Source organism: Emys orbicularis, chromosome 6 (genome assembly GCF_028017835.1).
Source record: "Emys orbicularis isolate rEmyOrb1 chromosome 6, rEmyOrb1.hap1, whole genome shotgun sequence".
NCBI classification, from domain to species: Eukaryota; Metazoa; Chordata; order Testudines; family Emydidae; genus Emys; species Emys orbicularis.
The window spans coordinates 74705715-74984420 of record NC_088688.1 but is presented as its reverse complement, the minus strand read 5'-3'; the positions used below and the strand labels follow the sequence as shown (position 1 = coordinate 74984420).

Here is a 278706-nt window from a genome sequence, read left to right as displayed (position 1 = left end):
ATCTTTGTGTAGTGAGGCAACAGGAAAAGCAAATTAACAGAGTACCAACATAGACCACATGGTATCTGCACCCAGAAGAACACACAACAGGGGAGTGGAACTTTGTCAGGTGTGTGCTTCAAAGAGTACTTTGCAAAGGAATGTACTGGACTGTAAGAAGATGGAGAAAAGAGATGATTATCTATCTATTTACAGAGGAACCCTCTTGTGGGGCATAGGGGAAACATGAAAATGTGAATCCTGGTATGACTGAATACTAGTAAGGACTACAGGAAAAGTTATAGATAAGATTCTTTTGATAGTTAAGTTTTAATCTTGTAGAAGTGCTTTTTTGTTGTTTTTCATTTGTAACTATGTCTGTTTCTATTATCTTTGCTTAGTGTCACTTTAATCTGCTCTTTATTAATAAACTTATTCTTGGTTTTATTATTAGTTCTTCTCAGTGTTGTAATACTAAAGTCTGAATCCTCAACTGAGCTAGCAGGATGGTGCATATACTGTCTCCTTGGAGATAGCAGATTTGGTATTTTCTGTGAGTGTCCAGTGACAGGAGGTGGGATACTGCAGAGGAATGCTCTTCCAGGGGAGCTCGGGGACTAGGGTGGATAAAATGTTACCTGCAAGGTAAAGTAAAAGCTGGCAGAGCTTCTGAGGAGATTGGTTGGCTAACAGACTGGGGTGATAGGGAGCTGTCACCTAGTTTAGCTCAAGCAAGGGAGAGGAGTAACAAAGTCGCCCATAGTCTGGGCTCCTGAGAAAGCATTAGAGGAACATTGGACTCTATATATTTTGTTGAACTCCTACCTTGGAAGAGAGCGATTGATGACCCAGCTTGAGGTCTGCATCACTACCTACTGAAAGATGGACTATCCTAGTGCTGGAGTGATTGATGGAGAGGGACCCAAAGAAGGGGGACAGCTGGGACCTAGTGACCTAACCATTAATAATTTTTGTTGCCCTTTTCCAATTCCAATATCTCTTTTTTGAGATGGGGCGACCACATCTGCACATAGTATTCAAGATGTGGGCGTACCATGGGTTTATATAGAGGCAACATGATATTTTCTGTCCTATTATCTATCCCTTTCTTAATTATTCCCAGCATTCTGTTCACTTGTTTGACTGCCGCTGCACATTGAGTGGATATTTTCAGAGAACTATCCACAATGACTCCAAGATCTCTTTCTTGAGTGGTAACAGCTAATTTAGATCCCATCATTTTATATGTATAATTGGGATTATGTTTTCCAATGTGCATTACTTTGCATTTATCAACATTAAATTTCATCTGCCATTTTGTTGCCCAGTCACCCAGTTCTGAGAGATCCTTTTGTAGCTCTTTCGCAATGTGCCTGGGTCTTAACTATCTTCAGTAATTTTGTATCATCTGCAAATCTTGCCACCTCGCTGTTTACCCCTTTTTCCAGATCATTTTTGAATATGTTGAATAGGACTGTTCCCAGAACAGACCCCTGGGGAACACCACTATTTACCTCTCTCCATTCTGAAAACTGACCATTTATACCTACCTTTTGTTTCCTATCTTTTAACCAGTTCCCAATCCCTGAGAGCACCTTCCATCTTATCCCTGCTCAGGCATTGTCAGTTTCATCCAGAACAATTTACAAACTGGGAACCTAATCCTGTAAACCTTTAATCATTTGATCGATCCCATTGAAGACAATGAGACTATTTGCATGACTATGGACCCCTTTTGTGGACTGGTAAGAGTTTCAGGAGTCTGTTTCTATAAAGGAAGTTGAATCCTCCATTGAAATGCAATGTTTGGGTACAATACCATAATGCAGTTTAGGATACAGTTCTACTTAAAAATTGTCTTTTAATAAGTCCTACATATGCTGAAATGGCTCCTTACCCAACTCCCATATTCCATATAAACAGACTGAATACTTACATATTTGGGGGGAAAGTGAGTAGTTAAGCACGTTGATGTTTGTATATACAAAGGGGGATGTCGGGGGGGGGCAGGAAGGAGTCACATGGAGGGTCACACGGGGAGGTCACGTGCACCCCCTTGTGTCCCTCCCATGAGTGCATTACCGGCAAGAAAGGATTTCTACTGGCACCAATGTGCACAGCCACCAACAACATGTGGCCCAGCAGCAGCAGAACTAGCAGTGCCAACAAATGGTCAGCCAGCAACAACAGCAAGCAGCGCAACGACCACAATAGCAGCTCATTTGGGAGTTGGCAGTGCAAGAACAGTAACAGCGCCTGGTCCAGCAAATGGTAACCCTCTCTACAATCCCAGGGGGCAAACACAAATCCTGCAGCAGGGCTTCTCAGGGCCACTCCAGGCCCAATTCTTCTGATAAAACTCACAAAGTTGAGGCCTGAAGCTGACCCGGAAGCATCATCTTTGAGCAGACTACTACTACAGCTTGGCTAGCCAAGCACTGGGCTATTTTGTTGGCACCCTCCTTGACCAGGCCGGCTCAAGCTGCATATCAGGGCCTTTATGCCATGGCCACACAAGATTATGCTATGAATCTTATCAGAATGCTTGGTACTGGATGTCCAGAGGCCTGAGGTGAAAGCACAGTCAGTGTTTTTGGTTGTGATGTAGAAGACCCATGCATAGCCTTGAGCAGCTATGGCATCGAGGCTCAGATACACAGCTTGAGCCAAGCCCAATCTGATAGGATGCCAACAAAATAGCCCAGTACTCAGGCAGCCACCATGCTGCAATGGTGATCCACTCAAAGGTGATGAGGAAGATCTGGGTCATCTTCAAGCCCAATCATGACCAAAATCCATTGGGAGAGATGCTAGACCTTGAGCAGTGGCCCAGAGCCTTAAGGAACATTGTTGGCAATGGCTCCAACCCAAAAATTGAACTGGGGAGCAGCTGGCTGAGCAGATAATACCGGAACAGTTTATGCAGATCTACCTGGCTGGAGGACAGGAGTGGGTGTTGCGACAGATCAGAGATGTTGGTTGACGACATGAACCTGACAGAGAATTATATGGCAGCAGCAGGCCCAGCCCTTAGAACTCTGAGGCCTGAAGCCACTCGTCCCAGGGGACTGCTGCCTATGGACCTATGAGCCAGATGAGGACAGTGGCCTCTTGGAAACCATATACCTAGCTCAGCTCTGCGGATGACCAGTAGCTATGGCAAGACCACAGAGACCTGGCCTCACAAAGCCAGGGAAAAGCCCAGTTCCAAAGGTGAACTCTCCTCAGACACACAACAGCCACCTGGGAAGCAGGGGAACAGGGTGGGTTCCTCAATGGGAAGCTGTTTTGCATATGGAGAATGGGGTCATTTCCACTGCGACTTCCCCTTCATGGATTGCAAATATGGGCAGGCTTAAACATCTGACACTAGTGCATGGGCAGCAGGTATCATAGGCTGGGGGAGACAGTGCCTCCCCAAAGAGCCAGGCATGGTGTCCCCCCCCTGCTTCCTCTTGGCGTGGCTCCAGTCTCCTGGGGTGGCCCGGGCTTGGGCCGTGCCGCATGCTCTCCCCGCACTGGGGGGGGGGGGGGGGGCTGGGGAGGCTGGGACTGTGCCGCCTACTCTGGGCCTGGGGTGGGAGGCTGGGGGCATTAGCTTGGGGCGGGGGGCCGGCCTCTGTGGTGGGGAGGGCCTCTGGGCTCCAGCAGGGGTGCAGAAGGGGCAGGGCTGGAGGCTAGCCTCCCCCAGCTGGTGGTTCACGCGCTGCCCATGCACTAGGGCTCAGAAAAGAGGCCCAGTAAAGATGTTAGCCTGAGTATGAATTAACAGGGTAGAATTGCCAGCTCAAGTAGACTCAGACTGCGGCCAAATGTTGATTAGGAAACAGCTATCAGGCCCTCAGGACATTCATGGGGACATCATCCATCTCTGATGCATACACAGGGATATATGCCTGTATCCCACAAGGGAGACACAGCTAAGAGTGGGAAATTGCACAGAAATGGTAATAGAAGGTTATCTAGTAATTCTGGGCTGTGATTGGAAGTATTTCAGGGAAGTCATAAAAGCATGGAGTAATGGCCCCCTTGAAGGAGCTGACCTTCCCTTCTGCCTGTGGGCCCAGTGCTATGATGCCATTATACACCTGGTACTGAAAAGTACCCTTTATGATCCTCTAGCCTGACCTCCTGCATAGAATTTCATCCAGTAATTCCCACAAAAAGTGACTGAATTGAGTCTGACATACTGTGCTATGAAAGGAGATATTGGTTTAGATGGAGACAGTTTTCAGCAGGTTTGTCCATTAATATTGGCTGTCATACCACACTAAGAATTTTAATTTTTTTTTAGTAAATATTGTCAGCTTAGTTGATGTGAAGCAGCTATATTGCTCTGTTACAAAACAGTGAAATAAAATTACTAAAATCCCCTGTTGACATTCAAAGAGCTCAAGAGTGCTCAGGATACTTTATAGTAGAAAAACAGTATTGCACAGGACTGTGATGCATTTCTTTCAATAACAGTTTAGTGAGAAATACAGTGTGGTCATTACATCATTGTATCATTACATACACCACTGTAAATTGCCTCTGAACATGCTACTTTGTGTGTCAAGTCTATGTAGGTGGCAACACCTCCGACTTATTTTTAATACAGTACTACAAAAAACAGTGACCCTGGCTTGTTAGTCCTGCTAAGGAGAGGCTAGACAATTGTACATGTCAGATGCACTCCACTATACTTTGACAAGTAACCATTTTGATATAATCTTTAAAGTTTATTTGGGCCATGTTTTTAAAAATCCTATTTCTACTAGACAAGTTGACCACCAGCTTATACAGGTCCTTCAGTGGCTTTTGTAAACAGGTTTCACTGTTTTTTTATGCAATTAGGTTTGTATTAACCAAAATTGTGGTGGTATTTTTTTTAACGGGCATTTACATACACATTGTTAAATGGATATCTGTCTATACAACCATGCCCCCAAACCTCCTCACCCCAACTCATGTGCATGGTAATTGCATGCATAAAGTGGAAATAATTGGTTTTGACTTTTTCTTTCTCTGGCAGAAAAAGGACTGTTTCTGCCAGAGACTATGGAGGAGATGGATCTCTGGTAAGTTTATTGGTATTCATGTAGGTTTTTAATTGTTTTTAAGGTTGTTTTCTCTGTAATCCTCTCTCATTAGGAATAAAATAGGCTTGCTTAGAACAAACTGCAGGGTGACCTATAACTGGGGCAATTATACAGTGTTCTGAGGACAGAAGCAAAGCAGGCCTGCTTAGGCAGACTATGCTTTCTGGGGAATAACACAGTGAAGGCAGGGAACTGTTTTGATAGCAGCCTTCAACTACCTGAAGGGGGGTTCCAAACAGGATGGAGCTAGGTTGTTCAGTGGTGGCAGATGACAGAACAAGAAGCAATGGGCTCAAGTTGCAATGGAGGAGGTCTAGGTTGGATATTAGGAAACACTATTGCACTAGGAGGGTGGTGAAGCACTGGAATGGGTTACCTAGGGAGGTGGTAGAATCTCCATCCTTAGAGGTTTTTACAGCCCTGACAAAGCCCTGGCTGGCATGATTTAGTTAGGGTTGGTCCTGCTTTGAGCAGGGGATTGGACTAGATGACCTCCTGAGGTCTCTTCCAACCCTAATATTCTATGTTCAACCTGGCAATGCCCTGGTCAGAAGGGAGAGAGAGATGAGTCTTCACCCAAGAGAGGTGATAGCTGGGGAGCTGAAAGCTTGACAGTGGGTGCTGTTGCTGGACCACTGAGGGGAAAGAAAGGTGCAGTTACCCTGAACTGTAACAAATGGCTCTTCAATCTAAGAGAAAACAGAATAACATTATCCAGTTGCTGGAAGTTAAAGCTAAGAAAATGCAGTCTAGAAATAGTGAATTTTTTTAAAGAGTAATTAATCACTAGAACAATTTATCAAGGACTGTGGTGGATTCTCCATTGCTGGACATTTTTAAATCAAGATTGGACGCTTTTCTAAAAGATATGTTGTAAGTCAGCCACGGCTATTGGACTTGAAGGAGGAATCAATTCAGGGATATCCTATGGCCTGTGTTCTGCAGGAGGTCAAAATAAATGACCACAATGGTCCCTTTTGGTCAATCTATTAATTTTAATTTATGAGTCTGCTTCACAACAGATAGTCTATCTTGATCTTTTTCAAGATAAAATCAAAACTGATATTTTCCCCATTCCAAAACAAAAACTGATACATAACCATGATTATTTTTATTGACTTGCCAATGCCTCAACATACACAGCCCTCCTTCTCCTATCTTTCCTTTATCATGCTCTCCCTTTTTTTTTCTAGGATGGATGCCACACAGAAATAGAAAGGCAATATTATATTTGCAAGAAATCTAGTCCTTGTCTTAGTGCTTTACTGTCTGCAGCTAGTAAAGTGATGTTTTACGTGAGAGTCAGAATCTTCAAAACTGGCACTTATCAGGACTACACCATGTAGTCTGGCTGAAAGTCTCCTTTAGAAGGTGCAAACTGAACTGTATCACCTCTTATTTATTAGCAGCAGGATTTCATCTTAAAGGATTACTGTATTTTAAATATTGTAAATGCAACATGCCATTTTGCCAGTAGAGGGAGCACTGGCCTATGGAAAAAGTGCTAGTTAGCATTTCTGGGATACAAAGCAGCCTTGGATTGAAATTCATTCTTGTGCAGAGGCAACACAAGGCCTATGCACTGGTTAAGTAAAAGGGACACTTGTTTTAAGACCTGCTACATTTTTTTAGGTTTTATATTGTGGCATTCCTGTAGCCACATCAACCTGTTATATGCATTCACTGGAAGCTGTAGCAAAGTGTGCCTTTGAGCACGTATAATAGTAAGGCTGGAGAGAGCTGAGTAATAGAAGATCTATTTAAAGTGTCATGAGTATAAGCCTAAAATGTCAATATCTGAATCTGTACAGAAAAAACACACCATATTATATATCATGTGAAAGTGTATTTAGATTAGTTAGTGTGTGTGTGTGTGTGTGTGTGTATATATATATTAATAAATAAATGGTGCTTTCGTGTATAGGCCATTTCAGGTGACATACAACTCAACAAAAGAGAGAAACTTCCTAAAAGGCAAGGGACAGGTAAGTAGTTGTATATAAAGGGGAAAATGTTTCTGGTTCTGCTCTGTTCATACAACATCTTAAAATATAAAGAGTCCACTTCCTGCTTGCTGAGGGGCAGAGCTGTGAGTCAGTTCACAATGGCCAGTACTGAGAAATTAACAGACTGCGTTCTCAGTATTACATGTGTAATCTCTGTTGCTGTTTGTACCATCCCATCCTGGACACTAGTTATTTTCTTTATTATTTGTGTCCTCAAGAAGTAAAACACACACTGTACTCTGTCAGGGTGATTGAAAGTAGGCTCCATGAGAAAGCAAGCATCCAGTATGCTATTCGCTCCGGAAAAAGGGGCCTGACTTGATTGACAGCCCTCCCCCACAGCAAACAGGCACATCTAAAGGTACAGCCTCCAGAAAAGAGACTCAGACTATAGACCCTGTATTTACATAGCTACATTTGCCAAATGGGTAGATAAAAGATTGAAAGAACCTACATAGCACTTATCTCACACCGCCTTGTCCTCTGGTTTGGTTTTGTTTGCCGACTGTGTCCGTAAAGTCTGGTATGCATTTAGGATGTACACCGTTTGGAGAGAAGGCACAAATGTTATTAATTGCATAAACGTTCAGTGTAGTCAGACCTGCATAGGCTTCTGGAAACACTTAGTTCATGCTATTAATACTAGCATAGTCTTCCCTACAGTAACATTACATAAATTCATTTGCATAATCCCCAGAGGTGAAAGTAAGCCGAGCCGGTACGGCATACGGGCAAGAGCCGGTATGCTGTGCCGGACTGGACCGGCTTCCGTGGCGGTGATTTAAAGGGCCCAGGGCTCCAGACACCGCAGGGATCCCCAGGCCCTTTAAAGCGCCGCCCGAGCTCCGGCAGCCGGGCTCCTGTGATGATTTAAAGGGCCCGGAGCGACACGGTGGCCGGAGCCCTGGGCCCTTTAATTCGCCCCTGAACCTCGGGGCTCCCAGCCGCCTCTGCAGCTGGTAGCTCTGGTGTGATTTAAAGGCCCTGGGGCTCCCAGCCACAGCCAGAGCCCCAGGCCCTTTAAATCTTGAAAGGCCCCGCTTCTTCCGGTTGAGGCCACACCCCCGCTCAGGACTCCAGCATACCGGTAAATCCTTTAAGTTACTTTCACGCCTGATAATCCCTCCCATATTCATAACATGGTATGTACAATTGAGACAGCGCAGTCCACTGGATATGCAGTGGTCTAAGACTCAGGATACCTGGGTTCTATTCTTGGCTCTGCCACAGATCTTGTATGCTAACTTGGGCATGCTTCACCTCTCTGTTCCTCCCCCCCTCACCCAGACATACTCCTTTGTTGGTTCTGTCTCTTTAGACTGTAAACTCTCTGGAGCAGGGACCTTCTCTCACGATGTGTTTATAGAGTGCCCAGCACCATAGGGCCCTGATCTTTGTTGGGGCCTCCACATGCTTCTCAAATATATAGATCACGTATTTCACCTAATAATTGAATATACCGCTCAAAATATAGCTTCACCATTTTGGCATGCACTATTTCAAGATTAGCAGGGAGATGGATAAAACACATTTTTCCCCCTTCCTCAGTGAGATCAGAGATTCCTGGATGTTTCTCTAGAAAACATAGGAGAAAAAATGCTCAGGTGGAAGTATGCCACTTCATATTTTATGCCTTCAAGATGTAGCCTGGCTCTGTTAAAAAAAAAAAAAAAAAACACTTAAAGCACCATTCAAAGAAATAGACTACAGTGGGATCTGTTAACAGAGTTAAAAACTATTAATCTCAAAGGTCATAGACCCAGTGGAAAGTAACTTCATTGATCTGAAACTGGCTAGTGAGGAAAAAACAAACATTAACCACAATAGAGATGATGTGAACTGGAAAATTGGATGGAAGAGATGTCAAGCCACAGATCAGCAGCAGGTGCCAAAGTGACCTTTCCATAAATGATTCATACAGGAAGAATAATGGCAGGATTTCCAGGTTCGGCACTCAATTAGAAAAAAAGCATAAGGAATTATAAATGGCTGAAGCAGATAATGAAATGACTGTGTCAAAGAGGGAGATTGAGTACCTCTTATTGAGATTCACCAGCTCTTGGAGAGGCCTGAAAGCATTGGTTTGTCAGAATGAGTCTGTGTGCATCCATCTTTAAGCCCTTTGTTAGTATAATATCCTCTTTTGCCTAGAAAAAACTTTGCACACAAACAGATATCCACACCCTACCCCTAGAAAGTAGAAAACACGTTTTTTGGAAGTTGTGCATCCAAGTAATTTCATGCAGTGCCTAGGCACAGGTGATAGGCACCTTAGAAATACCCAAAGTAGCATAGCTTTTAGAAAAATTAGTTTTCATATTGTGCTCCAAAGGAAGCATACCTTGGCATGCCTTCTAAAATCAATATATCAATAAGGAAACATTAATTACAAAATTATGTTTTTATTAAGGCTGAGTTACATCACATTGTAGGATTTTCAATCTCTCTCAAAGTATTTCCTAACCCTATCCAAAATGTCTGCCAGTGTCCTCAAGCTCCCATAAGCTCCTAAATGTTTCTTTATACTAGGGAAAATGAGTGGATTTACTTGCTTTTCCTCAGGAATTTTTAAAATGCTACTAAAATGTTTGTTTTGGTCATGGGGCCTATCCTCATGAATGTTTAATTTTCTTTAGTTTAAATAATTTAAACTATTAAATGATTCTTGTCAGAGAGGTCAATTGTAAGAGTCATTAGACAGTAACTGTTAACTGTGTTTCTGTAGCATCAGGAGAAAAAGGGACATCCACATTTTGCCCAAGCAAGGATAAATTGCCCATATGGCCAGGAACCTGAAAATTTAATCCAGTCTGTATACAGTAGAGAGTATACCACTATTACTTTTAATAGTACAAAGGTGTGGCCTATGCAGACAGCATGTGACAATCTATCTTGATCCGAGACACAGCATTATAGAACTCTGTGGCTTGTATTGTGGCTACCTGTAGCAGGCCCATCATCTGCCTCAGTTTCTCCTCTCAGTAGTCATCCACCGCTTTCCAGGCTAGTTAGACTGCTGAGGTGACTTAGCCCTCCAGCTAAGTCTCAAAGTCTACCCCCTTCCAGAGTTAATCAAGGGCCAAAAGTAAACACAACCCAATCTTCTGCCTCAGATTCTTGCTGGGCGTAGCCACCTCTGTGGGTCTGTCCTCTTCCATGACAGTCTTTAGCCCTTCTCTGGGATCAGCTCCCAGCCCTCCAAGACTGATTCATCCCCCTGTTGTGAGCAGACATACCATCTCAACAGGTGGCAGCACAGGGAGAACCCACACTCACCTGCTACCAGGGTTTCCAACCCTGGGGCCTTAACAATTGAACTCTCTGTTCCATAATGGAAATTGTCCAGTCTTTCCTTCCTGGAGCTTTTTCCTATGTACAGAGCCTAGCCTCCTCATCGGTCCCTTACTGCTCCTCAATGGAACATCCTCTCTCAGGTCCATTTTCACTGGAGCTTTTCCCTTTACTGAGCATAGGCTACCCTGATATCTCCCAGCTGGCCTCTTCTATAGTCACAAGCTACCCTTGTAACATGACCCCAACACTCATTCCCTTTACCTGGAGAAGTGTTAAATAGCTCAAGTGTGGCTGAGTCCCACTTTCCACTCCCCCTTTAATGAGCCAGCTCCAACCTGACACTATCCCAGTAAGGGAAAGTTATTTACCTTATAGTAACTGGAGTTTCTTTGAGATGTGTGGTCCCTATCTGTATTCCACTGTGGGTGAGCATGTGCTCCATGTGCCTCCGACCAAGGAGATAAAGTGCAGGGAGGTCTGACTGCCTCTCCAGTTCCTTCTCCAGTGAGAATCAGAGAAAAACCGAAGCAGAGGGGAAGGAGGGCAGGTAGTGGAATAGAGATAGGGATGACATCTCAAAGAACCTCCAGTTACTACAAGTTAAGTAACTTTGTCTTCAAATACTGGTTCCTATGTGTATTCCACTATGGATGATTGACCAGCAGAACTCAAATAGGAGGAGGGTGCAAAGTCGTAGATGGCAGAGCTGAATGAAGGACGGCTGTTCCAAAAGATGCATCAGCAGAGGAATCCTATACCAAGGCATGATGTCTAGCCAATGTGTGGACTGAGCTTCATGTAGTTGCCTTAAAAATAGCAAGTAGAGGAACCTCTTGAAGTGATGCCATAGATGTTACTTGCACTCTTGTGGAATGAGCTCTTACCCTATGAGGAGGGAGAAGATTAGTTAGCTGACAGCACAGCAAAATACAGCCCGAGATCCATTTAGAGATTCTTTGAGATAATATAGCCTGACCCCTGACCCTTTCTACTGTGGCGACAAATAGTCTAGGGAACTTCCTGATTGTTTTTATTCTCTGCAGGTAAAAAGGTTGTGGCTCTCTAGATGTTGAGGGAATGGAACCTCCTTTCTTCTGAGGATGTCTGAGGTTTTGTGAAGAACACAGGTGTGACATTATTGACATGAACAGTGACCATATAGATCATTGTTGCAACCACTGTTATATATTTGCAGTAGATATGTACAAAGGTTGTCGAGTGAGGTGTCTATGACAAGGTTATCATAGAATCATAGAATATCAGGGTTGGAAGGGACCTCAGGAGGTCATCTAGTCCAACCCCTTGCTCAAAGCAGGATCAATCCCCCACTAAATCCCCAAATGGCCCCCTCAAGGTTTGAACTCACAACCCTGGGTTTAACAGGCCAATGCTCAAACCACTGAGCTATCCCTCCCCCTGGTTATGATTTCCTGGTTATGATTATGCTATCTGTATGTGTGTATCATTTTTGTAGTTGAAGTTATGAATATTGGCTATGTATTTGTATCTCAATGTGTTTGATTCTAAGTAGCATTAGTGAAGCATTTGGTCAGCTTCTTGAGAAAGGAATTTGCAGATTAAGTGCCCAATCAAGAAACACTTAACTGACAATGGCCCTTGGGAGACTCCAATCTACATAAGAAGTCTTCCTGGGAACGTTCAAGGTAGCATGTGAGCAATGGCTGTTCTCCCTGTAAAAGAACTGAGTCATACGTGGACATGTGACTTGCCCATGTGACTCCAAACTCCATCTTGCTGCTGTGATTTTCCACAGTAAGAACAAAGGAGTGTCCTTCCACATGGCAGAGGATATAAAAGGTCCTGGAAACCCATCCATTTTGTCTTCAATCCTGCTTCTTACCTCTGGAGGAACCTTGCTACAAACTAAAGCTCTGAACAAAGGACTGAATTCCCATCCAAGCTGTGGATGTACTCCAGAGACTTGATTTGAACCTGCAGTTTATTCCATCACTGCTACAAGCCTGAATCAAGAACTTTGCTATTACTGTAGGTAATTAATTCCATTTAACCAGTTCTTTCTTTTTAATGAATAAACCTTTCGCTTTTAGATTCTAAAGGATTGGCAACAGCGTGATTTGTGGATAAGATCTAACTGGTATATTGACCTGGGTCTGGGGCTTAGTCCTTTGGGACTGGGAGAACCTTTTTTCTTTTACTGGGGTATTGGTTTTCATAATCATTCATCCCCATAAGGAGTGGCGCTGATGGTCATACTGGAAAACTGGAGTGTCTGAGGGAATTGCTTGTATGACTTCTGGTTAGCCAGTGGGATGAGACTGAAGTCCTCTCTGTTTGGCTGGTTTGGTGTGCCTTAATAGTAAAAGAAACCCAGCCTTGGGCTGTAACTGCCCTGCGCTAAGCAATTTGTCCTGAATTGATACTCTCAGTTGTGTCCCACCAGAGGCCGCATCGTTACAACAGGTAAGTGGATAGATTGTTTCAGGTAAAACTCTAGACTACTTTGAGGGTGAATTACAGTGTAAACTTAATGAAGCCTTATGGAATATAGTGTAAGGAGGCTCCACCATCCATGCCCCAAACTCACTAACCCTTCTGGCTGAGGCGATGGTTACCAGAAAAGTGACCTTCATGAATACAAGAGACATGGAGCAAGAAGCTAATGGGTCAAAACAAGGCTTATTGAGTACTGAGAGAACAAGAGTCAAGTCCCATTGAGGAGTAGGTTTTTTGTTTTGTTTTGTTTTTAAGTAGGCGGGAAGGTTCTGATCAGGCCTTTCCAGAATCTGCTAATCAGAGGGTGAGGGAAGATTGAGTAGCCCTGTGAAGGCAGAGGCTATGCACTGATTGCTGACAAGCAGATCCTTAAGGAACTGACAGATAAACCTGCTGTCTTCAAGGAAAAAATATAGTCCAGAATGAGAGGAATATCTGTAGCTTTTGGAGAAATAAGTCTTTGGTTCTCCCTGTTAGAAAAATGCTTCCCCTTGGCTAGGTTACTCTTCCTATTAGAACAGTGGTTCCCAAACTGGGGTTCGTGAAATGTTACAGGGGGTTCTCAGGAAAAAATTCCCTAATGGCGGACAGAGCTGTCCTTAGGGACCCTGGGCAGCACGGGACCAGCAGCCTCGGAGCCCCTGGACTTCCAAGAGCTAAGCAGATCGAAGCAAGCACATCTATCACACTGAGGAGATTTAAACTTCAAGACTCCTTATAAGAAATGGAAAGGAAGGTGGATATTTTTTGCTGTTTTTAAAAAATAGGCAGCTAGTATTGTTTTTAAAATTATTATGAAGAACAAGTTTAAGCTTTGTTGTAACGTGTGTTGTTTGCTTGAACTGCTCAAGACCTGAATGCTTGTATAAGAGGAACTCTGAGTTGGCTTCTTAGATACCTTCATGCTGTTTCACATCTGATACTTCTTGATGAAACATAGGAGCCTTGTCTTATAACAAGCTTATTCAAAGTGATACAAGCTACGAAAGTGAGATCTTGGAAGAGTGTTGCCATTTTCATTATGTAATAAAAATACTGTAATAAATAATAATTAATAGTGTGTAATAAGCATGTCATAAAAACAAATTTTATATTTCCAAGATCACTGCTTTTATAATTTACACTCAGGTAAAGGAGAAAATCCCTGGAAATATTCTTTTTTAGGAGGGGGTTCGCGAGACTTGACATTTTGGTAAAAGGGGTTCACAGGTTGTTAAAGTTTGGGAACCACTGTATTAGAAGGATGTTCTGTACAGCTTCAGAACATGATTGCTCTAAGAATGATGCCCATGCAAAAACCAGGCTCTGAGTTGAAGCCACTATAGGTTGGGATGCCTGATCTTGCCGTTTCTATGAGTCAGGAGATTGGGAAACATAGGACTAACGATTTGTGCCCGAGATAACATGCGTAGGCGGTTCAGGAACCAAAACTGTCTGGGCCAGTTGGGGGCAATGAGAATAACTTATGCCCTGTCCTGCCAAATCTTGCACAAAACTTGAGGCAGGAATGGTAGTGGAGGAAGGCATAATTCAGATGATCTGAATATGGAAGGAGTAGAGCATCTCATTGTGAGTCGCAATCCGGAGTGTCTTTGGAACAACACATGTTGTACTTCCTGTTTGTTTGGGAGGCAAACAGGTCCCTGGTGAGAATCTTCTATAGAGCAAAAATACTGTTTACTACAGAGTTATGAAGCTTCCACACGTGATTGACTGCAAAGTGTCTGCAGAGAGAGCCTGTTAGCAAATTCTGGTTTCCTGGGAAGCAGACTGCCAACAGGGTGATCTGATTGCCAATGCACCAGATCCACATACTGATTGTTTCTGTACACAGAAAAGGTGAATCTTGCTCCTTCCTGTTTGTTGATGTAAAAGACAGTTGTGATGTTGTCTGACATTATAAGGGCATGGTGACCTTGAATTAACAGGAGAAAGGTTTCACAAGCCCTTCAAACTGCACGCAGCTAAAGAGCATTGAGGTGCATTCTGGACTCTTGAGATGTGCCTTGCACTGTATGGATGCCCATGTGAGTCCCCAGCCCAAGAGGGACATACTGGTAATGATCATCCTGTCTGGTACAGAGATGAGGAAGGGAACGCCAATGAAAACCTGATGGGGATTCTTCCACCATGATAGGGACGATATCACTTTGTTGAGAACAGTCACTATGGTGCTTATGGACTGTTGATTTGGCGAGTTACACAGTTTGAAGGCATACTTGTAGGCAACAAAGGTAGAGTCTTGCAAAAGGCATGACGTAAGTGCATCAGGCCTTATAGTTTAGGAGAGAGAGATTGGTCTTGACAGGCACTCTGGGGTTGGTTTTGATAATATCAAAGCCTGGTCTATAATATCATAGCCTGAAACCTGTCTCTTGGCAAGTAAGCCCTTGCTATAATGGAATTTAAGAACACCCTGACAAAGTCTGAAGTCCGTGCAGGGGTAAGAACAGATTTTTCAGCATTTACGCTGATCTTGGAGAGGAATTGTAGCATTGTCAAAGTCAATGCCTGGGCCTCTTGGTGTGACTTAGTGACAAGTTGCTAATCGGTGAGGTAGGGGAAGACTGTGAAATCACGGTATCTGATATAGGCTGCTATGATGAGAACACCTTGGGGGTAAAGACACTGGGGTGATAGCAATGCCGAAAAAAGAGTACTTTGTACTGAAAGTGGTCGGAGCAGACTATGAATCTGAGAAAGCAGGGTGAATGTCAATGTTGAGAGCTATATACAACATGTTTTTTTTCCCCAGGGATGGAATTACGGATGCTAACATGACCATAGGAAACTTAAGTTTGCAAATAAAGCTGTTGATATGGCAGAGGTTGAGAATGGGTGTCCAACCACCTTTGGAGGGGAGGGGGGCGCCTAGAAAATATATCAAGTAAAACCGCCTCCTTTGGTACCAAAGAGGAACCCACCTTATCATTCCTCGCTGTAGGAGAGATTTCTTGTTTGAGAATGATCTCGAGAGAGTGGCCACCAAGAGGGATGGGGAAGAGGGTTTTGGAGGGGGCAGGGATGCAGACTCTATAGTATATAGTCAGAATGGATGATGCTGAGCATCCATTTGTCCATTGTTATTGCACTCCAGTGTTGAAAAAGAGTGCCAGACAACCCCCAAAGGACATGTGGGAGTTGGAAGGTGTTTGACACAGTGGTTTGCAGCTCTTGAGCTCCTGCCAAAAATAATGTTTGGAACAGGGCTGGCATTGGAATGAGGAACCCACAGCAGATGATGTGGAGAAGTGGGTCTTTTGAGCTCTCTGCCTCTTATGGGGTGGCACATAAGGTCTCTGGTGGAAGAACTGTTGAGCCATCGGTCTAGGTGAGTGTTTCCCATTGAATTTTCTTTTGGGGGCAGGAGTGTATATTCCCAGGGAGCAGAGGGTGGCCCTGGAGTCCTTTAAAGTGTGTAAGGTCATCCATCTTCTGATTAAACAGATGAGTCTCATCAAAGGAAAGGTCCCCAATGGTATTCTAGACCTCCCTGGGAAATCCAGAAGCATGGAGTCACGACTCCCTGCTCATCATGATGGCAGTAGCCATTACCCTGGAAGATGCATCAGCTGCATCCATTGCTGATTGGAGATGGTCCTGGCAACCATTTTGCCTTCCTATATGAGAGCCTGGAAACAAGTTCTGTCCTGCTATGGGAGACTGTCAAAGTCCGCAAATTTCAAATAGTTCAGGAAGTCATACTTAGCCATTAGTGGTTGGTAATTGGCTATCTTGAACTGGAGGCTAGAAGAAGAAAAAACAAAAAAAAACAAAAAAAAAAACTTTCCTTCACAATAAGTTGAGACCGTTGCCCTCCTTATCAGTCAGGGTAAACTGGGGTTGTTGCTGCTTAGATCTCTCTGTAGAAACTTGGACCACTAAATAATTAGGAGCAGGGTGAAAGAACGGAAATTCCGCCCCATTGGCTGTGACATAGTACCATTCCTCTGCCCTCTTAAGGGCAGTGGCACAGGTAGCTGGGGTATGCCAGACCACTCTAGCTGGCTCCAGAATGGCTTTGTTAACAGGGAATGCTATTCTACTGGAGCTGGAGGACTGAAGAATGTCCAGGAGCTTGTATCAAGGATCCTGTACCTCCCCAAGAGGAATCTGCAACTCCCTTGCAATTCTGCAACCAAGTTCCTGGAGTTGCTTATAGTCATCAGGGGAATGGAGACATCAGAGTCACTGCCTCATCTGGTGACGAAGACGGCAATCTCATTGGATCCAGTGGAACCACTGGATCTGGCATGTACTCCTCCTCCTCAGTTGGATGCGGGGCAGCTCTGGTTGTCACCTCAAAAGGGGAGGGAAGAGGTGACTTCTTAACAGACCTGACAGACTCTGTGGGATGGAACTGGTCCCATGGCCCCCAGTATGGCCAGTAGGACGGGTCAAATGGAGGGTGGTCCCCAAAGCATGAGGTATAACTGTTTCAAGGCGGACGATGAGGTGGAAGTTGGTCCCAGGCTGGCCCAGGTCTTTTGACCAGGAAGGTGTCTCTTGGAGGAGAAGGGCATAACGATTCATTGGGTAGTTCAGAATCTCCCCATAAGAAAACTGCTTCTGCTTCCTACAGTGGTACCAACAGTGCTGCTGGGGGCAAATCATAGCCGAAAGATGGAATGGGAGACAAACTCCTCCCAAAAGCCAGCTCCCTTGGTGGAGTCATGACCTCCCTCAAAAGGGAAGGAGCTGAAGGAGGAGGAGACTCAGGGTCTGTGAGAGTGAATATGTCCTCAGGAAGAGCATAGGTCTTGGCCCTTCCTGGTGCAAGAGGGGTCCTGGCTACCCGAACCACCAGAGCTGCAGTAGAGACAGTCTGTGCCATAATCTATGTCTGTGAAACCGCAGGTGACTGATGCTCTTGGCAAGTGGTCTTCATCAGTGCCGGCAGATCCCAGGATTAGTGCTTGGAAGGTCCCGGAGGCACTGTGGCTGCCAGGTCGCAACTGGTGCCGATGGAGCCCTAGACTTGTGAGCTTTCTTATCATGCCTCTGAGACTTAGGATCTATTAAGTTCTCTGGGGCTGAGCTATTGCTTGGTTTAGTCCGGTCTGGATCCGACTTCTTTGAAGTGGATTTAGAGGAAGACTTAGCCTCATGCTTATGACAATGCTCCCTGCTCTCCCAACAAGACTCTGCTGAGGGATCTGTGGGGATAGATTCCCTCACTCCTGATTTGGACCTCACGGCAGGAGGTTCACTTCTTGCTGAGTCAGGCTGATGTATGGGGGGGTTCCCCAGCCCGGGTCTGATTGTGGCCTTATGGCTTTTTCATTAGGTGCTTCCTAAGGTGAAGTTCCCACCCTTTCCGGGTTCGACTGGAGAACAAATGGAAGATACTGCATCTTGCCACGATGTGGGCTTCCCCAAGGATGTACAAGCAGCGTTGATGGTCCTTGTTGACCAAAAAGGATCACAGGCAGGAAGCACAAATTTTCAAGCCTGGAGTCCTGGGCATAAGCCAGTACATGTGTGCGGCAGGGAGATGCTCCCCAGGTCAGGGAGACTAACTATAAAACACAAACTATCAGATAAAAACTTCAAAACTCTAGAATATAGAACTATTTACAGATATCTAAATATATATTCACAGATGAAGAAAGCTGAAGCTTTCGACATTGGAGGTTCTGACCTGAGCCATGCAGCGATCAGAAGGAATTGGAGAGGCAGTTGGTCCACCCCACCCTTTATCTCCTCAGTTGGAGGCACAAAGTGAGCCGAGGCACAACGTGAGCCAAGGCACATGTGCGGACCAATGTACATTGCTTTCAAAATCCTCTGGCTCCAGGCAATTGAAGCACATGCGAACCCACATTAGAATTATGCATAGGGACCAGCACTCAAAAAAGAAAGATGGTTTCAAGATTCCTCGACCCACTGAAGTTGGGTGTGCTAACATTGGTTAAATAATCACCACCAGAGAATCTCTCAAATATATAATGCAAGGTCCTTGGTGATGTCAACCCTTTCCTTCAGAGAGGTGAGAATAGAGAATCATTTCAGTATTACTTTCCCTGCTTTTATTTTTAAACCTACGAGCCTATTGTGGTCATTGAGTAGGACTTTTGTCAGCTCTTGAATCCTCAGTTTGTCACCAAGAGAACCAGAAAACCGCTTCCTGAACTTAATGGCAAGGGACAGCATACACACGTGTACACTGTTCTAACCAATTGCAAAAGCAAACACTTAAACATTTAGCACCAATCCACATTCATTAGGAGGTCTCTCTAATCTCCTCCGTTTGGCAAGAAACATGTTTGGCATTAGTTGCACACATCACTCAATTAACTGAAAAAGTCACGCTGCGGGCATCAGCAGAGCAGTGAGGTAGCACACAATTCCATTACGTGGGAGACCCACCTTTTACAGTAGACTCAAGGGTAGGGTCACATCTGGGGCTTAGAGAACGGCTGAGCTGGCATGTTATAATGAATTAGTAGAACAAATCTATTAAGCAGAAACTGTGTGTGGTTCTCCTTTTCAATTCTGAAAATATACCCCATGGAGAAAAGATAGGAAAGTGGGAGGAAAGGATAGCTCTTCTGCTCTCAGAACACAACTATTCCACTCCATCCATGGAAGATGTTGGTTTTTCTCCTACACATTCCCTTCATAAAAATCCATTGATTTGGCTTCTTGTAGCCACCAAAGGCAAAAGGAAGAAATAAACAAAGGTAATAAATTAAGAGGTAAAAAGATTAGAAAATAAGCATTAAACTGATTTCCATAGAATACAGTATGTATTGGCATTGACACCAAGCTATGGCAAATAAAAACTCCACACAAGTTGTGGTTTAAGCTAACAGCTGCAACCTTAAGAAATACATGGAAAATTAAAAATCCCAACAACTCCTGGCTGTCAACGCTAGTTCAGTGCAATTACCGCCTCAAAACTATGGCCACAAGCAGCTCCAAAACCGACAAGAGCCCTGGCTGGGTACAGCCAAACAGCTGCCTTCTTAAGCTGGGCATGAAATACTGGTACTTTTAATCTGTGAATGATATAAACAGCCTCCACCCATCCTACCACTCATTACATCCCATTGCCCTCTCACTCCTGGCCCTGTACTAGAGTTTGGCATAAGCCTCAATATGATCTATTATTGCAGAGAATTCCTGTGTACACAACATAGTACTGTACACACAACTCTCCACCCCCAAAATGCATGGCAGACCTCTTGACTGTTTCTCAGGAACCCTCTATACCCCACTTATTTACCACATGATCAAGGAAAGGCAAAAACTCCCAGCTGCAGCAGGTCAATTCTGCACTGCAGGAAAAATTCCTTCCCAACCCCAAATGGTGATCAGCTGCAGCCCAGAGTACATAGGGAAACATGGAATGTACCATGGTGGTGGCCCATATATTCCTCTAACTGGGAAGGGAGGAATGAAAGAGAGGAACAGCCACTTAACTAATCTGCACAATGTAACCCCCCCAACCCCGACCAGAAAGTATTCTCCCACTTCCCCATACCAGGCCAATCAAGGGCATGCAGTGGGCAAAAAGAACTGCCTTTCATTGGTATTTGGTGTAAAGAACTATCCCTTCACTGTCACTGTATGTTTATCTCAGTCCCAACCCAATACTGTGTTTGAGATCAACTGTGGTCCTGATATGCAGAGCATTCCTCCCACAGAGAATGAGCACAAGCTTGAACATGCCCCTCACCTAGCCATGTAATTAAAAACTGTTCCATCTGAAGTCTCACATCAGTAAGAAACATGTCAGTACTTATAGCCAACAGATCAGCCCAGTAACCCTGCACATCAGAGTACCCTTAGGAAATACTTGGGCCTGATCACAGCACCTGCTTTTTCTCCCTGAAATGTACTAGTCTCTCCCTATTTGCAACTCCTCTTATCTACTCAATCTCAGGTTGCCTTGTGGTACTGCAACATACCTGCCTTCGAGGCAAATTCAGACAACTGAGAGCAAGATAAAATGCTGTGCTGCACAGATGGCTTTTGACTTGAACAAAGAGACCCATTCTAGTCCCACCAGTGAGATCATCTTTCCTCAGGTGAATGTTTATCAATATCTTTAGGTAATCCAACCATACTTCCTTAGAGCTGAGTACAGATCAAGACTCTTGGTGTTGGGCCGCTGCAATTGTTCATGCTCCATCTGGAAGTCCAGTTGCAACCCACTCACCTGTTGCAAGCTGTTGAAGGGCATAGTGGCTGACACGTGGCTGTAGATCTGGATTCTCCATGGACAGTGTCTCACAATCTCACCAGTAAAGTAAATAGAAGATATTGCAAGCACAGAACAAAGCATCAGTAAAACACCATGCCAGTGCCGCACTGGGGGAAGGCAGTGTAGACTAGAAGAGTTCATACAGCTGACATTAGCAGTTGAACCAGCAACAGCCAATGGATTCTACTTAGGATCCAAGTCTAGCACAACCAGTGAAATAGCAGCTCCAAATGAAGGTAGAACAAATTCTCCCCCAACCCATTTTTCAACACCATTCCAAACTGAACCATGAGCAGTACACTACCATCCCCAGGCAAGAACAGAAGGCCTGGTGCAGCTGGTCAGAAAGGGAGATAGATTGTTGAGCATACACATATACCATGTTCCCTGAGTACTCTGGAAAAGACCCTGTGTGCTTGATCTATTTTGGAAAAATGCTATCTGAACACAACAGCACCCCACATCCACTGGGAGTCGTCCAGCCCTGTGCCTGGCCAGAGTAATCACATGACAAATGAGGCATTAGATTGCCAATTCAAAATGTTCCACAAAGGCTACTACCATCAAAGTATAAGAACCACGGAGATGGATGTTCTGAAGAGCTACCAGCAGAGATCAGCTCTTCTGAGTGGTGACAGACTGATATAATTCCTCTCCTCAGAAGTTGTTAATTCAAAGCCTCTAGAATTATGCACACCAAGAAACTTATTCACACCTAAGCAAAGTCTGCTGAGTGAAGGAAAATACCCAAGAGATGATATGGTAGACAGGGCCAGCCCTAGCTAGTTTTAAGCTCTCCACAGTTCACTCCTTCCCCACATTTCTGTATTCCCTCCTTTGTAACCCCCATCTCCACACTCTGTATTCTGTCCTCATTGTTTCATGCCCTCCTCCCTTTGGACTCCCCTTCTCTTTTCCAAGTTCTATCCCATACTTGTTTCCATTCATGCCATCTACACTCATTCTAATCTCTCTTCCCCCTCTTAATTTCAGAGTCCCACCTTAACCTCACAGCCACCCATGCCTTTTCCCTCCAACCTCCATGATATCTGCTCCTTCCACTCTCAAGTACCCCATTAAAAGACAAAATGATCTGAACTTACCCACTTTCTCCCAAAAATGTTTGTGCACAGAGAGCCACCTCTGAATGAGTTCCTTAAGGTTTTCTTCTTAGCGAAGAAATGTTTATTTGGAAACCTGTATTAAGTTATAATTTTGCTTCAGACATTTATCACCATTTTGTTCTACATGACTTATCAATTTCATACTTGCAAGTGAGGTAAATCTGAATGCACAATATGAAAAATAATCAGTATAGTAGCATCATATACACATAAAACAGCTGACCTCGATTCTGAATGTTCTACCAATAAATATTGGTTTTAAAAACAGAAAGCAGAAGCTCTAATTATTAAAACTTGAAGTACTAAGAGTGGAGAGATCACCTTGGCACTTTGTGGTCATTAGATATTAGGAAATTTTGCCTTGTGGTATGAACATATTGATATAGTAATGGATTTAGCTCCTACTATTATCATATGGTTTATAAGGAGATACTATTCCTATATTCTACTTAGGAGGAAAATAAACCACGTAAGAGTGATTTGTATGATGTTTTGGTTACTCTGGATATTTATGTTGAGGCTGCAATAGAATTTCTTCTGTGGTGCACATACATTAGATGTAATAGAATAGAATTTATTATAGCTTAGTACATTAGGGAAAAGAGGAGACTCGTAAAGAAAGCAATGCAATACAGACAATTTTTCCTCAAGCAATTGTACATATCAACTGTTCTGTAGCCACAATGAACTCTCTAGGTAATGGCTATAGTATATATAATTTTTTATTATAGAAATTTATTTCTCCCCTCCCACAAGGGACCAAAAAGGAGTTGTGTCTACTTGTAAAGGATGCAAATGAGATCACATGGAAGCTTTGTGGTTAAAATAGTGTAATCCTTTTCATAGTTAAGACCATTTTATCCAGCACACAAATGTTTTCCTCTTAACTGTGAAAGTTGGCTGACCTGTCAAAATGTTCCTATGAAAATTTATACAAGTATTGCATGTTCTTTGTAAAAGGATTGCAGATATACAGATTAAGTTCATAGTAGATGCCAAATATACTGATATGTGGATATAGATTATATATACAACTATTAGCAGCTGTATCAAGATGTATATCATCCCATCTGATTTCCAATTACATAGACACAAACAGGAAATAGATATTTGAGGCTTTTTCCTTTTCAGTGAGTGAAGATAGTAATGTGTTGCTCCTAATTCTGTTACTCTCTCCATAACTCAAAATGGCTATTTTCTCTCTTACACAGGTTTGTCAATGTGGCTCTGATATAATTGGTTCCTATACCGTTTAGGCAGTTTAGCTACTGTCATATAGAAATCACCCTAGTAATTCCATGTGGAATTCCAGTATATCTTTAGATAGCAATGTTATGTAAGCTGGTTTCAGCAAAATGCTGGAAGACAACTGAGGGCTGACTGGAGCCAAAAATGTTTATTTTTTCCTCAGGTTGGTGATTAAACTCTGAAGGATTTTTATTGGAGTCAGGTAAGGGAGGCAAATGGGGATCTGCTCATTCCCATATTTCCCTGTCATCTTAGTTTTAGAAGAGGGGTGGAATACTCCCTGCAGAAGACCTGATTTGGTTGTCTGCTGATAGAGGTGATAGCAGCCACAGGAAACAACAGGGTTGTCATCAATCTTTATACCTTTTAAGTGTAGGACAATCTGAAGGGAGTTGGTTAAAGAAGGCAATGATAGGGGTAAAAATGCTTGCTGATTTTGTTTTCTCTGTGACTATATATCTACACACACAGACACACACGATGGGGATAGCTAAGATCATCAAATAAATATTGAAGAGTAGGATACAAGCTGATCCAATACAAGCAAAAACTGCACCACCTGTCTGTACCTTCTTTGTGCAACTAAGATGAATAATGTTTGATGAATATTTCATTACATTATATACAAGGCCTCATTTATCACTTGTCAACTTCTCCAAAAGCCAATATAGCACATCACAGGTTACATGAGTTTTGATGACACCAAGTGCTATAGTCAATCAACCAAACAATAGTAAATACATTATGCATCCAGATGATTGAGCACTCAAGTGTACAAAACAAACATAAAATACCATGGACATAACAGAGACACCGGTTTTATGGCTCATTACAAAATTTGTAACACACCCTGCTGCCTAACACTTGGTTGCCCACTTAATTTCAAGTGGTCTCCTACAGCACGTATGAGCCCCTTATGCTTAATCTGTTCCACCTTGTATTTAGCTGGGCACTCTGATTACCTTCTCCAGACCTGAGAAGGAGCTCTGTGTAGCCTGAAAGCTTGTCCTTTCTACCAACAGTCGGTCCAATAAAAGATAGTATCTCACCTACCTTGTCTTTCTCATAAAATACTGAGGGTTTGTTTTTTTAATTCCACAGTAAAATCCACCAATTTTGTTAACTGAGAAGCTGAATTTTACTGTACCAGCAATTTGTTCTATGTTTCTCCTATTAAAATCATAATGTGTCAGGTTCAGTGCATCCTCAGTAAATAATGAACATAATATTTTATCAGTAATTTAGGACAACTATACAGCTTCAACTTACACCTCTACCCCGATATAACGTTGTCCTCGGGAGCCAAAAAAATCTTACTGCGTTACAGGTGAAACCGCGTTATATTGAACTTGCTTTGATCCACTGGAGTGTGCAGCCCCGCCCTTCCCGGAGCACTGCTTTACCGCGTTATATCCGAATTCATGTTATATCGGGTCGCGTTATATCGGGGTAGAGGTGTACTTTAATTTTCAAACTGAGATAGGTACAGAATGCTAATTTGAGATAACACTTAAATATTTAATATATTATAAATTGATATTTTTATTATGTTTAATGGCTATGAATAAAAAAATTCACAGGCAAAAGACATTCTCTTGACATGGCAGAGGAATTAAAAGCCAATTTAATTTCAAACTTATGATGATTAAAAGGCACTGAATTAGATTTTATAGAGTGAAAAATGACACTGTAGAATTATATAGCTCACTTTAACTACCATTTCACTTTACCTATAAAACTACATCTTTGAAAATCTATAATCCAATTGTCTTCCATCACTGTCATAAAATTGACTTCTCTGTAGTCAAACAAGAATGCTGGGTGACAGCTATTCTTACTGCGCTCTAGAAGAATGTGTCAAAGTTACAGACTAGAGGGGATTTCTGATATCTGGCAAGCTTCTAGTAATTAGTTTTATAATCAGTTTAACCTATTTTAAGATGCAAGTATATGGCTAGATGATTTAATGGGTTACTGGACTTCACCTCCGGAAATCTGGTTAATAATTTTTGACTACATTATAGTTGCCTAGATCGTGGACATTTGTCCACAGTGTAATACTACATTTTAAAGCACAATTGCCAATTCATGCTCAGGGGAAACCTAGAATTTGACTAGCCAAAATGTTTCAGGTCTTGACTGAAGCGCAGATGTGGAAGCTTATGCAGCAAATGTACAGACTATAGGCTTGGTTCTAATCAGTGCTATATCATCTTCCTTTCAAAAAGAGTTCAAATTCACTCACTGATGCTGTTTTATACAGGAAGAGTGGATGACTCAGTGGATTAGTAGTGCAATATGGAGTCCGTCTGTGATATTGAACCATATTTCTAGCCCTCAGGAACCTTCCCTCTCTCATCAGTTAGAGAGAAAGTGGAGGGAAAGAAGAAATATCCTTCCCTTCCCACCCAAGCAGTCTGATGTGGAGAAATGAAAAAGATGGAGCTGCAAAGGCACAAAATAATCAGGGTATCCTCATGACATTGCATCACCAATAAGTCACTGATTATGGACAAAATGCAATATGAAGATGGTTATTTTTTGGCTCTCTGAGACACTATCTGATGACAAAGTAGTTCTCCAGCTCTTAGAAACTGAGAATTATTAACTTATCAGTTTCTAATTGGCCCAAGCTGGTACTGACCTTAACCCTTCACCATCTGCTGGATGTTGGTGGCCTGTATAAAATAATTTGGTATTCTTACTTATGCGTCCCTGTCACAAAGTCACATTGGGCACCCTTCTTGGCATACTATGAGTCCAGTGAGTGAATGGGCATGAAGACTCAACTATCCTTCCATTTTAGAAAGGAAATAATTAAATTGTAATGGTGAGGCACGTATCAAGAGATTGCATTCCGCTTCACAAGTTTACTTTTTCTAATTTAATAGGCAAACAGAAAAAACATGCGAAGTGTGGAGTGCAAACATTCTTTGGTTTACTCATAAAATAGAAGACATATCAAACAGCAAAAAAACTTGGCAATTAAATACATTGCAAAGTTCTTTATAAGCTTCCGCACAAAAATTCCTCAGGTGTTTGAAATGTTTTAGCACGTTACAGTGTTTGGGGAGTCACATATTTTTTGTACCAGTGAAAAGAACTAGATAACATTTTTTGATTTAATCTGTGGTATTGTAAATGCCTTCTCTCTATTTGTTAAACAGTTGTTACTATATGTAACCCAACAACATAAGCTCACTATATACAAAGCAAACTGCTGTGGAATTTATTTAGCCTTCAGATGCTTATGTTATCTAAATTCACATTACCATATATGTTATCTTAATGTGCAGAAATACATCGACCCTTACGTTTTCAGAAGAGGATGGATATAGTAGCAGGACTCCCATGTTAATTAATGAGCGTTCTTAGCTCACCCACTGCATTTTATCTTTTAATTGCACATGGAGTTTTAAAATTCTGAAACAGAATTATATATCACAGGTGCTTTCTTCTACCACACACTATTCAGTCTGTAGAATGCATTTTCCAAGCCAGGCTGAATTATTGTAGTTTACTGTTCCTGAAATAATCAAACTTAACAGGCATCAGAGTTGATCTGCAAGGGTCACTGGGTAGGTTTTCAAACCTAACTGATTTTCATTACTGGACTGCAGATTAACAATGCAGTTCAAATGCTGCACAAAAGTATCAGGGATATGACAACTGTAAAACTGAACTGTTCATAAAGGCAGCACAAGAAAGCTGTTATCTACACATATACATAGAGCACATGTGAATATAAATGCATCAAATATATATTCTTTTTAACATGTGAATTAAAGAAATTACAGAATGTACCATCACCATGCCAGTCTGATACAAAAAATAGCCTTTTGATGATTTATAAATATTACTCTAAATGTAAAATTACATAGTTGGATTGTTTGACTACATATAATTTCATTTTATCATCTACTTCACAAGAGTCTTCCTCTACTTGAGCAGCTCCGTTTCACAACCTTTATCTAGCCGTTTCCTTAGGCAAAGCACATTAAAGCAGTATTGTTCGAAGTCTTTGTTCCAGGTTGACTGGGAATAGCAATAGATGGCTCATAATACTCAGTTTGGTAAAGATTTTTCTGAAGCATCTGTTATATTCAAAAAAACTACTTTTGTATGGTCCCTTATTCCTTCATAAATCAGCAGTGTTCCTTCTACAAATTATACACGAGCAGTCAACCGTAATGCGAGTACTTATATGTTTCCCTCATCTAGCATTTTGTTGACACCATCACAGAGTTTCTGCAAGTGGGGCTTAAAAGGTCCGAAGGGATTGTATAAGGCAGCCAAAAATTCGCAATCAGAGAAATGATCAAACACGTTGTTGACACGTCCATGTGATTTTGCAGTTAGGTGGCGTTGGATGATTTGATGAAGTATCTCTCTACAATCATTCAACAATTTGGACAAAAAAATCCTGTCAAAGGTATAATCCACCTGATGGAAACTGACCACGGTTTTAGCCAGCTGATGAACCTTCTTCTTAAACTTCTCCATCAGTGCTATTTCTTCCTGATTAAACTGGTTATTCCTGTAGAGAATTGCCAATTTGATGACTGTTTTGATGAGATTTTTAATGATCTTTTCTGCTTCTTTCTTGTTTTGAGTGTATTCCCTTGTCACTCTGTAGAGCTCATCTAAAACATCACTGCTGGTATCGTCTATCAAGGTAGTTGCTATTGATTTGGATACCATTTTGCCAAGGATCTTCTTCTGGGCCTGAATGGCCAAGTTTTTGGAATTGAAGATATCCGTGGCCACTGGAAAAAAACAGAGTACAATCACTAGATCATTACAGGCACATTACTGACAGCATGTTAAAGAACATTTTCCTGCCCATATCCATTTATTTTACAGTTGGCATACCATATTCCTTCAAAAGTAATGGAATTAATCATCAATAATGTGTGAAAACTGCAGTTTCGGTTCACAGACTTCCTGTGGCTCTTGGTATGATTTGTGTAGGTCTGCATTCACTGAGTTTGTTTTGGGTTTGAATGAACACAAAAAACTAAGTGAAACTCAACCAAAGTGGATGAACATAAAGGCCTAGATAAAGCGAATAAACACGTGTGAACACAACAATACAGATTTTGCTGGGACACGAATTGGCTTCTGGCTGCACCCCCCCAGTAGTTTTAGGCTGTCTGAAAGGAAACCCTTCATCTGTTTACATTCATTTCACATATGGAAGGTTTTCTTTGCAAACACAGGACTGGATTTTTTTTTTTTTTTTTTAATAAGATGAAAGCATATTCTGCAGATGCCCATGGGCAAAGTTCTACATTTGGAAGAGAAAGTTTCCTACTAGCCATGTGTATATATGTTCAGATACACAGTTGCCAGCACATATAAAGGGTATTTGTTCAAAGGGGCATTTGTTAAGCTATAAAACTATATTTCCTCCTTCACAGCATCTTTGAAAAACTCACAACAGAATCCTATTCTAGGATTTGGAAAGCTCCCAGCCCACTTAATGAAAAAGTAACCACATTCTGCACAGTTAATTAATTAAAAATCTTAGATCATTTGAGTATATCTTTTTAAAGAGCTAGTTCTTACCAGATGAGGATACTGAAGTACCAAAGAACTCATTGTTAGCTATTTTGGGAGCAGTAATCAAGCTCACAAGACAAACCGGCTTTTCTAAACCATGTGGGTCTGAGAAACAGCTAAGGATCATAACTAGCCAATCAGAAAAGTGAAAAATACTTCAACAGTTTTTGTATTTTTAAAATTTAATAATAAATCTGTGTTACTATTTAAATAAAAACAATCAACATATTTTAAAAATCATCAAGTATGGAAAGCCACTAACCAGTGCTTAGGATCATAGAGATCTATTTTTATCAAGTAAAGATGAGCTTCCTTTGAATTATGATTGCCCCTTTACTATAACAAAAATAATTAAAACCACATCCCCTATGTTTCCTAAATGCTCCTTGATCATCTTCTCACCAAACCATGAATATTGTCCTTCCCTGGCTTTATTTGTTAAGGCCAAAATCTCAATGATTTCTGATGTTCCACAAATTTATACAGATTTCTTCTGCTTTGATAGGAGCACTATGATGGCTTACAAAGTACCTTTCCAACTCTTCAGGAATGAAAATGCAAAAACAAAAATTTATTTCATTATTTTCCTCTTTGGATTTATACAAATGCTAAAAAGGGCATTTATCCAGATGCTATAGCCACCCTTGCCTTAAAACTATATCACAAATAATACCTCAATATAACTTAAAGAACTTGCTACTAGCAAGCACCCCTCCTCAAATCAGCCTCTAACCATTTCCTATCCTTACAAACCCAGCCATTAATGGTTTTGACACTCCAAAACCCCACACAGAGAGCTTTTCTAAAACAAAGTCATAATTGAACATTTGACTTTTTCTTAAAAAATAAAAACAAAACAAAAAGACCCAGCCTTAAACATATGATTACGGTGGTGTTAGCAAATAAAGAGTTCTCTCTCACCTGCATATGAATGTCAGATTCTGAATGGTTTCCCTATATGTTATTAAAATGCTGGGGCTATGTCGCTTGTACTACTTTCTATACATCTACATTAGTGCTGTTAGAGCACAAGTCAACTTTCATTTCTTTAATTTGTCATCATTCCACAAGTTTTGATCCGGCTGTCAAATACAAACTCTGTATCTTAAAATGTTATTCTAAAACCCAGTTGGACTATATTATGAACATTTATTTCTTGGTTTCTCTCTTCTGTTATCAACACCAGAAAAAGAATTGAAGAATTAAAATGCAATTTATTTACAAAGTACTTAAATAAAACTGAGTTTAAGTACTGAAAGGAATCAGTCTTCAAAGTAAAGACAAAATTTCCCTTGAGAAAGTTAAAATTTTACTTACTGTTCATCAACAAGTAGAATTACAGCTTTTACTGAGATGGTGATGCCAAAGTCACGTTTCAGGTATAGTCACAATGTGTATGAGGCGAAGACTGGACTGGTAGCTTGTTAATTAAATTTAACACCAATACTTTATCACAGTAGCCTAATATACTCCCCTCAAAGAGCATCGGAATCTGATACAGATTTAAAGTTTTTTCATCCTCTCTCTGTGACAATCTCATAAAAGCATTTTCTTCTGAACTACCTTTTTCTTTTCAGCCTGAATTGCTCCATTTCACTTTGGCAACTCAAAATGCAAAAATTACAGTGAAGTAGTTTCACTTCCTTGAAAGGAAAGCTTAAAGGAAATTGCATTGCTGAGCAAGCAATGTAACATTAATAGCCGTTATTGGTAACTGACATCTGGGACAATGAACAAAAATATAGAAAGAACAAAGGTAAAGTAACTTAGAAAGGGCATACTTGGTTCTTTGGAAGGGAAGGGACCCCTATCTCCCGTAGCTAAGTGCTTATTTCCTGATTTCCTATTTATGAGCTATTCATTCAAACTAAAAATGAACTTATTTGAACAAAACATGTTTAAACTAAACAGGCCCAAACTAAAATCAGATTTTTGATTACCCAAACTAGGCCTGCAATATATTAACAGAGAAGTTATTAAATATTTTTCCTATAGGTTTGCATTAGCGATGCGTATGAAGCAAACCTCCAGATCTCAACCTCTGCACTTTCTGGGGAAGGTTTGAAATCTGAAGTTTAACTTTTTTAGCCACATCTCTAGTTAATGCATATTCTAATACACTGGTTTAATTATCTTTTGCCCTTAGCTGTAAAACTTATTTGACCTTCAATCCATTAGCAAAGGATGGCTTCCAAAACATTCAATCATTAGAAATCCAACAAGATAATAACACGGATTTTTTTTTATTGTAGTAAATGTATTTGTAGAGGGAATACAGGATATGTCCATTAGCAACTCAAGACCATTCATGAAACTTTTCTAAAAGCCAGATTCCAAAAGCAAATAGGTTTTCCATTCTAGCCTGCAAAGTATAAAAGATTAACAACAACAACAAAAAAAGAGTAATCGCTGGCTGAACATTGCATGCTGAAAGAACACATTTCGAGAAATGTGGCAACTGATTTCCTGCCTGTCTTCCTGCATGGACAAGTGCATTTGCCGCAGTATTGCTGTGGGTTTGAATCATGTTACAATCTTTGCACAAGATTAGGATCTTACATTCTTAGTAAGATAGACTTCTAGAGTGAGGGGCACTGTCTTACACCTGAGGGGCATCTACTTGAAAACAAGTGGGAGGAGCAGTACTGTTAGTGCCAAGTGTTCAAATATCACAAGTGGCTTGAATTCATGAAACTTAAAACCAATACTTTTTTATTTATTATTTTCTTACTTATTATCTGCTGGGTTTTGAGCCTTTAAGGTTTATGTTTTCAAGCAATAATAAGTGCTAGAAATTAAAAAAAAAAAAATACTGAGGTCATCATCTTATCACATGATTCCAGCAAAATAAAAACCACCAAATATCATTAAACTTGTGATAAAATTGCAGAAGTTGACAACACTGCAGGAGCAGCTTCTGACAGATGAGTGGATAAAATCTGCAGCAGGCAAAAGTAGACAATCCTGTGTGTATTCCCAGAACCCTGTCTCTGCCACACATTTTACTGTGCACTGATCATAAAGCTAAAAATATAAGAGAGGCAACCTGATGTTTTGAACTCTGCCATCATAACGTGTAGCTTCTTCCTAATTAGTGTCACATTTTCTAAGGCTTTGGACATTATCTTTTTAACGAAAGACTTGATGCTTAGATTCTAATGTGCAATAAATACTACAGATCATATCTTGGGTGAAAGCATATTAAATTTAGCTCTTTAAAAAAAAAGAGCGCAAAACATTCCTTAATGTACTGCAGCAGTTCCCAGACTGTGGTCCTCAGAACACATGCCAGTGTTCTGCAGCAAGCTGGCTGGCACTATTGCTCCTTGTTTTCAGGTGCTTCTACGGGTGTTCAAAAGTAGCTGAAAACAAGAAGCCACCCTAGCTGCTTTAACAAAGAACTGATACTACGGAGGAGAGGAAACAGGAGTCAGCCACATGGAACAGAGCCAGCAATGGGACTGGAGCTGCCAAACAACAGTAGGAGTGGAGAGAAAAGGGACTGAAACAGCTGAACAGAATATCCAGTGGAATAGAGGGAGGAGAGGACCAGATAGCTTGGACAGTCAGTCCAGGGGAAGAAAACTAAAGAACAGAAGTAATAGCAAGGAGAGAGAAAGGAATACAATAGATATGAGGGGAATATCAAATGAAGAGCAAAAAAGAGCAACTAACTTATTTCAAAAATGACAAAGCAACAACCTTCATTAAATGCCTTCCAAATAGCAAATGTCTCCATATAGGCCATTATTATGGTAGGCACAAGGAAGTTACATGATGGCTATAGGAGATGAGGCAGATCCACAAGGTAATCACTCTGAAAAGATGATCTATACTTAGAATACATTTTAAGGTGAGAAGGCACCAGCGTGACTATCTAATCTGATCTCCTGTAAGGGTTAAAAAACCCCACAGGATTACTGGTCTAGTGGATGGGGAGAAGCAGTCGACGTAATACATCTTGATTTTAGTAAAGATTCTGACACAGTCCAAACATGACAATCTCTGAGGAAACCAGCGAAATGCAGTCTAGGTGGAATTACTAGAAGGTGGGTAAACAACTGTTAGAAAGATTGTACTCAGAGTAGTTATCAATGGGTCACTAGCAAACTGGGAGGGCATATCTAGTGGGGTCCTGCAGGTCCTGGGTCAAGTACTATTCAATATTTCCATTTATGGCTTTGATAATGGAGTGAAGAGTATGCTTATAAAATTTGCGGATGACACCAACCTGGGAGGCATTGCAAGAACTTCGGAGAACAAGATTATAATTCTAAAGGACCTTAATAAATTGGAGAATTGGTCTAAAAATCAACAAGATGAAATTCAGTAAAGACAAGTGCAAGTTGTTACACTTAGGAAGGAAAAATCAAATGCACAAATAAAAAATGGAGCCTAACTGGTTGGCCAGTAGTACTGCTAAAAGGCTCTAGGTGTTATAGTGGATCACAAACTGAATATGAGCCAACAATGCGATGCAGCTGCAAAAAAGGCTAATATTACTCTGGGGTGTATTAAAAACAGTATTATGTGTAAGACATATGAGGAAACTGTTCCACTCTACTTGGCACTGGGGAGGCCTCAATTGGAGAACTGTGTCCAATTCTGGGTGCCACATTTTAGGAAACACATGAACAAATTGGAGAGAGTCCAGAGAAGAGCAACAGAAATGATAAAAGATTTAGAAAATCTAACCTATGAGGAAAGGTTAAAATCTGGGCACATTTAGTGTTGAGACAAGAACTGAGGGGGAAACTTACTAACAGTCTTCAAATAGGGAAAGGGCTGTTATAAAGAGAATGGTGATCAAATCTCCATATCCACTGAAAGTAGGACAAGGAGCAATGGGCTTAATCTGCAGCAAGGGAGATTGAGGTTACATATTAAGAAAAACTTTCTAAATATAACGATAGCTAAGTAAATATAATGATAGCTAAGTTATTCCAGAAGACTGAAAAAGGGCAAATATAGTGCCCATCTATAAAAAGGGAAATAAAGACAACCCGAGGAATTACAGACCAGTCAGCTTAACTTCTGTACCTGGAAAGATAATGGAGCAAATAATTAAGCAATCAATTTGCAAACACCTAGAAGATAATAAGGTGATAAATAACAGTCAGCATGGATTTGTCAAGAATAAATTGTGTCAAACCAACCTAATAGCTTTCTTAGGCTACATCTACACTACGGGGGGGGTCGATTTAAGATACGCAAATTCAGCTACGCGAATAGCGTAGCTGAATTCGACGTATCGCAGCCGACTTACCCCGCTGTGAGGACGGCAGCAAAATCGACCTCCGCGGCTTCCCGTCGACGGCTCTTACTCCCACCTTCGCTGGTGGAGTAAGAGCGTCGATTCGGGGATCGATTGTCGCGTCCTGACGGCCGATTCAGGCGGGTAGTGTAGACCAGGCCTTAGACAGGGTAACAAGCCTTGTGGATGGGGGGAAGTGGTAGATCTTGATTTTGGAAGGCTTTTGATACTGTCTCACATGACCTTCTCATAAACAAACTAGGGAAATTCAACCTAGAGGGAGCTAATATAAAGTGAGTGCATAACTGGTTGGAAAATCATTCCCAGAGAGTAGTTATCAGTGGTTCACAGTCATGCTGGAAGGGCAGAACGAGTGGGGTCCCGCAGGGATTGGTTCTGGGTCCGGTTCTATTCAATATCTTCATCAATGATTTAGATAATGGCATACAGAGTACACTTATAAAATTTGCGGACGATACCAAGCTGGGAGGGGTTGCAAGTGCTTTGGAAGATAGGATTAAAATTCAAAATGATCTGGACAAACTGGAGAAATGGTCTGAAGTAAACAGAATGAAATTCAATAAGGACAAATGCAAAGTACTCCACTTAGGAAGAAACATACAAAATGTGAAATGACTGCCTAGGAAGGAGTACTGCAGAAAGGGATCTGGGGGTCACAGTGGATCACAAACTAAATATGAGTCAACAGTGTAACGCTGTTGCAAAAAAAAGCAAACATCATTCTGGGATGTATTAGCAGGAGTATTGTAAGCAAGACAGGAGAAGTAATTCTTCCATTTGACTCCGCGCTGATTAGGCCTCAACTGGAGTATTGTGTCCAATTCTGGGCGCCACATTTCAGGAAAGATGTGGACAAATTGGAGAAAGTCCAAAGAAGAGCAACAAAAATGATTAAAGGTCTAGACAACATGACCTCTGAGGGAAGTTTGAAAAAATTGGGTTTGTTTAGTCTGGAGAAGAGAAGACTGATAACAGTTTTCAAGTACATAAAAGGTTGTTACAAGGAGGAGGGAGAAAAAATGTTGTTCTTAACCTCTGAGGATAGGACAAGAAGCAATGGGCTTAAATTGCAGCAAGGGCGGTTTAGGGTGGACATTACAAAATACTTCCTAACTGTCAGAGTGGTTAAGCACTGGAATAAATTGCCTAGGGAGGTTGTGGAATCTCCATCATTGGGGATTTTTAAGAGCAGGTTGGACAAACACCTGTCAGGAATGGTCTAGATAATACTTAGTCCTGCCATGAGTGCAGGGGACTGGACTAGATGACATCTCGAGGCTCCTTCCAGTTCTATGATTGTAGAACCATACTCATTCAATGTAATGGACTGAGTTACCAAAGGAGTTTTTCCAATCCTTTAATCACTCTTGTGGCTCTTATTTTAAGTCTCTCCTATTTGTCAACATCCTTCTTGATTTGTGGACACCAGAACTGGTCATAGTATTCTAGTAATGGTCGCACCAGTGCCACATTCAGAGATAATACTAATCTCCCTACTTCTACTGAATATTCCCCTAATTATAAATCCAAGGATCACACTAGTCCTTTTAGCGACTGCGTTGCACTGGGATATTCCTGAGGGCATTCTGCGCCTAAAAATTCTGCGCCAAAAATTTCAAAACTCTGTGCACAATATTTTAAAATTCTGCAAGTTTTATTTGACAATAAATAAATGCAGAGGCTCCAGCATGACGATGGGGAGCACAGGCCACTGGCTGCACGAAGGTGAGAGATCACTCTGCAGCCACCCCACCCCCAGGACACAGACTCAGTAGTGAGGCTGCACCCGACCCTGACACAGCACAAGGCCTGGGTCTGCCCCAGAAACACCCTGGGGCCCTGCCCCTCTGCGCCAGGTGTGCAGATAGTTGGGGGTCAGTGGTGTAGGGGTCTGGATGTGGGGGCTCAGGGTGTTGCAGGGGGCGGGGCTCATTAGGGTGTGCAGGGAGCTCATGGAGGGTGGTTTGGGTGCAGGGTTTGGAGGCAGGGGGTCTGGTGCAGAGGGCTCCAGATACAGGGATTGAGGTTCAATGGGGTGAGGTTTGGGTATGGAGAGCTAGGGGGTTCTGGGTGTATGGGGTGAGGCTTGGCAGGGGTGTCTGGGAGGTCTGGATGCATGGGGGTTGGGGCAGATGGGGAAGCAGCTCCCCCTCCCCTGCAGCTGAGGAGTGATGGGGGCATGAAGCAGGGGAGGATGCTGAACTTCCTGCAGCTGGGGGAGGTTACTGGGGGTGGGTCTGGCACAGCTCCAACCACTTCTTGCAGGGGAAGAGGAAGTCCCATCCTCTCCTACCTCCAGCCCAGCTGGGACTAGCAGTTGATCCCAGCTGAGGGTAGGAACCACTGGCTGGGGTGTCCCCAGCCCTGTGGTGATTTACCTCTCTGCTAGATGCCTGAAATGATGTACCTGTGCAGCTAGGGAGTGGTGCATGACTGTTCTTGCAGCTTCCCTTTGCTTCTCTGTCAGAAAGTCATTTTTCTGTGGAGAAGCAAAGAAATCTGTGGGGAACATGAATTCTGTGCAGGTGCAGTGGCGCAGAATTCCCCCAGGAGTAACTGGGAGCTCATGTTCAGTTGATTATCCACCGTGACCCTAAGTCACTGCTTTCCAGAATACTGTCCTCAATCCTGTAAAGATAGCCTACCTCTTTAGTCCTAACATGTATAAACTTACATTTTGCCCTATTGAAAGGCATAGTTTGATTGAACTCAGTTTACAAAGTGATCCCCACCACTCGGTATCTGACATGTCCTCTTTGTTATTTACCACTCTCGCAATCTTTGTGTCATCTGCAAGTCTCATCAGTAATGATTTTATATTTTCTTCTATGTCACTGAAAATGTATTAAGTACTATAGGGCCAAGAACTGATCCCAGCGGGACCCCACTAGAAAAACAACCATTCAATGATGATTACCCATTTACAATTACATTCTGAGACTAAGTTAGCCAGTTTTTAATCCATTTAACATGTACCGCGCTGATTTTGTATTGTTCTAGTTTCTTAATCAAGATGTCGTTTGGTATTAAGTCAAATGCTTTATAGAAGTCTACGTATATTACATCAACATCAGTAGCTGAAAGCCCATGCTGTCACACTGGTGTGATTCATAAATCTGAAAATGGCTGAGAATTCGAAAACTGGATGGTAACAGATCACACATTCCAATGATGACTGAATTTAGTGATATTATAAACAAAAATAACTCTCCACCATGCTTGTAGCTGTTTCCATCGCTTCGAACTGATTCCACAGACATTATAAGCTTCAGAGTGACACACAGATCAAGTCACAATCCTCAAATCTTCATTTCTGTCCCAAAGAGGACACAGTTCTCACTCCCAATGGACCAGACTAATTGAGGAGCTGGTACATACCCTTATGAGACCCCCAGAGATGGAAAGTCTACTGGGAGAAGTGGTTGCAGCTGTGCAAATCTTCCACAACTTCAGCTGCACTGGAGAGGTTGTCTTACAGTATTAGCACAATCCAAAAAATGGGCAGTGTTGGCTGGAAAAGTTATGACACCACGGATATACTGAATCAAAAGCCTCAAACTCCTGCTGTAAACTAAAGCTTCCCTGCTCCCCAACATCAACCCTGAGGGAGGGCACTGGCAGTTAACAACTCTTCCCTTCCCGAAGGTTTAATCCATTCTGAGTTACACTTCACTTTCTAGGCCCTCTAACTCACAACTCTCCAAGCCTGCACTTTGGCCCCAAGTTCCTAAAAATAAAGAGTTGTAGATCATACCCATCTCTATAGAAAAATGTTCAATTCCACTCATTTCTCTCCTATGCACCTTGCCACTCACACCTTTATGAAGAGCAAGTGTTTTATTTAGCACTTTTTTCCTAGGAAAATATTCAGATTTCTATGTGAATGTCAGTTTTAGTTAGAAAAAATATTTAAACCAAGTTTTTTAAATGCATGAAATGTGCATGTTTCTGGCCCCTGACCTGGGAGTTTATCATTATGTACCTTAGGCAAGTCTTAAAAGATTCTTGCTACAACTTTTCCCCATCTAGTGCTATAAAAATGCTGATTAGTCAAGCAATTTATAATCATTTTAATATTTACACTGAAAGACCTGGAACAAGAAACTAATCTCAGGCCCTGAAGCCCAGGATAAATAGTAAACAAGAGGTGTTGCATGGACATAGTTTGCAGAGTATAGAAGTGGGTTATCCCACTCTTGGAGCATAAAGGCTGCTAGCTAATTCCTGGTTGGAGTGGTTCCAACAGTGCTGCCTTAGGAGGATTCTCAGGATCAGCTGGGAAGACCGACGCACTAACATCAGCGCTCTCTCTGCAGCCAACATCAGCAGTATAGAAGCGCAGGTCATGAAACACCAACTCAGCTGGGCTGGCCACTCTGTACATATGCCTGACACTCGCCTCCTGAAGCAAGTACTCTTTTCTCAGTTAAGTCAAAGAAGAAGGGCTTGCGGAGGGCTGCGGAAGCACTTCAAAGACATACTGAAAGAACACTTTAAAAAGGGAGGCATCAACCCAACAAACCGGAAGGACTCGGCACGGAACAGAACACAGTGGCGCCACACCATACACCAAGGCACAACTCACTTTGAGGAGAACAGATGTGCTCATGAGACAGAAGCGACAAAAGAGGAAAGAAAGGGCACAACAGTCCAGCTAACAACTACATCTCCTCCAAGATTACACCTGTCACTTCTGTGGGAAAATCTGCAGGGCATGAATTGGGCTCCTCAGCCACTTAAAAACCCACCAATGAACCCCCTTGGCAGACATCATCCTCGCATTGAGGGATAGCCGAAGAAGACTGGATAAGGCCATGCAGTCAGCTGTGTCAGCTGCAGGCGGGAGAACAAAAGAAAGTAAGTCTGGCAGAGTCCCCTCAGAACAGAGAGTTGTGGAGGGATAGAAACAAAAAGTCTATAAGACCCATAATATGGATAACATACCCTAGTGTTTCTCAAATGCGGCCACCATGGGCTTTTCTTACGGCCACAGCCTCCTGGGCTGTGATTGGGGGGGAGGGCAAAGCAGCAGCCCCTCCCCCTCCCTGTTGCTCCTGGATGCACTGCCTTGGTGTTGGCTGTTAGGGCTGCAAGCAGGGGTTGGGCCCTGCCCACTCTGGAGACAGCTGGGACACAATGCTGGAGCAGCCACCTGGAGAAGCGGTGGGGCTCAGGGTTTGGGCTTCAGCCCTGGGGTGGTGGGTCAACAGGCTCTGGCTATGGGGCTTCAGACTCTGGCCCCTGACTGTCTCCTCCAAACCCCTATCCAGGGCTTAATTTGCCCCCCGGTTTGCCGGGGCTGAGTAAGTATGCTGTGAAAAGTGATATTTGTATGTTTGTTCATACCACTTTTAACAACAAACTTTCTAGCTAGCAATAAATAAATTACAATTATTTGGATGTGTATATGTGCATATTTATTTGTTTTGGGGAAAAGTGTGACAGTGACCGCACTCCGAGGCCACCAAAAAATTTGTCCTGAGAACCTCTGCCCTATATCCTCTTTTTTGTAGGACGCTAGAAGGGAAAGTGTTATCTCTTTGCCAATGGGTTCACAAAGTCATATGCAATATATGGTTGTTGCAACAGAAAATGCCTTGGCTTGGCTAAGCTAGCTGGACACAAATGATCTCTGACTATAAAAGGTGGGAAGAGTCAGTTGCGAGGCAAACAAAAAGCCCCAAGATGAGTATGTGTGGTGGGGAGGAGTGGACGGGGTGGTGAATGATGCTATTCCAAACAAGAAGGTGTGTATAGGGTTTTGCTGCCCAATGAGAGCAATCTGCACCAACAAGTTATTCTGGCTTTACATGTCTGAGCTTTCCACAGCCACCCCCTGTATCACATGATATATACCATAGCTAGTTAGGAGATTCACAAAGCTATTTTAAAGGCTTGCCCCCTCTTCCCACTAGAAGCCATTTACACTGCATATTTACACTGCATATTTACACTGCCTTGACAAGAAGAAAACGGTTCAGATGTAATACTTTTTTATACACGTAGGGTTGCTGTTATAGAGCCACATTCTAAAATATACTGTGTACTTGAAAAACAAAGAAGGCTGACCCAGTCACACAGAATAGGGTGACGAACGTAGTCTGGCATTTTACTCCTTAGCCACCATTTGTCTCCTTTCTTGGAATGCAGCAACAGGTGCTGTGACATTAAATATAGATCCAATATATTTCAGCTGTTGGATTGGTCTAAGTAGGCAAATGACAGGTGCTTCTCTGCACCTATATCTGCATGTGCAGATCTGCGTTTGCCAGGAGCACACAAGTATGCCACAGTCCAAACTGACACTACAAAGATGTTTGGTAAGATAAAAATGTGTATCAGTCATTTCTGTAGAACAAACAGAATGCGATCCAGATACTGTAATCATTTATGCAGCCTCATAAATGCATACCAAACTATAATAGGTCACCACTGTCACCGAAGGGCATAAGAAACAAGCAAACAGGACAGGACAAGATAGAACATACTCCAAGTGGAGTTTGGCCATTACAGCTAGAATGCTTGATCGAACAGAGTTATTTAAAGAATATTTAAGGAGGAGAGGTCTTGTTATATATTAATAGGAAGGTAGTTGTGGCGTATGCACAAAAGGGAACTAGGTATGGGGACAGGAGTCAAGGCGGTGACAAGAGACAAGGTTGGGCAGAGCATGAGGAGCAAGAGAGTTCAGGAGTCTTGGAAAGAGATGGAGACATGCAGTGCGAAGGAGAAACTTGCACTTGATACAGAAAATAAGTTGGAGGCAAGGGAAAGGCCAAAGGCTATCAGATACAAGCCCCATGTGGCAAGAATAGAAATCAACTGACAGCTGAAATTTGAACTGACTGGAGATAGTGGGGACAAAGATGACATGAGGCACAACAGAGAGAAGGTGGCTGCAATAATCTATTACAAGAACGGACTAGTAAATTGGAAATCAGAAAGGAGAAGGGAGATATTTTGGAAATGATGTAGAGATAGCTGCAGCAAGATCTGACAAATAACTGGATGTAAGGAAAGCGGGAAAGAGGAGTTAACAAATGACAACAAGATTGTGAGACTAGAAAACAGCTGTTAAATTAACCAGAACATTTGATCTTAAGGCAAATTTGAAAATGTCTAATTTTATTTTCCCTCAGTTGCCTTCTTGGTTCTGTGACTTCCTCCATGTCACACTGTACAATTGCAAGAGTTTGTTTCTCTATTACTGTACCAACCTCACTTCCTTCATTCTCCTCCTCCTTCAAAAAACCCCATACCTATTTCGTAAAGCATTCAAGCTGTAGTCACCATGCCTTGCTCAGTGTGTGTTCTGTCTTGTCCCCTGCATTGCAACTGCCAAGAAATTAGTTCAAATTCCAAATCATCTATTCAGTGACTGCAACCATTTCCTCTCCTCAATTCCCTGACTCCCATCTGTCAATACAAAAACATACCCTACTGCACAGTCCACCTCTCCCATCTCATTCACCCTCTGCATTGCTGCTCACCTTTTCCTTTGGCTTGTCCTATCCCTTTGATTCAAAGCCAATGGTCAAAACAGCTGTTTAATTGACCAAAACATTTTAAATATTGTAATTTTTTAAACAACACTGTTTTAAGTGTTTCATTTTAACCTACTCAGAATCAAAGTTGAATTTTCTCAGTCCTAATGGCTGTTAAGACTGTCAAACTAGTGATTTCCTCTGTTGTTTTTTTAACATTATATTTTACTTCCTTAGGGTTTGATTTTGCTACTCCTAATTTACACTAGCATAAATGAGAGATCTAACAAAAGTTAGAAACTTAGGTAAAAGGAAAATTAGGCTCTTAATATTTTCAGATTCATGCTTCTGTGAAATTAGATATTGTGGTTGAATATCTTTTTTGTTATAGTCAAAAAGCAGTATTATTACAGAATCTTTATTGAATAGTAATAGCACTAAAATATCCTATTTAAATTGTAAGCTTAGCAAATGTGTTTACTATTTAAAATTTGGACCTGCCCTATGGTTAAGTACTTTGTGCTGATGCCTGAGAGATTAACTCTCATTACATAGGCTGGTATGGATGGTGAGCACTGCAGAGGTCAAATGTCTAGCCCTTGTGCTTTGCATTGTTCCATAGTAATACATATGGCAAGCATGTAGCAGTATTGATGAACTATGAAGGGAGTCCCATACAGCCTTTAATCAAGGATGGTTGCGGCAGCTTGTGATCCTGGGGGTTATGATGCGAAAAGGTGACTTGGAAGAAAACACTTGAACACTGGAGAAGGATAAATCCTCCCCTGATGAAAAAAACAAAACAAACAAAAAAAAACCCTATTGATCTAAAACTTAAATTAGTGAAATGACATTTTTGCAGTGCCTATGCATTAATAGTTTGCCTTACCTTCACCATGAGGTATTACCATCCTCTTTCTCTATAACATTTCATTAAGTGGTAAACAAAATTACAGCAGATTGATCAATGCCTAAATGCCACAAGTGCAATAAATTATGTCTTGCGACTGCTCATAATATTGATTGCTTGTTGTAACACAATTTTAGTTTAAACCTACATTCAAGACAAATTTTGAGTTCCTTTACTGTACCAGGGGTTCTACACTTTCTAGGCACAGCACTACATCAGAAATATCCCCGTAGACTAATCAAACCATATAAATTAACCCACCCCACCCCCCAAAAAAAACAAACAAACCTGGCAGAGAGCTATCCTACGTAAAATAGTGTCTAGCAGAAGAGATACTACTCAAATATACAAAATCATATTGTGTCTAATTGATTGTGATCCTAAGAGCGGTTTGCCAATCAACAATTCATGTTTATTCTACTGGGACCTCGGGCATCTTGCTAGCAGTCACATATGCATCATTTATCATCACACAGTTTACTCCATCCAACAGACAGTGTTAAAATGTTTCCATCACAGAAAGTTATAGAAACCCCAAAGCTGTCCCCTCTTTAAAAAAGCCCAACAATTTGCATAAGTAAAAGAGAAATAGGTCTAAATCTTCCGCATTAAAAGATTTGATTAAAATACAACTCTGACACATGTCATTTGAGTTGATGTAAAAACTTTCCTTCTATTTTTACAAATGGAAAACAGTCATATCAAACACTGAAATTTCATATACTGCCATACATGGCAACAACTGCTACTATAGTTTTGTAGATGACTGGCTTTGTGAAACGATTAGTCTCAGTTCCGTCGTCCATAAAACAGCAAAGATGAACAAATGAACAATGTGTCTTGGAAAAAGAATCTAGACTTAAATATAACCTATTTCATAACAGTTTAAACTTCACATTTCTCCCTCTGTGACTGATGTAGGCTAAGAGAAGAAAGAAAGCCGCTTAATAAAGAGCCGTATACAAAAACAACTTAATTTTCTCATATTACAACACAACTATAAACTTACATTTAATGGATGGAACTTTATATCTATTTACTTCCATAATCCATGACATGCCATTCACTACAGTAATCACCTTCTTTTTCAAAGAATGTATACGTGGATGGTAAAAATTAAATTTGAGATTAAACTTGGAATATGTCTTTTTAAAATTATTTATTACTATATTGATTTAAAGGTTCTGGGCTTTTTGTGGTTATAGCAGTGGAAAAGAAACAATGACAAACATCACTACAGTACATAAGTGAATGTGACAAAACAGTATTGACACTCTGATTAAAAGACTTACACAGGCCTTTGCATCATAACCTTATCTGATTGTTAGCTCCCGTCTTACCTTCTACATACTTTGCTCCATCCAGGCCTCACACAATAGTCATGCATTTTATGAGGCCATTGCTTTTATCTGCTTAGATTGTGAACAGGCTGAGAGCCGACACCATCTTTGAGGGTTTGAAAAAGGGCATAGGGCACAGTGAGCAATCCCGTAAATAAAACTAAATAGTAGTAAGAAGAATAAAGAAAAACTAAGCCACTGATATAAAGTGTTGCCCTAAACGGAAAGCTTCACATAAATCAAAATACTGTAGTGTCATCCATAGCTCATGTTGCTATGCATGGGCCAACATCCAAGCAGTTAGCAATGTATAGTTTCACATGTGGTGCAATACCTGGGTACAGTTAGGGTGACCAGATGACAAAGATGAAATATCAGGATGCGGGGTGGGGGTGGGAGTGGGGGGGAGCAAAAAAAAAAAGCTGGAGCGCCCCCCCCACCCCCCCGGCAGCAGTGGCACAGCCCCGTCTCCACCCAACTCTCGGCTCCAACCCCCGATACACCCCCAGCTCCCCCATCCCCTCGCTCCCGGGCCCAGCCTGGGCTCCGAGCTGTGCAGCCAAGCCGCGCTCCGGGCCCTCCTGCAGCTCCCGGCCCAGCCGCTCCCGGGGTCTGTCGCATTGGCCCCGCAGCAGAGGCTGCTCCGCTCCACCCCGCCTGGGACACTCGCCCCCGCAGCCCTGGGCAGCCCCTCTCCTGCCGCGGGGATCTCGGGGACCCACCCAGGCAGGGGGCAAACCAGGCAGCCAGGCCCAGCCCGGCCCCTCCCGGCAGGAGCTTGTCCTTCCCACGCGTGTCTCCACCCCCTGCCTGCTCCGCGCTGCCCCCGGACCCACCGCACTGCCCTGGGGGCTGCAGGGCTGGAGCAGCCTCTGCGCTGCACTCCCGGCCCCGGCCATGGCCCGTGTGCAAGCCTGGGAGGGAGGAGGAATGCCGCGTGGTTGGGGAAGAGGCGGGGCCAGGGCAGGGATTTGGGGAGGGATCCAATGGGGGCAGTGAGGGGGCGGGGATCCAATGGGGGAAGAAGGGGGCGAGAGCCCCTCCGGGCTCTGCCTGTGAGCCGGAGCGGAGGGCAAAATTGCTTGTTTGTCCAGTGTCCCGATCGAAGATCAGTCGGGACGCGGGACAAACAAGCAAATATCGGGACAGTCCCGATAAAATCGGGACGTCTGGTCACCCTAGGTACAGTGCAGTGAGTTAAGGGGTTGGATCCTGCTCATAATTAATTACAGAGTTCTGTCACTTCTTTTTGGGGGAGGACTAAGCCCAAAAGGTTTCAACCTGAATTATAAGTTGTTTTGCCGCATGGATTGAAGTCGGACCCTGAGGAGCAGATTGTGAAACATGGGCACAATATGTCATCTTCTGTCCTGATTTGCATTCTGCGCTCCCCACAGACTTCAGTGGTGTAGGGTAGTGCATAAAACAGGGCAGAATGGATTAACTCACAAAAAGCCATGCATGCCCCCCTTTGGTGCCCACCAAACCACACATTTGAGTGCACAAATGAGCCCGTAGACACAAAAATGCCCATTTGTGAACACAAATATAGGTGTCTGCAAGCACATCCTTTGCATCCAAAGTTAAAAAGCTACTTTTATTATACAAATGTTCCTCTTTTGTTGTTTAAAAAGCATTTTGATTTAAAACAATATGTATACACTAAAAGTGTGAAAAATAATACAGGCTAAAGGTAAAAAGTGTCAACACGATGATGTGGCAGGAAGATGGACAGTTTGCTTGACTCAGTGGTTTGAGCATTGGCCTACTAAACCCAGGGTTGTGAGTTCAATCCTTGAGGAGGCCATTTAGGGATCTGGGGCACACACACACAAAAAAAAGTCAGGGACAGTACTTGGTCCTGCTAGTGAAGGCAGGGGACCAGACTCGATGACCTTTCAAGGTCCCTTCCAGTTCTATGAGATATACCTATATCTATCTCCTGATTGTCAATCCCAAAACATGATTTCAGAATCACAACAAATTACACGACTATGGAATGGTATAGGCAGAAAGGATGCATGAGACTGAAAGATGTATGATAAGATGCCTTACACATACACCCCAGCATTTTCAAGTACATGTGGGTGAACACTAATTCTTGTTTGGAGTTTGAAAACTGGGCATAAAAGATTCTTCGCTTTTATTCAAAAGAGAATCAGTTAGTGCAAGTTACCATCATTGAGCCTGATTCACCTTGTGTTAATCCACATTTACAACAATGTAAATTGATTCAAATCTGAAATTATACTAATGTAAAGTTGAATTGATGTAGTGGTAAATCTACGCCAATAATTGTAACTTAGTTGCTGATTAGAGTTCTAATCATTCTGTCAACCTAGTGAAACCAAAGGCTACAGTCACCAGTCTTTGCAATGCTCTCTCTGTGACCTCAGACAATTCATTTGACCTCTGCTTCATTTACTTCAACTGTACAAGGATCTTACCTAACTAAATAAGGGGTGGCAGGAAGACTAGCGCTTGCAAAGAGCTCTGTAGATGAAAATGGCTCAATAGTATTTCACAGGAATGGTATATGGCTAAGATCTCTGATTCAACACAGCATTATCCTTTGCTTTCCAGAATAGCTAACTCCTGGAAAATCAGATATACTAGCTCTGTGACATCCAGTGTGTTAATGGAAAAAGTTCTCCCAGGGCAGAAGACAAGATAAGGACAAATATAAATAAAAACAGTCATTCTTTCTTTGCTTCTCTGGACTGAGATACAGAACTACTTGGGAAAGTGAATTCCCAGCCTCGTGTGGTTTTCTAGCCTTGATTCTCAGGAGAAAATATCATCTCAAGGAGATGAAAAAGGCCTATGGGAGTTAAATTAGTACCACGACCTGAATCATGCCATGTTCTCTAGTCACATCATTCCGCTCAAATCCCTTCACTGATGTCGGGCATTTTACCACATCAGATTTATGCTCCTTCAACTCATCTTCAAGACAGTAATAATTTTGCCTTGTCTAGATCTCTCATCTTATTTCCTTCAACTTCCCCAGAGCACCTTCCACATTACTGTACTCTTTCCTCCCTTCACACTCTTTTACAACTACTATCATGTTCCCCTTGGGCCTCTTTTATTGGCCTACGAAAGCCCCTTATTAATGACCGCTCCCATCTCCTTCATACCCACTTCTTTCCTATCTTCTAGCTCCCTTTCCACAACCTTCCCTTTCTTGAACTAGTGCCCCACTTCTTGCCTTCAGTGTGTCCTATGTAGCTTGGACTGTAGCATCTTCAGGGCAGGACTGCAGCTATCAGTTTGTGTAAAAACCATATAAATATATGGCATGACGCAAGTGATATCCAAGTAATAAAACCCACACCATGTCATCATCCTTCTCCTCTGCAGTCTGAAGTAGGGAGAGTTATCTGTGCAACACCCAGTCTTTAGTCAAGGAGTCTGAGGCCTTGTCTACACTGCCACTTACAGCACTGAAACCTTCTTCACTCAGGGGTGTGAAAAAACAGCGCTCTCCTGTCGACTCTGGTACTCCACCAGAACGAGGAGCTTAAACGGAGTCGACGGGAGAACATCAGCCGTCGACTTACAGCAGTGAAGACACCGCGGTAAGCAGATCTAAGTACGTTGACTTTAGCTACGTTATTCACGTAGCAAAAGTTGCGTAACTTAGATCGATTCCCTCACCCTAGTGTAGACCAGGCCTGGAACCTGGGTCTTCTGACTCCTCAGGCCTGTGCCCTAATCACCATGTTACCTACACCAGCATCCACAATCGCCTTGAAATACTCACATGTCATTCCAAAAAAATGGATATTTTGGCACAATTCCATTTTTGCTAAAATATTAGAAGGGTTTTGTTTTCATTCAAATGAAGAATGAAAACAAATTTTGAAACCTTAAAAGTTGCTGGGAAACAGAATTATTGTCCTTCATTCAGCTCTATACCTAATAGCTCAAATACTAAGGAAGCTTCTACCTCCATCACTTGTATACTATGAATGTCCTTCCTCACTTTCATGAAGAGTCCAGCAGTAAAGGGTTCCATCACAAAGGCCAGTATGGGAGGTAGCAACAGGAAGAATCTTCTGCAGATACACCCTAGATTGTCCTTAGTGTTGGATGCTTGGGATTGAACAAACTTTGAGAGCCCAATAGCAGCTCCTTAAAAATGCTTTCCCAGTTGATAACATTGGTCAAATAGAGAACATTCCACTCCAGTATTGGGATGCTGGGGGACTCCCTGACTATTCACAAGAGCTCATCTGCCTGACTAGGAAAAAGGTAGTTGCAAAATGTCAAAGTATGATCCATAATCACTAGAGGGGGTGAGTATTTACCTCTCAAAATAGGGAGTACTATGGGGCCTCACAACCTCTACATAGAGCAGCTAATTTTGCTTGTCCTGAGTCCTAAAAGGAATAAAACATGTGAGTTCATTCCTCCATAATCTCATTTACATTTAAAAAATGCTAGCATGGCTACTCAAAGCTCTCAATGTTTTTCAGGAATGCACAGATTTCAAGCTGATGAACTGCAGAACTTAGAACGGACTGTAATAAAGATACAGTAGATACTCTGGTTTTAAATGATGCTACTTGTGCATTCTACTAAACAGCGGATGATGTGGTGCATTTCAAAATCTTTCATAGCAAATATCATTCCATTGTACTTTAGGGGCAGCAGAGTTTCTCTCATGTTATGTTTGGAGTTGAAAGTTCTATTAGAAAACAAGATTATGTATTTGGTAAATATACACAACAGAAAACCTGTAGAATGAATGTCTCAGCTACAGTATTCTAAAGTTTTACACATATTAATATTTTATCCTAGGAGAGAGATATGCAAAAATAATTTATACTGTGACAACTTATACTGTGTTATCTCCTTTTTAATTTTACTGCACTAAAAGCATTTAGCCTCAGGTCACTGCAAGCAATAAAGTCAGAACCTAAACCAGTGCAATTTTTATAGCACTTACAGCTTTTTTTGTTGTTGTTGCTCTGTGTGCCTAAAATAGGACACGAGTAGACCAGAAGTAGTAGTACATTACAGGATTTTTTTTTCTTAATTTTACCATGCTGCATGTTTTGGCCTGTACAAAGGTATCTATATATAGATGTTTGTGGGTTTTTTAAATATCAGAGTTAGACTCTAAAAAGGTAAATATACTAATGGAAAAATGTATGAAACAATGGCCTTGGCTACACTTGAGAATTCACAGCGCAAGTGTAGTCACGCCGCCAGCGCTGCGAGAGCTCCCTCGCAGCGCTACAAGTACTCCACCTCTCCTAGGGGAATAGCTTGCAGCACTGCGAGCGAGCGTGCAGCGCTGCAGGCACTGATTACACTGGCACTTTACAGCGCTGCGCTCGGGGGGGGGGGGCGTTTTCACACCCCTGAGCGCAGCAAGTTGCAGCGCTGTACAGCGCCAGTGTAGCCAAGGCCAATGTTAGTATAGACCAGAACGTAATGACACCTTGGCTTAAAGATCAATATACAGGTATTTGTTGAACTGTTACTTAGCAACATTAACAACACAGCATGTTTTGGCATAATTGAACAGAAAGTTCACTGTTTCCCTTTAATAATTCTCCTCTGGACCATGTAGTAAACAGTGATCAAGGACAGAAGCTGCAAAGCCACACAAGAGTTACTGCATAACCCAAATCCTCAATTTACTCTAGAACTAGTACAATATACAAGAAGGAGGGGGTCTCTCTCTTACTCCTGATTGACATGGGCACAAATTAGATCAAACTCATGCCCAAAGACAATAATGTATTTGTTAGATTAATTTTTGCTACCCAGAATTAATGATTAATTTACCAGACTGTTAAAAAACGGCATCTTATTTCCAGTTTGAATTTGTCAAGCTTACACAGAAAGCATTTTCACTGTTTTTAATAAAACAGGAATTTACTTGGTCAGCTATCCAACAGAATCCAAATGCTTGAATTCTGCCATAAATACACTGATACATAAATACATTATTAAGCAATTAATTTGTAAACACCTAGAAGATAAGGTGATAAGAAACAGCATGGTTTTCTCAAGAACAAATCATGTCAAACCAACTTAATAGCTTTTTTGTTTTTTACGGGTAACAAGGCTTGTGGATAGGGGGAAGTAGTAGATGTGGTATATCTTGACTTTAGTAAGGCTTTAATACTGTTTGTCATGACCTTGTTACAAACAAACTAGGGAAATACAACCTAGATCAGTGGCTCTCAACCTTTCTAGACTGCTGTACCCCTTTCAGGAGTCTGATTTGTCTTGTGTACCCCAAGTTACACCTCACTTAAAAACTACTTGCTTACAAAATTAGACATAAAAATACAAAAAAGTGTCATAGCACACTATTACTGAAAAATTGCTTACTTTCTCATTTTTACCATACAATTATAAAATAAATCAATTGGAATAGAAATACTGTACTTACATTTCAGCGTATAGTATATAGAGCAGTATAAACAAGTCATCGTCTGTATGAAATTTTAGTTTATACTGACTTAGCTAGTGCTTTTTACATAGCATGTTGTAAAACTAGGCAAATATCGAGATGAGTTGATGCATCCCCTGGAAGACGTCTGCGTACCCCCAGGGTAGGCGTACCCCTGGTTGAGAACCACTGACTTAGATGGAACTTCTTTTAGGTGGGTGCATAACAGGTTGAAAACCATTCCCAGAGAGTAATCATCAGTGATTCACAGTCAAGCTGGAAGGGCATATCAAGTGGGGTCCTGTTCTGTTCAATATCATCATCAATGATTTTAGATAATGGCATAGAGAGTATACTTATAAAGTTTGCGGACGATACCAAGCTGGGAGGAGTTGCAAGTGCTTTGGAGGATAAGGATTAAAATTCAAAATGATCTGGACAAACTGGAGAAATGGTCTGAAATAAATAGGATGAAATTCAATAAGGACAAATGCAAAGAATTCCACTTAGGAAGGAACAATCAGTTGCACACATACAAAATGGGAAATGACTGCCTAGCTAGGTAGGAGTACTGTGGAAAAGGATCTGGGAGTCATAGTGGATCACAAGCTAAATATGAGTCAACAGTGTAACACAGTTGCAAAAAATGCAAACATTTGGGAATGTATTAGGATGAGTGTTGTAAGCAAGACATGAGAAGTAATTCTTCCACTCTACTCCGCATTGATGGTTGTCAGACTGTGGTTCGCATGTCCCGTATGTCCCCCATTCTCTGTCTACCAGACTGTGGGGGGGGGAGGGGAGGGGTAGAGCTCAGGACCTCTACCTTGCAGTGAAGTGGTGGGGTACAAGCTTCTGTCAAGTGGGGAGGAGGGTCTCGGGACTTCAGCAGGAGTGGGGCTGAAGCCCCAAACCCCAGCTGCTGTGCTCCGGCTCTCAAACTTCTGAAGATTGTTGTATGCAGCTCGGAGGGCCAGTAAGTTTGGCCACCCCGGATTAGGCCTCAAGTGGAGTAATATGTCCAGTTCTGGGCGCCACATTTCAAGAAAGATGTGGACAAATTGGAGAAAGTCCAGAGAAGGGCAACAAAAATGACTAAAATGTCTAGAAAACATGATTTATGAGGGAAGATTGAAAAAAAAAAAAAACTGGTTTGTTTAGTTTGGAAAAGAGAAGACTGGGATGGGACATGACAACAGTTTTGAAGTACATAAAAGGCTGTTACAAGAAGGAGGGTGAAAATTTGTTCTCTAACCTCTGAGGATAGGATAAGAAGCAATGGGAGCAAGGGAGATTTAGGTTGGACATTAGCAAAAACTTACTAACTGTCAGGGTAATTAAGTACGGGAATAAATTCCCTAGGGAGACTGTGGAATCTCAGTCATTGTAGATTTTTAAGAACAGGTTAGACAAACACCAGTAAGGGATGGTCTAAATAATACTTAGTCTTGCCTTCCAGTTCTATGATTCTGCACCTTTGGAGTTTTGATTATGTTTTCAGTGTTAGGGTAAGTCTACACTGCAATCCGAAGTGTGACTGTTGACTGCAGCTTTGATCTAGCTAGCTTGAACAGCAGCAGTGAAGCTGGAGCAGCGTGGGCTAGCCCCTCCTGTACATATCCAGGGTCCTGGGTGGGGTTGTGCAGCCTATGCTGCAGCAGCTTCACGACTATTGTTATTCAAACTACCTAGATCAATGCTAGCTTGGATAAGTCTACACATGCCACAGTCACACCTTGCACTACAGCATAGACATGCCTTCAGTGTGGTGCCTGGGGCCAAGGAGCTACCTGGCAATGTTAAATTGGATCAGATATGGCGGTCTAACATAGCTGCAGACTCACTCAATTTATAATTTTGTTGACTGAATCTAGCCTTTATCTAGTCATTTTCTCCCTTACCCTTATTTGTAGGTCATGACAACTAAAAGCAGTGTTACTGTATTCTCATCTCAAGACACAAGACATTACACACACAAAAATCTCATGCAGCACAAATCATTTCTGTACAATACTATCAGCAATATAAAACTAATTTATTTGTGGAGTTTTCAGTGATCGATAAATTTAAAAAAAATAATCTCTGCATACTGATACTCACACCTGCTCTTTCTACAGTTTGTCACTGCTTCGGTTTTCCATTGAACACTTATTCAGGTCAAAGCAAAACAAAATCCAGTGTTTTATTAAAGCAACTGATTCAAAGTAATCTCTTCTCTTCAGAAACCAACCCCTTATCTTTGTCACCATGAAGACCTTGGCACCTCACATTATGTCAAGAGAAATTAAACAATCTGTATAAAAACCAAAGTCATCTTCCCAGAGAATTTTAAGAATCTAAATCAGACAGAAGGATATAAGAGCTTTGCTTTAAAAAAATGAATTTACTTTTGAAATAAAGTGCACTTTACAAACTGTCTGACGTTTCCTGTGTGTAAATCAGAGAACATTTCATGCCATGGCGTGCATGCTACTTGCTCTCCTACTGTACAAATGGGGTGGAATGTGCATGTTGCCATAGGAATGTACATTCTCTCTTTTTTTCCCCCACAACAGTTGCTACAGGAAAGTATTTCAATTCTACAATAACATCTTGAATATTGTATTGGCAAAAAAAGTGTGTGCTTTTTAGGGTATTTGTTCATTTGGGGAGAAAGGGAGGGAGAGCGTATGTGTAATTTCTGAGTACTACAAGAATGCCAAAGATCATGCATAGTCATTAAATACATAGATTATGTTGTCATCTGTATCATTAAATTTCATTCGATCCAGTCCTATTTTTCTGAAGTTCAGCTAACCATCCTTGACTTTCACATCATGTAAAGAGTAAGTCTAGGCCTACAGTAATTTTAACATTCAAGTGGTGGCGTGGGATAGAGAAAGGTGGGATGGGGAGCCTTCTGAAATATTCTGAAGAGCTTTCTGATTGTTTTGTTACCAAATGGGAAACACTTGGGTTTCCTTGTTGCTAACCAGGTTTGTGAGAGTCAAACTGTTTCGCTCTTTCAGTTTGGAGTCTCCACAGAGACTACTTATGAAGATCATGAAATCAAATTCTTTTCAGAGAAAGCCAGTTTTTTATCCCAGTCTTGACTTTTTCTCCCTTCTGTACAAATGCTCTTTTGTATACATACTGAGTTTCAGGAAATTACTCCCCCTCTCCACCACCCTCCTCTGCAACTTGCACAAAACAAACCCCCCTAAAAATCAACATGGGAGAATAATTGTGTTTTTGTTGAAATGTTTCCAGCTCTTCCACACGTTCATGCTACAAGGAGTAAATGAAACCCTTTGCTTTGGCAACATTAGTTCCAGGCACACTCCTCTCAGTTTAACACACACACCCACCAAAAAAGTATGCACTTATACTGGAAAGGAAGTCAGCAGCAGCAAGCTCATTCCCAAATTAATGATCTTTCACTTCTCCCCTACACAGCTTCCTCTTTTATAACAAATATATAGCATTTCCAATTTCAAAAACCTTTTACTATATATTGCTTCTTTCATTTACCAGTACTTTGTGTACTCTTAGATCACCCTTGCATAAATAAGCAGACATCTTTGGAATCAAGACTGTGGTTGTTTTGATTCCAGTAAAATCTAAAAAGCAGTCTTTAGATGATTCTGCCAAAGTATTTTTCCCCTCCCTTATGAATGGTTCAATGCTAAAATGAGCAAAACGCTTATTCATTTTCTGTTGTGGCTGCCAAAAGCAGCCCTGAAGAAGACACTAACTGCACTATATTTTTAAATGAAGGCCTTTGAAAAAGTTAAAATCATACCTTCCTTGGATTCATCAGCTTCTGAGCTCATGGTGTCAGTGTAACCCACTGGAGGCCAGATTACAGCTGACGTGCTCTTTGAGAAGCAGCAAGTCAACTTCTCACAAAAAGGGTGGGTGGGATTATGAGGGGAAAAATTCTGTGAATTCAACAAATCAGCACTCAGCTATGTGCAAAGGATTCCGCCCCTTTCTGAACTGCACACAAGCAACTGTCTGGAAAGCAGCACCTTGCAGAAACTCATTTCCCAGCAGTTAGTTGCAGTTTATGCATTTTACTCCATCCATCCCCCACCCCACCCCTCATGTCTTTCAGTCTTCCGAAAGGGTGGAGTTTTACTTGTTACAGCATGCGTAATGTGTATGAGAGAGCAGAAGTGAGGTGAAAATCATTAAGTCAAAAGCAGCACTGAGTGGTAACTTGAACATTTTATGACAGTGATTGACAAGCAGAAGGGGCCTCAGGCAACTTGCTACAAGCTCCAAATGAAAATATTTTTTTAAACCTAAATTGCACTTTTCACCACTACCTGAGATATCTGAAATTGGACTGGTTAACACTGGAAGACGGTAAGATTTAAAGTACTTCAAGGAGGAAAAATGGCAGCTTTACTTGTTTGTTTAAGCTAAAGTTTCAGAACAGATTATTTTACTTTTTTCACTCCTCCATGTTGAAAATGTGGTACTATAGATCCTCAAAGAAGCAATTCAGCTGTGATTTTTCATGGGGGAGTTTGTTTCCTATTATTATTTCCATTATTCTTTGTACTACATGCCCCCCATATGTTGTACATCCACATATAACTTTTAAAGGCTCACTCACAAAATTTTCTGCAGCATAGCAATAGAATGTAATAATGTACATCTTTTACAATATCCCCAGACTGCTCATACACAGTACTGTAGTTGTTTCAGAGTGGTAGCCGCGTTAGTCTGTATCAGCAAAAAGAACGAGGAGTACACAAGGAGTGGCACCTTAGGCCTGGGCTACACAAGGGGTGGGGGTTCAAACTAAGATACGCAACTTCAGCTACCAGCGTAGCTGAAGTCGAAGTATCTTAGTTCGACTTACCTGGCTGTCCTCACGGAGGCAAGTCGACCGCTGCGCCTCCCCCGTCGACTCCGCTTACTCCTCCTGCTGCGGTAGAGTACAGGCATCGATTCGGGGATCGATTTATCACGTCTAGACGAGACGCAATAAATCGATCCCCGATACATCGAACACTACCTGCCAATCTGGCGGGTAGTATAGACGTACCCTTAGAGACTAAAATTTATTTGGGCATAAGCTTTCGTGGGCTAAAACCCACTTCATCAGATGCATGCAGTGGAAAATACTGTAGGAAGATATATATATATATATATATATATATATATATATATATATATATATATATATATATATATATATATATATATATATATATATAGACACACACACACACACACACACACACACACACACAGAACATGAAAAAAATGGGTGTTGCCATACCAATTCTAACGAGACTAATCAATTAAGGAGGGCTATTCTCAGCAGGAGGGAAAAAAAACACTTTTGTAGTGATAATCAGGATGTCCCATTTCAAACAGTTGACAAGAAGGTATGAGTAACAGTAGGGGGGAAATTAACATGCAGAAATAGTTACACAAAGTAAAAACTATTTCCCCATGCTAATTTTCCCCCTACTGTTACTTACACTTTCTTGTCAACTGTTTGAAATGGGCCATCCTGATTATCACTACAAAAGTGTTTTTTTTCCCTCCTGCTGATAATAGCCCACCTTAATTGATTCATCTCGTTAGAATTGGTATGGCAACACCCATTTTTTCATGTTCTCTGTGTATATACATCTTCCTACTGTATTTTCCACTTCATGCATACGATTAAGTGAGTTTTAGCCCACGAAAGCTTATGCCCAAATAAATACAGTAGATGTTGTGACCAGAGCATATAGTGAAGGTTCAAAAGCAATGAAGGTAATTAATGGGAGGACTCTATATTTATTGCTGCCAGACTCCATTTAAACTTCTCTGTAGAGTAAAGGAACATTTTTCTATTAGTTTCTTTGATGTATGTTTAGTACAGTGCATAGGCTAAAGAACAATACCTAGTGGAAATGTTATGACCCAAGTATAAAAGCAGAGGCAACATCTAGAGCTCAGAATCCAGGTTTGCATTCCCAGCTCAGACACAGACAATTTGTGGGTGAGCAGAATTCATACCTCCCAGAGGTGTTGAGAGGCTTTACATACACACGTAAAGTGCTTCGGAGGTCTTTGGATAAAAGGTGCTATAAACAATAAGTGCTCAGATCACTGGAGTCTGGCTAAATAAAGTATCTTTCAAGCTGCAGTCAGTGCTTAGGAAACTCCAACTAGCACAGGCAACCACAAGCACATCAAACCTGCCCTCCACTCTCTCTATAGGTTTCCCATAGAATTCTGAATCAAGTTCAAGGACTTGGTCTTTATCTTCAAGGTGCTTCATGGCCTGGGTTCAGGATATCTAAAAAAGACCAGCTAAAGCTCTAGGATGAAGCCTGTGGTCAACAACTATAACAACTTCATTCCCCTGGCACAATGAAGCTCTACAATAAAGAGAAAGTTCACCTGTGTGGAACACAGAACCTTCTTGGGCCTGTCTAAGACTATGGAATGAACTCCCCAAGAACTGAGGACTGTCACACACCTCACCACCTTTGGCTCCGAGTGCAAGTTGCATTTCTTTGACCTGGCTTTCTCTAACAAACATGTATACGTAAAAAACCCTAAAACCTTACCAAGCCAAGACACTCCACTGCACATGCTCCTCCCACCAGGAGAGGATGAGAGAAGAAACAACACATGACAGTTTTGCTTCATGCACTACTGAAAGGCAGATATCTTTTATTGGACCACCGTCTGTTGGTGAAAAAGACAAGCTTTTGAGCTTACATAGAGTTCTTCTTCAGGAAGTGGAAGGCACTACAGAGTGTGGTGTAAAGAACCTATATAGAACAGAATAGGGCAATTTTTGGACAATGCAATTGCACAGATAAAACCAAGGCAACACTGGGCTTGCCGACAGTCACTGGTGATGATGTGAGAGTCAGAAAGAGCCCAGCTTGACTTTCAGATCCCAGGTTGATAAACAAGTCCGGTAGTTTTAACTACCAACCGAATAAGTCTGATATGGAATGATTAAGATTCAAAGTAGCAGAACTACAAAATCATTTTTACAGTTGCTTTTCGGACTAAACTAAGTTACTGTGCAGCAAGCCAGGCTGTGAATCTACAGTGCAATAGCTTGCTGTGCACTAACTTTCCATGTGGACACTGCTACCGTGCAGTGAAAGTCTCAGAATGTGGCTTGATGCACTACTACTTGAAAAGTGTAGTATGTCAAGCTGTACTTCAGGCCCTTCACTGAGCTATACCAGTGTCCAGATGGCAAATTAGTGCATAGAAAGCTGGTGCACTGTAGATTCACATCCTTCCCTCGGGAAGAAAAAACAATCAATTTTTATAAAACAGATCATCTTGAAAGTCAGTGAGTAACTCCCTCAAATGCATGACTTCAAAAACCCTGTAATATCACCTTTAAAAAAGGCTACTGGATTGGTTTTCCTCTCAGGGGCAGGAGAGAATTCCCTTAGGAGACTTAGACCTAAACTATGTGGCATAACCCTTAGGATTATACAGCATTTAATAGACTCTGATAACAAAATCACTCAATATGTTATGAAGCTGGAGGACAGCTGGGGTGCAGAGTAGACAGTTGTCCTCTGTATAGTATAATGTTTCTCCATCGAGTAAAAACATTCAATGGTTGATGATGGCCTAAAGCAGAGGTGGGCAAACTACGGCCTGCAGGCCACATCCGGCCCGTGGGACCCTCCTGCCCGGCCCCTGAGCTCCTGGCCCGGGAGGCTAGCCCCCGGCCCCTCCCCTGCTGTTCCCCTTCCCCCACAGCCTCAGCTCGCCCCGCCGCCGGCGCAATGCTCTGGGTGGTGGGGCTGAGAGCTCCTGGGGCAGCACCGCTGCAGAGCCCGGCCTGACCCGGTGCTCTGTGCTGCGTGATGGGTGGCTGTAGCGCTGCCAGCCACCGGTGCTCCAAGCAGCGCGGTATGGGGGCAGGGAGCGGGGGGGTTGGATAGAGGGCAGGGGAGTTCGGGGTGGTGATCAGGGGGTGGCGGGGATGGATAGGAGTTGGGGCAGTCAGAGGGCGGGAAACAGGGGGGTTGAATGAGGGCAGAGGTCCGGGGGGGCAGGGGACAGGGAGCGGGGGGTGGTGGATGGGGCAGGGGTCCCGGGGGTGGGCCGTCAGGGGGCGAGAAGTGGGAGGGGGGCAGATTGGAGAGGGACCGGGCTACGTCACCCTCCCCTAACCGGCCCGCCATACAATTTCCAAAACCCGATGCGGCCCTCAGGCCAAAAAGTTTGCCCACCCCTGGCCTAAAGGGACACATCCACTCCACACCATTCCAAGAATGCTGGAAACAACAGCCGTTGGGACCCAAGAGTCCAAGTTTACCCAAGCTACGGATGAGCCATTTTTGGTGAAAGATACACAGCTGCAGAAATCTTTACTGCAAAAAAATCAGGTTTTACTCAGATTTTGCCTCTTAGAGCACAGTTTAAGACTCCTCTGTTTACATAAGTATTTCCTCATTAGACACTCTAGTGTCTAACCCCCTTCCCCTCCATATAGCTCAAATGAATGGAAATCAAGCCCACCAAGAGAAGAGCAATGAATTCAGCCAAGATGATGCTGAAGCTTAATGTCTAGATACCCAATTGGTTGGCAATTGATCAATGGCTTACAAAGGAGAAGCAGCTCTGCTATGGGAGGGGTAATAGAAGAAAGCTTGCAAGAGGTGGCAACTAACTGTTCAGTAGGAACAGAACATCTAAAATGGAAAACAAAACAAAAACAAAAACAAAAACAACCCACCGAAAACAAAAGCCCAAAACTTTTTCTGGGGAGGAGGTAGTGGAGGAAACTTTCAGGCTTTATAAGTATATTCTCAGCAAAAATAGGGCACAACCCCAATTAAAAAAAAACAAAAAACAAAAACAAAACAAAACAAAAAAAACTTTCAGGCCACCTTTGTTTGATTATGCTCCTTAAATCAGATAGATATAATCACTGGGCAATGCGTCTCCCCACCCTAAGGGCTTGTCTACACTGGCAATTTACAGCGCTGCAACTTTCTCGCTCAGGGGTGTGAAAAAAAACACACCCCTGAATGCAGCAAGTTTCAGCACTGTAAAGCACCAGTGTAGACAGTGCCCCAGCGCTGGGAACTGCGCCCCTTGTTGAGGTGTGGTTTTTTTTGTTTGTTTCTTTGTTTTGGTTTTTTTTTAAGAGCACTGGGAGAGCTCTTAAGAGCACTGGGAGAGGCCTTGTGTGCCAAAACCACACAAGGCATGTTAAAGCGCTGCTGCAGCAGCGCTTTAGCATTGCCACTGTAGACTCGCCCTTAGTCAACTGTGCTGCTGCCTTCAGGGCTGAGTGTTTGGGTACGTCTACACTTACCTCCGGGTCCGACGGCAGGCAATCGATGTTCTGGGATCGATTTATCGCGTCTTGTCTAGACGCGATAAATCGATCCCGGATCGATCCCGGAAGTGCTCGCCGTCGACGCCGGTACTCCAGCTCAGCGAGAGGAGTACGCGGCATCGACGGGGGAGCCTTCCTGCCACATCTGGACCCGCGGTAAGTTCGGACTAAGGTACTTCGAATTCAGCTACGTTATTAACGTAGCTGAATTTGCGTACCTTAGTCCGAAGTGGGGGGGTAGCGTGGACCAGGCCTTTGTCTTACTGTGGCTGTTAACAGAAGACTAGAGTAATCCTTTTGATTGTATGTTGTAGAAACATGCTTACCTCTAAAAATGCTTATTTCTGTCTGGACCTAGATTACAAGGCTTACTCCCACAAGAGATAGTTCTGTGGTCAACCCTATCTACTTTCAAAACTAAATACAAAACTTATTTTAATTTAGTTCTCTTTCTTTCTCTGTTTCTCACACCCACACCCGTTTCTCCTACAGAATGGGAAGGAAGAAAGAGAGGTTGTATATTAATATTTCTATTTAAATACCTCAGGCACTCAGATACTACCTTGATAATAACCATATAAGTAGCTAAACAGATAAGTTAGCCCCATTTTTACATGTTACTAATGAACAGCTCGCCACCTGCTGAAATTTGCTCGTGCAGTTAATTGACTTGGACCAGAAAACAAAAGCCTCCTAAGTAAACATGTATATTTGTGAACTAACAGCTACCATGTAAGAAACTCCAGTGGCATAGGTGTAGCTAGACGTACTTTTACTTCCCACTAACCGAAATCTTACCAAATCTCCATAAGCAAGGTGAGATTTTTTTTTATTTTTAAAATAAAACCTTAGATAATAATTGGGGATTGGTCTTGCTTTGAGCAGGGGGTTGGACTAGATGACCTCCTGAAGTCCCTTCCAACCCTGATATTCTATGATAATATTTCCCACTTTGTTCTATGTAGGACACCGATTCTGCGGTTTCTCTCACTCACATGTCTTGCTTCATAAACTTTTTCTGTTATGTATGCACTCGTTTGCCCTAGATTTTCTATGACGGACCTCAGATTTTTCTCAGGTACCTTACCTTACTCAAAGCAGCCAGCGTGCATTTATGTTCTTAGATTATTACATTCAATTCTGGGCACCATATTTCCAGAAAGATTTTCATTAACTGGAAGCAGTTCAGAAAAGCAACAAAGAGTTAGTAGGGGAATGGAGGAATTAACTTACAAAAGAGGTAAGGAAATAAATGTAGTATCCCCTTTCCATGGGTGGCAGGTATCATAGGCTGGGGGAGGCTGTGCCTCCCCAAACAGCCAGGCGTGGCCCTGCCCACACTTCACCCCCAGATCCCCTCCTGCCAGTTCCCCTGTCCCTGTGCCATAGCCCCAAGTAGGCCTCGGGCTGGGGCTGGCAATGCGCCGTCTGCCCTCCCTCCCAGCGCTCCAGGGCTGGGGGCACTAGCCTGAGGCGGGGGCCGGCGGTTGTGGTGGGGGAACTCTGGGGGGGGGGGGAGGGAAGAAGAGGTGGGGCAGAAGGGGTGGGATTAGGGGGCTAGCTTCTCCCAGCTGGCGATTCAAGCGCCGCCCAGGCCCCCTTCTTTTGACTAGTGTCACCCCTCTGCTGAGTAGTTGTAAATGTACAGGGCTTTGCACGTCAGCTTCCCAGTGGAGGAGAAATCTGTGACAGAGTCTGGGTAATACTCTAAGTATAACTTGCTTTATTTATACATATACCAATCCTGACAGGAGATGGTCAAACAGCATACAGGCAATCCATTCTTTTCAGAATCGCAGCTCAACACCAAGGCTCAGTTCCCAGGGAGCAATTCTGCCTCAGAAAGGGACTCTTATCAGACCCCAAGAAACAGAGCAAACTCTCCTGCCACTCACATGCCACCTTGTCTCCCAAAATTCCGTCTATACTAAAACATAATAATCCAAAACTAACACTACAGCATGTCTTCTGGAATGGTGGTCAAACCATGAAGGGGCATACAAATGTTTAGCATATCTGGCACGTAAGTAACTTGCAACCCGGTTACAACTATGCCATGCAAATGCCTGATCTCACTCTCTGCTCACATTGTAAATAAGAAGTGGGCAGCATTATCTCCCATAAATGTAAACAAACTTGTTTGTCTTAGTGATTGTCTGAACAAGAAGTAGGATTGAGTGGACTTGTAGGCTCTAAAGTCTTACATTGTTTTGTTTTTGAGTGCAGTTATATAAAAAAGTAATAATTCTATTGTGAAAGTGCAACTTACAAATGTAAAGAGATTGCACTACGATACTTGTATGAGGTGAATTGAAAAAGACTATTTCTTTCGTCTTTTTTGCAGCGCAAATATTTTTAATAAAAATATAAAGTGAGCTTCTATTCTGTGTTGTAATTGAAATCAATATATTTGAAAATGTAGGAAAAAAATCAAAAATATTTAAACAAACAATATTCTGTTATTGTTTAACAGGGTGATTAAAACTGCAATTAATCATGATCTTTTAAATCACGATTACTTTTTTTGAAATCATTTTACAGTCCTAGAAGCTATTTTAATTTTTCTTCCTAACCCTGTGGTAGAGGAACACATGTAACTGTTACTGTATTTTTTTGTTGTTGTTGCAAAAGATGACTGCTGCTTTGTCCTACAGACATGAGTGCAATGAAAAAAATACCAGCTTTTGTTCAGCCTTTAGGCAGTTTTGCTGTTTTGAGTGTCAATTTTTTATGCTATCAAAAAGGAATTTTGACTAGTTGTGCAATTGTATTAGAATGGTTTAAATGGGTCTGCAGCCAGAAAGCCTCTGGACACAGTAACCCATCTGCTCCTGCTCCTGTCAAATTCTACCCTGATTTCTATTTGCTTTTATTATCTTTGAATGGAAAATTTATGTTTGAAAGTTTACCAAGATAATCCAGACACTGCTCAGGTTTGCCTGTTGTCAGGAATATTAGTGTTTCAAGTGCAGACTATGACTAGAATCATCTTACCAGAAAAAGGATGATTTTTTTACATAACTTCCGTTTTTACAGCACATTATCTATTAGGAACAACCTTGGAACAAGTTGCAATCTACACTATCAGTCCTAACAAACATAAACCAACAAGCTGTTTTCAGCTTATCAAGGTTTGCTCGACAAACAGACTGTACCAGAGGATAAGCAGGGTTAAAGCAACACACCAAGACTGACAGATGCGTAAAAGTCTACAGTCATAGTCCCTGGTCTTCACTGCATGCTAACCTCAACCCTGTTTCCCCCCCCTTAACATAGTATGTGTTCACACACCCACTATTGGCTTTCAGTGCCACATGGTATAACAGGCACTATATTCTGAGCTATAGGTCAGCTTGTGAAGTAGCTTCTGATGTGTGTTGCTACCACAAGGTTAATGCAGTGAAAACGTGCAGCCAGCGCCACCCATAATCCCATTCCTATGTACTAACTTGTCATCTACCCCCTGGTTAAAAGTGGTCTCCCTTCACAGTTCTCTGCTCAAGATCCACAATCACACACTGTTTGGAATTTCTCTAAGCGGTCTCCCTTCACAGTTCTCTGCTCAAGATCCACAATCACACACTGTTTGGAATTTCTCTAAGCTTGGTCATCTCCTGTGTTTGAAACAACTATGGCCCCAAGATGCCTGTGTTTCAGCGTGCACCTATGTGGTCATATGAACAAACACCTGAGAATTTCAGTGCAGCTTTGAGCCAAAATGAGCAAAACCTATGACTTCAGCAGTGCAAAGAAGCACTCTGAATTGTACAAAGGCCAACCACAGGATTGAACGGGCTTGACATCAATGCAAAATAAAGATATAGTGTCTCAAGGTGAGCTACCAGAAAGTCAGGGATAAGAGTAAGAACTCCGGTGCTGCCCAACAGTCAATTTTACCATGAACTGGACTGCATCCTGAGCATCCACAAGAGCAATGAGCCCCATTTCAGCATGGACTCATCCATGGAATTGAAATGAGTGAAGGTTCGAACTTGGATGTCTGGGAAGACAAGACCCACCCAGCGTCCTGGACAGCCAACAATAAGAGAGAGTAGGACCCATTGAATAGACAGAAGCTGGGTGAGGAGTACTTGATATCTCAGACCAATAAGATGATGGGGAACATCTTTGTTATAATGAAGGATATTACAAAATAATGAGTGGGTTCTTAGTCTATTCTAGCTTTGGCTTCAGCTGAGGGTGCATGCAGGGCCATCAAGTTCATCTATCTCCCTGTCCCTGCATTCATCTTACAGCAGTTGAACGCAGTAGTGTTTTTATTTTTATTTTTTTTAATAAAATGAAAAAAATTATTCATATAAAGATCTAAAAGGTTTGTGGCCATATCCCAGCCAAAATGTAAGTCGAACTTAAGCTATGTTTAAAGCCAATCACTGCCATCCCAAACCAGCTGCACATTAAAATACCCTGCTACTAGTGCAGAAACTGGTTTATTACTGATCTGATTTTGATCCGTCCCGAAGGAGTAATAAAATATAATTTTTCACTCATTAGAAATTCCAGGTGGTCTCCAAGATTCCTTGGTAATGTAAGCCTCCCTCTGCTGCCATTGTAATTTGCAATTCCTATCCAGGAACTTATCAGCTGCTCTCTCACAAGTCACAGAAAGATTTCCTTGGCGACTCAGCCTGGAATAATTAATTGGTCTTCTTCCATTCTGGTATCTGAAGCAGCACATCATCTTGTAAGGTGGCAGCAGCCTGAAAAGTGTGCAATATAATCACCACAGCTGCTATGTCTTCCAGTAAATGGCTCCAGACAGCTCTCCCTTCCCCTCAAAAAACGTTTTGGGTCATTGGAAGGTAAAATTAACGCACCATTTCTTCTCTTGGGATAGCTCCTTTAGAAAAGTTCTCAGAGATGTTTGATGGCAGAATGAAAATACAAAGGGAATAGAATTCTTTTGAGATAAAAATTGTTCCTTTTACTTGCTGCTGCATAGACAGAATAGAATTACATGAATTCAAGGTCACTCACCAACATTTATTCCTTTGCCTGTCAGGAACAAGTGCAAAGGTATAGACTTGTCAAGGGATGCCCTGGCAACTAGGAGACCTGTCAGTGTCAGTAAAAGAATCCTGAATTTGAGGGCAACGTGACAGGAGCAGGGACGGCTTGATAATAGAGATTTATAAGGAATGTTCCAGACTATCAGAAAAGTTAGAGCTGGAGAAGAACCTGCTGTAGAGTATCTCTGCCATGACTGTGAAATAAGGAAGTGAGACTTGGAATTTCACAGGAACGTGTTTCATAGACTACTCAAGGCCATGCATCATGGGGGTGAAACCCCAGGAATCAGGAGCCCCATGGAGTCAAATTCACATTACTATTATCAAAATAGAACATAGAACAATTCCTGGTGGAGCCAGTCAATTAAGCATCGATCACTATAGCATCAGCAGTAACAGCTTCACTCTATACTTAATCCAATGTGCCAGAAAGAGATGGATAAACTAATGATTTGTATTGTTTATGAACTGTGTGTGTCTTATGCTTGCACATACTTTCAACAAGTTACAGCAGCTTATATGCTTACTCTTTTAGCATCAATAAATTTCAATACAGTTGAATTAAAAGGAATTGTTAATGCTTGCCTAAGCTCTACATTTGAATACAAGGCAACAGCCTCAATGCACCATACACAACACTCCAAATGTTCTATGCAATCCCATTAACACACAGTGTACTCACTGTACAGCTCAAATACACAAGTGCAAATGGCATCTCTTATGGCTTTGGCTGTAGCAGACCATGTAGCAGTAAGATTCATATGTTGGTCATCTGTAAGTACACACTGATTCAAAATTGTCAGCAACCCAGTCGAACCCAAAGTACTCTCCCATAAGATAACATATATTGTGAAACATATCACATGGTTCAATCACATGTATGATATTAAAGACACTATAACCAATATGAGTTTGCAAGTAGCACCACCTCACCTTTATTAGGCCAAAGGGACATTCTATCACCATCCTGCAACTTGCTAGCATTTAGTAAAATTGCCTATTGTCATGTTGATGCACATCAAGATAAGGTTTCATCAACCACATTAGCAGAGGGAACACTGGCTCGCCTAAAAATCACAGTTGGTATGAACACTCCATTGATGGCTGTGTATTGCTGCGGGCAATGTACAAGCTTGCCCATGCTTAAAACAGGCCAGACTTATGAAATACCCTGGCATCGTGCACCTTTCCTGTTAATCTGATTTAGGTGTAAATAAATATGCCAAGGTGATCCACAAGGGCCTGCATAACAATGGAGTAGTATCCTTTCCTGTTAATATATTTGGTTGCTGGCATAGGATGGGTATATGCATCCTATCAATCACACCTGCACAGTTCAGGAAGCTCATTAATTAAAACTGCAATTCTGACAAGCCTGGGGGACAGCACAGCATTAATTGCTTTGCAGACCTCAATGACCACTGTGCCAGCTATAGATTTTCCAACCTCAAGCTGATTGCCAACAAGTTTGTAGCAATCTGGGCTTGCCAGTTTCCACAGGGCAAGCATAACACGCTTATGGACTGTTATTGGGTCTGTCATCTGGGTGCTCTGCCACTCAAGTACCTGGTCTAGATTCTCTCACAGCTCCATGAATGTGCCTTTCTTCAAGAGAAAGTTCTGGGCCCACTGCTGGTCCTCCCATGTTTGCAGAACAACATGGTCCCACCAGTGTGTGCCTGTGATCCTGGGCCAGAAGCCGCACACTGTGTAATGGTCACATGCAGCAGCCACTACTCAGTCCAAGCATCCGTGTCTACATGATCCCATTCAGATGCTGCTGTTGTACTACTCTTAACTGCAAGCATCTGCCACCATCTTTCTATGACCCCAAAATTGCCTCTGAAACTCAGGCCATCATCTCATAGCAGCAGCTTGTACAGAAGCAAGAAAAAGAAACACTGCCTCTATAAAAGGCAATAGGTCTTGATCCTGGTAATTAGGGAGAAAGAAGATCCATATTTTCAGCATCTAATAGCACACCACCACACGAGCTTGCTTACTGCCAGGAAATGAAATGGCTTGGAAACTGTGTATAAATAACTGTGTGTAAAAGCATGTGGCATGGGGAGGGAAGCATTGTAGTCAAAGTTAACTGTGGGGACATACTGCAGACCAAAGCTACCTGCCCCTTCTTTTCAAGGATATGCACCAAAATCTGCAATGGCTATTGCCAGAGGTTAACAACAGTTCTCCTCCAGTTATTGAAAATCCAATCTAAAGGCTTTGTTTTCCCCCTTTTTTGGTTCATTGTTTCCTTGTACTCTCCAATCTATTGTGTTAGATTGTAAGCACTTTGGAGCTGGGACCAGGCTTTTGCCCTGTGTACACCTACCACAATGGAGTCCTGGTCCATGATTGGGGCTTCCAGGTGCTACAACAATACAAATAACAACAGAACTCATACACTGATTGCAAAGTTTTTATTCAGACTAGGAGAGACCTTTATGTGAAGAATTAGGGAGTGATGAACCGGACAGCAAGAACAACTCAACTGAACATGAGAGCCTCAACAGATAAATACTGAGAAACACGGATATAGAGTACTCTAGACTTTAGTTATTTTAAACTATTTTTCTCTGACAGGCAGGATCGACGTGTTCGGCTAACAAAGACATATAATCAGTTGGGTGTTCCCGGAGGTGCTTTATAATAAAAATCCTTATCTGCCAACGTTTATTTTATGATATGGCTTATTGCTCTCTGGAACAATACTAGAAACTGGAAGTCTAAGAGGAAATCTGAAGAGCAAAGAGCCAAAGTCACAAACCCACTTGAAATTCTATATCAGAAATAGGAAGCCTGCAAGAAAGTAAGTGGATTCCCCAGACTCCAGGGGAATTAGTATAGTAAGGACATTGCACAGAGGCTATAGCTTCATCACAGAAGAGGGGGAGATACTTAATTCAGAGCTACTTCTTGCAGGCAATGAAGCTGAGGTATTACCAGACACTGATGTGTCAAGAGAGAGAGTGTTGGGAAATGGTTTTAATTAAAATTGCAACAAGTCATGAGAAGCTAGTGGTATTGATCCAAAAGTTCAGTGTGTGTAGTGGTTCAGCCATTCCCAGTCTCTATTCAAGCCTAAATTGATGGAGAAATTTAAGTGTTCTCCTACTGGTTTTTGAATGTTATGATTCCTGATGTCAGATTTGTGTCCATTTATTCTTTTGCGTAGAGACTGTCTGGTTTGGCCAATGTACATGGCAGAGGGGCATTGCTGGCACATGATGGCATATATCACATTGGTAGATGTGCAGGTGAACGAGCCCCTGATGGTGTGGCTGATGTGATTAGGTCTGATGATGATGTCACTTGAATGGATATGTGGACAGTTCACCTCTCTGGTCACTCAGTAACAGACTTAAAGGTGGCAATCTTGCAACAGAAAAGCTTCAAAAACAGACTCCAACGAGAAGCTGCCAAACTTGAATTAATATGCAAACTAGATACCATCAATTTAGGCTTGAATAGAGACTGGGAATGGCTGAGCCACTACACACATTGAATCTATTTCCCCATGGTAAGTATCCTCACACCTTCTTGTCAAACTGTCTGAAATGGGTCATCTTTATTATCACTACAAAAGTTTTTTTTCTCCTGCTGATAATTGCTCATCTTAATTAATTAGCCTCTTGGCGTTGGTATGGCAACTCCCACCTTTTCATGTTCTCTGTATATATATATATATATATATATATATATACACACACACATACACATACAGAGAACATGAAAAGGTGGGAGTTGCCATACCAACGCCAAGAGGCTAATTAATTAAGATGAGCAATTATCAGCAGGAGAAAAAAAACTTTTATATATATATATATAATCTCCTTACTATATGTTCCATTCTATGCATCCGATGAAGTGGGCTGTAGCCCACGAAACCTTATGCTCAAATAAATTTGCTAGTCTCTAAGGTGCCACAAGCACTCCTGTTCTTTTTGCGGATACAGACTCTCAGGCTGCTACTCTGAAACACAACATTTAAGTGTCTTTGGCCATTCAGAATCACCTGGGGAACTCTGAGGTGCAATCAGAGAAACTTCCAATTGCCAGGAAAAGTTAAGGTTCACAGGAGCAGAAGTGACTGAATCAATCAGTCACTGAACTGCTGAATATGTAGATAGGGGTAGGAAACAAAAGTTAGAAATGCTACACAGCCTCTGCTCTCACTAATGATGATTTGTGGGGAGTGGGTGAGCAGGAAAGAATATTTAAGTTGCATGCAAATATGTGCACATGCAACTTTGCATTTTATAGCATTTTTCATCTATGGGTTTCAAAATACTTTACAGATGTTTAGACTCAACTCCTACAAAACAAGTACTTATTCTCATCTTGGAAAAAGGAGAAACTGATAGAGATTAATGACTTGCATGCAAAAGTTTGGGAGCAGACTTGGCAACAGAACTCATTTCCCTGCACTTTGAGTCCTGTGTTTAAAGCATACTGTGCAACCCCACCCCCTTCCTGTGCCTGCCGAAACTCTGGGTAAAATGGAACAGAAGATATGAGGGGTGACACATTTTCACTTCTGACTTCTATCTGTGACTAATATAGGTGCTGTAGCTATATTAGTTTTATACAGTACCACTAGGTGGCAACAGTTACATGATAATGGCTGGGAAATATCTGAGCATAAAAATCCATCGTTTTTTTTTTCCCTTTGGAAATTTATTTTATACCAGTTCTTTGTTTAAAGAAACTTAACTGAAGTTCAACAGGGCACGTAAAGCCAAAATGGGGATAAAAAAGTCAATCTGTTGCAGTTTAACTTCAAAAAACTTTTCATGTTAAATTAAATTTTTATATAGCCATACAAAGAGATTACTGAAAACTCTTTGGGCTATAGATAAATCTTTAACACAACAGTCTTTGCTCTAAAACGGATAGGACATTCACAGCACTGGACTATATTTGAAAAAATTTCAATTTCTACTCCGTGTCATACAAGATTTAGGACCTAGCATATATTCCATACCAAAAAATCCTATATAAGGAAATGTTAAGGTTGCAAAGGTAGCATATGCCACAGTTAAAGGCTGCACATACAGCCTTAACTATTTTGGCTCCCACATATTCATAATGCATAGTCCCTTTTTACATTTTTCCAATATTTATATATACATAATTACATACACCCATCCCTATTTCCATTCCTTTATACTACATTAGTTTCATCATCATAAGGTCCAGTATCTCTAACAGAAAACTTTTCAGAAGACAAGTTCTCTTCTGTCACAGGTATGTATTAATTTTTGCTCAAACCTAGGTTCTCTTTTCAATCAGCATCACAGCTCTCCTTCAAGGCATTTCAGGGGCACATCAAATAGATTACAAAGCTAACCTACTCTGCATACACATGAATAGCAAAACCTTATTATTTGCAGTTCAAGAGCTAAGAAAGCTAGCTACAAAGCTAATTTAACTGCCAACCTAGGTGGCCCACACATGTTGGAATGTAATTTATTACTACTCTACGTTGAACATATTAAAGTATAATCTATTATGTACGCAGGCGCACCATGTAGTTTCCATAAAAATAATCCATGTCTTGCATGTACAGTTTACTACACGCGTATCTAAAGTTCTAGAAAGAATTGTACATATTTATAATCAAAGCAAGCGGGTACATGACTAAACTCCCAAATTCAGGACAAGATTTAAGATTATGATACATATCATTCACTCTCATGCTTTATGAGTAGGGTGCACGTGACAGGAAACGAGTTCATGCTGGAGTACAGAAAATGCACATTTAAGGTATTTCAGTGTTTCTTTAAATGTTAAGCCTTAATATTTTCTGGCTTTCCAGTTTATGGGGTTCTTTTGTTTTTGTTTATTAAAGTTAACTTTAATGATTTTCTTCCTTGATTTGCTGGTCTTCCCCACTGACAAAGCTTCTGAATTTCATCAGAGACCTCCTTGTTCATGACATAAATTGCACTCTAATGAAAAATGTATGACAGGTGTGGAAGGTTACAAAGGTAGGTTAGCAATGTGCATGTGGCAGCACACAAACATTTTAGCATACAATTGTCAAAGGTCATAACTAAGACTAAGATTGTGTCATGGATATTTTTAGTAAAAGTCACAGACAGGTCACGGGCAAAAAGAAAAATTAATGAAAGCCCTGACTTATCCCTGACTTTTACTAAAAATATCCATGACAAAATGGGGAGCCCCTGTGAGCCCCACCACCCATGTGGGCTCTAAACAGCAGGGTCCCCCTCTCGTCCCCCTACAGCTCAGAGCTGCAGGGTCCCCTGCCGGCAGGCATACCAGAAGTCCAGGGAGGCCAACAGTAGATTTGGTGGTGAGCTGCAGACCTGCCGCTTTTACAACAAGCTGCATGCCATACTTGGTGGAGACCCCATCAGTGCCCCACAGAGTGCTGTGTATACCTTTGAGGAGCCCAAAACACAGAGTCCTGCCATGAACAGCAAGGAGGAGGATGGAGAACATGTGACCAGGAGTTCTGGCTATGCTGCAAACTCAGGATCCGTTTGAGACTTTGCAGTCAAGTCATTCTAAAACAGCCAAACGTGGAAGAGCCCAACGCAGGGGAAGGAACCTCGGCTAAGCATGTGAATGCATTTCCCATTACAATGTTTCAATGTACAGACAGCGCCCAAACCCAGCATAGAAGAACACAGGTATTGATTTTCTTTAATTTACTTGTACTAGAAGAGGTAGCGTTGGTATCTGCTTTTCATTTCCCTGTAGAGTTAGCCAGGTAGAGCCATGCAGAGCAGTTAGTTTATGTACACAGGGATGCCCACTGATTCCTCCAGAGAGATCTAGCTGAAGCTTTCATGGAGGACCTCTGAAATCCTCTCCCAAAGGTTTCTAGGGATGGCAGCCTTACTTCTTCCCCCATGGTAAGACACTTTCCCACACCACTTGAGCAGGTACCATTGCAGCAAACAGACTAGCAGCATACAAGCCTGTCCTGCCCACCTTGGGACGCCAGTAGCAACTGTGTTCTCTGTGCCTTTGTTACTCTCAGGAGCAAGATATCAGCTAAAATCACCACTGTCTGTGGAAAATAGTGCCAATGCCCTGCACTCATACCCACGAAAACAGGTCAAAATTGTATTGTTTCATGCAGCTGAACAATTCCCTCCTTTAATTCAAACCTTGAACTTCTTTTTGCTATGTCCCATAGCAACCTGTGCTCCACAAAATCATCACGTCCCCCAGTGTTGTGGGTCTTCCCGCAGCTCTCCAAATACCAGAGGATTGTTCGTCCAGTGTTTACAACAGTCATGACAACAGTCCAGAGCTGTGCAGGCTCCATGATTCTGTCAGAGATGGTGGACAGCAAGAGGTGCCGAGTGGGTTTGTGGGATTTTAAAAAAAAGGAGTGAAAGTTATTGGATCTGGATGGAGAAAGTTGTGTGATTGGAACTTAACCTCTTGCTCCTAGTCACTCCCTGCATGACTTGTTTCTGCCCCACTGTGCCTTGCCTAAATTTTGCACAAGACAGGGCACCAGAGGATGGCAAGTTACGCACTGGGATACCGTGTCATGGTGCATCACGCTGTGCTTTGTCACAAGCATTCCTGGTGCGTACGTGCAGTGCCAACACAAGGAGCCAAGTATGCACGCACACAAGCAATAAACTAACTGCAGCGGCTTTATGCTGGCATAGCTTGCATTGACCAAAGTTTGTAGAGTAGACATGACCTAAGTTACTTCCAGACAGAGTAAAAGCCTGAAAATTTCCACCCAAAATGTGAACATTTTCAGAAAATTATGAGCAACTGAAAAGAAGAGGTTAGAAAGGAAGCCATTATGCAAACCTGACTGACAGTAGTCACCATTGCACTTATTATAATAGTGATAGATACTATATTTAAATAATAAACCTAATATCCTTTAACATATAATCCTTTTCTTGAGTGTGATAGTTGCATAGGTTTAAAATGCAATGCCAATTAACAATTATTTGAAAAACACATTTATTTTGTAGACGCATAAGGCTCCACGTAATACTAACAACAAAGATGTTAAAGGGAAAATTTGTATGATTTTAGTTTTAATTTATCTGGGGCTCCATTAGAGATGTCCATCATACTCTGAAAAAATGTTTAAATGTCTACCCACAGTTTTAAAGTATAACACCTGAACTGCAGAACAAAATCTCCTCTTCCTGCCCCCTAGAAAAAAAAATCAAGCAGAAATTATTTTATCAGTCATCACACATATGATACATTAAAAGAAGTCATTAAGTGTATGAGATCCTCTTTAAAAGTTCTGTTTTGTTCTTAGAGCTAAGGAACAAAAAATTTTATTTTTCTCCCCTCCAATAACACTAAAATCACAAAGATGATGTCCAAAGTCAAGTAATAATGGCCAATTACATCCTTTACCTCTATCCTGCTCTGTAACAGTAGTTCCAAAAGAGCAACATTTAAGAAACACATATTAGCTGAAAGCAGTAGAATACCATCTCTTTTCAGTACAAGAAAAAACCTAATCCTCATAATCACAAATCCACTACGTTCAATTTGTATTTTTTTAAAAATAAATTTACCTAATCTCAGCATCAGTCTTGGATAAAAAACTTTTGTCTTAAATAATCGCAAGTGTAGTGTATGAGCTGAAAAGCAGAGGTAAGATCCAGCAGCTCTCTGTCAAGCTACTTTGCTGACATTTATGTTTGACTCGAGGGTTCCGCTATGTTTTCTTAAACCAGGTAACAAAGCTTATTCACACCACAAAAAAAATCAACAGAACTTTACCTAAACTGCAAACAGTGAACATGTTTGGTCAACAAAAGAATAAAGCTCTCATTCTTGTTGTTCTGGGAATTTGGTTTTATAATCCACTAGGGTATTTACAACATAGTACTCATTGTAAATGTGGTCCAACCTTCAGCATTGTAATGGAATCAAGATGGTTGCTCAACATTCATTACACAAATAACTTAACCCTTATTCAAATACCCTGCAGAATTATAGCCAGCACTCCACATGGGCTAGGATATTTGAAAGCTAGCAGAAGCAGGAAACCTGGAGTTTTAATGTGTCAGATAAAACAAAATAGGATCTATAACAGGGAAAGGCTCCGTCATAAGATCACACATGTAAGAAGCACATTCAAGGATACTTGTCTGACCAGTAATGACAGGATTCTCTGTTTACAGTCAGCGCTGGAAAAAAGTTAGAAGTTTTTATTGGTCAAAGGTGATTTCAGTATATTAGGCCACAATAAATACAGTAATAAAACAATTTTACTACCATCTTTTGTATTCATCCCTATAACTACACACTGGAAAAAGGTGAAATACATACACTTCATAATGAAGTCAAATGCAAAAGGCAAAAAATGGTTACAGCATCATTAAAGCTGTATGTATATCAAAAACTCAAGGGACAAAATATTGTTCTATGCAGTGTTGTTGTAGCCACATTGGTCCCAGGATATTAGAGACACAAGGTGGGTGAGGTAATATCTTTTATTGGACCAACTTCTGTTGGTGAGAGAGCGCGAAATCTTGTCTCTCTCACCAACAGAAGTCGGTCCAACAAAAGATGTTACCTCACCCACCTTGTCTCTTTAAAACATTGTTGACATGAAAAAAAAAATCTGTTGGAAAAAGCTAAGAAATTGTAGTGTAAAACTTTAAATGAAACATTGAGAAATATGGAAATACACAGTTAAGGTGCCCAAACAACATTAATTTTCATCCTCCCCACGAGTGTTTCTGCCACCAAATACAGACTCTGCGTTATACAGAAGTAGTATTTAACTTGCACCTAGTCCAACAATCTGTTTATTGAAAAAAGAGTGTCTGTTTTTAGCACTTTGGGGGCCTATAGTGTAAGTGTATGAAAGGTAAAATTAAATTAGAAACTGATAAGTGGATACAGGTGAATTGCGCATTTCCATACTCAAAACAACCCATTTTAAAAATTTTACCTTCATATTTTTTAGCTTTCCAACTTTTGTTTTCAAAAATTACAATCATTTAAGTTTTCCCACTTTAAAATATGTCTTCAGATCTTCTTTGCTTTTGAAACAGAACAGGGAAGGAGGAGTCTTTTGGAAGGCCATTTTATGACTGTGGTTAGCTGCCTATAATATATGCTTCATAAAGTGCTCAGCAGGGTTCCTGGTTCCAAGGCCCCCTTCTACTTTAATTGTCCTGTGCAATTTACAAGCTATCATGCCTCACTGGTCCATCCTGATATGTTTATGCACATTAGAGAGGGTTCCTGGCCTTCCAAAGCAAATCTACTGTACTTCCTCTCCTACAGCGAGCCTGCTGAGTTTAGGAGCTCCACTGTGTCCTTGCTTCCCTAGCTTCAACTGAACTGTAGAACTGTGGTGACAAGGCATGGATCCTCTGGGGATCCATGGGCCCATCTGAAGGTGAGGAGGAGCTAGGAGAGAAGAAACCCTCAATCTAAAGCTCCAGAGAGTATTTTAAGTCTGGTTAGCCAACCAAATGTGCATTCATACAGTGTGCATGTCTGCTAGTCTCAAAAATGTCCTCCAGCACTTTAACACTTCACAGGATCAGTGATTTGTTGCCATCTCCTTAGTTTCCTCTGTGTACAGCTTTAAATTTATTGCAAGGCTTAGGAGCTACGTAGACCAATGCACATAACAAAATAGCCCATAACCTGTTACGGCTCTTAAATCTAAAGAGAGCAAAGATTAACAGATTAAGGCCAGAAGGGACCATTATGACCATCTAGTCTCACCTCTTGAACAGCAAATGCTATAGAATATCAGCAAATTATTCTTGCATCAAGCCCATAATTTTTGGTTGAGCTAGAACATATTTTTTAGAAAAAGATTCAATCTTGATTTAAATATTGTAGTGATAGAGAACCCACCACATCTCTAAGTACATTGTCCCAATGGTTTATAACCCTCAATGTTAAAAACCGCATCTGATTTCTAGTCTGAATTTGTCTAGTTTCAGCTTCCAGCAATTAGATCTTGATATGCCTTTGGCCCTATACTATCAAAAATCATCTTCCCAGGTAGGTACTTGTACCCGTGACTCAGACTCAGTAGTGGTATGGCACAGCAGCATTCCTAAGCACTGCAGATAACTGATTGGAGCTGGGAAAAGAGCACCCCTACATAGCCTCAGAGGGTATGTCTACACTGCAATTCAAAAAGCGCGGCTGGCCCAGGTCATCTTACTTGGGCTCAAGCTAAGGGGCTGTTTAACTGCAGGATAGACACTCAGGCTCCAGCTGGAGCCCAAACTCTGGGATCTTCCCTCCTGGCAGGATCGTGTGGAGCCTGGGCTCCAGCTTGAGCCCGAACATCTACACTGCAATTAAACAGCCTCTTAGCTTGAGCCCCATAATCCTGAGTCAGCTGACTCGGACCAGCTGTGGGTTTTTAATTGCAGCATAGACATACCCTGAAATCTCAAGGGAATATTAAGCCTGGACAATCCCTAGCATCTCATTTCATAAATCACCTTAGTATTAAGGTTTATTTAAGTTCTTAGTCGCTCTGCAGAGTCCCTGCCCTGGGGTCATAAGCACTTCCAAAAAAAAAAAAAAAAAAAAAAAAAAGGGGGGGGGGGGTGGGGGGGCAAAAAACCACAATGATCACTTCACATGGACTTCAGAAAATTAAGGGACTTCTATCAGAGGGCCAGGTAGCAGAACCCCTAGGCTCTATATTGGAAGTTTATATTGGGAGCGGCTCAGATGCCTTTTCATGCTCAAAGTACTCTGCAGAGATTAGAAAATAAGCAGGCTCCCTGCCTCCCTCATATCCTCCATCCAGTTTGAGCTGTCAGACTGAACTCCGGCTCATACACATTTTTCTTTTAAATGCATGCCTCAACCACATGGACTTTTCAAAAGAAAGGATGCACAATTCTAATATGTTCTTTAAAAAAAAGATTTTGGCATCAACTATCCATGTCTAAGCATGTGAAAACACACCTGTGATGCATGAAGGGGGTGGGGGGAGTAGCTCCCTTTGATGGACACCCAGCCAGCCAGTTAGATGTAAAATCCCTCTCGGTCTGATCTTTGTTTGCTTTACCTGTAAAGGGTTAACAAGCCCACAGGTAAAAGAAAAGGAGTTGGCACCTGACCAAAGGAGCCAATGGGAAGGTAGAACTTTTTAAAATTGGGAAAGAAACTTTCCCTTTGTCTGTTGTTCTCTGGGCTGCAGGGAGAGAGCAGCAATGCTGTAAGCAGCTTAAGCCAGGTATGATTATAGATTATCAGTTCATACCTCGAACCTACTTATCTGAAGGCTCAGATATGTAAGTAAAATTAGGGCATGTCTAAAAAAAGACACGATTAGGGTTATTTCTTTTATTTCTTATTGGCTTGTGGACTCTTCTGTGCTAACCCCATAAGCTTTTGTTTGCTTGTAACCTTTAAGCTGAACCCCCCCCCAAGAAAGCTATTTTGGGTGCTTGATTTTTGGAATTGCTCTTTTAACATCTAGCAAAAGCCTAAATTCCAGATGTATTTTCTTTCTGTTTTTAATAAAATTTACCTTTTTTAAGAACAGGATTGGATTTTTGGTGTCCTCAGAGATGTGTGCATATGCCACTGACTAGCTGGTGGCAACAGCTAATTTCCTTTGTTTTCTTTCTCAGCTCTTCCCCGGGGTGGGGGTGAAAGGGCTTGAGGGTACCCCACAGGGAGGAATTCCCAAGTGCGTCTTCCTGGGTCCAAGGGGTTTTTTTGCATTTGGGTGGTGGCAGTGTTTACCAAGCCAAAGTCAGAGAGAAGCTGTAACCTTGGGAGTTTAATACAAGCCCGGAGTGGCCAGTATTAATTTTTAGAATCCTTGTGGGGCCCCCACTTCCTACACTCGAAGTGACAGAGTGGGGATTCAGCCTTGACACCACGCCACAAAAAAGAATTGTTCATGCACTTCTCTTCACCCCCGTTAGCATATATTTATCTTTAAAATATTTTGATAGATCCCTGAGAGCCTATTTTGAAAGCACAACATAAGCCTATTTGACCAACGAAATAAGCATGCTGTCATCTGAAAGTAACTATGCATTACCCATGTAACCTAGAGTGTTGTAATACTTTTTTCAAGTGAAAAAAATCCCATTTTACATTAAAACTATTAGAACTTGTTTCTTTTTGATAACAAGTACACTGTGTGACAGAATTGTATTGCCTATTTATATAGTAAAATTCTGATTATTAATATAAATACATATTTAAATTAGCTATATAGTACTGAAAATGCAGTGTTGTGTGGTGCATATTTACTTCACAAAACAAATGAGACAACCCTATCCCCAAATTACTTACAGACTAACTAAGACAAACCAAACAAAACCATGTCTCCTCTATGTTCCGTATGGAGCTGAGCACACGGTCAGCACTGAATAAATAAAGAATAACCTGCCTGCTCTGAAGTTATCTGTGATCAAAGTAGCCAAGAACCCCTCAAAACCAGGCTGGTGACTGTACAAAAGGTACAGACTAATGCCTCTGAAAAATCAACCACTAGTATTCATGGTGGGCCATCAGTGCTTACAAGGCTCATCAACAAATGTGAGTGTTTTTCCAACACCTGGCATGTCCCAAACCTCCTGGGTTTCTGGTGGGAAGATGTCATGGACAGTGGGCATCTGCTTGGCCCTGACCATACTAATATGAAAAGTTCAAACCCCACAGAGCACCTTCTATGGAATTGGGGAAAGGCTGTTGTTGCCACAGAGCTAACACCCTCTGTTTACACTTCCCTGAGCACACACTGTCAGCAAGGAAACAACTGGGGCTCTGGTTATTCTGTATTTGGGTTAGAATTTCTAGTCTATCTTTCTTCTTAAACAGCCATCTTAATGTGTAGCAAATCTTTGTTTCTACCCTCTAGTTAGTCTTTTTAACAATAAAAGGATACATTCCCTCCCTCCCTCCTCTCCCCCCCCCCCCCCCCCATCATCAATTGCTGAGCTTGGGAACAATCCAAGTATAATGTGAACTGGTTTTAAAGAATTAGCACATCTGAACATCTACTATACCCTTTAAATTATTCCAATGATATTAACTTGGGGAAACATAGAAGCTATTCATAAATATCTGGTCATCTCCCCAGCAATTTGTTGATAATGAGGTGTGCTTCTCCCACGAAAGTTTTGCTCAGACTAAATGGGATGGTAAATATTTCTGAAACATGAAGCTCTATGGTTCAGTTGTTACCTCGATGTCAGAATAGCCACGATACTGGGTGGTAATCTGGTCTGAAGTGCATTGCTATTACTTTCCTGGAAGCTGGCACTGCACCAGTCCTTAAAGCAGCAATTCACTGTCTCACTCTGAAGTGCTACTTGTCACTAGATTCTGTGTGTTCCTCCAAAATAAGTTGCAAAAATATATATTTTTTAGGCCTTACTTTAAAGATTGGGAATGGTTGGGAAGTAGAGCAGTTATATTGTACATGGTCACAATATACACATAGCAGAAGTACGGATCATGCAAGAAGTGACACCCGTAGCTACATACAGAATAAGAAAACTCACACGTTATGCAGACATATCAACAGATCAGAGGTTCAGAAACTGAGAAAAGCCAGGAAATACTGAGTCAAGGCTGAAACATTCTTAATGAACAAGATGAACATGGTATTTGAAGGTCACTCACAATTCAGAGAATCCTGTTAAAGACCATATCAGGTGCAATACCTGGGTACAGAATTAGTTAGGATTGAGTTTCATCCTCAAAGCTAAAGTTTTTGTCAGTTTAAGCCATCCCATAATATAATTTCATTTGACTGTGTGAATTTTTTCTATATATTAAAAGGGAAGGTGAAGGGGCCAGGAAAGAGTACAATCTCAAAGGTTAATAGAATCAAGAAGGTTCAAGCATAAATACAAAAATTCATAAATCCAGAATTTTTGAAAAATCTTTTATAAAGATCACAGACTGTAAAGTAAATCTGCCTATATCTGATTATAGCTTGCATAGCCAGTATGTAAATGGCAGATAAATCAAAGTCATGCTGATTCCACTAAAGTTATGACAGCCTTTACATAAAGGATTATGTATTTCTGAGCAGTTCTTCCAGTGTATTCTGCAGACAGCATTTTCTTAAACACCAGGCATGCATGTTTTTTCATTTCACTCTCAAAGATATTTATTGTCAACAACACAAAGAATCTCATTATCTATTGATATTTCACTAACCTTTTTCCCCATAGTCCAAGGGTGTCACAGTTCAGGGCAACTGCACCTGTATTCCCCCTTCCATGGTCCAGCAAGGGCACTCACACTCAGGGCTTCAAGCTCTCCAGCCATTGCCTTTCTTGGATGGAGAGACCCATGTCTCTCTCTCCCTCTCCTGACTGGGCTATTTCCAGGCTGAACAGTTCACTGCTTTCACTGTGTTATTCCCAGCAAAAGAGAGTCTGCCTAAGCAGACCTGCGTCGTTTCTCTCCTCAGAGAGGGTTAACAGTGTAATTGCTATAAGTTATCACACAGCACTTTCTAAGCAAGCCTATTTTATTCTTAAGGTAAAAGCAATAAACAGAAAACATCAAAAAACAATAAAGAAACCTTAACATGTATGCTAATAAGCTTACCAGAAATCACCGCCCTCCAACATGGGCTCTGGCAGGAGCAGTCCTTCGAAACCCTACCCAGGGTGTTTCATGTGGATTTAAGTTAATCACACTCTTTTCTCAGAATAAAAACATTCATCAAATGTTTAGTCCATCCCTAATACAGTTTGGAGGTTTTTGAACTGGCCTCATGTAACAGGTTATCAGCAGACAAAAGTCCGTTCCACCGCCCAGGCAATGCTTCAAAGGCTAAGTCCATAAGGTGGGGGTTTGCAGTATCCTTCTCCCCAGTACTTGCTAGGAATTTCACTTTAGATGCATTGTCCCAAGAGATCAGTCATATCTGCTACATTGTTCAACAGTCTTTTGAAGTACACAATATTTTCCACCAATTGCATTAATCCTGTCTTTCTCCTAAATAAATTCCACACAATTCCACGTACATAAACATTTGAATTTTTACAGTGGGCTCCTAAAATATTTAAACTTAATCCAATAAGGTTCATCTGAGATATTGCAGAAAATTGCCACCTATTACAGAAAGATCTTGTTTCAATCTTATGTTCATTTTAGGAAAGCTTCCACCATGGGGGGAAAAAAACAAAACACACATACACAAGCCTCTTCACATTTTAAGTATATTTTATAGGACACTGATTTATGCAACACAATCAGTGAGCTCTCAGCCTGGCAAACCCCTTGAACACAAGTATAATTTTGAGCACACAAGTAGTCCCCTTTAAATTAGTGGGACAATTCACATATTTAAAATTACACATGCTTTACATGTGCTTAAGTGCTTTGCTGGATCTGGGCCTAACATCTGCCTACCCAAACATCCTCATTTCCTAAATATCTTCTTCTCATTAACCATGCCTTAAGTTACACAGATGTATGTATTATAATAGAGAGAAACAGTGGGTGAAAATCTCTTTTGTTGGACCAACTTCTCTCGGTGAAAGCCACAAGCTGAGAAGCTGGCCCAATAAAAGATATTACCTCACCATCTTGTGTCTCTAATATCCTGGGACCAACATGGCTACATCAGCTAATGAGTTTGTTCTGATGAGATAACACTTCAAAATTGGTTGAGAGTCCAGCGCATCCCTGGGGAGGCTTTAAAGGAAGGTATTAAACTGCCTTGAACTAGTTAGTTCCATTTTTAATGACACTACTAAAGCAGTATTTTTCTAATTTACCTCAGCCCTTCAAATATTTGTACTCCAAACAGTAGTCACCTCTGAGCTCTTAAATAACTGTACTCCTAACAACAACTTGGCAGAAAGGATGAGGTGGTGGTATTTTATAAGAAAAAAAGCCACAAGTTACTGAAAGCAGCAAACGAAAATGGCCTGTTTCAGCAATCAGTTTGAATGTGCTTGGATTATGCTGCAGAGGTTTGGCATATCCGCAGAATGGCTAAGGACCGACAGAAAAACAATACAAAGTTTAAGGGTGATATTGCTATCAGTGGTTCGTACCAAAAATACTCTGCTGAAGAACTTTAGGCATGACAGAAACAATCTGGAAAAACAGAAATGATCCTGAAATTAAGAGGTTTTTTTCTCATTAAGAAACAAAGTTTAGCTGAAAGGTATGACTTCTGACAGCACAGACCAAACTTGGATAAAAAAGTGGTAATTTTTTGGCAAGTTTGAAGACTTGCTTCCACATGCATATTTGACAACTGGTATATTTAATCAGCATCAGAGAAAAGTCCATCAGTTGAGTGAAGTTTATGCCCAAGACAAGAACTCTGGTCATTGTCACTAATTTGTAAAGCACTGCAGCAGACTGAAGTTATAGACTCATCCTCAGCTTCAACAGATAAACCAGATGGGCACATCCTATTCCAGTCACAAAGAACAGTCATATACAAAACCTTGAAAGAGCCAGTTCCCAGTGCTAGCTAGAAAAAACTTAGTGCTCCTCTGCCAATTATAACCCACTGGGAAAAAATACTTCCTGATCACAAAACAAGCACTTGGTCAGACCCGCAGCATCCTAAAAACTCAGCTCCAATCCTATGACTTACGGGGGGGAGGTGGCAGTTAGCAAAGGAAACCAAACTGCCCCAGATAACCGGGAAAAGGTTTAATTGGGGGGAGGGGAGGGGAGGGGGCATGGTGGCGGGAGAAGTGCAGGTCCAATCAGCATGCAACTCTCCCCCACTCCGGTTGTCCATTGAAAGGTGGAGAGCACATGGAGGAGGAAGAGCCCAGCCTTGGTATGTGCTCTGCCTTCACCCCCTTTCTTTCTGGGCTGTTTATCCCATTGCCAGTTCAATCAATACTCACATCCAGAGAAACCGGGCCGGTGGGAGGCAGAACTCTTAAAAGCCAGGATTTGCTTTTAAATTAGCAAGAGGAAAGAAGACCTTACAGATTGATTTGCACATCCTAGAAGGATGTCATGGCTTCCAACTTTGTCAGCATCAGCCTTCATATAGAGCAGGCCACAACACTGGCAGGATACCATACTCTCTGGAAATGGGTGATCCGAAGTGAGCACTCTACGCTCCAAGGGCAGGAGAATTAATGAATGAATGAAGAAGAAAGCTTGAGAGCTGATCATAAATATTTAATACAGTCAAATAAAAAAAGGCCAAAAAATGTCTCTTTCAACTGCCACCAATAATATCTCAGTCATTTAAAACTGAAGTCAATTTTCAAATCATATTGGGCTTTGCAGCTTGTTTCCTTTCTTATGCTAACTTCTATGTCAATGACTATTTGTTTACACTTACTAAGCAATTGCTCATGCACTTCAAATGTTCAACAGGAAACACAGGAGGGCTATAGTACTGGGAGGCCTTTCCAATGGGAAAGCAGGGTTCTTTTCTAGAGTAAAGGTCACCAGAGCATGGCAGAAGCTGGTCCTGGGTTATGGTGTTCCAATTGCTATAGGGCTGTACGGGTAAGAATTCATGTTAATCAGAGGCTAGGCATTTAACAGACTGAGAAGTCTGTTGAGTGACAATATCTAATTGAAAGTTTCAATCTTTTCCCATGCTACAAATGAAAATGTGTTATTGGAGAAAAAAGGTACCATGATATTGGTACCCTGGACTACAGATATGAGAGCAAAAGTGTTAACCAGATTTTTGCATACAAGGAAACATCATGACAGGCTAAATCTGTGAGGGTTTATTATTGGTTGTTTAATGAAACAGGGTTTCCGAGAAATGGGGAGGAGCAAGTTCTATATAACAAACAAAATGAGTCAACCATCTCTGAGAAGTTGATAATTGCCTCAGGGTCACTGAGATGCCCATTAGCGTTCTCTAAAATAATATGCTTAATCTGTGTGTAACCCCCAAGGAGCTTACTTGGTTCCTGGGGCTCTGTGTGCTTGTAACTCAGAGAGAGGCGCACTTTGTCTAGGAAGAAGAGGGGGGTCAAGGGCAGACTCAGTCTGCTAGGCAACCAAGAGGGAGACAGGAGAGACACTTTTGAGCAATAGGGGCCCCTGTCAGTCAGAGGAGGATAGTAGGGTGCCTGGCTGGCCAGCTGACACCTGCTCAGAGAAGAAGCAGTGTCTGAGAGAAAGGAGGAGGGTAGAGTCAAATAATTGACAAGTAAAAGCCTGGGAAGAAAAGGTAGCCTGTCCAGTAGGAAGGTCCTCAATGAGATGCCCATGCCTAGGAGCACAGTGAGAGAGAAGAAGCCATTTTGGAGTAGTCCAGAGCCAGCCACTGTAAAGGGAAGGACTTGATGGGTGGTAAGCTGATGAATCCCAGGCCTGCATGCAGGGTTTTCCCTGAGAATGGCCTCTGCGGACCTGGGAGCAAGATCCCTCAGGTTGGTCCTTTCCCTGTTAGGGTATGTCTACACTACGAGAGTAGTTCGATTTTACTTAAATCGAATATGTGGAATCGATATTACAAAGTCGAACGTGTGTGTCCACACTAAGGACAGTAATTCGACTTTGTGAGTCCACACTAACGGGGCAAGTGTCGACATTGGAAGCGGTGCACTGTGGGCAGCAATCCCACAGTTCCCGCAGTCCCCGCTGCCCATTGGAATTCTGGGTTGAGCCCCCAATGCCTGCTGGGGGAAAAAATGTGTCTAGGGTGGTTTTGGGTAACTGTCGTCATCCAACCGTCACCACCGCCCTCCCTCCCTGAAAGCGCTGGCGGGAAATCAGTTCGTGCACTTTTCTGGTCAGTGACAGCCCGAACGCCACAGCACTGCGAGCATGGAGCCCGCTGCGACCATCGCTGCAGTTATGGCCGTTGTCAACACCTCGCAGCTTATCATCCACCTTTCCCAGAGGCAGATGCTGAGAAATCGGGTGAGGAGGCTACGGCAGCGCGGTGAGGACCTGAAGTCTGAGAGTGGCACAGACCTGTCACAAAGCACGGGACCCCGCACCGAGGACATCACGGTGGCAATGGGTCATGTTGATGTTGTGGAACGGCGATTCTGGGCCCGGGAAACAAGCACGGACTGGTGGGACCGCATAGTGCTGCAGGTCTGGGATGAATCACAGTGGCTGCGAAACTTTCGCATGCGTAAGGGAACTTTCTTTGAACTTTGTGAGTTGCTGTCCCCTGCCCTGAAGCGCAAGGACACCCGGATGCGAGCAGCCCTGACTGTCCAGAAGCGAGTGGCCATAGCCCTCTGGAAGCTTGCAACGCCGGACAGCTACCGGTCAGTCGCGAACCACTTTGGCGTGGGCAAATCTACCGTGGGGGTTGTTGTGATGCAAGTAGCCAACGCAATCGTTGAGCTACTGCTCTCAAAGGTAGTGACCCTGGGAAACGTGGAGGTCATCATAGATGGCTTCGCCGCGATGGGATTCCCAAACTGCGGTGGGGCTATAGATGGAACTCACATCCCTATCCTGGGACCGGACCACCAGGCCAGCCAGTACATTAACCGAAAGGGCTACTTTTCAATGGTGCTGCAAGCACTGGTGGACCATAGGGGACGTTTTACAAACATCAACGTCGGATGGCCGGGCAAGGTTCATGACGCTCGTGTTTTCAGGAACTCAGGTCTGTTTAGACGGCTGCAAGAAGGTATTTACTTCCCGGACCACAAAATAACTCTTGGGGATGTGGAGATGCCTATAGTCATCCTCGGGGACCCAGCCTACCCGCTAATGCCCTGGCTCATGAAGCCCTATACAGGCGCCCTGGACACTGAAAAAGAACTCTTCAACTACCTGCTGAGCAAGTGCAGAATGGTGGTGGAGTGTGCTTTTGGACGTCTCAAGGGGAGATGGAGAACCTTACTGACTCGCTCTGATCTCAGCGAAACCAATATCCCCATTGTTATTGCAGCTTGCTGTGTGCTCCACAATCTCTGTGAGAGCAAGGGGGAGACCTTTATGGCGGGGTGGGAGGTTGAGGCAAATAGCCTGGCTGCTGATTACGCCCAGCCAGACAGCCGGGCGATTAGAAGAGCCCAGCGGGACGCGCTGTGCATCCGGGAGGCTTTGAAAGCTAGGTTCCTGAGTGAGCAGGGTAACCTGTGACTATTACGTTTGTTTACAGAGAAGCTGAACCTGCCCCCGTTTCTTTACCCAGTAAATGTTCACTATCCTCTCCAGTTACATACCCCGTTCACCCCCTTCCAACACACGTTTAAAAATAAAATCACTTGAAATTTGTTAATGAACACCGTTTTCTTTATTACTGTTTTCGCGGGAAAGTGTTGAACCTGGGATGCAGACTGTGGTGGGGAGCGGGTGTAGTGTAGTGATGCAAAGGACGCTTCTAAACTCCAGGAATGGTGGACTGGTTGTTTCAACGGAGCCTGCCACCCCTCCTATTCGGGACTCTGTGTGTGGGGGCTATGTGACTTTGTGGCAGGGGGAGGACGGTTACAGATCCCCTGCTGCGTGGCTCTGTGATCCAGGATAAGGACCGCTGCGTAAGATCTCTAACCGCCCTCCCCCGCCAAAAAGTCACATAGCCCCCACCCCCCCAGAACATGAAAACCACCTCCCAGACTGACCAGGGTAACTAGTGAATGCAATGTGTGTGTACCCTGCTGCTGAACCTGCCCCCGCGTCTGTACCCTGGTAAAGGTGACTGTCCTGTCCAATTACCAACCCCCTTCCCCCCCTTCAAACAGACTCTCCTCTAAAAGAACATGATGGAAACAGTAATTAACAGAAACTTATTTTTTATTAGCAACTACACATGAAACTGGGGAATGAAACTGGGATGGGGGCTTGGGTGAGGCGGGAAGGAAAGGACTTATCAAATTTTGGGGAATGAAAGCCTTCTGGTACTTGAGCAGTCTGCAGGGGTGGAGTGAGAGTTTTCACGGACTCTGCCGCCCCTCCTTCTTGGGACTTTGGGTGAGGGGGGTATGGGACTTTGTGGCGGGGGAGGGCGGTTAGAGAGGGGCTCTGTCCTCCTGCCTCCGGTCCTGCAGAACATCCACAAGGCGCCGGAGCATGTCCGTTTGCTCCCTCATTAGTCCAAGCAGCGTTTGAGTCGCCTGCTGGTCTTCCTGCCGCCACCTCTCCTCCCGTTCCATGTATGATCGGTGGATTTGGGACAAGTTCTCCCTCCACTGGGTCTGCTGAGCTGCCTGGGCTCGGGAGCAGCCCATAAGTTCCGAGAACATGTCCTCCCGTGTCCTCTTCTTCCTATGCCTAATCTGCGCTAGCTTCTGGGACTGTGATGCCAGGGTATTTCGGGAGACAGTCGCAGCTGTGGGATGGGAAAAAGGGAGTGAATTCCTCAGAAAGATAAATTTTTGGGTGAACAAAGAACATAGTCTTTCTCTGTGAACAAGACCATGCACAGCACCTATCACATGCGCACTCACAGCACCTATCACTTCGCATTCAGTGTCTGGGGTCTTGCAGTGCAGATCAGACAAGCGGGACAGGACAGCGGAATTTGGGTAACAGGCTGACATGGTAAGCCGTAGACTTGTGGCTGCTTAAAACTTTAATAATAGCACTGGCCTCCTTTCACGTTCAAAGCAATGCCAGTCCCTGCTGCCAGCAATCCAGCAAGCATGAACTCTGCCCCTGTCCCACCCCCACGCGGCTGTCCCAGGGAAAGATCCCTGTATGCTGCTCCTCTCCCGCCTCCACCGCGTGGCTGTAAACCGCCGGTTACAGTTCTGTAAAGGAACAGGCAAGCAGTCCCAATACTAACATTCCCCTACCTAATTCAAAGCAGGTCACCATGAGCGACATCACTCTGATGAGGATTTCAGAGACGGAGAAAGAACGGATGCTTCGGGAAAGCCTGCAAAGACCAGGGCCGTATGCCGCCATGCTCTGCAAGGCAATGATCCCCGAGTACTTGATTGTCTCCTGGCGCGGAAACGTTTCCTACCACGGAGGACCCAATAAGGCCGCTCTCCCCAGGAACCTGATGCAAAGGCTTTCCAATTACCTCCAGGAGAGCTTCGTGGAGATGTCCCAGGAGGATTTCTGCTCTATCCCCGGACACATAGACCGGATTTTACTGTAGCTGCACTGGCAGGGACTAAACAGTAGAGCGCCTAGGGCAAAACAATCATGCTAAACCAGACATTGTTAGATTTTTTTTCAGTAGTTGCACTGCCAAGGACTGAAACGTTAAGCGCCTAGGGCAAACTAATCATGAAAAACCCATTGTTAATATTGTTAATATTCCTGTTCTGTTAAAAATAAATGTTTACATGTTTAAAACACTTACTGACTGATCCTTCCCCTGATTCTGTGTCCGGGTTAACACCTGGGGACGGTTGGTAGGGGATCTCTGTAAGGGTGATGAAGAGATCCTGGCTGTCGGGGAAATCAGCGTTGTAAGCGCTGTTGACTGCCTCGTCCTCCTCATCTCCTTCCTCATCTTCCCCGTCCGCTAACATGTCCGAGGAACCGGCCGTCGACAATATCCCATCCTCAGAGTCCACGGTCAGTGGTGGGGTAGTGGTGGTGGCCACACCTAGGATGGAATGCAGTGCCTCGTAGAAACGGGATGTCTGGGGCTGGGATCCGGAGCGTCCATTTGCCTCTTTGGTCTTCTGGTAGCCTTGTCTCAGCTCCTTGATTTTCACGCGGCACTGCGTTGCATCCCGGCTGTATCCTCTCTGCGCCATGGCTTTAGAGATCTTCTCGTAGATCTTTGCATTCCGTCTTTTCGATCGCAGCTCGGAAAGCACGGACTCATCGCCCCACACAGCGATCAGATCCAAGACTTCCCGATCAGTCCATGCTGGGGCCCTCTTTCTATTCTGAGATTGCATGGCCATCTCTGCTGGAGAGCTCTGCATCGTTGCCAGTGCTGCTGAGCTCGCCACGATGTCCAAACAGGAAATGAGATTCAAACTGCCCAGACAGGAAAAGGAATTCAAATTTTCCCGGGGCTTTTCCTGTGTGGCTGGTGGCTGGTCAGAGCATCCGAGCTCGGACTGCTGTCCAGAGCGTCAACAGAGTGGTGCACTGTGGGATAGCTCCCGGAGCTATTAGCGTCGATTTCCATCCACACCTAGCCTAATTCGACATGGCCATGTCGAATTTAGCGCTACTCCCCTCGTTGGGGAGGAGTACAGAAGTCGAATTTAAGAGAGCTCTATGTCGAACTAAATAGCCTCGTGGTGTGGACGGGTGCAGAGTTAATTCGATATAACGGTGCTAAATTCGACATAAACTCCTAGTGTAGACCAGGCCTTAGAAGCAACTCCCAGTGTATAGAAATGTTTGGGGAAAATTCCCTACCCACTCAGGCTGGTAGTGCTCCAGCTCGCCAGATAAACTCTCTACAACCTGGCAAATACTGCTCTTGCTGCTAGTTCTGGGCTGCCTGCCTGCTGAAAGTATATCTGAGTACTAGGCTAGGAGATCAGAGTTAAGATTTTAGTAGAGTTATTATAATTTGCACCTGCACCCCTTTGTGGTAAGACAAAATCTCAGGAACTGAGCCTGATTCCTGCATGAAGAGCATCCCCGCCAACTGTGATTGTCAGCCCCTCTGCAGTTGCTGAGGAGTCCAGATTAATCTCTTAACCTGAGGATCATCTGTGGAGTTGTGAAAGCACCATCCTTTAGTTAGATAGTCAGGGAAATTATTTGGGAGACCCCCTATTCCCTGAACTGTGTCTCAAGCTAGGAGGTAAGGGTAGGGGATTTTATTACCTGCTGCCTATCAAATTTATAGTGGGATTTACCATCTTATCCCAAATGAGTGTCTTTTGGGCTGTACTGAACTCAGGCAGCCAAGTTGCTTTGCTGCTACAGAAGATATTGTTGCCACAGGTCATTGAGGATCCCTACTAAGTCCACATACCAATGTGGCACTAAATTTTACTCTTGCTTCATCAGGTTACACAACTAGGGAAATTCATGGGTTGTATCAGTGTGGCCACCACTGACCTTGAGAATAGTGTTTTACCCTGTTCTATTTACTTTCAGTTTATTACACTCTATTGACTATATTGAGTTTATGTTCTTTCTTGGGAGTATCCAAGTATTGGCAAGGAAGTGGGGGTTACCCTGCAGTTACAACTTTCCTTCTGAGCTGCCCTGGTTGTCGTGACAGGATGTGGGATCCAGAAAAACCTAGGCCTGTTCATAAAAACCCATAAGGAGATTGGCACTAAAGGAGGTAACTGGGTGAATAGGGCCACTACATACGTTTCAATGGCCAAGTGTTGTTACTTATTACCAGGAGCGGCGCCAGGGTTTTTGGCGCCCTAGGCAGGGGTCCTTCCGCGCTCCCGGTCGTCATCGTCAATTCTGCGGCGGGGGAGTCCTTCCGTGCTCCCGGTCTTCGGGGCACTTCGGCGGCGGGTCCCGGAGCGAGTGAAGGACCCACTGCAGAATTGCTGCCAAAGACCCGGAGCGCGGAAGGACCCCCCGCAGCCGAATTGCCGCCAAGGGCGGCAAAATGCCGCCCCCCCCCCCCCAAATCCTGGCCCCCTAGGCAACTGCCTAGGTTGCCTAAATGGAAGCGCTGGCCCTGCTTATTACCCTGCTGAGTGGAGCTTTGGTAAGGGGTATTTGCCAAGCCAGTCTGAACTAGCTGGATACAATTTACTAAATAAGCCAGCTCTTATCCTTATGCAGTTGTGTTAAACTTTTAATAAAGCAGTAATTTTTCTGGGAAATGTACTCAGTGTCACCGCTAAATACAAGGTGGACATACGTCTCTTTTCCTCAAAGAGACATTTGCCCTTATATGGGCAAGCAAAATAGTGTAGTTTAGAAGGAAGGTCAGCAGTCCAAGATCTTAGCTAGACAGCTATTCTAGAAACAGTTTACGTCATGCAATTAGCAAAGATTTAACAGAATCTTGAGATGCATCAATAGCTTTTAGAAAAATCTCAACTAGTGAAAGATGTAATTTCTTGGTTGTTTAGAAAGTGTTGGCATTGAATTACATTTCTGAAGTCTCCTCTATAATACTGTAGTACAAACTAATGAGCAAAACGACAGAAAAGCCAAATAGCCTCATTGATAGGAAGCCAATTCAAAATCTTCATGCATAGCAGCTTCCATTGTTTTAATCTAATGAGTCCTCAGAAGGAAGAGTTGAGTGCATGGGAATTAAAGAATAATTAACTATAAAACAACTGACGGGTCCAGTTTTGGAGGAGAAAACTTGCATTCATTTTTTTTAATCGTTCTTTGCCTGCTCCTAGAATTTGGAGATTTTTTCCCACCAGAATGCTATCAACTGAATGATTTCTTAGAGAATGTATTAAGAAATATCATTCTTGTTTTTTCCTGGGAAATAGGGTGGGGTGAAGGGAGGAGGAGAAGGGAGGTGCCCTGCATTCCTCCCTATTAAGTATTTATTTTATCACAATTAGCAATGTCTGTTTCAGTAGATAAAAATCTCAGTCTAGAGAGCAACTTCTAGAGGTTTCTTATGCCAAACTGGAATGATATGCAGATGATGAAACACCAACTGAATCAAACAGATGACATGTTTCTGCAGTTTCTCATTTTTGGAACATTTGTTTTGGCATAATATTTAGTAAATGGATGGGGAATCAGATTTCATGTAAACAAAGTATCATAACTTACACATTCAATGAATATCCATGACCTTATGAACATACACAAGTTGATGTCCTGAATTACTAGAACGTAAAAAAACTGCAAAGGGTGCAGCATGGAACAAGTTTTAGGAATACAGGAATTGTTATGCTCTTAGGTATCTCTGGCATTTCCCCGCATTTATGTCCAAGTAAATCTGGCAGCTCCTTGAGACACTGACCCTGGTTGCTCCTTGTCCTAAACTGGTACTGGCTGCTGCTTGCCCCAGACTGGGAGGGGGATCTCACTGCTTCTTGTGATCAGTAAAGAGGTATGCGCTGTTTGAGCTGCTGGCCCTGGTTGGTTGCCTTGCTCCCTGGCTGAGGGGACCCTGACTCTGTTCTGATTGCAGGTCACAATGTGGTGAGGGGGAAATGGCTAAAGTACCACACTATGGTGCTTTAGTCATAGCTCCAAAGGCCACGGATAAGTTGTTGGACTTTGTTCTATAATAGGATGAAATTTAAGTGAAAAGTGCAAGGACATGTATTTAGGGATTAATAACAAGAATTTTTGTTATAAGCTGGGGACGCATCAGTTGGAAGTAACAGAGGAGGAGAAGGACCTCGGAGTATTGGTTGATCACAGGATGACTATGAGCCGCCAATGTGATATGGCCGCGAAAAAAGCTAATGCGGTCTTGGGATGCATCAGGCGAGGTATTTCCAGTAGAGATAAGGAGGTGTTAATACCGTTATACAAGGCACTGGTGAGACCTCATCTGGAATACTGTGTTCTGGTCTCCCATGTTTTAAGACGGATGAATTCAAACTGGAACAGGTACAGAGAAGGATGATCCGAGAAATGGAAAACCTGTCTTATGAAAGGAGACTCAAAGAGCTCGGCTTGTTTAGCCTAACCAAAAGAAGGCTGAGGGGAGATATGACTGCTCTCTATAAATATATCAGAGGGATAAATACCAGGGAGGGAGAGGAATTATTTAAGATAAGGGCCAGTGTTGGCACAAGAAGAAATTGATATAAACTGGCCATCAGGAAGTTTAGACTTGAAATTAGATGAAGGTTTCTAACCATCAGAGGAGTGAAGTTCTGGAACAGCCTTCCAAGGGGAGCAGTGGGGGCAAAAGACATATCTGGCTTCAAGACTAAGCTTGATAATTTTATGGAGGGGATGGTATGATGAGATGAATTAATTGCCAAAATTAGGCTATCTTTGACTATTAACGGTAAATATGCCCAATGGCCGGTGATGGGATGTTAGATGGGGTGGGATCTGAGTTACTACAGAGAATTCTTTCCTGGGTGTCTGGCTGGTGAGTCTTGCCCACATGCTCAGGGTTTAGCTGATCGCCATATTTGGGGTCGGGAAGGAATTTTCCTCCAGGGCAGATTGGCAGAGGCCCTGGGGGTTTTTCGCCTTCCTCTGCAGTGTGGGGCACGGATCACTTGCTGGAGGATTCTCTGCACCCTGAAGTCTTTAAAACATGATTTGAGGACTTCAATAGCTCAGACATAGGTTAGGGGTTTGATACAGGAGTGGGTGGGTGAGATTCTGTGGCCTGCATTGTGCAGAAGCTCAGACTAGACGATCATAATGGTCCCTTCTGACCTTAAAGTCTATGATTCTATGAATACATCACTAGCATTAGCCCTTCAGGATAGCTCTTTGATTAGAGGCCTGGAGGACTTTTAACCATTGAGATACCATCTAGTGTGACACAGATGACAGCAATGCAGCCTAGAGTATCTCCTCCACTCTCTCTGACCCTGATTCAACAAAGTATTTCATGTGCTTAAATCCCATTGAAAGTTGGACACATACTTAAGTGCTTTCTTGAACTGTGGTCCAAAATCAGGAGGTTCCTAGGAAGGAGCAGCTCAGAAAGCAGCTAACACGAGCTTCCTCGCCAAATTAGAAGACTTTACCATACAAATGAAAACTAGTAATCAACCTCCCTCTCGAGCTGCCAGTGAACAGGCAGATATTACAGATTTTAAAAATATTGAAAACATGTGCAGCCAAGATTATTGATTTGCTGAATAAAAGTTTCCTAACTCTTGTGCTCCTTAACAAGCCTTGAGTCTTGAGCTTTATGTTCTACAAGGCCTTGAAAAAAAAAATATTTCAACTCTGTGCTTGTGCACACACACAGAGTCACTAGCATAAAATCCCGATCGTTTCTTATGATTTTACTTGCCAAGATCAGGCAGCAATAAGTCATCACGCTTTTGCTACCAAGGGACTCTGTTATATTAGTATTCACTAAACACAGAAATGATAAGCATGTTCTATAATAAATAAGTTTGCATTTAAACAGAGTTACATACGTGCATGTTTGCTTATATAAAAAGTCCTTCTGTTGGTAATCCAACAGATATCCATTTGCAAATATTGAAGTGTTTCTACCATTTTTACTATAAAATCTGTGCATTTCTATTGAGATAGAACAAAATCAGTTCTATACCTGCATACAGTACCCCATTCATAGTGTCTAAAGTTACAGATTGCAACTTTTCATATTTGAAGTCAGGTCTACACTAAAATGTTAGGTCAACCAAGCTACTTTGCTCAGCAGTGTGAAAAATCTACACACCTGAGTAATGCAATTAAGCTGAGCCAACCTCCAGTGTAGACAGTGCTAGACTGACGGAGAAATTCTTCTGTTGACCTATGTCATAACTATAAAGGGAAGGGTAACAGCTCTCCTGTGTACAGTACTAAAATCCCTCCTAGCCAGAGACTCCAAATCCTTTTACCTGTAAAGGGTTAAGAAGCTCGGGTAACCTGGCTGACACCTGACCCCAAGGACCAATAAGGGGACAAGATACTTTCAAATCTTGGGGGGGGGGGGGGGAAAGGCTTTTGTGTGTGTCCTTTGTTTAAGGGGTTGTTCGCTCTTGGGACTGAGAGGGACCAGACATCAATCCAGGTTCTCCCCATCTTTCTAAACAAGTCTCTCTTATTTCAAAATTGTAAGTAAAAGCCAGGCAAGGCGTCTTAGATTTACTTTGTTTTTCTCAACTTGTAAATGTACCTTTTACTAGAGTGCTTATCTTTGTTTGCTATACTTTGAACCTAAGACAGAGGGGGTTCCTCTAAGCTCTTTAAGTTTGATTACCCTGTAAAGTTATTTTCCATACTAATTTTACAAAGATGATTTTTACCTTTTTCTTTAATTAAAAGCCTTCTTTTTAAGAACCTGATTGATTTCTCCTTGTTTTAAGACCCAAAAGGGGTTTGGATCTGTATTCACCAGGAGTTGGTGAAAGGAAGGAGGGAGGAAGGGTCAATTTCTCCTTATTTAAGATCCAAGGAGTTTGGATCTGTATTCACCAGGGAATTGGTGAAGGTCTCTCAAGGCTACCCAGGAAAGGGAATTAGCTTTGGGATGGTGGCAGCGGACCAGAACTAAGCTGGTAGTTAAGCTTAGAAGTCTTCATGCAGGCCCCTACATTTGTACCCTAAAGTTCAAAGTAGGGATACAGCCTTGACAACCTAGCTACCGCCTCTCGGCAATGCAGATTAACTACAGGGATGGGAGACCCCCTCCCATCACTGTTCTGATTGTCTATGCTGAAGCATTACAGCAATGTAGTTGCAGTGTTTCTAGTGAAGACAGACAGTTTCTAACCCTTTAACCATGGAGGTTAGGACCTTTAACCATGGAGGTTATTTACCCCATTGCCACACCCACAACTCCAAATTTCTTTTGCTCTGTAGCAGTTTCTGCTGTGCCCATCCCAGCCTGTACTGGAGCCAGGAAGAACAGGACTGTTCTCTCTCCTCCACCCTGTCACTCACACACCTACTCACCCTGTTCCTTGGAAAACCAATTATTGTGTATTACCCCCGTTATATGCCTAGCATCCAGGAGCACAAGGAGCTGAAATACAAGTCACTCACAAACTTTATTTCCTCCATGATGAGGTAACATTGCATTGATCTATCTACAGGAAAAACAAAACATTGCCCCCTCTCACAAGACAGTAGCAAGTGGACTTCATGGAGTCTCTGGCTTTTCTCCCTTTTCAAGGTTTTTGAAAAGGTGGAGTTAATTTTTTGTTTGGCTCAAGTCTTTTGTTGTTGTTGTGATTTTTGTTGTTTTAAAGCTTGCCTGTTTTTTGGGTGGATGTTTTTGTGTTTTATTTATTTGCGGGTAGAGGCAAGGAGGATGTCAGTGTTGTGACAGTTTCCTCTTTTTTGGAAAGCTCTTAGTTATTACGAGGAAAAAGCCTACTATGAAGAATAAGAGAGGAATCAGATGTTAATGCCTAGACAGTTGCCAATACTAGATTAAGACAAATTAGGCATTTCAATAATTAAATTTTAGAAGCAAATTTTCACACACCTTCTCCCACCCTTGAACATAAATAAAACCACATTTGGTCAGATAAAACAGGCTCATCTTTCACTTTTCCACACCAACACTGCAACACTAGTTTTATTGCTCAAGAAACAAACAATTAGGAAGAATGCAAGATAAATAAAAACAATTATAATTCAGAGTTTAAAAAAGAAACAGATTTTATCCAATTTGTTTTTAAGATAGCACCTTTCATGAAAATTATCACAAAAGGCTTTCCAGGGAGAAGTAGAATAGATGCATATAAATTCTGGTCTATTTTTCTTATTTTTAACATGCATCCTAATGTTCTTTTTAGATACCTCTAGCCTTGGGGCAACTAAAATAATCCCAACAATGTTAATATTTCTCCTAGAAATGCAATTGCAGATAACCCTTATTTTTTATATTCTACACATGCTTTTTTTGCAAGGAAACCAAGTTCCACCAATTACATAAATTAACATTTGATGCAGCCCTGCCAAAATAGCACAGAACTGTAATTAAGCAATAAACCTTGGAAACTTAAGTGAAAGGTTAACTATTTTCAATCATTCAATTAAATAGCACTCTTCATCTTCTATGCAGGGAGAAATAGAGAGTTTGCATGGGTGCTCAGACAAAACAGTGGACACAACCTACATGTACTAACTTGCTGCAAATGAAGTAGCCACTTGAAAAAAGTAAAATAGCCTCTTAGCTGTACAGATGTCAGTTTAAACTGGTGTGATACTGTCAGAACCCAGAGACCAAGAAAGCTTGTATCATTTACAAACAAACAAACTTTGAAAAATATTTTATGACCCTTTTACTCATAATTTCAAAACCTAAGGAAAAAAGTGAGCTTGGAGACTAGGTACATCCTCTCTGAATTGAGTTTGTATCAATTTTTACTTTAAAAAAATATTTATTAAAAAACCTTTTCTCATTCATCTATTTTTTGGGGGGGAATGAAGATATCTACTGTTTTCTCTTGCTACCATTTGCTTTTTATCCTGCGATTTTTCAAGTATCTGTTTACTGGATTCATCTATTAAGTAACTGTTAAAGAAGCACATATTTTTTGTACGCCTCTGTGTGGTCACAAGTTTAAATAAAAAAAAGGACATTTACTTTTTTTTTTTTTTTTTTAAACCACAAATGCCAGTGACAGATTTATCTTTTTCACCAGACTCTGCTGTACAGAATTGTTTTGTTTTTTGGGGGAGGGGAGGGAGGAGGAGAGAACCTAGTTCATATGTGGGCTGAAAGTGGTATTCTGGCCTCTCACATACATTTAATTACTGTATTCTGGTGAGGATGGTGGCCATCCTAGAGACACTCAATGCACGGATTCCTAGTCAGACTACTAAGTGCTATATTTATTTGAGTCACAGTTTGGAGATATCCTTTTCCTCTACCATACATATCAAATACCATTTACTCCACAGTAGATCTGAAAATTTCACTTTCAAAGGCAAGGGGGCAAACTGTACTAATAAATAGTTATTTTTGTCAAATTGTATATTGTGCTACATTAGTGTCCATGAATTATGAACATTACCAAGAAGTAGCTTTTTTATATATGCAAGTTATATATCCAAGGGTCCCCCCACCCCGCCGCTGAGCCTGAGTGTCTTTATAGCATGTGGAGGGGGGCCTCAGCAAGAAAAAGGTTGAGACCCCCCCTGCTGCACTAGGCTATGATGCCTCCTTTAGATAGTAAAATTTATTTGGGTTCTTAACAGTTTTCTCTTCTTGAAAAGAGTTCTTAAAATGATTAAGGCAAAGATTTTCAAAAGTGACTACTGATTTCAAATAATTTCATGTGCCAAAGTGTTTTCAAAATCAGGAATTAAATATGTAATGTACAGCTTGGTTAATTGGTAAATTTAGGCTAATTATTAGGAATGGCTTCCCTTCAGTAAGAGCTATAAAATTACTCAACATTAATCTAAGCTAATCAGTGACAACCCATCTCTGGACACACAAAAGACTACAAGAACAATCCTGCACTGTCAGAGAATCTGACTGGATGACCTAGCAGGACTTTTCCATCTTTTCTGATTCTGTGATTCACATTAATCTGATACTTTGACGTATGACTAGGTGTGTACGTGGAGGTAAAGGGGAGGGGAAGAAGGAAACTGGTGTGTGCATGTGTAGTGGCGGGCGCCAGACCTGGGTTCCCTCCCCTCCTCACCCCCCATCGCTCTGGCCCCCACTACCTCCCTATTCACCTCTCCATCCAGGGCTTAATTTTTCCCCCGGCTTGCTGGGGCTGAGTAAGTCTACTGTGAAAAGTGGTATTTGTAAATATCACTTTTCACAGCAGCAGACTTACTAGCTAGCAAGTCTTTAAAAAGCAACCAAAATGCAAAACAAGCAAAAAAAGACAAGAACATGCAAAGCACCTTATTTGTGTTTCTATTCTGTTTAGATCCAGAAAAGAATAGAAAACTGTACATTATTTTTATTATTGAGTCTGCAAAACACCCCAACATAAAATAAATTACAACGATTTGAACATGTATGTGTTCATATTTTATTTGTTCTTCCTAAAGTTAATTAAGTATTTTAGGAAAAATTGCCAGAGCAGCTATCAGCAAGAGTTGATGGCTGCACTCTGAGGCCACGAAAAATCTGTTGTCAGAACTCCTGCTGGAGGGGTTGCAAGCAGCAGGGAGAATCTGAAGGGCAAGATGTAGAAGGGAAATTGGGGGGATATAATCTAACTGCTTTGCATTTTTTTCACAATGTAAAGTAGCTATAAAAGCAGCTTAACTGACCAGTTTGTTCTGGCTGCTTTATGCTGCTGGTGCATAAAGCATACAGCGTACAGCACCGAACGTCGGCCATAAAAAGCTGGAAAAAAAGTAAGATTGATATTTCAGACCTTCAAATTATTAGAAATATCATAATATTCTCTTTGCGTCTCTCATTTACTGTTCATATATTAAAGCTGTAATAAAAAAAAAGAACTCCCAGCCAAAACTGTATTAAGGTGAAGTGAGGTGGACAGTAAACATCAATAATATAAGGTAAAACACAATTACAGAGATGTTGCAATTATTCCAAAACCAAGCATTTTCCTTGGGAAATTCAGAGTAAAGATTTTAAATTTAAAAGAAATCCAAACACATTAAAGGTATGGAAATGCACAGTTTGGGCACCAAAACAGTTTTACCGCGGCCCATAGTGACACAGTGGAGGGGAGGGGGAGAATCTCATGTGTCTCTAAAAATCAGTTTAATCTAACCTAGAGCCATAAAACACTAAAAATAATAATATGGCTATTGCATAGTGTTATTGCAGGGCAGAGTCAAGGTTGTTTGGGTTCCCTGTGTATTCTATTCAGTGTAGCTAGACTGATGTTTTTAACACTGCTATCTGATCGTAGTTAATCCTTGTCAGTGGAAAAGAACAACACTTTAGACTGACACCAGTTAAACAGATCTAGATCTGATGCTTAGTTAGTAAAAATTACTACATCACAAGAGGTTGGGGCTGAGGAAAGAAAACACAAACTTAGAACAGTTCCCATTAAACCTCTGTTTATAAGCTTCTAAAGCAAATATTGAAACAGAAAAACTACTACAAGGAAGGGTTTCTGTGTGTCCAAATATTTAGCTTAATATGCAGTAGATTTGGAGCACTCAAAGAAAAAAAGTGTGGATGTTATGCACCAAGACTATATTAAATAAATTTTATCCTCAACCAATAATTTATCTACTTCTCTAACACTGCATTTTAAGAGACTGTGATAATTTCTGCTATGTATTGCAAGTTTATTTTGATACAATGGAAGAAAGTTTGATTTAAGAATTAAGACACTGAAGAGCTCTTGAACTCTGTTACACGAAACGAACATAACCACATACTACAATGTTAAGAGCCTTAGTGTAGACTGCCCTCTGGTTCCAGCAGCCATTTTCAGCTTGCTTTAGACTTGCTCAAAGTACACTTTTGCCACCACTCTTTCTAAAATAGATCTAAACACATTTGTCCTGGTTAAATCATTTTCAGCACCAGCTCTGCTGCACCCATTGCTGACACCTGTTACTGTCAAAGAGCAGATACTCGACTAGACAGTGGTCCTGTGATTTGTTGTGAAAATTTCTGTTTTCATTACATTAGAAAAGTCTGCTTTTTAAGACACTGTTCTCAAACACAAAAGGGTCACCAAACTCAGTAGGAGTCAGAGGGGCTATTTAATGCACTGTTAGGAACACACGAGACTGGTTAAGCAGCCTCAAAGACAAGCACTAAAAAGCCAATTCTGCAAGTCTTATAGGATCTCCTTTTTAATTTTTTTTTAAACTGAAATTGCCATGACCTGCTGCTAATTATTCAATACCATCTCAGATTCTAGGTAATTATTTGGGATGTTCTAAACCTATTGTTTATGTCTGTGCATACTTAAATCTAATAAATAGCAGTTCAGATAAGAGCAGGCTTACTTGTATCAATTTTTCATCAGCCAGAAGTGCTGTGTTCCCTTGATTTCTTTGTGACACTGCCTGGAAGGAAACAGTTAAGTTACCACTGCCTTGGGTTCTCAAAACCCCAGGTAACATATGCCAATACAGCAACTTGAAGTGATTCCTCTTTGAAAATGCAAAAGGATTTGTTTGTTTTTAAAACAGTTGACCATGCTATTTATAAATTTCTTAAAGACTAGCATATACTTCAAGTCTCATTTTGAGATTTGATAAGAGGACAGTAATAATGAGAAAATTAATATGAGCCAAGTTAACTTGAGAAGTTCTTGTCTCTCTATATATGATGTTTGCAAAAAGTGGATATTTTGCTATACTCCACCACCAAATTTATGTCCTCTTATGGGAAAGGCCCTACCAAAAGCACACACGGTCCATTTTGGTCAATTTCACGGTCCTTGGATTTTAAAAATCGTAAATTTCATGATTTCAGCTATTTAAATCTGAAATTTCACGATGTTGTAAGTGTAGGGATCCTGACCCAAAAAGGAGTTGTGGGGTGGTCAAGGTTATTGTACGGCGGGTTGCAGTACTGCTATCTTACTTCTGCGCTGCTGCTGGCAATGGCGCTGCCTTCAGAGCTGGGCAGATGGAGAGCACTGGCTGTTGGCCAGGAGCCCAGCTTTGAAGGCAGAGCCATTGCCAGCAGCAACGCAGAAGTAAGGACAGCATGGTATGATACTGTCACCCATAGGTGCTGATTCCATGGGTGCTCCGGGGCTGGAGCACCCATGGGGAAAAATTGGTGGGTGCTCTGCACCCACCGGCAACTCCCCGCCCCACCCCCCTACCCCAGCTCACCTCCGCCTCCTCCCCGAGTGCACCGCGTCCCCGCTTCTCCCCCTTCCTCCCAGTGCTTGCTGCCGCGAAACAGTTGGGAGGAAGGGAGGAGGCGGGGGAACGCAGTGCGCTCGGGGAAGAGGCGGGGCGGGGATTTGGGGAAGGAGTCCAATAGGGGCAGGGATGGGGCGGAGTTGGGGCAGGGACTTTGGGGAAGGGGTTGGAATGGGGGCAGGGCAGGGATGGAGTCGGGGCGGGGCCGGAGGGGGTCGAGCACCCATCGGCGCCGGGAAAAGTTGGCGCCTATGCTGTCACCCTTACCTCTCTGCACTGCTGCCTTCAGAGCTGGGTGCCAGCCAACAGCTGCCACTCTCCGGCCACCCAGCTCTGAAAGCAGCGCAGAAGTAAGGGTGGCAATACTGTGACACCCCTAAAATAACCTTGCAGCCCCCCTGCAACTCCCTTTTGGATCAAGACCCCCAATTTGAGAAATGCTGGTCTCCTCCATGAAATCTGTATATTATAAGTTAAAAGCACACAAAAATCCAGATTTCACAGGCAGAGACCAGATTTCATAGTCCACGACGCATTTTTCATGGCTGTGAACTTGGTAGGGCCCTACTTATGGGACAGAACCCTGACTTACAGTTCTGTGATCTAACCTGGGAAAGCTCCTAAAAAGATTTTTAATAATGCAACTGGGAAACACTTCTAATGCAAACAAAGCTAAAATGAAGGTGGTACACTGTTGCAAATATATTTTGAGCTTTGGACTTCTATAATACTTTTGGACAAGTAAGCAGAAGGAAATAAGTAATTGTTGAATTGCTCATGCAGTGTTTAAATTTCTCTAAAATGTATTTCCCTCTCCTTTATTATCCATCTTAAAATTAACATTCAAAGTCTGTTGTAATGACAACCTTCATTCACTGGGAACACAGGCTCAGTTTTAATCATGTAGGTGTAACCGTATGTGCTTGAGTGAATGAGTCAAGGCTGGAGATTTTGACACTCCATTTCCCTCATATATGTAGCCACAGGAAATATTATAGTTATTGACCCTTCTGTTGCAGTTTTATAGGTCTCATAAGTTGACTCTCCGCCAATGCTGGTCAAATACTCAAAAAAGGCCTTTAAATACATTGTTCTACATTAGCTGATACAAGTGAGCTGTGTCTCTGTCTTAAATGAGTAAGCATGGATAACTTTATCTGACTAGTTAAACACAGATTTTAAACAAGTAAATGCTAAGTGGGATCTATTTAAAAAAGTCTTGTTAAACTGTAGCATAACTGTTAATCTATGAATGTGATGGTATGATGCAGAATAATACTTAATAATTGTAGATACTAATGGCACATGAGATCCTGTAAAAATGAAGCGCATGCTGACTGGTTGCTGCTCTCAGAACTTCCTGTCTGAACACAAACGTGGTCTCCAAAACGTCTCATCTTCCTTTCCTACTTAACACCAGAGTACTCAAATTCCTCCATGTGCCTTCTTGCCCATTTAGGAAAGCTTAGTTGTTTCCTTCCCACCCACTCATCCACATAAAGATTAATTACTTTCTTAACTAAAATTTATTTAATACAACCGAGTGGATTGACAAGGTGGGGAGGGAGAAGTTTTGAAGTTGAGGTGGCCATGTTTCTTATGGGGACATAGATGGAATACTTGAGAGTGGTAGCCAATCAGAATTCAAGGACTTCCAGACTAAGGTAATTTCTCAGTAACTGTAATCCTTATGGAAATCAGACACCTTGGCTAATGAACAGAAATTTGACTCAAAAAGTGTACGGTTATGAGTCAGTAACAGTATATTAACTCTGCTATGGCTGACCAAAACAATTTTATTTCAATATAATTAATTATAATTTTCATGCTTATCTAAAGCATCTCTAGATGGAGGAAAATCTGATATTCCAAAGATGTGGAAAAAGTGAACTAAATTTTCTCCCTTTGTTTCGAAAATGTTATTTTCATGCAAAAAAAGAAAACAAGAGAGCACACAGATACACCTCACACATATACATATCACAGCTAAATGTTACTCCATGAGAAACATGGTTGGTTACTGAAAAATTCTGGAAGTAAATTAAAGACATGCAGCCATTTCTCAATATTCCAAACTGACACAGATATAAGGATTCTATTCAGTAAAAATTAGTCAAGCCCTTACATGTTGCTTGTAAGTTTGGAGATATCCCCTACATAGCCAGCCAGCGTATTCAGCAGTAGAGTCAGAGCTTGTCACAGGTAACCTCTTTTACATCAATTTTTGTTTCTCTGAAACCAGCTGAAGTGATTAGAGATGCATATTCTGAGATCTACAGATGTTTCACCAAGGATGTGGGTAGTGAGGCAAAGTATATCCAAGACTGGTATACACCACATCAACTGACCCCAACTTACTGGACAGAGCCCTTAATAAAGGTATGTTTACATCAAACGGTGATGCTTTTTACAGGAGCCATGACGCAGATCTAAAAATTCATTTTAGTTGACAATGTGAAAAACTATGTATGTATAAATAAGCTTGGACAGTTTTCTATAAATCAAGTGGCAGCTACTCATTTTAAGCACTGTAATAAAAGTTGACTCATATTTTAGGAACATTTTACAATTGATTATGGCTGACAGGAATAAGGCCCCAATTGTGTGTTACGTAGGAGACATTTACAGATAAAACTAGCTGCTGACTGATTTGCACAGCACATTTTGAAATCTGAACAGCAACAGTAACTGAGTGAAGAAGTTACAAACCCAACATTGTAGTGTTTACTCTCCAATAATGTTATTTTCTAAACACATTTCCAAGGTAGAATGTTCTGTTTTTGATCCCAAACAGCCAACTACTAAAATACTGTAGTAGTGTAAAAATTCAGTTTTATCTCGAAGTCACTAGAGTTCAACTTGGTCCTAACTTGGAATTGTCTGGACTTAACAGGAACAAAACCTGGCTCCCTGCAAGGGCCTGCCTAATCTTTGAAGTACTGCAGCTGTGCTGCTGCAGTGTAGTAGACACTACCTATGCTGATGGGTAAGGCTGAGAATCATTCACGGAGGTCATGGCTTCCGTGACTTTCTGTGACCTCTGTGAATTTTGCAGCAGCAGGTACAGCTGACCCCAGGGCCATCCCAGCAGCTGGGGAAACCCCGGGGCCAGCCACACCATTCGCTGCTCTGGCAGTCCCAGACAGCTGGTCCCTGGGGCTGCTTCCCCTCCCCACCCACCAGCAGCAGCGGCAGTGGGGCCCCGCACTCCTCTCCCCCCCAAAAAAACAGCAGTCCTCAGGAGCGTCCCCCTCCCAGCAGGTAAGATTTAGTCACCGGTATTTTTAGTAAAAGTCATGGACAGGTCAAAGTGCCATGACTTTTTGTTGATTGCCCATCACCTGTCCATGACTTTTACTAAAAATACCTGTGACTAAAACGTAGCCTTATTGATGGGTGAGGGTCTCCCATCAGCGTAGATAATCCACCTCCCCAAGAGGTGTAGGGGGTGAGGGGTTGGTCAATTTAACTACTTAGCTCAAAAGGTGTGGATTTTTCACACTCCTGAATGACAGCTTTTTTAAAGTGCACACCAGGTCTTAGATTTAATGAAAGACAGAAGTAATGTTTTATCAGTAAGACGTTTAATGACACAAGCACTTCAATACTAACTCAATACAAACTTACTGGACAGAACAATACAAACTTTCACTCATGCTGTTTACCATGTACCTTATTCAGGCTACCATCTCCCAGGTTTCGCTTTCAGCCCATCATTAAATTTTACTTTCATATGAAAGCATTCCTGGTGATAAATATAATGGTTAAGCAATTTTTCCAATATATTTTAGGTTATTTAATATTATCCATCAAATTGGAAGTGGTTGACACACTGCATTTTGCAACAAGAACTTGCGATCCAATGTGATTTACTTCAAACAAACACTAACTAAGGGAAATTTCATTCCCACTGAGAATCAGGATGACTATATACGCCTTATCTTTATCACTGAATTATGGCAATATTTTGTTTGTCGAAGCCACACCAGCACATTTTAGAGCAAGGTTGTTATTTCCATGTTTTGAACAATTTTTTTTCTAGCAAAACTATTTTCTTTCTGAATCATTTATACATTCCACTACTCAAACACCACTTTAATACAACTCTAACTATATGTTTTTGGGGGGTTTCTATCTGAAAGTTACTCATCTGTAATTAAAGCTCTTTGAGAAGATTGCTCTCCTAGATTCACATCCATAGCTTTAAATTTCAGTGAGACTTAAACACATTTAAAATTAAGCATGTTTAAATACCATTCCTGAATATGAGTCTTTTCCTATGTATTAGCACCTTTTACTCGAACATACTCCTCCCCTTTCTGTAGGAAGCATTCACAGCGGTGGCTGAGCGAGGATAATCTGGCCCACTGTTAAGACTTTTTTTCTGTTCAGCAAGTGAAGAAAAAGCCCACACAAGGTATGTTTGACCTAAAACTATTTCTTAATATGGCTATTGTTTGGAGTACAAATGCCACCTAGGAAGTGTCCTATACAAATATTTAAACAAAATCACAATGTGAATCTCCAACGAAGATGCTAAATGATGATATCTAAGTAGGGTACTAAAAATTTTCAACGACAGTTTTTAAAAACCCAATACCTTAACAAAAGCCACTTAAATTTTAGCATGCAAAGTTTATCAGCAGTTCAGTTTGCTCTTCCGTTTCCTGAACCTCTCATTCAAGACCACTTCCTTAGAATGAGCACAGCATTTAGTTGTGCTTCTCATGCAGCTGTCACACTTGAGCAAAAACTAAGTGAGTTACTGCTGGATTCGTTTCCCTTAAGAGCAAGTTAAAGTGATAATGGAAGCAATAAGATTGGTGTTGAAAGTCATGCCATGACCATCATGTCAAACACAGGAGCAGATACTATTTCAGTGTCTAGTCATCTCTTTTCAATTTTTTTTCAGTTGAAGTAAGGGTTTTTGGGGGTATCTTTTATGCTGTTCAGCTATTAGTAAGTCTTTGTTCTTTTTTCTACCATAGTGTATCATGAAGCATCAAGATCTCTATTAGTCTTGACCTTTTTAGCAGAAAATATTTAAAATGAGGTATGAGAGTTTTTTGACTGATCAGAATGCAGGATTTTCTGGACTAATATTGAACCTAACATTTCACAGGGATCTTGCTATATAAACAGTAATGTTGAACTACTATAAAAACAAAATTAGAGCAACTGCGAGTGACAGAGTGAACATTCCAATACTCTGCAGAAATGTACTGACTACTCTTTCCCTAAATTGAAATGCACCAAGGATTGATATAGTCTATTTCCTACTCCTTCAATGTATTGTGCCAAGCTGCTAGTCAATCTGTATTAAAAAAATATAATAGTCATAGTTGAGTGCTTGTGAAAGGTGCTGGTTTGACAGTCATGCAAAATGAAGTAATCAGCACACACAATACTGAACTTTAGGACTGCTAGACCTGTGAGGGTGGCTATTAGTACTAAACATAAGGATGGTTTTGCACAAGATCTGGACTGAGCCCAGCTCATCTCACATATGCAATCAAACCACCGCCAGACTTAACAACCGTCACTCTCAATCAAGGCTGGATTTTAAAAGTCATTAGAGGCTACCATGCCTGTGTACTTTTTGTACAACATCACAAATGTATTTTTATCTTTTTCTGAATACTTGTCTAATGAATACCTTACCAAAAGGGGAAAAAATTTTGAACTTTTTTTGAATTTTGAACAAATCAACATGAACATGACCAGATGTCATCCATGTTCAGTACATTCAGGCATTCATGAGTTATCTGAATTTTGAAGCTTTGTTGACTTTACAATGTAAGTTGAACTTCTTAACTAACATTCAGAAGATGTCAACCTTTTTTTAAAACAAAACTAACAATTTTAGGTACAGGATTGAGATTTTAAACTGGGTACGTAGGACAGTCACATAGCCAAAGAGTAGAGTTTATACATTAAGGGATAGTCTCTCAGTTAATGAGAATTTAGTGCTCATTAAAGACTACTGGGAGTGATGCATATGTACTGGGAAGGGAATACACATACCCTCTATGCTTTCTAGGCTGAAATTACCCACTCAAAACCAAATTTTCAATTAATATTTAATGTATTACCAATATCTCATCTAGCAACCAGGTAACAAAAATTCTTAACTGAGATTTACTGTAGGATTCATTTGCATCTGACACTTCTTTTTAGCACCACAACAATAAGGAGAACAATTTAGTTTCTTAAGTTTATAGACAGAAAAAACCCAAACCATCTTCACACTGAACTGTGAAGTGTTATCCTTAGAACACACCATTTACTTTTTAATAATTATATATAACGTATATACAATTTAGTTTTATATACTCATCAGCTTGCATGCCCCCCTTGAATCTAGGGCCTGTTTTACTTAGTTGAAGAAATACTGGCCATGATGCTGTGGTCATCGCCTAAATTTAAGCACCTGGATAGCCACCAAAGAACAGCAGAAGGGACCTTGGTTTAATGCCTCATTCAAGAGATAGCACCTCAGGTGCTAACTGAATCAGATGTTGAGTGTTATCCTTACCTTTGTTTACCTGCCATTGGATGTTTTTTCTCATCACCTTGGAGTTTAAATGTATACTTGCTTCTTTTCTTTTTTTAAGCTTTTAGAAAACGTTACAAATGCATAAATTATGTAAGTATGTTCTGCGTAGTGTGTAAATGCATAGTCCAATCTTATAGTAATACAGCTAACATTAATGAAGTTTGCGAGTGACATTAGTGCTTAGTAAAGCTAGAGACAAATGAAATACTGTCTCAGCTAAACATAGGGAGTATAGCTTCCCTACATAATTGAAGAACTCTGTGTAAGCTCATAAGCTTGTCTCGCTCACCAAGAGAAGTTGGTCCAATAAAAGATATTACCTCACCCACCTTGTCTCTCTAATATCCTGGGACCAACACTGCATAGTACATTTAAATGACTTGCAGTGGCCTGTCTAAACTTCTCCTTGACCAGACAACATTTTTTTCTATGGTTTTGTGATTTGAACAAACTGGAGGCAGCAAACCAGACTGACGCCAAACTCATTTTTCACTTGTAACTAAACTAGAATTTTAACCCAGAGGAAGAAGGCAAGGGGAATAATCCATTGTACCACCACATTTGTAAAATGTCAAAACTTCTATAGTTTACCACAAAGGCAATATGGCTGCTTATCAGCAATGATCTATTTTGTATAAATAATATAAAAAACAATATGTAACAAGCTGAAAACTTTAAAAGTGATTAAAGTTGATTTGGCTTTTGAATCATTGATCGCTGCAGCAAAACTTTCTATTCATGAATTTCACATCAAACCACATCTTATAACTTTGTTTTGGGTTGCCTAATTTGTGATATATGTATCTGAGGGCAGGTCTACACTAACCCCCCAATTCGAACTAAGGTACGCAACTTCAGCTACGTGAATAACGTAGCTGAAGTTCGAAGTACCTTAGTTCGAACTTACCTCGGTCCACACGCGGCAGGCAGGCTCCTCCGTCGACTCCGCGGTACTCCTCTCGCCAAGCAGGAGTACCGCAGTCGACGGCGAGCACTTCCGGGTTCGACTTATCGCGTCCAGACAAGACGCGATAAGTCGAACCCAGAAGTTTGATCGCTCGCCGCCGAACTACTGGGTAAGTATAGACCTACCCTTATTCTAGGAGTTTCTCCAAGCTTGTTCATATCTCTTACCTTGTGTGGCCCCCTATTTGTCAGAGTAGTAATGTGGTTTCCCCATAAACACACTCCTGTCAAGCAGTTAAATTCTAAAGAAATCAAACTATTGATGGCTCTTTCTATATCAGCATGTCTTTTTAAATACATTGTGTACAGATAATTCTAATCTGTAGCTATCACAGGATGTTCATTGCGTAACATCCTGCAGAAGGACAGTTATACAGTTATTTGCATCCAGACCCATTGGTTTATATAAACGCACTTAGGCAAGGACTAGCTGGTAAAGTTTACACAAGTTCTGCAGTACCATCAAAAACAATACTGAGTTTTGAGAACTGTCACTAATTATGCAAGGGCTTGCTTAGAGTTCCATAGTTAAGGTTCAGCTCAGCTTTAAATTTATGAAAAATACCGAATGTCCTCTCTGAAATTAATGAAGTTGCAATTATCCCAAAACTAGATATTTCCTTCAGGAAATTCAGAGATAAGGTGACTCAGTAAAGGAAAAGAAAAATGAAAAAAAATTGGTGTCCTTAAAAATCAATTTAATCTTATCAGGCACCACAAACATTATGAGGAAGGCACATACACTTACAGTATGGTGTCACTATAGGATAGACTGAAGGTTGGTTGGGTGCCTTAATTGTGCATTTTCCATACCTTAACATGTTGGCATTTCTTTTAAATTTAATCTTAACCGAATATCCTGAAGAAAACAAGTGGTCTGGGGATAATGGCAACATCCCTGTAATGTATTTTGCCTAAATTACTGATCCATAATCATAAATCTAAACTCCAATTTAACATATAAAGTGGGTGCCTAACTGGTTGGAAAATCGTTCCCAGAGAGTCATTATCAGTGGTTCACAGTCATGCTGGAAGGGCATAACAAGTGGGGTCCCACAGGGATCAGTTTTGGGTTCAATATCTTCATCAATGATTTAGATAAAGGCATAGAGAGTGCACTTATAAAGTTTGCAGACAATACCAAGCTGGGAGGAGTTGCAAGTGCTTTGGAGGACAGGATTAAAATTCAAAATGGTCTGGACAAACTGGAGAAATGGTCTGAAGTAAATAGGATGAAATTCAATAAGGACAAATGCAAAGTACTCCACTTAGGAAGGAACAAATCAGTTGCACACATACAAAATGGGAAATGACTGCCTAGGTAGGAGCACTGCGGAAAGGGATCTGGGAGTCATAATGGATCACAAGCTAAATATGAGTCAACAGTGTAACGCTGTTGCAAAAAAAACCAAACATCATTCTGGGATGTATTAGGAGGAGTATGGTAAGCAAGACACGAGAAGTAATTCTTCTGCTCTACTCCGCACTGATTAGACCTCAACTGAAAATATTTTGTCCAGTTCTGGGTGCCACATTTCAGGAAAGATGTGGACAAATTGGAGAAAGTCCAGAGAAGAGCAAAAAAAAAAAAAAATGATTAAAGGTCTAGAAAACATGACCTATGAGAGAAGATGGAAAAAATTGGGTTTGTTTAGTCTGGAGAAGAGAAGACTGAGAGGGGACAACAGTTTTCAAGTACATAAAAAGTTGTTACAAGGAGGAGGGAGAAAAATTGTTCTTCTTAACCTCCCAGGGCAGGACAAGAATCAATGGGCTTAAATTGCAGGAAGGGCGGTTTAGCTTGGAGATTAGGAAAAACTTCCTAACTGTCAGAGTGATTAAGCACTGGAATAAATTGCTTAGGGAGGTTGTGGAATCTCCATCATTGGGGATTTTTAAGAGTAGGTTGGACAAACACCTGTCAGGGATGGTCTAGATAATACTTAGCCCTGCCTTGAGTGCAAGGGAGTGGACTAGATTACCTCTCGAGGTCCCTTCCAGCTTTATGCTTCTATAGTTTTTGTCTGGGAAATTAATATTGGAACTTAAAATGACAAAATTAACATCAATTTCACTAACAACTGAAGTTTATATAAAAAAGTTTCTTTTTTAAAGCTCTTTTGTTGGTTACCATTCTAAATCCAACGCAGATTATGGTGTGAACTCTTTTCATTCTTTATTAGTCATCGAACCCACGGCACTTAATTTTGTTTATCCTGAATGCAATATATACCAGTTTAACAACTTCTTTAGGCATGTTGACAATTGGCCTTTTTGACAATTGACAAAAAAAGTCTGTCTACACTTGCAAAAAAAAAAAAAAAAAAAAATCACACTGATTATTTAGGTGTCCAAATATGAACAAAAAGCCAAACTTTAGAAAGCTTTTTAATTTTTTTGGCCAAGTATGTATCTAGAAATTCCCCTTTAGTTCTAACTAATATATGAAGCTCTAAAAAAATTTGTAAACAAATGGACCATGGGGGATGGTTTAAGACAGTGTTTTTCAAACCGTGGGTCGCGACCCAGTACTGGGTCGCAGCATGTCAGGCACTGGGTCGCTTTTCTCTGGTCAGCACTGCTGACTGGGACGTTAAAAGTCCTGTCGGCAGTGCTGCCCAGCTAAGGCAGGCTAATGCCTACCTTTTTCGACACTGCGCTGTGCCCCGGAAGTGGCCAGCAGCAGGTCCAGCTTCTAAGTTTGAAAACCACTGGTTTAAGATACCACCTGATACAACTCTACCCCGATATAACGCAACCCAATATAACACAAATTCAGATATAATGCGGTAAAGCAGCGCTCCGGGGGGGAGGGAGGGGGCTGTGCACGCTCAGCAGATCAAAGCAAGTTCGATATAATGCAGTTTCACCTATAACACAGTAAGATTTTTTGGCTCCCGAGGACAGAGTTATATCGGCGTAGAGGTGTATGTTACTCAGTATTTTTGGTATGTACGGTGTATTGTTTTGCTGGCCCAGAATATTTTCACTACAGATTCTCAAGCATTTTATTGCACTCAGATTGGCACATAATTTAATAGATTGAGATAACACATTGGACAAAGTTAACATTTCTAACCATTGGTCATTTGAAACAAGAACTATTTCCCACTGTGTAGCAGTACAAACTTAAGAAGAACTTTCCCCTAACTGACACATTTACTTACTATGTTCACTATGGCTCAAGTTTAGTCAGTTGATGTCAACTACAGAAGGGGAGTGTGTAGCCTTCTGTCATCTGTGCAAACCATAGGTGGCTTCTGTTTGAAATCTGAGCAGTATGTGCTTCTGCTTAGATCTCTGTGATAAGTTTTACTAGAACAGAGTTTCACATGAAATTTGACTTCAGAGTTGAAAAAAAAAAAAAAAAAGAGAAAAGAAATGTTCCAGCATGGACAATTTATTCACCCTCACAAACCTCGGAGCTTACCTCCTCCAAATACAAATTCTGATCCCCCCCCCCCATTACAGCCAATACCTTTTCTGGCTTCTTTGGATCTTATCTCCAACTCCCGTTTAGGCCCTCTTACTTTGACAGAGGAGGGAGGCTCCACAGGAGAGTTACAACTAAACATGCATGAACAATTTTCCAGCAACACATTTGACCTGTTAACAATATCAAGAATGTTTTTCTCATCTTCAGTACAACTTTTAAACTTTGTTTTAAACACAAACAAGTACTCAGTACGCGTAACATGCATGATGTTGTGTTAGCTTGTGTGTTTAAAAGATAAACAGTTAAATTTTGAAATCTGCAACATTTGGTAGTGTCTTTTTTCATAACACATGGCAACAAGATACTTCCAGGCCATGCTCTGAGGACTAGACTGTGTCCCACCTGACTTGAAACCATAGTGACTCAAAACTATATTGTCTCTCTAGCATCATATGATTTAATGAGCCCTTCCTTAATTACTGGAAGAGTTAAATATATCAACATGAAACTTAAACCACAAATAGTTAAAGTTCTTCACAAGAATGCATAATATAAAAAAGTTAAAACTACGAACAATGGTAAATATCAAAAATGTTTTATTTTCTAAAACATTGGTGGATTTAATGCTTGTGAGAGTAAGGGAAGAGCAGCAGGGGATAGACCCAGGCATAAAACAAGCAGGCTTAGTGAAAGTTTTCTAACATGGGATTTAATGCACTTCAACCTGACCTGCAACACCCTTGCTACTAGTGCCTTGGGCCTCATGAACAGATACTGTCAGTCGTGCTGTTTTGGTGATGTCCACAAGGGACTAGGCTGAGACCACAAAAATTCTTTTCACATAAAACCTAAACAGGATTTCAGTCTAGATCTCTAGAGGCTAAAAAGCTAGTCCCCCATTCAAACAGTTGTAAGCACTCCACTATGCTTTTGACTGTCTTTCAAATGGAATTTCCTATTTAAAGCTGACAACAGATAAATGATTCTTTAATAGTTAATCCAACCAATGAACACAACAGCCAGCTAATGGACATTTTTCTTTCTATATACCAGACGAGTCAGTTTTTTTTCACTGAGCAAACGATTTGTATGCAGTTTCTGTAGGCTGTTAAGTATAGTATTTCAGAATGTCATGCAACATTAGGTAAAGCAAAATTTTTATACAGACTGAAATACCACATAGGGTTTTTGGGGTTTTTTTTTGACTATTTGTATGCTTGTATATAATTTCCATCATATACACATAGGCTGTTGGAATTTATGTAAACTTTCACAGTGAAAAATCTGATCATGCAAATGCCTTTAACAACTGTCTAGATAAAGGTCTAAGTTTCCAACTAGAAAAAGCTCCTTGCACTGAATTCCGAAGTGCTCTCCTTAACTCACAGTAAGTCAATTATACACTATATATTTTACAAATAGCTGTTTCTACTTCATCTCCCAGGTAGTGTTACTTTCAAAGACATGATAACTCAAGGAAAAGTTATGGGCTGGATATAGGTTTGTTTGGTTTTTCGGGGTGTGGAAAAGCAGAAGGTCAACCTAGTCAGAGTGGTCCCTTCTGGCCTTAAAATCTACGAAAAAAGCAAGTTACATATGTTAATCGGTGTATTTGTTTTGTCTGGCAAAAGAACACCTATTTTTTTTCTTTAGAGGGGAGGAAGGGGAGAAAAAAGGTAGGCAATTTAATTATAAATAAATTTGCAATGAAAAGTAACATTTAAAGTTTTATCCCGAGACAATAATAATAAATAATTAAAAAATAAATAAATAAAAAATCCTCCCAAGCTAAAACCATTAAATTTAAAGTAAGCTTTAAACAGTTTTTATAAACTTCAATAAGCAAGATTTTATAGCTTTTAAACAATTAAAATACCCACAACTTGTATATGTGGAATACCACAACTGGTAATTGTATTTTGCTCTAGATTTTTCTAATTCCACCAAAGCTGCTACATTGTTCAGAGCCTAAACAATACCACCACTTATTTACTTCATGTTGGCACCTCAGCAAGGAAATATTTTTATAGTTAAGAAAACAGCCAAGTGTTTCCAGGTATAAACATGTCAAACTAGAAATCAGCTAAAAAAATAATAGCAACAATTTATTTTGAACCATCATTGCTCCCCAGGGACACATGGATAACTCCAATGTTAGTCCAGCTCAGACTGGGCATGAAATTAGCTCTCTTTTCAAGTATCAGGGGGTAGCCGTGTTAGTCTGTATCTACAAAAACAACAAGGAGTCTGGTGGCACCTTAAAGACTAAGATTTATTTGGGCATAAGCTTTCGTGGGTAAAAACCTCACTTCTTCAGATGCATCCCACGAAAGCTTATGCCCAAATAAATCTGTTAGTCTTTAAGGTGCCACCAGACTCCTTGTCTCTTTTCAGGGTTCTTCTCTGTTAGTAACTTTAAATCATTCTACATACATATTCTGCCACCTGTTGCTAGCAATTAGTGGGGCAACTTGTTTGAAAAACTGTTTCCCCTCAAAGCACATTTATGTTCAAATATGGGAAACATACATGCATGTTTAGCTCTTACATCCTGTGCATAATTTTTATGCCAAGTTGGCTGGTTACTACAATATTTGGTCTTTAAGGGGGTTTCTCCCTCAGACCCTAACTTCTCCCTTCACATGATTCTAAAGTCAGAGCTAATTCCAGTGACAGTCAATTCGGTGTACAGTAACCAGCATGATGAAGGAGCCAACAAATAGAGGGGTTTCAGAGTAGCAGCCGTGTAAGTCTGTATCCGCAAAAAGAACAGGAGTACTTGTGGCACCTTAGAGACTAACAAATTTATTAGAGCATAAGCTTTCGTGGGCTACAACCCACTTCTTCGGATGCATATAGAGTGAAACATATATTGAGGAGACATATATACACACATACAGAGAGCATGAACAGGTGGGAGTTGTCTTACCAACTCTGAGAGGCCAATTAAGTAAACTTTTGAAGTGATAATCAATCTGACATCAGGAATCATAATACTCAAAAACCAGTGGGAGAACACTTTAACCTGTCTGGCCATTCTATGACAGACCTGCGGGTGGCTATCTTAAAACAGAAAAACTTCAAAAACAGACTCCAACGAGAGACTGCTGAGCTGGAATTGATATGCAAACTAGACACAATCAACTCAGGATTAAATAAGGACTGGGAATGGCTGAGCCATTACAAACATTGAATCTATCTCCCCTTGTAAGTATTTTCACACTTGCTTCTTATCGAACTGTCTGTACTGAGCTATCTTGATTATCACTTCAAAAGTTTTTTTTCTCTTACTTAATTGGCCTCTCAGAGTTGGTAAGACAACTCCCACCTGTTCATGCTCTCTGTATGTGTGTATATATGTCTCCTCAATATATGTTTCACTCTATATGCATCCGAAGAAGTGGGTTGTAGCCCACGAAAGCTTATGCTCTAATAAATTTGTTAGTCTCTAAGGTGCCACAAGTACTCCTGTTCTTTTAACAAATAGAGGGGGACAGAGTCCCAAGGGATCCCCGCAGAGGAAGGAAAAGAAGCCACAGGTTGTAGGGCCCCACTGACTTTAACAGGCTGACTCGCACGATTATCTAGGTTACTGAAGCAAGATCTAGAAGAGCAAGACTTGACTGCTGCATTTGCTTATCTGTAAACAATCAGATGCCTACTAAGTTAAAACAGTTCAATTTCCTGGGGAGGGAACTGTGCACAGCGTGTGCAATAAACTGCCCCCAGCCTCTTCACTAGATTTTAGACAAACGAGCAAAGGAGCCAACCCAGGCAGGACAGAAAAGGCGAAATCACCCGGAGAGCGGCTGTATGCCGGGTCGGGCTGCTCTGATTACACACACGGATCTATGCGGGCAGAGCCAGCGCCACCGGGGCAGCTCGCCGCGTGTCCCGCACACGCCCGGCCGCGGGGCAAGGCTGCGAGCCCCTCGGCACTGCAGAGGAAGGGGCAAGAGGGACGCGGTGGCTCGCCCAGGCCAGACAGGGAGGCTGGAGCAGCCAGTGCCCTGTCCCCGCAGCCCCCTCCCAGCACTGGCGGCGTTAATGGAGCAGCCGGTCCCCCCCGCCCGGCCCCGCTCCCTTCCCCAGGCCGGCCGGGAGCACCACTTACTGTGTGCGGGGGCAGGGCGCAGCAGCACCGAACCCTGCGGAGGCGGCAGGTCGCTGTGCAGCGCGTGCGGCGACTCGACTCCCGGCTGGGATCTGGAGCTGCCAAGACCTGGGGGAAACTCCCTGAAACGCCCCGGTCCCCACGCAAGGGGCATGGGCGGGGCCAGAGCCCCGGGGGCGGGCTTAGCAGCGAGGGGGCGGGGCCGTGTCAGTGTCCGGCCGGACCAGGTGAGGGCGGGCGCTTCTGTGCGGGGGCGGGGCCTTCTCGTCCCAGGCTTTGCGGCGCTAGCGGCAGCCCGGGCCGGCTGGGACTGGCGGAGATCGGACCGGGCAGAGCGGTCTCAGGACCCGCCGTGTTTCAGTGGCGGGTGCGGGGTCGCACCCATCAGGCGGCCTGGGAGGGTACCGGGGCCCGCGCCCCACCGCAGGAGCCAGCGGGGACGTTCACAAGCGAGGTGAAGCAGCCGGGGCAGTCGGGCACTGAGGCTCCGGGTGCGGACCGGGGCCAGCTCTGGGCAGCCCGGACCCGAGTCCGGGTGTTCTCGCCCGCGCTGGCTGTCACAGCGCCAGGGCAGGTGCAAGGATGTTTCGCACCCTAGGCGAAACTTCCACCTTGCGCCCCCCCTCCCTGAGCCCTGTGGTAGCTCCCCGGCCCCCCCCCCCCGCCCTAAGGACCCCCCCCCCGGCAGCTCCCCACCTCCCATCCGCCTGAGGTGCACCCCCTGCAGCAGCTCCCCCCCCTCTGCCGTGAGGCACCCCCCCCCCCCGCAGCAGCTCCCCGCCAGAGCTCACCTCTGCTCCGCCTCCTCCCGAAGCACGCTGTCGCTGCTCCACTTCTCCCGCCTCCTAGGCTTGCGGCGCCAATCAGCTGTTTGGCGCTGCAAGCCTGGGAGGGAGAGAAGCAGAGCGTGGTGGCGTGCTCAGGGGAGGAGGCAGAGGAGAGGTGAGCTGGGGCGGGGAGTTCCCCTGCGTGCCGCCCCCCCCCCCCCCTTACTTGCTGCAGGCAGCCCTGCCCCAGCTCCCTCTGCCTAAATGCCGACGACGACTGGGGCGGCCGAAGATCCGGCAGCCGCGGTCACCGCCGAAGGACCCGAAATTCCGCCCCCCAAATGCTCGCGCCCTAGGCGACCACTTAGGTCGCCTAATGGGTTGCATCGGCCCTGCACAGCGCTCCGCGATCGCTGCCGGGAAGGCCTGGGAGCGTGTGGGAGACACCACCACACACCTCTGAACACGGGGCGGGAAATGAAACAGAGGGGCCCGTGAGGTCGCACAAGGGTGGGAGGCATTAACTTTGTCCAAGAATCTCTATGATTTTCCCTTGTTTTTGAGTAAAGGGCAGGAGCATGCGTGCTGGACTGTAGCGAGGTGGAAAGGAAGGGCTTCAATTACCTTTGGTAAATGAAATAACCAATCATTCTTTTTCTGATATAGCTGTGTAAGTAATCTGAAAAGTTTTCAAAATAAATCACTTTAAAAATGTATAGTATGTACCTTCTAAAAATGAAACTTACATCTATCTCTGAGTTGTGAAGAATATGTATTAAGGTTATAACAACCAACAAGAATGTACTTTTATGTAGAAATCCATGATTAAATTGAGTCTTCCTGACTAGTGATTTAAATCAAATCCTCCCTGCAAGCTGTTCTTTTATTTTGTCTTGAAGCTGAACTGAACTGTGCTCGCAGGTACCAGTGACCTCAAGGTGGCAATGCCTGGCGCTTTCTGACAGAACCTTCTTAGTTCCATGCTCAGAGAAGGCAAGGTGAGTCTTTCGCCCTTTCTCCTTCGGGTTTCCCATCCCCTGTGGTTGCTGGAGTGCAGACTTTCCCCTACTGCGTTTTGCCTCACGTATGAGCAGTTGCCCAAGCAAAGCCCATGGTTCTTCCCTGATGGTCAAGTGGTGAGCATTTGGTGCTCTCACCACCACGGCCATGGGCTCAGTTCATGGTCAAGGGCCCTGCTTTGGTGCCTTTGCCAAGACTGATCTTTGGAGGCTGTTTTCATCCTCAGAAAGGTGTTTTGAATGCAGCAAGTTCTAGTGTCTTATCATAGAATCATAGAACCATGGGGTTAGATGGGATCACATCTAGTCTAGGGCAGTGTCCCCTAGATGGGATCACATCTAGTCTAACCCCCTGCCAAGATGTAGAATTTGTTGGGCCTAAACTATCCAAGACAGAAAATTTCCAGTGAAGGAGCTTCCACAACCTCTTGTTTTTCCCTTTCAGGTCTCTCTTTTTTCTTCTTTTGTTCCATATTCCTTGCACCCTCTTTCAAACTCCAACCTCCAGGGCCTGGTCTTGATGGGCTTCTGACCTGTCCTATGGCCAGTCCCTGTCTTGTCATCTCACTTATATGGTACTCCAGCTTGTGTCAGCATTGTGCAGACAGGGCGTTTCTTGCCCCTTATCCCTGGTCAGAATTTGGTGCTCTCACTGCCATGGACTGGATTCGATTCTCAGTCATGGAAGGCTTTCACATTGTCCCTCCTCCTCAGGGATGGTAGGATTGGTTATGTGCAGCAAGCATAGTGGGGAGTGGCCAGCTGCAGGGTAGCCAGGAGGAATGTGTCTGCATACAGGACAGTAATGACACAAGCTGTCCTTGTGTTTTGCCCTGTAGCTGAATTTTGCTGTGCTGTCAGGTGCCAGTGACCCTCAAGATGGCAGGCAGTACCTAGTGACTTCCAGCAGAGCCTCCTTAGCGCAGTCGGCAGTCAGTTTCATAATTTGAAGATCCTGAGTTTGATCCTCAGAGATGGCATAGTGAGTCTTTTGCTATGTCCCTTGCACATTTTGTCACCCCTCCCCTATAGTTGCTGGAGTGCAGGCTTTCCCCTACTGCATTTCGCTTAATGAGGGCCCAGGTGTATGAGCAGCTGCCGTAGTGAAGCACGTGGTTTCTCCCTGGTAGTCTAGGCCAGCGGTTCTCAAATTTTATTGCACAGCATCCCCATTCTGACAAGAAAAATTACTACATTACCCCAGTGCGCTGTGTTACTCAGAATAGTTAGTATTTTAAATAAAATATGCATTACAAGGCTGTATCTACAAAAAGTAGCCATGAAATATTTTAATTCACAATATAATAGCAAGGCAATCTTTCTATCCAACAGTAAAAAATAAAAATAAATATGCACCTAATGGGAGGGGTGAGCTTGTATTGATGAACACAAATCCTTGAAGTAGGGCTGTGTGGCTGAGGTAAAGATGGAGGTCATCTTCAACAGTGAGATGGAACCTGTATTTGTTTTTCAGTCAAGTCAGCTTCACACAGGTAGGTGGATGAAAATGGCATGAGTGCTTTCAAAGCCGCAGATGACAGGTCTGGATAGTCTCCTCGCACAGAAATCCAGAAGTTAGCAATAGATTGCTTAGAAAATCTCAGCATCAATGTCTCATCTCAGGAAAGGTCCATTAATGTTTCTTTCACTGTAAGTGACATAACAGCACTTGCAATCATTTCTGCATTAAAGGGATTTCTAATCCATGCCTCTGTTTCCCCATCCTTTTCATGGTAGTACTCCTGAAACTGCAGTTTAAGGCTTTCCAGGAGGCTAATAATAATGGGTTGGTTGTGCAAGTCATGCCTTGGCAAGACCATTTTCATCCCATGTTCTGCTGCAACATGGCTGGCTTAATAGTTGGCACCTGAAGGTAGAGGAGAGCCTTAATAGTCCACCTCTGGAGGGTAAGTGGTAGACCATGAGGCTAGAGCAAATTTTCCCATCCACAGGTCAGAAGCCAAGAATGGAGCACCTAGATCAGCCAGAAAGCAACAGCAGGAATGCTCTTCCACAGAACTAGCTGCACTTATTTAAAAAAAAAAAAAAAAAAAAAAGTCCCCGTTGGGGCACAGGGAGGAAGCAGATGTGTCCAATTTTACTTCCATTGGCCTACAAGCCCAGATCAGGGCACTCTGCCTCCTGACTGGCTCAGAACTGGGTGTGTGGCTCTGCTTCCACCAATCAGAAGCCAGGCAAGCTTGTCAGCGCACAGTGCCAGGAGCCCTGTTTGAATTGCAGATTTGTACTGGTGGAACTCTGGCTTTCTCCCAAGCACCAGGAAGCCCAGGAAACCTACCAAGGGCTCACTAGGATTGCCCCATGGAAGCCTGACTCTATCAGGAGGCCTTACCTGCACTTGACCCCACAATCAGCCAACTAGCTGCACAGATGAGTTCATAAGCAATCATAGCATTTTATTAACCCCAATCAGCCATAGTGATGTGGTTAGTGATAAGGATTTGTTGCTTTCCCCAACACAACTTAGGTTTGATTCCTGGTCATGGAAACCTCTTACCTTGTTGCCTCTGGAGGTGCTGCTCCTTGGAGGCTGCTTTGAACTTAGCATACTCTAGTTTCTTGTTTTTTTCCCTTTATTTTTCTTTGTTCCCGTGCTCCCTTTCAACCTTCGAACTTCCAGGGGCTGGTCTCGATGGGTCTTTGATTTATCCTCTGGCCTACCCCACCCCCCAATCCCACACACATGTTCCTCCACCTCATGTCAGCATTGTGCAGAGATGGTGCCTCATGCCTTTTCTCCCGGCTGGTCCAGTGAGCCAGAGGTAACATTGGTATGACATGTTAGATTTCACAACAGAATGAAGTGGAAGTTTTTTTTTATTCAGAATGCATATGCTAGCAGATAATCAGCGGGGAGTGGAAGAAAGGGTAACAAAGTTGAGAATTAATTTGGGGAATCCATGCTTGCCCCCACACATGTGGAATAGGAGGAACAATTTATTCTGTGCTTCTATATGGTCTGTCAGTCATGGTTCTCAAACTGTTCTACAAATAAAACCTTTATAGAAGTGGAATCTATTGCTGAGAGGTTGAGCATACCTCAAGTGTACTTAATTTTGGAGGGAAGGAAGTTGCTGTAAAGCAGGGGTTCTCAAACGGGGGGTCAGGACCCCTCAGGGGGTCAACAAGGTTATTACAGGGGGGCATCATGAGCTGTCAGCCTCCACCCCAAACCCCGCTTTGCCTCCAGCATTTAAAATGGTGTTAAATATATATAGTGTTTTTAATTTATAAGGGGGTCAACACTTAGGCTTGCTATGTGAAAAGGGTCACCAGTACAAAAGTTTGAGAATCACTGCTGTAAAGTTACCTACACTGCCTACAAACTTGGTGTCTCCATTTATTGGGTAATTACTTCAGAATTAAATTATATAAAGTTATTTACACTACAGGAATGAATCTCAGATCAGTTGAAGTCTCCTGCATCAATGTTATGTCATTTTGGGAATCTTCTGATGTTCGACATTTGGACTGCTGGAGGTTGAAAGGCATGATTGTGGAGGAGGAGGAGAATGGATAGTAGAAAGAAATCAGTGCAGTAATAGACCAAGTGTGTGAAAAGGTGGGAGAGAAAAAAGGCAGATATACAGAATACGGTCAGATGGTGAGACGTATTGTGACAATGTACAAGGAGAACAAAAATTATTTTAAAAACCCAACTATTTTTATAAAGTTAATATGAGCAAAAGAGAAAATCAGTATCAAGTTACAAACAAAAATAGATTTTAGAGCAAGAAGAAAGGGAGGAAGAAAATTACATGGTGTTTTTTATTTTTTAGAAAGTTATTTGCTCAATGTGCTGAACCTGTGATTTAGCAATGGCCTGGCTATTTCTAGTAAAAATAAAATACTTAGTCTCCTACCCTTTGACCATGCTGCAGGTTTGACCCTGTGCCTTTTGAACACTGTCACCCTCTTTTTATAAGGATTGCCAGGTACAGTATAATTTGCAGTTTCCTTTATACTTAGAATAAGATGAAGGTGGTACATAACATTTAAAATTCAAGAGCACCGCACCCCAATATTTGCTGAATATTGTTCTAAGTATTCATTTCCTATAATTAGCAACTGAGCTTCCTAAAATGCAGAACAAGAAAATCTCTTGCATGCCACGTTAATGTATAATATACAAATGTCCTTCAGACAGCATCTTTTGCTTTATAGGTATGCAGCTTCAGCTAGCTGCTAATGGTTTTCTATTTTACATGTGACCCCCATCTCCGGCTGTGGGTAGATAATCAAGTGGGTTTTGGCTTCCAAATCAATTAGAAAGGCAATAGTGCAAAACTACTTTGGATCATGAAACTGAGAACTGGCTTGGCTAGCAACACAAGGATGTGATCCCGTTAAGTACTGCAATTCACACCCTAAGTTTAAAAAATTGATCCCACATTTCTGACTTAAAATTGACTAACTTTAAAACACCTATATTAATTAAATACAGAAACATGACTTTTTTGCTTCATTTGTGCATGTGGTGCTGTGTGTACAATTAGACTAACTGTAGTCAGTTTCCTGTTGATTAGGTTCCTTACAAAGCCAGAAGAGAAAAATTGAAAAAAAGTGATTGTAAAAGCACAAAAATTAGCGTGTGTGTGTCTGTCTCTCTCTCAAGGCCAAGAGTAGTAGCCAAAACTGCTTTAAAATCTAGTCAACATGAAAAATTGAGTTAAAGTTGACAGTGTCCCTTTTAAAAGGCACAAATACAACAGAAGACAACTCACTTTGATTGTTACTAACACACACACACAAAAATTACTTATTGAAATTGTCAGTTATCAAGAAACATACATGAGTAGAAATATATGATTTATAAAAAGTAGCAGCAACAATGGCATTCTAAAAGGTTGAGTCTCTGCATGGTCATTTATTTTAAAGATTATGCATCTGTGGTAAATACATCATGTTTTTACATAATTTAATTTTATTAGCTTATGATAATTATAAACTTCACTGAAAAGACTCATTTGTTCCCAGACATTGCTTTTCCGGTATAAGCACATAGGTTTGCCAAGTAAACTGAAGGGAAAAAAGTGCAGTTCTGCTCAGAAAGATGACTAAAGTGACAGTGAAGTTCAACATCTGAATGACTTCCATATCAAATCTGCTTAGTTTACAAGTGAAAGGATGGCTTTCCCAAATTGCCAATGCACTAAACTGAGCTGGGAATCTGAAAAGTTAAATTACATTTTCCTGGTTTGCAATTAACTAAAGTTCTGCAAATGAAATTTAGGCCCGAATGGTGCAAATACTTAATTATGCACAGTTGAGTAACCTCAGTTAATTCAATGAGGATGTAAAATTATTCACATGACTAAGCATTTACAAGATCGGGTTTTAATTGTGTTAATGCATGAGCCACTGATAGCTATGTGGGCTTTGTGATTCTAACAGGAATAAGTATTACCAATATATTGGTCACTAAGCAGATACAATAATTCACACAGATCTACAGCGTAAGATGGTGCCATTTTAAGTCAGCCACTTCTCTATTCTGTCACTGTACTGTAAACTCAGTGTCAATCCATGAACAAAATGTTAGTGAAACTTTAATTATTCTTCCTCATATTAAACAGCTGTAGCAATTCTTTGAAATGCTGCCACAGGTTTCTCCATAGCGCAAAAAAAAAAAAAAAAAAATTATCACTGTATTGCACAATTTGTAAGTGCAGGTTATGTGCACAAAAACCATCTTAGTGTTCACATGGCAATTTGCTAAACATACATTTAAAACTATAATACAATTTACAAAATCTTTTTAAACAATTCTATTCTTAAAAGTATCCTGAGAATATTACAACGTTTATTTTACAAGCCCTTCATTTCTATGCTTTGTTTATCCCCTCAGTTGGACAAGTTTATTTTACATTAAATATTGTTGCTGTATTTTACTATTTATCTTAACAAAACAGTATACCATTTTCATTTGAGTAACTAATCAGCCTCGTATCTAGCCTAATTATAAATCAAGCTTTCTACATTTCTGAAATAGGTCAGGAAAAGTAACGTAAAATAATTTCAGAAACAGTTTTAGCTTGTTAAAAAAGATTCAAAGGCTTTGTGCATTTTTAATATTTTGGTCAGGTATTTAGGTTATGCTGTTTACATTTTGGCAAAAAAGAAAAAGCTCCAAACACCTTCAATACAAATTATATAAAAAAATCAAAGAAAAATGTAACTCTACAATATATTTTATACAACTAAGGTCATAAAGTACTTCACTCCTATATTTTTATTTGCTTTTTTTCTTTTTAAAGGTGCTTAGAAAGATAGACACAAGTATTGGAAACAAATTCAGCATCTTTTGGCTAAATACAAAAGTCTCGCTGGAAAAAATGTAAAATATTTCAGTTGCTTCCTCTCTTTACAGTTACTTAAATAAATACCCTTTATCTAAAGATAAATTCTAATTCCTTATCCTATACAACACCTGTCTGTAGTTTGTCTTGTCAAGATTAAAGCTTCACACATTATCTTTACACAGTTTTATTAGGAAGATATCCATGTATTTGCATATTTTGAAAAGGGGGAGTTCAGGGTTAAAAATATAGGCTTTTTTAAAGGTAAGACTGCCATTCTGCTGACAATGTTTCAAGCTATAGCATAGAAAACCCAAGTTATGGAATATCCTTCAGTTTCTTATACCCTAGGTGAGAGAGAAAGGGCTCAGGTGAGTTGCGGAGGTAACCAGCTTGGATTCCACAAATGGGAGGGTGGTGGTGGTTCATCATATCAGTGTCCCATGGGCCAGTTCCTTCTGTGGCATAAGCACCTGCTTCAGAGGCAGAGATTTGCTTATTTTCTAGACAGAAGGGCAAACTCTTATTCATGGCTGCCAAAGAGTAAAAGTTTGTAGGGAGACAGTTGTGGTTGTCAGAGTAAAGGGTTATCGTGATATAAGGTTTCCATCTGGACCTGGCTTGGGAGAAGGCCAGGTGTTCAGTGTGAGAAAAGCCCATGCTCTGAACAGAGGAGAGTTTACCACAAAAAGGGGGGAGGAGGGGACGGGACATTTCAGCAACATATTTTGTGTGTATACATTATAAATATATATTTTACAGCGTCAGCTATGATTCCTACATTAGGCAATATAATCCAAATCTGAAGGACCTTGTTAATCTTTAAGGCATCACGGATTTAAGCTCCAGGAAATAAATATGAACACAGAAAAGCAAAAATCTTTGTGGCACCAATTGTAAAACTATCATTGGTACATGACATTTGTTGGCATTTCCATGAAAAATATTATCAGAAAACTTACACACAGTATTGACAAAAATATCAGAGCATAAATTTCACTTCATTTTTCAATACTTCATTTACTGGGCTAAATTGATCAGGCAAGATTCTCATTTTTACTGTTCCATCAGCTCCACAGGAGAATATGTGATTTGCTGGTCCTGTCTCAATCTGCATGACCCCTGTCCCAATGTTTCTGAAGATTGACTGTCGAGCATGCTCATTGATGAAAGTGTGAAGAAGATTAAAGGTAGATAAACTCCATACCTGAAAATTATTAAAACAAATAATCAGTAATGTTTATGCTTTCTCAACTCACTGAAAATCATTAATGAAAACTCAGACCACCTAGCTTGATCAGATGTTTCATACTTGGTCTTCATTTTCAATCACTAATATTCTCATAAAAATATTTAACTATAAAAATGCCATTAAGGTAACATCAAGGTTGCACAGATAAACATTGAAGTCTGGAAGTACAAAAGTTAAGGCTCATCACAGTATTTTAGAAGTTAAGACCTACTGAATGATCCATTTCCCTGGCAATGCAAAATTCTAGTTTAGTATTTTTAAGTGCGATTAGAATTTTGCAAATACTTAGTATGAACACATTATACAATGCCTTGTCCCACCAAATTAAAGTTACCTTTATATTGCCTTCTGCCGATCCTGTAACAAAGTATTCTTCTGCAGGATCCACAGCAATTGCTTTAACGGGAGAATCATGACTCTGGAATAGCTGTCGTTGTTGCTTTTGGCGAAGATCAAGTATACAAGTAAAGCCTTTTCTGCCTCCTGATATTAAAAGCTGATGTTTTGGAGCATATGCTAGCACAGTTGCCCCAGTATCATGACAGATAAAAGCTAAAATACAAAATAAAGAACATAATACGTTAGAGAACATAATACATCAGCTTTAGCCTCCTCTTCAGCGCTAATGGTTTAACACAGTAGCAACAGGAACACGGGCTACTGAATTAGATGGAGCAATGATCTGATCCAGTGTAACAATTCCTATCTATGATAGTGGCCAATTCCAGATACTTCTGAGAAAGGCACAAGAAAACCTGCAGTACACAGTTAAGAAATAACCTGCCCACAGGGAAAGTTTCTCTTACCCCTTCTAGTTATAGGTTTTCTTATGTCCTGAAGCATGAGGGTTTCCCTCTTTCCCCAAAAAACTTTTTAATCCTTGTTAGTGTAACGCTAGATGTTATCCATATAAACGTCTAATCTTTCTTTCAATTCTGTTAAACTTAGTGTCAGTGATATCTTGTGACAATGAGTTCTAGACTACTTGTGCATTGTGTTAAAAGTATTTCCTTTAATTATTTTAAATCTGCTGCCTTTCAGTTTCCTTGAATGTTGTTCCTGTTGTTCTTTAGTAACCGGAATAGGCAAACAGAGGTGCTTGAACCTTATCAGGACTGCAGTAGGAGAAGGAAGATGACAGTAATCAGTAGAGCTGGCCAAAACTCTGAATGTCTGTTTCATGGACCAAAACCAAGTTTTCTGAAATTTCCACCAGACCAGAGATTCTGAACAATTTCATTTCAGAAACACAAACATGCTGTTTCTGAAATAAAATATGCTCCCCAGGTTCCCTGGCAGCTGCTGAAAGAAACTGAGGTGATTCTTGTCAGATCTGCTGCAGCCCACCACTGAATAGCATTCATGAAACTGACCAATGAAAATGTTACCCCAAAAAAAAAAAAGTTCCTTATCTGGTACAGCAACTAACTGGAATTCTTCAAGATTGTGTAGTTCCTTTATGTAGTCCACTATGGATGTGCTGTGTTCTGTGCACTGGATACTGGAACATTTTTGCTAGCAGTGTTGATTGGCCCATACCTGCGCCCTCCTCCTCATGCTCCAAACTAAAGGCTTAAAAGGGAGGCATGGACCCGACCACCTTCAACAGTTCCTTTTCTATTACTAAAGGATCCGAAGCTGAGGGGAAGAAGAGCATCACAGTGGAATACAGATGGGGAACATGCACCTCGAACAACTCCAGTTACTGTACAAAGTAACTAACTTCTCTTTCTTCAAATGATGGTCTCTATGTGTATTGCACTGTAGGTGACTGACAAACAGTATTTGTTGAGGAGGAGGAGGGTGTGAGGACCTCTGTGGTACCGATGACCGGAGAATTGCTATGCTGAAAGATGAGTCAGCTGCCAAAGCTTGCACCAGGACATAGCATCTTGTAAAGGTATGGACAGAACCCCATGTTGCTGCTTTACAGATTTCAGTGAGAGGAACATCACAGTGAGACTACTGAAGCAGCCTTGGCACTAGTTGAGTAGGCTCTCACACCTTATGGAAGGGGGTGTCTGTTAATTTGTAACACAACAGAATGCAGTGCAGCCTGAAATCCACTTTGAAAGTCTTTGAGAACAGAATATTTTGCCTCTTATCAGGTCAGCAAAGAATATAAAAAGTCTATTTCCTGAAATATTTTGTTCTTTTTGTAGGTAGAACACCAGAGTCTGATGGACATCCAGAGAATTAAATCTCCAGTCCTCCCTGGTAACATGCAGTTTTGGAAAGACGAGAGGTAACTGAATTGTTTGATTCAGACAAAAATCTGAGATTACTCTTGGAAAATATTGAGGGTGAAGTCAAAGAAACGTTGTCCTTATGGAATACTGTATGGTGGATCAGCCATATGGGCTCCCAGCTCTCATACTTTTCTAGCTGAGGTGATGGCCAGAAGAAAAACAATCTTCACAGATTTGTGGGTCAAAGAGCACAAGGCCAGGAGTTCAAACAGAGACCTTATTAATGCTGACAGAATCAGGTTGAGCTCCTGTGATGGAATAAGCCTTTCAGAAAATAGTCATCCCAGAATGGGTGAAAAAAAGATTGGTTGTCATTTGGAGGATGACAGGCACTGACAGCTGCTAAGTGTACCCATAGGACACTAAGGGAAAGACCTAAAGTTTTTAAGGAAAGAAGATATTCTAATACAGTATGGATCTCAGAATCCTTGGGGTTACCTGGCAATGCTGACACAAGACAGAGAACCTTTTCTACTTAGCTAAGTAGCACTTTCTAGTGGACTCCTTTGTTCTGTTGTTAAGGATGACCTGAACTGCTTTCAAACCTGTCCTTTTTAGGTTCAACACCTACCCAAATGGCCAGGCTGTCAGGTGGAAGAAAGCCTGACTGGGGTACCTGACCTTGCCCCCTATCCTGGGTCAATAGGTAAAGGGAGGATTGGATACTGATGAATGGCATGCAGACATTTTGAAGGATGTTGGGGAACCAGAATAGTCTGGGCAGTCAGGAGGACCACTGATCCATCTTGCTTGATCTTCCTAAGAACTGAAGTAAAATGGTTGGTTTGAAAGGTATGTGTTAGTTGTCCTGACCAACAAATACAAAGTACATCTCTCTGGAGCCCTGACTTTTAAGACACAATCTAATGTGCCAGGGGGCTTAGAGAACAGAAAATGCACAAACGTATCCCAAGAGCTAGTCCCCCCTTACCTCCTCCACATCGTTGAAATATGCTCTGCACTATGGAATCATGTTGCTTCCATATGCAGTCCTTGGGAAGTGTCTGGTGCAGCTGTCTGCCAACGTCCCTGAAAGATGCACTGCCTACAGAGTGATTTGGTGCCCAACATTGACCAATTCCAAAGACTGACATCTTCTATACGTAGAGAGATGGCGATCACTCATCCTTGTTTGTTGATGTATGCTTGTCATGTTGTCTGACATCACCTGAATATGTAGAGTTTGTATGAGTGGTAGGAATCGTTTGCAGGCCTAGCAGACTGCACACATTATTAGGAGGTTTATGTGATCCGAGACTTTTGGGAGTCCACGTCTCTTGTGCTGTATACTTGACTAGATAGGCGCTGCACCTTAACAAGGAGGCACCGGTGATTAATGACTTCTACCGTGGGGGGAGAATAAAGGGGATCCCCCGGTGCACACTTGTTCTCTGTTCTCCTGCAAGGCTAGAGAAGTTTGCACTCTGGGGAAGCTAATGATTCCTTTTCGAAGCACAACAATACTATTGGTGTAGGAAATGCTTGGGCCTTCTTTTTTGTCACTATTATGGTAGATCCCACTCCTGCAGATGGTGCCTATCGCAGAGCACTCTTGCTCTTTGGAGCCAGGAGATCGATACTTTGCCCCTGAGCTTCTGATCCTCCTGTGGCAGGGCGTGGAGTCTCATCCAGCCTTGATGCTGTCAAGGAAGAGACCATCGTGCTCGGAAGAGTGCTTCTCGGTGCCTCTGCCTGCAGTACAGCCTGGGGCCTCATTGTGCAATCCATAAATAATCTTTGAAGGCATACTCATGGCCTTGGCAAGTTCTAGTGCAGAAGAATCTGCAAATGCTGCCCTTCAAGGGGACAGGAGTTTGCACAAGGCAGTTGAGGCACTTTAAGTGGTTATCATTGACTGGGAAAGTCTGGCGGCAGGAGACATCTTTCTTGAATCTCAGGCTCTTGGGCACAGTAGTCACCCCATATAGGGGTGATAGAGGGAGACCTCCGTCCATCCCTAAAACTATCCTAACTAAAACTTCCTAAAAATAAGTAAAAAAAGAAGACTATTTACCATTATTTACAGGTAACATGTTAAGGACCACAGCAAATGGTACGGACATTGAAAGGTTCCCTCTCAGACCATGAGAAGGTAGAAAGGAACTGGAGAGGGCCTGCACTGTCCCTTATGCCCTCAGTTCAGTGCACAAGAAGGAGAAGATCACAGGCACAGACAAATGGACACTGCTAGCAACACTCTTCTGGTCTCAGACATATGGAGGGCATGTGCACGCACAGTGGAATGCACATAGGGACCATCACTTGAAGTGGAACTCATGCTATGTTAAGTACCACTTCAGCTGAAGTCTAGTTAAAATGGTATAGGACTGGACAGTGTATGAAAATAAAGATGCAGAACATATTTCAAAAAGAATATGGCAAGTGTGATCTTTAGAGTTCCATTCTGAGAAGTAGCTATGATAAACGCCATCACCTTACTCAGCACATTTGCTCACTGTTCATGTTGGGGCTGTATAGTTTTGATAGCCTCTGTCTCAATAGAAGGAGGGCTCAATCTCCCCAGGGAGAAGCTGACTAGCATAGTGAAGAAATTGTTAAACTAACAGAAAAACGGGAGGGTAAAAAGAAGGAAGATACAAGCACTCAGCACAAAACTGATGTTGAGAACAAAGCTAATCAAGGAAGCAAAGGACATGAGGAGGAATTCCTGAATTGCCTATACACCAATGCTAGGAACCTGGGTAAGACAAACAAAAGGAATGGGAATTGCTCATTTATGAGACAAATTTCATCTAGTTATTACTGAAACCTGGTGGGCCGATTTGCACTATTGGAGTGTTAAAGAGAACAGTTATAACCTATTTAAGAGGAATTGAGTGGGCAAAAGGAGAGTGGGAATGGCACTCTGTCAAAAATGTCATTACCTGTTTAAGTCACTGATAACTCAGAAGAAAATTATCTTGAATGCTAATAGATCAATGTCCTAACAGAAAACATACAAGGTGGGGTATTAGTTAGTGTCTGCTACAGATCACCAAATCACACTAGGGAACAGGATGACCGCTTCCTTACACACCTATCTATATAAGAGATAAATAAATTAGATATGGGGGAAAATGCATGATCACAGAAGACTTCAATTTGAGTGACATATGCTGGAGGTCTCATGCTGCCAGTACTAAAACATCCTTGGAATGTCTAAACATCATAGTTGACACCTTCTTACTTAAAAGTATTACAACCAACACAGGGGGAATTCTTTATTAGATCTTGTCGTAATGGATTAAGAGGAATGATCACAGAATTAAAATTAGCGGTAGCTAAGGTACAAGTGATCATGGCATGTGTGATCATATTTATAATGTGCAAACAGAATAAAGTTCAGACCAATAATATAATATTATATATACACACATATATATATATATACACACATATATATATATATATATATACATACTTGCTGCTTTAATAATCCAGGCCAGTAATATATACATACACTTGATGCCGAATTTCACAAAGCTGAAACAATTATGAGCCAAATCAGCTGGGAGGAAGAATTTAAATCAGAAAAGTGTGAACGATAATTGGGATTAATTTAAAAACATCTTACTAGATGTCCCAAAAGCAACAATCTCATAATTAAGGAAAAAGGTTGTGCTGGTTAAAAAGCCAGCCTGGTATAGAGGGGAAGTGAAGGCAGCTATTTAAATACATGTATAACAAATGGCAAAAAGTTGATAGTAATGAATATAAATCAGAAGCTCAGAATTGTAGAAAATTGACAAGGGAAGTGAAGGGATACAAGGAGGAATCTATGCCCCACAGAGTTAAGAGCAATAAGGAGGAGTTTTTAAAATATTTTAGAAACAAAAAGAAATTGGGACAGTGGTATTGGTCCATTACTAGATGGAAATGGTAGAATTATCAATAATAATGCAGAAAAGGCAGAAGTATTCAATAAATATTTCTGTTCTGTGTTTTGGGGGGGAAAAAACAGATGATATAGTCTCATCATATGTTAACAACAGTCTTTCCTTTCCACTAGTATCTCTGGAGGAAGTTAAACAGAAGCTACTTAGAGCAAGACATTTTTAAATCAGCAGGTCCAAATAACTTGCATCCAAGAGTTTTAAAATAGCTTGGTGAGGAGTTTGTTGGACTGTTAATATTGTTTATCAATAAGTCTTGGAACATTGGGAAGTTTCAGAAGACTGGAAGAAAGCTAATGTGCCCATTTTTAAAAAGAGCAAGTGGCATGACCCAGCTAAATATAGGTCTGTCACCCTAAAATCGATGCTGGGTAAGATAATGCGGCAGCTGATACACGGGACTTGATTAATAAAGAATTAAAGGAGGGTCATGTTCTTAATGCAAATCAAGATGAGTTTATGGAAAATAGATCCTGTTAAACTAATTCAGTATTTTTTTTTAAATGAGATTACAATTTTTGTTGATAAAGTTAAAAGTGTTGATGTAATACACTTTGACTTGGTGCCGCATGGCATTTAGATTAAAAAATTAGAACGGCATACATGAAATGGATTAAAAGCTGACTAACTGGTAGGTTTCAAAATGAAATTGTGAGCAGGGAATCATCATCAAATGGGTTTGTTTTGAGTGGGGTTTCAAAGGGATTGGTTCTCAGCTCTATGCTGTTTATCAATGAAATACATAAAATCATCACTATAGTAGTTTGTAGATGAGACAAAAATTGGGGGGAAGTGATAAATAATGAAGAGGACAGGTCACTGATTCAGAGTAATCTGGATTCAAGCAAACCATGTGCATTTTAATACAGCTAAAGGTAAATGTATACGTCTAGGAACAAAGAATGTAGACATACTTATAGGATGGGGGACTCCAGCCTCGGAAGCAGTGACTGAAAAGAGTTGGGGGTAATGGTGGATAATCAGCTAAACATGAGCTTCCAATATGATGGTGTGGCCAAAAGAGGTAATGCAATCCAGGAATGCATAAAGAGAATTTTCAAGCAGTAGAGAGGTTATTTTACCTCTATATTTGGCATTAGTGTGACCACTGCTGGAATACTGTGTCCAGTTCTAGTGCCCACAATTGAAGAAGGATGTTGATAAATTGGAGAACTCAGAGAAGAGCAATGAAAATGATAGGAATAAAAAAACATGCCTTAGCTAAACAGATTGATCTCCTTGAGTCTAACAGAAGGTCAAGAAATGACAATTACAGTCTATAAGTACCTGCATGGGGAACAAATATTTAATAATAGGCTCTTCAATCTAGCAAAGAAAGATATAACATGATCCAATGGCTGGAAGATGAAGCTAAACAAACTCAGACTGGAAATAAGGCATACGTTTTTAACAGTGAGTAATTAACAATTGGAACAATTTACGCAGGGGCTGTGGTGGATTCACCATCACTGACAATTTATAAATCAAGATTGCACGATTTTCTAAAAGATCAGCTCTAGGAATTATTTTGGGGAAGTTCTATGGCCTGTGCTATACAGGAGGTTAGACTAGATGGATCACAATGGTCCCGTCTGGCTTTGGAATCTATGCTGACAAAAAAGTTAATGGTTGCTAGATATTAAATAAAACCAGCCCTACTTATTTAGGACCCTAACATTAGATGCCAAGGTTATGAAAAATGGGTCTCATTCTAAGGTTGAGTTTGCAGAACTGGCAGTTAGACAAATCATAGAAACGTAGTGCTGGAAGGGACCTTGAGAGGTCATCAAGTCCAGCCTCCTGTGCTGAGAAAGGGCTAAGTAAACCTAGACCATCCCTGACAGGTGTTTGTCCAAACTGTTCTTAAAACTCCCCAATGACTGGGATTCTACAACCTCCCCCAAGCCTATTCCAGAGATTAACTATCCTGATAGTTAGAAAGTTTTTCCTAATATCTAACCTAAATCTCCCTGGCTGCAGATTACGCCCATTACTTCTTGTCCTACTTTCAGAGGACATGGAGAACAATTAATCACAGTCCTCTTTATAACAGCCCTTAACATATCTGGAGACTTATCTCCCCTAAGTCTTCTTTCTTTAAAACTAAAAATGCCCACTTTTATTAACCTTTCCTTATCTGTAACGTTTCCTAAACCCTTTATCAATTTTATTGCTCTCTTCTGGACTCTTTCCAATTTGTCCATCTTTTCTAAAGTGTGGTGCCAAGCACTGGACTCAGTACTCCAGCTGAGGCCTCACCAATGCCAACTGAAGTGGGAGAATTACCTCCTGTGTCTTACATACGACACTCCTGTTAATACAACCCAGCATATTAGCCTTTTTTGAAACTGCAACACATTGCTGACTCCTATTCATGTTGTGATCCACTATGACAACTTATTTTCCGAAGTACTACAGTCTAGCCAGTTGTTCCCCATTTTGTAGTTGTCCATTTGATTTTGCTTTCCTAAGTGAAGTACTTGCACTTATATTTATTGAATTTCATCATGTTGATTTTAGATCAAATTCTCCAATTTGTCAAGGTTGTTTTGAATTGTAATTTTGCCCTCCAAACCCTCCCAGTTTTGTGTCATCCACAAGTTTCATAAGCACACTCACCACTCCATTATCCAAGTCATTAATGAAAATATTGACTAGTACCAGAGCCAGGACTGACCCATGTGAGACCCCACTAAATACACCCTCCCAGTTTTGCAGCAAATCATTGGTAACTACTGTCTTTCAATCAGTTGTGCACCCACTTTATAGTAATTTCATCTAGACCACATTACCCTAGTCTGCTTACAAGAGTGCCACGTGGGCCGGTGTCAAAAGCCTTTCTAAAATCAACACATCACATCTTTTCTCCCCCTATCCACTAGGCCCTGTCAAAGAAGGAAATTAGGTTGGTTTGGCATGATTTATTCCTGACATATCCATGCTGATAAGTATCATTTTGTAGTTGTGTACAGTTGAATAGTTTGTTCCAGTATATTTCCAAGGATCAAAGTTGGGCTGACTGGTCTATAAGCCCTTGGGTCCTCTTTGTTCCCCCTTTTAACAACAGGTACTAAGCTTTGTCCTTTTCCAGTCCTCTGGAACCTCACTTGTCCTCTGTGAGTTCTCGAAGATAAATACTAACAGTTTCAAGATTGCTTCAGCTAGTTCCTAGGATGAATGCAAGTCAGGAGGGCCTGATGACATTCATCTAAGTTATCTACGTATTCTTTAACCTGTACTTTCCCTATTTTGACTTGCGTTCCTTCCTCTTTGTTGTCAATATTAATTGTGCTCACCATTAACCTTCTTAGTGAAGACTGAAGCAAACAGGCATTAAATACTTCAGTCTTCTTGATGTCATCAGTTATTAGTTCTCTTTCCTAGTTAAGTAGAGAACCTACACTTTCGTCGTCTTTCTCTTACTCTCAATGCAGTTAAAGAACCTCTTCTTATTGCCTTTTATCTTCCTTGATAGGCTAAGGCAGAAACTGAATTGCACCTTAGCTTTTCTGATTTTGTTTCTATATGCTTGTGTTATTCTTTGGTACTCCTCCACAATTTGTACTAGTAAGCTCAGCAAATTGGATATACAAAAAACTGACAAATATCCACAATGCAACTTTTATAGAATCACTATTCAGAGTAGCAATGCACTTCAAAAATTTACCAAAATACATAGTTGGAGACCACTGTGCTGGCTTTCTGGGCTTCTCTATATTGGGAAGTTACATAATATTAATTAACAGATTATAAAATAATAAAACACTCTGCACAGATTGTCATGTTTAGTATGTAGTTGGCGACAATTTATCATCACTGAATGCTAAGTTAAGTTGGACAGAGTGTTAGTTAGAACATATTAAGATGTAGTTTTCCTGTGTAGAGTAGGCCTAAGGAATTGATCAGATCTCAAGGTCCATGTACTCAGGTGTTTGTACTGACATCCACAGTAGCAGGTTTTTCAACTCTTACAATCTCTTAAGGAAACTCATAGTGATTTACATTGAAACATTCAAACTTGTCTTAAGCTACTACTTCAGGGACCAACAAGAAACTGGTTACTCAAAGAAGGTAGTTTTCTAACAGATGTGGAGATAATTGTAGTCCATACGATGATCTCAAAAGCCATGTGGTTCCTACTAAGTGTGGCAATAATGCACACTGTTCACTGTGCACTGACTAGTAGTAGCTATCATCTTGATATTCCATGCACAATAAGTAAGGCTGCAAGTCTGTCACGGATTCTGTGACTTTCCGGGACCTTTGTGACTTCTGCAGCAGCTGATGCAGCTGACCCAGGGGCCGCCTGAGCAGCTCGGGCAGCCCCTGGGCCAGCCGCACCCACCGCTGCAGGGGCAGTTTCGGGCTACTGCGACCCCCTCCCCTCCCGTAGCAGCAGGAGTTTGGGTGCAGGACGGGGCTCACGGCAGGGGGAGGGGGCTCAGGGATCTGGGCAGCACTTACCTCGGGGGTGGGGGGGGGAGGGAAGGGCTCCCTGGAAGCAGCAACATGTCCCTCATCTCCTAGGCGGAGGCGTGGCCAGGCAGCTCTGTGCACTGCCTCTGCCTGCAGGTGCCACCCCCACAGCTCCCATTGGCTGCGGTTCCCAGCCAATGGGAGCTGCGGAGCCAGTGCTTGGGGTGGGGGCAGTGCACGGAGGCCCATGGCCGCGCCTCCGCCTCAGAGACGAGGGACCTGTAGCTGCTTCTGGGAAGCCTGCCAGCCCTCCTCCCCAGCAGCAGCGGGGCTCCCGGGCTGCGTGCTGTTCCGTGCCCCAGAGCACCCAAGTTTAAGTTAGGGGTATATAGTACAAGTCATGGACAGGTCACGGGCCATGAATTTTTGTTTACTGCCCATGACCAGTCCATAACTTTTACTAAAAATACCCATGACTAAAACGTAGCCTTAACAATAAGTAGGGAGTTGCCAAATCCATCTTGAAGAAAAAACAAAGCAAGGGAATTGTGTACTGATACCTTCTACTGTCAAGTCACTAAGAGACCTTGCCACACAGAGAGGCAAATCCTTAGGTGGTGTAAACTGAAATAGGTCCTATGACTTCAATGATAATTGAAGCTATGATAATTTGTAACAGCTGAGGACCTGCCCCAGTACATAAATATTTTTTTAAAGCACCATTCATAATTTATTTAGACACTATGGAGAAAGACACTATGATGAAAGACTGTTTATAAACATATTTTGCAACTAATGAAGATATAGATAATAGTTATGACTATGGACTATCAAAATTAAGTAAAAACAGTAATTTAAAAATCTTAAAAGAAAATTCCAGAATTATTTATAATTTAAAAGTATTAACTTGAAGTACAACATTTGTTGTTGTGTTTTTACTTACCATGCACTAAACTATTTGCAGGTGCAACTAAGGTATCCCACAAACATATATTTCTGTAAAAGAAAAAGATATGTTGAACTTTTTAATTTAACTGACTTAACTACTAATGCAGTTTGAAGAGAAAAGGTAGGTACTTTATATATTTGAAATAGTGCAGCCAATATCTGAACATTTCACACAACACTGTTTTATGCTCAAATACATTAGTAGAATTAAAATGAACGTTCAGATTGACAAACCCAAAATTACTCACTCATTCAACATTACTTGCATTTGTTTACTGTGTTCTATTATAAAGAACTCCGCTACCATCCTTCCAAAGCCTTATTCTTATCCTAAAAAAATGTGACTAATTAACCACCAGTTAAGATTTTTATTAAATTATAGCAGTGGTTCTCAACTTATTTATCATTGTGGGCTGCATATGCGGCCCACAATGTGTTACCTGGCTGCAGGGGGCTGGGTGGCAGGGCAGCAGCAGCAGCCCTGACCCCAGATCTGTGTGGAGCCAGCTCCCTGCCTGCCTCTGACCCTGCGGGGGCGGCCGGCAGCCTTGACCTCGGACCCCCACCATGCAGGGTTGGCTGGCAGCCCCGACTCAACCACGCTAAGCAGACCGGACCCCACCACACTGGGCAGCCGAGAACCTGGACCCCACCACACAGGCTGGTCTTTAGCACACAGCTGAGCTGAGCTGGGCTGCAGCTGTGTGCTAATTGGGCCATATGCAGCCCATGGGCCGCTGGTTGAGAACTGCTGAATTATAAATATACATATAACATGAGCACATGAATATTGTACAGTCAACCCACTCATCTTTGTTCTTGCACAGGATTCACATAAATTTAATTTCTCTTGTGGTTGGAGTCGCCTACATGTTGGGTTTGTTTTCTCTATCAGGGTCATGTTTAAAAAAAGTTTTAAGGTCAAGTTTTGAGCTAGTCCAAGCCTGGACAATCTCTCAAATCTATAAAAATGGTAGCACTTACTAAAACATTTGTAAAGAGGAATGAAAGGACTTCTGTTCTATTTGATGCGACCATATCACAAGTTGGTAGGTGATCATCTTAACTGCCCAAATCCCAAACTACATAGTAGCAAGAAACACTAAAAAACAGTATTATTTATGAATACTTAGCCTCCAACTATGATCTTGAATCAAGTTTTTACCTGTTATCAGTAGCCTGTCCAGCTGTGGCTATCAAAGAGGAGGAACTGATGAAAACAAAATCATTGGCTGTTTTGTTATGACACTGCCACGTCTGGAAAATGACAGTACACGGTTAGGAAGTAGTCATGTAACAAAGCTAGCTTCTATACTAGCACGAAAGCTTATTTAAAAGATAAAAAGTACATTAAAGGTTGTTCTTCAATCAACTAAAAGTGAAGGAATTCAGAGTTCAGACTGTAACTCTATACTTAGTCTACCAATAGTCTTACATTCTTAACAAAAGTGTTTGACACCTCCAGTGGTATTTGCTTTGCAACCAAAGATAACCAAATCATTTTAGATCTTATTTTGCATTCTCTCTCTTCAAATTAAGAAATATGGTTATGAATTGAGAACCTGTCTGCTAAATTTCAACCAAATAGAAACAAGACAAGGTTAGCTGAAAAAAATCCTAGTGGATTCTTAACTTTTCTGGTGCTGCCAGGAGACCACCTAGTACAAAGCAAATTTATGCACTGCAAGTTTACATTTTAGCTTACCAGATATGGTTTGGGTGTGCTTCCAGTAAGTGGGCAACACTTCCAGTTTGTTTGATATAAACATATATATCCATCAGCATCAACAATCCCGAACTGAAGAGAGAAAAATGTATATGTATATTTTTAATACACAATATAATACATATGCATGTGTACTTTGCTAGGCATATTTAAGATAGAGAAATTATATTGCCACCACTTCAGTCCAGTAGATATTAAATAGAAACTTTATCTTCCCAGAAACACTTGTATTGTGTGCCTAGTCTAACTCTGGAAAGCAACTGCACCAGAATCAAACCCAAATCCAACACTCCCTTGATGCAACACACCAACTAACTTGGATTACAGCATTTTCAATGCACATGATATTTCTATTGTGTGTGTCATTGTTATGGAAAAGGAGCAGCAGCAGCTAAAGCAGAAAGGATATTTTTTAAATTGAGGACTTCTGTTAATAGACATAAGGGCTTGTCTACACTGCCTTGCAGTTTGGGGCTGTCAATAGCAGTGCACACCAACATGCTGCGCTGTTACTCCCCCATCTGGACTCTACAGGTGCAAAGTAAAAGGTTCCTAGTTTGCATTAACGTAATCTTGTTGAAGAGAATATTTTAATGCAGCTGATTGGTGCCGCAAGCCTGGGAGAAGGGAGAAGTGGAGTGGCCGCTGCGCTTGGAGAGGGAGTCTGAGCCGTACGCGTCAGCGCACCGCCGGCAGCCCAGCCCAGGAACGCTTTAAAAAAAAAAAAAAAAAAAACACTGGGGGCACCGCTTTTTGGCACCCCCAAATCTTGGCGCCCTAGGCAACCGCCTAGTTTGCCTTAATGGTAGCACCGGCCCCGATTATGTTTGAATACAGTGTTATTTATTGACATAGTGAACCAACAAAGAAGAGCTGTTTATACTGTTTTGCAAAAAAACAGTAAGTAGGTAGAGAGGATTTCTGTATAATACCTTATTTCCTTGGTGATTGAATCTCATTCGTGTTATCCTTGAGTTGCCACCAGAGCGGAAACATGTAATTTGTTGTGAATGGCCCCATTCAAACATTCTCACACTACCATCTTGAGCACCCGTCAAGTCTGTAATAGAATAATATATTTTAATAACTCATTCCACATATGTTCTACTATTTGAATAGAAAATCCAAGCTTCATCTAAGGGAAAAAATAATCTGACAAATAAAGTTTAAGTTTCCTATGGTCTTTTAGCAGTCCTATAGTAACGCCTAGAGGTCCTAAACAGACTAGGGCCCCAGTCTGTCTGCTCTTTTGTTGTTTTACTGCATATTGTAGGTGAAACAGGAATTTGGTACAAGTAAAATAGCTTTTGAAGGCCCATCCTTCCCCAACTTTTTTAAAAGAGCGATGGTTTCATTATATAGAAGGTTCACACAATATATGTGTTTTCTAAAATCTTTAATATACTTTTGCTGTTATAAATTAGTAATACATACTGGGAAACAAGGATAGTTATGAAAGTACTGTAAAAACAATAATATCTGTTAATACAATGAACTTACAATAAGGTAGAGTTGGATGGGAAGCCATTCTTCTGACATTATTAATAGCCTTCTTGATCAGCTGTTCAATATAAAAGATAATCAAAGAGTTAAACTACACAACTAATTAAAACCCTATTGGATTAAATTAGTTATGGGAAATGACTGGTTTCCTTTTTTAAATTCCCACTGAAAACAAAGGCAATACCACTTTTAAAAATGTGCGTGAAAGTGAATGGAAGCTGAAGTTTCTCCCAACACTAATGCAGATTTTAATGAACAGAATTTTTATAAACCCAGATATATGTAAGCTTTATGCTGCTTAGATTTAAAGATCTAAATATAAACCCTCCTTTGCCTGCAATCGTACCTCTTTTCTTGCCAATCCCTTTCTGATTCCATTAAATTTATTGGAATATTCCTGAATAATATAAGGTAAGCAAGAGAGGCAGAAGCATGTAAAAAAAGAGGTAAACAAAGATAAAAAAAAATACTAGGAGGGAATATATTGGCTTTCGTTTCTACTTAGTCATTTTATAATTATAGGTTGAAAAAGAATTGGACAGTGTAATTTGTGGCCCTCCGCTGGAGAACAAGTAATATAGTTAGCTCCCGATTTAAAAAAAAAAAGGGAGATTTTCAAAAAAGACACCTGAGGGATTTAGAAGCATAAGCCCATTGACTTGTGCTCCTAAATACACTACCATGCCATTTCAGTCCTTTGCCTCTCTGCCAAGTGATGTGCTGATGGGAGATCTTGCAGACTCCTGGGAGTCCCTTGCTATACATTCTGCCATGAAAATGAAGGAAACGTTCACATTATTTCCCTGCCTCTAATGGAGTACACACCTCTCTGCTGTCTTCTCTGGGGTTCATAAAATACTTCTGGAAGAGCACTTTGGCATTTGGAATGTACCAAATATCGAATTGCCAGGGTTTTGTATTTTAAAAAGGGGTCCTGAAAAAGGATACTCAAGATTGCCTCTCCGAACACACAAACTCCTGGTGCACAGGCTTGTGGAGATGAATGTTTGTTGGAGCTCAGCATTAAACTATTAGTAAGACATAATTGCTACCCTGTGTGATGGTGGATATCTGAATGTTTTAACTGGGTGCACTGGCATCAATGTATTTCAGAAAAGCCAAACAGTCAAATGGAAGTCACATTTGATTGTTACTACCTATGGGACAGATCTCAACCAGTGAGCTTGGAGGTGAAAGACTCCATGTCTTATCATTCTTGTAAGCCTGAAAGAGGTTATTAAACTAAAACTTTCTGTAGAGACTGCATAACATTGCAGCATTTACTAAAAAGTAGATAACTATGACTATTGATACAGAATTAGGCTGCCTGGCAATTTACAAGATAAAACATTGCCAGTTTATACCAATTTGGTACATAGTTGTAAATTCATGTGTTATCTGGTAATTTTTCAGTTGGCCTATGCATTTCCCCCACAAATCCTAGAATCTCTATTCCCTCCTCCCCCAAGTTTAATCCATGCACCCAACCCTCACAGCCTGCCATCCTGCAAAGTGAGATGGGCTAGACAGAACTATTTTTAAAGCTTAGTGATACCACTCCTACATAGACTGAAGGGATCACTGTAGAATCACACACACACACACACACACACCCCATATAATACGTCACTTTAAAGTACTGTATGAGTTAGTAAAGTATCTTGTTTGTTTTAAACTAAGGTCAGCCTGGAATAAAGAGGGCCTAAATCAAAACCCCAAGATCTACTCTGAACTCCAGATCCAGACACTAACAGGCTACCTCAAAACCTTGGATCAAAACACTCCTGAATGCAGGTGTTAAAATTCTTGATCCATATCCAAACTTATCCACATTTTAGAATGTTCAGATTCAGTGTTGAGATTCAGCTCATTAGAGAGAAATTTAAGCTGCAGACTTTTATTTGAACCTGAATGTGGAGTTTTTGTTCAGGTCTCCTATTTCACTCTGAATATATGCTTCTTTCATCTTTTGCATAGTCAAACCATTTAAGTATATGTGAACTAAGACACTTTTTTGCCTAGTTAGTACATCTGAAATCAGTATAGTACATTAACCCATCAGCATTCTGAGGAAGTGGATGAGGGAGATGCAGCAGTATGCACTCTGTGCTGCCCTGAGCTGTAGAGCACTTTCTGCTCCTCCTTCACTCTGTGCAAGCGTAATCCAGTAACTATGAAAGGCACACAAACCTTAAAGCACTAGAGATATTAAAATGTTATTCTCTGATAAGTGACTTACCACAGATGCACCTCTCCCAGTCTGTGTACTACCAAGCCAAGGCATGTTGATAGGGGTGCCAGGATTGCTGTGTGTATAAGGTGTAGTACCCTGAACATTTGCCAGGTCATCACGAGCATGTATAACCAAGAAGTCATCAGACCTATAAATGCAACATTAGTAACCAGAGTGCTGATTAGACAGATTTTTGAAATAAAGCATTGAATTACTATGGATTAGTTGGTAGAACCATAACCAAATTGCAAGAGCTACTCGAATAAAAATGGAATAAATATACCCTTTAGCCTCCACTTCTGTGTCATCATCAACCCAGGTGTAGATTTGTGTAGCTAGAATCCCAGAAACATCTAGTTCTTGAATGTCATGGCTGGAAGCTATTGCAATGCAGTTCCTGTTTGCCTGAAGAACAGTTACAAAAGAATGAATTTAAAAACAACAGTTTCCCAGAATGGATCTTTAATTTTACTGTTGTCCTTTTGCTGGTACAATTATTTGTAGACAAACATCTAGCTAGCCAATTTGCAGGTGCCCACATTTGTGTGTGCGCATATCATACAGGTGTCTACATTCTACTGGGTCTACAACTGTGTACAAAAAGTTGCAGTGATGGAGCCGAAATCTCTTCGAAAGTTTGTCCCCTTATGCTTGCCAGGCAAAATTACACATTCATGTTACTGTATTTATAAGCCCCTTCCTCCCAGGAAGCTTGAGTTCCTTCTTACCTGTCTCCTTGTGGGAAGGTTAAACAGGTTATTGATTTAAGTTCTTATACAGCAACATTTATAGCTGAGTGCCTTGCAGATGTATCGGAGTGAACACAAAAGCGCTCTCACATTCTCTCGTCCTCCCACCCCCTTCTCTCTATACAGTAGAGCTCTATTCTTCAATTGGCAGCCTGTGGCCCAGATCCAGCCCATGAGGACATTCCATTTCACCCATCACCGAGCATTAGCTGTCCCTTCATGCCTATTGGGAAGCAGCAGCCAGAGCTTCTCAGGAAGCAGCAGAGGTCTCCCCATTTCCCCTCAAACTGAGCAGGCTGCAGCCAATTCTTACTGGGAAAGCGGGAGGAGCAGAAAGAGCTCTACAGCTCAGGGCAACTCCATTTTCCTTCCCCCCACCTCTCCTGTGAGCAGAGATGGCTCGTCCGCTCCTCCCACCTCCCTCCCTGTAAAACCCAACCTGGGAAGGGGGAGGAGAGTGAAGAACACTTGGAATTGGCACCCCTGCCTTGACGGGGAAGAGGGACCCCATACAGTCCCCGTGGCCTGGGAAAGGAGAGGTGAAGAACCCCAGCAGAAGCAGAAGTGAGGCTGTAGAAGCCAGAGTTTATCAGCGGTTGGGAGCTTGTTGGGCTGGGCAGATGAGGACTGGGGGCTGAATTGATGGGAGCTGAGACGATGCACTTCAGTTTATTTTTCCGCTGTTTACTGTCATGCCATGTATTTAATTTAGAAACTTTTCATTTATATTTAAACATACTGGAACTAGATTGTTGATACATTTCCACTTGCAGAAGTACACTTTTAATCAGGCACTTAATCAGAAGCTTATGCAACATAAAAGCACATCAATTATTGATTGCTTCATTAGTTTACACACACATCATGTAGTCAAGTTTTGGGGGGGGGGCAGGAGGGGAGGGGAGAAGAGAAGATGGTGCAAGCGAGTGTCAAAATTTCAGGCAATAAGAAAGGAAAATTAGATGTCCATTTATTTCTTTAAATTCTAATATTAATTTAAAAGTTTTAATATTAATAGTATGCTGTTTAACTAGCATTACAGTGTATTAGTATAGTTATTTGCAAGATTTCATTGAATATTGTCTACTGGCATGCTTAAGCTTTTATTTTGTAATTAATAAATACAATCTAGCACACCACTCTTGAAAGGTTGTGATCCCTGGCCAGTGGCAGGCTCACTGGAGAGCAAACACCTTGAGAGCCCTTTGGCCTGCCAAAATTTGGACATTACCTTATTCAATCCCCCAGAAAATGTAGCTGAATACCACTGCAGCAGAGAATTATGTGGTTAGACCCAGAGAAGACCATCATTCCTCCATCTTTTCCCCACTATAACTCCTCCCTTCCTCTTGCCTGAGGGGGGATGCTGATGCTGAGGGTCAGTGGAAAAGTAAAGCACCCATCTCTTCCTCTCTCCAACTGCTGCTCCTCTGTGCTAGCGACCAGGAGCAGCAAAGAGGGGAGTTTAGAAAGGGAGTTCTTTGGGTGAACAAAGAGCAACAGGAGCAACTACGTGACTCTTGGGCTGAGTTTGTTGGGGTGGGCTGTTTACGGAGCCTAGAAGCCTGCCAGGCACAGCTGACAGCTTCCTAACAAGGCTCTAGCCTGCTATCCTTTTATCCTTAATCCCTTTTTGATTCCTTTGTCGGGAGGCAGGACTAATTTAGGGAGAATAGAGGTTTAAAAAATCAGTTTATAAGCGACCAGAAGAGGTAGCAAACAGGAGCAGCAAACAAGGAAATTTTGTGGGGGGAGCTCAGAGGAGGAGCATGAGAGCCAGCTACACCTAACAAACATTCTCTAAACTTAGGCCAATAACACCCCTGTCAACACACACACACAATCCAGTGCAAGAGTAGAAATAATGCAGGCAGAAGTCCAGCAGGAGAGAGGGGGCTATCCAGTTTATTGCACTGAATGAAGCGTGTAAGATTATCTGTCTTGTGGCCCGATGGCATATCTGTGCATTCGATGCAAGCAAGTCATGGCCCTCAGAGACCAAGTATGGGCCCCTGAGATTAGAGTGGCTCAACTGAAGGAGCTATGGGAGACAGAGTTACACAGATGAGATTTTCAGGGACACAGTAGAGCCTAAGGAAAGGGATAGATAATAAAACAGAAAATATCATAATGCCACTATATAAATGCATAGTAGGTCCACACCTTGAATTTTGTGTGCAGTTCTGGTCGCCTCGTCTCAAAAAAAGATATATTAGTATTGGAAAAAGTACAGAGAAGGGCAACAAAAATGACTAAGGCTATGGAAAAGCTTCCATATGAAGAGAAGTTAGAAAGACAGACTGTTCGGCTTGGAAAAGAGATGACTGAGGGGTGAGTCTACAACAAGGGTGGGCAAACTTTTTGCCCTGAGGGCCACATCTAGGTATGGAAATTGTATGGTGGGCCATGAACGCTCACGAAATTGGTGGTTGGAGTGTGGGAGGGGGTGAGGGCTTCGACTGGGGGTGCGGGCTCTGGGATGGGGCCAGAAATTAGGAGTTTACGGTGTGGGAGGGTGAGGGCTCTGGCTGGGGGGGCAGGCTCTGGGGTGCAGGAGGGTGGGACCAAGGAGTTCAGAGGGCAGAAGGATGGTCAGGGCTGGGGCAGAGGGTTGTGGTGCTGGAGGGGATATGGGGCACAGGCTCCAGGCAGCGCTTACCTCAAGCAGCTCCCGGAAGCAGTGGCATGTCCCTGCTTTGCAGAGGCACGGCCAGGCAGCTCTGCACGCTGCCCTGTCCGCAGGTACCGCCCCTGCAGCTCTCACTGGTCTTGTTTGCCGACCAATGGGAGCTGCGGAGGCGGCGCTTGGGGTGTGGGCAGAGCCCCCTGGCTGCCCCTACACATAGAAACTGGAGAGGGAACATGCTGCTGCTTCCGGGAGCTGTGTGGAGCCATGGCACCTGTGGAGCGGGGAAAGCCCTGGACCCCGCTCCCCGGCAGGAGCTCTAGGGCCAGATTAAAACGTCTGAAGGGCCAGATGCGGCCCCCGGGCCATAGTTTGTCCACCCCTGGTCTACAACATCTTGAATAGTGTGGAGAAAGTGAATAACAAAGTGTTATTTACACCTTCACACAACACATGAACCAAGGGTCACTCAATGAAATTAATAGGCAGCAAGTTTAAAACAACCAAAAGTAAGTACTTCTTCACACAGTCACCTGTGGAACTCATTGCTAGAGGGTGTTGTGGAAGCCAAAAGTGTAAGTGGCCAATCCCAGGTGCTTCAGATGGAATGAACAGAACAGGTAATCATGAAGTGATCCATCCCCTGTCGCCCATTCCCAGCTTCTGGCAAACAGAGACTAGCAACACCAAATTGCCCCGTTCTGTGAATTCCCTCAGAAGCATCTGGCACCAGCTATGGTCGGAAGACAGAATACTGGGCTAGATGGACCACTGGTCTGACCCAGTATGGCTGTTATGTTTTGTTCAGTAAGGCACGAAGAACCAGGAGTGGGAGCACTGAGTGCAGCAAGGAAGGGAGCTGCTGCAAGTTTAACCTCTAGCGACAGGGAGGAGGGCAGAGGAAGGAACATGGGGACAGTTCAAGCCATATTCAAACTGCTGGCAAGTGTGATATATTCTTACACAGTAAGAGTACTATCTATAAGAATAGTCTGAAGTATTATGTAATGAAATATGTCCAGTCTATTTTAAAACACAAAGTTACCTTTTCTTTATACTCACTTTATTGACTGCAAAAGCAGTAATGATGTCAGATTCTTTATGAATAATTCTTGCTTTACCTCCTGGATATCCCAGATCTGCTTCTATCTGTATTTAGGAAATAAAACCCATATTTCTGTAAGTACAAGGCTTTGTTCAACTTTTAATTCATATTGCAAGCATAAAGGCCAAATACTAGACCATATATGATTATTACATAAATGTCTCAATAGCAAACATAATATGGTATATGCTAAGTAGGATCCTTAATTGAGTCTACTGGGAAAATTAAATGTTTTAAGTATTAATAGGTTTGGCTTCTTTTTATTGTATCAAGATTGCCATTTTGGGGGATTCTACAAGTTCTCATCTCAATCACACTTTTGTACCCCATTACCTTCCTTGAAATGCTGGAGAAGGATATGGACTGCACACGTACATGAGGATGTTGCTAAAAAAACATCAGGCACTTCATTATGTTTACACTTAATTTTTTACTAAGGATCACAAGAGATCCATAAGGGCCTTGTGAATATTTGATGCAACTTACTTCTTCGTATTTCAGCACTGAAGTAGATGAGATTGGCCAAGGGACTGCACGTGCAAGATCTAGTGCAGAGGAATAATTTGAAATTTCTGTCTTATTTTGCCCACCTGCCATCCATTCAACTATACAAATCTGCTGGGCTGTCTTGCACTTTTTCACATTGCAAAAATACACAAATTGAAGCAGCTGATAGAAAAAACTTCATTCCAAAGCTAAATCTTTGCTATCTAAGGTAGTATTTGACTCTTTTGACTGATCTGCATTCAATTCTAAAGCAGAAATCACTTTACGAAGTATTTTAGCCATTTGTCAGGGTACTGCAAGATTCCAAAGAGGATCCTGTGACGGCACTGATAAAATTGAGAAATTCCCATGGGAACAAAACCATTACCACTATAATGAGGTCATGAAGTGCTACTAAACATCAATGAGGACAGAGAAATTAGGACCTGTATTTCAAACTTGAATTGGGTAAGTGCTCCAAAATATAACAAGTGCAAGGTTCCACAACTGCTGTTTTCTGGCTTCTCTATCTCAGTTATCAAATCTGAAGTCTTTACCAGTCTCGAAGGCATAAAGGCCTCATTCAGCATTGTACTAGTCCCTGTTAAACAAATGCAGAGATGGGGTCGCTAGTACCATGTGGTATCCAACTCCTTGGAACAGTGTATGTAGAAGCTTCCCTTCTCCTTTTACTCTCATAAATCCTAAGCTTTCAAAAGAGTACTGGTATTTTATTGTTTTAATTAGCTAGTTTTTCCAGAGTCTGTGCTTATCTTTGCTTCTCCTCTACCTCCACTGTTACAGTAAATGTGACACAGTTAACCAGATACTAAGTTTAGGATTTTCATATGCGCTGCAGTAAAAACAGTCTGCATTTTCCTTTCCTACTGTATACTGAGAAGATACTTGCACTGCTTATGTTACACCTGTAGTTATATTTTAAATATCTGGTGCAGTATATGTTTGGAAGACAAAAGATGCCACTTGGAGTTTGGTCATTTTGCAGAGGTCACCTTTTAAATAAAGCTAAAACAGCCTTGAAGGTATGAAAAAAAAAACAAGTCTATTCTTCAACTCTTACTGAAATATACAAAACAGAGTTATCTTAAATAGAAAAAATCCACATGAAAGGTTTATTCTTGATGTGCTCCCAATCATGAATTTAAAGGCATGATGAAAGGGTTGGTTCAGTGACCTCGTGGTAATACACGGCACTACTACAGTACAGTGGAGATTAGAATCTAAACCTCATTTGCTGGTCCATGCAGAAGTTACGTAATATTTTGGCAGAAAGTGTACTTCATGGTGTTACCAGGGTGCATTCCACTGATTCATTTGGGTGATAAATAGCACACTTTCCATAGATCCATATATTTTTAAGGTGAGGTGCACTGAGGCACAAAATAGCATATTCTGCTTTTATGGGACAATATACTAATGCAATACTTACTTCTCTCAGATGGCTGTTCAGTCAACTGTTTTTGAAGTGCTTATAAACAATTTTAAGTGTCATGAAAGTGCAAAATATTAGCACAGAATTAGTATTTGGCAAATTATTAATCCATATACTAATTCTGCTATGTATTCTAACTCAAGTTTCAATGCAGCTATAACGACACAGAGAATTTATTTTAGAATCAGTCTTGATTTGCAGAACTACATCCTATACAATATTACTGATGTAACCGCTGGACTTCTTGCAAAGTTAAGCTCGCCACACTGTGCACAGCTGTAAACAGGTTAACAAAGGCGAATATCAGTTTAAAGATTGTAGACAGTAAGTGTTTCCTAGGGAAAGAATACGTCTAATTTCATGTGAAAATTATCATTGTGTACCTTATTGAAGATGGGCTCCTCCATCATAGTATTTTTGATGGTTTCACTGTGGTCCTCTAATGACTTCACCACGAAAGAACAATCACATGATAAAGAGTAAAGATGAGATGTAACATGCAAGGTACTGAGGAAATCCTTACTCCTATGTTAATCTTTCCAACACACAAAATTAAAACACTCCACACTGAATTGCACAGATCCTTACATAAAAATATTTTGTTCAGCATTTATAGTCTAATTCTCAAGTTTTCTTCCTAAACTACACATTTGCTGCAAAAATGACTTTTAAGGTTATATTCTGTAGTGTATCACAGTGTTTCATCTACTTTAGCAGTCAATTTTCTGTATAAAACTTAGAACTTACCAATATGACACATTGATGTTGAATGTACTAGCAATGACAACAGGAAATCCCACAGTAGTCAAAGTAAAGTCATTTTAAAGTAAGGACACAACTAGCAAATCTAAACTAGTGATATTGCTTCACAAGCACTTAAGGCACACAGCAGGTGCAGTATACCACCAGAGATGCATTAATTAAATTAAGAATTTTTGTCAGAAATTAGATGTCTGTCCCTCCTCCATCTCCCTCTGTTCCTGCACTGCCATTATCCTCCTCACAGCTGAGGAGAACAGATTAGGGCTTCCTCAGGAATGTGACAACACTGTACCATGTATTGGTCATAGTGGATAACTCAAAATGTTGCAACAGACTTTCAGCTCATGAGGAAGAAACAAGCTTGTAGTCAAAGTCTGGATCTACCATGTTGCCTCAAAACTATTTTATACCAGTAAGAATACTCAAATACTGCCAACATCCTGTACATAAATGACTACTCTCTTTCACATAAACACACATACGTGTTATTTAAACATTATCTTTTATGGAATACTGAAGAACGCAATCACTCCACATTTAGTGCAAATTCATGTATACTAGAATTCTGTTCACCTGACAACTATCTTGATTGTCCTACAGGTGTTCCATTGCTCTCATCAAATCCTCCTGTCTGATTCTCTGAAACAGCAGTATCTCTCTGACACTAGTCATTTCAATAACTGACATGAAGTATACACTCCAGAGATTCAGCCCAAATGGAGCCATAATCAAGCAGAAGCAGAATATAAAACCTGAGGATTAAGTGGAGGCAACCTAGAAAAACAAAACCACCTTTCAGCAACATGGGATTAGTTTTTAAAACTCTGCTGTTTTTAATTCTCGGAAAGAGAATTAAAAGGAAAATGGAGAAAGGTAATAGAAAGAGTGACAGGAAAAGAAAAAACATGTGGAAGAGGAACAAAAGCAGCACATTAAAAAAAACTGCACTGAATTACTAAGAAGTGTAACAAATGGTAACTTCTAAAAAAGATTAATACCCTGTCCTCTGTGTGGAAGTAGAGATGTACTTAAAGCACTGATGGTTTTAAAATAACATTAATTCAGGGGGCAGCTCTTTCTAAACCAATACAAAGATTTCCTAGAGTACTGTGCTGTTCTGAGTTCTAGTGGCTGGTGCTTGGCACACATAGTAGTTTAAGCTATTGATTACATGTGAGTTCTCTCTATTAGAGTGTTGCCATGTTCAATTACAATCTCAAATGACCCCAGGGCCGCCCAGAGGATTCAGGCGGCAGGTCCCGGGGCGGGAGGACCCCCCGCCGCGGGTCTTCAGGGCACTTCGGCGACGGGTCCCGAAGCGGAAGGACCCCGCCGCCGAATTGCCGCCGAAGACCCGGAGCAGAAGAAGCTCCAGGGGCCCGGGCTCCACGAGAGTTTTCCGGGGCTCCCAAAGCGAGTGAAGGACCCTGCTCCAGGGCCCCCGAAAAACTCTCGTGGGGGCAAATTGCCCCACTTGCCGCCCCCTCCCCCCCCTCTGGGCGGCCCTGAATGACCCTACCATTTACTTTTGGCAGGGCTGCCTTATGGAGTTCCATAGCAGGGGATAAATGGTAAGTTTATGTGGTAGGGGCTAGACAGCAGATAGTGAGTGCTATCACCAATAAAACAGTACAGTAAATAACTATAAGCAAGGAGCAATGATGGAGCACCCAAGGAAAAAAGGAGAAAGAGCTACAACTTTTTAAAAGTGCGATTTAAGAGCATGTGGCCTAGAAAGCCAGGGTGTGGATAGAGAACCTTATTCGAGTACTATCACTGGCACTGTAAATAGGTGCTGAATTTATTTTGATGTTTTTCAGAACTATAAGGCAAGGAGGTAGGATTCAGTGGGATGCACAAGATAAACTGGTACGGAAAGACTCAATTTTGAAGGTTATGACTGACTAGGTTGCAAATTGGAATCTTGTGGGTGTATACTTTTTTATTAATTATTATTATTATTACTATTTACAAACTGTAAGACTTTTGAGGTAACTCTTATTACCATCTTAGGCCAAAATTTCCAGCAATGCAAGGCTTTTCATACAATTCAAAGGTGGCCATTTACTTTTTGTTTTGAGTTGAGCTGTGGGACTTATACCAAGGTAACACCCAAAATGCAGCAAAATTTTTCAACCCATGAGATTTGGTATCTAGGGACAGCCCCCAAACACCAAACCTGTTGTCCACAAATTTGTGCTGTAGAAAGCAAGTAAGCCAGCTTACATATGTTTTACCTTAAATCCAGGCTCTTAATTAACATAATTGTATATACTTTGTGTACTATACAGACCTCATTTAGGCATCTTTTCTTTGTAAATATATTTCTGATGAAGGTTTCCTGGACTTCCTCTTGTTTAACCAAGTACTGCCAAAGCCTCTTCACAGACAGTGCAACATGACTGTTAGATCTATAGATAAAAGTTAAAATAAGTATGTGTTTATTTATGCTGGTAATCATAAGAGATTCAAACTATTATTAGCATACAACTCATACCAAATAAAATGCTGTAAAAAGGAAATGTTCAGGTTGTGACAAATTGAAAATGTGGAAATCCAGAGTTGAGTCAGCCACAGATATCACTTCCTGTGTCAATTAGCGAAGTACATATAATTATATATTTAACAATTAACAGAATGCTCAAGATTTCAGTATAAATGGCACAGTATATTATGATATACAATATACTTTTCTGAGACCTCTGAAAACACCTAGCCACAGTTAGACTCCAACTTCAATTAACAGCTTACATTTTGAAGTTTCCTTAATGCATCCTTTCCCTGATGGGGGAGGAAATTTAAGTTATTGACCAATATGCTAGGAGCAGATAAACACAGATAATACCAACAAATACTGAAAGTGAAAACGTAGCTGTATGGGGATAATGAAGCATAGGAATTACTCCTTATCACAGTGGAGGCTTAGAATAATTGTTTCCCCCTAAAGAAACTAAACTATGTTTAAGGTAAACAGTGAAGAAAAAAAACAATAAAAATACCTGTGACGGGTTGGATCACAGAAACCCCCTTGGGAACTGCCACCCTATGTGCAAAGACTACCCCTGCTCCTGTTTTCCCTGCCAGCTCAGGACTCCAGCACCCTGTCTTGCTGAGCCAGACACTCCTGTCTGCTCCAACACAGACCCAGGGTCTGAATCACTTGTCCCAAAGCTGCAAGTTTACCTGAAAACAGCTCACAGAAGTGTGCTTGTCTTTAGCACTCAGATGCCCAACTCCCAATGGGGTCTAAACCCAAATAAATCCGTTTTACCCTGCATAAAGCTTATGCAGGGCAAACTCATAAATTGTTCGCCCTCTATAACACTGATAGAGAGATCTGCACAGTTGTTTGCTCCCCCAGGTACTAATACATACTCTGAGTAAATTACTAAATAAAAAGTGATTTTATTAAATACAGACAGTAGGATTTAAGTGGTTCCAAGTAGTAACAGACAGAACAAAGTAAGTCACCAAGTAAAATAAAATAAAATGCGCAAATCTATGTCTAATCAAACTAAATACAGATAATCTCACCCTCAGAGATGCTTCAGTAAGTTTTTCTCAGACTGGACACCTTCCAGGCCTGGGCACAATTCTTTCCCCTGGTACAGCTCTTGTTGCAGCTCAGGTGATAGCTAGGGGATTCTTCATGATGGCTCCTCTCTCTCTGTTCTCTTCCACCCATTTATATATCTTTTGCATAAGGCGGGAACCCTTTGTCCCTCTGGGTTTCCACCGCGCCCTCCCCCCCCCCCCACTGGGAAAAGCACCAGGTTAAAGATGGGTTCCAGTTCAGGTGACATGATCACATGTCACTGCAAGACTTCATTGCCCACTTGCCACCACACACATATACAGGAAGACTAACAGGTAAACACAGCCACCTGCAGACAATGGTCCTTGTTAATGGGAGTCATCAAGATTCCAAACCATCATTAATGGCCCACATTTTACATAATTACAATAGGCCCTCAGAGTTATATTTCATATTTCCAGTTTTAGATACAAGAGTGGTACATTTATACAAATGGGATGATCACACTCAGTAGATTATAAGCTTTGTAATGATACCTTACAAGAGACCTTTTGCATGAAGCATATTCCAGTTACATTATATTCACTTATTATGTTTTTATAAAACCATATAGACTGCACAACGTCACAATACCCTCCAAAATTTATCCCCTCCAATTTTTAAAAAAAATTACTATTTAACCTTAAGAACATCAAGGGTATCAGAAATTGGTTTCCCTGTTTGTACTTGAGGATCATCTAGAAGACTGACAAACTAAAGTGCAAAAGTAACATCAAAACAGACAAACCTGAGTCACCCCTCACTTGAAAGGGAGGACTTGTATCTTTCACAAAGCCCTTTTCTCCCAATAATTCGTCAAGATTTTGAGTTAAACAGGTTTTAAAAGAAACAGAATAGTAGTGAACCTCAGATGAATATGCTGTAAGTACCCCAACAACTGTGGAAATCTTTGGAAAGGTGGCTAGGTTCAAAACCATAAAGGAGTCAAGAGCACAGCCATCTACTGGATACTCAATGGTGGGGGACGGGGTGGGGGGGGGGGGGAATAGAGATGTGTGTACAGTATATCATTCAAAATATTTTTTTTAAAAATGAAGTCAACAAGACAACTAAGATTACAGTTGTTAGGAACTACCAGTTTACAATGGAAAAGAAGTGCACTTAACTGCTGGCTGTGGAGCTCATGCAGATGCCATTAGGAGAAAAGGAACATATGGTTACATAAATGTGTGGTGTTGATATCCAATTTTAAAAATTGAGTTACAAATCACTTGCTGATGCAACCGAAAACATTATGGTAAGATGCAATATTATGAGCCCATAGTCAATGCAGAGAAGAAAGTTACTGTTGCTTTTGTTATAACTAGGAGAGAGAGAGGGAACTTCTTTTACGACAATGTTCTTCTAGACCTTGCCCTGGTCTCCTTAACACCACAATGCTTCCTCAGAAGGTAGATCGAAGACCTGTCACACTTCTCCCCCCCTCCCCCCACAAAGGTCAGCTACTGAGATGTATAAGGCTCCTTACTCTGATTTTGGCCAAATATAGGTTTCCTGCTCCCCTTAAACAGTAAATTGACTTTGGGCATTGGGCTTTGAGAACTTAAAAAATGTGATTGCTTTCTCCACATCTGAATATCTTCATTGCTTAGGGCCAAAGTTTCAGAAGTCTACACATGCATGCTAAATTGCACACATTTGAGCATACAGTTATAACAGAGCAAATCAGGTATGGCACATGCATACATGCCAGGCATGCGTCTACCTGGACATCTGCACTAAATCTGTGGTACTTGCATATGCAAGCATGCATTTCTGAAACTATGGCCCTTCACTTGCCTTACCAAGGAAAATTTTAATTAATTGTTCAAAAGATGTACATTAACACATTTTTTAAAAGTCACATGCTCACTTGAAAGGAGTGTTTGTAGGTTCAAGCAAAGCTTTGTGGCGAAGGAGCGCAGGACCTGCCGATAATGCATCCTCAGAAGTATGAGCAGAAATTAAATTCTGAGGTGGGCCACCATGTATCTCAAGTCGCCGCAGAAGAACTTGCTCCCAGCGCTGAAATGTCTTCAGAATGGCATGGCACAGTGGGGAGCTAACTGGAAGCTCTACGAGGACAAACCAAACAAAATAAACTATTTTATGTCTGCTAGAATCTTGATGAGAATCACTTCACTGTCAATGAAGTTGACTGTCAGTGTTTCAAATACTTTAATCTAATGTACATGTTTATTATGAACATGCACACTTTTTAAATAAAAAAATCATTTATGAACAAGTGGTCTGGGTGTAGAGAGCTGTATTGCTTTTTGCTGGCAGAAGAGCTAGATATGGGAAGAGGGCCATAGCATCTAGGCCAGTGTATGTATTTTACCAGAGTTGTACTTTGAGCTACAAAAGGAAAGTACCTGGTTCATTAACTAACTTGGGGAAGGAAAGCACATGGTTCATTAACTAACTTGGGGTAGTGAAAAACATTTATATACAGCCATTGACAACTTTCTTAAATGATTAAGAGGTAAACAAAACTGATAGAAATAGGAACCAAAATATATAGGTACTAATACTTCATGGAAAAAACCTCAGTATTTAAAGCGTACCAATGTTACTATAGTAATAGTGTCAGGATAAATAAATCCAAAACTACTGAACAAGTTATTTAAAACACTTTGCTGAATGCAGAAGAAGCTAAAAGGCTGATTCATTTTTATTCTGCAATTAGGTTCCTGAATTCATTGTCAGATTATTAAATATGGAAAGACATCTCCATTACTACACCATTACCTGACAGATCATGCCCAGCCAAGGGGTAGAAATTCTTCAACCTATGAAGCACCAACTGAACCATAGCCAATCGCATCAGTGACCAACTAACAACAAGAAAATACATGAGTCATTGATTGACCTCTTACAACTTTAAGGAAGTTTCACTTAAAAATAAAACTAACATCTCTACTGTAGGAATATTTTTAGCTTTTATTAACCAAAATATTATAAACAGTTAATAAACCATGAATATATTTAAAACCTTAAGGATACCTTGTATGCCAAAACAACTATTATACATAATAAAAAGACATTAAAATATTATTCTCATGTGTTATTTATAACAAAACAAAGAAGATAATGCATTCCTAGGAAATATATGCATTTCTTGAATGGCTGCCATATTATCGCTCACACTTCTGCAGTAAGTTCTCAGAAATGCACTGTCAACAGTGTCAGAAAAAGTATGGGAATCAAAGTGATTCATACCTGTATGAATTTGAATTAGAGTGCTCCTGAAGGTGTAAATCTGATGTAAAATCGTCATCCTCATCATCGCTTCCCTGACTCTCCTCTGAATCGTATTCCACTCTACTTTGTGAGGTTGGAAGAAAAGGCTAAAAAAGCATAGAAAAAATATTTTAGTTCAGCAAAACTGTATCTGCCAAAACTGTGTTTCCAATACTGTTAACATGTATGGTAATATTTAAAATAAAGTTATTGTTCATGAATTCTAATAATTTCAACCCTGATGGAGAAAACCAGTTGGTTCTTTTTAGAACCTCTTACTTCAGCACAATTGACTTCAAAACTACACAAGTTACTCTATTTACATAAAACTTTACATTTTCAAAAGCTTAATTATTTTTCACTACTTGTGTTTCAGTAACACCTAAAAGCTCCAATCAGGACCAGGACCTCTGTGCTAGTATTGGACAAAGACAAGAAGAGCATTTCTGCCCCAAAGATCTTGCAATCTGATTTAGCACTAGACATGACAAGCGAGGATAACGAACAATAGGAAAGAAGGGGTTGGGAGGAGGTGGCATGATGGAGGGTAGATGAGGTGAGCAATAACAAGATTACATAGTTACTTAAACTAGATGCAGTACACTCACAACTTGATGGTTTTAAATAAATTGAAGCTGTTTTTATAGAAGTATCAACTATTCCCAGCCATCTCTTGACATACACCTCTACCCCGATATAACGTGACCCGATATAACACGAATTTGGAGATAACGCGGTAAAGCAGCGCTCGGGGGGGGGGGGCAGGGCTGTGCGCTCCGGCGGATCAAAGCAAGTTTGATATGACGCGGTTTCATCTAGAACGCGGTAAGATTTTTTGGCTCCCGAGGACAGCGTTATATCGGGGTAGATGTGTAGTTATCATTAGCTGGCTGATTTCCTGCAGGCATAATACAGGTGAGTTCTGAGGAGGGATTTGCAGAAAGGATAGCAGCCTTACAGTTATTCCATGATGGGTATTGCATTCAGAGAGAGCAACATGGAAGAAGATACAGAGAGGTTTCTGGAATAAGGTCATACATCATGGAATGGGTGGATGTAGTAAAAGATGAGGGCAAGTAAGTAAGGACAGTCAGAGTTATGAAGGGTCTTGAAGGTGGTGACAAGAAGATTGAATTCTATGAGATTGAGATGGAAAAGCAGTGGAGACATTCAGAGAATGGTTGAAGTGGTCACGTCAACAAGCTAACAAGTTGATTGAGGCCAGCGATACTCAGACCTCAGTGGTTCAGGAGCCAAATTATCAATCAACATTATCCAAAAGAGCCACAGTAGTGTGAATTCATTGTTTCATTTACTCTCTATGTATATACATATATAGCCAGGTGTGGGTCAGCCCCAAGCAGCACGGGGCTTGGGAGGGAGGGAGTTAGCCCCAGCCCCAGCTCTGGGTGGCACAAGGCTGTGGGAAGAGACCCTGGCACAGGCAGTAGAGCGCTCAGGGGGCAGAGGCTTAGCCCCAGATGCAGGCAGCAGGGGGTGGGGCTTTGGTCAGCCCCAGCCCCGGGAGGCATGGGGAGGGCGGCTGGAGCGAGCCCTGCAAGGGGTGGGGGGGCACGGCTTGGGTGAGCCTCTGGCTGTCCTGGTTTTACTTTTAAAAAAAATACTTCTCCGCTGGAGCCGTCATGGGTAACACATCTTTCTGTAGCCTCTTCTCTTTCCGCCCGCCCCCGGTGGCAGCTTGCATTACTGTGCCTGACCTGATGTAGGTTCTCCGGAGCAGCTGATGCTACACTGCTGCAATTAACGTGTGTTAAAAAAATTAACACATTAATTGTGTTGTGCGTTAATCACATGCTTTAACAGCAGTTAATTGACAGCCTATATATCTATATCTATCTCACACACACACACACACACACACACACACACACCAAAATGAATGAATAAGAATTCTACAACTGATAACAGCATTCTGATTGGTTAATAATTAAACCACACAGTGTTTTCACATCATGCAAAGAGCTGCAGGAGACACATTAAAGAGCCACTTGTGGCTCCAAAGCCTCAGTCGAGTATCACTGATCTATGCAGTTTTTAATGGCCTATAATGGGGTGATGTGTGTGCCAGGAAAGCAGAGGTTACAGTAATCAAAGCTGAAAATGAGGAGGGTCTGTAAGAAAGATTTTGCTGTTTGGAGAGATGAAGGATCTGATTTTAAGAACTATAGTAGATGAAGAAACAGCATCATTAACTCAGCCCACCTTTGAAACAGGTAACTATTACTCCAACCTTTATGATAAGAAAACAGGCAACATGACTGCACAGGAAGTCTGCCAGACCAGGATTAGAACTCAAGACTTCCTAACTCCCTACTCCACCTCCGTTCCCCACGTTATGCTGCCTTTCATATATTTCCTTGATTAGGAGGGTTTGACAGGAATTTTTACAATTTTCCATCTGGAGAGAAAATAAGGGTTCCTACATCTACATTGAATTCAGCCCCCATTGGTTGGTGAGGTATCACAACACATTCTTACTATGAGTCTTCCTGAGTAGACCATGTAAGCGTAATGTATCTATTGAACCGATATCAATTTTGGCAATTATTTTTTTAATTGTGCACTGCAGAGTTCACAGCAGGCAGTTTCTCATTTCTGTTAAGCGTACAGCCTCTGTGCTTAATATCTCATCTCAAAACAGAAGTTAAGCCTCTAACTCCCCCCCCCCCCCAGGAAAAAAACAACAATGTGCATCTGCAATCTCAATGAGCAACATTTTAGAACAATCTCTTCATGCTCCACGAAGTCAAATCAATTCAAGTAACCATTTTGCAAACAAGATTTTTCCAAAAAGCTACAGCCAGCATTGTTTTATGACTATTTGGGATGTTATGAATAAGAAAAAGATAAAACTTGTATAGAAACATAGAATCATAGACTAAGGTCAGAAGGGACCACTATGATCATCTAGTCTGACCTCCTGCACAACGCAGGCCACAGAATCTCACCCACCCACTCCTGTATCAAACCTGTGTCTGAGCCATTGAAGTCCTCAAATCATGGTTTAAAGACTTCAAGATGCAGAGAATCTTCCAGCAAGTGACCCATGTCCCACACTGCAGAAGAAGGCGAAAAACCCCCAGGGCCTCTGCCAATCTGCCCTGGAGGAAAATTCCTTCCCGACCCCAAATATGGCAATCAGCTAAACCCTGAGCATGTGGGAAAGACTCACCAGATAGACACGCAGGAAAGAATTCTCTGTAGTAACTCAGATTCCACCCCATCTCACATCCCAGCACAAGCCATTGGGCATATTTACCGCTAATAGTCAAAGACCAATTAATTGCCAAAATTAGGCTATCCCATTATACCACTCCCTCCATAAACTTATCAAGCTTAATCTTGAAGCCAGATATGTCTTTTGCCCCCACTGCTCCCCTTGGAAGGCTGTTCCAGAACTTCACTCCTCTGATGGCTAGAAACCTTCATCTAATTTCAAGTCTAAACTTCCTGATGGTCAGTTTATATCCATTTGTTCTTGTGTCCGCATTGGTACTGAGCTTAAATAATTCCTCTCCCTCCCTGGTATTTATCCCTCTGATATATTTATAGAGGGCAATCATATCTCCCCTCAGCCTTCTTTTGGTTAGGCTAAACAAGCCAAGCTCTTTGAGTCTCCTTTCATAAGACAGGTTTTCCATTCCTCGGATCATCCTAGTAGCCCTTCTCTGTACCTGTTCCAGTTTGAATTAACCCTTCTTAAACATGGGAGACCAGAACTACATACAGTATTCCAGATGAGGTCTCACCAGTGCCTTGTATAATGGTATTAACATCTCCTTATCTCTACTGGAAATACCTCGCCTGATGCATCCCAAGACCACATTAGCTTTTTTCACGACCATATCACATTGGCGGCTCAAAGTCATCCTGTGATCAACCAATACTCCGAGGTCCTTCTCCTCCTCTGTTACTTCCAACTGATGCGTTCCCAGCTTATAACAAAAATTCTTGTTATTAATCCCTAAACGCATGACCTTTCACTTTTCACTATTAAATTTCATCCTATTACTATTACTCCAGTTTACAAGATCATCCAGATCTTCCTGTGTGATATCCTGGTCCTTATCATGCTATAAACAAATTTTAAATGAGGAAAGGCTAATTTCTGCTTAAAGTATTGCTAATGCAAGAAAGAGCAAAATGAGTTTTGTAATTGTAAATATTACCTTTGCTATGAAATAGTCCCAGATACTAAGTTCAGGAGGGATAAACTTTTCCCTGTAAGATGGAGATTCTTGCTCTACCAAAGATGATGGAGACTGTGAAATTTCTTTCGGAGAGATTTTTGATGAAAGCGTAAAACTTTTTTGTTGCTTCTTACCATTGTCTACAGAAGAAGAAATTAAAAAGACAAAAAAAATATGAAAAGGAGAAATGAATATTCATGGTAAAAGGATATTTTATATATATTTTATATATGTTATATATTTCCAAGATTTTCTTTTACCATCTCTTTAAAAAGTATTTCCTTTTACTGTATTAATACTCAAACAGTATTTGAAACAAACCTCCCAAGTTTTCATATAGTGTTCTGTGTTAAAGGGGAAAACCACTAGTCTTCAAGCTTAAAAAAATCTCAGGTTAATTGCATCCTTCAATAAGTAAGTTACTATTTATTAAGTTAATATCTTTAATTTCATGGTCAGAGATCATCAAAATGTACGCATGCAAGATGACAGTGTTACAGCTTCAGCATTCTTCTGATACAAGTGCTTAACCATGCAACTTTAACGTTGCATTAAAAACTTATTTGGGGGGTGTTCACAGCTGCAGAACTAACAAGCACCAGTCAGCAAAGGCAATATTATTCATTGATGTCATTAATTAACTGCACACATGTAGGCTAAACAGACACTAGCTGACCAAATACAGCTTATTTTTATAGGCTACTGGTTTTAGCCTCAATAGATGTTTGGAAGAGGGAGGGTGCTAACAGAGCAAATGATCTCTCAAAACTCACAATGGTGCTCCAAATAATTAAATAGTTTAAAAATAATGTCCAATAGGAAAGATTCTGGAGCTGAAGCAGGACAAATTTAGTGCTCTAAATACAGCTATGGCAGGAGGTCTGAAAATCACCCATTGCAGCTAAACAGGAGTTTTTCCAGAGATGAGGAGCTATGGCCATACTCTGACACGTCTGACCATGCCTTCTGTGCAACAAAGGAAAGAGGAAACCATCAGAAAAATAGAGAACCCAGATGAAAGAAAATGGTTTCTTGCCTTCTTATAACTGTTTATTGAGATGTGTTGCACGTGCTCATTATACTAGGTGTGTGTGCATGTCTTGTGTACAATGCCAGATAGTTTTCCATAGTGGTACCCTAGCAGCAGCCACGCCTGCTCTCTGGTATTACTTGTGCTTTGAACAGAGGGTATAATGGCGGAGCCACCTCACTCACCTTTCAGTTCCTTTGAACTAGACTCAGGAAATAGACTGATGCACTGGGGCAGGAGGACGGGTTGTGTAATGGACATATGCAACATATCTCCAAGAAAAACAGTTATAAAAAGGTGAATAACCATTTTTTCTTCTTCAACTGGTTGCACATATCCATTATGCTGGTTGACTTCTAAGCAGTTTGCAATGGAGGTGGAGAGCTAGGAGTCTCACCAGAAGAGGGACAGCAGAACTGCTTTCCCCACATTTGCATCGTCTCTCAATGTGGCAGTAATCGCATAATGTCTAGCAAAGGTGTGGACTGAGGACCACATTACCACTCTACAGTGTCCACGACAGGAGTATTTCCCACAAACGCCATAGAGGCTGAGCATGCTCCAGCTGAATGTGAAAACAGTTTTTCTGGTGTCACAATGCCCTGTAGCACATGACAATACAGCTGGTGATGCACAAGGACAGTTCTGTTGCAGGATGTCTTTCATTCATTCCACAAAGGAGACGGACAGCTGAGTAGGGACCCAAAAAGGTTTTGCTCATTCCAGATAAAGAACGAGTGCTCAGTGTATATCCAGGGTGCGTGGCTTTGGAAAGAAGACTGGTAAATATATTTTGATTGGCTGAGGTGGAAATCAGATACGACTTTTGTTTAGGCTATGGCCTATGCTGTATCTTGCATTAGAGCATGTAGCTTCCTTACTCTTCTTGCTGAAGTGATGGCTATTTGAAGAGCCAACTTTGCTGAGAGGTGTGACAACAGGTGGCTAACAGTTCAAAAAGGGGACCCATAAGGGCTGATAATAGTAAATTCAAATCCCACTGTGGAATAGGGTCCCCGATAGGTGAAAACAACCTAAGGAACCTGGTAGTCACCGGGTTAGAGAATACATGAGGGTGAAATGTTGAAATTGTGCCAGGTTCACTTTGATAGAGCTGACTGTCAAACTAAGTGTAACAAGTAGTCAAAAATATTTTGACTTGTAGACTGTATGAGACACCCAGACACACGCTTCCACTTACTAAGTTAAGTAGCCCTCGTGGATGCGTTTTCTACTATTATGTAGGATGTTCTGGACTGCCTCGAAACAGAGTGCCCTCCTGGGTTTACTCACTGAGAAACCGGGCTGTGAGGTGTAGTGACTGACGGTTCAGATGCAATACCTGCCTGTGACTCCGGGATATAAGGTCTTTGACTAAAAGCAGAGGTAAGATTTGATTGATGGACAATGTGAGCAGGTCTGAGAACCAAGACTACCTTGCCCAGCCTACAACAACAAGTGTTATTCTGCCTCATTCTGGCTTCGGCTTGAAAATGACTTGGAAATCAGTGGCACTGGAGGGAAAGCAAAGAGCAAGTCCTTGTCCCAGGGAAGAGAAATGTATCTGATATGAACCCGGAGCTGTGACCTACCCTTGAACAGAGATGGGGCATTCCCTGTTCTGACTGGTTGCAATTAAGTACTCCTATTTGAAATACTGACTTTAGTACAGTCATGTTGAGAGACCATTCGTGATCCAAGAGGAATGACCTGTTCAGGGAGTCTACTAATCCATTCTGAACCCATGGTAGGTGTGATGCTAAGAGTCAGAGAATTTCTGTATGCAGAAGTTCCAGAGCCTGACTGCCTCCTGGCACAGATTGTTCAATTTGGCACCCCCAGATTGTTGAAGTGTAACACCACTATGGTGGTGTTGGTAAGTATTTGGATAGCCCTGCCCTGTATATATGAAGTAGAAAATTGTGGCATACTCTGGAAATGCCCCAAACTCTGAAATGTTTATGTGCAGCCTGGCCTCCTGAGCGGACCACAAACCCTGAGCATACAGGTCTCCCAGATGCACTCCCCACCCAATGGCTAAAGCGTCCGTTACCAAAGTCATACAGGGAAGAGACTGGGAGAACAAGGCAGCCCTACAGACATTGTCTTGGTTCATCCACCAATCCAGGGATGATAGGACCTTGTCTGGAATGCATCCTAGTGTGTCCAGGGAATGTATCTGAGGGCGATACATTGACTTGAGCCTCTGTAATCCTCTGATATGTAGCCAGACATGGTGAGGGAAGGGGTCATATACATGTACTTGCCATATTCCCCAGGCACCTGCAGCAATTCATCGCTGAGGTCAAGAACGGCCCTTGGAGGACACACAAGGGTCTCGTAAAGCTACAAGACTTGGTATTGGCAGAAGAGTCTTCTCTAGAATCGAACCCAGGACTGCCCCAATAAATTTTATTCTCTGCAGGGGTTTGGAGGGTAGATTTCTTTTTGTTCACTTCCAAGGCTAAGAGCAGGGAAATAAATAGAGTGTTCGATGAATACTTCTCTCTACCTGTTGACAGGAGCGATCCCAGACCAGCCAATCGTCCAGGTACAGACATCTGTGGTAGAGGTAGGCTGCCACCACTGCCATGCATCTGGTAAAAACCCTTGGTGTGGAAGACAGGCTGAAGGGTATGAACTGAAAGTGGTCTCCTTCTCCCACGAACCTTCAAAATTTCCTGTGGTCAGGGTGGATTGCCACATGGAAATATGCAGCCATTGATTTGAAGGTAGTATACCAATCTTCTGGGTCTAGCAAAGAGATTACAGTTGCAAAGGAAACCATATAGTACTATAGCTTCTCTATGTACTTGTTTAAATTCCGAAGATCCAAAATGGGCCTCAGACCACCTTCTTGCTCTGGGTATTAGGAGGCAGTGGAAGTAGAATTCTGTACCAGTACTGAGCAGGCACTTCTTCTATGGCTCCCAAGGAATGTAGATTCTGCACTTCCCACCCTATTACAGACTTGGGAGATGGTTCCCTGACAAGGGATAGGGAGTGAAGACAGGAACTATAGGGTACATCCTGATTCCCCCGTGCTTAGCAGCCACTTTTCTGAGGTGATATATTTTCACACATGGAAATAAGATAACCTGTTTCCAAAAAGGGGAAGATTTTCACTAAGATCTGATATACTGACCAAAGGAGGAGTCCAATGGGCTGCTTTGAGGTGTGGGGCTTCTTAGCAGAAGCACTCCAGGTGGATAGCTGGGGCCTTCTCCTTTGCTGTTTGTGCTTTTGCCTATACCCATCAGTCTCTCTAGGGATGTAGCCCTACTGCCATGGTAGAAACAGAAGTTGAAACTTGATTATCTTGGGGGCTAGCATATACAGACCTAGGAATTTCAACACTGCTCTAGAGTCTTAATATATTAGTGCTCTTGTTCAAGGAGATAAAGGTACAGCCTTCGAAGGTGAGGTCTTCAATGGTCTGTTGTACCTGAACAGGAATTCCTGGGGACCGGAGCCTTGACAAACACCACATGGTTACTGCCATTGCCCAAACTGCAGCAGCTGAGTTCATCACATCCAGGGAGGCCTGCAAAGGGGCCAGTGCTACCAGACAACCTTCCCCTAGGAGAGACTGGAAATCACCCTTGGAAATATCTGGTAACTTGTCGAGGATTTTGGTATGGCATTCCAACTGGAATAATCATAATGGTCCAAGAGGACCTGATGATTCTCTATAAGCAGCTGTAACCCCACAGCTGACTCAACATTTTCTAAAAGAGACCCAAGTTTGTGTCCCTTTCTTGGTGTTGCTTTTGCTCTGCTTTTGCAGTGTAGTTCATTAATTGTCACTGCTACCAGGAAGCTTGGTGTGCAGTGTTGATAAAACTATTCATAGTCTTGTGATAGAACTTGGTACTTGTACTGGTGGCAAAATGCATGGAACACAAGAGATGATGGGATTTGCCATAAAGCTTTACTAAGTTGCATGACTGCCTCATTTATAGGGAGAGCAACTTTCCCTGTTGTAGCAGGATATAAAATGTCTTGGGTTTGTGGGAATTCTCCTCCTCAAACTCTATCTGAGTTCCCAGAGACAGAGTCCTCCTTTTCAGAAGCTCCTGATAGGACTAAAAATCATCAATTACTGGAGAAGATGCTGCTGGTGCCAGAGTCTCATCCAGTGATGAGGATGAGGTGTTCAGAGGAAGCAGGTTTAAACCTTCTTGAAGCTCGTCTTGAACTGCCAGTGTAGAAGGTCTTTCCAAAGCAGGCAATAGGTGGTCCCAATCCTCAGTACCCCAGGAGCTCTGTAGGAACAGTGAGTTGCCTGTCAGTACTGCGTGAAGAAACTTTCCCCCTCAGCAATATGTTTCCATAGTGTAGTGGTTGCCTGGTAACAACTCTTTGGTACTTCCCCTCTCAAGGACCAAATTCTGTAGTGCAGTGTAGATGAGGATCTAGACACTGTAGGCATCCCCCCACGGTAAACCAGTAGGGTCAATGATGGGGCTGGTATGGTATCGGAGACCAACTGTGCCTAGACCAGGCACTCAATTTCTTCGATCCACTTATCAGGATGACTTCTATGCCTTGGGATGCAATGAATTTCTGAAGTGGGAACCCACTTCAGATTCCGAGGAAGAGTATAAATACTCTGAAGGCCAGGGAGAAGCAGTACCAGATGTCATCGCAGGAGATCAAGAATGTGATCTATGACAGGCCTGTGGTATGGGACTGCAACATCAGGGGCTTCTGAGCTATGTTACTGTGCATTGAGAGAGAACTGTTACCATTGGTGTCTGAGCCAAGCTCTAGATTGCCTGGAGTGTTAACAGACCTGAAATCCCAGGTGCCAAACCAGATCCCAACATGGAAACCAGCATAGACACCACATGCAACAGGCTTGTACAAGTACTGTCAGTCTGAATAATTGGCGAGGGTGGTACTGAGAGCCTTAGCAGATCTTTTACAGCTACATATGCCTCCAGGGAGGTCACTACTGAAATAGGCCTTTGCTCCGCATAAGTGGACAGCTCCAGCGTCGGCACCAAGGAAGTAGTTGGCCTCAACAGTCCCCGCATGGGAAGCCAAGTCAAAGGTTCTGGCCTAGTCACTAGGATGGAGCCCTGTGGAGTGGCAGGCGTAAGGGTGTGCTCTGTCTTCAGTACCAGAGTGGCTAGCCTCTGCAGTTGAGGAGTCCCACACAGAGGGCTATGACAACAAGGAAGTCATCCCCCTCTTTGGCTTTGGAGGCAGAGAGCGCTCTAAGCACTTTGAGGAATGTCCTGGCAAGGTTATCACCTCTTGTCTCTTTCCCCAGTTAAGGCCAAGGGAGCACTCCCTATAGTCAACTGAAGCTGTAGCAATGCCAGGTGAATAGCGGCCTCTATGAGGATGGACCTGAGGTGTTTCTCTCTCTGCTTTCTAGTTCTAGTTTTGAAGCTCTGGCAAGTTGTAACACTATTCTCTTATATGACCTTTTCACAAGCATTTAAAATAGAAAGAGTGAGGGATGCTCACGGGCATGAACTTTTGACACCTGGAGCAGAACTTGAAGCCAGGGGCCCTGGCACAGGCTCCTCCAGGACCGGGCAGAGCTCAGCATCCACTAACAATCAGATTAAACTATATAGAAGAAAAAACAAGACAGAAAGGAGGCCCAAAGGACCCAAAATGAGTATCACAATCTAACAGCTATAAACGGCAAATTCACAGAGGGAATGATCAAACAGCAAGTTCTGGCCACCGACGGTAAGAAGAAACTGAAGAATGGGCAGGGCCCTCCATCCTTTGTACACTTGGCTTGAGGCACAAGGGATACGAGGGCGCAGGTATGGCCGCCTGTATGGGAACCACTAGGGAAAACTCTGGCACCAGTGCATGAGACACACATACACCTAGTACAAAGGACATATGCAATCACTTGAAGAAAAATGTTTATAAATATGAGCAGAGCTTATTTAAGGACAGGGAATTTTCTACTATGCATTTTCATTTAAATTTTATTCTACATTTTCAAATGTTCGTAACTCTGGTTAATGAAAACTAGATGTTTTCCAAGCCAATCAAAAGGCACTAAGCCCTCAAAGGAGTACTGTCTGTTGCAAGTTTCAAGCTTAAGCTATTTTTTGCTACAGTCCTGTCTTAACAGTGTTTTGTTTTTTTTGGTTTTTGTTTTTTAAATGGGAACAATTTTTAACTCTTACAAAATTCAAAGTGGCTGAAGGGATTTTTTTACTCCCACTTCCAAAAAAGGAAATTTACCTTCAGGCAAAAAACAAAGCATGGAAAGTTCCCACTGAAAACCATCAGACTCCAATGATCATGTGAAAACAAGAAGGGGTTGTTTCTATTGTGAAATGCTTTACAAACTAAACTGTAATGTATGCTTAACTCAGCATCTACTGCAAGCGGACGACTAGACTTCATATTGAACCTAAGATAGCTACTTTTGAACTGTGAATATTCTGTCACCACATTGCTACAATAGAACAGTGTGGCTAAGTAGAAACATATTTCCCCTTACGGATGCTATTAAAAATTCACTTACCTGCATTAATGATGCAAATATATATGCTGTAATACAATGTTTCCTATTTTGTTATTTAAAGATTATCAGCCAACTCAAAGAGCATGCACATGCATCATTAAATATGTAATTTTAGCTTCAGCACAAAAAATGAAACTTACTCCAATGTTTAAATGAAGCAGAAAAAAAAGCTGTTTTATGATACAGCACTAAATATAAATTTGTAAGTTTTTTTTTTAAAAAGTGCATTTCAAAAAGCAATTGCTATATTAGTTGCTATTTCTGATAATCTGTGGTGGTATTTTCCTCAATCATTTTCTAGCCCTTGGTCACTTGTCTGATACTTGAGAGAGTTGACTTTAGAATGATTTTTAACTAAATATAGGTGACTTGAGACATACACCATGTGTGACCTATTTTTGTACATTCTCAAACAATCATTTGATAATCCTTTGAGTTCATAAGTATGTTTTTTTTTTTTAAATCCTTATGTGGTAGGCTATGAAAGCTTGTCTCTCTCACCAATAGAAGTTGGTCCAATAAAAGATATTACATCATCTACCTTCTCTCTCTTGATTACATATCATATAGGATCTTAAATCATTAGCTACTTTTAATAGTGAAGTCAAATTTAGTGTGTATAGCTAGCTACAAAACAAAGTATGTCAATTTAAAAGAAATTTGAGATTGTGGTTTTGAACTTAATTTTAATATACTCAGAATCTGAGAAAATGCATCTTAATTCCCAATAAATTAAAAATTTACAACACTGAGACAAGTTAACAAATGGCACTTTTAAGGAGTAAAAATAAATAAATAAATAAATTACAATTTTTTTTAAAAGCAGGCAATTTTAAAATAGGAAGCAGATTTAAAAAAAAAAAAAAAAAAAAACAGTCTGTGAATCCAGATGTCCTACTTTAGATTACAGTACAGAAGTTACACTAAAATGTAACAACAATGGAGTACCATGAATTGGTACAGGGACGGTTTCCAGTTTGGCAACATGCTGCTCCATGTAAAATCAATGGTGTCTCAGAATACTTTTGTCTGGCTGAACACCAACCGTCGAAAATTACTACTATTTCTGGAAAAAAGGATTTTGCTCTTACCTTGTAAATTTACCACTTAAACAGCTGAAATTTGGACCTCTGTTCCTCTTTTTTCTGACTCAAGAAGTCCCATTCCCTATCTTCCACTAAGCAACTCCCTGTAGTACACCTCTACCCCGATAGAACGCTGTCCTCGGAAGCCAAAAAATCTCATCGCGTTATAGGTGAAACCGCATTATATCGAACTTGCTTTGATCCGCTGGAGTGCGCAGCCCCGCCCCCCCGGAGCACTGCTTTACCATGTTATATCCGAATTCGTGTTATATCAGGTCACATTATATCAGGGTAGAGGTGTACTTCCCTTTCTTGCTAGACTCTGCTTTTTAGCCAAAGACTCCATTCCCTCAAAACAATCAAGACGACTATAAAATTGAACAGCATTACCTGGCTGGGACCCTTAGATTGGTTCTCTCTTTTGCAAAAAGTGAATTTACAAATTAAAACCAAAATTCTCCTTTCCTCAGCAGCTCCCACAGAGTCCCTCTCCACCCCACCCCCATCGGGAATCTGGGCTATGCCTGGCAACACCCAGCACAAACAAGAGTGGGAATAACTTACATGGGAATTTAGAGGACATTGTCTGGTATGTGTTGTCATCAGTCCCATAATACATAGAAAAAATGTTCACTGATTACCAGTTTGCTATCCAGAAGACAACCCATCTGCCCAAGACACGGAGAATGACAGAATAAGGTATGACTTTCAGAAGGCAGTGTCTTGTCCCCACCACTCGCAGACCTTCTGCAAAGTATATTTACATGAAGGAAGTACATAGCCACTTGAGTATGACCGAAGATGTCTTTCCCCACTCTCTCCCCATCCAAAAGCAGAAAGAGGAAGTCAGACTGCCAAAACTCCTGGTTTCTGTGCACATAGTACATAATGGCCGCAATGTCCAAGAAGTGCTTGAGGGACTTAGAAGAGGAAAAATGAATGGACTGATCCTTATGAAATCTCAAGTTCACCTCAAAGAGGAAACTGGGAACCATACCCTATGTTCATCTTATTATGAAGATCAGTTTTACTAACACTGTGTAGACAATCAACGTGGGTTTGCTCTAATGGTCAATCCTTGAGCAGTCTATCTCAAACCCAGCCTTGTGGTACTACAGGTCATTAATGCACTACTCTCCAAGTTCTGGTAACTGACTTCAGTTACTGGCAGACACTCCTCCCCATTTAGTTCCTACTCTTCTCTCTCTATTCTTCCACTCTCCTCCCACCCAACTCCACCAATATGGTTGGTCTCAACAAAATGAAAGTTATTAAAAATCCCAGTATTTGAAGTCGTCTGGGAGCTTTAGATATTAGGATATTAAACACCTTAGATTTGCCTTGCAAGCTACAACACGGGGAGGGGGGGGAAGGGGGAAGAGGGGTGAACCCACAGGGTTCAATTAAAATAATTTATTAGAAATTTGGATAGTGTTTCATGATGGTGGTTTTGGTACTGCTGGTGCACATGGGCACTTGCTTCATACACATGCATTAGGTCTAAAGGGATGGCAAATCTGGCATTACAGTGTGGATTCCTCACAGGGTTGCAACAGCTTGGTGAGGGATTCAGTTCTCTGAAGTCTTGTGGTCGTGGAGGCAAAGACAGTCACAACAAAGGATGACGACTTTTTTCATTTACCTCATAGATGGGCAAAGGAGGTACTCACATTCCTTTCCAACACCGTAACTTTCCAAACAGTTCCTTGAAAAGTTTTCTGAGAACAATGTTTTGTGGTTCAGTGATAAACTAATGGAATCGTTTTAATGTTCAAAATATTTTCTGGTTTTGAAGTGTGTTAAGTTCATTTTCTAGCGTGTCACATAACATTTGAGAACTGATGGCAAAAGTAAACCCTGATGAATAATAGTGAAGTGGCTCCATTTAATCTACAAGACAAGATGGACAGGTATCTGGGATCACGGAACTGTCTTTAAAACGTTTTAAAAATGCTCAATAAAAGAAAGAATTATGAACCAAGCATATTTCAAGCTACTCAGGATTTCACTAGCACTCAATGTTCAATCCAAATTGTATCATGCTGACAGCAAACAGCAAAATTTTCATTATCATTCCTTAGTTTGTGGAGACAAATTAATTGCAACAAGCAATTTAGCAATTTTTAAAACATTTTACTTGTAATCGGAAGTCCAAAATGACTATTTGAATTAATGTTAAAAATTATTCCTACAAAAGGCTTGATTTTTGATTTTCATTTACAGTAGTACTCTATAGCAACTGAGCACATGAAATGAAGTATGGATTTCTAACTGTTATAAAACAATTGCAAGTATCAAAATTGTTCTGCAGAACTTATTATGGAAAAATTATTTCTCTATGTAAGTTGCACAGAATTCAATCAGAAATTATTCAGGAAACTAGACTGAAGCTCTCCAAATGGTCCTGGAAATGTATCATATTTTTTCACCTACCCTTTTATCATGAAGGATAACGGAAAGACTAATGCTTTATATACACAAAACAACAATTCCCAGGGGAGGGAAACATTTTACAAGGCTGCCAAGATATGTAAACTTAAATTAAATGCGGCTCAAAAATAATAATATTTGAAAAATATGTTCTCTCTTTACTTAATGGAATTAAGGAATCTATTTCCTTTGTGAGAGGTGATATTCAAAACACCTAAAGCAGTGCAAGGATGCTGCTTTATGTGCTTGGGGTGTAAACTATTTCAAGGGAATCTGAATTTTGAACTATTATTCTTGACAAATGAACAAAAGAAACTTTAAAATTTGTTTTAAAATGTAACTGACATTTAAAACTACACATTTATTTCTGTCACTAGCTCTGAGATCTTAAGCAACTCTTGAAAAAAAACTTTTCCCACATCAGCTTAAGTATATTCCATAAAGATACATGTTTTGGACATGGAAAATACTGAACTCAACTTATGGGGAGCTCAGTATCCACATTCAGACAAATGCTCAAAGTCAGACAAACAGCTGAACAAATATCAAAGGAAAAATGCATACTACACTTTTCTCAGAGGATCAGAAGTCTTTTTGGAAATCTGATTTCTTTATGAACTCTGGATGGCACAGGGGAACCAAGATGAAGCTTAAAGTCTGATTATGAGTGATGCTCATGTGGACATGATCTAACCTTAAAGAATGAGTTCTCCCATTACTGCAACTCTCCCCATGAGATAAGAAAGTGTCTTTTGACATTCTTAATTTGTGAGAAGGAAAATGTTGACAGGGTTCTCAAAAAGAACACTTTCAGAAAAATAACCCAGGTGTTTATCAGGTATTTCATTTTTTGAACTAGTATGCCATTACGAAGTATTTATATGCATACCTGAAAAGTTTTTTTTTTTTTTTTTTTAATACTAGAAACATTAGTCTTTAATTTCAATCTGTGAGTGAAAGCTTAACATAAAATGTAAAAGGGAAGTGATGAGAAAAAAAGATAGGCATAATTATTGGACAACATACTTGAAAGTTACCGAACAATCCAGAAGGAAAGCTGAATGGGAGTCAGTGGTGACTGAATAAAGTGGTCTGACTAACATGTCACTGGATGCTGGAGAGATTAGATGATGGAGATAGCTAGTATTCACCACTCAGACATTGCTTCCCCCTATATCTCCCTTTTGGCTCCCCCCATTTTAGCAGTACTTTGTGCTTGATTTCTTTGTTTTCTTCTTCCCCTACACACAACTGTTATTTAAGCATGTTGTATTTCAGTCATCTGCAAAGGATTTTTAGAAATTGGACTTGTGCCATTTTTTTTTGTATTATCACTATGTATAAGAAATGCCTGTATGATTTTTTTCAGAACAGTTTCTGGATTTTTTGTTTTTGCAACTTACAAGAGTCAGGAGTATCTACTTTGTTGCAAGACTTTTTCAGGGTTTCAGAGTAACTGACCTCTCACATCTTAGTCGAAGTGACAGTATGTTAGGCTCAACGTGCTTTCTCCAAAATGTTAATTAGTCACTGGAGTTAAACAAGTCTTAATCAAAATGCCTTCCCCTCCAAGTGCTACACTTTTAACCTCATGACTTCTGTAATATCATAACTCTACTAGTTTTCCAAATCACTAGACAAGAGCCTTTGCAGTAGTAAGTCACTAAAATATGTATATTTACATTTATATAAAGCTCTCTCTATCAAGGCATTTACATGAATATCATGTTTAAAATTATCCTAAACTCTGTATCAATAAACTAACAATTTGCGCTAAAGAAAAATGTATTTAAAAAAAAAATCAATCCATCTCAGGACAATTTAGAATTCATGTATTTACAATATTCATTATTTGTTTGCTATTCTAAAGGATTCTCTATAGTTATTAAAAATACTTTAAGTATACCAAAAAGTGAGAAAATATCACATTTGGTGTTTTGGGTGAACACTTAGAAATCCACAGTCATCATAACCCATATATCCATTTGATGCAAAACAAGCAGCCTCCATAAACAAAGATTTGAAACACTTCTGATGATGCCAAACCATGGTCTGAGCAATGTGTTATTTTTGTATTTTAAAATGGTTTAAATTAAAGCATAGCAAAAATGCTACAAATATGTCAATTTTTTTGAAGTGTAATCCAATTGCGGATTAAACCAAAAAAAATTTATCAGTTTTTAAATTCAAGCTCACGGCTTGCGATCAGAAATTTTTCTTTACCGGTTTTATATTTCTATATATGCAAACTGGTTTTAGAGACCTAAATACTAAAGTTAATATCTTGCCTGCATGTTTGGTAGGACTATGAGTACTGATGGCAGCAAGGGATTTGGAAAACCCCACACATTCCATAGAGAACACTACTACCTGGTGTGGGCTAGGCATAGAGAAGTGCCTACCTGCCAAAGAAAGAAAACATACACTGTATTTGCAGTAAAGGAACACAGATATGGCTATTGTGTCAGGAGAAAGTCAGAAGTTGAGCTCTGCAAGAACCATTTTTAATATTCTATTTTCTACACTCTGGCATAACTGAAAAAGCAGTATAGAAGATTAACCCTAAATCTGTTTGTATAGGATTAAAAATCCACAGAAGTGCATTTCATTACCATTCACTTTCCTCTTGTGTTCTATTCTACAAAACAACTGCTCCACTAAGTGTTAGAGCAATTTACTGTATTGTCTTTTGTATACATTGCTTTGAATATGAACTAGAGTAAGGCACAACATGAATTTCTACTCAACCCAAGCTATTTTGTATGGTAATCAAGAAGTTTTTTTCAGAAATATTTAAAAAAAAAAAAACCTAAAAGAGAGGTAAATAAAAAAAAAAGTGTAAGCTAACCAGCTTTTGTTGTCTGTTGCATCTGTCCTCTGCTAGGAATATGAGCTCCTCCACCAAAGACAGCAGACCACATTTTGTCATTAAAAGGATGGGCCATAATTCTATACAATTCACTGCTGGAATGAGTTGCTAGACCATGAATGAAGAGACTAAGATAGACTGCTGTTAGAATTTCACAAAGTAAAACTGTGAGTCCTGGCTGGGCTTCCTCGCCAGCAGAATTCAAAAGACGTATCAGAGCTGTTATTCCTAAAATATAAAAATAACAGAGGTAAATACTTTCTGGTTTATAATCAAAGATGCATGATATAATCAAATGTATGAATCCTTTTATTTATTTGGAGGACAAAATTTAGACATTAAAGAATAACGAAAGTTACCTATATTAAAAGACTCCAGAAAGAAATAAAATTTACTTAGCTTTTGCATTTTAGTACCCTTTTACAGGTTTGTGTATTAACATGTCATTAATCAGTAGTCCAATAATCTACTCAAACTTAAGCAAAAAGCTACATTAAAAGAACTTTACAACTTTCAAGTCAAGCACTCAAAAGTTATGAAGTGACAGAATTCAGGTTGCCCGTGCAACCTTTATTCAGCCCTCTTGTGCAGTATGTTAAAATCTTTAGTTACATAATTGCATGCTTCCCCCCGCCTTCCCCCCAAAAGACACCTACCTCATTCAGTGAAGGGTTAGCTATGGAATATTTGTAGGAAATACCTAAATTATAACTAAAGATTTCTCTCTCTCTTCCCCCCACACCCCTGCCCCTTCCAAAAAAATCAGCATGAGGACGACATCCAGCATGGCAAGTTTCAGCCTGAATGGTTGAAGTTTGGCTAAGTTATAAGCAACTGAAAACAGGGTCTTATAATGGCAACTGTTGAGCATTCTCATCTTCAAGTGAGGCTATCAACTCCACCTATAATGTAAATACATATCCCTATAGACATGCACAATTTTTACTGCAAGAAAGCAATATATAATTCAGTTTATATCTTAATTTCAATGTTGAAGACTGTTTAATCTGTTTAAAAAAAAAAACAAGTGACTAGTATGCAGTATGTTATCTGATATGCAAAAATATTTAACAATTTCCTAGTATTTGTTTAAAAGCTCAAACTGTAGTTAAATACCTGCAAGTAAAAGAGGATGAAGGGGGGGGGGGAGGGGGGGAGAGAGAAATCCACTACTAGATACCTGGCCATTGAGCTGGAGATGTATTGGGAGTTACAGTTTCATCTAAGCTTGTTGTTCTTAGAGTATGTCGCTGGGTAAGCAGCAGTGTCTGATATACTGTTCCAGTGAACTGGTTTGCTTGTAATGAACTGTGGAAAAGAAACAGCAAGCTATGTTTATATAAACACTGCAATTCTGTTTACAATTGGCTAATGCACAGTACTCACAATATGACAGAGCTACACAGACAGTTTTTAGGTGCACTGTCAATATATTAAACTGTTAGTATAGTGAGCTAGTGCCCTGGCTGTGTTCCATAGTTCTTTACCTGTAGCTGTGGCCACCACAAAGGCACTGGTAGATGCAGGCAGAGAGTGATGCTGCTAAGGTATGCATTACATGTATCTGGAAGACAAAGTATTTACAGTACAGATTACACTACAAATTGAACATTTGTATAGATTACTGTAGAACTCTCAAAACAACAAGGAGTCCGAACCCATGCATCTGAAGAAATGGGTTTTTTACTCAAGAAAGCTTATGCCCAAATAAATCTGTTAGTCTTTAAGGTGCCACCGGGCTCCTTGTTGTTTTTGTGGATACAGACTAACATGGCTACTCCCTGATATGTAGAACTCTCATTCATTAAAATACTTCAGCAGGTCAAAACCACCAAGAATGTGACAAAAATTGTATGCCTAGTCCTGAATGGAAATCTCTGATACTGTGTTTATGTCACCTTCTATGCCAAGAAAGTGACCAATAATTAAGTTATATCTGGCAGCAACTTTTAATATAATACATTTCAACAGAAACAGGTGATATATTTCTAACAGTTCAGAAAGCAATTTAGCTATGCCATTACACCTGAATTTTGCTAATTCACAATACTGAGTAGGGGGACCCACAGTGAATTAGAGAATAAGTCCAATCCTGAAAACACAAGTTTTGACGGCAACAGGGCTACACAGATGAGCAAGTTATACATACATTGAAGTGTTTGTGGAACTGAGTTCTAAATAAAAAAAAGCAAGAATATTGCATTGCCAAATACATATTAGCCAAGAGTAGTTTTAGTTTCTAATATTTATGGTACTTCACAATGTAGATTCTTCTAAAATCATGTATATAAACACATAATCAAGTTTTAAGAAAGAACCAGCTTGGAAAGCATATTACAATTAAGCATATTGTACAATCAAGTAGAAAGAATTACAATCAAGCTTATTAGTATGCTGCTTCTTAACAGTTGCCTCAGACTGGAGCTCTTGAATAAAGAACTGTAGTGAATTTAGGTTTTTTGGACTGATCTTTGCTGCAGTTCTAAGCCACATACACACAGTTTATTATGAATTGCATTAAACAGGCTCATTGTTGTCCTAGCACACACACATTTTATATTCTGTCTCAAAGTAAATTAATAATAGGGATAGGAGAAGAAAAAAAGGGTTTCCTTTTAATTTGTTTGATAAAAGCATCCGTTAATTAAGTTACACAAATACTATCCTTCATATAAACATCTTGTACATTTATCCCATAGGATAAGAATTTTAAGATATGAGGCTGGGATTTTCCAAAGGTGCCCAGGAGATTTAAGTGCCTAGCTCCCATTTAAAGTAAATGGGAGTTGGTGCCTAACACTTGTAAGCTTCTTAGATAATCACTGGAAAGTATTAAATTTAGTTTTTACTCAAAAGCAACTAAGGAGGGAATCTTGCAAAGAAAAAGAAAATGTTTTATGGGAAATATTTTATCGTTGCATAAAGATACACTGCTTCATGTCATAGATGTTTTGTAATTTTTACGCAGTAATTACAGGGCTTTTTGTTATTTTTTGCCTTCAAATTATCAGCTTTATTTATAAATGGAAGCAGGGAAGTAAGTTAATATAAAGTAAGATTTTATGCTGAAGTATCAGGAATTCTTGATTCATTCAAAACAGTACAAAAATGAAAGAAAAAAAACATGTACCTATCTTTTGTAACTGTTGTTCTTCGAGATGTGTTGCTCATGTCCAGTCCATTCTAGGTGTGCGCGCCCACGGGCACAGTCGGAGATTTTTGCCTTTCGGTATTGGTAGGGTCGGCTATAGCCCCCCTTGAGTGCCATGCCTATGCACTTGTATATAGACACTGCCGGCCCTATGCCCCCTCAGTCCCTTCTTGCTGGCAACTCCGACAGAGGGGTAGGAGGGTGGGTAATGAAATGGATATAAGCAACACATCTCGAAAAACAGTTACGAAAGGTAGGTAACCGATTTTTCTTCGAGTACTTGCTCATGTCGATTCCATTCTAGGTGACTCACAAGCAGTTTCAATGGAGGTGCGCTTGGAATTCACCATCTATTGGCTTGTAGTACTGCTCTACCGAAGCCAGTATCATCCTGGGCCTGTTGGGTAAGTGCATAATGGGACGTGAATGTGTGGACAGACTATCAGGTGGCCACCCTACAGATGTCCTGGATAGGCACTTGGGCTAGGAAAGCTGCCGAAGAGGCTTGCGCCCTGGTTGAGTGGGCGGTGACAAATCGCCTGAGGTGGCACCTGTGCCCGATCGTAGCAGCAGCGAATGCAGGCAGTGATCCAAGAAAAAATTATTTGAGCAGACGTAGCATGACCTTTCACCCTGTCGGCCAACGCAACAAACAATTGTGTCTACTTGCGGAATGGCTTGGTCCTTTCAACATAGAAGGCTAGCGCCTTCCTGATGTCTTGGGAATGCAACCTATGCTCCTCCTCCGACTTATGCAGTTTTGGAAAAAAGACAGGTAAGTAAATGTCCTGGCCCGTATGAAACTGAGACCACTTTGGGCAGGAAAGCCGGTGAAGCTGCAGCTGGACCGTCTTTGTAAAAGACTGTATAGAGGTAAGCACCCTAAATCTCAGAGACCCAGCGGGCAGACGTTATTGCAACCAAGAACATAACCATCCAGGAAAGGAGAAGGAGAGAGCAGAAAGCCATAGGCTCAAAGGGGGACCCCCATGAGTCGCAACAGAACAAGATTCAAGACCCACAGAGGGACGGGTTCCCTGACTTACAGGTAGAGGTGCTAGAGGAACCTGGCAGTCACATCCTTGGTGAAAACCGATCTACCCTGGAGCAGCGGATGGAAGGCCGAGATAGTGGCCAAGTGGGCCTTGACAGATGAAAGGGACAGACCTTGGAGCTTGAGTTGCAGAAGATAGTCCAGGATTAACTGCAGCGAGGCCCACTCGGGCCGAATGCCTTTATCCAAGATCCAACAAGTGAACCACTTCCATTTGACCAGGTAGGTCGCTCTAGTGGAGGGCTTTCTGCTGCCCAACAGGACCCGCTGGACACCGGCCGAGCATTCCTGTACCTCTGCATTTAATCATGCAGCAGCCAAGCTGCCAGGTGCAGCGCCGCCAGGGTCGGATGCAGAAGATTGCCATGGTTTTGTGACAGCAGGTCCAGACTGAGCGGTAGCTGTAACGGAGCAGACACCGAGAGGTCCAGCAATGTGCTGAACCAGTGCTGGCATGGTTAAGCCAGCGCTATGAGGATCACCTTCGCCCTGTCCTGCTTGATCTTCATGAGGACCCTGTGAATTAACAGCACTGGGGGGAAGGTGTACAATAGAGCAGATTGTAACTTGAGGATATTACTTCGAGCATCCAACAGTCCGAGGTCAGCCAAGACCAGGCTGACCAGAAGGGGCGGAGACGGTTGAGGAAAGAGTGGGAGGGTGGATCCTGTGAGGTGACTGGGATGTCGTCCTCAAGTGCACCCTCAAAATGATGGCTTCTGGCCTCCTTGGTTTCTGGAAGGGCCAGGCTGAGCAGATTAACGGGAAGACCCCTTGTCTCTATCCTTTTTCCAGTAGGTGCCCAGCCGGGGAGTCCCCCAGGACCTAGACTGTGGAGGTGGAGGAAGCAGAGGGCGGAATGGCTTCCTGGCCTGCTAAGGAGTATGGAGGCCAAAGGAGCAGAGGATGGCATGGGAATCTTTAAGGCCACGGAGTCTTGAGTCCGTGAGCTCAGAGAAGAGCCCCGTCCCCTCAAACGGGAGGTCCTGTATAGTGCCTGCATCTCCTGGGATAACTCAAAGGACTGCAACCAGGAGCTGTGCCTCATGGCCACTGCAGAGGCGACCACCCTGACTGCTGAGTCAGTTGCATCACAGGCCATCTGAAAGGCCCCCCTTGCCACCGCTGTGCCTTCGTCCACCAAAGCGGCGAACTCCTGGGCTCAGTCCTGTGGGAGGGCCTCCTTGAATTTGCTAAGGAAGTCCCACAGGTTAAAATTGTACCAGCCTAACAGGGCGCCTTGGTTAGACACCCAAAATTGCAGTCTGGCTATCGAATAAATCTTACTGCCAAATAAGTTCAGTCTCTTGGCGTCTTTGTTTTTCGGCGTGCCACTGATTGGCTGTGCCTCTCCCTTTCATTAACAGCAGATGTGACCAGTGACACTGCTGGAGGGTGTGCGTACAAATATTTGAATCCTTTTGCAGGGACGTAGTACCATTTTCCGCCTTCTTAGAAGTAGGCGGAATTGAAGAGGGGGTTTGCCACAGCGATTTGGCAATCTTAAGGACCCCTGGGTGGACGAGCAGCATGACCCGGGCCGGGGTAGAGGAGGATATAAATGAAAGAGGTCATCAGACTCCTCCACGTCCTCCTCAACTTGTAAGTTCAAGTTAGTAGCCACCCTCTTAAGGAGGACCTGGTGCTCCTGGAAGTTGTCGGGGAAGAGGGGGCAAGGGAGGCTGCCCGTTTGGGAGGGACCCGCCACTGCTTTGTCCGGAGACGACGACGACAAGTGCACTGCCGGAGGAGGGGCGGGTTCTCCTTCCTTCTCCAGGGATGGCTTCTTAGGAGCTGGAATCCGATGCGCTGTCCGTGTCGGATTTGGTACCATGTTCTGACCCCGGTGCTGACAGCGCCAGGGACACTTTGTCCAAGGCTGCCAGGGAGGACTGGTGGGAATACAGGACCGGCATTACAGGAACGCCCCACAGGTTCTAGTACGGCCATTGAGCAGGCCACCGTCTCTGCTGCCATGCCGTCGCTGCAGGCACCGGGCCCAGCTTCGTGGGTTGGCGGCGAATCACCCCTCTTTGGTGAAGGGCTGAACTCCTGGTCTGAGTTCAACCACTGCCCTTCCGGCGACCAGGGCGGAGCCTTCGAGGTCTGAGTCTGCCAACTGACCCTGGTCAGCAACTGGCTAGATGAGGGTGAGGATCAGTGCCTGCCCGATGAGCAGTACCGGGGGGGGCGGGGGGAGACCAGTCCCGTGACTGGAAGCGATCCCGTCCTAGTGGGGACCGACATCTGGGAGACCATCTGGGCGAGGGTGACTTGCGCCGTGGCGATCTTTGACGGGAAGCTCATCGGTACCGGTAGTACGGGGACCGGGGCCCTGACTCCGGTGTCCCATGTGTCGAAGGGGGAGAGTCCAGCATTGGGGACCTGGGTCTTCTGGCCGGAGATGGGAATACAGTGCCAGGGTTCTAGGCCACGGAGACGGGGATCTACGCCTGTGGTCTGGGGACCAAGGGTGCTCCACTGCCCTATGGGGCCGTCCCATGACCAGCTTGCCCTTAGGCGTTAGGGCCTTAGCTGAATCAGGCACCTGGCCGGCCTGTTTGTTCTTTAGCCGCAGGGGCCGCATCAGGCAACGAGGGCCCTGGGAGAAGCTGGGGCCCCCTACTGCTCACGGGACTAGGAGATGGATCCTTGGCTTGGCTGGGCGGGTCCGATCTCAGTGGTACCCCCGTGAAACCCCAGGGCGGGCACATGGCATGACATGGGTCCTTTGCCCAAGGCCCCTTTCCCTTCCAATGTCGGGGGGCTTTTCTTTTTTTGCTGCTTCTTCGGCACAAGTGAAGGGGAATAGTGCCGGGCAAAGCCCGGTGCTGGCGGTGCGCTCCGCACCAATGCTGAGGTGCTCAGTGTAGGATCTGAGTGGAAGGGCTCCGACGCAGGACAAAGCACAGCCTCCATGAGGAGGGCCCTCAGGCTGCTCCTTTTGGGTTCTAGGGCGAAAGTTCTTACAGATTCTGCACTTGTCCTTTCTATGGGACTCCCCCAAGCACTTCAGAGACCTGTCATGGGGCTCACTAATAGGCATCGGCCTGGTGCCTGACGAGCATGGTTTGAAGCCGGGGGAATGGAGCATGCCCTGCTCCGGGGCAAAGTCCCATTGGGGACTCTAACTACCAAACAACCCAACACTTAACTTAAAGGTTAACTAAGTACAAAGAAGACAGATAATGGGCTGTTCAAGAACTGCTAATGCTCTTGCGATTGCAAGACAAGGTGCTCTGACCAAACTTCACAGGCCTTAAGAAGGAACTGAGAGAGCATAGGATCGGCAGTGCCTATACACCAGTGCATAGGTGCAGTACTCAACGGGGCACCACAGCCTACCCTATGGATTCCACTAAGGCACAGTCTTCAGAAATTTTTGCATGTGGGTGTGCGCACACTTAGAATGGAATCTACACGAGCAAGTACTCGAAGAAGAACTGTGTATTGTACAACTCTTTCAAAAATTCATACTCCTCTGCAGACATCACATGAGGGCCCAATCCTGAGAGGTGCTGATCTACCTCAACTCCCATTTAAGTGAGGAGCTCAGTACGTCACAGTAGCTGCCCACTATCAATAAAATGAAATATTTTATTTCCAGTGATTTAGCAATTTTTAATCCAAAAGGTGCAGAGCATAGATAACATATCTATGCACTGCATTAATTTATTTATTTATAATTTTAGTTATAGACATGAAATGTTTCCAAGCTGTCAAAGAATCTGTTAGTTAGCTTTAAGCAAACTGTATAAATATGCAAAATGTACAAGCTTACCTTATTATAATAAAATTCTTACCTTATTGTTCTGGATATCTGGGTGAGGCGGTGAATCAAGGTTTATTACTGCATGTAATATATCATGAGTCAGGTTGCTGAGATGCAGTAATGGACTGGCCACCACTGTTTTGGCACTGGCTGTGCAGGCAAATAGGAGAGGTATAGAGTTCTGTTCTGGCAGAGGACTAGGAAGTGTTTGTATTGACTGTTCCTTTAAAAAAAACAAATTATAGTTGAGCAGCTGTAACTTCTTACTTCTAGATTAACATTGTCTAGTTAAGAACTTTAAATCCAGTTGATAGGATAAATTATTTAGAAAGAGTAAATTATATTTACATGAATTCCTACATAATTTATGTTACAAAATTACTGCAATATAAGAGGTAATAGCACAGTTATTCATTTTTAATTTTAAAGCATGGAAAAGAAAAAAGTTTAACATTGTGCACGTTTTTAGACAATTAATATCTGAACATGGTATTTAACATATCCTGTGGAACAGGATGAAAGCACATACCTGCTGAGATTCTTGTAAAAGCAAAATCAGTTCCATCCTCACGGATGCCAACCCCCCACCATGAGATCCATGAAGTATACAGTAACTAAGAAACATCCTCAGGAGTGACTGGTATTTTAGAAGCCATTGTCGCCTTTTCTGAAAATTCTCTCTCTGCAGCATGGCTTTTGATTGGTCAGATAATTCTTCAGTGTTTTCACTTAATGCAATTTCATCAACAGTCACGCTAATCCCAGGTTGAACCTCCTCTATTTCAGCACTGTAGTCACAGGTTTTTTGAAGAGCTACAACTTCTCTTTCAAGCCAGTGGTAAAGCTGGTACCGCAGCTTCCCACCATCTACCTCATAACCAGTGGATAGTGTACGAAGCTCTACTGTGAGAATCTTCAAGCATGCTCTAAACTTCAACTGTGCTGAGATCACATCTTCTGATGGACTTAAAAGATAATTTTCATCAACTGCACTGAAAGACTCGGAGTAGTTAGAACTAGTTTCATCTAGCTTTTCACTCGTCATCTTCTGCAAAGGTTTCAGCTCTTTCATTACAAGAGAAGAATCTTCACTTTCTTCATCTTTGTCACTTTCCCACTTTAGCTCCAACGGTTCATCTTGGAATACTAGACTTGGTTGACTCCAATCAAAAGAAAGAGCAGAGCTTGACTGTTTGTCTGATGAACAATCTGAAGACAATCCCAAACCATTTAGTACTGGTTGTGCCCAATCAACAATGGAAGCTTTATCTTCCTTGGTCTCTAACCTTATTGGTGAAGAAGGTGAAAAATCTTTACTCATGTCCATTAAACTAGAATTTGTACAAAAAGGCTTTGACTTCTTGACCACTTTTGGCATTTTTGATAACACTTCTAGAGCCAACATGGGACAGCCAGCTTTTAAATGTGCATGTGCTGTAGTGAAAAACAATCTTCTTTCACTTAAATTTATTTTGTCTGCCAGTCCATTTTCTACAGTTAGGCAAATGCGTGTTGAAGACGTTTCAGAAGAGCCAAAATGACGTCTCAGCAGGAGAGGATGCGTCCTTAGATAATTATAAAAGTTGAACACTGAAGGGTCACAACTTGGGGAGGCACCATTTTCATCTGTAAAGAAATGAGAAAAATCACAACACAGAAGAATAATTCATATTGAATGTTAATCTTTACCTTCTACCAGCTCATAAGCTAATTAGAAATCTATATGACCAATATAATTAATATAGGACAGCTATGTATTTTCAAGTTTGCTGTTTCTCCCTTTTCACCATCACTTCAATTTTTAGCAGTAAAGAGCAATAACTGGTTTTAGACAAAGTACAGCAACACATATTCATTGCAAGATCTGACTGCTGTTGAAGTGAATGGTAGAGCTGTGCTAGTTTGAATGAGAGCAGAATTTGGCCCATAGTTTGGAGGGAATGTTACTCAATTTTTCATAGTGAGATCAGTTCAGCTGCAGTAATTAGAACTCTGAATCCTACACTTTTGTACCATCTATAAGAACATACAGCATTCTCCACTGCCCACTGTCAGTCTGAGCTGTGTAATCTTTGTACTGTGAGAACAACAAACAATTTAAACTGTAACCTTTAGTTTCCAGTACGTCTTACCAAAGATCATGTTAACATCTAAAATGAAAAAATAAAGTAGATGTGGTTTTTCATCCATCCTGTCCCTCACAGGAAAGACAACTCCAAAAAGCACATCTTAAAACAAGTTGTTAAACAGTTTTATGACCACTATAGTACACAAAGAAGCAATTACATTGATAATGTTTACATTATTTTTATATTTATATCTATATATAAATATATGTATACAATTTAAAAGTACAAATATATAAAAATTATACAAAATTATATATATTAATAGCAGTATTAGACTGGAAGAAATTAAACTTGCACTGGTATATCAGTTCTGTGTTTAGTCCAATGCTAAAGTAATTTCAGAGACCAGTGACCATTTTACTCTGTTATTTTATGAGCCATAAGGTCTAAACATGAATGCAATATCACTGGAATATTGGGAACATAGCATGTGCAAGGCATCCCATAGCTTAGAACAGATGCTGGCCAGCGAAGCCTTACTGTCTTGGATAGCAGAAGCCATGACATGACCTAACCACAGATCTGTCAGACTACAACATTACGAAATACATTCAACTAGACAGTTAGACCTGCCCTCTTAGAGGCAGCTGAATGTATTGAGAGTCAAACAAAATGTCAAAAGAACTTCCGAAGTCCACACCAAGTAGAAACACATGCTCTTTTAACACTACAGAGAAGGACCTAAGAAGAAGGATATTGGCAAACGATAGAATAACTTCCTCATTAGGTGGAATTACATCAGCAATTTAGGAAGGAACTAGGAAACCACTTTGTAAAACTTGGTATGCAGTTTTATCAGCCATTACAACCTGAAATACAGTACTTTATTACATGAAATCATCATTAGATCAAAAGGTGCTTTCAACAGCATTGTTGGGATCAAGACATTGTCCTGTGACCATTAGGGTGTTGGTGCATTTGAAATTCCTTAGACTAAAGCCTTGTGACTTGGGCTGTAATCTAACCTTGAGCTGGTTCACAGTGGACTTAAAAGGCCACAAATTTAACAGGTATGAAGTTAGTTTCAACATCTTTTAAACCAATGAATGCTAGCACACAGTGTACGTGGGACACTCAGGAGTCCATATGAGTCCACCACACCAAACAATTTCCCAATTTTCGTGTCCCTGTGGTAGACATTTCCTGAGAAGACAAGACTATCCACACAATCTAAGAATCATCATCTTGTCTCTGGAGCTCTACTCTGCAGCAATCAGGAAAATGGTTCCTGGGTCACAAAGAAGTGGCCAATTAAGTTTGATTATATTTTCATTTTACAATTGCTGTTACAAAAAATAGCTGAAGAACAAGACTTGGTGCTTCTTTAAAACTTAGGAGTGGTTTGTCACAGAACTAATTCCAGTTACACTAATTTGAGCTGACATGTTCACAATGTTAAATGGTAATGTAAAAAAATTCATTCCTTTTCCATTCATGCACATCATTATGGTTACAGTATATAGTTCTCAACAATACATAAATATATTTTTACAAACATTTAAACTGCCACAGCCTTTTTTCCACACCACTTATTAAGGTAAGCAATAAAATAGGCATCAAGTGGTCTTTTTGGCTTTACAGGAGTTGACTAAAGTCAAAACAGACTTTAAACTGTGGATTAAATTTAAGTGCAGAAATACTAGCAACTAATGTCATCGCTAACATATTTAGACTCTTACCTTCTTCATTTCCAGCAGGTTGTTTAATTAGAGTATCAAGAGCCCTGCTATAATCTTCCAAAATCCAAAAAGCCATACTTCGTAGAAAAGGGTCACAATGCATGTTTGATGAGCTCTCCTTACCAGGAAAGGCACTTCCCAAAATTCTCTTCTGCAGTATGGATTTATACATACTAGATACTTCAAATTCTGACTCATAAAGCCTTGATATTACAAGAGCCAGCTGAATGTCACCCAATTTTTCAAGGCAGACCTAATTAAAAAAAAACAAAAAACACCACATTTTTTAAGAGACTAAATATTCATTTCTCCTTAGGTTAAAAGGCCTATACCAAGAATACACGATTTTATGACAGGACAAAAATGTGAAATGAGCCTGCTGAAATATGGTTTCACTGAAAGTGTCAATTTTTGCTCAATTCTGCAAACTCTCTGACAGCAATTGCAAATATGTGATAATAGCAAAGTGTCACCCAGTAATGTATGCAGGGTTTAGAGTTCCTGCATATAATTTACCCTCCATACATTCACTCCATACAATCTTCCAGCATGATGCATCTGGATGGACAAACTGTTTTTTGACACGATGTTGTCAGAACAGCATTTGCAGAATTTTGACATGACATTGTACCTTTGATTCACAGGAGACTGAGTTCAGCTAGCCAGTGAGATGTGCACACAACACTTCATCAAGTTGTCCATGCTGTCCAATAAACTATACTAGACAAACTAGATATACCCTCACTTTCCACCAACCTTCCTCCTAACTATTCAGCCAGATGGCTTTTTTCCTGGTAAAGGGATCTCTATGCTCTGACTCCAGCAGCACCCAAGGACCCTCCCAGATCTATCACCTCCTGGGTTTCCTTATGATAGATTACTGGAAGCTTAAAAGCAACAGTTATTGGGCAGACTGTCTACCACCACTATTACTGAGAAATCAATTGTAGCTTGAACTTAGTATTAGGTGAGAAATGATAAAAACAAAAACATTTTTAAATCCAAGTGCAAAGATCAGGAATAGTTGTGCATCAAAGCTTCATTAATGACATGAAAAAACAAAAAAAAACAAAAACAATTTTACACTGTGTAAAAAGCTTTTCAGTAATGATCCAAAGGTGCAGTAATCACAAGGTACAGATATAGAAAATTTCCAACAGTTGTGTCACACTAGATGACAAAAATTCAGATGCACTGTAAACCTATTTAAGAAGATACCTGTAAATTTAGGAGACAAAAAATATTAGAAATGACTAAAAACCATCATAAAATCAGCACTATTTAAACAAATAGAAGAATCTACTATTTTATTACCTCAACTGCATCCTTCAAGTGACCAGCCAACAAGAAAAATGCTGCAGAATGTTCAAAGCGCTGTTTGCCTAATAAAGAAAAAGCATTCTTTAATGCTGCTTTACGCCATCTATCTTCAGTAAAATTGTTCCCAAAAAACTGTGTCATCTTAGTTTCTTTTTGGGACCTGCAGATTTAACAAGATAGATGAGGGAAAAAACTTGTTTAATATTAAAATTTTATTAGATTAATTCTAGATATCTGACTCAAGATCTGATTTAGATAGCTGTCCAAATGTGCATGCATAAAGCCATTAACCAAATACTTCAAAAATGTATCTAAAAAGTACCAACACAATTATATCTTTTTAAAATTGAAGTGGTGAGTGTTTAAGATAAATAAATGTTCAGTCTTTAAATTTTCAAATATCAACAGAACTGATAAGCACCTTCCCATGTACCCTGGAACTGTCTCATACTAGTTATTTGATAGTTATATTTTCAAGTTAATGGTGGGTTTTATAGACTAGTCCAGGGGTCGGCAACGTTTGGCACGCGGCTCGCCAGGCTAAGCACCCTGGCGGGCCGGGCCAGTTTATTTACCTGCTGACGCTGCAGGTTCGGCCGATCGCGGCCCCCACTCGCCACGGTTCGCCGTCCCGGGCCAATGGGGGCGGCGGGAAGCGGCGCGGGATGTGCTGGCCGCGGCTTCCCGCTGTCCCCATTGGCCCTGGACGGCGAACCGTGGCGAGTGGGGGCCGCGATCGGCCGAACCTGCCGCGTCAGCAGGGAAATAAACTGGCCCGGCCCGCCAGGGTGCTTACCCTGGCGAGCCGTGAGCCAAACGTTGCCGACCCCTGGACTAGTACAAACTTACTCTTAAGACATTATCTGAACTGAGAGGATGTGCCTCATTTTCCAGTTCCACAGAGAATATATCCACTTCTGATGAAAATTGGGAAATCAGCAACAATAGCTTTCAAAGGAAAATACTAGTGCTGTATGAGGACATGCTTTTAAGAAATAGTGAAATAGAATTTCTTGAAGATAATGTTATATTTCAGTTGTTAAGGCAACCACTGAATAAAACAGTTACCTACCTTTCGTAACTGTTGTTCTTTGAGATGTGTTGCTCACGTGCATTCCATTCTAGGTGTGTGCATGCCCATGTGTGCGGCCGTCAGAGATGTTTGCCTTAGTGGTACCCATAGGGCCAGCTGTAGCACCCTCATGCCACGGTATATCAGGCGCTGTTGGCCCACACCCTCTCATTTCCTTCTTGCCGACAACTCCGACAAAGGGGCAGGAGGGCAGGTAATGGAATGGACACGAGCAACAAATCTCGAAGAACAGTTACAAAAGGTAGATAACCGTTTTTTCTTCTTCAAGTGCTTGCTCATGGCGATTCCATTCTAGGTGACTCAAGCAGTATCAATGGAGGTGGGCTTGGAGTTCACCATCAAGCCCTGGAGCTTTAGATGCAGCTAATAGTCCAGGATGTCCTGCAACGAGACCTTCACCTGGTCGTTCATCCATATGTTCGCGTCACACTACGCACTGACTCAACAGGCGCTAGATGACGCTGGCTTTGGCAGAGCTGTACTACAAGCTGCACGATGGTGAACTCCGTGACCGAGGCTATAAGCCCCTTCAGGGTTTGGAACCTGTCCATGGGAAGCGAGGCTGTTGCCTTGGAGTCATCCAGTAGAGCGCCTATGAATTCTATGCGCTGTACTGGGATCAATGTCGACTTGGCCTCATTCACTAGGAGGCCCACTTTGGCGCATGTGGCCAACAGCAGGTCCACGTGGCTCTGAACCTGGGACCGGGATGTGCCCTTGGGGAGCCAGTCATCGAGGTAGGGAAATATTTGCACCCCTTGGCGTCTGAGGTAGGCCGCCACTACCGCCATGCACTTTGTGAACACCCAGTGGGTAGTAGACAGGCCAAAGAGCAGGACTGTAAATTACTAGTGGTCCTGTCCCACTAGAAAATGGAGAAGCGTCTGTGCCCCTCGAATATGTGTGTATGGAAGTACGCGTTCTGGAGATCCAGGGCCGCATACCAATCGCCAGGGTCCAGGGAGGGTATGATACATGCCAGAGAGACCATGCGGAATCGGCAATTTGCCATGAACCGGTTGAGGTCCCCTTTGGCCTTGGAGATCAGGAAGTAGTGGGAGTAGAACCCTTTCCCTCGGAATTCCCACAGAACCGCCTCCACAGCTCCCAGGCTGAGGAGCCGACCCATCTCCTGCTGCAGAAGGGATAGGTGCGATGGGTCCCCCCTGCCGACCGAGGGAGGGGGGTGGGAGGGTGGGGGTGAGACAAACCGTAGCGTATAGCCCTGGGAAATGGTGTTGAGGACCCACTGGTCCGATGTTATGCGGGACCATTCTGGAAGGAATGCAGACAGGCGGTTGCTGAAACCAAACTTTATTGGTGGGAGGGTGCGCTCGGGGGTCACCCGGGTACCCTCCCGCAACCAGTCAAAACCGTCTCTTGCCCTGATGCTTGCCCTTGGAGGGGCCAGGCTGAGGAACCGAGCGAGACTGCCTCTGAGGTCGCCTTTTCTGCACCTTGGACCTCTGGTAGGTGGGTTCATACCTCAGCTGAGGCGCAGGGACAGGGGCTTGTGCCTTGGGCTTTTCTTTGGGTGGAACGTACAGCCCGAGGGTTTGTAGGGTGGTACGCAAGTCCTTCATATCATGGAGTCTCATGTCCATTTGTTCCGCGAACAGGTCCTTGCCGTCAAAGGGAAGATCCTACATAGCGGACTGCGCCTCCGCGGAGAGCCCGGAGAGCAGAAGCCATGAAGCCCTGCGCATGGACACGGCCGAGGCCATGGACCGAGCTGCTGTGTCGGCTGCATCCGACACCGCCTGCAGAGCAGTTTTTGCTGCGGCAGCGCCCTCATCCACCAGCGCCTTAAAATCCTTCCTGTCCCATTCCAGAAGGGAGGGTTCAAATTTTTGCAATGACCCCCACAAGTTCAACTCATAACAACTGAGGAGGGCCTGGTGGTTGGCTACTCTGAGCTGGAAGCTGGCAGATGAATAAAGCTTCCTGCCAAATGAGTCCAGACTTTTGCAGTCTTTATTCTTGGGAGCGGGTCCTGGTTGGCCTTATCTTTCCCTGTGGTTTACGGACTCTACCAGTAGGGCAGTGGTTCCCAAACTTTAACAACCTGTGAACCCCTTTCACTAAAATGTCAAGTCTCGCGAACCCCCTCCTAAAAATGAATATTTCCAGGGATTTTCTCATTTACCTGAGTATAAATTATAAAAGCAGTGATCTTGGAAATATAAAATTTGTTTTTATGACATGCTTTTTACACACTATTATTAATTATTATTTATAATTACATTATTTTTATTACATTATGAAAACGGCAACACTCTTCCAAGATCTCACTTCCGTAGCTTGTATCACTTTGAATAAGCCTGTTATAAGACAAGGCTCCTATGTTTCATCAAGGACTATCAGAACTGAAACAGCATGAAGGTATTTAAGAAGCCAACTGAAAGAGTTCCTCCTACATATGCATTCAGGTCTTGTTTAATCCAGGCAAACAACGCACGTTACAACAAAGCTTAAACTTGTTCTTCATAATAATTTTAAAAACAATACTACCTGCCTATTTAATTTTAAAAACAGCAGAAAATATCCACCTCCCTTTCCATTTCTTATAAGGAGTCTTGAAGTTTAAATCTCCTCAGTATGATAGATATGCTTGCTTTGATCTGCTTAGCTCTTGGAAGTCCAGGGGCTCCAGGTTGCTGGCCCCGTGCTGTCCGGGGTCCCTAGGGACAGCTCTGTCCACCATTAGGGAATTTTTTCCTGAGAACCCCCTGTAACATTTCGTGAAGCCCCAGGGGTTCACGAACCCCAGTTTGGGAACCACTGTACTAGGGAGTTGGGCGCCAGGTGGGTATAGAGGTATTCGTGCCCCTTCGTGGGCACAAAGTATTTGCGCTCTGCCCTTTTCGATATTGGGGCAAGCGAGGCCGGTGTCTGCCAGAGGGCATTGGAGATGTTGGCCACCCCCTCGTAGAGCGGGAGGGCCACTCTGCTCGGTGCCGAGGACGAGAGTACATTCCGAGTCCGAGGGTCCCTCCATCTCCTCAGCTTGGAGGTGGAGACTGGACGCCACTTGCTTTAGCAGCTCCTGATGGGCCCTGAAGTCCTCCTGTGGTACGGAGGGGGGCGGGGCTGCGATCTTGTCCTCTGGTGCAGGGGACGGGGACAGTACCAGGGTCTGCACATCAGCCGGTGCCACGGGATCCACCCCTAGATCAGACTCCTCCTGCGGTGCCGAGGAGCCTTGACCCGGCGAGGCATCCCTCGGGGGCCTGCATAGCTTGGCCAAGGGTTCTTCCGATGCCCCTGCCACCGACCGAGGGCCTTGCTGGGCGTGCGCGGGGGGCCAGGGAGTCCACTGGCACCACTGGCTCTGCCATGGGGGTCCCTGCCATTGTCCCTGGTGTAGCACCAGCGGCACCAGCTGTTCGGGTTGACCCGATTGAAGCCTAGGGCGCTGCGTGCAGGACGAGGTCAGGGTTGCCAACGACCTGCCGTTGCCGTGCGAGTGGTAGTACCTAGCACAGCTTCTGCCGCGGTACCTAGACTCCGGCATCAAGGAACGGTGCCGTCTCGAGCTGCTGCTAGTCGAGACGCTTCGATGCCTGGACCCATGACAGCGAGGAACTGGCGAACCCCGCCGGGAGTCGTGAGCTCAGTGCCTCGATGCGTGAAAGTCGGAGCGCGACCAGCACCGGCGTCCGTGCCAGGAGCAGCTTCTGTAGCTCCCTCTAGAGCGGGAGCGTCTGCAGCGTCGGTGCCTGTCCTGCTGATACCTTGTACTCGGCGTGGAGCAGTGGCTGGAGCTCCGTTCCGACGGCACTTTACCAGACAGCCTGGAGAGCGATGAGAGCAGAGGCTGAGGGCTGTGTCCTGACCGGACACTGGGCAACGAACGAGCCCGAGAGCAGTCCCCTGACTGAGATCTGCGGCGAGTCGGCATCGGCTGGTGGGGGCCCAGCGGCGGCTTGCCTCTAGACCGAGGTCCGGGTGCCAGCGGTGCCCCAGGCACCTGCAGGGACATAAGGTCTTTGGCTGCCTGCAGGGCCTCCGGTGACGAAGGCATGCGGACTTCAGCCGGAGAGGCCTGAGTCGACGCAACTGGGCTACTGCTCCACTCGACTTGAGTCGGAGCTCTAGAGCCCGGGGGGGGAGGGGAAAGAGCTTCTGCGACGATGACGCCTTTCTCTGCTTTCTCGTCGGGGAGCGGTGCCGGCCACTGGAGGGTGCTGGGGGGTCGCTGCACACTCAAGATAAGGTGCCCGGTGCTGACTCCGCTCGGCGCACCGGGGTCGGAGCCAGTGCCGACTCCATGAGAAGGGCCCGAAGTCGGATGTCTCTTTCTTTCTTAGTTCTGGGCTTGAAGGACCTGCAGATTTTACAGCAGTTGCTAATGTGGGTTTCGCCCAGGCAGCGGAGGCAGTCGGAGTGCGGGTTACTCCTGGGCATCGAGCGCCTACAAGACTCCCACGATTTAAACCCTGGGGCCCGGGGCATGCCCCAGCCCAACTCTAACTAAACTAGAACTTTTAACAAACTAACTGATATAGGTACTACTGAACAACGAACGAGGTTGGGAAGAGCTGAAGCTAAGCTGGAGCGAGTAGTTCCGATGCACCTTCACTGGCGGCAAGAAGGAACTGAGGGTGGGGGGAGCGCGTGGATCCCCTTATAGCGCGCTACAGGGGTCACAGCGGTATTCCCCCCCTACGGGTACTGCTGAGGGGAAAACTTCTGGCACTGGTGCATGGGGCGAGCATGCACACTTACTGTGGAAGCACTCGAAGAAGAATTAGCGTTTCCAGCTCTGGAGCGCCCTCTGCAGGCTGGTGTCCCGCTTCCCGCTGGGCCCGAGTCCCTCCTGGACCCTGGTGCCCCTTTCAGGCCGGGGTGCTGCCCCCTGGCAGTACCCCCACAGATCTGGGTCTCCCCTCCCCAGGGAACCCCCACCCTCTATCCCCACCTCACCTCAGACTATGGCTACTGCCATTCTCGATCTAGCCCCCGTTCACTGGGGCAGACTGCAGTGTAAATGCCACTCATCACCGGCAAGGGGGGGGGGGGGGGGGGGTTGGACCTGCTGCCTACCCTTGGGCTGCCCCTCTGCAACCCCAGTACCCTTTCTGGCCTGTAACAAGGCCTGCAGCCTGGAGGGTTTCCAGGCTGAGCTCCTCCAGCTCCTCTAGCCTTCCCCCAGCCCTGCTCCACTTTAGGTACTCTTTCTCAGCTCCCAGGCAGCCAGGCCCTTCTCCCTCAAGAGCTAGGAGAGTCCTCTCAGCTCCTGGCTTCACTGGGCTTTTATAGGGCCAGTTGCAGTCTGACTAGGGCGTGGCCCAGCTGCGGCTGCTTCCCCAATCAGCGAGCCTTTAGCTCGCAGCCCCGGCCCTCTCCCAGGGCTGGCTTCAAGCCCTTTCAGGCCAGGAGCGGGTGACCACCCCGCTATAGTGGGATAGAGGAAGGAGTCTGCCACAGAGCCTTAGCAATCTTGAGAACCCCATCATATACAGGTAGGGCAATCTGGACGAGCATGGAGGCTGAAAGGACATTGAAAAGGGTGTCCTCCTGCTCTGCCATCTCCTGCATTTCCAGCCCAAGTTCTCGGCAATCTACCTGAGAAGGGCTTGGTGTTGTTTAAAGTCATCCGGGAGGCTGGCTCTGGAAGGTCCTGCGACCACCTCGTCCAGGGAAGAGGAGGCGGCCCTGAGGGCTCGACAGCCACTGGAGAGGGAGGTTTGGGGATAGCCACTGGATCCTCCATCCCAACCTCGGAGTGAGCTTCCGGTACCTGGCCCGGTGCCGGTGGGGTCATCGATTTTCGCTCCGACGCAGCCACTGAAGCGCGCTGCAAAGGGGGCATGGTCATCAACGGAACGCCCCATGCTCCCAAATACAGCCACTGTGTTGGCCACTGGCCTTGCTGCCACTGCAGTGCCGTGAATGGTAGAGCAGTTTCCGGTGCCCAATCCCATCGCGGAGACTGGGACGATGGGCTGAACTGGGCCTCCGCAGCAGAGGAACCACTCTCCGGCGACCAGGGAGGAGCTGTCAATGCCTGGGTCTGCCTGCTGGTTGTGGCTACCGGTAAGCGCTGAGCAGGGAGAACGGTTCTGGTGCCGGGGAGATTGGCATCAGGGGAACAGTGCTGCAGAGACCGGTAACGTCAGAGGGAGCAACGTCTAGACCCGGATCGGCAAGAGGGCAAACGGCGTTGGTCTTAATATGGGGAGCGTCATTCCCACACTGGGAAATAATGTCTCAGCATCCAGGGGGAGAGTTTGGGCAACCGGCGGCACGGTTACGACTTGCCATGGGATTGCTTGTCCGGCAACAGACGGCCCTCCCCTGCCCCCGGAGAGGTCTTAACATCTGCCTTGCCCTCTCGGGGAGCCTTAAGCGTGGGGGGGAGGGATAGCTCAGTGGTTTGATCATTGGCCTGCTAAACCCAGGGTTGTGAGTTCAATCCTTGAGGGGGCCATTTAGGGAACTGGGGTATGTGTCTGGAGATTGGCCCTGCTTTGAGCAGGGGGTTGGACTAGATGACCTCCTGAGGTCCCTTCCATCCCTGATATTCTATGATTCTATGGTCCTGTGGCACCGGAGATGTCATAGGAGCAGGTGGAGACCTGCGCTCTCTCTGCACCTGGGCTTGCAATGATGATGGTGCAGGCAGGGAGGTGGGTCCCATACCGCTCACCAGAGTCAGTGACGGAGCTTTAAGAGGGCTAAGAGCCCCAGCCACGGAGGCATGCTCGCGCTGCTCCGGAGAAGGCTGGCTGACAGGCCCAGTCCCTCTATCGGATGACCCCGGGGCCTTCTTGCTCGGCGCCGGCGAGCACTTCTTCGCCTTCTTCTTCGGCACTGGCGAACGATGCTGAGAGGAGTGGGCACCGGCAGTGCATTGCACATGGTAGTCGAAGTTCTCGGTGTCCTGCGTAGAGGGCTCGAAAGCCGGATAGAGAACGGACTCCATCAGGAGGGCCCTGAGGCCAATGTCCATCTCCTTCTGGGGGTGAGGTGGAAAGTTCTTACAGATCCGGTAACGCTCCTTGTTGTGTGATTCCCCCAAGGACTTAAGGCAGCTGTTGTGGCCTGCCACAGATCGAGCAGGTCTTAAACCCGGGAGCTCGAGGCATGCCCCGCTTGGGGCAAAGTCCTTGCTGGGACCTTAACTATCAGCTAACTATGCACTTAATTAATTAACACTAACTACAGTCGAACAAAGGCCCAAAGGCATGAAGTCCAATGGAAGAAACCGCTAGCTCTTAACAAGCAAGAGAGGTGCACCAAGTGATCACCATGGGCGGTAAGAAGGAACTGAGAGGGCATGGGCTTGCAGCACCTGATATACTGTGGCACTAGCGTGGCACTCTAGAAGGCGCTACAGCCGGCTCTATGGGTACCGCTAAGGCAAAAATCTCCAACAGCTGTGCACATGGGCGCATGCACACCTAAAATGGAATCGACATGAGCAAGCACTTGAAGAAGAATACAACATGCTTTGGAAGCTTTACTGCTCTGTTGCAATACTACTTACCAAAAATATCCTCACATAGTACCAGTCATTTGCTTGAAAGCCTCTATTGTTGGTTTCCTCATGTGACAACAAGTGCAATAATCTTTCCAGTAGTAAACAGAGGCTCTTGTCTCATGGTTTTGATAACATCCTAAGAGATTTGCTATTTTTAAAAAAGTGACAGGCAATACTGGAAGCTACTGACAATTTAAATCAGTCTGATCAATTTGAATAATGAACATGGAAAAGTTCATTTGTCCCAAGACAGTTCTTAAAAATAAAGTATATTACATCAAAAACCTACATTAAAAGAACATCAAGATGGCAAAGTTGAGCACTCAAACGTTAGAAAGTGACCGAATTAAGGATGCCATGTGACTTCAATCCAGCCCCCTTGTGCATAAGCATTATGGTACAGTCTTTATTTATATGATCACATGCTATTTTTTCCTCAGGACCCCTGGTCTCAATTCAGTACACTCTCAGAATACTGCTCTGGAATGACTCAGAGTTGTGTAGTAGTGGATGAGACTGCTACAGGTTTAAGAGACTAAACTTTAGACATTCACTTTTGGAAATCTTGACTAATATGTAATCTAACATGTAAATTAGTCACTGCACATGTGGAATACAGTTTTAGAATTTGCATCACACTTCTTAAGGCCCCGAATGTACAATTTTACAAATATATTCTGGATTAAATTTATATCCTGTACGTATTTTAAGATCAAAATAATCTCAAACACACATTTTTAAATACCACAATGTGTGAATTATGAATACATCTTGCTGAAATTGAAGTTTTAAAAGAAAGAATGAATTCTGAATTATAGGAATTAAAGAACATGAACCAGGCAGTCTTTTTAAACATACAGAGATTTAAAGACTGAAGAGCATCAAAACATTTTTGGCTAAAATACTTGTGTGGCAAAAAAACAAAAACAAAAATGAATACAGACTTCAGAACACATTATGATTACCATAGTATATGTATCAGTAAAAGGAATTTTTGGAACTTTTTTACTGCTTTAGAGTAGGAGAGACAACAAATTATTTTTATCAAATGGACTGGACAATATGGAATTGTACTTAAGAGCAAATATTTACAAATCTTAGAATTTATAAATAACTGTTTTCTTGTATGTTTCCTACCTGTATAATCCCCAAATCACAGCCTTCTTTTTCATTGCAAGGTAAAAAATAGCTGCATCAAGTGGATCGTTGTTTCGTTGAAAAGCTGCTTTGGCTACCTGTGAATATATGGGGGTTTGTTAAATTTGTGACAAATTTAAAAGTAATCTGAAAGCACTATCCCTAAACTGGATTTAGTCATTGTTAAATAAATTCATTTTAAGTAGTTCTGATATACATGGCAAAGATCAATTAGGTATATTTTTTGCTTACAATTAACAAAAAACAGTTCCTCATCAAACCAAAGTTACATTGATTTCAGGTTTTTATGATAAAAGTCAGTTATGTAAATAAATAAAAATATTTGTTTACTTAGTCTACATTAACTCTTTTGCACTGAACATTTGGGCAGAAACTCTGATAGATATGAGAAATAGTTCTAAGTCATCAGGAAAGGAAAAGCAGAATGGACTGATTTAAATCATAATGATTTAACTAATTTTAACCGACATACACCAGCAAACAGGAAACCTTGATTTAGCAACTAAATAGAGTCTTTACGCTAAATGTGGTGCTTCCTTTTGCTAATCAGAAGAATACATCTCTCTCTCTTTCACACACACACACACACACACACACACACACACTCTTAAGCAATTACATGATTTAATATACATTTAGTCAGATTCTTAATTTTTGGATTTTGTATTTCAGAAAAATGGTGAATGATCCATTACTTCTTTATCAGATGGCGATTATTTTTATCCAAAGTTTATTCGCATGAAAACGCAAATTCAATTAAAATGCACAAAACCAGCATTGTAACAGTTTTTTATTAAATAAATAAGTGTACTGCATATGTTAAAAAAAAAGTTTACTAAAACATGTTTTGCACGTTTCACTAACTGATTTATTAAGCAAAGGAAATATTATCTGTAGTTAGTGAATTGAACTGATTTCTGATACTATATCCTTCAAGATTTTAAAACCAATAGATCTCATCCTCTCATACTTGGTTTTTATGTGCAGATCAGAAGAGGAAGGCAAGCTTCAAGTATTTAGCCAGTGACTTCCACCAGTTAAGTGGTCTGACTTTTTTTAAAACTTGGTAGCAAAATATGTACTAAACATTATTTCTTGTCTTTAATTTACCTTTTTTTTTAATAAAAGGTAAGTTCAGGTCTTAACAGCTTGTCAATTTCGAACTTAAATGTAAATTGGTTTATTTTTTTAAAAGTAAATCTGCATTTAGTTTAAATTTAAAAAATCCAATTTAAATAAAAAACACCTTTTTAAAAATCATCAATTTTGTCCACCCTGAGGACAAGTAAATCATAGAGGGCCAAATTTCCAATACACCTGTCATAGTCGTCCCACAAAATATGCTTGTACAAATGCAGATTTGTGAAGGTCCATTTTAGAACTCTCAAAGTTTGGCTCATGTTGTATAGTAGAGGTTTGCATCTCCAAAACTTCCCTTGTTACTATAATGTTTGGTCTCCATAGATTTTAACAGAATCCCCTCAATATTGGTTACCAGATTGTCCTATATCAAGCAGGCTAAACTGAGTCACTAGATAGCGTCATTCAAAAGATGGGAGGGGACATGCGTGCAAAGTTGTAGTTACCAGTTTTTCTATTAAATGCAAGTAATTTCAATTGGCTTCTGAGGGAAATGGTTTCACTTACTAAAATTTGAGGGTAGTAGAAAGGGTTCAAGTGTGTGCTGAAGCAAATCAGTCAGGTCAAGTTGAGCTGGATTACAGTGCAACAAAAGCCAGTCATTTTCCTAGATGACTACATCTCGTGTGACAGAATTTAAGCTTTCATAAAGCAATAATCAAGGACCAGACCCTCATGTGGTGCAAATCACCATAGCTCCATTAGCTCCAATGAAGCTATGCCATTCTATACAAACTGAGGATCTTGCATTATATCTAGCCATATGGTAAACCAAATATAAACTGATACACTGCTGTCTGCCTCAATTTCCAGACAGCCTGAAACAGGTGTGAAACACTACTGTTAATGTAAACAATGTTAAATAAGCACAGTAGGCTTAGACCTAAGTGTCAATATTTACCATTTCACAGATATATAAAGCTTGCAAGGTATAGGAGCCATTATGAAAATTATGGGCACAGAATGTTAGGAAATGTGATACCAGGGTCTAAACCAGGGGTCTCAAACACGCGGCCCGCGGGGCTATTTCCTGAGGCCCGCCAAGCGGCCTGCACCCGCCCCCCCGGCCTTCCTCCAGGCCAGGGGTGGGCAAACGACAGCCGCAGGATTGCCCCCCTCAAGCCTTGCGCCGCTCCCTGAAGCGGGGGGGGTGGGGGAGAAGAAGCAGAGGGCTCCGTCCTTCCAGGCACCGCCCCCCCACAGCTCCCATTGGCCGGGAACGGGGAACCGCGGCCAATGGGAGCTTCGGGGGAGGTACCTGGAGGCAAGGCAAGCAGCATGCGGAGCCCTGCGTCGCCCTCCCCCAGAGGCCGCAGGGACATGGTTCCAGCTACTTCCCGGAGCAGGGCGGGGCCGGCAGCCTGCCCTGGCCCCGGTGTGCGCCGCTGCCACCCCGGAGCCCGAAGCCCTCCTGCACCCTGCCCCCCAACTCCCTGCCCTGAGCCCCCTGCCTGCACCTCAACCCCCTGCCCTGAGCCCCCTGCTGCATCCCACACCCCCTCTGCACCCCAATCCCCTGCCCTGAGCCCCCTGCTGCACCCCACACCCCTCCTGCACCCCAACTCCCTGCCCTGAGCCCCCTGCCTGAACCTCAACCCCCTGCTGCACCCCAAACCCCTGCCCTGAGCCCCCTGCTGCATTCCACACCCCTCCTGCACCCCAACTCCCTGCCCTGAGCCCCCTGCCGCATCCCACACCCCTCCTGTACCCCAACTCCCTGCCCTGAGCCCCCAGCTGCACCCCACACCCCAACCCCCTGCCCTGAGCCCCCTGCTGCATCCCACACCCCTTCTGCCCCCTGAGCCCCCTGTCTGCACCCCAACCCCCTGCTGCACCTCAACTCCCTGCCCTGAGCCCCCGCCACACCCCTCATGGACCCTCTGGGGGCAGGGAGGGGGCGGAGTTGGGGTGGGGACTTCAGAGAAGGGGTTGGAATGGGGGCAGGGAAGGGGTGGAGTGGGGGCAGGGCCGGGGGCAGCGAGGGAGGGGGTGTCAGTGATGGGGCCCTCGGGCCAATGAACTAGCCCTCATATGGCCCTCGTGATCATTTGAGTTTGAGACCCCTGGTCTAAATCAATTTTCCTTTTAGACAGTTCCATAAGATCCATGCTGCCCCTAGCTTCCAGTGTCCTGCAGAGCTTCCGACTTCTCACTGATAGCAGACTTACCTTCTGACTTCATTAGTATTTTTCACCTGCAGTCCTCAGGAAGCAAAGACTGTAGAAAAATATCTGCACCACTTTGGTGCCCTGAACATACTATCTATAGATGTTAAACTCACAAAAAAACAAGAATATAATATGCACAGGCATGCAAGTGAAAGAAAAAACATGTTTCCTAAATAACTGAACATACAAGTAGATTTATTTACACTCCATTTGTTAAAATAATAAATAATGTGTAAGTTGAGCCTTCGTACCTCATTAATACATGTTCTCATGGCAGATATAAAGTAACTTAACAGTGCCTTTTTTGTGTGCTGGATTTGCCACAATGAGAAATCACTTCCATACTGGGCTCCATCTCCTAACAGTCATTGTGTGTGCCAAAGTCAAGCAAGGCTCTTGTGCTAAAAATTACTTGACTGGTTAACTCCAAATACTGAATGTTCAATAATGAGACTTTGCAGAGTTTAAAAGGACATTAACAGGTGTTTGTCCAACCCTGTTCTTAAAAACCTCAAAAGACTACTTCCCTTGAAAGCCTATTGCAGAGTTTAACTGCCCTTATAGCTAGAAAGCTTTTCTAATATCTAACCTAAATCTCCCTTGCTTCAGATTAAGCCCATACTTCTTGTCCTCGTTTATAACTTCTTGTCAAGTTTATAACTTGAACTACCTCTTTCACAAAATGCAGTGAAATTCAACACTTAAAATCAGTAAAGTGACAAGAAATGAAGCCAACCGCCCCATGCCCTCCCTATGGTAAAAAAAATTCACATCCTTCAGGAAGCACTGACAATTCTTCTCCATCCCACTGCTGTTAAATTCTTGACCCTTAAGGCCCTCTAATCATAGCATCCCTGTAACTGAACAGGATTTAACAGGACGCTAGTGTACTTCAACCATTTTCATATAAGGAAACTGGGTAGCATAATTATTCTAGGATATATGAATAAGTGGTAACATGCTGTAAACTAATTTGTTTTCAGTAAACTATATTTACCTTTTCTATGCATCTGCGCAAACTATGGATATTCCGAACCCACCATCCTACACCCATAGCTCTGAGTTCTGACCAGGTCGGATCCCCTTTCTGCACAACAGGAAGCATGTTCAGTAGTTCTTCTTCTGCTACTGAATGAAATGCCCAGGCAAAGTGACGAGTAGACAAGCCTATACAATAATCCACAAAAGAAAAAAGTACTCGTTCAGTGACAACAAAACCTGAAAAACAAACTGCAAATTCAGAAGGTTTTTTCTTTGATTTTTAACTGTGAAAGTACAAGACCAGAAACTTGGTAGGCATTAAAACAACTGCAGGCCTTGCATTCCTAGGTTACACATATGTGAAAGTTAAGTACTGTCTTACAAATGGACAACCTGTTTATTATTCACTTATAAACTGGCTATTTCTAGTTCACGGACAATAGATGTAATGCCCAAAATATAAATAACTACTAGACACAAATATCTGCAGAGAAATGCCCTTAAAGATAGCTAGTGGCAATGTCATACCTATGTGAAATTTTGCATATTTAATTAAGTGAAATTTACCAAAAAGTTCAGAAAGTTTAGCTTAATTTTGATTAAATGCTAAATTCCAAGGAAAAAACTAACAATACTGACATGTTCAGTGAAAAGTTTCTCTTCCCCCCGCCCCCTTTCCTCTTTTTTTTTTTTTTAATCATGCCAAGTTTTAATGTCTAAATTGTAAACATTCTGGGAGTTTATTTCTCCTGAAAAAATCATCTTCTCAGCACTTCATCAACTTCCAAAATAAGAAGTCAAATTTGGAAACGGCTTTCAGGAAACAAGCTTTTGTAATCTTTTGGCACCGAGTATTATTTACCCAAAGCAAAAAGGAAACATGGAAAATTCTGTCCTAATTGAGCATTTTACAGATAAAAAGGACTGTAGCTACAATATGTTCATAGTTGGGTTTTTTTAAAGTTTTATGCAGCATCAAGCAAATATTTCCATCATTAAAGCATTTGGCTTGATGAAATGGCTAAATACCCTTTAACTTTCATGAAATACACTGTCATTTTTATTTTAAGACAGAACCATACCAAACAGACCCATCAGCGAAATTTAGTATGGAATAGTACGGGGCTCTCAACCTTTTTCTTTCTGAGGCCCCCCAAACATGCTATAAAAACTCCACGGCCCTCCTGTACCACAATAACTGGTTTTCTGCATATAAAAGCCAGGGCCTGCATTAAGGGGCAGCAAGCAGGGCAATTGCCAGGACCCCATGCCACAGGGCTTCACTGAAAGCTAAGTTGCTCAGGGCCCCAGACTTCAGCCCCATGCAGTGGGACTTTGGTTTCTGCCCTGGGCCTCAGCAAGTCTAACACCGGTCCTGCTTGGCGGATGCCCTGAAACCTGCTCGTGGCCCCCTAGGGGGCCCTGGACTCCTGGTTGAGAACCACTGACATAGTACTCCTTTAAGTCTTCTGTTCTGGTGTGGTTTGAACAAAGTGAGTGAGTTATGATCATATTTTGTGCCTGTACAGTCAATTCAGCATACACTTTCTAAAACTACCTTGCTGCATTTCAACATTCATGATAATCTACTGTGCAAGTTTACTTCTGAATTTGCTTATTTTCTTTTAAGTATCATCAGGACCTACAAACTTACATCACATTTAGAAAAAATCAGTATTGTTGTTTTTAAGTTACAGGTAATCTTCAGCATGTTAAGCTACTGGATCAGCCATATCTGTATTCAGCTTTGAGCTGTGCTCAATTAGGAAGTTTACACATGAATAACTCACTAACCCAAACATTACTGAAAAACAGAAATTACATCCAATCTTGGTTTGCTTTACAGAGCTCATCAAGAAGTAGAACCTAAACCAAGGCTGTTGAAGACATTTAAAAAAAAAAAAAAAAAAAAAAAAAGAGAGAGCCTTTGCATTTGGCCAGTCCTTAGCAAATATGTCTTGCCTCTAACGCTGACAGGAATATTTTACTTTAAAGTACAAAGCCAAACGTTTTTGGTTTTGGTTTTTTTAAAGAAGTTCAGCACCGAACGGCCTTGCGAAGTAGCAATTTTCAAGTAGGTAGCACCAATGACAGTCCTGAGTTAGATAAATACTATAAATATCTGATTACGTCAATTCTGTAAAAAACTCTGTTTGAAACGCATTTTATACTGTACGTTACTGTTCAGACCGTAATAGTGTCAGATGCTACAATGCATATGAAAGTACTAGTTTGTCCTTTTGTTTTAACTTGATAACAAATTAAACACACCAAAAAAAATACTGAAATTGTGAAAGCTATATATTATTTTATCCAAGAGAAATTGCAATTAAACATATGTAAAGACTATCATAGAACTGAAAGTAGTTGCTGAAAAGGATTGCTATAATCACCAATTAAAAATAAAATCAGTTCAAGTTTGGTGATTTATTCTAGAGCACTGCTCCTCAGCAGAAGTTTGCTGGAAGCATGGAAATAATCTAACTTGATTATGGGTAAAACTTTCCAGAAGCACCAAGTGACTTAGGCACTTCAGCTCCTAAGTCACTAATGTTTTCTGAAAATTCTTATCCTATGCTGTGAGTCTCTCATGCTAAAATAAAATAAGCACTAAAATGAACTGTTCTATACAATGTTCAAATAAGGTCTTGTCATATTACTCATTTCTAAACAAAGCTCTTTTATGAATTTCTGTTATAAAATACTGGAAAGGATATCTTTACCCCAAAGAGATTAATCAAGAAGCATGCACACAACAAATTAACAAACAGCTATGTTACTCTTCAGCATGAGCATGCGCAGGGCTTGCAAGGCAAATGGGCTGTTAGGACTTACTGCAATTCTCTCATACTACAATTCTGCATGTATTTCAAGTCTGCATGCATACATCTAATAGATAGAAATCATTTAAATTGTTAAATCACATGAACACTGTCCAAAAAAAACCCCCAATCTGTAGAGTTACCTTGGTGAAGTAGCTGGGCTCGATGGACAGGAGGAAGTGAGGTTGTCAGAAATGTGTGCAGCTGAACAGCCAGAAGGAATTTTAAGCCACATTCATCAAGCGTTTCTCCACCTATAAATAAAAATTGAGTCATATTTTCACGGAAAGAAAATACATATGAAAGGAACTTGAAAAAATGGAAAATGACTATAAATAGGTCTCTGATTTCTCTTTGCTAGACCACTATCTATGACATCACATTTAAAAAAGAGCTCATGAATTCACTGATTTAGTCAACTCTTAAACCCCAAACTAAGACACTAGTGACATAAAGAAACAAAGGCAATCTCAGGGTGGACAAGTGGCAAAAAAGGATGCATGCCCTGAGCAAGTTATGCTTTGCAGAGTAATCTAGAACTCTAAGAAAAATCATACTTTCCCTATTCTTTCAATCAGTAACTAAAAACAATATGCTGCTTATTGTATCAAAGTATTATACAACTATTATGTTGGATAAAGGGAAAAAGCTTGGTTGATAAAGGAAAGTGCATTCATAGGACGGTGAGAGTTAAATTCTCAAGAAGAAACACTTCTGATTGTTTCTTTAGATTTAAACAATAGCAACCACACAAAAAGCTCTTTGGATCCTAACAACTGGATTTATAATCTAACTATAGCCATCCAACAGTAAACCAACCCCCATCTCATCCCCACCTAACCCACAAAAAACACCCATACAAATAATGAATTAATTCAGCTAGTCATTACATCAAAGCTGCAAAATAACCTCAGTGTCCCAGGAACATACCCTCAAACCTTCCCAAAAAGCCTGTTAATTTCCCCCCCTTCTCCCAGCATGCTTGGAAGGTCACGTTTGGGTTATTTCTGACCAAGGGCAAAGCAAGTCTCAGTCTTGGGCCCCTCACAGTGAACACACATGGTTCATGATTATATCAGTCAACAATAACAAATGAAAATACTTCTGAAGTTCATAACTTAATTTCTGTAATAAAAGTGTTATGAAGAAGTTTGCAATTTTAAAAAAAGGACTGTTTACCTAAACAGCAGATGGTAAAATCTTGTTCAATAGTACATCATAGTAGTACAACTGAATATTTAATACACTTATCTGGAAAGACATTTGCAAGACAATAAAAATCCTTACAAAAAGGCTTGTGAATTATAAGAGTATTGCCTATCACTTAAAATATATAGCTTACCCTGGTTTCTGTCTCTGCTTTCTCCAATATCAGTACTGGTAGTAGCAATTGTATCTGCCAAGGCCATCAATGACATTTGCTCCATCCTGGTGAGACCTGGTAAGCTAGAATGCATCAAGTGACGAGACAGAACTTGGGCATGCTCTGGTCCAAAGTAAGTTGGGCTGTACTGAGAAAGATCAATGACCTTTGGCTTTGTATTATCTTCATCTGCTTCAAACACGGTAAGATCATCTGTATTTAGGCTGGAGTTTTGAAAAAGATCTTCATAATTTTCATCAGGTAAACCATTTTGTTTATTTAAGTTATTTTGATTGTTGGATTTCTCTAAACAAAAATGTGAGCAGTCATCATCTGCAGCAAGCAATGCATACAAAGGAAGTGGTGGAACAGAGTCTATTTCTGTATAGTCTGTATTCTCAGTTTTGTTGAATGTCTTGGGGTCTCTTGCAGTGCTTCCACTAGCACTAATTGTGAGAGATCTAAGTCGCCGATCATGATTAGGTTCAGATTCATTTATAGCAACAACTTCCCCAGCAATACATTTCACCAAATGAGACAGGATGGCTTTTGCTCTACGTACTTTACCAAGGTCCATAAGCTCAAGAAGCTGGAAAGGGTGGTACTGAGGTAAAGTTGGACATAATGCATGAGCTGCTTCAAAAAGACCAGAATCTTCCATTTCCACAGACAGATCAAATGCAGTTCTCTTTCCACTAAGTTTCTGTGCAAGACTTGTCATGGATCTGGTTAAGGTTCGCTTTGGTGGGTGCAGGCCAGAACCAGCCGACTGGCTTTGTTTCATTAAGCTAGTGATAGATGGTGTGCTTCCACTGTAAGAATCACTCGTAACTGACTCTTGTTTTGAAGGGGATTGCCACTGAGAATAAACATGCATTTCACAATCCATCCCAACTACAAGGATGCCATCACGTACCCAAGATAAAGAAACTGGCAAAGGAGGTGATCCTTCTACTGAAGAAACTAAGTCCACGCACCGTAGCAGTACAAACCTACAAAGGGATGTAACTTTTGCATTTTCCCACAGTGGCAATGCAGACATCTCCTTACTACTTTGGTCATGCATGTTCCCAACCAGTTGGCCAAACATATAAAGCTTTGATCCAATTCCTACTGTTAGGATATGTGATCCATCTTCCTTAGACATCCAGTCTAAGTGAACCAAGTGCTTTGTGCTGGGCAAAATCCTCTCATTATTAGATAAATAAACTTCTTGTTTATTGTATGCCATTAAATTACTGTCAATACTAATGGCAGAGTCCAACATTATGCTTATTTCATCTAAATGAAGAGTCTGTTCCAGAATCCAACATGATCCTCCTGTAGATTCACATTCAAAAATACTAACATGCATCATGAAATCTTGAGAACATCGACTATTTTTAGATGTCATCTGCTTGTATGCTACAGCTAATCTATTTGTATGTGCACAACTAACTTCTACTGGCCTGCCTGGAACATTCACAGTACTACTACTAAGAAGTCCATCCTCAACAAGTAGTGGCCATTCTTCCCATATATACGTAACATTACTATTTATAGTATATTCTGGCGTAGAAGAAACCACTGCCTCAGGAGTCACTCTGCATCTCCAGAACCTAACTTTTCCATCTGAGCAAGAAGTTGCCAGTAGATAAGGGGCATGACAAACTGGATATACGGAGGAGGAACTCAGGTGTCCTAAAATTGAAACACAACAAAAATAAACAAACCAAGTTTCACATCAGGGTCAAATAATAAGTAACCATATGTAAGATTTTTTATATATATATATATATATATATATTTTTTTTTTTTTAAATACAAGGGCCAAACTAAATTCACTCAATTTTCTTAAAGCTAATACAGTTTGGTTTTGGTTCATCCTACAAAGTATCTAGTGCCTATTTTACTGACACAGAATAATGATTACAAGGATTCAGAGAGAGAAGAGGTGAAAGGAACAAGTTGAACACAGTTCTACAGTGACACTTGGGGGGGGAGGGGGGGGAGAGGGTGTCAACCTATGGATACAGGCCCAGTTAAATTTTTAAAATTATTTCACTTCTCTGAAATTTTAAAAACTCTATGCCCAATATGAATGGAAAGAAGCATTATATAAACAATAACTTGTGGCTCCAAATATGTTAAGCAATAAAAGCAAATTTTAATATCGACAACACGGATAATCAGTGTTGGAACCTGATGACACACAAAATATGGATCATTTGAATTATAAGCTCCAAAATAAATTGTGCACTAGTGACAAGTCATGACATGGATTTATAGACCTTTAATTAAAAATGGATTTCTCTGTCCATGTATATACATGGATCCATACCCCCCTTCCCCAATGGCCACCAGAGAAGCTCAGACACGCTGCAGTTGCTGAATCTTTGAACATAGCTGGAGCTTTCATGCTGGTGTATTTTCATAATCCACGTATGTGAAGTCACACAATTATGAAGTGTGTGCACTTCACACTGCAATCCAGGTACTATATGCTAGCTAGTGTGACAAAGTTCTGTCCTTGACTCCGTGGGTCCTGCGTTTCCTGATGGATTTTGCTAACCTCAGAGGCTCACTGTGACCCTCCACATAGCCCTTCTCTCTCTAGAGGCAAGGGTCACATCTACTGAGCCATTTTCATCATAAGCCAGCAAGGGAGGTGAGGAGAAACAACCCTTCCTCGCACAGTCTCTGTTGTCTCCCAGTATCAGTGATTAATCAGGGAGGGGAGGGGGGAGCCCAGGCCCGCCCTCTACTCCGGGCTCCAGTCCAGGGACCCTAAAATTAGCAGCTATGGAAGCTGACTTTTTGGAAATAGGACATGTACAATTCCCTGGGCTACTTCCCCACAGCAGCCCCCACTCAATATCTTCTTCACAATTACCTCAGGGTCTCCTTCCTTGCACCGGATATGGATTCGTACTACTTTGTTCCTCCAACAGCACAGCTCCCTCCTATAGCTCCTGACACCCACACCGCACTGACTAACTTTTAACTAGTTCCAGCCAGTCCTTGATTGGCTTCAGGTGTCCCAATCAATCTAGCTATCTCCACTGTCTTCTAGAAGGATCTTAATTGGCCCCAGGTGTCTTTTTTAGCCTGGGGCTAACATACCTGTTCCTCACTACTTTACTGCAGGCATCTGGCCTTGCCCCATCACACTAGCTCAAAACAAATGCTCCCAATAAAGGGTCTGAATACCCTAAGTAGTCTTCATAGGAGATGTATGTTGATGGACTTAACATTATTTTTTAATATAAAGTCAATTTTTCCGACAAACCACATTTCACTACTCAGGACTGCATATTGCCTTTTACTTACAGAAATCCTTGGTCTAGAGCAACATTTTTCACTGACTAGCTTTGGCAGGAGCTCTGCTGCAGCATTTGGGCCCCAGGAGTAAAAACCAAAATTTTAAAGGACGATGTATTTTAGTATTCCTTTCAAATCTGGTTTCCACGTATTCTTGAGTTCACTAGGTATTTGTTAATTTGTTGTTGTTTTAATTCTAATAACCCAGGAAACTCATAGAATACAGTATACCAAGATATTTACTAGTTATTTCTTTTAAAATTACAGACCTGCTGATGGTTTAACACTTATTATTTCCACTCCTTCTGGTAAATTCAACTCTTGACTATAAACCATTTCCGAAGAGAGAGTCAGACGACTGGTACTTTGAAGGTTTGCTCTACAGGCCTGATATTTCTGCGTGAAGGGAGATTGGATCTTCTCTGGATCCGGAGAGGAAGAATATAGCTCTTCATGATGTGACACTGCTTCAGCTATATTTGAGTCTATTTTTTCATCTAAAAAAAAGTTTGCAATGTTAAGTGAAAGTTATCGTAACATATGACAATTGTTTTATGAAAAACACAGCGGTCACTGAACCAACAAGAGGGAATACAATTTTAAACTTGGTTTTGGTAAGAAGTGAGGACATCATAAAAGAGCTGGTTGTAGGACATAATCTTCAATTGAGTGATCATGAGTTGATTCAGTTTAAATGTAATGGCAGGTAACCAAAAACAGGTCACCAACTCTGGTATTTTACTTCAAAAGGGAAGTCTTTGGAAAATTAAGGGAATTAGTTGAAGTCAACTGGACTTAACAGCTCAAGGACTTAAATGTGGAGCAGGCTTGGAATTTCTTCAAATCAACCATACAAAAACTATTTGCAATTTGCATCCCAAGCAAGGGGGGGAAATTGTAGGAAGAGACATGGCTGGATGAATAACCACTTCAGAAAGATTATTAGGAATAAGCAGAGAACATATAGGGAAAGGAAAAAGGGATTGATTTGCAAAGAAAGCTATATCTTGGAGGATAGAAAATACAGGAATAAAGAGAATTGCTAAAAGTCAAGCTGAATAAGCTCTTGCCAAGAAAATTAAAAAAATAAGAGGAAAGAATTTGGTAGCTATATAAATAAAAAGAATAAGCAAGGATGAGATTAAGCCGCTATGCAGTGCCAACGGGAGGGATATTAAAAATAATCTAGGTATGGCCCAAAAACTGAGTGAATACTTTCCCCCCATCTTTCAAAAATGATAATATTGAACATGTGCATAAAGGCAGAATGACTGGTGGAAACAAGTGTACAGAAATGGAAATTGCCACATCAGAGGTGCAAGAAAAACAAAAGTTTAATGCACTCAAACTGTGAGGACTAGATAATTTCCACCCAAGAATACTGAAAGAACTGGCATATGAGATTGCTAGTCCAATAGGTAGACTTCTTAAAAATCCTTGCATTCGAAGGCAATAGCATATGACTGGACAATAGCTAATGTCTTACCTATATTTAAGAAAAAGAGAAAAAAGTGATACAGTTCTGTGAGCCTGATCTCAGTATTATGCAGGGCTTAGAACAAATTATGAAGGAAAGAATAATTAAATTCATGGAGGTACAGGGGATGTAATGCAACACGGGTTTACCAAAGGTAGATCATGCCAGACTAACCTGATTTCCTTCTTTGAGAAAATAACTGACTTTTTAAATTTTAGATAAGGGAAATGCAGTAAATCTTATATACTTGGATGTCAGCAAAGCAAAGCCAAAGTACCACATGGAAAATGATTATTAAATTAGAAAAAATGGGGATTAGTATAAGATTTGTAAGGTGGACAAGGAACTAGATAAAGGGGAAAAGGCAATGGATTGTTCTGAAAGGCGAACTATCTGGCTGCAGGGAGGTTACTAGTGCAGTTCCTCAAAGATCAGCCTTGGGACCAATCTTATTCAACACTTTTATTAATGACCTTAGCACAAAGAGCATGAGTGCTAATGAAATATGCTCACGATACAAAGTTGGGAGGCATCATCAATACTGAGGAAGATCAGAATATTGTATAGGAAGATCCGGATGATCTTGAAGACTGGAGTGATGGAAATGGGATGAAATTCAATAGTACAAAGTGCAAGCCCCTGCACTGAGGGTCTAAGAGTAAGAATTTCTGCTGCAACCTGGGGGCTTATCAGTTGGAAACAACTGAGGAGAGAGATATGGGTGCATTGGTAGATCACAGGATGACTATGCGTCACCAACATAATGCAGACATGAAAAAGGCAAATGTGATCCTAGCCTGTACCAGGCAAGGCATTTCCAGTAGAGAGAGAAGTACTAATGCCTCTGAAAAAGGCAATGGGGTAAGACCTCATTTGGAATACTGTGTTAAATTCTGGTCACCCATGTTCAAGGAAGATAAATTCAAACTGGAACAGAAGCAGAGGAGAGTTACTGAGGATGATCAGGGGAATTGAGAGCCTATCTTATGAGGGGAAACTGGAAGCGTGTGGCTGGTTTAGCCTAGCAAGGATAATATGACTGTTCTTGATAAATACCTTGGGGGAGGGGAAAGGGTGAAGAGCTATTTACTGTCTTGCTATACTGAAAGGAGGACAGGACGGACACGATACGGTTTTAATCAGGCTGCAATTTTTATTATTAGATGTCTGGGACTACCCCGTCAAATTAAAATATATAGTGCAGGTAACTCCGTGTTCAATATCTACCCGGGGGGACTTTTGCCACCCCCCCTTTTTTTAATCCAGGTCCCTCAGCCAACCCATTGCTGGGACCTTACCATTCCCTCCATCCCCAAACGAGGATTAACGCAGGCAATAAGAAAGGGCGGTTGGCTCCCTGCTGTACCACTCATAGGAACCCAAACCCCCTCATTCCACTCCATTAACAAACACCTCCTTTTTAAGCCCTTTACCAAACCATTTATCTGGTCACTGCATACCTCCCCTGTGGAGTACTTGCACTGGACATCTGCCTCACACTTACATGAGTTGCAACATCATAGCTTAACTCCCTTCTCTACTCACAATAACAAAGCCCTCCCTGAACCCGCTGTGGGGAAGGCAAATAACGCCCCCACTCCACCTTAGCCAATCTGGTGGTGAGGAAAAATTCCTTCCCAGTCCCCTTAGAAAGGAGTGTGACTAGCATGATGCCCACAGCAGGTCCTGACCAAACCTGGTATTTTGCTACCTCCACGAGGAGGGAGGTGAGGAGGGAGGGTGCTGCTCTGCCTGGCATGGGAAAAGGGGTCTTCTCCCACCGGCCTTGCTCCTTTTCAATTCCACAGCCATTCTGGTCCCTGGGGGGGATGAGTCAGTATCACCATGCTGACCTACTACCCTTTTGCAGCAGCCTCTGAGCCTCTCTCCCCCGCTCACCCCTAAAGCGCAATTTCCTTTCCTCCGGCAAGTTGGACAACGCACGTCTCTCCTCCTCCCCCACTTAAAGGTGCACTGCAGTCAACCTTAAGGACAATGTTGTCACAAGAACAAATGTGTATCAAAGTGGCCATGAAGAAATTCAGGCTGGAAATCATAAGAAAGTTTCTAATAATTTCCTTGCCATTGCGGAGGCCTCAAACACCTCAGTCCCTCCTATTCTCTGCCTCCGGAACATAACAGTCTAGTCTCCTGTGGGCTGTAATATTTTGATCTAAATTTCAGTTGTTGGGTTTAGTGTGAAGGTGCTGCGTGATTTTGGTGGCCTATGATATACAGGAGATCATACTAGAGCTGGTGGCCCTTTCTGGACCTAAACTCTATGATTACATTTGATTAAAAAATTCTATGTGTCCTGCGAGTAAAAATCTTAACGATCCCTTAAAAGCAGAATTTAACGCAACAAATTAACTTAACAAAATGGATTTGCAGAGTAGGGATGGATCAACCCTTACTGGACAAGCAACAAGTTCTACATGTCAAGTCCCTCTCTAATTTCTGAAGTGGTTGGAACTGCAAGCTTCAAACCCTGTATAATATAAAGCAATGAAACTATACTGATCCAAAAAAAAATTAAATCTGTCAAAGAGGACATGTGAACATTAGTTCTCACAATAAGTTAACTCTACATGTATTTTCAGATAGAGTGTTAAATGCATATCGTAACATGTAATATATATATGCAAAATGGCGCTAGTTTACTATGAACATTTTAGAATTTGTAACTTTAAAGTTGCATGAATGATACTTCCTTAAAAAGAAGAAAAAAAATAAAGAACAAGTGCATGAATCAATAGAAAGTAGAAACTAGGACAGAATTTACCTGGAAAAGCAGGAAGGAGTCACAGCCAAGGTATGAGTTTGGAAAGTGAAGGAGGATTAGAAATGAGACACTTACCAACCCTGCTGGAAGGGAGTGCATCCAGCTTCCCCTTTACCAGGCAGGGCTGTTGTGGTTTGAAGATTGGTTTCCCTCTCCTACATACACAGGCTGTGACAGTATCAAAACTACATTGTCAGAACACAGCTTGAAGAAATCTTGCCTTTGCTGCACCACCACCTTTGTTATTGCCCAAGTCTGACTGTGGGGTCAGGAACATTCAGTTATCCTCAGTTTAATAACAGCAGTCACAGAGGGCAGAGAACCTGGTTTTAGGCTTTGCTAATTTTTAAGTGTTAACAGACACTCAGCCAGACATGCCAAACCCATGGGGGGGAGGGGAGGAGGTGAAGGGGAGGGGAGAACAAAACAGAAATTGGACTTGTTTTTGGCTTAACTGGCTTGTGAGTTGCTTGTTGCCTAGTTTTTTGGCTTGTAGCTTGTTGGGCTTGTAGCAGCTTGTCGCTTTTTTTTTTTGGATCGGCTCCCGGCAAGCAGGGGCGAGAAAGAGAGTCGGGGTGCACAGCAGGCCCATCAAAGTCCCAGACTGCACGCCGGGGGGCTCTAGTCACAGAGTGTTGGAGTTCTTAGGGACTGGCTTATTTTGGCCTTGTTTTGAAATGGGATTAGCTTGATTTTTGGCTTATTGTAAAAGTTGGGGTGCTTATTTACCACATGAAAGTTGGCAACTGTGCAACTCAGCAGTGCATTCTAATTCACTTAAAACTTACTTTTAAACCCTCAGCATTAATGCAGTCTACCATTCATGATTTAGAACTAAAGACATAGAAAATCTGAAGAAATTTTGTGCTACCATTTCTGAACTGAGGAGCAAAAGTAGTCTGAATCCCTACCACTAACAACTTAAAACAGCTGGATAGATTTTTCTCAACTACTAACAAAAAATAAACACAGTTTGGGCTAAGACTAAGCATAAAAAGCTCCAGAGCAAAAAGGAAATGAGAGACTATTGAGCAAGAAAGAACAAGTTGTGATGGGAACCCAAAAGTAGCCTTCAGTGTAGCAATTGCTGATTGCTTTTTAGACAGTAGCTTCTTAAATATCTAAACAGTAAATACAGTTAAAAATAGGAGGAGTATCAGACAGTTACAAATAACTGATGTTTAACAATATTTTTACATCATAACAAAAGGACTTACCCACTGAAACTGGAACAGACTTCAAGTGTAAGTTCCACATGTGTAATAATGAGCGGTTTTGAGTATATTCAATTACTATTAAGTAAAATTTTTCAGAGAATCCATTTTGCAGGTTTCCTGTTGAAATTTAAAGTAACAAAGTTTTTAGTGCAACATCTAGTGTAGCAATAGTTAGCTACTAACTTTTTTCCCTCTCCCACTATATAACTATAGGCACTAGTGCCTTTACAATTAAAAGAGTATATAGATTCCAAGTAGTCATCATCTTATACAGAAAATGTTTCTTTTATTTGGTTGGGGTTTTGTTTTTGTTCCCCCTCTGAACCTGTTATTGAAAAGTTAAATGAAAATACTATCACTGATACAATAAAACAAATTCAAGGGAAGACCACCACCAGCTATGTTTAAAATCTTAAATCTATGCAACAGCTTTTATTTTATACTGTAGCATACGAACTGCTAAGGAGCAGCATTATATTTTCATTTTTCAGGTTGAAAGCATTGTGAACTATATAACTGTAGGCTCAGTTTTTAATCAAATATTATGGATGAAGAAGTGTTAAATGTAGGAACAGTCACTGATTTCTGAGGCACCAGAAAAGAATGGCAGATTAAAATTTATACAAATTATTTACATCTAGTTTACAATTCACTTATGCTGTTACTAAAGCCAACAGTCTGCAGACATACCACATTTTACACCTTAGCCCTTTTGGTCTTGTTTCTGTGGGCATGCAGTGGAGCGGTATTTAATTACTTAATATATATATATATATATATATTTATATATATTTTTAGATACAAGTTTAAAAAGGAAGCGGTCAGACTTTTTTTAGAACCCTGTGTCCAAAGGAAGGGTTAGCTAGTTGTAAGAATGATTGCTCATCAGAAAGGAGTGTTGGAAAGACTTACAGCCACTCCACTTCCTAGTGTCATCTGGCACCATTCCCCTATCTTAACATTAAACATGGGACTCAGCTATCTATTTGCCTTTCATAATACCACAAAATAGTATGGGAAGCTACACATCCTGCATCTCCCAGATCCTGAAAGAGGGCCTACTGTACAAAAGACTACTGTTTTCAACAAGTGCCTCTCTCTGTACTAAAAGCCATCAGTCTTATACAACATTTCCTACAGTATACAAAGGGTACCTCTTGGTAAAATGCTTCCTTGCCTAAGACCAGGGGTTGGCAACCTTTCAGAAGTGGTGTGCCGAGTCTTCATTTATTCACTCTAATTTAAGGTTTCGCATGCCAGTAATACATTTTAACGTTTTTAGAAGGTCTCTTTCTAGAAGTCTATAATTTATAACTAAACTATTGCTGAATGTAAAGTAAATAAGGTTTTTAAAATGTTTAAGAAGCTTCATTTAAAATTAAATTACAACGCAGAGCCCCCCCGGACCGATGGCCAGGACCCGGGCAGTGTGAGTGCCACTGAAAATCAGCTCACGTGCCACCTTTGGCACGCATGTCATAGGTTGCCTACCCCTGACTTAGACCCTCAGTCTGTTTCCTCAAGGAAGAGGAAAGTAGTTTGTGTTCTATTTGTAATTTTGTTCCATTCATTTGAACTTATATTCCAATAAAATCAAGCAGATCTTTGGCCTCAAAATATAACTGAAGTGCAAAAAGTCATTATATCCAAACAAATCAATATCTCTGATACATTCTTCATCATCTTGCTGAATTAAACAGTTAATACTGCTTTACCAGAGTCTGCTAAACAGTTGTTCTTTTCAGGTATTTTCTCATCATCGTTATTCAAAATGAAGTCTTCTTGAAAAACATGAAGTAACTGTGTTTTTCTGCCATGCTAAATTAAAAGACAAACAGTAAATAAAATGAAGAGAGACATGGAATCTCTTATTTCTACGCTGATATCATTAAAAAATGGACAGGACCAAGCAAAATAATGAATTTTGAATAAAATTTATCTGCGATACCTATAATTCTCTCTGCATATGGGCAAAGGGGTAGTCTGTACATCTCAAACAGTACTGGTTTCATCATCAGTGAACATGGAAAGTTACAGATGTAATGCTCAATTTTAATGCCTTTTTAAATCAAGTAAATGAATGTTCTCCAATACCATAAAATGTGTACAGAAAAAGTATCTTACTTACAAGCTCTGTAATAGCATCCAACTCTACAATGCACCCTGGCCTTGCAGTAGACTGTTGACTTATGATGTTAAAAACTTCACCAACATATTTCTGAAAAAATACAGTAATACAGTAATTTTTAGTTCAACTCCTAAAGTTGATTAAAATATTACCTGATGTTTGGCATTTTCATTTTGGCATAGTGTTTTTATTTATTCGTGGTTCACTTACTCAAAGTCAGGGTTGAAAGAAGTTCAGTTTAATAAAGTGAGATTTATTAAAGCCAAAGAGATTTGTTTACATTCTATGGAAGTCTCCCGAGTCTCAGAACTTTTACAGAACTCTCTCTTACTGCTAGGCACTTGGTTTTGTTAATTCTGTAGCACTAGTACACACACAATTAAGATTATCTAATTTACAATGTTATGGGAATTTAAGTAAAGCAGTTCTGTGAGGACACAATAGGAGTAAGAATGTTAACACTAAAGTGCCACAGAATCTTTAAAGGCCTCACATGAAAGATGCCTCCTTGCACTAAGCTGACACAGCAGTTCAGTACTGACTCAGAGGAAAGTGCCACTTATTGAATCATCAAAACTACTTCTTACAGCATTAGGTGTTTCTTGGAGATTTTCCAGCCAAGTAGTAGCGACTTGGCTCAACAATGCTGAGCTTTGGAGATCTGACATAACAATGGAGTATGGCTGCAATGTTGTAAGATTCTATTATACTTGCAGATTGACTTTACAACAGAGATATATTTTGCAGAGTTCTTAGGGTTCTTCAGTTACCAAGTCTGACAAACCAATTTATGAGTTATGATGATGATGTAATTTACATGTTTAAGTAAAGTTAAGTTTTTACTTACAGAAATTTCAGGATTGGATAGCTCACACAAAAGCTTTTTAGCATCTATTATAGCCTGATATAATCTCAGATACTGTCCATCACTTGCCACAAAGCAAGCACTTGGAGAATTGCAGTATGCACCTGAAAAGTATTTATGAACAATCAGTTCAAATATTTAAGTGAATACATACTAGCTCCTTCCCTATTTTGGCAAGAAGCAAATCACAAGAATTTATTATTAAAGACTTAAACAAAACAAAAGAAAGCAGAACTTATTTCTCATTTATCTAATTTGTATTTAGATATTTAATAAACGTGTCCATATGCCAGAAATATGAAGATTTAATACTGAACTTCACCAAAAGGAAACTAGACTCCAATCTGCCTATAGAAGGCGACACTACCCTCAAGAATAGTACTCTCCTTGTCTGTATTAATATTTTTCAACCCCAACCCACTAACATTAACATTTTAATGCATTTTTTAAAAAAATGTTATTTAGATCTAAGATTTTAAAACGAAGGGCAGTGACCTTCTCCTTAACTTGTAAAACATATCTATAGTGCCTTATAAATAAGAGGGCAGAAAATATCCAATGGCTTTTTTTAAGCTTACCAAAATTAAGGGGACATTTTTCTTAAATTTTAGTCTAGGTTACCTTACAGAAAATCCACACTTTGGAAACCAACCAGAGATAATTTAAAAGTTCCATCATTCAACATATTTAGATTCTCCACACTACTAGCATCATTTTTTTCCCTATTCTAGTTGTTTTAACAATTGAAGATTTTAAATATTCTAATTAACTCAGAAAACTTACCGAGACAGTAACTGGGTATAAGTGTAGGCAGCCATGCCACATTAGAAAAAGCTGAAACATGGAGAGAATTAATTCGTGCAAGTTCAGAAACTCCTCCAGAAAAGGATAATGGACCAACTGGATCAACTCGCCAAAGAATAAGCTCACTATAAACTGCATTGGGATCCTGGGACGTTACACTTGTAGTGCCTCTATTCTGAGATCTTAAAGGCGACTCTCCAGAATTTGAAGTATCATTTGTCTGTTTTGTGCTGTCAACATCTGGTGATCTTAAAGCATTATGATGAGAAGTTGTCAGCAGCAAAGGTAACACTGAATGACAAGCCAAGTCATTAAGATGAAAACGATGACCACAATATCGAGATTTATGTGAAATACTGAGCACAGTAGAAAAAGCAGATTCCTCTGCAAAACTAACTAGCCACTGGTTTAAAGACCCATCTGCATGTTTTGAAATCATCATAACGTTGGGAGTGAAGATACTTAATTTTAAACTGTTAGTTGATTTATTGTGGGCAGAAGAGATAAGCATAGATGAGGAACGTGTAAGGCCAAGGGGCTTCTGTTTGCCTTGTTGAATAGCGAGGTCAACATTCTTGGTGCAGGCATACATCACTATACTTCTGCAAAGAGAATTTGCATCACCTGTTGGAAATGCTACTGGAATTCTTGAAACGAAAGACACCTAGAGTTAAAGGGGGAAAATAATATGTATTAGAACAAATAAAGAGGATATTAATGTACTCATTGAATAATAAATATATATTTGAATCCAGAAAAACCATAATACCTGCACCTGGCGAAACATACCAGGCTGATATTCATCTAGCCAGTCCACATGCCATACCAACAACGAACCATCCATGGAATGAATACTGAAAAGCATGTCCGCATTTTTGCTCCACTCAGACAATAGTATTTCAATCTCATGATCAATAATAGCAGAAGATAAAGGAACAAAGCCAGAATTTGGAACAGTTTTCTCACTACCCAGTTCTTTCTTCTCTTGATTTCCTTTTTGCTCTTCTCCACTATCATCAGCTTCTGGCAGAAGAGCATATAAAGTAAAGAAACCCATGAATGAAAGCTACATTTGGAAATTAAAATCTTATAGGCAACATTGCTTGGTTATTCAAAACTTCCTTTTAAGCCTCTTCTAAACCATTCATACAAACATGGATTTAAACAAATTGAAAGGGTAATGATTTAATCTCTAAACCAAGTTAATGCTACATAATTGAATATATTTCTATATCTGACTGAAAAAAGTGTAGTAAGTTATATTATGTACGTCAAGCTATTTTACAACACCTTCTTACACGCCTACCAAAAAAGGTACGATTAAACATGGATTGGTAATTATACCAAATGGAATTAAACTGACCATAACTCACTGATAGCATTTTAAAAAACAAGTTGTATTAGCTTATTCATGAAAGTACAGAAAATGAAATATTTTTTTAAACCCAGAATCTGGAAGTTCAGAGGAGTTCAGGAATAAATGCATCAAATTCCTTCCAACTGGCTTCATGTATCCCCAAAACTTGCCATTTAAATAAAAGTCACCAAGTTATGAACACAGATAATCCAAGTAGCAATTTTAGAAGCATAAAAACTGTACAGTTCTTAATATTTTTTTTAAGACCAGGCTTCAGGCTTTGTGAATACTACAAAAATTAAGGTCAACACGTTTTCCCGAGTTTTTAAAATGGCAATGAAAAGAGTTTTGGTTGTTTTTAAACATTCTATTGCAGAGGTTACTAAAACACTGGCTGCATTTTGCTAGTACAAGAGCCAGAAAATAAAAGACCCATTTTTTAATTGTTTAAGGCAAATAATGAAAACAATCATGAAAGTACATTTTTAAATGTTCAGTTAAAAAAAAAAATTATGTTGATGGAAGTCTCTCTTGAAAAGCTTCATTTTTAAGTTCTGCCCGCAGCAATCTGCTGAGTAAAGAGGAATATAGATGGAATAATGCACAGCTTTTATGTAACCTCGACTCCAAATATTTGGTGCCAGAACAACATGTTCATGTGATCCCTAATGGACACTACTTTAAAGAAGAAAGTTGCAACATTCTGCAGTGTCCAGGCTAGCATCCCGTAAGTGGAAGTGTGCAGAAGCCTCCTGAAGGTGTCTGAAATTTCAAACAGCCTCTTGGGTTTTTTTAAACTAACAACCTCAAAACAAAAGACCTACACTTCTAGAAACAGTCAGATGAATTCCCCATATTCCCAGATGGATTCAGTCACAACAGTGAGTGCTGGCCAATTTACACATTAAACCACACTTCACTTATCACACTACTCTATTTCTAGCTGGCAGGTGTCTACAGCACAAAACCACCATACACAGTTGCCATTAGATGACTATAATTGGCAGTATCAGCAAAAAGGCAAAGAATGAAAAAGCACAAAGCTTGAACTACCCTCTCCCCACAACAGGTGATCCGTTCAAAACAGCATAAGTATAGTAAAGTACAGAAGCCTGTATTAGCACTAGATCACATCTGTTCTGTGGTTAGAGAGATAGGTTCAGTTGCCAGGCCTGCCAATCAGCTTCTTATTCAGGCTGAGAGAGAAACAGGCCCATGTGAATAAAGCTTGGGGCACAAACTTCTATTTTCTTTAGTAGGTATAAGATTTAATCCTTCTTAGCTTAAGTAGAATTTTATATTAATGCAATCTAAACTGGCTCTGTGTCTAGGCCCTGTCGCTAAGAGCAAGGTGACTCTTCACCCAGTTAAGCCTAAAAACTCCTGGCTCCCCAATTCCTTGATGGTAAAACAAAAACCCACAAGGGCAGATACAGAGGTGCTCTAAAGTGTATTTTAAGAAAGGTGTGGTCCTCATCAGGCCATAAATCACAGCTTTTAATGTGTAATTGCCTTAATGAACCCAAAGCAGTGCACCACCAACTATTACCCCAAAAGGGATTGGGGGGGAGCAGGGGGAAGAGGCGGTCAGGACACTGAGATACTTCCACTAAGTTATGTCCCATTTATCCCCGTGCTTTTATGATTTTGGAGTACACATGCTTGTGGTCTAATGATAGATATTTCCACTATTTCCAAACTGACCAACGACTGGATCACGCTAATCGGGATGCAGGACCTGCGATGCACTGATCTGCTTGGAAGTCTTCTGGAGAATTGTCATGAGGTACAGCAAGCTAGAATTAAGAACATAAGGACAGCCATACTGGGTCAGACCAATGGTTCATCTAGCCCAGTCGTCTATCTTCGGACAGTAGTTGGTGCCAGATGCTTCAGATGGAACGAACAGAACAAGTGATCCATCTCGTTGTCATGTCCCAGCTTTTAATAGTCAGAGGTTTAGGGACACCCAGAGCTTGGGGTTGCATCCCTGACCATCTTGGCTAATAGCCATTGATGGACCTATCCTCCATGAACTTATCTAATGCTTTTTTGAACCCATTTATACTTTTGGGCTTCTCAACACCCCCTGAAAAGGAGTCCCACAATTGGACTGTGCACTGTGTGAAGAAGTACTTCCTTTTATTGGCGTTAAACCTGCTGCCTATCAATTTCATAGGATAACCCCCGATTCTCGTGTTACGTGAAGGGGCAAGTAACACTTCCTTATTCACTTTCTCCACACCATTCATGATTTTTAGCATTCTTATCATATCCCCCCCCCCCGAAGTCGTCTCTTTTCTATGCTGAACAGTCTGAAGTCTTTTTAATCTCTCCTCACATGGAGGTTGTTCCATACTCCTCATCATTTCTATTGCCCTTCTCTTATTCTACTGTATCTTTTATAAGATGTAGCCACCAAAACTGCATGCAATATTCAAGGTGTGGACATCTCATAGATTTATGTAATGGCATTATGAGGTTTTCAGTCTTATTATTTATCCCTTTCCTAATGGTTCCTAACAGTGTTAGCTTTTTTGATGGCCACTGCAAATTGAGCAGATGTTTTCAGAGAAGTATTCACAATGACTCCAAGATCTCTTTCTTGAGTGGTAATAGGTCATTTAGACACCATCATTTTGGATGTATAGTTGAGGTAATATTTTCCCATGTGCATTATTGCGTAGTTATGAATATAGAATTTCATCTGCCATTTTCTTGCCCAGTCACACAGTTTTGTGAAATCCCTTTAACTTTTCACAATCAACTTTGAACTTAACTATTTTGAGTAATTTTGTATTATCTGCAAACATTGCCACCTTGCTGTTTACCCCCTTTTCCAGATCGTTTATGAAGATGTTGAGCATCACTGGTCCCAGTACAAATCCTTAGCGGACCCCACTATTTATCTCTCTCCTCTGTAAAAACTGAGCATTTATTCCTACCCCTTGTTTCCTGTCTTTTAACCAGTTACTGATCCATGCCAGGATCTTCCCTCTTATCCCATGACTGCTTAGTTTCCTTAACAGCCTTTGGTGTGGGGGTCCTTTGCTTTCTGAAAGTCCAAGAACACTATATACACTGATCACCCTTGTCCAGATCTTTGACATGCACCAAAGCTGGTCTTACCAGCCTATAATTGCCAGGATGGCCTCTGGAGCCTTTAAAAACTGGTGTTATATTAGCTATCCTCCAGTCATCTGGTACAGAGATTGATTTAAGTGATAGGTTACACTGCAACCTTAAAGCTCAAGGTAAATGTGGAAGAAGGTCTTATTCTTGAGCCACCAGAACACCAAGTAAGTATGCTGCCCTTGCTTTCCCTAGGTTGGTTCTAAGGAAAGAGGAACCCAAGATTACGCCAGGCTATGTCAGCCTGACCAGCCAAGTGGCCAGAAGAAGCCTGCAGGCCAGTGTAACGTACTAACCAGAGACATCACATGGTCCCCTGAACTGTACACCTGACTCCGAAGACCACTCAAGCTGAAGAGTCATTCCTTTTATTTTTGTTAACCAACATTTTTTTCTAATTTGTTACTGGATTAATGATTTCATTCAAATCATGCCTGGAAAGCAACTAAGTGATAGCAAGAGTGCAGGACCAGTTCGTAAGCAAAAGAAGATTGATTTAGAGCAGAAAATGTTGTAATTGTTTGTTTTTTATGCTTGCACAATATAAGTTTCCAACTTATGTAAAATTCGGGTTACGCAAGGCTTTCTGGAACGGAACGATTGCGTAAGTCGGGGAGCGTCTATATTAACTAATTTAAACATTTGGTTTGCCCAACAAAATTACAGCACATTATAAAAAATAGAAACATATCTATGATATGCATTTTACCTTCATCTGATTTGCCATCCAACTGATTTGACTCTTCAGTGCTGGTCTCTGAAGAATGCTGCTCAAAGCTCTTTTTAAGATGCTGCAAAAATACTTCCATGGAGAGGGTAAAATGCAGTTCTTTATTGTTCAGCCAGTGCACTACAAATGGCCCACTTTTCTCTTCATTCTCACTGAGACTCAGAGACGTGATAGAAGGGAGTAGAGGAATGTCTGCAACGCCAAGAAGTTAATGTGATTTCCAAAAGAGGAAGAGGTAGTGGTAATGTGTTTTTTCCCGTACCAGTGAAAAAGGCTAACGTTATACAACCACGTGCAAGCCTAACCCTGCTTCACCCTGAGGGATTCTACCACCATCCCCTCTGGGCAGATATTCTGCTCCCAAAGGCCCTATATGTTATGGTTTACACCAACAGAAGCCACCACAGATCTCAGGTGATTTTAGCCCACTGTACATTGTGTTTTGTAGAGTAGAGATTTCACAAATATACCCATCCCCAATACTTTACACTATTTGTTAGGGCACCACTATTACACATGCAACAAACACAAGTAAATGATACAAACAAGTTTCAGATGGGTATATAATTTTGTACCATCTGAAATTTAGGATGCAAGAGTGCAGCCACTTGTGACGTGCTGAGAATTCTCACATGGCGCACCTGGCAGCAGCAGGCTCTTCTTATATGTAACCCCCACCTACAAGTTCTCCCATACTCCCATTTTATGCAGCAGTACAATGTGCTGAGGCAGCTATAAATTCAACATCCTGTCAGACAAAGCACTTTTCAGTGCAAATATGCTCTTTTCTCCACGGAAATTGGTACTGCCTTTAAACTGCTCAAGCAGGTAGTTATGCCAGGACCACAACAAGGAAATGGAGAACAAAGAAATATAGGAAGACTGAGGGAAATGGAGGAGAGTGCACAGGGAATAAAATTATGAAAAGAGAAATGCGGAAGCAGACACAAGAAATTTCAGTTCTTCCAGAATAAGCTCCTCTTGTTAGTTAGCCACAGAGGGCCAGCTCTCAAGATGATGAATCTGGCATTAAGATGAGTTACAAGGAAGAATTAAAATTAGTTTAAGAAAGGAACATACCAAACAAGAACATGATGTGCAGGCTGACTTTTGACATTCGTATACATTTATTGAACTTTCAATATTTTTTTACAATATTTTTGAAAGGAACCCTCTTCTTCCCCCACCTTCCCAGGCTAAAATGTATTATTAAAAAGTCTGTCAAATGGAGTATTGTCTCTTCTTTCACTCTAGCTTTTATTCTGAATCAGCTGTAAACCTGGTTCTTGTGAGTTCTAACAGTTCGCACTAGGACTTTATTAATGAGCCTAAGGAGCCTTCAAATAACTCCCTTCCTCCAATTAAATACTATCATTTCTAACCACCTTAACTTGTAATCACAGCATGCTCCACGATGACACTTACCCTCCTTTGTAAAGGATTTTAAGATCTATGAGTGAAGAGGGCTATGTAACAGCTACATATCATTACTAAGTTTTATGTGGTTGCATGATAAAAATGCTTATATAAGTGTACACACCCTATATTACACACATGAAAAAATATTAAAAGAATATTAAAATTGTAATGCTAAGCACTCAAAAATGAAGTACAGTAACTCCTCACTTAACATTGTAGTTATATTCCTGAAAAATGCAACTTCAAGTGAAACGATGCTAAGCGAATCCAATTTCCCCATAAGAATGAATGTAAATGGGGGGGTTAAGTTCCAGGGAATATTTTTTTTGCCATACAGTACAGTACTATAGTGGGGAGGTGCCCCACACAGGCACAGCCCACTGGCACTGGAGACAATGAGGCAAGCAAGGAGGCTGAAGGTGCTATAGGCTAGGAGAAGCATGTTACGCAGCAGCAGCTTCCCCTACTCTGCAAGCACCAGGGGCGGGGGGCTCAACCCTCAGCCTGCCCACGCCCCCCTACCAAACCCCCACCCTTAACCCACCTCTCCCCTCCCTCCTCCCCCTTTACTCTGCACGCCCCTCCTGCCCACAGCAATCAGCTGGTTTGTGGCGTTCGGGAGGCAGGGGGAGCCTGCACGCTGAGTCCTCGCTCCTCCCCCCTCCCTCATGAATGCCGTAGGCCAGCTGATTGCCGTGGGCAGGAGGCGGGGGAAGGCGCTGATCCGCGGGGTCTGCCAGCGGGCGGGAGATGCTGTGTGTGTGGGGGGGGGGGGGGGGGTAGGAGAGCTGCCAGCTGTGGACAAAGCAGGCAGCCAAACAATGTTATGGCGAAGCAGTGCACAACTTTAAATGGAGCATGTTCTGTAATTGAGCAGGGACATAAGATCGAAACAACGTTAAGTGAGAGGAAGTTAAGTGGGGAGTTACTGTACCAGAATTAAGGTTTCCTCTGCAACCTTAATTTGGACCTACTGTACACATGCATTGTAATACTGTAACATGATCACATACCACTGTTTTTTCCCTGCACAGACACCTGCATTATTCAGGACGCAAGATGGAACTGCTCTGGGATAGCCATTAATTGTAGGTTGCTCATTTTCTGGGTGACTGACTTGAGACATAAGGGTCTGATTTGCAGAAGTGCTGAGAACTCACAGCTGATATCAAAGCTGTGCTTTGAACATATAAAAGGCCACATAATGCTAAGCACTATGAAAAAAATCAAGTCCTAGGAGTCTCAAATTGGGCACCCAAAATGAGTGGATACTTTTGACCTTAATCTGTCAGTTCCCCACCTGTAAAATGGAGATAATACACCCTCACCTCACAGCGTTGTTGTGAAGCACTCCAATAGTATGGCAATGAGCACCAAAGAAAGCCATGAGGAATTGGTAATTCTGTCTTCAGAGCAGGATTTAAATAGTGTGCAATGAATACACATAGGGTCACATATTAAACCATGAGCAGAAAACAGAATATTGAATAGTTGCTCTAAGTCAGCACCATTCATCCTGTGCACTGAATGAGGCAGAGGTCCTGTGCTCAGATAAATAAAGTCCATCAGAATGTATAAATACAAGGAGGCAAATTAAGGTTACACAGAGAAAAGTCTGTATTGCGTTCTTGTATCATAAATCTTAACTGCTCATGATTACCTGTGGCTGGGTTGATGCTGGCAGCAATATGAAAGTGACAGAGTGCATTTGCATGCAAAGGAGTGTTCCTGTGAACTTCATGAGGATCTTGCTGATGGGGGGAATATCCAGTATGTGCTATAAGGGCAAGTGACCTTCTCCTTCCTCGTCGAAAGGGCCTTAGATTTAACTGTGTGGAGAATAAGTCATTTTAATTTTGTTTCCAAAGGAAAAAAGAAGGATTTAATCTATAAATTATTTTCTAGAAAAGAAAGCATATGAAATTTTAACCTAAAGGAAGTAGCTTTTACAGTTAAAAAGTGCGCTGGTGAATTTAGCAACTGTATTGTTCATAATGTATCTTCCATAGAAAAGGGACTACATATTAAAGGATGTTAATGTCTTTAGAATCCTGTAGAAAGCTTGTATGTACACAGTGTTGCCTTGAATGGGAGTAGTAAAATTCAGAGAGCTTTGTATTCCAATGCACTGGGCTGTATCTGTACAGCCTTCATGCTCAGACCAAATCAAATGCTATGTCCTATAGCATTTTTCAAGTGGAACACAAACCATGCACATTCAAGTTATTAAAAAAAATCTTGAATTGGCTACTATCACCAAGTCTCCATGGCTGGATCAATACTTCATTTTCGACCCCATAAGCACAATCTCAGACTTTAAAGCCAAGAAAGGACTGCCATGATCAACTAGTCTGACCTCCTGCACACTGCAGACCATAGAACCTCGCCCACCCACTCCTGTAATAAGCCCATAACCACTAGCTGAGTTACAGAGGTCCTCAAATCTTAATTTAAAAGACTTCAAGTTACAGAGAATCCACCATTTATTGTAACAAATCAGCAAACGACCCATGTCCCATGCAGCAGAGAAAAGCAAAACAAAAAATGAAAAACAGGGTCTCTGCCAATCTGACCTGGGGAAAAATTCCTTCCTGACCCCAAATATGACCATCAGTTAGCATGCAAGATCAACCAGCTAGACACCTGGGAAAGAATTTTCTGTAATAAAACTCAGAGCTCTGCCCATCTAGTGTCCCATCTCCAGCTGTTGGAGATACTTGCTAATAGCAGTCAAGGATGGGCCATGTGCCGTTGTAGGCAACCTCATCATAGGACTCCTCCATAGCTTATCAAGATCAGTCTTGAAACAAGTTAGGTTTTTTGCCCCTACTACTGCCCTTGGAAGGCTGCTCCAGAATTTCACTCCTCTGATGGTTAGAAACGAGCGTCTAATTTCAAGTCTAAAAACATTGTTGATGGCCAGTTTATATCCATTTCTTCTTGTGCCAACACTGGCCCTTATCTTAAATAATTCCTCTCCCTCCCTGGTATTTATCCCTCTGATGTATTTATAGAGAGCAATCATATCTCCCGTCAGCCTTCTTTTGGTTAAGATAAACAAACCAAGCTCTTTGAGTCTCCTCTCATAAGGTAGGTTCCTTATTCCTTAGATCATCCTAGTAGCCCTTCTCTGAACCTATTCCAGTTTGAATTGATCTTCCTTAAACATGCAAGACCAGAACTGCACACAGTATTCCAGATGAGGTCTCACCAATGCATTGTATAATGGTAACAACTCTTCCCTAACTCTACAGGAAATACCTCACCTGATGCATTCTACAATTGCATCAGTTTTTTTTTTTTTTTTTTTTTTAAAACAGCTGCATCATATTGGTGGCTCAGTCATCCTGTGATTGACCAATATACCCAGGTCTTTCTCTTGCTCTGTGGCTTCCAACTGGTAACTCTCCAGCTTATAGCAAAAATTCCTGTTGATAGTCCCTAAGTACCTGGCCTTGCACTTTGCACTATTTCATTCCATTTCTATTAAACGAGTTTTCAAGGTCATCCAGATGTTCTTGTATAATATTTCAGTCCTCTTTTATATTGGCGATACCTCCCAACTTTGTGTCATCTGCAAATGTTATTAGCACACTCCAATTTTTTGTGCCAAGGTCATTAATGAAAATGTTAAATAAGATTGGTCCCAAAACCCATCCCTGAGGAACTTCACTAGTAGCCTCACTCCAGCCTGGCAGTTCACTTTCAGCATGACTCAGTCTCCATTTTAACCAGTTCCTTATCCCACCTTTCAATTCTCATATTAATCTCCATCTCTCCAATTTAACTAATAAATTCCCATGTGGAACTGTATAGAATGCCTTTCTGAAATACAGATAGATTGCATTTACTGGATTTCCTTTGTATGGAAAATCTGTTATCGCAAAGGAAGATCAAGTTGGTCTGGCACAATCTACCTTTTGTAAAACCATGTTCTATTTTATCCCAATTACCATTTACCACTATGCCCATAATTACACTCTTCCAAAATTTATTTTAAGTCCTTGTGTACAAATTAGGTCAAACTAACAGACCTGTAGTTTCCTGGATCACTTTTTTCCTCCCCTTTATTAAACATAGGTGCTATATTTGCAATTCTCCAGTCACAGGATATGATCCCAAGTTTGCTGATTACTTAAAAATCCTTGCTATTGGACTATTTCATGTGTCAGTTCCTTTACTATTCTTGAATGGAGATCATCCAGCACCCCCCCACACACACATACACAGGGTGCCACTGAGCTTGGCTTCCACCTTGGAGGTGGTCATTTCTTCTTCTATATCTTTGTTTCCATTAGCCATACTGCCACTGTCACCAAGTTCCTCATTAAAAATGGAGGCAAAATATTTGCTTAAAGTGTTGTAATCATTTCCTTACTTTTTTTTCCCCCCTGAAAAACTCTAGTCAAGTAAGATTCAAATTTTCATGAGGGGACATGGTCACCTAATATGATATTGCTGAAGTCAAACTTTCCTATGTACTACTCACCTTAGTGTTGTCACAGTTTAATACCCCATTGGCATGAAAAACTGTACAAGCATTAATAATGTAAAAGTGTAAAGAAACAAACCTCAGATATCTGTCAGTTCAGTTCAATCTACCCAGATTCTGACTACCTTGTATGTTGGGGTTTTATCCTTTCTCAATTTGTCATTCTTGCTCATTCCTAACTTTGTGATAGATAGGCTGTTACGTAACAGCCTCCCAGTTTTTTCCTCACTTTTTTTAAATGAGAAAAAAGTTTTGCCTCTTGCACTCCCTTTGACTTAGAACATATGAGTAGATAGTTTCTCCCCATTTCAATGTCTTCTTTGGTTACATGGTTACCAACACTGGTTGAATAGCTTTTCTTCTCTGGGCTTTCACTGTGCTGTCTTCTAGTTTCCAATTCTACGTTATTGTCACCAATTCCAGATTTGGTAAAACTGCTGCTTTAGCATGTGGTAATACCTTGTTTTAGTAAGTTTCTTCTCTGTTGGAGTTATACAGATCCTGCAAAGCTCGTCTGCAGGCACTGGACCAACCCCCTAGAGTTTCATTATAAGATTCTATTCTACAGAACTTGAAACTTCAAACTTTCCCATTCAGACTGTCACCCACACCATATCCTCTGCTTTATGCTCTTCATCTGGGAGACATAAAGACCAGCCATCTAATCCTACCACTAAGTTTGTGTAGGAGCTGGCTGTCCTTAACTTCTCTCCACAAGTATTCAAAGGTACCTCAGGACATCATTTTTACTTAGCACTTTTTCATCTGAGGGAGGGAGGCAGGCAGGCAAGGACCACTCTCCACAAACACGTAAGGCCTTACAGAAAGCAGTCTGCTCTAAACCTCAAGCAAGGTAGAAAGAGAGGGGAAAATATAACCTTCCACAGTATCACCATTGCTTTATCAAAGAGGCAAGAGAACATCCCACAACTGCTGTGGTAACCAGAGAACCCCTATCACAGGTACTTCTCAAAGCACCATCCTAACTGGGGTTCCATAGCATCTACACCCTAAACGTAAAGCTGTTCTCTATCATACACCATATTTCCCACATTAAACTAAAAATTATGGAGTACTCTACCTCAGTCCTCAGAACATGAGCACTGGTAGATGAGAGAATGAGGGGAATATTTCAAACCTTTTCCTGCTGCCCTATATAGGTGTATGGAGAGGTACTATTTTACTTTGTATCTCTCCGCTCCAATGACTTATGGATTTAGTGCAACAATAGCCTTTATCTTCCCAATCATTCATCCTGGTGTCATCTCATGACCTCAAGGAGAGGGTTCTGGCCATAAAAGACAAGAGGTAGTGAAACTATAAAGCCACTGTCATCCTCTTTTCCCGAAGATGTCCAAGGTGGGCTGTTGTGCAAGGAATTGTGACCGGGACTGACATGTTCTAGCACAACTGACACAAATTAAAAGAAAACTCAAACTTCTTCTGTATTTTAAATGTCTTTACTCAATATATTGTCTCTACATTTATGTGACTAATACCCTCAGAGATGCCAAACTTTATCTGCAACTATTGTATTTTTCTTTAAATAGCTCATTTTCAAAGCTAACATGCATACTGGAAGGCATGTTAGCTGAAACAATTAACTTTAAGAGAATACTGCAGATTGTTCAAGAAAACAAGTTTTACTTCATTTTAAACATTCACATCATAAACGTAACTCTAAAAGTTACTCTCAAACCTATCTGTTTTTTAAACACTCTTTCCAAAGAAATTATAAAACATGAATTATTCTCAGAACATATTCAGCAAATAATTTTTTTAATAAATACAAAAAAGATGTGGTTTGTAAGCAAAGTACTATCCAACAGTTCTCACCTCTAAAGCATTTTGCATTCGTTCCTTACTAGAAGCATTTCTTTTGAAGTTATTGGTTAAGTTCACTGGTTCAGTCCAATGGTTGTATCCACCAGCGCATGATAAACTATCATTGGGTAACAAAGTCTCTGCCCAGAGACGGCATACATTATCCTTGCAGCAAGTCAGCAGTACATTGCATACAGCACCACTGAAAGAAAGTTTTAGCCAGATTGAAAAAATAGTTATATTCTGAGCATACAAATACCCACATAAAACAATAAAAGGTAAGAATTTAAGTATAAATTTCCAGAATTATGCATGACACTATGCCTTAGGTAGCATATAAAAAAATTACAAAACTAAGTTCTTTAATTAACCTGATAAATACCCCCAGAAAAATAGGTGAAACTTTGGAACCTGAAATGGACTCAATGGAGCAACTATTTTAAATATTAGAAGTTTAGTGAACGGTCATGAATACAGCACTGGTATGTGCTTTCCGCCACCTCAAACTTGCAGTTATGTAACTATGCAATATTGGATCTTTGGTTCCAGCATACAAAACTAGCCATTTGCATGGAAAAAGTGAACTGTATATTGATAGCCAATATTTTATCATTTTTTGTTCTTTGAAGCATTCTACAAATATTAATAATCCTCAGCATTCCCTTGTAAGCTAGGTAGGTAGGTATCCTCATTTTACAGAAGTGGAAATTTGGACATAAATAAGTTTGTTCAAAAGTATGGCCAAAACCATACAGCATGATTATACAATAGACAGGACTATATAATAAGTTCTTCGTGACCACTTCTATGCTTATTTCTCTAAACATTATTTGCATTATAACAGCCTCAAGAAATCCCAATCAAGATCAGAACTCCATTGTGCTAGGCACTATAAAAACTACATAGACATTCAAGTTCCCTTCCCAGACAAGCTTACAATTTAGTTTAAGATAAGACACTACAAGGGGATGTAACAAATGACCCAGGAACATGTTCTGGTTATGTATCTAGTCTGTGGGCATAATTTTGTGATTCCATGTAAGAGTTGCTAGGGAAATGGTAATGGGTATTGTTTTGCGTACACGTACATGCGCACACACACACACACACACTCTCTCTCTCTCTCTCTCTTTAAAAATTATCAGATGGCAAATTCCTGTTGGCATGATAGTAAAGATGAATTTGACAACTGCCAAGGCAGTAGCTTTATGGAGGACATTCAGTATATGAGAGGTGGAATTCAAGTGGGCAGTCAAGGCTGACATTCTTAGAGCACAGGAAGTGGGGGGCAACATAACATACAGAATAAGTAAGGAGCGCACAGTTGTGAAGGGCCTTAGGCTGCTGCAGTTGCACTCACTGATAACTGACTTAGAGAGGATTCAAAGAAAGCCAATTAGCAGATGACAGCAAAGATTGTTAATTTAATAAATGCTTTGTATGACAAGTCTGTGTGCTGTATCAGGACAGACACTGGAGAGACAGAATGGTTTAAGATTGTTCCTGGCATAAGGCAGGGCCGCTTACTATCCCCACATCTTTTCTGCATTGTCACAGATTTTATGATGAGAAGGACAGTAGCTTCTGCTGAAGACACTAGTATTGTTTGGGCAGGAGAAGCTGTAAGACTTATATTTTGCAGATAATATAGTCATATTGGAGACCAGCTTGGATTGAATGAAAAGACTATTTGTGAACATAAAAGCAGAAGGTGCTAAAGTGGGACTTTATATCAGTATGCAGAATACCAAGCCCATAGTGATAGAAGAAAATGATGTCAACACCAGTGGACGTGTGATTGATGAGCAAGAGAGTCCATGACTTTGTTTACCTTGGAAGTACACTATCTGTTAATAACCAGCTCACTGAAGTAGTAAAGGCAAGAACTGGCAAAGCCCGTAGATCATTTTCCCATTTGCCAAACATCAAGAAGAGTAAGAAGATAAATCTACATGCTAAAGTGAGATTATACAACTTGGAAACATGTTAGATGGTAGAAATACACAACAGGAGGCTGAAAGCCTCCCACCAGTGTTGTTTAAAAAGCATCCCAGGAATGCTTTGGAGAGATCATGTAACCAAGATAGAAGTGCTGCTCCATACAGGTCAGTAATCTGCTCACTCAGTAATTAGACAGACATATCGTACAACACAGGCCACAGGATCTATCCCAAATAATTCCTAAAGCATATGTTTTAGAAAAACAACCGCTCTTGATTTAAAAATTGACAGTGATGGAGAATCCATCATAAACCTTGGTAAATTGTTCCAATAGTTAATTACTCTCACCATTAAAAATGTACACCTTATTTCCAGTCTCAATTTATTTACTTTCAGCTTCCAGCCATTGGATTGTGTTTTACCTTTCTTTACTAAAAAGAAGAGCTTATTAACTACTTGTTCCCCCATGTGGAAACTTAAACTGTAATCAACTCATCCCTTTACTGTCCCTTCATTGAGCTCATCGAGTCTAAGGCATGTTTTCTAACACTTTAATAATTTGTGTGGCTCTTCTCTGCACCCTCTCCAATTTATCAACATCCTTCTTCAATTGTGGACACCAGAACTGGACAAAATATTCTAGCAACGATCACACATGTGACCAACATAGATGTAAAATAACCTCTACTCCTATGTGATATTCCCCCCTTTATGCATCCCAGGATCGCATTAGCTCTTTCAGTCATATTATCACACTGGGAGCTCATGTTCATCTGATTATCTAGGGCTCTATGAAATCTGTGTTAATGAGAGCATGGACAGAATCAAAACATTAATGCGGAATCCTGCTCTCCCCAGCACTAAGAGAGCAGCAGCAGCAGGCAGGGCAGGCTGCATGGCTGTGCTACATGGAGCCGCACATAAGAGAGTCAAGCTGCTCTGGATCAGGAGCCTCCTGATCTGCTGTCCAGAGCCGAAGGGAGGTGGACTGATGTCAGGGTGTCCCTCCTTCCCCTGCCGGTGTACCCGGTCTCTGCTGAGCTGGGGTGGAGGACAGGGGAGTGCCTGTCTGTGCACCAGCCTCTGGTTCAGGAGTGGTTGCTGCCAGCTGCTAGCTGAACAAGTATTCAGGCTGGTGAGTGCTTTGCTTAGAGACACAGCATGCTGACACACACACTCCCTGCCCCCTTCCCCCCCCATCTCTGTGGACTTCTTGTGTTACTGTTCATCCATGTCAGTTTTGTCATATTACAGAGTGCTACTTTAAAAAGTGATTTAAAATGTGTTACTTTAACCGTATACTGAATATCTGCAGGGTGTTCTGGGTTTTTTTGTAAAATCAGTTTTTTCCATTGCAATCCAATTCTGAACATTTTAATGCATTTATAGTAAGGCTACTTAATTGTTGTTAATGAATCAAACAATTTTTATTAAAAAACCATAAAGATGGAATTCATTTTTTTTTAAATGGAAACAAATGAAATCAGAAAATAAATCAGAAAATGCAAAATTAAACATTTCATAGGGCCCTAATTATCCACCACAACCCTCAAATCTTTGCCAGAGTCACTCCTAAACAGGATAGTCTCCCATCCTGTAATTCTACATTCTTTGTTCCTAAATGTATCCATTTACATTTAGGTATATTAAAATGCATACTGTATGATACAGACAGAAGGAAACTGGGATTCAGTGTGAATGACCATTTTATTTAGGTCCTATCATGCCTGTCACCATGATATGTTGGGTCTTCGGGACAGGATTTTGATTTTGTACTGGATCCTCAAGTAAACGGAGAACCAGTGGAGATCTTTCACACCACAATGAGGTAACAGCATTTGCATATATGAGCAAGAAGCCATGCACAAATGTGAGTTTTGTTATAATCAGATTCTGGAAGACCATAAAGAGAGGAGGTGCAATAATAAAATGCACAAATGGCTATTTAGATAGAGTGCTTAATTACTGTTGGATACACACTGTACTGCAGAAGTCAGAACATTCGCCAGGTCTGCTTGTTAAGACCTAAGTAGGAATATAATTTTGTTAGCATCTGGACCAAAAGATGAGATTCCTGTCCTGAGCTAAATGCAAAACCTCTCTCTCTTCACCCAGGGGTTTCCCACCCTCACATCTTAAAAAAAAAATTAAAAAATACAAGTCTGCCTTTTGCCGGCAGGGTGGTAGGAAATAACTTTTTACTCATAGGAAGTGCTCAAACTGTGGTAAACAGGGCATAAAAGAACCTTGACAGAATGTACAGTATAAACGTGAGGTGCGTGAGGCAGCTCATGGTAAATACAGAAGTAGCAGAGCAGCCACAATTTAGTATTGTTGAATTAGCACAGTAGGAAACTGGATTTAAACCAAGGTCTCCAGAGAAGAGCAGCTCGGGTAGTTTTAAAAAAGAAGCCTATTACAAACGTTGGAAGGAAAGTTTATCAGGTAATGAACAACAATTTACAGATATCAAGCAGTTAAGCTACTGACCGTGGCATGTATTTGCTTGTCTTCCTCCATGAAAATCCATTTACAGATCGAGGATGGGCCAAGTAAACAAATGAAAAATCAACATCTTGTGCTTGTTTTTGTGGACTTGAACTTTGAGGTGTTACTGCTGATCGCCAACTATCGGTATTATACCACACTTTTACAAGACAGTCGTCCTGAGCAGAAAGTAGGAAAACAAAAGAAAGTTTATCCTAGTAGAAATTCCAGGGTGAATAAAACTGGGTTTTTTAAATTTAAATTAAATCCTGTTAAACCTATTTAAATTAAATTTTAAATGACAACTTATTAAAATAATTTGAATTAAATAAAAAATATAATATTCAATCAGTATATCTGCTGCTGAAGTTTCAAAGAAAGTCCAACCACTGAACTGGTAGAAGTCACTGGCTAAGCACCTGAACCAGAGTCTGTTGAAGTGCTAAACAAGCTTTTGACAGCAGTAAAGTCTTATGCAGGTGTAGAGAGTATTTTCTTCCTTTCAGTTTATTCCACTAGTTTAGTTCAATTACATGTTCATAAAAAGTTGAAAAACCAATTGGGAGTTGAAAAAGCAGAAAAAATTGTTTCTCTCTTTCAATGTACAAATAAAAATGAAGGGGGAGGATCAGATCTACTAGTTCTAAAATCTGGAGGAAATGGTAACCAGTTCAATTCACTAACTACAAATAGTGCTTCTTCTGTTTATTAAATCAGTTTCAAACATAACATTTTGATAATTTTTTTCTTATATATCCAGCACATTTAAGGTTTATTTAGCTAATAAACAAAGGTTTTTTAATATTTTGTGCATTTTTAATAGAATTGCAAATCTCCAAATGCAGCCTGACATTAATTACAAATAAAAAGTTGATCTAGTAAATAAGTGCATCAATCACCATTTTCTAACACAATAATATAAAAATACAGAATATAAATAAATGTAAATTTTACATAATTGTTTAAATAAATATGTATAGACATAGTGTATTCTCCTAGCTGTCAAGTACTCAGTTATACCAACCACTAAAAGTCAACCTTGTTGGTAAATAAAAAGTTCAAATGTAAAACCAGATTTAAATTGATGTAAAAATCAATAGTTCTCGCTCACAAATTCAAATAGGTGATTTACATCACCACACACTTTGGGAAATTTCAGCTGAAAATTTTCAACTAGTTCCCACAGATTCTAGATGATATTAAGTTGATGCATTTGAAAGCCCCGAATATCGCCTGACAAGGCTTTTTACATAGAGTATCATTTGTCTGGTGGCAGTGAATTCAAGTAACTCAGTAAGCTTCAGGCCTTCCTTGTCTGCCCAATATAAAAAACTTTTCAAAGACCAAATGGTGCTATAGAAATCCTAGATTCTGTCCTAGATGGTGAGAGAATTCCCTTTTAGGGGTACTCTACACTAGACGCGCTACATCAGTGAAGCTGCACCGCTATAGTACATCTAGTGAAGATACTCTATGCTGACAGGAGAGAGCTCTCCCATAGGCATAATAAATCCACCTCCGCAAGAGGTGGTAGCTATGTCAGCAGAAGAAGTTCTCCCACCAACGTAGCGCTGTTCACACTGGCGCTTAGGGTGGTATAACTTACATCACTCAAGAGGGTGGCTTAGTCACACCCCATAGTGACCTAAGTCATAGAGTAGACTTGGCCTTAGTCTGTCTTGCTCGTGTCAAATCCCCACCTCCTCTTGGTTGTCTGAACATCCTAACAGCATGGAATTCCTGGAGGAGCTGCTGAGATATTCTGTCATGATTTCAACTTGTGCAATTCCATCAACTTCAGCGGAGTTAATTCTGACTTACAGCTGTGTAAACAGGAGAATCCAGGCCACTGACTTGAGAAAACTACACAAACACCTAAGACATTCAGGATAATGAAGAAATTTAGGCACATCTACTGTCCAGTTCTCCAGATTGTCTCTAACTATGCCTATAGAGTAGAGTATTACCCTAGACAGGATCTTCGGCCTAGTCACAAACAAAGGGCTCAAGAACTGTACCATATCTTGGTCAGACAACACCTTCCATACAGTGAAGACTCAAGGGCCCAGTTAATCTTGGGAACATCCCAATGAAAAAAAAAACAACCCAGCCAAAATGTCAATGTTCTAGGTTTCTAACAAGCAAGTCCATTATGATCACACTGACATGGTGGCAGTAAAGAACCCTCTCCTCATCCCTATAGATCACTTATTCTCAGATGATCTATGAAAGAAAAGCCAAAGCAAGAGAAAGGAAATGCTGGTGATGGAAAAACCTCAAGAGACTCAAACAAAGCTACAGTACATGGACCACTATGTCCATGAAAGACAAGATCCTTCTCCGCTCTAACAGTCAGAGAGTCTCACTCACCGGAACTATCCCAGATTTGGAGCCACATTATTGCAGTGACTGAGTGGTTGCATTTTTATCAGCTTATTTCACAGAAAAAATGACCAAAAGGACCTCTATTTTGAACACCAGGAATATAAGGCAAAGGTAAATTAATGACATGATAAGATACTCATAATTAAGCCCACAGTGTGGGGGAAAATACCTGCCTCCAGAACCTGTGCCACCAAAAGGACATTTCATTTTATGCATGAGAACACACACACATTTAACATTATGGGCTGATCTAAAATAAACTAAGATAATCCAAAAACTGAATATGAAAGTCATCAGTAAGCAGTTCCTTAAGGATTCAGCTGCCACTGAAACATTTTGTGCACACTAGGCATTTCTAGCATCAAATAACCTCCCTGATCAGCATCTTGTATGAGAAAGAAGGAATCAAACAATCTGCAATGACCCAGTTCTCCTGTTTGAGATCTTCTCCAGTGTAACTAAGCCAGAGATAAAAGAAAATAAAAAAAGATTAAGATTTAGAAGATTCTGCACTTACATATAGAACTAGGTTAGTTACGGTCTAGTTTCCAATATTATTCTCCTCATATTGCTTTAACAACATGACAAACTGGCTTTTTCCCTTTTGTTTTTTGAATTTGCAATGTGACATTATAAATTGATTTCTTTTGGTCACAATTTGTACATCAAAAGCTTTTATCCCAGTAAATCAACTAGTACGTCTTAAGGATTGCAACATGCTTTAGGGAACTATTTTTAGCTGTAAAAATGTCTGCCTATTATGCAAGAATATACTACAAATGTTACACTTTGGTATTGGCAATCATTTATGGGAACAGCTGTATTACTGAAGTCAAGCAAACTGAGTCAATTTACTACCAACCATACACATAATATGGGAGCCTTGTTTCATTTCCTGACTTCAGAAACTTTTTATCCATAACCTTAATGTTGTATGATCTTCATTATAAGATATTTTGAGCAACTGATTTCCAATATTATCAATTCTCAGAATATGGCTCTGGACATGGTTCAAGAACATTCTGACAGGACCTTCTTGTGATGTCATGTCAGTATTTAAGTCCCCTTCGAACAAGAATGATAGCATTAATAGCATCAATAGATAGCCTATGTACACACTCTCCACAGACACTGCAGGCTCCAACATGGACAAACAATACTGTTTTCCAGGGCACCCATCATACCACCTTGAGTTCCCTTCTCCCTGATTCCACAGCACTAAGTTTTGTATTCTCTTTTGAGGACTGAGTAAGGAAAATTAAATAGCTTTTCTAGAAGTAGAAGTTGGCAGATCATCTGGTTAGCACTGTTAGAGATGGGACAACATGGTGGTGGTTTCGCCTTGAATACCATTCCCAAGCTGCTGCAACGAATCAGTGCTTTAGTAGCTGGAACTTGTTCACTACCAAGTTTTCAAAGCTAAATTTGTAAGCTGCCACAGACATTTGACACTAACATGGGTACCTATTAGAAGACACTGATCATGGAGGCATAAGTTTCCATGCAGGCTTATTTAAAAACCTTAAGATTTAATGCTTACATGTCAAACACTCAAAAGTTTCAGCCAGTCTGATTGCTCAGCCAACTTCCAGAGAGTCTATATTTTAATGGGATAAAGAGATACTTTTTGTGCAACAGATTGCTTAACAGGTGGCGTCACTCATGTTAGCATATCAGCTTCTCTTCGAAAATGTATTTTTAAACATTAAGAAAAACCTCCAATATTTCCCTTTACTTTTTAGTAAGGAAGCACATCCAATTTTCATTTCATGGGCCTACTCCTCTGGTACAGACTGTTCACTTCCTAATGTCTTATGTTTTGGCACTGAACTACTGTCTACTCAAAACAGAAAGAAACAAAGGTAGTACTCTGCTAGACCTAAATCTGTAGGGTTTCCTGTCTGAATTTTAGCCCTCCCAATTACTCAAAGCGGTCACTAAACAGCATTAGGAGATGCATAAAAGAATTTTTGGAAGCTACAGACATTCTGAATTATAAAAAAAGAAAAAAACAAGTATTCTCCTGTTTTTCAAAAAACGGATGCAGTCAAGTTCTGCATTATTTCATAACCTTTCTAAAGAAACATAATTCTGTCATACCAAAGTTATTTACCTTTCCTGCAGTAGCAAAGAATTCCCCATCCGGTGAAAATTTCATTAGATAAACTTGGGAAGCAGTTCTGTAAAATAAAGAATTAAAAAAACATTAATTTGATAATTCAAAAATGTAGCAACATAAATAAGGTAAAAAAAATTCAGAAGCACAGAATACAGAGTTATTTCTTTGATATTTTATGAAAAATTCTTTGTATTTTAGGTTTAGTTTCATATTCTGCAGTTGTATCATCAGACTCAAGCACTATTAGCGTAAGCTATGGGGCGCTGTGAGGAGACTCTTCTACAGCTGAAGTGTCAAAGGAAGGCTGTGGTTAGCAGAGACATCGGGTTCAGATGACCTGCTGTCTCCTGCCAGAGACAATGTGATTGTGATGAGGTGGATCCTGATGGTTTGGCCTTAAACTGCTTCTCCCAGATGCGCTCAACCCCCACCTCACGCATAAGAGCACTTCTTCTCTTCCTGCACCATACATCCCAGAGAACTACATTAAAGCAGTACTCTGATTTTTTTCTGTTTTTAAATCTAACACACTACTTGAAGTACTCCTCATTACTGTTTCTGTTAGCCTGATAATTAAAACAAAGTTTTTTTTTTAATCTAGTTAATTAGGTTGTACTCTCACTGCACTTCACTTCACTTCCATTGAAAAATATGTAGGCTTTCACTGTTTGTGCACTCAGCTACTGCATGGATGTTGGAATTGTAAATATTGAGGTGATTAAAATTTCCATTAACCTTGGATTTTTATAAAAATGAAAAATCTAAAATGTAAGGCTTAACCCATGACAAATCTATAAGTGACAAGCTGGTCATCAATTCATCTATATTGTGATGAATACCTACCAGAGCATAATCATAAGACAAAACTCAGTGATGCAAGTCAGAAAGCTTTAACACAACAAAGCCACTATTTCAGTAGTTCAGCGTCCAACAGTACTCAGTTTAGGGTGGGCTCCAATAGGGGTGGACATCATTAGAATTTATGTGATGTCTCCATCAGATTGGAGTTGATTTAGACAAAGGTACATATCCATGTTCTAGATATATTAAATCCCACAAATCCTCTTGCACACTCTTAATTACGGAAAGTTTATAATTTTAATAGACAGTTACCCAACAGAAGAGTATACACATTATTGAAGACTGATTCCTGACTGTGAAATCTGAAAAGTTTTCTGAGGGGGTTGTGGTGAAATAAGTTACTGAAAAAAAGGGATGCTTCCATAATGTACCAGTCACCATCTTTATACTGTGGTCAGCAATGCAGATGTTCTGTCTAGATTTATTTCCCAAACCATTTTGGTTATTTGAAGAAACTGGGTAAAACACACATTGATACAAGCACACAAGACAGAAAGATGACATCCCTCTTCCACTGTCATGATGCAACTATCTGAGCTGACTATTGGAAGAAAAAAAAAAAAAAAAGTTGTTTTTTCAGAAGTTTAAAACCAGGAAAAATGATCACTTGATAAGTCTTAAAAATGAGCTCAAAAGATAGGCAAACTCCAGAGATGGTATTTGTGTTTTAGGTTTTGAATCAATCTAAGACAGACCTAAGTACCCTCTTTCTTGATGCGACCTGAATAGCCTACATGATCTTAGACACCATTATACATTATATTCCAAATAAAATTAAAATTAATAACAGGAAGTGAGAACTACTGTGACCAGATCTCACATTTTTGAGATTTATGAAACAAAAAGTAAAAATTAAGCCATTTCTTGAAAAAATGAGAGTATTTTCTATGTTTTATCTTATTTCTGTTACACACTAAAATAGAACAGAATCCACTTGTTTTCACAGGAACTATAAACAACCTGAAAAAAAGCATCTGGATGATGCAGTGAGGGTGTGCTGATGTTAGAACTTATATTTGAAAATAAATCTGTGCAAATGCAAGTTCATTGCCATAGTAGAAAGGAGAGGGGAAAAGAGGGACTACTTTTTGAAGAATGTAGAATGATTTTACAATTGAACTGGTCCAAAAGTAGAAAGGAAAACATTTCATTTTATTCTTAGTCTGAAAGAGTCCTAAACCTTCTGTTTCAGTTGCTGGAGTATCTGGGTTGACCTCTATCCTGGAAAGTTGAAAATAATACCTCCTGGAGCCAGGAGAAGAAAATGGCCAGAAAGATTGCCTGTTATGTTGAGAGTTCTTGCTGAGTACCTTGACTGGGAAAGCAGGTTGTTCCATTTTGAACTAATCTTTCAGATTTTTCTAATGGATTCTCCAAGATTATCAAAGACATGGGCATGAATGAAGCCACTATTATAAAGATCTTTGCGAAACATCTCAAATTCTGATTCCCCCTACCCTTACTGCTTTGAACAAAAATAAGATTGTCAGTTACAGATTGTTATGTTCTGCACAACCTCAGCTAATTTAGCTATAAAATTTATAAAAGGAGCAACACTGCAGTGTTTTCCCAAAGACAGAGTACCTGCTCCATACGCTACAATAAAAAAATCTTTGGGACCCGACTGCGTTATGTGTTGAGGAAATCTCACTTCTGAGAAAAGAAGAATTTCCATAACAAACTAGTTCATACTAAAATCCATTATTTTTATGTCCATGAAACATTTCAAGATGTGATGTTGAAAATAATCTAGCAGCAAAAACACTAAGAAATATATTTAACAGATCCCTTCCCCTTATAGAAGTGATCTTCAGGTTTTAGTGTAAGACTTCTAAACTCCTCATCTGGGAGGCATGAAAACTTGGGGAGAAACTTCCGTCTGCAGCAGAACACGTAGATGAGACTCTAAATTAGAATTGGTAATTCTCTGGGACCCTAACTCTAATTTTCAGATGAAGTATTACCTGAGAACAAAGAAGGCCTTATAAATGATCTGCTAGTATAGGCTAGACCACTGCTGTGTTGGTGAGAAAAGCCTGTGAAAAATGGGTTGAAATGGCAGCTGGGCTAAGTTACACTGAATAGAGTGAGGGAGCCAGAAGAAATGCAGATTTAATACACAAGCTTCTAGAAAGAAGGTTAAATACGTTCCCATTTCTGGGAATCAAAGTCACTTTAAGTGCTCAGCAGACAGAGGGGAAATTCTCACATTCTAAAGTGCTCTACTGTAAGCCTAAAGCTCCTCTCCCAGAAAGGCAATGTCAACTATTGATCAAGTTCTGTGCTGCAGCAGTCCAGTAAAGGGAATTTGACCGCAAAGGAACAAGGAAGAGAAACGACGTTTCTAAATTCCTTTTTTTGCACTGGAATAAGCAGTTTTGTCAGGGTCTAGACACTGGCAGCAAACCTGCTACCGGGCAAAAGATGCAGATTGTACAGCGGTGGAATAAGAGCTGGAGGGATGTCAATGGAACCTCTCTGCTTCTCTCTCTCTCTCTAACAGACCTGGGTAAGGGGATGCTGCCTGAAGCAATCCTGTGGTATTACTTGCTTCAAGTGGAAGGTCTCCTCTGTTTTAGAATTAAGTAAGTTACCCTCAAAGGGAGGTCTTAAATTGTGGTTGGACCTCCAGTCTTCTGATGTCCACAGATATGACTATGGCATGTGCTGATGAATTGGATGCCTCCAGCTCTGGAGGGAAGTGCAGGCTCTCAGTGGTCCTTAGTCAGGGTGGCTTTTAGTTCCTCAAGGCAGGGGATTAGGGGGCTCAGGGCAGGGGGTTGGGGTGCAGAAGGGGGTGCAGAGTGCAGGAGGGGGCTCAGGGCAGGGGGTTAAGGGGCTCACGGCTGGAGGTTAGGGGGTTCAGGATGCAGGAGGTGTTTGGGTGTGTCTGGCGGTGGCTCCTGGGGGTGGGGTGGGACAGGAGGCTCCGCCATGCACTGCCCTCACCTGTGGGTACCACGCCCCGAAGCTCCCTTTGACTGTTGAGCCTGAGACAAAAGCAGCACCTGTGGTATCTGTTGTTAAAACTACATTAAGTTTCACAGGGGGGACAGGTTTTGAATCTCTGGGATTTAGCTACTGACATATTCCTAGATCCACAGCTGGAGAGGGGTATCATCTAGCCTATAAACTAAATATATGACTTACGTTTTTTTGTGCCAATGGATGAAAAGACTAACACCTAATTAACAATATTAACACCACATTAATGCTAGCAAAGTGTGCACAGAGAACAGGTGGACATTGCAGGAATTCCATCTCACTGCCATGAATGGTAAGAAGGAACTCAGGGGCAGCTGGGTCTGCTCAGCCCTTCATGCTGTTAGATGGAAGGACAGAGGACATCTACGGTGTAGCCTTAACGCACATTACTGGTCTAAAGCATCCAATATCATGGCGATGTGAACCAAGAGAGGAATCCATGTGGACAATCATTTGAAGAACCTTATTTATAAAGGATCTAGATAGGGAGCCAAGTTTCACTTAATTCCCTTAATTATAGTAAGCCAGTAGTCCCAAAATAGTAGTAAGTTACCTAAGATTTCTGTTCTTCTAGCCTTTATGATCTCAGACATTAGTACTACTTCTATTTGAATTCACCGCTTCCCACATTTTCCTTGCTTTTGCAGGAAGTGAGAGATACCTGGTATAACTGGTTTTATCAATATATTTCAGTAGGGCAAACTACAATTTTTGATCTTCTCCACACACACTCAAAAAAAAAAAAAACACAAAAAACACACACACAAAAACAAAACACCACTTTCAAGCAGCCAAACTAATCTGGGAAGCAGAATGAAATGTGTTTAGTACCACCCATCTATAATAATTTGAAGGACTGAACAGATTCATGTCTTCAGAAATATTTCAGAAATTTCACACATAGCAGGATGACACACCACTGTAATTCATTAAGAGATTCATGTGGAAAAAATGGACAACAACAAAAGTCAATTTTGCTTTTATTGAGGTTTCATGTTTTTTGTAAACTCGCTTCTTACTTGCATTGCCACATACACCTCCAGTCCCCAAAGCTAACATCTGTTCTTTCAGGATTGCCATCTTCAGATTGCTTTTCCAAATTAACATTGGACCAAAGCCGCAGACAGCTGGAACCAGTCAAGAGACGAGTGCCTACAACAAAAAGTTTAAAATTATAACATGTACAAATCAAATTATGAGGCATAGCTTTCTATACTGAAGAAAAGGCCAATTAATTTGTACCACAAACACTGGCAAGAGCCAAAACATACTACAAATAATGTCTTCTTTTCTATACACAAACCAAACTAATGCAATGGGCATAATCCTACAAGGTGCCATATGCAGCAAAACCTTGTTAGACTGGATAAACCTTACAAAAAAAGACAACATTTATTTTTACATATTAAATCATGTTTTATGTTTAATTTGGACATCTGTGGTCCAAATACATAAAAGCACACTTGTTCTACACTTTTTCCAAAGTAGGTTGCATTTGTTCAACAAAAGACATCTAGGCACTTCTGTAATAATACAGCTAATTATACTAATATTTTGAAAGAAGAGTATATGAAATAATGAGGATCTAATTACAAGAGCTATCAAACCTGACACCTTGTTATCACTACCCCCAATTGCGGTCAGGAATGAAGTGTTCAAACGTCCCTCTTTCATATCATTTTTTTAATGCCACCATCCCACTTTTTTTTAAAGCAGCCCACGCTGGACACTTCTAAAGGATAGGACAACATTATAGACCATTGGTTTGTTGGGATATGACTGAGATGCAGACACTTTTTTTTTTTTTTTTTAATTAAAAAACACGTCTCTCATTGAAAATACATATTAGCGTCTCAGAATGCAGGTGACAAGTGGCATTCACAACACTCTCCTCATATTCCCTGGATATATCGTGTTTTGCTATAACAAAAGGAAATCATCTCTTCTCCCTAAAAAAGAATTCAAACTTAACGTGTGATATTAAACAATTAGAAGTTTTAGTTAATTCCAGTCTTACCTGTGGGATCCCATGTTATATTATGTGCTATAGAGTCCAGTAAAATTTGACCACACTTCTGCCACTGGTAATACACCCCCTACAATCAAAAGTATTAGCACACTTCATTAGCTTAAGTGAGATATTTACAATACAACACATTTAATGATTTCCCATTTAATACATAATTACTGAAATACTATGCCTGTATGGCATTCAAAGTTTTACTAGGCAACAGACATTTGGCACTTCTCTGAATGGATAAGTCAAGGCCATACAAGTCACAGCTGTGATTTCCTGTTTCAAGAAATATGAAGAGATACGAAGGGTCTAAAAACTGAGAGACTCACTTGCATCTTGATTTGTTAAAAATTTAGAATTCCGACAAATTAGATGGATTAATAGCTTTATCTAGAACATTAAATCTTATTTTAATCTAGTCTTAGGGAAAACTAGCATCCTTGGCTAATTTTGAAAAGCATTTGGAGGATGGAGTAATTAAATGGAATGTCTACAAATATAAAACCTTCCAGACTTTTTAAAGCATGCACATCTTTTACAAAGTGTAGGAAATCTATATCAGCTGGAAAAGAGCTTCCTGAATTACCCATAGGTACTATGTATGTCTTAGAAACTTCATAAAGTAAGCATAGTTCAGGAAGTAGATTTCTTAAATCCCCTAGGCGATAGGAAATTGTGTTGCAACCTCTATAAGCCACATGGATCTGATGGAATGCACACAAGATGGAAGCTCAATTCGCTGTGTTGTATTTGTACCCTTGTATCATCTTAATACTTTGCACTTACATGGCATTTTGCATAGGCTCAAGTAAGACTCAATACTCTTGTAAAGTATGCTAAGAAAAGGGGATTCAGAGATTAAGTAACCTGCTCTAAATCACATAAATCAGCACCTAAAAGAATCAAGATTAGGATCCACGTCAAACTGATAAACACAAGGCTAATCCACAAATTTGCCTACACCAAAGGAAGTCACACTATGTGGAATATGAGAGTACAGTTTTTACCAACCGTTATAAAATCCTCTGAAATCTACAAATAAATATATTCTAAAAAATGCGTTGCAAAATAATTAGTAGAATTTTTGAAAGAACTTGAGATGCACATGAGCAAGAACAAGCAGAGCTGCATTACAAAAGGATAAAAACAAGCAATATAAAACCATATGCAGCAGGGTGTAAACGTATCATTTACTAGCTGGCTTAAAAGCAAACTTCCCTGTGCACAGGTTACAGTACTCCATTTTGAGCTTTTTGCACCTTCTTCTGGTATTGGCCAGGGTCAGAGAGAGCGAATCACAGATTTGCACAGATGAATCACTGCACAAATGAAACAATTACTATGTATGTTTATTATGGATTGGTCCAATGTATCCCCTTCTGATGTGTTATGAAGAGGTATAATAAAGTGGCATTTTAACTAGCATGTGCCCCACCCCTTTTTCACACAATAAACATCCTATATCCCAATTTTAAACTGGTATCTCATCTTGTATCTCAGAAAAGGCAACTCCCAAGTAATAAAAGTAAACCATAGCAATTATTTAAACTTTTCAAGGCAGTTGAAGTTTCTATTAAGACAGTTCATTCACTTACAGCAGGATGATTGCTCTTCTGTTTCAGGACAGTAACTGGTTCAAAAATACAAATCATGTTTCCATAAGAAGCTGCAATCTAAAATAAAAAGTTATATAAAACAAAACAAAAATATTAATTTAAAATTTAATTTGAGATGTGGATTATTGATTCTATTTTCATTCATTCTTTGTAAAAATATTTCCCTCTATATTCTTGAGCTTGTCTCTCTATTTCCTTCTGAGTCAAGGATCAGAACTTGAGGAACATACCAGAATAAGAAAATCTTTAAAACATATTGCAAAGTTTGAAACTTGAAGTACTAGAAAAAACTGTTTGCCTACAACTATATTTCTGGTTAAGACCTGAGGATCAACCACCATAAGAGTAAGTGTATTGGATACCAATTTTAATATGAATCTTCAATCTAGTATCAAGAGTTTTTCCACACGCAATTTAGGTAACCACTTTAAGAAAAGTTGTTGGACTCCATTTTTAATACGCTGTGGAAAGGATGAAAAGCACTTCATCAATCAATCCGCCTTTTCACTGTTAACATATCACATTGTGCCACTGAGTGTCTGAAAGCATGAGAGCCACTTAAATCATCAGACAGTCATATAGAGCTACAAAATATAGTACAAGCATAAAACAATAGTTAATATTTTTATCAAGAGTACTAAATAAAGCTTACAATAAAGACAGCCTTATTTGGGGACCAATGAGAGTCTTGGTGCTAACCACACGTATAAGCATATTTGCTCATATGTTTTCAACCGTTATTTTCCAGGGTGGATAAAAGTCAAGGGGGGGAGGAGGGGAAAGAGATAAAAATTGTGTTTATTTAAATCAGATTTTTTTAAATTTAAATTCAATACAGATTCTTAAATAAATAACCCTATTTGAAATTATGCCAATTTATATTAAGACCTGAATTTATTCTAATCTAGTAAAACCATTTAAATTAAGTTTAAAAAATAGTTAAGAAGCATCTATTTACTGCCAAGTTTTAAAGAAAGTCAAACCACTGAACTGATGTAAGCAGGAAGCCACACGTTAAGCCCCTGGAACCAGAGTGCTTAAGTGCTAAAACAGCTTTTGACAACAGTAGCCTCTTCTGCTGTAGGTGCACAGAGAATATTTTCTTCATTTCAGTGTGACTAGTTCAGTTTAATGAAAAAGTAATACAAAATAAATAAATAAAAAGTTGAAAGAGCAAGAAAGCTTGTTTTCCTCTTCCAATCTATGAATAAAAAGTAGGTATGAGAGAATGAGATCTACTAGTTGTAAAATCTTGAAGAAACAAATAATCAGTTCATAATTCACTAACTTCCTTTGTTTAAACAATTTTCTTATGTATCAAGCACATTTAAGGTAGTTTTATGTAACTAATTAAAAACTTTAAAATGCCTTTTTCTTTTTTTGTATTTAATTGCATTCAAATTTCCATCAAAACATTTGACGTAAATCACAAGTACAAAAACTAGTAAATAAGAAATGTATAATTCACCATTTTCCAATTTAAATAAAAATTTAAAATAATTAAGAATCTGTCTAAATGTGAGTTAAGCTATAGAATTGCTTAAACATGTGAATAGATATAGAGTAATCGTCCTCATGTGCAAAAGGCAGCACCAATTTTAATATAAAGGCTATATTTAATTGCAAATCAGCATGTTTTAATGGTTATCAACCAATTATTATCAAACTTTCTTTAGCAAACTAAATAAAGGACAAACGCAAAATACAAAATAAATTTAGATCAAGATTCCCTGATTAATTATTTAAATCTCACTGATTTAAATCCATCCACCCTATTTTCTCCCAGGACAAGTTATCAGAACAAATATAGGAAAAGTTACATGCAGACCTATGAACACTTAAATGCCCCTTAAAAGCCTCAGGCTGAGAGTCATCACACTACCTAGAGCTTGTCATAAAAACAAGAACTACTAACTACAAATACGAGAGACACCCTACCACTGACTCTAATTCTGACCTCTTATTAGACTAAATAGACAGCATAATTGTCCACGTCCATAAAATTATGGCTCAAGTTATTTCCGTAAAATCATCATAAGAATGTGGATTACAAATAAACCATTAACGTTATATGATATCTTTTCATATCTAGTATAAAAAGCAGTTGAAGTAGCATTTTACAGAATGTGATTTTGTCAAACCTAAGTTGCAAGTAAATTTAAACAAAAGCTAGAGGTTCAAGTTCTGAGAGGAAAAACCTCCACATTAAAAAAAAAAAAAAAAAAAGCCTGCATCAGACTCTTCAAGTAACTTACATGTCAGCATGACCCAAATATGCCAACTATAATTCTGTCAAAGCTGCAAAAAGCCTAAAGAAGCCATGTTTTTAAAACACATCTCTAGCTAATATTTGCCCTACGTTTTCTACTTAATCTTTATGATTGCCATATTTTTGTGATTCTGCAAATACATCTACTATTCTGAGAGTAATTAGAATAGTTTCTTCCACAGGAACTCAAAGTAAAACACTGAGATGGAGATGTAAACTTAAGAATTGTAATTCTTAACCCAACACTGGTATAACCAATATTGTGGTTTAGGATAACATAGTATCTTGCTTTAAGTGGCTGCCCCACGCATGGCGCGGGCGGTGGGGGATAAGGGGGGAAGAGAGAACAGGCAATCCAAATGTGCCTACCTTTAAAGATGCAGTACAGTATTGCCTTTTTTGTTTGTCTCTGCTGCTGCCTGATTGATTACTTCCGATTTCACATGGTGTCTGGTTGACTGGTCAGTCCGTAACTCTGGTGTTCGTATCTTTGAGGTTCTACTGTAAGGACTACTACTACTGTGTGACCATCAGAAAAGTTATGTATGTTCACTGCACCCCTGGCATCATAATAGTGAGGATACTTTGGGTGGGGAGGCACTGATGAATTTTAAAGAAGGCCCATGTAGCTCTACTAGGTCATTTCTGTAACTCACCCAGAAAGAAGAGGCTGCCCTCAGGCAAAGGCTTTGCTCTCCCTTGCCACTTTCCCCAAACCAAAACTGTAACAGGGAATGTAAGGGGCTCCCTAATATACTGAAGTTAGCAAATCATGACTTAGAACAATCAATGTAACCTGCATTGTTCCCAAGCATGCATTTCTTTTGGTTGTACCTCTACATAAACCTTAATCCTCTGAATTTCACAGGAGCCATCCATATTGCACTCACCCAACAATGGGGTCTATGCCCTCTTCCTGGGTTGTATTGTTGTCCACAACCAGATAAGAAGCAACGGTGAAAATGCAACAAAAGCATCACATTTCTTCTGGAGACAAAGGGAATCACTGAAAAGGCCATAGATTTGCTGTTAAATGCTATTTAGCACACAAGGACAGAACTGACCTTCCATATGTTTACTGTATTCAAAAAGTATGTTAAAGGAATTAAGGTTCCAATGAGATGAACTCAAAAGTCAGAAAAAATTAAAAAGTAAGGCTGCATATGCATTATGACAATGTAAATTACCAGTTCATGGTCACATTTTTTAATCCATTAGGCAAAAATACACTTCTCACCTCCATCCTGATTTTACATACAAACACACCCTTTCTTTCGAAAAAGTGATCTCTCAATATTCTATTCCCGTTGTTCTTATGCATGAACTGAGTGGAATTCTGTGAAGATGGGTATGGAATAAGGCAGGGATCAGTAAAATAAAGTATTATTTTAAATAAAACATAGGATGCATGTGGGAAGCCTATTTCTAACCATTAGACTAATCAATTCTGAACTGATTGTCACCAAATGACACATCTGATCTAGGAACCATCTCCCTGCTCAATGTCAAAGTTTGTACCAAAAATTTCTGATGCACTAGAACAATTAAAAAAAAAAAAAGAAGAAGTACTTCCCCCTCTTAGCATATAAACAGCTGAATCACTTTTACTCAAGCTTTCCAAATGTATTCACCTTCAGAAGGATCAGGTATGGAATATCTCAACTTTCTCAATTATTCATCATCCCTGCTATCAATTGGAACACACCGAATATGACTGAAGTGTCTAGATCAACTTAAGTTATAAGTGAAGCACAGAGTGACACTGGTACAATTCAACTAGCTGCAGGAAATAATATTTTGTTGAAATTCAAAAGTAACTAACATCCTGTCTAGACCAAGAAAATGCTAACTTGCCAAGGGAATCATTACTCTTTTTATGCTAATTATTTCACGTATAAAAAAGTCAACATTATTAACAGAACTTCAGGATGAGGAGTGTATGGAATCCTTTTTCTGAGCGCAGAGGAACAAGACTGTGTAGAAACACATCTGCACTCATGCCATCAAAGAGCTCTGAAAGGCCGATGTCAACGCAGGAAAGAACTGCAAAAGAAAATTTTTGCTCTGCCATCAAGATTTGGTAAAGTGGAATAACCCAGCATTACCAAACCCTATGGATAATGAGATTCCTGTTCAAAGACATTTCATCCTTCAGTGATTATGCAACTATATCCACTGTCTGGTTAACAGTCACACAGTGTCTATATATACACATCAATCTGCACATTTAGAATAATTATTAATATTATATATATATATATCTCTATCAGTAAATAGCCTCTAACAATTTTATTTACAGGTCATATTTGTCACTTTTTAAGCACTGTACAAACAGTACAGATGCATATAAAATAGCATTAGTGTAAAGTGTCAGCCATTTGGTCAAGATGACTAAGCAAATATGCCTGCAGATACCTCTGTATATTGCCAATGCCAAGCATTCAAAAGTCGTGACTCAGACCCCCTGGTGCTCCCCTCCCACAAAATTGACTTTAAATCCTCACATTTTTAAATAATAAAATTGGAGGGATTGGGGGTGAGGAAGGTTGCCTTCTAGTTTCTGAACAGCCAGGATAAATTTTTAAAAAACAAAAGCTGAGTCACACAACATGATTGCTGGAGCTTTAAGGGAAAAAAAAAAAAACCCAAATATGAGGGGATTCTGATAAACCTTCCAAGGAGTGAAATTCTGGAACAGCCTTCCACGTGAGCAGTGGGGGCAAAAAGCGTAACTGGCTTCAAATCTGAGCTTGATAATTTTATGGAGGGGATGATAGGGTGGGACTGCCTACAATGTCATGTAGCCCATCAGCAACTGTCAGTAGCAAAAATTCCCAACTGCTGGAGACAGGACTCTAGATGAGGAGGGATCTGAGTTACTTCAGAGAATTCTTTCCCAAGCATCTGTCTGGCAGGTCTTGTCCATATGCTCAGGGTCTAACTGACTGCTGTATTTGGGGTCGGGAAGGAACTTTCCCCCAGATCAGACTGGCAGAGGGCCCAGTGTGTGTGTTTCGTCTTCTTCTGTAGCATGGGTCACGGGTCACTTGCCAGTTTAAAATAGTGTAAATGGTGAATTCTCTGTAACTTGAAGTCTTTAAACCATGATTTGAGGACTTCAGTAACTCAGCCAGAGGTTAGAGGTCTATTTCAGGAATGGGTAAGGTTCCGTGGCCAGCAATGTGCAGGAGGTCAGACTAGATGATAACGATGGTCCCTTCTGATCTTAAAGTCAATGAGTCTAACACTTACTTTTGATAATTTATTATTTCATTAGTTATATTGAATTCTGCAAATCAAAGCTAAGAGTACTGTTGCCTCAATTTGCTTTTATCTTTATCTACTTTTACTGGGAGACCAGCAGTAGGAGGATACATTTGCATATTTTGTTTTGATGTGAGGAGTAATCTTGTGAAGTATGATCAGGTGATAAATATCACATAAAGCTACTGATCGGCACATTAGCAAAGTGCTGCTCTTTAATCAGTTCAACTGCAAGGTTGCAATAGCAGCCGCAAATCATTAGTTAGAAGACCAAGATTTTGAAAGTATACTTTAGGATTCAGAATTTGAATTGGGAAGATTTAATGTCTATGAAAAGCTATATTTCAGTTTCTCCACAGGATTCTAGTGCACTAGACTAAAATATAATATGTAGATGTCCAACATAGAAAGACAGTCTGAGAAAATCAAGAAACATTATAATTCATTAACTGTCTCTAAAGCAAAAAAGTTAATGCTTCACCTAGATTTCAGGAAAGTCCTGCTTTTGCATTTTAAAATTGTGTCTTACTGCACAAGACTACATCCAATATATTTTGCATTGTTTACAAATCTAGTTGTGTCCTCTGCTAACCACCTGGTCCTAAAACTTAAACACTTCTCCCAGGCAGGGCTGGCGGTCACCTAGGGTGGCAGGATTTGGGGGGCGGCATTTTGACGCCCTCGACGGAAATTCGGCGGCGGGTCCTTCACTCGCTCCGGGACCCACCGCCGAAGTGCCCCGAAGACGTGGAGCGGAAGGACCCCCGCCGCTGAATGCTCAGAGAAGGAGCACTGCTGCCTAGGGCGGCAAAAACCCTGGCGCCGCTCCTGCTCCCAGGGAAGGACTGGTCGATTCTTCCCAACTAGGCTACCAACACTTATTCTTTAACTAAAAGAATGCATAATACAGAAGGCTAAAACCCGTTTCTAATTTAAAGCATCTAAAAACAGAAATGAAGTATCAACACATAGCTTTGATCCAACAATATTACCTTCATTATACTGAAGTCAAGGTGAGATTATCAATTTAAGATTTAAAAGAGTAAACAAGAAGGTTGCAGTTACCAAAATGACAAGCCCAAAACATTAGAAACTCCAATTCAGAGTAAAGATTAAAATTGGGGGGGGGGGGGGTGTGTAAATCACACATTCAGAAGTATAGAAATATATAATGTATCAAACCTTCAGTAGACAAATACACTACTGAGGGCCATCATACCACATTCTTTGTGAAGATTTCTGTGCCACTGATTATACTGTATCAGTAAAGACCACATACATACTTCCTTGGTCTAGACCAAAGGTGGCCAAAGCGCGCATGCAGCTCTTTTATAGTTGAAGTGTGGGTGACGGAACCCCCCACCCCTGCCATTCTCCACTTACCAGACTGGAAGGGAGTTTGGGGCTTTCTGCCCTGTGGTGGGGTGGTAGAGCTAGGGATTTCTACCCAGCGGGGATGGGCATCTAGAGTTTTTAGCCCCTAGCCCCACCACCCTGCTGCACCTGGCTCTCAAACTTCTGAAGATTATCGTTTGCCGCTTGGAGGGTCACTAAGTTTGGCCACCCATGGCCTAGACTATGAAGTTAGAACACTTACATACATGTAGCAAAAGTTAATGTAGTGACAAGACACATGCTTACACAGACATTTAGGGGTGACATCACAATGTCTTTAAATTTAAGATTTCTGCTTACACAGTCTGCAGATTGTCTAAGCCAGGGGTAGACAACCTATGGCACGCGTGCCAAAGGGGACAAGTGAGCTGATTTTCAGTGGCACTCACACTGCCTGGGTCCTGGCCACCGGTCCGGGGGGGCTCTGCATTTTAATTTAATTTTAAATGAAGCTTCTTAAACATTTTAAAAACCTTTTTACTTTACATACAACAATAGTTTAGTTATATATTATAGACTTCTAGAAAGAGACCTTCTAAAAACATTAAAATATATTACTGGCACGTGAAACCTTAAATTAGAGTGAATAAATGAAGACTCGGCACACCACTTCTGAAAGGTTGCCGACCCCTAGTCTAAGCCCTTTTGGAAAAAAGTCAAAGTAATATAGGAGGACATCACAGATATGATCATTTTATCAGGACAGCAACTCTTCCATAGTTTGACAAATCCTTAACGCCAGGGAGAGATAATGATTAACCACCAGGCTATGGTCAGGGTTCTCATCTGGGATGTGGGAAGCCCAAGTTCAAATCCCTGCTCCACATCAGGCAGATGTGGGAACTGAATCCTCGTGTCCCACATTCCTTGTGACTACTGAACCACTGGGCTAAAGTTATGAGGACACTACTACCTCCTCCTCCATCTGTTTTGTGAATCTAGGCCTTTAAACAAACATGCCCAGAAACAAAGAATTTCAAGGTCAAGTGACAGGGAATCATAGAAATGTAGGGCTGGAAGGGAACTGAGGAAGTCTAGTCCATCTCCATATGCTGAGACAGGATTAAATATACCTTGATCATCCCTGACAGTTGTCTGTCTAACATGGTCTCAAAAACCACCAATGATGGGGATTCCAGACTCACTTGGTAATGGTCATGCTGTCTGAGATTGGCACTCAGTAACCTATTCCAGTGCTTAGCTAACTTTACCATTAAAAATTGTTCCTAATACATAATCTAAATCGCTCTTGCTGCACTCTAAGATGATAACTTCTTGTCCAATCCCTTGGTGAACATGGAGAACTACTGATCCATTTCCTCTTTATAAACAATCTTTTGCGTATCTGAAGACTTAGGTCCTGTCCAAGGCTGCCCCTCCAGCCTTCTCCTCTCATGACTAAATATGCCCAATTCTTTCAGCCTTTCCCCATAGGTCATGTTTTCGAAATTTCCTGTTTTTGTTGCTCCCCTGTAGATTCTCCAATTTGGTCACATCTTTGTCTTGTTCAACCCAAAAAAAACCCAAACTTTTTCAGTTTGTTGGAACTTTTGCGATTTTTTTTATTCAGTTCAACCCAACCATTTCCCCCCAGCTTTCTGGAACTGAAAGTGACCCAAAGAGTCAATTATTTGTCCCGTTCTACTTGCAGCACACCAATTTCATTGCTGGAGATCAATTGGAGTCAGAATCAGGTCTGGTGTAATTTGTTCGTTTACATGACACCTGTTATTCTTAAATCAAGACAGACCTGGCCACATAGAAGTAACTCTGGAAACCCCCAGCTCAGTTGCACCAGAAGCTTCTCACTGCTTCCCACCCTTATCAACAGCCATCCTCCCACAGATCTTTCTGAGGCTGCCCTATTAGCTTCCAATCAAAAGACAGCACCAGATTAGTCCCCTCTGTATCCTGGCCTATCATTGCTTAGCAGATTCATCACTTGACATAGTCATCACATAAGTGAGCAGTTAATCCACATTGGAACTTTCCACTTGTGCACATTATTCGCTTGGAAACATTAGTGTTCAACGGCTATGTAGTTAAAACTTTCTAGGTTGGACTGGTTAATACTTAAATATTTTGATTAAAATGACTAACATATGCAGAACATTTGAGCCAAATGAACTTAAGTTATGTTGCATAGCAAGATGTCAAGACCATCCATGAATGACAATTTCAAGAATGTAATCCGTTTCTTTTTCATACAAGTATCTTGTTACTGTGGTAGTATTCAAAAGCTCTAGATAAGATCAGGGCCTTCTTGCGCTAAGTGCTGTTCAAACACAGAAGACATGGCCTCTGCCCGAAATAGTGCTTTAGTAATAGAGGTAAAATGCAGCAGGTGAAAAGAAAAGGAAGAGAGGACAAGGGTAACAATAGTAAGATCATCCAATTATACAGACTAGTAGGTTCAGAATAGGTTCTCTTATATTTAATGTGAGTAAATAATGACCAGTCTCCTTTTACCAACCTGTCAACGCTCTGCTGGTAATACAAATCTCTGTGTTGCTTATGCACCATAGCATCATATTCACATACATACGAACATGAAGTTAGCATGTGTATATATTATATATATCTATATCTATCTATATACACACACACACACACATATGTAACAGGACCTTCGCCAATACTCACAACCTCCTCAACTTGTCAGATTTTCACAATCCCCTCTGTGCCTTCTTCCATGCAGCTACCTATGCATTGTACAATCCTCCTGAGCAAATTTGCAAGGTCCCTCTCCCCGAATGCCATTAATTCTTTATTTGAGAGGCACTTCTGCTATGCTGCCTACAGTGAATTCAGTAAATTAAGTTTTGTCTATTGTTATTCCCTTGACCGCTGTCTACTCGTTTGTGCTTAAACTGTGAGCTTGTAACTACCTGGAAAGCACTATTATGTGGTGATCCCTCCCATAAATTAACACTACAACGTGGTCTGAGCATTATTAGTAACATCACTACATACCTTCCCCTGCTGCATTGAGCAGTCCACACATCCAACTTGAATATTCCCATGTTTTGCTCCAGGGATTATTTGTAATCTTTCAAAATCAGTCCCCAATATAACAATATCACATCCTGATGCATAAGCCTGTAAAAAGAAACAAAACAAGAGTTACAGAAAATCTACAACTACTTAATACCACCACTTCTAGATACTATATGAAGATAAATCAGTAAAGTACAGCTATCCCTTTTGATGCACTTCTTTATAGAAGCTATCCTTGGTTCATCATCATTCATGTAGACCAGTGGTCACCAACCAGTCGATCGCGATCTCCGTCTGTTAAAAGTCCGGCAGCGCAGCAGGTCTAAGGCAGGCTCCCTGCCTGCCCTGGCCCCAGAAGCGACTGGCAGCATGTCTCCGAGGCCCAGGTGGGAGAGGGGAGCAGGCTGCTCTACGCACTGCCCTCACCCCGCAGTGCTGACTCCGCATCTACCCCGCGGGGGTGGCACTTGCGGGTGCGGGCAGCACGTGAAGACCCGCTGCCCCCTGCCCAGGGCCGCAAGCACTGCCCCCGCAGCTCCGGAGGGGTTGGCGCTGGGGGGCAGGGCCAGCAGTGGCGCACGGAGTTGCCTGCCCCCCCACCCAGGGGCCGCAGAGACATGCCAGTCGCTTCCAGGAGTGGTGTGGGGGCAGGGCAGGAAGGGAGCCTGCCTTAGCCCCACTGCGCTGCCAACCGGGAGCTGCCTGTGGTAAGTGCCTCCCGGCTGGAGCCTTCACCTTGCACCCCCTCCTGCCCCTCAACCCCCTGCCCCAGTCTGGAGCTCCCTCCCACACTCCGAACCCCTCAGCCCCAGCCCAGAGCCTGCACCTCCTCCCACACCCCAAGCCCCTGCCTAGTGAAAGTGAGAGGGGGGAGCGAGTGATGGAGAGAGGGGGGAAATGGAGTGAACAGGCAGAGCCTTGGGGAAGTATGAGGCTGCAGTGCTGTCTCGCGGCCACAAGAGAGACTGCCTGCTTCTGGACCTATGTGCGCTGGTTGTTCAGTTAATACAGAGAGTAAGATAATGGAGGGTCGGATATACAGGATTCTACTGTACTGCTTTATAGATATAGCTTTACAAAGCTCCTCCTCTTAGTCCCATATTATAGCTACTCTCATGAACAATGACCTTTCTCCACTTCAACTGCATATGACACTAAGCAACACCACTCGGATATCCTTTCTGTGAATTGTAGATGCACCACTGTCTTACCACTATGTTCATACGTTCGTTAACTCCATTGTTAAGATTATTATAAAAAATAGTATTTTTCAATTCACCTCATACAAGTACAGTAACTCCTCACTTAACGTTGTAGTTACGTTCCTGAAAAATGCGACAAAGGGAAACGATGCTAAGCGAATCCAATTTCCCCATAAGAATGAATGTAAATGGAGGGGTTAGGTTCCAGGGAATTTTTTTTTTGCCGTACAGTACAGTATTACAGTGGGGAGGTGCCCCCGACTTACCCCACACAGGCACAGCCCACTGGCACTGGAGACAATGAGGCAGGCAAGGAGGCTGAAGGTGCTGTAGGCTAGGAGAAGCACGTTGCACAGCAGCAGCAGCTTCCCATACTCTGCAAGCGGCAGGGGGCTCAACCCTCGGCCCACCCACTCCACCCCTTCCCCCAAGCCTCCACCCTTAACCCTCTTCTTCTCCCCCCCTTTTTACTTTGCACACCGCATCCTCACTCCTCCCCCCTCCCCACAGCAATCAACTGGCTTGCAGCGTTCAGGAAGCAGGAGTGAGGCCACAGCGCACAGGCTTCCCCTCCCTCCCATGCCTCCTGAACACCGCAAGCCAGCTGATTGCCGTGGGCAGGAGGCAGGGGAGGGAGGGGGGAGGTGCGCCACGTCCTCGCTCCTCCCCCCTCCCTCTTGCCCATGGCAATCAGCTGGCTTGCAATGTTCAGGGGGCAGGAGGAAGGGGGGAGGAGCGAGGACTCAGCATGCAGGCTCCCCCTCCCTTCCCTGCCTGCTGCCCACGGCAGTCAGCTGGCTTGTGGTGTTCGGGAGGCAGGGGGAGCCTGCGCGCCAAGTCCTCACTCCTCCCTCACCGCTGAACGCCGCAAGCCAACTGATTGCCGCGGGCAGGAGGCGAGGGGGAAGGCACTGATCCGCAGGGTCTCCTGCAGGCGGGAGGCACTGGGGGTGGGGGGGGTAAGGGGTGCTGATGGGGGGCTGACAACTGTGGACGAAGCAGGCAGCCAAACGACGTTATAGCGAAGCATTGCACAACTTTAAATGGAGCATGTTCTGTAATTGAGCAGGGATGTAAGATCGAAATAACGTTAAGCGAGAGGACGTTAAGTGGGGAGTTACTGTACTGTAGTGCAATCTCTTTGTCGTGAAAGTGCAATTTACAAATGTAGGGTGTTTGTTTGTTTTTAACATAACTGGACTCAAAAACAAAACGAAGTCCACTCAGTCCTACTTCTTGTTCAGCCAATTGCTAAGACAAACAATTTTGTTTACATTTACAGGAGATAATGCTGGTGGATTCTTATTAACAATGTCACTAGAAAGTGAGAACAGGCATTTGCATGGCACTTTTGTAGCCGGCATTGCAAGGTATTTACGTGCCAGATATGCTAAACATTTGTATGTCCCTTCATGCTTCGGCCACCATTCCAGAGGACATGCTTCCATGCGGATGACACTCGTAAAAAAAATAATGCGTTAATTAAATTTGTGACTGAACTCTTCGGGGGAGAATCGTATGACCCCTGCTCTGTTTTACTCGCATTCTGCCATATTTTTCATGTTATAGCAGTCTGAAGTGCATTCCAAAATCTGAGAGGGGTGAGGTGTGGAGCATGCTTTCATATGTCTTAAAAGAGCAACACTCCGATGCGGAAACTACAGAACACGAACCCTCAAAAAAGAAATCAACCATCTGCTGATGGCATCTGACTCAGATAATGAAAATGAACATGCGTCAGTCCGAACTGCTTTGGATTGTTATCGAGCAGAACCCGTCATCAGCAGGCACGCATGTCCACTGGAATGGTGGTTGAAGTATGAAGGGACAGATGAATCTTTAGCGCATCTGGCACGTAAATATCTTGCGATGCTGGCTACAGCAGTGCCATGAGAACGCCTGTTCTCACTTTCAGGTGCCATTGTAAACAAGAAGCGGGCTACATTTGCAGGAAATAATGCTAACAGACTTGAACGATTGACTGAACAAGAAGTAGGACTGAGTGGACTTGCAGGCTCTAAAATTTTACCTTGTTTTATTTTTGAATGCAGTTTTTTTTTTATATAATTCTACATTTGTAAGTTCAACTTTCATGATAAAGAGATTGCACTACAGTACTTGTATTAGGTGAATTGAAAAATACTATTTTTTTTTTACAGTGCAAATACTTGTAATCAAAAATATAAAGTGAGCACTGTACACTTTGTATTCTGTGTTGCAACTGAAATCAGTATATTTGAAAACGTAGAAAACATCCAAAATATTTAAATAAATGGTATTTATTATTAACAGTGCGATTAATCACATGATTAATCGTGATTTTTTTAATGGTGATTTTTTTTAATCACTTGACAGCCCTAATTATTATTATTATTATTGAGAATCAAATATAATGTTGAAGTGCATCTTTATAATAGCTTTCAGTGTAAGACCAAGGTCAACGTACTTTCTCTGCCATTCAAAATTTACATTGATTGGCACATACCACACATTTGAAACCTTCTGCTAGCCTCACAGTAGGAGTAAGCCCTATATTGGCATGATTGCGCCTAGCCAAAGACGGCTGGTCCCAAAGAACCAGTGGCTGACAAGGCCTTGAGAAAGCGGTTGCCAATTACCATAAAGAGAAAAGTCTTCAGCCTCTCAGCTCTTGGAAGACCCTACTATTTGGTTGTTGTATAGTGAAGCTGATGGGGCAGTATTCATTCCCAAGAGTCTGACTAACCACAAAGCTGACGGTGCCAAATGTGTAGGTAGGAGTACTCTGTTCTTTGGCCCCTTGACTAACAGACACATACAGGGGAGCTCTGCTGGTGACAGGCCTCTGACGTTCCTTTACTATTGCTGTCTTAGTTTGACGAGACCTGTTTGGAGGAGCTACAGTTATGCCATAGTCTGGTTGATGGGGCAGGTGGCAAGTACTGCCAAAGAGGGTTATCTGTAGTACTGAACTACTCTGCACTCACCAACATTTATCTGAAAGCAGGGAGTGCATGATGCTGATCTAGTCAAGTGAAAGCTGCAGTGCAGTGGTCTTCTGCTCTATGTATGTTTCAAAAAGCACCAACGAATGCAGTGCTGACAGTAACATGAGGTGGCTTAAACTTGCCTCCCCTTAGAATATTGCTCAGCATAAAAGATTACTTCCAGTGCTGCTCCTTGTTAACAGGTTGAAATGAACACCTGAAAGGAGAGACTCGAGCACATTTAAGAGGAATTTGTCCCAGACAAGCAGAAATAATCTTCTACACACTTTTGGAAGAACACTGCTCAGAAGCATCTTCTGCCTCATGCTTTGTTTTGTCTTCCCACATCAATCTGACTGGAGGACACTCCTGTACCTCAAAGAGACAAATTAAAAGAAATCGTAGGGCCAGACGTGACAAAAACTTGAGGGACTTTAGAACAAGTCTAAGACTGCTGGAAGCAAAACAACCCTATCTCCTGATGAACAGACCCTACTCATGTGCCAGTAACCCATAGGTCTGGTCTGTCTCAAGAACTGCAGGAAAAGAATGAATACCCACATGCTTGGTTATGTAGATGTGACAAAGAGCATACTTTAAGACATCTAATAGAGTAACAGATAGTTCTGAGCAAAGCAGTTCTGTACTTTAGAACCATAAGAATGTACAAAAAGGGGTGCAAAGACCTGTGGTAAACTTTAAAACTTAATAGGAAAAAATGAATATTGACGCCACCACATATGGAGTATTTTGCTCCTTGGAAGATGCCAACCAGTACACTGTGTAGGAAACATCTGATGCCGTAATTATTTAGTTAAGAGAACTTAGTTTTGACTTGAGAAATATCTATTTACACCCCTCCAACTACTCTGGAAGAGGATAAAGCTAAAATGAGTAGGGAGAAGAATATCCTAAATTTATTAACAGATTTAAGACGGCATTCTTTCTACACAGTACATCTATGCTTAAACTCTTCAAGACTCAGAGAGAATTAAATCATTCGCTGCCTGCCTTAATTAACAGTACATTACAGTCCTATCTATGAGACTCTCTAGGGTGGCTGACACCATAGTGTCTAGCCACAGAATAGTAATTTTCCAAGTAGTAACAAGCCATAATCAGAGATCATCTAATTTAACAGCACCAAAGCTAGATTTGTGACAGTCTGTTCTATTGGCAGGAATTATCCATTAATTCTAGGAACTGTTAGTTTGAGGAGCTATAGGCAGAACTTCCCTGTTTCATAAGTATCAGACTTGCATTTCCAAGGGAGAAGCCACATACAAGCATAATACAAGGATTACAGAATATTATATTTGCTGTTCAGACATTTTGTTTTAACTAGTTAATTTTTTACAAACTATTGCAAATATAATATACATGTACATAGAGCTTTTACTTTTCAATAACATCTAAATTTAAACAAGGGTGGTACTATTATAGATAATGCGAGTAGCAAAACCTAAAGGGTGCCCAATACTTTCCATAATAAGACCTTGTTTTCAATTGCTTGAAAGTTTGGCAAATTTCAACCATTTAGGCTGATTTTTTTTATGCTGGTTGCTTGCCTCAGACAATTTTTTCGGATATGTTTAACAAACACTATTCAGCCACTTTTCAGAATGAGAGTGAAAAAGTAAGTTTTGCCCATCTAAAATTGTTGTTCAAGTGGAACTGCAACAGGCTCTATTCCCACCTATCCACTGTTGCATCTTACTGCTTCATCCTTTCCCACTCTGCCAAATACAGAAATATACGGGGAGATGGAGACTGGCTTCTTCCACAATTGTATATGGAAGAAGGGCTGAAGACATGTTGCAGCATGGAAGACTCTTACCAAATCCCTCCATAAATCAGCTATTATACCTCTAAAATGACAACCCACTCCTGTGGGTTATAATCCTTTAACAAGTGAAACAAAACCAGCTTTAACGTGTGGATGCTGGGTGATGTTGGCGGCCTGTGATATTAGACTAGGATGTTAGACTAGATGATTTAGTGTTCCTTTCTGGCCTTTAACTCGGAGTACTACAGTAAACTACCACTTGATGATGGTTAGCTGTCAAAGACCGGAATATGGGCACTCATGCCTCGTGGTTAGAGCAGGAATCGGTAGTCTGAAATTGGAGTTGAGGGTCAGAGCTAAGTTACCTGGAGTGGGGGATTCCAGGGGCCACGGCTATCGTGACCTTGGATGAATGCTTTGAGAAGTCAGCACTCTGCTACTTTTGCTGATCTTAAGAGAAGGCCTGCTGATCCCCTGAGCCAATTGGACAGTTTAGCCAATCAGGTGGCCCGACTGGGGCCCAGGTTTGCTTGTTAGACTGCTTGGGGGTGGGAGGGGTGTTAAGCTAGCAGGTAAGCAGGCTAGCTGCAGGACCTTACTCCTGACACTAGCAGGTGGCCTGCAGAGACTTTAGTATCTCTAGTCTACTTATAATTTACAAATAGATATGTAATAAGTATGCGTAACGTCACATTCCTTTTATTGCAACTTTTCTCTCTTTCCTTCTCTTCTACACCCACCCCTTGATTCAGTCTTGATACAAGCTCTTAATGGCAGGACTGTACATCTGTATAACACCCACCACAAAGCCTCAATCCTGATTGCGTTATGCTAGCACACAAAGGTCCCCAAACAACAACTAGCTCCCTGGTATATTTTTCTGGGATTATAATAATTATCACAATGAAGTGATGGGGTAATTTGTAAATCACAGATTACAAATAAGCATAAAGTTTTCATACAGTTTTCCAAAAAGAGGAAGTACCTTTATCAGCATATGTATATGGAATGTAATCTAGAAATATTACTCAGACTTTAAGAGCAGAAGTCACCATCATGATCATCTAGTCTGACCTCCTGCACATTGCAAGCCACAGAACCTTACATACCCACTCCTGTTATAGACCCCTAATGTTTGGCTGAGTTACTGAAATCCTCAAATCACAATTTGAGGACTCCAAGTTACAGAGAATCTATCATTTATTCTAGTCTAAACCTGCAAGTGACCCAGACCCCATGCTACAGAGGAAGGTGAAAAACGCCCAGGGTCTCTGCCAATCTGATCTGAGGGAAAATTCCTTTCTAACCCCAAATATGATGATAAATTAGACCGTGAACATGTCAGCAAGACCCACCCGCCACACACCTGGGAAAGAATTCTCTGTAGTAACTCAGAGCCCTCTCCAGCTAGTGTTCCATCTCCGGCCATTGGGGATATTCGCTACTAGCAGTTGCAGATGGGCCACATGCCATTGTAGTCAGTCTCATCCTACCATCCCCTCCATAAACTTATCAAGTTCAGTCTTGAAGCCAGGTAGGTTTTTTGCCCCCACTGCTTGCTTGGAAGGCTATTCCAGAACTTCACTCCTCTGATGATTAGAAACATTGATCTAATTACAAGCCTAAACTTGTTGATGGACAATTTGTACCACTTGTTCTTGTGTCAACATTGGCCCTTATCTTTTAAATAACAACTCTCCCTCCCTGGTATTTATCCCTCTGATGTATTTATAGAAAGCAATCATATCTTCCCTCAGCCTTCATTTTGTTAGGCTAAATAAGCCAAGCTCTTTGAGTCTACTCTCATAAGGTAGGTTTTCTGCACATATTCCAGTTTGAATTCATTGTTCTTAAACATGTGAGACCAGAACTGCACACAGCATTCTGGATGGGGTCTCACCAGTGCCTTGTATAATGGTACTAACACTGCCCTATCTCTACTGGAAATACCTCGCTTGATGCATCCTAGGATTCCATTAGCCTTTTTCACAGCCATATCACATTCACAGCTCACAGTCCTCTTACAACTGACCAATACACCCAGGTCTTTCTCCTCCTGTCGCTTCCAACTGATAAGTCCTTAGCTTATAGCAAAACTTCTTGTTGTTAGTCCCTTGCACTTCGCACTATTAAATTTCATCCCATTTCTATTACTAGTTTTCAAGGTTGTCCAGAAATTCTTGTATAATATTTCGGTCCTCCATATTGACAATACCTCCCAACTTTGTGTCATCCACAAATTTTATTAGTACACTTCCGCTTTTTGTGCCAAGGTCATTAATGAAAATGTTAATTAAGATTGGTCCCAAAACCGATCCCTGAGGAACTTCACTAGCAACCTCTGTCCAGCCTGACAGATCACCTTTCAGTATGACCCACTGTAGCCTCACTTTAACCAATTCCTTATCTACCTTTCAAGTCTCATATTAATCCTAATCTTCTCCAATTTAATTAATAATTTCTTATAGGGAATAGTATCAAATGCCTTTCTGAAATCCACATAGATTGGATCTACTGTATTTCCTTTGTCTAAAAAAAAAATTCATCAGTTTTCTTAAAGAAGATCAGGTTGGTCTGGCACAATTTATCTTTTGTAAAACTATGTTCTATTTTATCCCAATTACCATTCAGCTCTATATTCTTAACTACTTTCTCTTTCAAAATTTGTTCCAAAAGCTTGCATACAATTGAGGTCAAACTAACTGGCCTGTAGTTTCACAGATCACTTTTTTTCCTTTCTTAAAAAGAACTATAGTAGCAATTCTCCAGTCATAGGGTATGACCCTCGAGTTTACAGATCATTAAAAATCCCTGCTGTTGGGCTTGCAATTTCATGTGCCATTTCCTTTAATATCCTTGGATGGCGATTATCCAAGCCCCCAAATTTGATCCCATTAAGCTGTTTCAGTTTAGCTTCCACATCCTTATTTTCGTTAGCCCCCCTGTCACCACCCCGAAGCTCAGTACCCTTATTAAAAACTGACCCAAAGTATTTGTTTAGGTGAAATCAAGGAACCTAATTGCAGACCTATTTTTGTTGATCCTTCCATTTAGTTGAAACTGAATTAGTTCATGATCACTCAAATCAAGGTTGTCCACTATAACTAATTCTTCTTTGAGGTCCTCGCTACGCAACAATACTAAATCTAAAATGCCATCACCTCTTGTTGGTTCAGCTATCCCATCCAGGAAAATCTTGGCCCTACTATCATTAGTAGCACTTGTCCTCCAATCTATATCTGGGAAGTTAAAGTCACCTTTAAAGATTAAAATGTACTAGGTTATTTGTGGAGTAGTCTGTGCAATGAAACAAGCAGATATTGTTGACATTATCATGCTCTTGGTATGTATGTTAAACAATGTTTTTAAAACCAGCGAACAAAAGCAAACAGGGTAAAACCAGTTACAACTACGGAAACAAGGATTTTACTAGCTGATGTCTTGCCACCACATATCTGGATTTAGAAAATTAAACCTCTTTCTGTGCACCTAAGACTGAGAGAAATGAATTTGCATCTGGTATTGGATTTTCACCTCCTTTCTACTTGCTTCTTATCCAGCTTTTAGCTATTTTATCCCTGCATCCTAAGTTTGAGAGAGGATTAGCAAATGTTTTCCTTTGAAGATAACACTAAGGCAATTTTACAGAACTGTTAACAGAAGATATTACAGCCAATAATTTAACTGCTACAAAATTCTTATTTTTTTCTAAAGTGAAAACTTTACCTAAATAACTCCTTAAACATAAGAAAATAGATCTTCTATTGGTACAATCACGTATCTGTAAGAGTTAAGAATTATGTGCAGGATTTTTTTTTTTTTTTAATTATAACCCTGAATTTGCACATTAAAAAAATATAATTTACTAAAGCAACTAATTTCTGCTAAATCAGGAAATATGGTGCACAAAATAAAAGGCTCCTTTCCTGCACATGTATGGGACTGATAAGTAAAGGTGTTACAAGCAACAAGTCAGTTAGACAGGTTATTCCCAGGAGAATCTCAACAGAATCTTTATGCCAAGCCATGCATTGTGTCTATGTTATCTTTTTAAAAAAGAGTTTTTACAAGTATTGCTACTAATTTTTACATGCATGTAAAAAAACCTGCCTTAATTACCAGACAACAACTATACATATCTTTAAGGAGGATTCTCCTCCCCACCCCCTTTTTTTAAATGGAACCCCGAACTGTACTGAAAAGGTATTGCAGGTAAAAGTGTAAAGATTTTAAAATATACTGTACTTGAACTGGGAACAAAGCTTTATACCAGAATTCCCCTATCTATTGTGCTTTCAAATAACATGAAGTACCTATTTTTGTTGGGCTGAACAAAATGAACCTTAAAACTGTCACTTGTCCTGCACCAGAGATGAGTCCAAGTGTGGCAGAAAGTTTAAAAATGTCTCTGTTCCACAAAAACACAAAGAAGCTAGCATTAATGTTCCAAAGCTCAGTCATGATGAAGAACTATTGGACAGAATTCAGGCAAGGCTATTTATTAAATGGTTCTCCTCAACCATATAGTAATTACATGTACATTTTTTATTTCATGTTTTTCTCCTCATACCCAATGTCAGGCAAGAAAGTAAACATTTACCTTGCAGCATTTATCACCTGTCTTTTTTTAGTGATAAAAAAATATTTCATGAGATTATATTATTGCTACAGCATACTCTTTCTTCCAAAATTTATTACATTTTAAACCTGACATCTTAACATTAATAAATTAACAAGTTTGTAAAAATTTATCTTTGAAAGAAATGACTAAATAAATGGAGCCACACCAACAATATTTTCTTTAAGTGACCATTCCAATAATTAAGAGAAAACATAATGGAACAGAAGTTTCTTCTCCAGTAAAGTACCAGCATTAGATTAGAGAAATATATAATACGCATATTACCAAGTCATTTGCTTTTTTATACTTCCCTGAAATTTTGTAATGACTATTAGAACTTCCAAGTTCCTCCAAACTCTAGCTTAAACTATTTTTATACATTGTAGAGTCAACAACTATAAACTCACAACACAAAAGTACAAGTTATCACAGAATAAAGATTTTTTAAAAGGACTGTAAGAGTCACTAAAGCAAAAATAAATAAGTAAACATCTGCAAAGCCATTCAACAAAGACTGTGGTGACAGTATTGATTACACAATTCAGAACAACACCCTGAAGAATGCTTCAGATATTAAAGTAGCATCCATGACGAGTGTGGGAGGTAATACTTAAACTTACAGGTCAAGTTGCTTTAAACTCAAATACTGCAGATGTGACAAAAAGCCAAGTAGGTAGCAGTTCGGTGAAGTTTCAGTGAAGTGCCTTATTTGTTGGCTTACATACTTGTGGGCTCTAAACCAACAGAGAATTAGTAGCAACAATGATAGTATATACTCCCTGTATTTTAGCTTCATCTTAAGTGTACTGAAGCTAAAAATAGCAAATATACATTAGGCTTCACAAATTGTCTCCTTTCTTGCCACTTCCCTATTTTAGGTCAGTAACTTTTATAGCCTTCTTCCAAAATTCATGATAGAATGCTAGGCCGTAATGCAGACTGGTCTCTCCGATGTCAACCGATATCCAGTCCACATACCAAGACTTTGGTCGTTGATGGAAGACAACCAGGGGAAGATCCCTGCAAAAGACATCTTACCAACATAGTTCTCAAGTCTCTGCTGGATATGCCCATATCCACGTAGCATAGCCTCCCTCAACTTGTCTTCAATTGGAGCAACCTTTATTAGATCCCTTACAAGATCACTTCGTTTCCTATCATCTCAACAGCTTCATTTGGACAACATAGCCAGTCACTAGAAAAGAAATGGGTAAGTCCCTGTTCTGCACATTAGGATTGTATAAAACTGTGATTTGACCACCCTTAACCTTATTGGCATTTTTTTTTTTTAATCACAAAGAACTTGGGTCAGCTCCTATCATTTGCACTGAGCAACTTTACTACAATACCAGGCATCACTCAGGAGGGCACCATTGTCAGCAACCACTAATTCTAGGTATTTAAATTATCTTTCTCCCCCTAAGCTTTCTTCCCATGACAGGGATCGGCAACCTTTGGCACGCAGCCCGCCAGGGTAAGCACCCTGGCAGGCCGGGCCGGTTTTACCTGCCGCGTCCGCAGGTTCGGCCGATCGCGGCTCCCACTGGCCGCGGTTCGCTGTCCCAGGCCAATGGGGGCTGCAGGAAGCGGCACGGGCCGAGGGATATCCTTTATGCTGAGTCTTCCTTCAGTTCTCATAGAGTGAATGTTGGTAAGACCAAAGTGAAGTCCAGCCTGCTCAAATCTATGTTGCCACTGTTCAAAGTTGGCTTACAGTCTTAATCTTCTGCATATATCACTAAGTCATCAGCAAACAGCATGTTCCAAGGTGCATATATTCTCACTTATCACATGCAAGACAACTGCAAACAAAAAAGTGCTCAGAACTTCATGTTCAGTAGAACTTAGTAGGTTTTGAATCACTAACACTAGGAGCATACAATGAAGACTTGTATTGAGAACCCATGAACTAGAGTATAATCCATCGGGGGGTCCAGGTGTTTGAGTCACAACTACCATATCATTTTTGTATTGCTAGTATGAGGGAGGTCCAAACTTGAGACTGACTAGAACTTATGCTTCTGTATGATCGCCAAGGCCATTTTCCTGAAATCTCTTCTAAACAACATAGGTAGTCGTCTTGTTCTATTTTGACAGTTAACATGAAGATTTATTGGGGTAGAGTGGAAGGGTTAGAAGAACACTGTCCATGGACTAAACACAAGTTGTACAAAAAACCCACAGCATTTGTAAGCTACTTCTATTTGCAGCTATTTTCATTTTGTTTTGCATGACATTTTAAAAACTTTCAATGTTTAACTAAAAATTCAAGTAAAGTTTCATATTTCCCATACATTTAACTCTTCATTTCTAAGTGATCATGGTATAAGCACTAACTGGTAGTGACATAACTAAGGAGAGAAGAATGCTTATATTCCAACCCTTGTACATCTATTGAAAGATCAGCCATTTCTTTGTAGAAAAGTAACTAGTGGGATCAACTCAACTTATTTACAGTACCTTTTTTGTACTCATTCAAATAGGTGTGGAGAAATCTGATTAAGTTGTACATCATGAGAACCACCACCACACCCAAAAAAAAAAAAAAAAAAAAAAGCAATGAAGGACATTTTTGTTCTTCGGGTTTGAGACTACTGGCTAAAAATTCCATTAATAATATGCTTTCCTGCACACCACAAATATATAAAAGATTTAATACACATATAGAAATTCCTATGATTATATTTGTGTCAAAACTGCTCTTGAAAACAAAGGTCTCTCAAGGTAGTATTACTCAAAACAGTACAGTTTGGCATATTCCTCCCTCTCAAGAGAAAGCTACCACTTCCAGGTCATTATAGAGTTCTAAACACTCTTCTAATCAGACAGGCTGCAATACTGGACAGAGTTGCTCAGCAGTCATTCTATGGAAGTGATCCTGATAACTTGAAGTTTTAAAAAAGGAACCTAATGTTATTACAAGACAGATCTAAACTTTAGTATAAGTAAAAGATAAGAAAATTCTCTATTTGTCTCGCTTCTTTACTTTGCACAATTAATGGCGCTTTGCTGTAAAGGAAATTACATTGTTTTTCACGTACAGTTTCATGCTGCTTGTGAGTCACACACACCACAATAGGTAGAAAAACATTTAAACAAATGGGAAAATCTGAAAGGTGGATCCAAAAGCAGGTGTAGTACTGTTAGCTACTTTTAACTTTTTTTTTTTTCGAAACTGATTGAGCTGACTGTCTATAACAAAGCTTTATTCTGATTACTTCCTCTTTTGAGCAGCAACTTGCAGGTTCTGAATCTGCAACTACTCAGGAAAATTCCTGTGATGACATGGAGCCTCCATTACTTCAGCAGAGGTTCCCCAGATGGAACTCCTTGCAGGATCAAGGTGTCAGATAGTGAACAAGTATTTTGTCTTCCAATGTTGTATTTGTTAAAAAAACTCAGCAGAGGAGCATAGAAGTGTGCCTACTATGCACAAAGACTAAAAATAAGTCTAGCAGTCACTCTCCAACAGATTAGGCAGTGAGTTAAACTGGGTGCAAGACTGAAGATATCCCACAGTTTATAGCACTACCTTGGGTGCTGCTGCTCCAGAGCGAAACTGACAGAAATCTGTTAAGTTCTACTTTGGGCCCCTTCTGATATACTGTGTACCAAGCAAAACTGACTAGGTTCCCGACAGTTTCATCCAGCCAAAGACTTAAGCACAACAACAATACCACTAGCATCATTTAATGTGAAAAGATAGGAAAAGAATGAGGATAAGATACTCAGATGATGAGGCACCCCAAGAAAGAGGGAGCCAAACCAGAGAGAAAAGAGAAATAGAAGAGAATAGTTTAAATTTAGACTCAAGATTGAGTCTTTTGAACTCCATAGTCTATTATGATGAGGATACTTATTCACGTTTATAGACAAACAAAACTCAAATAAAACTAGTCACTCCATTGAATAAAGGCTGGGTGAAATAGTGGGCTTTGGAGAGTGAAAGGATAAAGAGAAAAATCCTTCTTATTAACAAAAATTAAAAACTGTACAGAAGCCTAATTTATACTTAAAGTGCTGTGCACAGTTACTTTCCAGCAGCAGGGTGCATGCAAACAGGAAGTTCAGAAATACTAGATTTAACTTCAAGATTTTAGAACATAATTCAGAGTTACTACATGGCAAAAAAAAGTGCCTTGCTGAACTTTAAGTGTGCTAAAAAATAGCTCTATCTTTAAGGGTTTTTTTCTGTGCCACTCTCAAGGACCTCTTATATATCTCTTACAGCAGGTCTACACTATTGCTTAAGGCAGTCTAACTTACCCACTCAGGGATGTGAAAAAGTCTCACCCCCACACCCCAAGCAACGCAAATTTCACACTGTCCACACCAGCTCTATGTCAGTGAGAGACGCTCTCCCAAACAACATAGCTTCTGCTTCTAGCCAAAATGGAGTAATTATGCCGACGGGAGAGGGCTCTCCTATCAGCATAACAAGTCTTCACCAGATGCAATACAGATGTGCAACTGCCCAGATGTAGGGCTGTAGTGTCGAGTTGCCCTTAGCATCATCTACTCAAAATGCAATAAAACTCAAGTGTTAGCTTATGCCAGTGTAAGGACTCTAAAATATTTTAGTCATGTTTTCAAGTTGACATTTATGAAATCTGACATGTAGATTCACTTTCTTAAGGCACCACATACTTACACTTGCAAATCTCTAAAATACACTATATGACATGTATTTTAACATATCATTGCTTTTTATATATATATATATATATATATATATATATATATATATATATATATATTAACTATGGCTTATTGCTTATAGCTTTTTCATCACAAGCATCATTAATCATGATCTTAAAAAAGGTGTGAATACTTCTCCTCCAATAGGAGTTCTGAACAGGTGTACTATAGGCCTTAAACTGTGTATTGTGTCATCCTGCGTGTGTATGTGGACAGTGCCTAGCACACCATGGGTGTGCGCTATTGTAATGTACGATAATATTATCGGCAGGAAATGAAGCGCCCCTACTCATCACACTTTGATCTCATCAGCCTCGTTGTGCTGCTCCCCCGCCTCTCGGGTCATGTGTCCCCTGTGCACCTGAACCAGCCCATGCCAATCCTACCCCTTCCGGACGCATCCAGTTAGCGACCTGGCTCCCGGCTAGTTCAGGCCACCCTGTTCCTGGTGCAGGGCGGATGGGACCGGGAGAAGAGTCGCCGCGTCCCCAGCGGGAGGGCAGGACGGAGCGAGGGGGCCCGAAGGGGGGGGGGTCAGCACCCGGGAGTAGTCCTGGGAACGCTGGGGGGGCTGCCCGGCAGGCTGCAGAGGCCCCGCTAGGGGGTGGGCGCACGTCGGGACAGCCCGGCCCGGGACTCACCGTGAGCGGCTGGTCGTGGAGGCTCCCCACGGAGAAGCAGTTGTCCCCGGGGTTCACGGCGCCCGTCAGCACCTGGTGCAGATTCATGGCGCAGAGAACGCGGGGCCCGGCTGGCCTCACTGCAGGCGCCCGGGCGCGAGGCTCATGCTCCGGCCCCCGGGGCGGCAGCGAAGGGACCACAGCTGCTCGGCCGCTCTAGGTCCCGCAAGCGGCGAAGGCGGCAGCACATAGCTCGGGGCGGGGCCTCATAACCCCGCCTCCCCGCAGGGCGGGCCACACACGTAGTCCCCCCCTTTGCTCACCGCCTTCGCCGGTAACAGCGAAACGGGAGGAAAACGAAATATCGCGAGCCTCTGCTCCATGTGACGTCATAGTTTTTCCTGTAACGGCGCGTGCGCCAGTCCTACCCCGGGACTGAATGTGCGGTGAAGGGTGTTTTCTGCGCGTGCGTGGAAGTAAACTTACCTAGAAAGGAACGTCAGGGAAGGCTGGTTGTGCAGGGAAGTACGTATGGGGTGTCTGCGCATGTTCACTGGGGATTTCGATGCTGCTGTCGCCGCTCCCCCAGAGCTGCGAGCGGGCCCAGGCGGGCCACGTTAAAGGGACGGAACGGGAGCGTCACCACGGCACGCGCTCTCTCCAGCCCTGTGCGGTTAACAAGCACAGTGACAGTGGATTTACCCAGCCTGGCTCATTGTGAGAGGGGTTACCGGCCAGAGCGATTTGAAAGTATCTCTGTCAGTGACGGCTGTTGCTGTGCTTTGAAGGGTTATTAAAAACCCATTTCCGAACGTCTGAAGTCTCTCTCATTCCATTTGCCACACACTGAAAGCTCAGCTGCTAGAAGGGCCCTGGGAACTATTGGAGGGATGTAAATGGAAAACAATGTTTTCTGTTGTGTCCATCTTTAGACCAGATTGTTGATCTTTGCTACTAAGCAGCCTGGGGAGCTTCCTTCCACTTATGATAGTGGTAATTTGAATATTCAGTAATACAGAGTCATCACGTAACTTCAGTCCAGCTCAGACCCATATCCTTAATAAAGGCTGTGAAGCAGAGGTACTCGAACTTTGCCTACTTAGTGGAATCTCTGGTAATTTGCCAAGAGCCTGGTGGGCTGTAACATATCGGGCTGCAATCCAGACCAGTGAGAGGCTGCGTCACCTCTGTCCTGCAACATTGTGTGCCTCACAATACCTTGCTGCAGTAGCACCTACCGACGCTGCTCACAAACAGCCTTCCAGCACGCAAGTCACATTCTGAGTTTCTGTGGCCTGCCAGTCACACTTGGGTTACATTTTGGCACTCCCCAGCCTTGGTTATACTGCAGGGGAACCCCAACACAAGCCCACTCTGAGATTTCCCCCCAGAAATGCATATCTTGTACTGCCCAGCCCTCTCCTGAACAGTCCAAATATATTAAGTCTGTTATTCCTTTAAGGAAATAGTATACACCAATTTAGCACCTTCTATGGAGTTGCCCACACACTTAAACTTAAACACAGTGATTTATAAAAAATACAAGTTTTGTAACTACAAAGAGGTAGATTTTAAGGGAGTACAGGCATTGAGGCATAAAAGTAAGAAATGGTTACAAGAAAATAAAGATAACAATGCCTTCTAGTGACTAATTTAACAAATTATATTACATTTAAAGCTAAGTTTCTCACCACATGCTTCCAACATAATTACTGACCATACTTCAAGGTCAGGACCCCTCCCCGAGAATCAGGGCCGGCTCTACGTTTTTTGCTGCCCCAAGCAAAATAATTTTTGGCTGCCCCCCACCCCAGCCCTGGGCTCTCATCCCCCACCCGCACCCTCTGCTGCCCCAGCGCTGGGCTCTCCCCCCCACCTCACCCGCACCCCCTGCCGCCCCAACCCTGGGCTCTCCCAGACTTATTTGGGAAACACTTCAGTCTTGATTTCAACTTATGTTCATAAGTTTACATCATGTTGCTACATGCATTTTACCATAATATTACTGATCAGCAAATTATGAGTTTTCAAATGATACATCACAAGGCATGTGTAGGGTGTGAATACAGGGGTGCATTCTGTCACATTGCACCTGTCTATACCAACCAATAGAAGACAATAAAAACACTAGAGCACATGTAAAGTTTGCCTGGTTTGCAGTAGGTGATGGTGGTGATCATGTACACCAATCTCACTTCCCCAATATAAGTAAACAGTATTGACTACACTAAGGGTACGTCTTCACTACCCGCCGGATCGGCGGGTAGTAATCGATCTATCGGGGATCAATTTATCGCGTCTCGTCTAGACGCGATAAATCAATCCCCGAACGCGGTCTCAGTCGACTCCGGAACTCCACCAGAGCGAGAGGCGGAAGCGGAGTTGACAGGGGAGCTGCGGCTGTCGATCCCACGCCGTGAGGACCCGAGGTAAATCGATCTAAGATACGTCGACTTCAGCTTCGCTATTCTCATAGCTGAAGTTGCGTATCTTAGATCGATCCCCCCCCCCCAGTGTAGACCAGCCCTAAATGTTCAAAAATCATGAGTCAGGCTCATCAAAAATCATAAAATTTAAAATCACGAGATTATGTAAAGATTTAGATTTTTTTCCCTCCTACTTTTTGAGCCTTTAGAGTATACAAGGGTCACATTTTGAAGCTTTATCCACAGCTCTGAAGGCTAGAAACTTACTTTTTCTTAGGGTTATCAAGCGATTAAAAAAATTAATCGCGATGAATCGCAGTTTTAATCACACTGTTAATAATAGAATGCCATTTATTTAAATATTTTTTAATGTTTTCTACATTTTCAAATATATTGATTTCAATTACAACACAGCATACAAAGTATACACTGCTCACTTTATATTATTATTTTTATTACAAATATTTGCACTGTAAAAAAGAAACAAAATAATAGTATTTCAATTCACCTCATACAAGTAATGTAGTGCAATCTCTTTATCATGAAAGTTGAACTTACAAATGTAGAACTATTTTCTTATATAACTTCACTCAAAAATAAAACAATGTAAAACTTTAGAGCCTACAAGTACACTTAGTCCTACTTCTTGTTCCTTCTTTAGAGGAGTCTTGGCTTATTGAAGGGGAAAGATTTTTTTTATCTCAGTTCGGGCTTTAGGGGCCACAATAATTATCATGAGACTCAGGACAAAATAATGAGAATTGGCAACACTGAGTAAATATTATAATAGGTTGGGGGAGGCCACCTACTTATTGTGAATTTATAATCACTACCAATCTCAACACTTCCATTTGTTTTAGGAAGACACAACATCAGTATAACCCATTTAAACTTTCTCGGTTAAATTATATGCTGTTTTTGCACTTCTTTCAACAGGTTTTTTTTTATACAGCAAGACGGAGGATAAACATTAAGAAACAGCCAATTAGCATTAACTACTTGTGTTTTAGTATTATTATACCTTTCACTAAAACCTTGTCTGTATTAAAAAAGAAACAACCAAACAGCCAGATTTCTGTTTTTCTTCTAATTTTGACACAAAATCTGTTATGTAATGCATGGTTCTTCAGTTTCTGCCAATTAGTAAAGGAACTTTTTCTCTGTAAAGTTAGTGGCAATGGCAAACATACGCTTTCGTACTTGATTACCTACAGGTATCCTTATACCATTATCTCCCCTTGATTAGTTTTTCAACATACCATCAATTTCTACTACTGTTACGTTAGCAATGTTTGCATGTGTTCTTCAGATACTGCAGCTCCTCTATCAGTTTCCATTCTCATTCTCACATTATTTCTGTTTTGTTTAATCTAATATGGAGTATTTCAGTCTTGTTCTTCACAACAAAGAGTTCTGGGGAGTGGTTTAAGTAACAAACATCTTATTATGGACAGGCCCAGTTTGTATAACAGATCCTTCCCTATTCACATAGTTGGGCAAAAATGCTGTTGGGGGGGAAATTACTTCCTTTTGTTGTATTATTTCCTCTCTGTGGCACAACAAGCCCAACTTACATATCATCTCTTCTTACCCAACTCCTGCACTTCACCTCATTTAAAAACAAGGAAAACAAGGCCATTGCAGAGAAGCTAAATTAATTCTGTGCATCCGTCTTCATTGCAGAAAATGAGAGGGAGATTCCCATGCATAAGCCATTCTTTTTAGGCAATCCTGGTAATTACAGGATGGGAAGCCTGACTTCAGTACCAGACAAATTAGTTTAAACTATAGTAAAGAGAGTGATCAGACACAAAGATGAACAAGATATGTCGGGGAAGAGTCAACACAACTTTTATGCAGGGAGATCATGCCTCACCAATCTACTAGGATTCATTGAGGGTGTCAGCAAACATGTGGACAAGGGTGTTCCAGTGGATATAGTGTATTTGGACTTTCAGAAAACTTTTGAGAAAGTCTCTCACCAAAGAAAGTCCCTCTTAAGCAAAGTCAGGAGTCCTGGGATAAGAGGAAAGGTCAACTCATGGATCAGTAACTGGTTAAAAGATAGGAAACAAAGGTTAGGAATAAATGTTAAGTTTTCACAGTGGAGACAGGTAAAGGGTCTGCCAAGGATCTGTATTAAGACCAATGCTGTTCAACATATTCATAAATGATCTGGGCAAAGGGGATAAACAGCAAGGTGACAAAGTTTGCAGATGATACAAAATTACTCAAGATAGTTAAGTCCAAAGCTGACTGCAAAGAGTTACAAAGGGATCTTGCAAAACTGGGTGACTCGTCAAGAAAATGGCTGATGAAAGTCAATATTGATAAATGCTAAGTAATGCACATTAGAAACTTAATCCCAACTATACACACAAAATGGTGAGGTCAACTACCTGTTCCCACTCAAGAAAGATATTGGAGTGATCGTGGATAGTTCTCTGAAAACATCTACTCAATGTGCAGCAGCAATCAAAAAAAGCTAACAGAATATTAACAACCATTTGAAAAAGGATAGATAATAAGGCAGAACACATAATACCACCATATAAATCCATAGTACGTCCACATCTTGAATACTGCATCATAAATTGCCATGTTCTGTTCATTCCCTCGGAAGCATCTGGCACCAGCCACTGTGGGAATACAGGATACTGGGCTAGATGGACCATTCGCCTGACCCAGTATGGCCATTCTTATGTTCAAAACAAAACAAACTATTGATCCAGTTAATGTAATGTTGCAAAGCAACCAAAACAAGGATTCCTCCCA

At 41.4% G+C, this 278706-nt stretch overlaps 2 protein-coding genes across 6 annotated transcripts; both read right to left on the bottom strand.

Moving 5' to 3' along the window:
• Window positions 1-26286: 26286 nt before the first annotated feature.
• On the bottom strand, window positions 26287-116064 carry TNFAIP8 (TNF alpha induced protein 8). Its single transcript, XM_065406401.1, has 2 exons — window positions 115977-116064; window positions 26287-28182 (listed from the first exon to the last, which is right to left on the bottom strand). Coding segments are annotated over exons 1-2 (567 nt in total). The 5' UTR covers window positions 115978-116064; the 3' UTR covers window positions 26287-27616.
• Window positions 116065-125064: 9000 nt separating this feature from the next.
• Window positions 125065-273701, bottom strand: DMXL1 (Dmx like 1). 5 transcript variants are annotated; one of them, XM_065406803.1, is made up of 44 exons: window positions 273527-273701; window positions 257589-257714; window positions 247667-247744; window positions 246072-246150; window positions 245074-245206; window positions 240203-240269; window positions 235708-235883; window positions 231289-231478; window positions 226621-226789; window positions 223521-223733; window positions 219092-219345; window positions 218302-218986; window positions 217501-217622; window positions 216654-216743; window positions 216241-216343; window positions 214526-214642; window positions 209319-209546; window positions 205729-207429; window positions 204530-204640; window positions 201581-201750; window positions 197255-197352; window positions 187533-187698; window positions 186203-186471; window positions 182940-184014; window positions 182442-182633; window positions 175921-175997; window positions 175614-175741; window positions 174419-174661; window positions 160491-160672; window positions 156280-156407; window positions 155809-155894; window positions 154931-155132; window positions 151777-151894; window positions 149105-149167; window positions 146740-146826; window positions 142586-142707; window positions 142309-142450; window positions 140067-140127; window positions 139499-139626; window positions 138546-138638; window positions 138006-138097; window positions 136836-136888; window positions 125669-125886; window positions 125065-125289 (listed from the first exon to the last, which is right to left on the bottom strand). In XM_065406803.1, the coding sequence occupies exons 1-44, from the start codon at window positions 273611-273613 to the stop codon at window positions 125065-125067; spliced, it is 9147 nt and encodes a 3048-aa protein (XP_065262875.1). In that variant the 5' UTR covers window positions 273614-273701. The 5 variants fall into 5 exon arrangements, with proteins under 5 accessions (XP_065262875.1, XP_065262876.1, XP_065262877.1 ...); XM_065406804.1 differs by lacking the exon at window positions 149105-149167; XM_065406805.1 differs by lacking the exons at window positions 149105-149167; window positions 182442-182633.
• Window positions 273702-278706: the final 5005 nt, after the last annotated feature.

Coding starts and splice junctions, on each gene's coding strand:
- DMXL1 (XM_065406803.1), bottom strand. CDS start 273,613: ATGAATCTGCACCAGGTGCTGACGGGCGCCGTGAACCCCGGGGACAAC. Junction 257,715..273,526: donor TCCACGACCAGCCGCTCACG/GTGAGTCCCGGG, acceptor TTCTTTTTACAG/GCTTATGCATCAGGATGTGA. Junction 155,133..155,808: donor GGCTGGGCATGATCTGTCAG/GTAATGGTGTAG, acceptor TTGTCCTCGTAG/AGCTTCCAGTTAGCTCCCCA.